The sequence below is a fragment of the Homarus americanus genome, unplaced genomic scaffold (genome assembly GCF_018991925.1).
Source record: "Homarus americanus isolate GMGI-L3 unplaced genomic scaffold, GMGI_Hamer_2.0 scaffold24694, whole genome shotgun sequence".
NCBI lineage: Eukaryota > Metazoa > Arthropoda > Malacostraca > Decapoda > Nephropidae > Homarus > Homarus americanus.
In genome coordinates, this window is record NW_024732780.1 from 9,531,597 (window position 1) to 9,746,246 (window position 214,650).

The 214,650-nt window shown below is 38.0% G+C and overlaps 5 protein-coding genes, 2 long non-coding RNA genes and 1 other non-coding gene across 14 annotated transcripts; 5 read left to right on the forward strand and 3 right to left on the reverse strand.

The window, feature by feature from the left end:
- The first annotated feature begins 2,088 nt into the window (after positions 1-2,088).
- LOC121868972 lies at positions 2,089-62,178 on the forward strand. Its single transcript, XM_042370005.1, has 14 exons — positions 2,089-2,095; positions 2,376-2,429; positions 12,446-12,643; positions 21,696-21,842; positions 22,592-22,771; positions 34,865-34,930; positions 36,961-37,127; positions 42,224-42,265; positions 42,385-42,514; positions 42,762-42,937; positions 44,368-44,502; positions 48,504-48,560; positions 50,362-50,602; positions 52,329-62,178. The coding sequence occupies exons 1-14, from the start codon at positions 2,089-2,091 to the stop codon at positions 52,496-52,498; spliced, it is 1,770 nt and encodes a 589-aa protein (XP_042225939.1). The 3' UTR covers positions 52,499-62,178.
- Positions 62,179-65,399: 3,221 nt separating this feature from the next.
- Positions 65,400-68,414, forward strand: LOC121869086. Its single transcript, XR_006089506.1, has 3 exons — positions 65,400-65,553; positions 66,247-66,334; positions 68,284-68,414. It is a non-coding gene; the product is annotated as an uncharacterized LOC121869086 (long non-coding RNA).
- Positions 68,415-68,446: 32 nt separating this feature from the next.
- LOC121869087 lies at positions 68,447-72,145 on the forward strand. Its single transcript, XR_006089507.1, has 2 exons — positions 68,447-68,477; positions 70,931-72,145. It is a non-coding gene; the product is annotated as an uncharacterized LOC121869087 (long non-coding RNA).
- Positions 72,146-79,901: 7,756 nt separating this feature from the next.
- LOC121869088 (multidrug resistance-associated protein 1-like) lies at positions 79,902-135,143 on the forward strand. Of its 3 annotated transcripts, none has more exons than XM_042370236.1 (32): positions 79,902-79,977; positions 81,415-81,591; positions 82,733-82,858; positions 85,521-85,658; positions 87,592-87,717; positions 89,484-89,677; positions 90,547-90,567; positions 92,156-92,353; positions 93,486-93,666; positions 94,524-94,692; positions 95,355-95,506; positions 96,787-96,924; positions 97,966-98,112; positions 99,213-99,297; positions 99,456-99,658; positions 100,770-100,946; positions 101,544-101,711; positions 102,805-102,988; positions 103,607-103,721; positions 103,919-104,051; positions 105,314-105,515; positions 108,043-108,263; positions 121,434-121,523; positions 122,616-122,706; positions 124,235-124,343; positions 126,570-126,696; positions 127,449-127,586; positions 127,842-127,952; positions 128,106-128,264; positions 129,199-129,365; positions 130,087-130,281; positions 131,986-135,143. In XM_042370236.1, the coding sequence occupies exons 1-32, from the start codon at positions 79,930-79,932 to the stop codon at positions 132,095-132,097; spliced, it is 4,602 nt and encodes a 1,533-aa protein (XP_042226170.1). In that variant the 5' UTR covers positions 79,902-79,929; the 3' UTR covers positions 132,098-135,143. The 3 variants fall into 3 exon arrangements, with proteins under 3 accessions (XP_042226170.1, XP_042226172.1, XP_042226173.1); XM_042370238.1 differs by lacking the exon at positions 108,043-108,263 and adding an exon at positions 116,375-116,595; XM_042370239.1 differs by lacking the exon at positions 90,547-90,567.
- Positions 135,144-138,682: 3,539 nt separating this feature from the next.
- Positions 138,683-138,756, reverse strand: Trnai-aau. The gene has a single exon. It is a non-coding gene; the product is annotated as a tRNA-Ile (tRNA).
- A 1,365-nt stretch (positions 138,757-140,121) lies between these two features.
- Positions 140,122-160,976, forward strand: LOC121869089 (WW domain-binding protein 2-like). 3 transcript variants are annotated; one of them, XM_042370240.1, is made up of 8 exons: positions 140,122-140,247; positions 144,429-144,603; positions 147,323-147,328; positions 154,621-154,780; positions 155,967-156,125; positions 157,060-157,161; positions 157,845-157,927; positions 158,098-160,976. In XM_042370240.1, the coding sequence occupies exons 1-8, from the start codon at positions 140,192-140,194 to the stop codon at positions 158,143-158,145; spliced, it is 789 nt and encodes a 262-aa protein (XP_042226174.1). In that variant the 5' UTR covers positions 140,122-140,191; the 3' UTR covers positions 158,146-160,976. The 3 variants fall into 3 exon arrangements, with proteins under 3 accessions (XP_042226174.1, XP_042226175.1, XP_042226176.1); XM_042370242.1 differs by lacking the exon at positions 140,122-140,247 and adding an exon at positions 144,237-144,309; XM_042370241.1 differs by lacking the exon at positions 147,323-147,328 and having other exon boundaries at positions 140,123-140,247.
- Positions 160,977-163,593: 2,617 nt separating this feature from the next.
- LOC121869090 lies at positions 163,594-171,378 on the reverse strand. Its single transcript, XM_042370243.1, has 8 exons — positions 171,172-171,378; positions 170,639-170,784; positions 169,740-169,931; positions 169,380-169,493; positions 168,458-168,584; positions 165,798-165,946; positions 164,783-165,538; positions 163,594-164,301 (listed from the first exon to the last, which is right to left on the reverse strand). Exons 2-8 carry the CDS (start codon positions 170,765-170,767, stop codon positions 164,182-164,184), a joined length of 1,587 nt encoding a protein of 528 aa, XP_042226177.1. The 5' UTR covers positions 170,768-170,784; positions 171,172-171,378; the 3' UTR covers positions 163,594-164,181.
- A 1,197-nt stretch (positions 171,379-172,575) lies between these two features.
- Positions 172,576-193,931, reverse strand: LOC121869091 (reticulocalbin-2-like). Of its 3 annotated transcripts, none has more exons than XM_042370244.1 (7): positions 193,777-193,931; positions 191,131-191,333; positions 189,276-189,423; positions 186,447-186,606; positions 183,832-184,030; positions 182,665-182,800; positions 172,576-175,768 (listed from the first exon to the last, which is right to left on the reverse strand). In XM_042370244.1, the coding sequence occupies exons 2-7, from the start codon at positions 191,318-191,320 to the stop codon at positions 175,597-175,599; spliced, it is 1,005 nt and encodes a 334-aa protein (XP_042226178.1). In that variant the 5' UTR covers positions 191,321-191,333; positions 193,777-193,931; the 3' UTR covers positions 172,576-175,596. The 3 variants fall into 3 exon arrangements, with proteins under 3 accessions (XP_042226178.1, XP_042226179.1, XP_042226180.1); XM_042370245.1 differs by having other exon boundaries at positions 193,735-193,931; XM_042370246.1 differs by lacking the exon at positions 182,665-182,800 and adding an exon at positions 179,331-179,454 and having other exon boundaries at positions 193,777-193,928.
- Positions 193,932-214,650: the final 20,719 nt, after the last annotated feature.

Sequence of the window (214,650 nt, forward strand, 5' to 3'; positions counted from 1 at the left end):
TACAACCCATCGATGTCTCCCCCCCATGTAGGCCTCCTCCTCCTCCTCTCCTCCTCCTCTTCCTCTCCTCCTTCCTCCTCCTCTTCTTCCTCCTTCCCTCTGTTCTCTTCATCAAATATACACACACACACACACACACACACACACACACACACACACACACACACACACACACACACACACACACACACACACACACACACACACACACACACACACACACACACATATATATATATATATATATATATATATATATATATATATATATATATATATATATATACTAATTACTCCAGGCTAATGAGTGACCTCACTGTTAAGGGTCAGAGGTAAGATAAGGTCAGCTATAAGTCATGAGTTGCAGGTAGTAATGATTTAAGCAAAATGGGTTGTGATGACCATAGATTTGTGAGGTTGTACATATTATAAATATTATTATTATTATTATTATTATTATTATTATTTTCACATCATCATAATATTATAAACTAAAGACTCACAGATCAAGAAGCCCAAGTTTTAATAGATCTTATAAATAAATTAAAAACTAACAAACTCAACTATTTATATATATATATATATCAACTAAGGACGTGTATAATAAACATGACGTTAATGAGTTGTGATAAGTCTTGAGAACAACAAACAAAACACGTTGGTAATACTTTTTTGGCTAAGTTGGTAATACGTTTGGTGTTGTTGGTAATACTGTTTTGGGTTAAGTTAGTAATACTGTTTTGGTGTTAAGCTGGTAATACTGTTTTAGTGTTGCTGGTAATACTGTTTTGGTGTTAATTGGTAATACTGTTTGGCATTAAGTTGGTACCAATGTTTTGGTGTTGTTGGTAATACTGTTTTGTGTTGATTGGTAATACTGTTTGTGCAGTTGGTAATACTGTTTGGTGTTGATTGGTATCTGTTTGTTTAAGTTGCTAATATATTTTTGGTGTTAAGTTGGTAATACTATTTTTAGTGTTAAGTTGGTATGCTGTTTTTGATAAGTTGATCTATTTTGGTGTTAAGTTGGTAATACTGTTTTTGGTGTTAACTGTTTGGTGATGCCAGTTGGTAATACTGTTTGGTAAGTTGGTAATACTGTTTTGGTGTTAGTTGGTAATACTGTTTTGGTGTTGAGTTGGTAATACTGTTTTTGGTGTTAAGTTGGTAATACTGTTTTGGTGTTAAGTTAGTAATACTGTTTGGTGTTAAGTTGGTAATACTGTTTGGTGTTAAGTTATTGTCTTTTATTTTGATTGTTAAGTTGGTATACTGTTTTGGTATTAGTTGTGGTAATACTGTTTGGTGTTAAGTTGGTATGCTGCTGTTTTGGTGTTAAGTTGGTAAACTACTGTTTTGGTGTTAAGTTAGTATACTGTTTGATGGGTGCAATACTGTTTTGGTATTAAGCTGGTAATACTGTTTTGGTGTTAAGTTGGTAATACTGTTTTGGTGTTAAGTTAGTAATACTGTTTTGTTATTAAGTTAGTAACACTGTTTTGGTGTTAAGCTAGTAATACTGTTTTGGCATTAAGTTAGTAATACTGTTTTGGTGTTAAGTTAGTAATACTGTTTTTGGCGTTAAGTTGGTAATACTGTTTTACGTTATGGTAAATCTGTTTTGGCGTGTTGGTACAATACGTTTTGATGTGTTAGTGGCCAATACTTTTTGGTGTTAGTTGGTAATACTGTTTTGGTGTTAAGTTGGTAATACTGTTTTGGTGTTAAGTTGGTAATACTGTTTTGGTGTTAAGTTAGTAATACTGTTTTGGTGTTAAGTTGGTAATACTGTTTTGGCGTTAAGTTGGTAATAATACTGTTTTGGCATTAGTTGGTAATACTGTTTTGGTGTTAAGTTAGTATCTGTTTGGTGTTAAGTTAGTAATACTGTTTTGGTGTTAAGTTGGTAATACTGTTGTTTGCATAAATTGGTAATACTATTTTGTGTTAGAAATAATGTCTCTTTGGTTGTAATAATTGTTTTGGTGTTGTTGGTAATACTGTTTTGGTGTTAAATTCATTAATACTGCTTTGGCATTAAGTTAGTACACTGTTTTGATGTTCAATTCGTTATTCAATAATTTTTCGATGTTAAGTAAGTAACACTGTTTTGCAATTGTTAAGTATTGTACTGTTTGGTGTTAAGTTGGTAATACTGTTTTGGTGTTAAGTTGGTAATACTATTTTGGCATTAAGTTGGTAATACTGTTTTGGTGTTAAGTTGGTAATACTGTTTTGATGTTAAGTTGGTAATACTGTTTTGGTGTTAAGTTGGTAATACTGTTTTGGCATTAAGTTGGTAATACTGTTTTGGTGTTAAGTTGGTAATACTGTTTTGATGTTAAGTTGGTAATACTGTTTTGTTTTTGTTTCAGAGAGTTTGTCGGGCATTGTCCTGGAGAGCGATAAGGATGATGAAAAGATGAAGAGTAAGTACATGATGTTTTGTGTTGAGTTTATATTGTGAGTCACGTGGTTGTGTTTATGAGTCACGTGGTTGTGTTTATATTGTGTCTGCTGATGTGAGTCACGTGGTTGTGTTTACATTGTATCAGCTGATGTAGTCACGTGGTTGTGTTTATAGTCACGTGGTTGTGTTTGTGTGTCTGCTGATATAGTCCGTGGTTGTGTTTATATTGTGTCTGCTGATGTGAGTCACGTGGTTGTGTTTTTGTGTCTGCTGATGTGAGTCACGTGGTTGTGTTTATGAGTCACGTGGTTGTGTTTATATTGTGTCTGCTGATGTGAGTCACGTGGTTGTGTTTACTTGTGTCTGCTGATGTGAGTCACGTGGTTGTGTTTATGAGTCACGTGGTTGTGTTTACATTGTGTCTGCTGATATGAGTCACGTGGTTGTGTTTACATTGTGTCTGCTGATGTGAGTCACGTGGTTGTGTTTACATTGTGTCTGCTAATGTGAGTCACGTGGTTGTGTTTACATTGTGTGTCTGCTGATGCTGGAGGTCACGTGGTTGTGTTTGTGTGTCTTTCTTTGATGTAGGTCACGTGGTTGTGTTTCATTGTATCAGTGATGTGAGTCACGTGGTTATGCTTACATTGTATCAGCTGATGTGGAGTCACGTGGTTGTGTTACATTGGCCGTCTGCTGATGTGAGTCACGTGGTTATCTTGATGTATCCTTTGATGTGAGTCACGTGGTTTGTGTTTACATTGTGTCTGCTGATGTGAGTCCGCGTGGTTATGTTTACATTGTATCAGCTGATGTGAGTCACGTGGATTTGTGTTTATGGAGTCACGTGGTTGTGTTTTGTTGTGTCTGCTGATGTGAGTCACGTGGTTGTGTTACATTGTGTCCGCTGATGTGAGTCACGTGGTTGTGTTTACATTAGCAGCTATCTGGCTGATGTGAGTCCGTGGTTTGTGTTTCATTGTGTCTGCTGATGTGAGTCACGTGGTTATGCTTACATTGTATCTGGCTAGTGGGTCACGTCAGTTTGTGTTGTTGTGTCACCTGATGTGAGTCACGTGGTTGTGATGATGAGTCACGTGGATTGTGCTTACATTGTGTCACCTGATGTGAGTCACGTGGTTGTGTTGATGAGTCACGTGGATTTGTGCCCACATTGTGTCACCTGATGTAGTCACGTGGTTTTGTTTACATTGTATCAGCTGAAGTGAGTCACGTGTTTGTGTTTTGCTTTGTGTCAGCTGGTGTGAGTCACGTGGTTGTGTTGATGGAGTCACGTGGTTGTATTTACGTGTTTCAGCTGATGTGAGGTCAAGCCCGGTTGTGTTTTATTGTATCTCAGCTGATGTGAGTCGCGTGGATTGTGTTGATGAGTCACGTGGTTGTATTTACCACAATGTTTCAGCTGATCAATGAGTCAAGCGGTTGTGTTTACATTGTATCAGCTGATGTGAGTCACGTGGTTGTGTTCACCTTGTATCAGCTGATGTGAGTCACGTGGTTGTGTTTACATTGTATCAGCTGATGTGAGTCACGTGGTTGTGTTTACATTGTGTCAGCTGATGTGAGTCACGTGGTTGTGTTTACATTGTATCAGCTGATGTGAGTCACGTGGTTGTGTTTACATTGTATCAGCTGATGTGAGTCACGTGGTTGTGTTTACATTGTATCAGCTGATGTGAGTCACGTGGTTGTGTTTACATTGTATCAGCTGATGTGAGTCACGTGGTTGTGTTTACATTGTATCAGCTGATGTGAGTCACGTGGTTGTGTTTACATTGTATCAGCTGATGTGAGTCATGTAAGTGGCATTGTATCAGCTGATGTGAGCTTCATGGGTTATGTTTACATTTAGATCAGCTAGATGTGAGCTCACGTGGTTGTGTTTACATTGTATCAGCTGATGTGAGTCACGTGGTTGTGTTTACATTGTATCAGCTGATGTGAGTCACGTGGTTGTGTTTACATTGTATCAGCTGATGTGAACGAAGTAAATCGCATTTATTTACTTATGTTCGTATTGTATTTTATTATTATTATTATTATTATTATTATTATTATTATTATTATTATTATTATTATTATTCCACTTTCTTCTCTAAATATTATTCAATGTCTTTTTATCATTTATTTCCATTTATTCGTTATCAATTTACTCGGTCTCACATTCTCTCTCCCCTTTTAACCATTCTCCTTTCCATTTCCCTCTCACTTCCTTCCTTCCCTCTCTTCCCTCTCAAATCACACCTAGACGGTCTTCCCCTCTCACATTTACCTCACCTTCTCCTCTCCCTTCTTGTTCCTCTCTACTCTTCTTCTCAATTCCCCCTCCCTCCTCTCCTTCACCCCCTCTCCCATCTCTCCTCCTCTCTTCACCTCCTCTCTCTCTTCTCCTCCTCATCCCCTCTTTACTCCTCTCTCTCCCTGCTCCTCCTCCACAAGAAGCACACAACACAGGTCGTAACTCACGCCATAAAGGTGATGTTATCCTCTTCAGTAACGCTCTCCCTTCCTCTCTTCTCCTCTTCTTCTTCCTCTTCTTCCTCTTCTCCTACTGCTTTTATTCCTCTTCTTCCTCCTCCTCCTCCTCCTTGATTCCTTCCCGACGCTAGCCTCTCCTCCCCTTTATCTCATCACTATCTCCTCTACACTCATCCAGGCTTCCTTCTCCTCCTCCTCCCCCCCATCTTTATCAGCCTGACCTCTCACTTATTCCTCCCTTATCTTCCTCCTCCTCTTCCTCCTTCTTTCTTTCTTCTTTCTCCCTCGTTTTTCCCTGTCTCATGCTCCTCCTCCCTCCACCTTCTTTCTCCCCCTACTCCCTTCTCCCCTACCCTTCTTGCTATCCATCTCCTTATCCCCCCTCCACCCACTCCTTCTTTTCCCCCCTTCTTCCTCCCCTCTTCCTGTCCACCCTCCCCCACTCCCCTTCTCCCCCCCTCCCCCATTCTTCCTTCTCCCTCACCCATAGCTGAGGAGGAGACTTCCTGCCTGGTGTTTACTACAGCACTCTCTCAAAAATTTTCCCAACTCTGTACACAGGAGACATTATTACACACAACAGTTAATAAATATATATATATGTGTGTGTGTGTGTGTGTGTGTGTGTGTGTGTGTGTGTGTGTGTGTGTGTGTGGTGTGTGTGGCTGTAACCCCACCCATTTACATCCACTACTGTTTGTAATAGGCGGAGATACGGTGGTCGAGAATACGGTACTGTTCTCGCCCCTATGATCGCTGGTTTGATTCTATAGTTTTCCATTTACATCTACAATAAACTTAAAAACGGAACTTATTAATGAAGTTAATAGGAATGCGAAAGATTAGTTATTTTAGTCATGATTTAGAAAACATTTTGGTAAGTTGAACATGAAGCAGAATGCGCGGGAAACAGCTGGGTTTGTTTATATATTTCCCGCGCTTTTTGGTCTTAAGCGGTAGCCAGTTTTCTTTATTTTGATTTAATTTGTTTTTAGATTTTCATTTGACAGTAAATTTGGTGGTGGTGTTGTTATTATTGTTGTTGTTGTGATAAAAGTATCGTAAAACATAAATATACGTGATAATATAAGTTAAGTTTAATTATTTGTTAAATCTAATTATATTTGGTTTAGTTTGGTGGTTTAACTATATTTTATCCGAGGTGTTGAAATAAAGAGGCTGAGGAGGTATTATCTAGCAGCTACTGTGTGTGTGTGTGGTGGTGGTGACGTGGACGCTGACTCAGGATTCCCTCTGCATACATTACCGCCTCTCACACGCCCTAACTCACTCATACATCTTACACACACACTCTCTCCTCTCTCTCTCTCTCCCCTGCGTGCTGGAGTCGCCGTTTATTATGCCATTGTTATCCCGACAGAGGTTAATGTGCCCCCCTCCCACACCCCTCACACAACCCACAAGTATGACCTCTAGGGGTTCCACAGCCTATCACCACCTTCTCATCCAATAATAGTAGTAATTATATTGTTGTTTTTTGCCGCCAAATTACCACTATTTAGGTGTAAACATTAGCAGTTTTGGCGGGAATCTTGATGCCTTAATATAAAAGATTTAGGCGGGAATATTGTTAGGCTTAAGGAGAAAGTTTTGGCGGGAATATTTTTTTTTTAAGTTCTAGTAGTTTTGGCGGGAACATTATAATGCTTAAAGTAAAATACTTATTAATTTTACTTTTATCCTCTTTGCCACTGATCGGCTCGTTAGCCGCTTGGGCGATCGGTCACATCTCTGTCACGCACTGTTGGCAAGTACTGGGCATGCACCGGCTCCTGAATATATCAGAACTTGCTCCAATGTTGGTCAAGTCTGGCCTTGAATGAGCTCTCACTCGGTGCCGTCACAACACTGGCGTTCTAATCTCTCTGGATAGCTGAGGTTCCGTAGAGCAGGCACCAGTCCGGTGGCCCTCCTTTGAACATTTTCAATCATTTGACAATCTCTAGCATACCCCGGGGACCAGATGGGGTGACAGTACTCGAGACAGGGAAGCACCTCACTCTTGAAGATCGTGGTCCGTCTCAATAAATGCAGTTTCTTCGTCCCGTTAGGACATGTGATATGCCTTCTTACCGTTGGTACGCCCCAGGTGCATCCTCTTACACTTCGCGACATAGAATCTTAGCAGCCATTTCTTCGACCATTCTTGAAGCTCACAGAGGTCCTTCTGAAGCTCTTCACAGTCCGCTTGGTTCTTAATTTCCTGAAATAACTTGGCATGGTCCACAAACATTTGTATGGAGGAGTGTACAACGTCAGGCATGTAATTTATGAAACAAACAAACAACAACGGGCCCAATACACTGCCCTGTGGTACCCCGCTTGTCATGGGTACACGTGATGATTCCATATCAGGGCCGGGACTCTTGTGAATCTTTAGCTTTGACCGCTTATTTCTTATAACCTCTTCTGAGAACACACTGTGAGTCAGCTGTGTCAAACCAGCTGTCCTCAAACGCAGGAAGATTGTTCGCATTCACTCTTGTGAACACCGAGGAAAAGAATTTGTTCAACGCCGCTGCGTTTTGGCGGGAATTCTCTTGAGCTTAGGTAACACTTGACCTTGTATTCTATTACTAGTCCTGATTCTCAGTTATTCATACGTCAATTTCCCACTAACTGTACAGTAGGTAAGGTAACACAATACACGGACTCACTTAACGCTGTTTAGACCTCCTTATGTTTATATAATGATAATAATAAATAGAAAAAGGTATATAAGGTGTTTTACCTTTACTATCACTTGCTCAGCACTACACTGATGGTCCCTGGCCAGACAGTGTTGACGTCAGCGCTCGACTCTTCCGCCATTAATGGAAATCATAAACAAATACACCACATCGGTCACTCTGGGTTGATGGGAGCCAATCAATGACGCTCATTATACCGCCCCATAGGGTCTACCTCAGCCAATCAGAGGAAGTCTTTGATGTGAGGGGATCAGCTGACCTGGGAGCGTGGTTGAGAGGGTCTGCTCGTATCAGCCAATCAGAGGCCATCATTCTGAGATACAACCAATCAGAGTCTATCATTCTCAAATACCTGTTGTCTGTGTACACCAATGGGTAACCAGTTTAGTACTCTCTCTCTCTCTCTCTCTCTCTCTCTCTCTCTCTCCTCCCTCTCTCTCTCTCTCTCTCTCTCCCTCCGCACTAACCTTTGGAATTCAGAGAAGAGATGTGTGTGTCTGTGTGTGTGTGTGTGTATGATGATATTGTGTGTGTGTGTGTGTGTGTGTGTGTGTGTGTGTGTGTGTGTGTGTGTGTGTGCGTCAGTCATCAGTGTGAAGGATTAATAGAACAAAAGAAATAAAAGTAACGAAATGGAAATAAAATGTTGGAGTTACAAGAGGACTAGCTGGAGAGAGAGAGAAGAGAGAAGAGGCGCCGTGTAGCTGTATCCTCGGCTACTATAAGATGAGTATGGCGGAGTAGAGAACGCTCGACTGGTCATTACAGAAGCCTGTTATAATCATCACATTACACGCTCTGGGGCTAGTGGCGTGAGACATAGGGGTAATCAAGAGGTGTCAGAGGTGTCCAAGGGTGTCCACAGGGTGTCTTAGCCTGTGTCCAAGGGTGTCCTATTATGTGTCCAGGAGACGTTTATGTTCAGGTGTTCATGTTTGTCTTTACACTAGAGAGAGAGAGAGAGAGAGAGAGAGAGGGAGGAATATATTCAGTCTTTCTTGTGCCGCCGTGTGGAAGTAATGGGGAATGACTGAAGGAGGGAGAAGGAGGTATTCGGGATGATTGGGAAGGAGGGAAGGAAAGGGTAAGGAGGGAAGGGTACTGGAGGGATGATAATACTGTACTCCCTTCACCACTTATCACCTCACTAGCTCGTTAAGTCGGTTGGTCTATTCATTGTCACTTGGTTATCAACTCTATGGTCCAGTTGTTAGTACAGGAGGAAATCGGAGTCCCCCCCCCCCACCTTTTCCTATGGCTATCCCAGAGCTAGGACTCGAACCTGGGACATTGAACACCTTTCCCTATGGCTATCCCAGAGCTAGGACTCGAACCTGGGACATTGAACACCTTTCCCTATGGCTATATCAGAGCTAGGACTCGAACCCGGGACATTGAACACCTTTCCCTATGGCTATATCAGAGCTAGGACTCGAACCTGGGACATTGAACACCTTTCCCTATGGCTATATCAGAGCTAGGACTGAACCTGGGACATTGAACACCTTTCCCTATGGCTATATCAGAGCTAGGACTCGAACCCGGGGACATTGAACACCTTTATGGCTATACCAGAGCTATGAACCTGGGACATTGAACACCTTCCTATGGCTATATCAGAGCTAGGACTGAACCCGGATTTGAAACACCTTCCCTATGGCTATGATTACTGCTAGGACTCGAACCTGGGACATTGAACACCTTTTCCATGGCTATCTCAGAGCTAGGACTCGAACCTGGGACATTGAACACCTTTCCCTATGGCTATATCAGAGCTAGGACTCGAACCCGGGACATTGAACACCTTTCCCTATGGCTATCTCAGAGCTAGGACTCGAACCTGGGACATTGAACACCTTTTCCTATGGCTATCCCAGAGCTAGGACTCGAACCTGGGACATTGAACACCTTTTCCTATGGCTATCCCAGAGCTAGGACTCGAACCTGGGACATTGAACACCTTTTCCTATGGCTATCCCTGAGCTAGGACTCGAACCTGGGACATTGAACACCTTTTCCTATGGCTATCCCTGAGCTAGGACTCGAACCTAGGACATTGAGGATAGGATGTACTGCTATACCACTAATACCGACGACTTTACTGCAATAGGCAAAATATTTATCAATTTATTAATATATAAAAATAGATGGGTGTAATTGGTAGGCCTATATACTCCCTATTTGCTATTATGGAGACGTTTTCTATTGGGATTATGCAAATATGGTCATTGGTATTATTTAATTTCTGTTTATTTGGTATTGTCTTTTTTTTTTTGGTTTTTGTTAATTTTGTTTTATTTATTGTTTGGTTATTATTCGGCTTTTATTGATGTTTTCGCTTTTATTTATTTTTGGTTATTATTTGGCTTTTATTGATGTTTTCGCTTTTTATTTGTTGACGTATATATGAAACTGGAGGTAAGAGTTATAAAATTGTTTCGTTGAATAATGTTCTTTTTCCAGTCGAGAAAACCAAAGACAACACAACACAACACATCACAACACATCACAACACAACACAACACATCACATCACAACACATCACAACACATCACAATGCCTGGGGTGGGTGTAGACTAATCTTCAGATAAGGATAAAACTTTTCTTCATACAGTATATTGTTTTTACCTGATCTAATTTAGGTGGAGAAGAATGGTAAAGTCTGACCATAAGTGCACACTGTACTGTACTTTACACAGAGTTGTTCAGTTTTGTTTATATTCAAATAACTGTTGTGTGGAACTGTATCTCAGCATTTATTACGTTTTCATTAGTTTCCTTAAATAAAAATGTTTGCAAATCAAATGTTCACTTTTTATATACAAGTGGAAGAGCTGAAAAATCATTTTTACCACAAAATAATTTAAAAAATTAAGATTTACAATACTTGTAACTAGAATAGATCACTGAGCACTGAGCAGTGTCAAACTTTGTCCTGCAAAAGTTAGATACACACTGTGTAGTAGCCCTCATTTAACAATGGGGCTGCGTTCCTGCTGAAACCTAACATTAAGCGGAATTATCACTGAACGAGGGATAACTTCAAAGCATGGAAGGTGAACAAGTTCAAATAGCAGGACAGTAAACACTGAGTACTGTACTGTACTGTACTGTACTGTACTGTACTGTACTGTACAGGGTAATAATAATAATCAAGTTTGTTATAAATGGTATCAAAGTTAAACAATTTAGTGAACAAAATGTGAGCCTCATTCAAACAAATTTCAAATTGCTTCCTTACGTCAAACTTTAAAAAAAATTGCTATGGTAAAGAATAAAATTTATACATAGCATATCATAGAATACAATAGTACTGTACAGTACTGTGCTGTATAGTTCATATTTTACCTGAAAAAAAAAGCTCCTACACTGAAACCACCCTCTGGGTGACGTGGCACAGTTCAACTGGGCAGTCACCCAGTTGACTCCAAGATGTATGTATGTATGTATGAATATATGTATATGTATGTACAGTACATGAAGTACAGTATGTGTGTGTGTGCCGTGACGTCACATCAGAGGAAGGGTCTCAGGTGGGTAGTGGTCGGCCACACAGTTACAACTTAAATACCAAAGACCAATACCCGTACAGTAACACACACCAATGCACTTCATTTTTCTTATTTTATAGTTTTTATTATATTTTCTTTATACAGCACTATACTGTATCTAAGCCACACTAGAGAATTGTAATGATTTGTCCACAACTTCTATATTCCCATTGCATGTAACAATGACAACAGGCCATCAGGCGACCTTACCCCCAGTTTGTCCCCGTCCTGGTGGGTCAAGCTGTCACTGAACCGAGTTTTGACCTAACATTAAGTGATAAAGGGTGTCAAAATATTTTATTACTAAACCGAATTAACGTTAAGTGAATTAATGGTAAACAAGGGATACCTGTACAGTATTGTATAGTGGTTTGTTTCCGGTCAATTTATAGTGTCATACCGGTCTTTATTTTGATTTAAAATTTTTTTTTTTTTTACTATGTATTTTGATGAATTTCGAACGAATTTGATATTCATTTCTACCGGAAATCTCGTTTATTTATTCCAACACCCAACAATCATAATGGAAAAGGTTGGATTTTTTTTTTAAATAAATAACAAATTATATTACCAACCAACCAAGCAAACCTAACCTAAGGTAACCCGTTGTTCATGCCCCAGACGTTTAGAGAGCAAAGAAGAGGCGACACTTGTGACTGAGCGAAAGTAATAATTAGAAAAAAATTAATATCTCGGTTATCCTTAATTTCCGGTGGAAATATCGTAGAAGAAAAATGTCTTAGAATTGTTTAAACATTACGAGATACATATTTTTAATACATAAATAAAGACCGGTGTGATACTATAAATTCACCTTGTTTCATTTGCTGCAATAATGGAGACTGTAGCTTGCTTGCCATGAGCCTGAAATAATTTTTGAATAATTATAATAAATGATACAGTATTTAGGTAATAACTGACAAAACCACCAGATGGTCATTTCTAGTTTAAAGGCCAACAGTATCTGGTGTTCCTAGGTGATCATCCATCCCAGTACAGTACCTAACCTAACCCGACCCAATGTCACTTATCTTTGCTCATCACAGTAATGGCATATAATACTTACCTTTAAAGTGATGGTACAATATATAAACACTACTTTATGTCCTGTTGATTCATATTTTGCTGATTTGTACAGAACAATGTGTAGACATTAAGTGAAAGTTATCAAGAAGACTTCATCATGTACAGTACAGGTTAGCTGGTGTACAGTACAGCTGGTATGTACTAAGTGTACAAAATAATAAAGTTACTAATAAGAGGTCCTCCCGCAGGTCACCCGGTGCACAGTGTGGCTTACAATGGCATCAATGGCATCATCTACAACAGCACCATCCTGGCCACTGGTTGCTTCTCTGCCAGAGAACTGTGGAGACTCTCCAAAAGTGAGTCTGATATAGAAGCCTCTTACTCCAGGATGGAAGAGAGAGATCTTGATGGAGCAAGAGATAGGTGGATAGAGAGAGAGCGAGGTGAGAGTGGTGGACAGGGAGAGCCTTGGATAATGTATTTTTATGATTTATTAATATCATGTCTCATTTCAACCTCTGATTCTAATATATACAGTATGCATTTTATTCTTAATTTGTTAATGTTATCTCATATTTTGCTAAATACTTAATTTTCTGGCATATCAGGGCTGTCAACAAACTTTTAACTGAGTTTTATTAACTTGTCATCCACTTATGAACAGTAAATATATGAAGGTGTCATCACTGAAGGAACTTTTTGATCATCGAGTCACTCATACAATGTGGTCGTCATTTTAAAATAATCCAGAAAAACTGGGAAGAATTCACTCTTATGTGAATACAAAGTGTGTCAATATAATCCGCACGTACAGATAAAAACTCTTTCGATAGAGTTTTGATGCTCGATACACCGGTAGTGTTGTGTTGGGACGGTGAGTCTTGTTTTCTCCCAACACTCAACTTATAAATGTTGTGCTGCTGGTCATGATGGTTTTATTTAGATAACAACAGATGTTATTTACTACTGTATCTATAACATAGTCTTTACTACCATGACTGACAGGTGAATGATATTAATAAGAATCTGTCTATCCTTCTATGTGTGTGTGTACCCCCGGGTGGGTAATGTACCTCAGGTGGGGTGCACAGCCGCCTGCACTACACACACAGGTGTAAAATGAGCTGGCCACCAGTGTTACTAGTGTTTCACGAATCTTGAAACACCAACCTCTGTGTGTAGTGCAGGAGGTTGTGTGCCCCACCTGGGGTACAGTACCCACCCCGGGTACACAAACATTTGTTGATCTTTAGATCCATCTTTCTATCCATCTATTTATCATTGGGTTTGTTTGCTTCATTACCATACAGTACACTACTGGTCCAACCACAAATACAAATATTTCCTTCAACTGAAAACTTCTTAAGTGTTTGCTACGACTTTATTACTGTATGGATCATAAGTCAATGAGGTGACCTGACTGACCTTGTTGCCAAGTTTACCCTTCTTATAGTCATCACTCCGTAGCCTTGACCATACTGGACTGTACTTGAAACAACCTTGTCGGTCTCAACACTTGCACTTGAACTTTTGTTGTAAATTCCTTGTGCTGTTCAGCTTGCCATTATTACAGAAGCTAAGATTATTTTGGTTTCTTTTTTTCAGTGTACTCTGTATATTTTTATTTTTCTCATCAAGTTTATTTCTGCTAACAATCAAAAATAGAAAGTTAGTTTAGAAATGTCTGCACTGTACTGTACTGTACAAGGACAGGTTTAAGCACTGTATAAAGTTACATGCAGTAATTGTCATGTGATGTTAGTATATTAGAGTGCCTTAATCTGCTTATGAACATACCATACATGCAACTAAATCTACTTAAAGGAGCCACATGCACACCGTAATGGAGCCCAGCTTGCAAATGTCTGTGTCAGTTGTTGTGATTACAGTATTCTGGATCCAAAACCTTTTATAGTGTAATAGAGTCAGTACAGTACAGTACAGCACAGCACAGTACTACATGCCTAGTACTTGCCAACGGTGCATAACAGAGACGTGACCGACCAATTAAGTGGCTGACACGCTCATCAGTGGTGAAGTAAAGTAAAGTAAAGTAAAGTAAAGTAAAGTAAAGTAAGAGGATAAAGTATAGTCCTGATACATAGAATTTAGTGCAACAATAACAAGAAAGGCTGTAACAAGAAAGGCTGTTTTCTCTGTGCAGTATTTAATAATTGAAAAACTAACTTCATCACATTGGTACTGTACTCTATTTACATTCAGTTCACATTTATTTTTCATTATTATATTTTTTGGCTGATTTATTTATTATTCATCAAATAAATAAAACTGACACCATGATTATTAAACACCATCTATAATTAACATATATTTCTTAAAGTTGTTTATACAGGTAATATGAAGTGTCATTGTGATTACTGGTGCAGCAAGTTTTCTCATATGATATTCTTGTGTAAATAATACCATCTATACACCCCAGACTTCCTTCTCTCTCTACTATATCCTAAACTTACCCTAAAATTCATAAAATTAATTCATTTCTTGTTATCCTTAACTTTATCCACATCTTTACAAAATTTCCCCCTCCTTTTTGTTCCTTTAATTCATCTCTCACTATAACACAGGAGCCAGGGACCAAGAGAAATAAATAATTCTCTCTCTCTCACGCTTATTGTTGTAACGGATATCTTTTGCTATTATGTTCCACGTCCATGACAAGACCCTTCACATATCCACCTACTTCATCCTGGCTACTGCACGTAACTCGGCATCAAAATATGTTGTATGCGTAAATAAGTCGTTACTCTAACATTAATCTACAGTAAAGATGGTTGAGGATGTTAGATCAGGAATATTATCATCCTAATGTTTTTAGAAGATGGTAATGTACACTCTTTTCAATGTGATATTATTTGATATAATTTAGCTATTTTAGTATTTTATAATATTTCCTCCTTTATTACATTTTATTGACACATGAATTATGAAGATATATTATTTTATTAATTTTCTGTAGTTATGTGTTTTTGGTACAGTCGGACATGTACTGATGCTTAGCGTAAGTCACTAATATTTCAGCAGACACTTTATTGATAAATTATCTAAGGAATATGTGATGTTTGGGTTTTGAAACTTACGGTGATTTGTGAGTGTTTCTTATGTGTGTATTTATTATGTGTTTGAAGGAGTTTATTGTTACACAGCAGTCACGGTGGCAGTGATCCTCAACTGTGGTAAATAGCACATTAACCGTCCTGTACTTCTCATCCTGAACAATGATGACTTTCTTCTTGATACACACACACACACACACACACACACACACACACACACACACACACACACACACACACACTGTATATAGGTTAGATCTGAAGTGGTTGTGTCTCTAGTTCAACGTAGATAAAAAGTTGTTTACTCTGTGCCTGTGATGCAAAAATCATATGACATCATAACTTATACCTGTACAAAACTCTATATGTGTTGGAGAGATCTCTATGTCCCCAACACAGCCGAAGTTTTGTACAGATTAAGTTGAAAATTGGTTTGATTATGATTTTTTTTTAGGGCTTCACACACACACTGTAAATATACCTTTCTTACACAGGTTCTGAATTTAATATTATGCCTCTGTTGATCCCTTGATGTAACCTGTTAAAGGAAATGTTTTTTTGTATCTCTTCCTGAGTTGTATTTCATTATCCGGTGTTGTGTTGCTCAAATAGGTTACATGTGGTAAAGGTCTGTCTTTAAAAATGGATAGAATAACATGTAATAATATAAACATTTACAGTGTGTGTGTGTGTGTGTGTGTGTGTGTGTGTGTGTGTGTGTGTGTGTGTGTGTGTGTGTCTATGTGTGTGTTTTAATGTAGATTACAGAAAGAATTTGGAAAACATTAAACAACAAAAAAGAATGAAAGCAGTTTTTACGATGTGTGAAATTTGTCATTAGTTTTGCTTGCCTGAACTAAACGATTTAATGTTGTTTTGTTTGCTTGGTGCTTCATTTAAAACGATCATGTGTGTGTTAAGCTGCAGTCAGTAACACCATTATTACAAAGCATAACATGAGTCAGTATTATGTAGGTTCAGATAATATATCTTAACATAACTTAAACTTAATCAAAATTTTGAGCCTCTTGCCTGTTCCCTGATAATGTTCATAAGATTATTACTGTGGCACTTTCTCTTGTAAAAACTCAGTTGATTTACAAGCTAAGTCAAGTCTTTTCCCATTTCATGTAAGGTGGCTGGAATCATGGGCACACACACACACACACACACACACACACACACACACACACACACACACACACACACACACACACACACACACACACACACACACAGTCATTCTGCCATGTGTTCTACTAAGTAACTTCTCTTCCATAACAAGGCCCTAAACTTCTATCCAGTCTACCCATCACCTCACACAACCCAACATTACCCGTCAGTAGTGTCCTCCGTAAAGTGTTATTTCTTGTCGTACTCTGCTTGTTCATACACACACTGTTGCTTCCTGGATGACCGCTGTTCTCTTCTTGTGTGTCATTCACCATGTCCTCCTGTTATTTTGGTCTCCCTCCCTTTCTCTCTCTCTCTCTTTCTGTATTATAAAGTCTTTTTCTTATTAATTATTTACTTGTCATTCCCTCACTCCTTCCATACCATTGATGTAGACCCTAATCTCCTTCCCTGATACAGTGCTCTTATCTCCCCCTTATTTCTGCATAACTTATTCTCTTCATCCCATTCACCTCACTTATTGCCCTCAAGCATGTCGGTTTTGTCACTTCTAATTCACTTCTTCCTCTCTTGAATCCAGAACCAACTGATATGATAATGTCAAGTGTCAACAGCGGTGTGTCCTGGTAGCGTACTGTACATCAACGTCGATGCCTTCTCGGATACTCTTCTCAAATCTCTATGTTATTTTCTCTCCCTCAGTTACATTGCCGTTCAGTTCATCATTGATCTTATACCCTTCACTGACACACCCACTACCAGAGAACGACAATACCCTCTCACTTCCTCCATACAGCACTATATATATATCTTCAAGTTAAACGATTTATTTCTCCTTGTTTCCCTTAAGCTCTTCAGTTTCATCATATTTCTTTTGTTTTTTATTCACTATCAACGTTCTTCTAGTTACACACACACACACACACACACACACGTACTTCCAAAATCACTCACTAGTATTTGTTGTTCTTCTTCTTCTGTTGAAAAGGTTGTGGAATAATTTACCATGCAAGACTAATGTCAAGTCCAGTGTATATATGATGTATTATTGAGTGACAGTGAACCAAGCATTTAAGTCGGAAGTTATAGCCAGAAATATATGCGTAAACTGTTAGTCCTCGTAGGGAATACAATGGTTGGCAGCCCTGATAATATCAATGGTCAGAGTTTTTGTATCATGGTAATATTTTTTTTATTGTCACATGATAGTTAAGGGGATAATGCAGAGGATTGAAAGGTGGCATGATATTGTTTATTAAGCCTTTGTGTGTACAGGAGAAGTTAAGAGTATGCCCATGATACCAAATCACTCACTTGGTATGGAAAAATCTGTATCCTTCCAACCCATGTGAATTATTATACGTCATTGAAGGGGGGTCCACTTAGATCAATGGAACACTCTTGGTACATGATAATTTGGTCCTATAGACATACTGTTAATATCTCTTATTCATAGATAGACTTAAAATTAGTATTTCATGTGGCCTTTGAAACTCAGTATTGACCCCCTTCAAGGTATATAATGAGTCACTTAATCAAGAAACGTTAAAATATGTGGGTATACTTTTGACTTTTATCGATATATTATTTTACTTTATTCAAGGCTCTAGTGGGAGAGTAAGTTGTGAGAGAGAATAATTTAATATAGCACAGAGAGGAGTAGGGGCAGTTGAGGACATATCTGCTATATTACTCTGTCATATTTCTTAATTTTATGCTTTGAGAGAAAACATCTATTTCTTGATCACTTGAACAATTTATTCTTTTTTTATTTACTGCAGTACTTGAAGTTGTTTTTATTATTAATTAGTTACTATTGATTGGAATAATAATAGTAGTACTGTACTGTATATTCTTAGTCATTTCCATTGGTCTGATTGTGTTATTTTTAGAATCCTTGTCATCTTTAACTCACAATTGCTTATGTGAATGTATGTATGTATGTATGTATGTTTGTGTGTGTGTGTGTGTGTGTGTGTGTGTGTGTGTGTGTGTGTGTGTGTGTGTGTGTGTGTGTGTGTGTGTGTAAGTTCCTCCTGAATGCTCGTCAATGGTTGTAAAAGTTATGTTGTGAATCCCTCTAGACTAGTATCATCATATACACAAGACACAGTTTGTTTTTTCCATCACATATCAATTTTCAGTAAATATTCAATCAGTGGGAAGATGAAAGACTGAAGGAGTTTAGTCTTTACCTGAAGGGAAACATAATTATCACACTATTTTTCACCTCACTTAACCTAAGCAACACACACACACACACACACACACACACACACACACACACACACACACACACACACACACACACACACACACACACACACACACACACACGTTCACATGCACATGCACGATTATAATCCAAACACATCGTCCACTGTTCTAATAACATGTGTAAAAATGTATTCCTTAATATACAACTCTGCAGGTTAGAAAGATTTGGACCCCATATGAAAATAGGAGAGAGAGAGAGAGGGTACAATGAGTATTTAAGAGAGTTACTGAGACCTAAAGGGTGTTGGTGGTACAGCTGTAACTCTCGTATCTCTCACTACTATGTCATGGGTTCAAGTCCTGGCTTGGGACAGACATGAGAAAGGTAGTGTTAGCCAGTGTGACCCAACCATATATGACATAATTTTTTTTTCTGGGTACTCTATTTTCCTCTTGTACTAATACTAGATAATAAAGTTTATAACAAAGAACAGACCAATTGCCCAGATGGCTATTAAATGATAAGTGGTGAAATAATAAAGTGAAATTAACAACAAAATAAGAATTTTAGGAAGACACAAAAATGCACAAACTCCGTCAAATATTATGACTTAAAGATGGATGAAAACTAGAAACATGGAATAATATCTTTGAAGTAAATAAGAGGGAAAACAGTCAAAATAGAAATAGGAAAAGGTATAGGAATGGATTATATCAGGACAGAGATATTGAAGCAAGGAAAGAGGAAGATTGTTAAAACTATTGAAGAACTGGTCTGCTGTGTGTGTGTTGGAGGGGGGGGACCTGCTGGTGTATAATGTGGGGCGATGATTGATACCTGTACGTGGAGCCAAAATGAGAGATAGTGTAGGATAGGTGAGCAACAGGGAGGATAGTGTAGCCACCTCCTTGTCATCGGGGCTGTAACTATAGCAACATCGACTGGGGAAATGAGACCACCCCAAATGACCTTAATAACCCCGCTACTCTTTGTCGAAATTCTGAGAGACAATTATCTATTCCAACATGATAAAGACCCGACGCACTACAGAAGGGAGCAAACACCCTAACTACTGGACCTCATCATAACTTAACGAGGAGGGTATGGTGGCCAAGCTGGAACACCTCTCCGGCACCAGTCACCACGTAACTGTAACGTTGTCCTTCAGATTTAACTGTTACTTGGTTCATGACAAAAGCAGGTCAGGGTTCAAATATTACAAGGGTAGTTACGACGGGAGGAGATGAGGGGGTATCCAATGGCCTGACTCACTAAGCTATAAGAACACAGAGTTTACTTTTGCTTAATTTTATCCTCTTTGCTACCGATTGGCTTATTATCCGGTTTGGTGATCGGTCACGTCTCTGATACGTACTGGGCATGTTGGCAAGTACTGTACACCGAATTTCATAGCCAATAAAGTTAACTCATTGATTGGTAAATATATACTGTACCCAAGACCAAACCCATTGGCTCTAGGAATACGAGGAGATCGTTACACGTGAACAATGCGGTAGTTGACAGAGTTAAGAAAAAATCTCAGAAATTCAATCCGATGAACAGGTCAGTGGGATGTATGCCAGGTCCAGGAACCAAGCAAAGTCAGAGTGTAGAAGGGCTGAAAAAGAGTTCCAGAGGTGGATTGCAAGTGAGGTCAAGTCAAACCCCAACTCTTTCCACCGCTACACAAAATTGAAATTAAAAACGCATAGGCGTATCAGATCTCAGGCTTGAAGATGATAGTTACACAGATTCAGAGACGTTAAACAAATTCTTTTCCTCGGCGTTCACAAGAGAGGATATGAGCAATCTTCCAGCACTTTTGAGGAAAGACAGTTTGTCACAGTGCCGACCCACATTGTGTTCTCAGAAGAGAGCACAGTACAGTATACTGTGCTGTATAAGAAATAAATTGTCAAAGCTAAAGATTCACAAGAGTCCCGGCCCTGATATACCTGATATGGTACATCCCAGAGTGTTAAGAGAACTGTGTAACGAGCTTGTGGAGCTCCTTAAGATCCTGTTCTACAAATGCCTGGAGGTGCAAAAGGTCCCCAAAAACTGTTAAATGACTATGTGAGTCCTATATTAAAGAAGGGCGATCATAACTCCTCGGATGATTATAGAGCAGTGAGTCTAACCAGCATAGTGTGTAAAGAACTAGAGACCATTATATACACTATTTACAATACAGTATATGAATTTTGTCGACACTTTCCACAGTGTACCCCATGAAAGGCTGAGAATTAAACTGGAAGGGTGCGGGATTCAGGGAAAAGCTTTAGTATGAATCGGAGACTTTCTTCATGACTGCAAGCAGTGTGTGGCAATTAATGGCACGAAATCGTCTTGTGTGTCCGTGACAAGCGGGGTACCACAGGGCAGTGTACTGGGCCTGTTGTTGTTTGTTTGTTTCATAAATGACATGCCAGAAGCAGTACACTCCTTCATACAAATGTTTGTGGATGATGCCAAGTTATTCAGGGAGATTAATAATCAAACAGACTGTGAGTGGTCGAAGAAATCCACTGTTAGTACTAGAGGAAACTGGAGACGGAAACCTGTGGTGTTTGGTAGTGAGGGTCACACTGTATAACACCCTTCTCATGTGTGTCCGGGCCAAGGCTCGGACCTTTGACACATTGGTGAGAGATACGCACGTTACCGTATTTTACTGTGTTCTTATTTTTATCTACCACCCACACATGTTACTCAGTGCAGGCAGGTGGGGAGGGAGTCATCTATTACAATTCTTTAATACAAGTTTCAAGAAAAAAATTATAGTAGCATTTGGCACTGCTGACCAAATTATGTAATTAGGTTGTTCAGGGAAGCAATATGTGGATTTTATGAATTCCATATATTTATCCATAACCTTAATAACAATAACCCAAATTAATTTTTAGCATTGGTGCCCTGAGGTGTAGCTGTAAGGTGTGGAGAGCGACAGTGACCGAGATGTTTGAGGACTCTTCTTCACACAGATGCCCCTCGGGTCTTGAAGGGAGTTTGACAAAGATTTAGATATATTGTATCAAAAACTATGCTAAGTTTTTATCTGGTTGACAGCATCCATCATGGCTATGGGGAGTGGCGGCACAGGCGTCAACACCATCAAGATGGAGAACCCGACGTACTACACAACTTACACGTCCCCCGTACCTGACCACACACTCATGGCAGGAGCGTACAGCACCTACATGGAGCGAGCTGACAGTACGTGCATTTTGATACCTTGAGTAACGCTTGTATCTTAAGTACTCATATGTACATTTTGACATCTTGAGTAACACTTACATCTGAAGCATTTACATTGGTGACTCTCAGAAAGTTTAATCTTGAGGATATCGGTAAAAATAATGATGACAAAAAATAATTGTGTGTTGACAATATCTAATAGAGTGAGTGAAGTGTATACATTATAGTCCTAGTTAACTAAGGCTGCTGGGAATACCATATGTTATTTTATACATCAGGTACAGTTCAGTACTGGGAATTTTTGACCAGTCACAGAGAGAACTGTCCCTAGTAAAATAGTGATCTCAGGTGAATAAAGAAAATTCAACATACAGTATTATTACCTGTATATATTTCAGTCACACTGTTTTCATATATAGTATTGTAATGCGCCGATTAATTGTTTGTGTTTCATTGTATTCATTTACTGATGTGTTGAGGTTTTATACTAATTATTCCATTATGTTAATATCCTCAGATTATTACATCATCAGCTTTTAGTTCATTACTGTATATGTAGCCATTCCTCCCCTGTCTGTCAGCACCTGGACCCCCTCACCCTCACACACCTGCTTACTCCTCATCTGTATTTCACACTTTGGATAAAATAATTGTTGTTTGTTTGTGATTATCTTGTGGAGTTCATATATTCCCTTTTATTTGTCAAGTTTCAAATTGGTTGAAGTGTTGTGTAGTACTGTACTGATTCCTGTTATGTGTGTGTGCAGGTCCACTTTCTATGGGGCGAACACACGACCCACACTCTCCACTGGAACCTCGTAGCAAGAGGGTCCGTCGTCTGAGTTCGGAAGAAGATGCGTTGGACAAGGCAGATTTGGCCTACTACACACAGTCTCCCGTAACTCTGTCATCCCACACGTCTCCATGGCACTCTGATATCGACCACGGTGGGTTGGTGGCTCCCTCTGCAGCTTCGGCGTCCGCAGCAGCAGCAGCCGCGTCTAGCACCTTCCTCCACCCTCACACCCCCCCTCACCACACCTCGCAACACACCCTCGGTACTCGCTCTTCCGCTCTCTCACTGTCTTCTGGTTCAGTCTCCTGTCTTGACTCACCTGTCTCCCACGTTTATGCCGAACACAAGTGTTTTGAAGAACTGGGTAAAGACTTTTTTTTTTTTTTACGACTCCATCTCTTAAACTTGATATTTTAATTTGTATATTTTTGTGGTGTGATATATGAAAACAAGACAGGTGCTGTTCCCTCCCATCTGTTCTCTAGGTTTGACTATAATCTAATACTACTCTACTATGATCTAGCACTACCTGAATCTTTGTATCCTTCTTGCCTTTTAGAAGGTTTGGTACAGTCTTCTGTTCCTTACCTCTCTCAGTCTGCAGTTTATGATCAAACTCAGAATGATTACAAAGAAACAAGTATATTCTGTAACAAGTATTTCATCAGAATTTATCCCCTAATATTTTTAATGGTCTGTAGTTAGATTAAAGAGATCAATATAATTATGTAAATAATAATAGTTTACACGGTTCTAGGATGAGGTTTTAAGAAATGTTCCTCCTTCCTGCCTGCATGTCATAAGAGATGACCAGTAGTGAACACATCAGTGACTGCCAACAGTTAACTGAGCTCGTTGTAGCGTTTACTGTGGGTCGAGGTGCATCACTCACACGTTGCTTAGTAGAGAGAGGAAGAAGGTCGTTAGACAGTAAATAGAGTTGACAGTGACCTGGAAAATCTTCTATAGTGTTGATCTTAACCTGGTGATACAGTAGTGACTGGGAAATAGTGTGCATGTCTCACCATCCCCTTGAGATGGGACACATCTCTCTCAGTTCTGATACACGGATGAGTGTATCAGAGATGTGATAGAATATGCTTGTTGGTTGTTTATTACTCTGGGCTTGGTTTATATTTTTCAAGAACTGAATTCTGTTATTGGCTTGACACTACAGTAAATATTAGACTTGTACTACAGTAAGATACTAATAGTTACTAGAGTTGTGAGAATGTTACAGTAAGACTTAGACTGGTACAGTAAGGTATTACTAGTTGTAGAGTACTGTATGGAGTGTACAGCTATAAGTTGGAGTAAGTTTGCTTGTATCCAGAACTATAAAGACACGAGGAGTTAGTGGATTGTGAGATGTTCCCAACTATGCTGTTGTCAAGAACAGCTTATCCTGATAGGATACATCCTCTTCACTCACAATATTAAACTTGATAATTTTTAAACTATTCACATAAATGGATAATAAAACTTTGAATAAAAGTTCAGACAAGTAAACAAAATTTCTGCGTGGTTCAGATGCTCAGATTTCTCATGGATGTTATTTGGAAAATTATCTTTAAATAAATAGTTTTCTTAACAATATATTATACGAGGCATAATCAGATTGATAAGGTATGTAAGTAGTTTTATAAGACCTTATTTTTGATATGTGCAAATAAGAAATATTTATGTGGAGAAAAAAAGAATTTTTCCCCCAGTCAAGAGTTGCCAATAATGAGAACGTTCTGCTTCTTTCCCTCAACTGTCCTGGTCTTGGTCTTTACTGCCTCTGTTATGTTCATGAAAGCTCCCAGTACAATTATCTACAGAATTTTTGAAGTGTGATACAAATTTTCAATAATATCTTCGTCTTTAAACCACACCAGTACAGCAGCTACAGTACACCAGAAATGTTTCTTTGATACAATAATTCTTAGATGGAGTTTCAGTAAGATAATGACTGTCTCTCAGTGTGAGTCATCAGCCCACACATCACACGAAAGAGGAAACATTTCTCTGACCCGACACACATCTCATCACTCTGTAATGTCACTTTTCTTTTGAACAAGAGAAAATTTAGTTATTTAAATTTTATCTAAACAGGAAGAATTAAATATTCTGTATCAATGAGGTCATGTAATGAGTCTGTCAGAAATTTAATTTGTCACTCACTAATGAAAATGTCCACAAATCATTGATAATGAGGATGGTGAAGGCATAATAATAATACTGGCTATTATTATTCATGTAATCTTATACAAACTTGACAAATATGTTGTTAAAAGTCTTGTTGTTGTACAGCATCAGCTGGAGAGTAACTTCAGTCATTGATCATCAATAATTCATGAGACCCTAAGCTAATTATATAAATTTATAAATTATCAAAAATTATTGAATGTTAACTATACTATATTAGAAATTACCAGCCCATTGGTTCTACTTTAGATAGAATGACAAATTTTGTGCTTTGAAAGTTTTGACCTCGTGCAAGACATTTAATGCTGACTTTATCAGCTTCTGTGATTGATTTCTAATCTTTTGGGATATTAGCAGTTGTTTTTTCCTGTAATGAGGAGCTTCCTTAAGACACACACACTAAGAGTAATGGACATGTAACACTGAATAACCACATACAGTAGATGTTTATGAGAGAACAAATAAATTAGTTCCTACAAAACCGTCAACCCTAAACTCACATTTCACTGATAAACAGAAACATTTTATATAAGTTATGACAAAAATTACATTCAACTTAATACTGTATTTGTTCCTTGAGTCTCTTCACATTTCTTAAGTCTGTCAGGAGAAGCTTTCATGAACAATGAATCATGTTTTGTAACAATGCTCTGTATTAAATGTGTTTACTGTCACAAATGTTTACTGTGTTGACAACTCTTAAGACTAATGATATTCTAAGTGCTGACAGTAACAAATGAGCATAGGTTACAAACAGTCATTCTTTAATATTCTTGATCTCTGAGTACAACTTGAACACCAACCCTGTTCCCCAACAGATACCACCATCCCGTCTCCTTCTTGGGGAACTATCTTGTCATTGTGTGCACTGCTCTATTGATTTCTTAAAAGTATTACATTAACACTTATATTCGCCATATGACATGATAGTTCCTTAATGTGCTTAGACCAGCATCAAGGTGCCTAACTGTGTATGATCACTTGGTTTAGTTCAGTAGATCTAGATGTACACAAATTATCTAGATATACTCATGTCATCTAGCTAGACCCTTGTGTACATAAAGCCTGGGTATTCCTCATCTTCAACTGAGAACCTTAGTACAGTATTGTAGCTTGAATTATTTAATGAAGCTGAGAAGGGTGTAAGTTTACCCATTGTGTTACACCCAGGTACATGCTGGCTGTGTTACACCCAGGTACATGCTGGCTGTGTTACACCCAGGTACATGCTGGCTGTGTTACACCCAGGTACATGCTGGCTGTGTTACACCCAGGTACATGCTGGCTGTGTTACACCCAGGTACATGCTGGCTGTGTTACACCCAGGTACATGCTGGCTGTGTTACACCCAGGTACATGCTGGCTGTGTTACACCTAGCTATATATACTGGCTGTGTTACACCTAGCTATACATGCTGTGTGTCCTTGCTAGGTAGAGGAGAGTACAGTATTGTTGACCTAAGTGTATATTTAGTTGGTGTATTATAAGCATATACCTGTACTGAACTATACTGTACTGTAGCCATACTTAATATTTTATATGTCACTGATGGTGAGTTAAAGGGAAATACCTAACTATTAAGTAAAAGAATAATTATTTTAAACATGTCTTCATGTCATAATGGCTACTCATGAACACATCAAACATTTCTAAAGGATGAGTTTGTATTCTCTGAGTATTTATTGTAAATTACTTAATTATAAGACATTCACATTTCATTGTTTACTATAAAACTGTGATGTTAAACATAATGAGGCTGATGTGCACATATCACCAGGCTGTAGTAGTCAACACAGTGGTAGAAAGTGATGATGATGTCATTTCAGAACATAATCCATAGTACAGTACTGGTGATGTAGGCAGACAGCTTCCCATGTGTTCACTAGAGTGTAAATCATGACACAACTTTCATTTGCTCTTTGATAACAGTATTTTTCTAGTTGTGTCTCTATATAATTGCAGGTATTTCTATCCAATTTTCAGGTATATTGATATAAAATGAAAATAACTGTTTTATCCATTACTTGGGATACCTTATTGATTTTAATAACTCAGATCTTAAGATAATGAAAGATGACCGTACATTTTACAAGCTGTTACCGGTGACCTCAATGTAGATGTTTTATTGTCACTCGTGAAAATATTACTAAGGAGTTATTTAAACTTAATTGTTAACTCACGAGAGAAATAGTTCAACCGGAAGTTTTGCATCATTTTAAAAACTAAGGAACTTGATCTGTGAGTCTGTAAGGCTTGTCTCTACTCGCGACCAGTTGCTGTGTGCAGGATCTTTTCTTATACTGTACTTCATTCAGTGCAAAGTTTTTATTACTTGTGCCTGTCTTACCAACGCACCTTCTGTACCTCCAACACACTCCTTAACAGTCACCTTCTGTACCACCAACACACTCCTTAACGGTCACCTTCTGTACCACCAACACACTCCTTAACTGTCACCTTCTGTACCTCCAACACACTCCCTTAACTGTCACCTTCTGTACCTCCAACACACTCCTAGACTGTCACCTTCTCTTGTACCTCCAACACACTCCTAGACTGTCACCTTCTGTACCTCCAACACACTCCTAGACTGTCACCTCTGTACTTCCAACACACTCCCACGTCACCTTCTGTACCTCCAAATAATTCCTTAACTGTCACCTTCGCACTCCAACACAATCTTTGCACTGTCATACCTTCTGTACCTCCAACACACTCCCCTTAACTGTCACCTCTGTACCACCAACACACTCCCTTAACGTCACCTCTCTTCTGTACCACCAACATTAATTCCCTTAACTGTCACCTTCTTGTACCACCAACACACTCCCCTTAACTGTCACCTTCTTGTACCACCAACACACTCCTTAACTGTCACCTTCTGTACCACCAACACACCTCCCTTAACTGTCACCTTCTTCTGTACCACCAACACACTCTTAACTGTCACCTTCTGTACCACCAACACACTCCCCCTTAACTGTCACCTTCTGTACCACCAACACACTCCCTTAACTGTCACCTTCTGTACCTCCAACACACTTCCTTAACTGTCACCTTCTGTACCACCAACACACTTCCTTAACTGTCACCTTCTGTACCTCCAACACACTCCTTAACTGTCACCTTCTGTACCTCCCAACACACTCTCCTAACTGGGCTCACCTTCTGTACCACCAACACACTTCCTAACTGTCACCCTTCTGTACCACACCAACACACTCCCCTTAACTGTCACCTTCTGTACCACCAACACACTCCCTTAACTGTCACCTTCTGTACCTCCAAATTACCACTCCCTTAACTGTCACCTCTGTAATTCTCCAACACACTTCCTAACTGTCACCTTCTGTACCACCAACACACTTCCCTTAACTGTCACCTTCTGTACCACCAACACACTCCCTTTTAACTGTCACCTCTGTACCACCAAACACACTTCCTTAACTGTCACCTTCTGTACCTCCAACACACCCCTTAACTGTCACCTTCTGTACCTCCAACCACTTCCTTAACTGTCACCTTCTGTACCACACCAACACACTTCCTTAACTGTCACCTTCTGTACCACCAACACACTCTTTAACTGTCACCTTTCTGTACCTCCAAACATACTTCCTTAACTGTCACCTCTGTACCACCAACACACTCCTTAACTGTCACCTTCTGTACCACCAACACACTCCTTAACTGTCACCTTCTGTACCTCCAACACACCTCCCTTAACTGTCACCTTCTGTACCTCCAACACACTCCTTAACTGTCACCTTCTGTACCACCAACACACCCCTTAACTGTCACCTCCTTCTGTACCACCAACACACTCCTTAACTGTCACCTTCTGTACCTCCAACACACACCCCCTTAACTGTCACCTTCTGTACCTCCAACACACTCCTTAACTGTCACCTTCTGTACCTCCAACACACCTCCCTTTAACTGTCACCTTCTGTACCACCAACACACTCCTTTAACTGTCACCTTCTTGTACCACCACACACTCCTTTAACTGTCACCTCTGTACCACTCTTCACAACACACTCCTAGATCTGTCACCTCTGTACTCCAACACACACACTTCCTTAATCAGTCACCTTCTGTACCACCAACATTAATTTCCTTAACTGTCACCTTCTGTACCTCCAACACACTTCTTAACTGTCACCTTCTGTATCTCCAACCACACTCTAGACTGTCACCTTCTGTACCTCCAACACACTCCTTTAACTGTCACCTTCTGTACCTCCAACACACTCCTAGACTGTCACCTCTGTACCACCAACACACTCCTTGACTGTCACCTTCTGTACCTCCAACACACTCCTTGACTGTCACCTGCTGTACCACCAACACACTCCCTAACTGTCACCTTCTGTACTCCAACACACCCTAGACTGTCACCTTCTTGTACCACCAACACACCCTAGACTGTCACCTTCTGTACCTCCAACACACCCTAGACTGTCACCTTCTGTACTCCAACACACTCCGGGACTGTCACCTCTGTACCTCCAACACACTCCTAGGACTGTCACCTCTGTACCTCCAACACACTCCTTTAACTGTCACCTTCTGTACCTCCAACACACCTCAGATCACTGTCACCTTTCTGTACCTCCAACACACTCCCTTAACTGTCACCTTCTGGTACCACCAACACACTTCCTTAACTGTCACCTTCGTACCACCAACACACTCCTTAACTGTCACCTCTGTACCACCAACACACTCCCTTAACTGTCACCTTCTGTACCACCACACCCTAGACTGTCACCTTCTGTACCTCCAAACACACTCTTAACTGTCACCTTCTGTACCCAACACACTCCTTAGACTGTCACCTTCTGTACCACCAACACACTTCCTTAACTGTCACCTTCTGTACCACCAACACACCCCTTAACTGTCACCTCTGTACCACCAACACACTCCTAGACTGTCACCTTCTGTACCACCTCACAACACTTCCTTAACTGTCACCTTCTGTACCTCCAACACACTCCCTTAACTGCACCTTCTGTACCACCAACACACCCAACACACCTCTAACTGTCACCTTCTGTACCACCAACACACTCCTTTAACTGTCACCTTCTTGTACCACCAACACACTCCTTAACTGTCACCCTGTACTCCAACACACTCCCTTAACTGTCACCCTTCTGTACCTCCAACACACCTCCTTAACTGTCACCTTCACTCTCCAACACACTCCCTTAACTGTCACCTTCTGTACCACCAACACACTCCTTTTAACTGTCACCTTCTGTACCACTCAACACACTCCTTAACTCGTCACCTTCCTCTGTACCACACTCAACACACTCCTCTTAACTGTCACCTTCTACCACCAACACACTCCTTAACTGTCACCTTCTGTACCACCTCAAAATATTATTCTATCCGTCATCATCACCTTCCTTCTGTACCACCAACACACCTTTAACTGTCACCTTCTGTACCACCAACACACTCTAACTGTCGTTCTCTGTGCCCACCAACACAATTCCTTTAACTGTCACCTCTGTACCACCAACACACCTCCTTAACTGTCACTGTACCTCCAACACACTCCTTTAACTGTCACCTTGTACCACCAACACACTCCCCTTAACTGTCACCTTCTGTACTCTCCAAATCACACTCCCCTTAACTGTCACCTTCACCACCAACACACTTAACTGTCACCTTCTGTACCACCAACACACCCCTTAACTGTCACCTCTGTACCTCCCAACACACTCCCTAACTGTCACCTTCTGTACCACCAACACACTCCTTAACTGTCACCTCTGTACCCCAACACACCTTAACTGTCACCTCTGTACCACCAACACACTCCTTTTAACTGTCACCTTCTGTACCACCAACACACTCCTTGAATGTCACCTTCTGTACCACCAACACACTCCTTAACTGTCACCTCTGTACCACCAACACACTCCCCTTAACTGTCACCTCTCTGTACCACCAACACACTCCTTAACTGTCACCTTCTGTACCACCAACACACTCCCTTAACTGTCACCTTCCTTGTACCACCACACCACACTCCCCTTAACTGTCACCTCTGTACTCTCCAACACACTCCTTTAACTGTCACCTCTGTACCTCACCAACACACACTCCCTAACTGTCACCTTCTGTACCTCCATGATATTCTGAATCTGCTCACCTTCTTTGTAAAATTTGCACTAACACACTCCCTTAACTGTCACCTTCTGGTACCACCAACACACTCCCCTTAACTTACCTCTGGTACCACCAACACACTCCTTAATCTGCCACCTCTGTACCACCAACACTCCCCTTAACTGTCACCTTCTGTAAGCACCAACACACTCCTTAACTGTCACTGTACCACCAACACACCTCCCTTAACTGTCACCTTCTTCTGTACCACCAACACACTCCTTGAACTGTCACCCTCTGTACCACCAAACACTCCCTTAACTGTCACCTTCTGTACCCCAACACACTTCTTAACTGTCACCTTCTGTACCACCAACACACTCTCTTAACTGTCACCTTCTTGTACCACTGCCAACACACTCCTTAACTGTCACCTTCTGTACCTCCAACACACTCCCTTAACTGTCACCTTCTGTACCACCAACACACTCCCTTTAACTGTCACCTTCTGTACCCAACACACCCTTAACTGTCACCTCTGTACCACCAACACACTCCCCTTAACTGTTACCTCTCTGTACCACCTCAACACACTCCTTAACTGTCACCTTCTGTACCACCAACACACTCCCTTAACTGTCACCTTCTGTACCAATTAACACACTCCTTAACTGGTCACCTCTTCTGTACCACCACCACCTTTAACTGTCACCTTCTGTACCACCACAACACACTCTTAACTGTCACCTTCTGTACCACTAACACACTCCTTAACTGTCACCTTCTGTACTACCACCACACTCCTAAATTGTCACCTTCTGTACCACCAACACACTCCCCCTTAACTGTCACCTTCTGTACCACCAACACACCTCCTTAACTGTCACCTTCTGTACCCTCCACCACACTCCTAATGTCACCTCTACCACCATGAACATACCCTTAACTGTCACCTTCTGCACCACCACAACACACTCTTAACTGTCACCTTTCTGTACCACCCAAACACACTCCTTAACTGCACACCTTCTGTACCACCACCACACTCCCCTAACTGTCACCTTCTGTACCACCAACACACTCCTTAACTGTCACCTCTCTGTACCACCAACACACTCCCTTAACTGTCACCTTCTGTACCACCAACACACTCCCTTAACTGTCACCTTCTTGTACCACCAACACACTCCCTTAACTGTCACCTTCTGTACCTCCAACACACTCTTAACTGTCACCTTCTGTACTCTCCAACACACTCCTTAATCAGCTTCACCTCTTGTACCACCAACACACTCCCTTAACTGTCACCTTCTGTACCACCAACACACTCCTTTAACTGTCACCTTCTGTACCACCAACACACCCCTTAACTGTCAAATTTTCCAGCCCCTCCAACACACTCCCCTTTAACTGTCACCTTCTGTACCCAACACACTCCTCTTAACTGTCACCTTCTCTGTACCACCAACACACTCCCTTTAACTGTCACCTTCTGTACCACCAACACACTTCCTTAACTGTCACCTTCTGTACCACCAAACACACTCCTTAACTGTCACCTTCTGTACCACCAACACACTCCTTAACTGTCACCTTCTGTACCACCAACACACTCCCTTAACTGTCACCTTCTGTACCACCAACACACTCTTTAACTGTCTCTGTCTGCCTCCACTATTATGCACAACAATTTCATCCCACTTATATTATATTCTTCCTAACGTGGTCTACTGCCTCTTATTGTCTCTCTTTTTATCTAGTTCTTCTTCTTTACTTAAGTGTCACTGTGTCAATACTTCCTCCTTATATTGCCTCTATGTCCCACAACTCTCCATTCTTCATTTGTTCTCTCAGTTGAACTCCATTTTTTCGTCAATTATTTTTCTCGGCCTCTTTGTTTCCTGTTGAGGTTCTATAAACTCGGTACAAACACTGACCTTGTTTGTGTACGTGAGTGATAATTGAACTAAACTCTCCAGCATATTTGTGTTTGGTGGCTTCCATGTTCTTGAGTCTCTCTCACATACAACCTTCCATTCTTACTTGTACCAACATTCAGTAACCATCTTAACATGACTCTCATCTTCCCACTGCCTGCATCTCTCTTGCCAGCATCCCTTAAGTGTTTTCCTCTGGTATCATTCAAGGTCCGAGTTCACAAAGATTCATATGTTAATATTTTCCCCCAAGTGAGGTTGAGAGAACACAGCTAGTGAAGAATTTCAGTGTAATTTTGATGCAAGTTTAGCCACTAAATGAAGCCTTTATGTGCCTATACATATCCAGTTTTATGACACTTGTCTCATCTCTCCCACCACCTTGTACAGTATAATACTGTATGTGTTTAAGAAAAAAAAACATTTTACCTTGAAATGTTTGAGATAATGACCTCAGTATTTAGAACAAGCTTCATGATCAGTGATGAGTCGCAGGAAAATTATGAATAAGACTTAATACCCTATGTACTCACTGACTGTTGTACTATAATACTTCAGATATATAACTCACTAATTATCTTAAAATCATATCATAATGAACTCTGGTTAAATTTGAGGGGCATCTTGTGTATATCAGAGATTTATGAACCATGGTATTTCTGGCTGTCTTATTGCAATAAACGACATAATATAAACAAGATGTACTATATGTTTGAGTCCACTTAATATGACTATAAAGGCCAGCCATGTTATAGTGGGTAAAAGCCTGTTGTACCTCACATAACTTACATCAACAATAATTCTCAGTACTGGATTCTTAAGTCATAGTCTAGATTTACTTAAACTTTACTTTAATACTTAACAAAACTGGTCAGTGTTTCTTGTATGGAGCATTTATATAAAACTATGAGTCCACAAAGTCACTTTAAACATTACTACTCATTAACTTTATAATTGACTTTGTCCTGCACGGTGGTAAATATTCTGGCAAAATGAGAGAATACTTATATCATTATACAGTGGTCTTAGTAGTGTGTCATGTAATTCAATTTTGCATTTACTTCAGTACAGTACTTGTAAATCCCACTCTGATTATCCATCGAGGACAGAACATTAAAAGTATATGAATATAATACTGTACCGGGATAAGTTGGGTAGTTTAGATATAGGATAGAGAGAAATATTTGGTTGCCCAGAGGAGAAGAAAAAAGATGAGAAATATGATTAATATTTAGGTTCACTGGGAAAATCTTAACAAAAGACTTGAGTGTTGTTGACTGTGTATACCGTATAGTGAAAGTCTATGAGGAATTGTAGGCTGTCGATACCTCAATAAAATATATGTATTCGATAGGAGTAGTTTGGTTGGAGTGTTAATTATCACTAGGTTCCTAGGGTGAGGTCAGTGGGCAGAGAGAAACACAGCATAAGTGTTTAGGATGGAGAGAAGAATTGTGTGTTAATTGAGATCAGGTTAATGAGGGAAGGTACAGAGGTTATTTGAAGAGTAGAGTAAAGCAATGTGTAGATGGGACCATGTACATAGACATTGGTGTGTGTGTGTGTGATAAATGATGTAGATAGATAGAGCCAACTTAACACGAGGTGAAAATTTACAGCAGGTTGAAACAGTAAACCTTGATCTGATAGTTATTGAGAGTGGGTAGGGATGCCATGTGCTGTGTTAGAGCTGCTCAGGTCAGGGTAATTCTCATGGAGGAGGGGGAAAAGATAACAGGTCTCACCAGCATCTTCTTAAGGACTTAGGTTGGAGTATGTTGTTAGATGAAGGTGTTTGTACGTCTAACAGTATTATATATAAAGAAGGAAATTGGTGGCGGCATTGTTTTTGTTTTGTGTATTTTATTGTTTATGCATTAATGAGATTTATGGTGTTGCTTCATTCTGTTCATTTAAGTATCACCCAAGTGTTTATTTAGTATGTTGATATTTTTAGCATAAATATTTTCTTTTTGTTTGGCAGGTCCCCCATCAGTGCACTCGCCTCATCTGGTGCACAGTGGTGGTAAAGTAACAATAGCAACATCAGGTGCGCTACAGCCTGTAGTTAGAGCGCCGTCTGTAGAGTCTCTGTCTAGTCACGAACAACACACACGTGCAGTTGTCTCGCCACACCCACGAGAAGGTTAGATGCCCGTCATCATCTTGTATATCTCAGTCCTTCAAGTCTCTCTCTCTCTCTCTCTATAATGATTCTAGTCAGTCGAAGGAACTGTAAATGATTAGTTCAGTGTATTGTTGTAAGTAGTCGACCAGTCTTCCCAGGGTGTTCTGCAAGGCACCACACATCTGGCAACACCTGTACCATACCTTCCTTTGTTCAACACTTACACATTTCTCTGATATTACCTACAACACTTTTTTTTTTATCATAACCAAAACACTTGTCTCAGATCACAACCACAACACATGTCTCAGATCACAACCACAAAACATGTCTCTGATCACAACCACAACACATGTCTCAGATCACAGCCACAACACATGTCTTTGATCACAACCACAAAACATGTCTCAGATCACAACCACAACACACAGTAGTCTATCTCACACATTTATACTGGACGTCATGTTACAGCTGTTAGTATTCTTCCGTACTGGTCTTGTGTCTTACTGCCTATGATCACTCTGCCCCTTCTCATGTTGTAAGAGAAATATTCATGAGTATTTATTACAAACTGGAGACAACTGCATCACTTGTGTGGTAGCTCAACTAACTCATACATGCTATTGGTAAATGTTTCCTATGTGTATGTATATATACTGTTGTTGGTGAGAGTTATTTTGACATTTTACCTGTAGAGATGCACTGAGTGAAGTGGTTAGAGAAGATCCTGCATGTTAACCCGCTTTAGGAGTGGGAACTGACGTGTTTTACCTAGATAGACGGTGCATTCATGCTTGGGATAATATCACGATTTTAGACTTTTACACAGTAACCTTTGATATTGTTTAAGGAAAATTGAACTTTAACCATGAATGAAATAATTCACTTGTTACATTAATCTTGCAATGTGTGTGTGTGTGTGTGAGTAACTGCTCTTTTTCATGTTTTCTATGTGTTTAAATGAATTATATTTGTGTATTTATTGTTATTTATGTCTGTATACAGTAGTGTGTGTACTATGTAGGTTTTTTGTGTGTGTATGGCTGACAAGTGTGTTTGAGTTTGTACAGCATCTCCAAACATTATCTCTCTGGATGGGTCTGATGACTTCCCAAATGCTACCTGCAACTCATGTCTCGGGAGGGTTGGTATGCCTGGCTCTGTGTCCCGGGAGGGTTGGTATGCCTGGCTCTGTGCCCCGGGAGGGTTGGTATGCCTGGCTCTGTGCCCCGGGAGGGTTGCTATGCCTGGCTCCATGTCCCAGGAGGGTTGGTATGCCTGGCTGTGTGTCCCATGTCCCAGGAGGGTTGGTATGCCTGGCTGTGTGTCCCAGGAGGGTTGGTATGCCTGGCTGTGTGTCCCAGGAGGGTTGGTATGCCTGGCTCCATGTCCCAGGAGGGTTGGTATGCCTGGCTCCATGTCCCAGGAGGGTTGGTATGCCTGGCTCCATGTCCCAGGAGGGTTGGTATGCCTGACTACATCTGGTAACCCAACACCATATTAATTACGAGAAAATAAAAACAACATTGTATTACTCATGTTAAACTATACAGAACAGGAACGACCATGTACCATTATCTATCATCCTCGGTGTGTTAATGTTTCATACTGCGGTCAGATACTTTTGGGGTATAATATACATTACATATCCATACTATTAATAATGTATATGCAGAGAGTGAAGGAACCTTGGACTTCAATGTGTGTATGTGTGTGTGTGTGTGTGTGTGTGTGTGTGTGTGTGTGTGTGTGTGTGTGTGTGTGTGTGTGTGTGTGTGTGTGTGTGTGTGTGTTAGGTAAAGCATCAAGGAAGGATCTCTGGCCTAAAATCAAGTCTTCACACACACACACACACACACACACACACACACACACATATAGGATGCAAATATTTGACGTTAATAAAAGTGCCATTACGGTATATTTATTTATGTGTTGATGTCGTTCCCCAGTGTTGCCGCCCATGTCATTAAGCAGTACAGTGATGGCAGCAGCCCCAAGTTATTATCACGAGGCAGGTCCACCTTCACCCACTAAATACCACGAAAATGGTCATGACACGTTTTCTGATTTTGTCACGCTCGTCTGTCAGGAAGCCCAGAACACGCAACATACTCAGGTAAGTCAAGAGCGAGTTCAATTTTCTATCCAGCTCATGCAAGTACGGTAAGTTGGGTGAAGATATGGCTATTTTTATATGATACTGAGAGCAATATCTCTCTCTCTCTCTTTTTAGCTTGCATTCACTATTATCTTCCTCCCACAACACAATCTTCCCAACTCCTTCACTACCCTTTGTAATTTACCTTCTGAATCAATCATCAGTTCAGTGTCATCTGTAAACAGTAGCCGGCTCACCTTTCATTTATTACCACATGTTCCCGTTAATCTTATACCTGTACCTATCTTCCTCACTCTTGCTGCCATCTATAGCTGTAGTATACCTGCATGTGTCTCTGTACCTGTTAAACTGTATACCATATTGTTTGTATACATGCTGAACTGTGTATTGTACTTGCATTGTCTATACATATGGTGAACTGTATACTGTACCTGTATTGTCTGTACTATACATTCTGAACTGTATACCTGCATTTTCTATACACATGTTGAACTGTATACCTGCATTATCTCTATACATACCAAATGAATGGGAAATTTTTATGGTGATTTTACTGACTAAATATTATTATCATCATCGTTACATAATCTTGGTACTTTCTTTACTTTCACTAGGAGTCAGTTTCCCTTTTCCCCACCTCACTAAGTTGTATCCCTCACTCTCTTTATAAAACCTATGACAGCATTTGACAGTTTCCTATTTATCTTGTTATGTTTTCAGCACGTCTAATATCACATTTCTATCGACTCTTTGCAATTATTTTTTTTCTTTTCCTAAATTGAAGGGTGTTTTATAAATACACTCACTTTAAAAATATTTGTCACTGTATCCCTCAATGTAAAGTTTTGTCACACACACAGCTTGGGAGACTAATCTACAGGTGTAATAAGCTTGGGAGACTAATCTACAGATGTAATAAGCTCGGGAGGCTAATCTACAGGTGTAATAAGCTTGGGAGGTTAATCTACAGGTGTAATAAGCTTGGGAGACTAATCTACAGATGTAATAAGCTCGGGAGGCTAATCTACAGGTGTAATAAGCTTGGGAGGTTAATCTACAGGTGTAATAAGCTTGGGAGGTTAATCTACAGGTGTAATAAGCTTGGGAGACTAATGTAAAGGTGTAATAAGCTTGGGAGACTAATCTAAAGGTGTAATAAGCTTGGGAGGCTAATCTACAGGTGTAATAAGCTTGGGAGACTAATCTAAAGGTGTAATAAGCGTGGGAGACTAATCTAAAGGTGTAATAAGCTTGGGAGGCTAGTCTACAGGTGTAATAAGCTTGGGAAGCTAATCCACAGTTGAAATAAGCTTGGGAGGCTAATCTACAGGTGTAATAAGCTTGGGAGGCTAATCCATGGATGAAATAAGCTTGGGAGGCTAATCTACAGGTGTAATAAGCTTGGAAGGCTAATCTAGGTGTAATAAGCTTGGGAGGCTAATGTACAGGTGTAATAAGCTTGGGAGATTAATCTACAGATGTTCCTTAAAATTCTTTCTCTGTTTTTTTCATTCCTTTTTTTATCACTGTCCTTTTTATACAGTGTACAGTGCTTATATTCTTACTATAGGTGTGTCATTCTTTGGTTCATCCGCCTCTGTTGTGTCATTCTTTGGTTCATCCGCCTCTGTTGTGTCATTCTTTGGTTCATCCGCCTCTGTTGTGTCATTCTTTGGTTCATCCGCCTCTGTTGTGTCATTCTTTGGTTCATCCGCCTCTGTTGTGTCATTCTTTGGTTCATCCGCCTCTGTTGTGTCATTCTTTGGTTCATCCGCCTCTGTTGTGTCATTCTTGGTTCATCCGTTCATCATGCCTGTTGTGTCATTCTTTGGTTCATCCGCCTCTGTTGTGTCATTCTTTGGTTCATCCGCCTCTGTTGTGTCATTCTTTGGTTCATCCGCCTCTGTTGTGTCATTCTTTGGTTCATCCGCCTCTGTTGTGTCATTCTTTGGTTCATCCGCCTCTGTTAAACCATTAGGTCTTCTTCTTCTTCTTCTCTTTAATATTCCTTCCCTTCTTGTTGCTTTTGTTCTTTTTAACTTTGATTATAGCCTCTCCCATCTCTTTCTCTCTCTCTCTTACTAGTTTTGTCTCCCTCTCTTCCATCTCTCTCTCTCACTTACTAGTTTTATCTCCCTCTCTTCCATCTCTCTCTCTCTCTTACTTGTTTTATCTCCCTCTCTTCCATCTCTCTCTCTCACTTACCAGTTTTATCTCCCTCTCTTCCATCTCTTTCTCTCTCTCTTACTAGTTTTATCTCCCTTACTTTCCCACTTTTAATTCCCTCTGTGTGTCCGTACTTAGATACTAACTCTTGACTCTTTCACATCTATTAGTACATTCTTCAGTTGGTGTTCCTCCTATCTCTAGTTTTATTGTGAAATATTTCCATCTTATAATAAATGTATCTTCTTTCATTCTTATTGCCATTTCTATTTTTTTTTTTTTTTCATTTGGGTTTCTCATTCTATCGAGTTACCGTGTTTGCCGGCGTATAAGACTCGCCACCGCATAAGACGCACCCCTATTTTACAAGGATATTTTGTGATTTTAAAATGGTTTTGTATGGGAAAACATTTGATTTTGTGTAGGTAAATACAATATATACTGGAATCAAGTAGGAAATCATAGCTAAAAAGAAATTCATTGGTATCAGTGAATACTGGTACATGCAGACAAAACAAATATACTGTATCGGTAAAAACTGGTACATATCAAGCAGCAAAGTACAATAAATGTGAATGAATTCTTAAACTGTAGATACTGTACATGCAGACAAAGCAAATATTTCATTGAATATTAGTACACATCAAGCAACAGGAAAATTTTTTTTATGTATTCTAATAGAAACTGGTATTTCAGTGAATATCATAGACTACATAGCCAGCAGCAAAAAACATAAAAAAAGGTATCATAAAGGTTTATTTAATCATCATCCACAAGACCTTTAATATCATCATCTTCAGAACTCGGTAAAGCAACATCCTCAAAGCCTGAAAACTCATTCTCACTGCTGGCATCCATATTACCGTACTCTCTTCATCACTGGAATTCTCTACAATAGGATCTGGGTCATCAGTATTTTCTTCAAACAATAAATCGTCCTCAGTACCATCAAGGGCATTACTAATGCCATATTTTTTAAATGATTTCACAACTATCTCTTCTTTTACAGCACTCCATGACCCACTCAAACACCTGTGTAATAGTAGGCTTCTTCCTTCTTCCTGACGGTGTCACTTCAAATTCTGAAGCCTGCATCCACTTGTTCCACTCCTCCTTCATGAATCCTTTAAGTGGCTTATTGATAGAGACATCTAAAGGCTGCAACTGACTGGTTAGGCCTCCTGGAATTACAGCTAACTGAGTCTTCAGTTGTCCAACTTTCCTCTTAACAAGTTCAGTCCTATGAGCCTGAAACTGGTCCCAAACTAATAAGGCAGGTTTCTTTAATAGCCCACCAGGACGCCTGGACCACACTTTATTTATCCACACTTTCACTCCTCCCTCATCCATCCAACCTTTTGGATGGACATGAACATAAACTCCATTGGGTATTCTTTCTTTAGGTAATGTCTTTCTTTTCAAAATTAGAAGAGGTGGCAGTTTTGTGCCATCAGCGCAGCATGCTAAAACAACTGTGTAGTGTGTCTTCTCGTGGCCACATGTTTTAACAGTCACAGTTTTAGCACCTGTAGCATCTTGTTTGATGACACATCGAATGTCAGAGGGATTTCGTCCATATTTGCTAACTGTGAAAGTTCAAAATTAATTTATTTTCTGTCATTAATCACATACCTGTGAAACTCAATAAATTTATCTTTGTATTCAGCTGGCATTTTTTAAGCTATTCTTGTTGTAGCCCTCATACATAGGTTATTTCTCCTCATAAATCTGGAGCACCATCATGTTGATCCTCCTAAATCATCAATATCTCTGTTCATTGCTATCAGTCTTGAATGGTGAATAATAATTTTGGTGGATACTGAAATACCCAAGCTTCTTTGGTCTAACACCCATGTTTTTAATTCTTCTTCTAGTTCTGGCCACTTTACAATTCCCCTACGGAGACAGTGTTTGCTACGTCCAGCAGCTTTCGGCTGATCTTCTTGTTTCCTCCAAGTCCTTATCATTTTCTCGGTTGGTGGTGGACCAAAATGTCGTGCAGCTACCCTATTACCGTGTTCTTTCACATAGCCTACGACATCGAGCTTAAACTTAATGTTATAGCAATGTCTTCGTTCCTTTTGAGCCATGGGTTTAAACTCTGTAGGAAATTTCAATAAAAAATGTTAAGGGAATAACCCAACTCTACCTTGTTTATAGTTTGGTCAAGAGAATTACCGACAGGATGTGAAACTTGTATTTTTGGCTGTGATGTTTTGTGTTGCTGCAATCTGCCACCAGGGTGTAACACCATCATTATTGTTTTGGCGTCATCAACTCATTGCAAATAGCTGACTGGCGGCTGAACTTTCTGTTAACATTTCTTTAATCTTTCTAGGGTCATTTATCATTTGATAATAAACAAATGTTTCTTAAAGGTAATACAGTCCTTAAATAATGTAAGACATGTATCTGGTGTGGGTTACGTGTGCTGGGGAAGGAGGTACAGTGAGATGTTGTGAACTTCCCTCTGCCGTTAAGTCGATGTAAGCCAATATTTACGTCTTCGGCAAATTTGCCGTAAGTTTGTGATAATTTGGCTTGTTTTTCAGTATTTTATTATTTGTAATATTATTAGTAACAATTTTTGTGCTTAGTGGACTACTGCTCGTCCCAGACTCCCTAGCTAGGCACCTCCGCCTACGGCGCTCAGCCTCCCAATTGTAATACGGGCGCATTAGACCCAAGGTAATTTGTGATACATTTTGGGGGAAAAAATGCATCTTATACGCCAGCAAATACCGTATTTCAAATCAGCTTCTTGTTTTTTCTTTAAATTTTGTCAATGTGGCGGTTCTTCTTTGTTTTTTGCATTCATTCACCATTCTTTTTATTATTATTTTCCTGTTAATATTCATGTATTCCTCACTTTATCACTCCTTTCTCACAACAATGACTCACATGCCCTTTCTTTATTCCTTCACTAGCACTGCCAACCTCTCATCCTACACGACTATGATTATCAGAAGGTTGTTAATGTGGTTTGAGTATTTTTTATATTTTGTGATAAGAAAGTTTGTAAATGTTGGATATATTATAGAGAAAAATAAATGGGTAGGTTTATTAATAAGAGCACTGTTTCCTGCAGCAAGCATCTCCGCCTGGTGTTGCTCGCAGTCCAACAAAAATCCAGGGAGGTTATTATACAACTGGTTCAATGCTTCCTCCACCACCCCCTCCGCCCATGGCCAGACCTGTAGCCATCATCAGGTCCACAGGTACGGCTCTGCTTCTGTTGGAGTACAATTTATTTCAGTTACAGAGAGCGTCATACTGATTTATACAAGAGCCTTAAAACTTGAGTTAAATTTTTTGTGTGTCTTAGAGTTACATGAGTTCTTAATACAGTATAGAGAGCTGAGGGTAAGTTTTATCATTGGTGGAAATAGTGAAATATGATTTAAAGTTTGTAATTGGTTTTTATTTTAAGTATTTGATCTAATGAACACATATGGTTGTCTTCAGCTGACCTGGCACACAGTGGGAGTGTGTCACCAGGTCCAGTGTCACCTCCACACTCAGCCGCTGGTAGTAGTGGGGGTAATGGCTCGTCTATCCTACCCGACGTGTCTCCACCCGACCGCAGAGATGACGGCCTCAGTCCACCTCCCCCGGCCACGTCCGCGCCGCCCGTCTCGCAGGTACTGACACTCAGGTTTTGGATGACACAACTGTTTTCCTCTTAACTGTTTTATGTTCATTGTGTTTGTTTTACCTGATTGAAATTAATATTTTATGGAGTATTAAATCAAAATGCATACCATCAAGAAGTTTATGTTTTTCTACATAAAGCAGTACAGTACTTAGGACTCATTCCAGCATATACAGTTAAGTCTGGAAGAAACAGTTTAAGCTGACTTGCCTTGGGGCTGATTTGGTTTATATGGGTAAAGTTTAAGAGTAGAATTATGTTGTGCATAACTTGTCCTCAGTGTCACGTCCCACTGATGGGTCAATTATGTTCTTTTATCTCATTGTTTGTGTTGCCTTGTTGCATCATGATTTGAATTAAATATTACCCAGGGAAGATGTTTGTTAAGTACACAGTAATGTGAGCTTTGCTTCCTATTAATATTATGTCCTGCACCTCATGAGGCCGGGAGGTGGAACATAATGTTGTACACTGCATTAAAGGGATCACACTCCTCTTCTCAGACAGTGATGACTTATGAACGTGTAAATGTTGTCATGTCTTTAGTAAGGATCAGTCTAAAGTGTGTTGCTGACTCTCTCATGAAACAAGAGCTGAACACTTGAAATATTCATTATATATTACACAAGGTACAGTTAAAAACAAGATTTATAAATAGTTATTATTAATTTTTAATCAAGTGAATGTTATATATAATGTTATAATTATTGGTAGAAACCTTGTACAATAACACATTATATTATTTATAATAATCCTTACTGAGAGATACTGTACAGTACATGGCACAAGTTGTTCATATTGTACTTGTTATAAATTGACAAGTCACAAAATGTTGATATAGTTTTAATAATGATATAAGTCATCTGTGTCATTGAATAAGGGAGGATCACTTTAAACATTGGCTTCTTTTTTTACCCCAAATTACTGTCCTATCATACATTCACGTGTAGCAACAAGCGCCGTCTTATGCAAGGTAATGTGACAACAAACTTGCCTGACAAAGCTTTGTGTCTGATGCAACAAATTTTGTTTGGGTCATTATCATGTTGTGGGTACCAATAACAACTATAGTTCACTACTCAATGAAACAATAGTTTTTATAGTGCCCAACTGTGAGTCCATTTATCAAGTCATTTTTTTTCTGCATTTGTTTGACAATTTGCATTGATCCTAGATAGTTATTGCTGTGTGCCTTCAGCATGAAGTCTTTTGGACCGTCCATTAGTTATTTGCTCTCATGTAATTATATGGTGATGAATTAGATTGAGCTTTGTCATTTCTTAAATCTGTAACTTTACTGGATGATGCCATTTCCCATATACTGTATGTCAGTTCATTGACCATGTATTACTGTCCAGGCAGAGCCTATAGTGAAACTTTTTGCAAGTAACTTATATAACTGATGGACGGTCCTCATAGATGTTTGTGTGTGGCGCTAGCTTTGGAGGTGTGCGTATGTATCAACAGGACGGTCCACTGAGGTTAGCCATCACCAGCCGCCACGACCCTCCCTCTCACACCCCTCACCACCACCACCATCACCAGCATGGACAGGTGGGTCTCAGCCTCATTTTCTTAGTGTAGGTACAGCACAGCTATGTGTTAGTAATGGTCTCCACAGGATTAACAGCGTACAGTACAGTACTCTGGCAAAGTTTGGCTTGATCGGTGCACGGCAGAGAATGTGCTGTAGCCTTGACGATAACAAGATTTGCAGCTGCAGAAATGAATTAAAGTGAGTGAGTTAGTGCATGGTTAGATTATTATTATAGGTGCTACTGATGTTTGCACAAGACTTTGTTAAGCCACTGTTAGTGTAAAAATACTGCACTAGGATTTGTTTAGGCTCAAGCTCTTAATGTTAGTCATTTAATAGTTGATTCAAGTACTTAAAAGGTAAGCCAGTTTTAGACTTTAATACTATGAACTGTGCACTGAAGAGCAACTTTAAGTAATTTAATATTTTGTTGAGGCAAGATTATGTCAGACCCCTTAGAGTGAGTCTGATTAAAACTTGCTGTCAGTTACACTTAGATATTTCTAAGTGATTACAACTTGAAGTGAAACACAAGAATGTCTTTGTTACATTAGTAAGTAACAGATTTGATGACCTGATTATTATAGTCAGTTGATATTGTCATAATAATAATTTAACAGTATTAACACATGCTTGTGGTGTTACACTCACCACCACTCACAAGATGTACAGTAGAAGCCTTTTAGTGACAACACTGGTTGTTGTCCTGTTGTTGCCACAGATGCTCTTTTATGCACTGTTGAAATATGTTGTGACATTAAACCTTTATAGAAGAGCTGCTTCCCAATTGTTGAATCACTTAGGGTTAGTGGCTGTATCACATGCTCACTGTGTGTTTGTGTCTGTCTGTCTGCTTGTTTGTTGATGAGTATAATTATGTGACTGTACTGAATGAGGTAGTTTTTGTTTTGGGTAATGGCATGATTATTAACTGTTGTTGTAAAACAGTATAAAGCACATATTATAGAATTTCTAATGAGATAAAAGCCATAGGCTTGTCTTAAAAAGTTGTTTAATGTATTGTACTAATATCATACACTCATACAGAACCTTGCCATGTTCCTCCACCCTCTGAAGAAAAACTATTCCTTACTCTCAAGTTTGACTCCTGAAATACCATAATAAGATTTCTTATATAGAAGACATAATGTAACAAGTCTCTCTGTGACAACAACCCACTTTATAGTACTGTACTTTGAGTCTGAGCAAACCATTTCCTTTATTTTAAACATTTGTTGACTGTAGGTGAGGCAAGGCTTACCACCAGAGTACATAAACTATCTGACACAAAATACAATGTTTACATATCCATTTTATATACTTTAGATACAGTAGAATGTTTTTTACTGAACTAATTATTGCATGGGGCAGTCTGGAATATTGGAAATTCTGGTACAAATGAAGTTTTTGCCACAACAGTAGAGTGCCCCCTTTAGTGGAGAATGACCTCACAATCTTGAGTACAGTACAGTACAGTGTGGGGCAAACTCTATCAGTGAATGAAAAAACTTTGTCCTATTATGAATTGTACTGTAATACATACGTTAGATTATACCCATCAACATTTGATATTAATGTATGAATTGTGCACTAATGTGGTATACCTCTGGCAACACAATAGATATGTTCACAAAATCTACTTCGTTCTCAGAAACTTCAATGTTAGAGATAAGTTTAACATGAGTAAATTGAAATGGGTTCCAATCCTTTGCTATTCTGTACATTGCATACACCCAAAATAAACAAAAACTGCTATAATAAACAATAAAAATGATACATAGGACAACATACCGGGTACTTACTGGAGAACCTGGTCATACCTTGTTCCAGGTGTATAGGGCCCCAGCACCCTCACCTACTGTACTACTTCAATACACTACTTACACTTCCCCTCACATTCATTCAATCAATCAGTGCTGTCCTTATATCTGAAGGTTGGCGACCACAGTCCTCCACTCTAAACGTTCTCGGGCCCAGTTTTTAATTTCATACATCCATCCCAGTCTCTATCTTCCCTTGGCCCTCCTACCCTCACCTTTACCCATTAATATTTCTGTTAGTATTTCCCTATCCCTAATTATATGACCAAAGTATCTAATTGTTTCTTTTTTTGTACATTTCAAGTATTTCTCTTGAAGTTTTTACTACTCTTAGTACTTCTTCATCTGTTTTCTGCCAGTATAACTTATTCTTAACATTAGCCTATAACATCACATTTCAAAGGCCTCCAACCTCTTTCTGGTGTCTGCTGAAAGTGCCCATGCTTCTGACCCATACATTAGTCCTTGCCATATAAAGCCATTCAGCAGCCTTTTCCTCAAAGTGAAGTTAATGTCCCCCTTTTCATTAGGCCTTTTAGATTATTAATTACAGTTTTTGCTTGCCCTATTCTTGTTTTGATTTCTTCCCTACATCTACCATCACAGTTAATGCCTACCATAATTTTCATTTGAGGATTCATTTCCAGTTTGGAAACAATCATTACTTTAGTCTTCACAGCATTAACTTTTAACCCATATTTTTCACTTTTTTGCACCAATCAGTTACTGTAATGAGTTTTTGTAATGCCTCTTCACTATCCATGATAAGAGGAGTACCATCTGCATAGCTTATATTTGATATTACTTTACTATAACTTTTAGTCCTTCATTATCACTTATTACTTCTCTCATTAAGAATTCTGAATATAATGTCATCTAAATATGTTCTGATGGTCAGTTATAGAGACGTATCTTATATATGTGAGTCAAACATCATTTACGGGCTGGATGGATGAAAAGGCTTATGAAAATCATTAACACTGGTCAAGACTGATTCACCTTCATTAATACTAAAAGTGATGTGGTTATTCTACTTGTCTCTTTAAAAAGCTACTGTTTACTGTAGGGAATGAGAAAAATCTTAAAATAGGTTCCAGAAGTTGTCTAACAGTTATAGAATTAGGGGAAATTTGGACAACTACCCTGTTCTTGTTTATCAATAGAGAATAATGAGAGGAAATAATGACACATGAATGCAATGACACAAGAGGTACGTACCCCCGGCATAGGGAACATCAGGTTCAGTGTTGTACCTCCTGGCAGGCTGGGAGTGTATGATATATGTTAGGTGTGGTAAGTGTAGGGTTTAAGCTTTATGCCAAGGTTAACACAGCTCCACCCTCGTGCTGTGTCACTATCAAAGGAATTTATATCAACACTATTTTAGGAGTTTTTTATCGGCTTCAAATGAACTGTATTTTATTTAGCACTTGTTTGATTGGTGAGTAAGGCCATCAGTAGGAAGGAGCTGTTGTGAAGGAAGGTAAGTGTGAAGAGGATTGTATAGTTGAATTATTGTGACTGTGTGTAAGATATTATTTATACAGGAAGGTAAGATTTGGGTGTTTTGGGATGCTTGGGATTTACCCTGTGTAGATATTTCCCTTATCAATCAGACTGGGGAGAATTTGGGGAATTACTGCTAAGGTAAGGTCACTTTGTTGATCCTTTATGAAGAATTAATTTCATTCTCCTCGATTTTTAATTATACAGTATACGATAATATTGTCTGTGTTGAAATTTTACCTTTGTATGAATTTTTACATTTAATGAATGAATCCAAATCTCAAATAATCGATTTTTAGCAGAAATTGTTTATATAAATATCTTAAACTTACTATATACAGTATCCAAATATTCTCCTCCTCCTCCACTACTACTATTACAACTAAAACATACAAACCTCTATGGAGTACTGTACTGTACAAGGGGACCCTGACTTACCAACACCCGCTGATATAAATGAGGTTGAGCTTGAAATTTACAGTATTTTATTTACCTGATGACATATTTTTTACTTTCATTTACTGTATTTTGTCATTTTATTTCTTCTTTTGTCTTAAATTAAGTGATTTTAGAGGTATATAAGAACCTAGGTTATGATATATAGTGGGATTTTAGACATTGTTCTGTAAGTACGGTATGTATATAACATGTGTTCCGACTTACGTACAAATACGACTTAAGAATGTCCTCAGGAACGGAACCCAATCATAACCCGGGGACCCCCCAGTACAGTGAATTGTAAGAATAAGGTGAGTAAATTTTCAGTCATGTATTTTAAACTTATTGTGATTTGTAAATTGGTCCTGAATACTTGCTTGATAATTTTATTTAGTACAAGCCCCAAAAAATCAAGAACAAGCACTGCCACAAGTAAGCCAGCTCACACCTGTTACCATTCAGTGTACAGTATAAGTATCAACACTTTCAATATACTGTAGTGACTTTTCTGAGACTTCCAAATAACTTGTTTCTAGATTTCTGAGGTTCTTCAGTACTGTTGTTTGTGTTAATGTACTGGTTCATTCTATTTTATTTTTACTCTGTATTTAGGTCGAGTTTCTTTCAGTATTTTAAGTGTTGTACTGTAGTGAGGAACTTAGTTACAAGAGACATCTACTCACCTGCTGGGGTGGGGAGTGATGTTGTCCCTTATCAGACACCCACTACTCTCACCCCTCCTCTTGGTGGTCCTCAGCCAGTGGTCCTAAAGTATGCTGGTTCAATCTCAGGGCATTCCCAGTCCAGCCAACTGTAGATTCTTTCCTAACTGTACAAGTTAGTTATCCACAGTGTCCCTGGCAGTCAGTCATGCCTATACTTTTACTTTTTATTTTTATCCTCTTCGCCACTGATCATCTCGTTAGCAGCTTGGCTGGTCGGCTCATCTGTGTTACTCATTGTTGGCAAGTACTGAGCATGAACTGGCTCCCGAATGTGTCGGAACCTGCACCAGTGTTGGTCAAATCTGGCCTTGAATGAGCTCACACTCGGTGCCATCACAACACTCTCTGGCAGGTTGTTTCAAGAGGCAAGAGTTCACAATTCTCACTCTGAAAAAGTTTGCCCTCACAGTTTTCTGGAATTGCGGCTTCTTCAACCTTGAGCTGTGACCCCTTGTGGGGCGGGTATCCACCAATTCCAAGTATGGACACTCGACTGAGTAGTGCCCTTTGAGATGTTTATACACCTCTATTAGGTCACTCCTTGTCTGTCTGTTGTAGGCGCTCTAATCTCCCCGGATAACTGTTGTGCCGAAGTGCAGGCACAAGTCTGGTGGCCCTCCTTTGGACATTTTCAATCAACTGACAGTCCCTAGCATATTTTTAACTTTTAAAATTGACCCTTTTCTTGGATTGAGGTAGGATACCCTGAAATATAACCTACAGAAGTGAATTAGATGAAGTAACCTGAATGAAAGGGAAAAGAATTAGTAAATTGTGAGGTGTTTGGAACAGCAGATAAGGCAGAGGGTGTAAATTGGCAAGTGTAGGAGTGGGTGAAGAGAGGTGCCTGAGATGGTGTGGACACATGAAAAGGCTGCAGATGAAGAGGATAATAAAGGTGGTGTACAGGAACACTCTAACAGATGTACAGGAACACTTTAACAGATGTACAGGTAGAAGGAACAACCTGCATTGTGGGAGTAGAAGGAGGAATGATGCATAAGGAGAGGATGAATTAATAGTGTACCGAAGACACATAATGTTAGGTTAGACTGGTGGCTATTCTAGCTTGGTCACCCATCAAAGGGGAGCTGCTTGAAGGGGTGAGACATAGTAGATATAGAAGACATCTATTTATTTAGGGCTGATTTTTGTTTTCTTTAATGCATGTCTAGTCAATAGCAAGTCTTCCAGCCACAGGTTAGTACAGTATGTTGTCTTTCTTTAGCTCTTATAATTGCAATGTGTTTTTTGATGAACTACAGGTTGGTTCTGTATAACTGTACTGTACTGTTATTGTACTGTACCATTACTGTACTGTTATAGTCTCTTCAGCAGTTACATTTCCAATCTTTTTACATAGTTGATGATAACTATCTCTTTTCAGCTATTTACATACTCAAGTATGAGCCCAGTAAGTGGCATGTCGGGAGTTATTTCACCCACGAGTATGAGCCTGTTCACATCCCCCGGCACCACACCCCGCACCACGCCCCGGTCAACGCCCCCGGTGCCACGGTGGAATACTCCCTTCATCAACCTGGACGAGAACATGGACTACACCACCATGTCCACTCTGATGCCCACACTACCAGCTGATGCCACCTCAGCTCAGCTCATAGAAGATGGTATGTTGTTCATAAACTCAAAATAACAAATGATTGTTGTGGTAGTGTCAATGTTTAGGTCATTAAAAGTCACAGACTGCCATCTTGTAATCCCATTCAAGATCATACCTACATGACTATTCCTGCCAAGTTTCATCATAAGTGAAAATCAAATAAGGGATTTATTATTTATAAAAGAATTTCTCCATACTATTAGAGAGATAAAACACACACACACAAGGATGTTGTTTGTTACGTTTAATGCAAATACAACCATTTATGTTATTATTATCATCCCACCTGCTTTATAAAACCCTGTGGGTGGGAGTTATAGGATCACTTGGCCTCCTGCCCCTCTTCCATGCCTCTATCTGGAGTCATAACTTGTGAATTATACATACAAGACAACTCTTAATGAACCTCACCACAGTGGGGTCTTCACCTTAATGGTCAGGGTCACAGTTGGAGGTCAAAGGTCATGTTATACTTACAGGTGCTCATAATGACCCCAGGTTAGGGAGGAAGCCATTCCACTGATGGTTGCAGTTAAAATGATTCTCCCAAAACAGCTGCTTGTCTCATCATCTCTCTCTCTCTCTCTCTCTCTCTGTCATTTTATTTAATATACAATGTCTTAAAGTTTGTTATTTATTAATTATCATCACTAAGTTAACTGTGTCTCTGTGTTTTAGGATTTTCATAATATTTTTGAATGGTTTATGTTATGGTTTTGGCATCTTGTCCAGAAGCTATTTCTTCTAATAAGCTGAAAATTAAAAATAATACAGTATAGTTTTCTATAGTTATGGTACATTATTGTTAAGATCCTAAGACATCAAATAATATCAGTGGTCAGCTGTAGAGGAAGAACTGGTTAAGGCCCCCGTGTCTATGTCACCTTCAGTGTGATGTGTTTATGTGTAGAGATGTAACCATTGTAATGAATTAAGGAGGGAGACGGGAGGGGGCATCTCTGGTTGTTTCACACTTGGTTCCAATATTGTATCATTGTCTTCTGAATTATTTTTATATGAATGTCTTGCAAAAAACAAAGAAGATAAAATAACATACAACAATATTATGTTTTGTTATATCTAATCTCTTCACTACATAGATACTATTTTTAATATTTTATTTGGCCAATGCCAGACCAATTTATTCAGCAGATAGGAACCCATACACAAGTGGTTAAAAAACACAAAAGTTCCCAACATTTAACTTTTGTGGCTCTTGGCAACCTTGACGTCATATATAAGGTGCTTGGTTGTCAAGTGGATTATTCTGCCACAGGCCAACTCATACCCAATTACATTCCTTTTAATGTACAGTATAATTAGTCATATGTTTTTTAGGTGATATTATAGTTATCACCATTCTTCAAAGTTCGGAAAGTTGGTCTAGCAGAAGAAACACCTTTAAGGCACACTCTCGCTGTACAGTATTAAGCTACAGCAGAAGAATAACACCATTAAGTGCACTTGATCATTGTTGAAATATAATATAAACCACATTGAAATTCATTGAAATGATAGTACTGTATTGTACACTTATCACCAGATGATGGACCAGGGCAGGAGGAGATGTAAGGTGATGGACCAGGGCAGGAGGAGATGTAAGGTGATGGTTTATCTGTGTCAGGCTCAAAGTTAAACAATTCTCATGCACAAGAGGTTTCATTCATCCATAGATAGAAGCAGTTGATGACTTGTTTGTAAATATTACATTGAACTTTCAAAATTTTTTGCAGAGCGGTACTTTACAACAGTAGTTCACAGTGGAGATGCAGCGGCTGCCGCAGCAACTGGAGGACCGCAGGCAGCATCATCAGCAGGTACGGGTCCACCACCTGCCCTAGACACCAGTCCAGGGGGTCACCCGGGTGCCCCTCACACACCCACCAAGACACAGTCCTCATAACCAGGCCAGATAATAGCTGAGTGGGTCATCTCTCATCTTGGGAACAGTTGGGTCAGATACAAGCTGGTGGCAGATGGTGTTGATGAAAACCATGTGAAATTATCTGAAAAATTAGAAGTGTTAAACTGAAGACAAAAAAGATTCATGTGCCAAATATAAACCAAAATGAAATACTTCAGGACAAATACTGGAAAAATATTCCTTTATCTTGCTGTCAATTTATCCTTCGTAGACTTGCATCTATACTAGGCACACTTGTCCTAGGTCTGCATGGCAAAGCTCATGCATGATTTTAGGTTTCATAGCCAGCATAGTGTAAGTGAAGTATGAAGTGGACACCAGACATCTATTAAATGAATCACAGTGCCAGCAAAGCAACATGCAATAAGTAATGTAAGTGCTTAATAGCTTTTTGCAAAGTGAGTAGAGTTCATGGTTGTGCATTTTTAGTATCAGAAGAGTTCTTCCCATTTATTTTACATCTGTATCTAGTTAACCTAATGGGATCAGATGAAGTATTCTGCTGTGAGCTCATGCCAGGTGGACCAAGTTCAGATGTGTTCAGAAAAGGCCTTTTTTCTGAAGAGTACCAAGTTACTTCGTGCACAGCTGAGATTTCTTCAAGGAGATGCAGAGTTAAAGTGTACTCCAGAAGAGATCATTCTAAGGGTGCAGAGTTACACAGTGCTCAGAAGGTCATTCATGGGGTACAGAGTGAACTTGTGCTCAGGTCATTCAAAGGAGTACAAAATCATTCACTACTCAGAAGGTGGTCATTCTAGGGGTACAAACTTATGCAATGTGCAGGGTTGTCATTCACATAGGTATGATAAACTTTCAATTCTGGTTTGTTAGGAGTGAAGTCATTTCATGTTTTTGGATAACTAGCTTGCAAGTACCCAAATCTTGAGCATTGTATTCAAGGGCTGTTAAGGTACTTGAATCTTGTCCACTGTCAAAATCAGAGTAATTTTCATGTTTATAACCCAAATGGAATGTTTGTGACAGGTGTTGAAGCTTTGTGTTACATGCATTTGATGCCTCTGTAACTATGGCCCTCACACCTGTCAAGTATACTTTTTAGTGGAATAAGGTGCCTCGGGCTTTGTTAATAATATTTAGTTACAGAACCGGCACTCCTGTTTGTCACTACGATTCACTTTTGAAAAATGGTTTTGTCAATTTAGTGTGTATTGGGTGATAAAATTTACAGGTGAATGACACTAAAAATACTGTGCAAGATTTGACCTATATTACCTGAGCTACTTTCGTAACAAAACTTCTCTGAAGCCTTGCCTTGTAGATTATAAATAACATAGCAATACTGAATTGTAAATGTGCTATTAGTGTAAATAACCTCATTTCTGGTGCCATAGATGTATTGGTTAAGGGAATAGTGAGTGTGAGGAAGGCTTCAGTGTCTATCCACGGCCCAGAGCACTAAAGGTTCCACGTCCTAGTCACTCTGGCTGTGAGTTAGGGATAGCTCAAATTCATGTGCCAAAACCATGTCCAAAATGCTAGGGGGTGTACCACAAATTCTTAAACTAGAGCCAAGTTCAGGTGGTTAATATGAATTGTCTCGTATGTAGAGGAAAGTTGCAATTTAAATGTGGTGCTTTGTCCAATAATGATCGTTACTACTGAAGAAGAAAGACGTTTTTCTACATAGGAGGGTCTTCAGTTAGCAGGGAGAACTTGGTTACTGTAAATTATGCAAACACTGGGTGCCGCCGCCACAGTTGTGTAGCTCTGCGTGTTCTAGTTCCGTGCCTAGAGTGATGCCTGCTAGTGTTTAGATGTACGCATGCTGTGATACATCAGGTAATCGTAGAGTTGTAGAACCATGACTTCCTGCGCGTAGATAGGCAATTTTTACAGAGCCACAGTTAGTAGATAGTGTCTTTGGCAAACGTTCAACAATTTTGTGTAGCACAAACAATGCTTGCAGTATCTAAGTCTGAAAGCGAATGTATTGCATATACTCTTTTGGAAACATTCAAAATAGTATATAGCATTAGTTTTCTCAGTTTGGTGTTACAAGCACATGCTCTGCTTCACAGAATTAGAACTGTAGCCTTCGTAGTTTTAAGCGCAAGCACATGAGATTCTTGCAAAAGAGGTTTGCCTTTGTGGTAATTATTGAAGGAAAACCAGTATTTCAATTTCATTTCATCTTTTTGATTATACAAATTAAAAGAGGTCTTTCACATTAACCATTTCATCCATAGTAAATGCCAAAGCCCCAAATTTAATAATTCTCACAGAAGCATCCTCACTGTCTTCTGGGCATCCACAACTAGCCAAATGGACTAAGACTTGAAAGTTGCAGAATAATTTAATTACCTCTTAATCAAATTAGTGTGAATAATGTGATGTGGGCAGCAGAGTGAGTGTAGATGATGCATCAATAAAGTTTTACAAAGTAAAATGTCAAACTCATTGAGATCATCTTCAAGTCTTGTTATTGCTGGCCACTTTGTCATGTATGATGAGTCTTTCTGAGCCTTAGACAGAGTATAAATACTTGCCCAGTGTTTCATTTATTGCATAATATTTAATACCTTCAAGAGAAGGCTTTGATTCAGGTTATGGTGGTATGGTGCATTATATTATAACATCTGCTATATAAGAGTAATTTTGTATACTAATATATTTAGAAAGTATGAATAATAATGTATGGTTTAGTTATGTATCCATCCTGTGTCTGAAGGTGAACTAACTGTTTAAGGAATAAGAACATCATAATAGTTATTAGATGGTGGTTAAGATATTCATCCTTACAAATGTGTAAATAGAGGACTCTAGTTGCTTTATTTTACTCCCAGACAAGTCCTGGTATATTTGTAGACCAAACATTGACATGGCTGAGTATTTGTTTACCAGTACAGTATGTGCAACCGTCCCATTCCTCACAACATTGACTGGAGAATGATAATGATTTGGTGTCTTACAGATAAATGTCTTCCTGCTGTTAGCCAATGTCTTTACCATTCACCAAGGAATATTTGGTAATCTTTTATATATATATATATATATATATATATATATATATATATATATATATATATATATATATATATATATATATATATATATATATATATATATATATATATATATATATATATATATATACCATGTAACATGGCCAGGTACTACTGTTCCTTTACTTGCTCGATGAAATTTTAAAAGAGTATAATAATTGCATGTAAAGTTTTAAGTTATTTCGGGTTGTCCTCACAGTCACACCATCTTCTTTGCACTTCACATGAGCTCTGATTTTATCTTCTTTTTTCTTTTTTTATAGCAGCAGTTCTGCACCAATTTCTTGGCTTCATTGCTTGCCAAGGTACATGATTAAACCTTGTCACTGTTGTCATAAGTCAGGGAACTGTATGTGACTTTGGTCATTGTGTGTGGCACAGTTTAAGTGTGGTTTTAGCCCTTGTTTTTATTCCCTCGTGTAGTAAGATCATGATGCCACTAAAGTAAGGCTTAAAATATGACATGCTCAAATTTTCAGCCAAGTCCCAAGATAAATTTTTCTAACATAAGATTGTGAGTTAACACACCTTCATATTGTCTCCCATTGGCTGTGAGGGGACTGCTGATGTAGTACCTCTCACTTAATCTTGGGTTAAGGGAAAACTTGCAAATATTGGATTTAAAGTCCAGAACAATAAAATAAACTGAAAAGTTGTTTTGCAGTGTAAATGATAGTACCGTGCAAGTTGCCCTCACAAGAAGCTTGGTTCATGAAGTACCCTCATAAATACATCTTCCACAACTGTAATTAAATCTTTATCTATGAATTTTACCAAAAACTAGATTCATGTAATGTCATGTTATTGATGTACAAGATGAATGACAGTTCAAAATTCTCCAGACACTTTACACCTGTCTGAATAATACTTATTATTTGTTATAATACATTACATAATATTTAGTACATGTAGAGCCTAGCCATGTGGTCAGTAAGAGCCTAACCATGTGGTCAGTAAGAGCCTAGCCATGTGGTCAGTAAGAGCCTAGCCATGTGGTCAGTAAGAGCCTAGCCATGTGGTCAGTAAGAGCCTAGCCATGTGATCAGTAATATTTATCTGGACATCATGTGTGATCAGTAGTGATGCACTAAAGGGCATATATACTCATCGAGCCTAGTCATGTTTGGTCACAATATGAATATGCAGCCACATTTTGCAATATTAGCCTGTTATATGGACAATATGGTGGTCAATTTTTGTCTATACCCAGCAAGAAGCTACCTCTTCAAAGAAATATAAGCACATGAATTGTACAGAAATTTTGTTACTATAGATATGCAACTATAGCAATACAAACTTAAGGCTATTATGCTGTTGTGTTCTGCCCCTTCCACTGTCAGAGCTCTGTATTAATGTTTGGCCAATTGTTGAGATCTCTTCCAGTGCCAGAGCTGTACTGACAACTGGAGGAAACTGTGGTGCAACATGTGTGTGTTTCATACCAACTGCTGCTCAGTGTTTGGTGATGTTATGGGTGTTTTGTTGTGCACACTGTTACTCTTACCACAGTGGTCAGAGCTCACTATGGGTAGAAATGTGTTATGATTGTGAAGAGTAATATATTGTATTTTACTCCATTGTTTATAGCTGCCTCTTGTTTTCTATTGTATCATATTTCTCTTATATAATTTAAAAAGTTTATTATTTGTTGTGTCTGAACCCTTTATATTTTTATTATTCATTTTCTGTGTCACTGTTGTCACTCCTGATAAAACTCTGGTGGTTGTGGTTTCCCTGCCAAAGCTTAACATCATAGTTTATATTACACTACCTAACAACAACACACACACACACACACGCACACACACACACACGCTCGTTGTGACAAAACTGTACAGTTATGTATCACACCCATAGTGGACACATTTTCTGCTGCATGCATATAATGAACTGCAGATGTTGGGCACAAACTCATTCTGCATGAGGTCCTTTATGACATAATGAATACTCATTGTAATATATAGTGCATGTAATAATGACATTTTGATGTATTGTAAGAATTCATGGAATCTCAGTCTTTGGTGAAAGCAATGGAAATGTTTTGAAGTAGTTTTCTATGCAATTTTACAACGAACTCAAGATATTTTACACTGGTCTCAAAGAATTAATGGCTGCTGGCACAACATGGTCTTGTGAAACAGAGGTCTTGAGAATGATTTTATTTTCTTCTAAATTTCTTTTTTATGAATAATGCCCAGGTAACAGTGCAGCCAAGAGAGGCGACTGTCGTGTGCTGGCCGACCCATTATGTGGTGACACGTACAAAGATGTAAAAAAATTTTTGCCAAAATAGCTGTTACTTTGCCAATCAAAATGGTCACAACAAACAACTAGTAGAGATGGATAGCAATAATAAGCTAGTGATAAAGTGTTCTATTGTTGATGACAATAAGGGAAGGTTTGATAGTGTTTGTGTTCCTGTGGTTAAGTTAGGGAAAATACTAAATAATAATAGTTCACAATACCGCTCAACAGCACTGTATATAAGGCTTCACACTGGGATGCAAGTTGCCTCCTTTGAAAGAAATGTTTTTATAGTATTTATAGATCCATTTGTAACGTAGACATCCAAATGTTTTGCGTACTAATTTTTTACCTACTACAGTACGTATGTACCTAGCTATGCAACGTTAAAGGTTCTAGCTACTGTAGCATGCCTGAGGCTTCTCTCCTATCTGGCTCCCAACAGCTGATAGATGAGCAACTCTGCAATAAAGATTTGTATTGGCTGACATACACCAAGTATGATGCCTCTGGCTGACATACACCAAGTATGATGCCTCTGGCTGACATACACCAAGTATGATGCCTCTGGCTGACATACACCAAGTATGATGCCTCTGGCTGACATACACCAAGTATGATGCCTCTGGCTGACATACACCAAGTATGATGCCTCTGGCTGACATACACCAAGTATGATGCCTCTGGTTGACATACACCAAGTATGATGCCTCTGGTTGACATACACCAAGTATGATGCCTCTGGCTGACATACACCTAGTATGATGCCTCTGGCTGACATACACCAAGTATGATGCCTCTGGTGACATACACCAAGTATGATGCCTCTGGCTGACATACACCAAGTATGATGCCTCTGGTTGACATACACCTGGTATGATGCCTCTGGCTGACATACACCAAGTATGATGCCTCTGGTTGACATACACCTGGTATGATGCCTCTGGTTGACATACACCTGGTATGATGCCTCTGGTTGACATACACCTGGTATGATGCCTCTGGCTGACATACACCAAGTATGATGCCTCTGGCTGACATACACCAGGTATGATGCCTCTGGTTGACATACACCTGGTATGATGCCTCTGGTTGATGTACATCGGGTATAACACCTCTGTGTTGTGATCCACCATCTTGCTAGTCTTAGCCTCAGTCAATAATATCACACATTGGATGATGCTCTTGGAGTGTCAGAAAACAATTTGTTAAATATGAAATCATTCAGGGGTTTTACTCATATACTGTTACTGTACGGTGACATTGTTTGAAATGTGATGAATGTGGCTACATTTTGCTGTCAGCTGTTGTGAGGCGTTAGAAGGAAATGACTCGGCAGTGCTGCCCGTCCGCCAAATCTGTTAAGTGATTCTCTATTTTGAGGTCAAACTGGACTGTGATGAGTTTCTCTACCTTCCCCTTTCCCCCTGCAGGGCACAGTGAGTATAATCCTGCAGCACAAATGGAAAACCTTAACTTATCACATGCCAAAACTCTCCTCACTCAGAATGTCACTTTGCAAATGCAATGCTCGTCTTCCTTGCAATATGAAGGAACTGTAAGGTTAGCCTGAAGCAATATTATGTTCTTGTTATCGCTTGTGAACTTGAGTTAGTCGCCGGTGGTATGCGGCCATGTTGACTGTATATAGAAAGAATTATGATGTACAGGTTTATTTTCTTTAGTTAAGTCAAGATGTAGCGTATTTACTCCGTTATCCTTGTTTGTGGGTCTGTTTCTCCCCCGACTGTTGATTTTAGGTAATATTATTGACAAGCCCACACAGAAGGGGCTGTTTGGTGGGCTCAACCTCTGTCTAAATCTTCTAGAAAAAATAAAAATTATGTGTAACAACAAACTATAATTAGCTTAACACTTACTCTAAACTCTATAAATTGATGATAATTAATTGTAAGGGATTGTTAACTCTAAGTGGCTGCTGCTGTAGTACACACTGTGTTATTTTGTTAGTATTTGAGAAACGTCACTATGCACCACAGAGGATACTTAAGCCGCCAACTGTTCCATTTCCGGTAGTCTACCCTACACGTGGAGTCTTGCTTGTTGTATCCACCGTTCATATCTTAAAGGGATATATTCAATCAAGAGTTTCATGGCCTTTTGATGGGTAGAGTCTTTTGTTGTGTAGATAAGTCGTTGCTTGACATTGACAAGTTTGTATTGTGACAAACTGCATTATAATAATAATATTAATAATAATAATAATAATAATAATGAATCTAAAGTGGAAGTCATTTGTTATTGCATTGTCCAATTTTGATAGGAATAACCTGTTGGCTTTAGTTAAATATTTGCTAAATAAGTATGTTCTGTAAGAGTGAAGTATATTATAAGTAAGTTATGGTGTTAAAAAGTTAAGAGATGAGTTTGTAAAGAGTATCCTAATTGTAATAATAATCATACCCAGTTTAAGTTAGACAAAAGTTGCTATACCCTCTAACTTTACTATACTATTAAAGCTAGTGATATTATCTGGTACAGTACAGTACACAGTTAGCTGTCTCATGGTCTTTTAAGGTGTTGATGCTCCTCAACATCTGTCACTTGATAACCACATGTAAGCAGCCGTGGGAATATGTCATCACATTTCCAATATTTTGCGCCCATCTATATAAAGTTTTTCAATTGTATTTTTATGTGAATTACGTAATGTCTTCCTAAAACTAATGGAAATATTTATAAACAAGTTGGCTCTAAAAATTACTTAAAAGTTAAAGTACAGTATTTATACTAAGGGTGGAACTTTCTAGAGAACTGCACTGTGCAATATTAACCAAATAATAACCACTTGCAAGCTACAAGGCATAATAAGGTTGCCATTAACCAATTAATTACAGGTTGTTGGATCCTGGAGACCATCAACCAATCAAACATTAGGAAGTACAAGTCAAATTTGCTGCCACAGGTTCAACATTTTTGTCATAATAAAAAACTTCTCATGACTCTCTCATTGAACACCTTAACGGTTAATTGAAAATGTGTCTCGTGTACTTGTACAGACAATATATTACAACAAAATTCATCTTTCTCTTTGGATGCTGACAGATAAAATCTTTAAATGTGATACACAGTACATGAGCTAATAAACTGAGGCATCAATTAAAATGAGCAACACAACATATAACCAAAAGGCAGCTGAGATACCTAACATCTTATGCTTGGGAAAATACTGTGTAAAATAACTTGGGCACAGAGTAACTTCCTTGTGAAACTTGGTTGGTTGATCCACTGTCAACATAGAGGCAAAACCCATACTTCTTCTGACTTAGTTCCTCGAAGATGTTTTAAGATGGAACAGATGAAAGTTATTGTTATTTTTAATATGTTGAGTCAATGATGTTAATTAATTATTTAAGTAATGCATGATCTTGGACTCAGAAGGACCAAATCTTTGTTTTATTTCAATTTGATTAATTTACTACAGTAGGTGTAGAATAATAATGCCATCCAGTTAACAAGTATATATATATGTATAACTAGTATGACAAATTCACACTTAGCTACAAATGACCCAAAAGTGGTGCTACGTTGTCCTGACACAGCAGCTGGACGATGATCATGAAGATGGTTGTGCACAAGTACAGATTTCATTGTGCATAACTTTTATACTTTGAGAGATGTCATTTTGAAACTAGTGTGAAAAGTATTATTTTTAAACTTATGACAAAATCAGATTTAAAGTATTCTGGTACAGTAATAACATTAAAAAGAAAAATAATTTAAAGTACTGCCTTCCATCTTACAGATTAACACCCGGATGTAACCATAAAAACTGTATAATTAGCATCAGAAAGCTTATACATTGCATTTTCACATTAGGAAAGAGATATGTTTTGATGTAAGATATTAATACACTCTATGCAAGTTCCACCACTAGCCTGGGTTAATGTCCTTGTTGAACTCTTATGCAATATATATAAACTAGGAAGTGCCTCAAAACAAACTCGTAACCAAAAAGAAAGTCCCGGGACATGAGATTTCCGACTGTTACTCCACACATCACAGAGTCAGATGGGGCAGCTAATGTAAACTTGTATAATACATAGAATATAAAATTAATATGGTTTAGGTATTTTTAAGACGATTGTCATGTATGAAGCTAAAATATGCAATGGACCATTTCTCAAAAGAGTTGTGACTAGTTGAACAAAGCCTCAAAGATGTATCTGTTTATACTAGGGAGGCAAACCTGTTACAAGGTAATAGGGCCAAGTGCTGTTATTATTTGTGAGGCAAAGCATTGTGTCATGAGGTCCAGTAATGCTGAGGGTATGGTAGGAGAGCCAGATTTGTCCAACCTGGTCTAAAGAAAGCTTTAAAAAAGGTAGATTCTGTAAAATGAGTAATGAAATATAGCTAACAAACCATTTCCTTGTTTCATTACCAAAACTATTGTTATCTTTATTTCTCTTCCTCCTTTGTATTGGATACTTCAAAATTTACAGAAACCTCAAAGAAGGGGGGAAGAGTATAAGAAATAATCTGTGGGTTTTTATAGACTTTTTTTAGTCTACTACTGTAGTGTAATGCTGACTTTACACACTTTCAATTTTGTTATCATCTTACGAGGGTTTTTACGTAAATTATGAGAGTTTATCCACAGCTGGAGACTCGTTAATGTTGTAGCCTACATCAGTGAGTCATGATATGTTTTATTTAACGATTTAATCTTGGTAGAATCACTAGAGAAACTCACCATATGATCCCACAAGACCAAGATTCCAGCCACCAGAAATAAACAGGTAGAGGAGCTGCCAGTGTCTCAGGGAACAAGTGAAAATTGGCTGGCCTGAATCTGGATCTTAAACGGTTAGTACTGTTTGATAAATGTTCCTCATAAGCTGAACATATAACTGAATGATTTATATTTTAACTAGTTCACATGAATAACATCCAAACAAGAAAAGATGATCTTGAGAGTTCATTTAGAGCTGAGGTGAGACAGATCTGATTAAAATTATGCAAACCAATTATGTCTGCAGTTTTGTACAGTACCGTATTGACTTAGCTGTTGATCATGTGACAGATTCATGTTTGTTGAAAGTCTAGAGGTATTACTATATACTTAATCAGGTTTAAAAGTTATTTACAGGTACAACTGACACATTCCTCAACAAGAAAACGTGATTGAACCCCTACATAAGATCCATGAAGCCAATACATCTGCATGAATGAGAGCAACTGTACTATTGATGGCACTTGCCTCTCACCACTGCAGTCACAGGACCAAGCCCCCAGGTCAGATGTGAGAAGGGTGATACTCGGTGTGACCCTACCAAATATGGCAGGTTTTCTCCAGGTACAGTATTCTGGTTTCCTCCTGTACTAACACTGAACAAGAGGTGGTAACAAAGAACAGACCGACCACTGAAATAGCTAGAAGTGGTGGAAATTATAAATAAATACAATGCTGTAAATGGGGTGTGGTTATTCATTCAAGAAAGGACTTTAGATCAAGTCAAGTGATGGTGCAATGGGGGAAAGATTTTTAAGAGTCAAAGTGGTGTAAAATGAAACTGATGGAAAGAGACACACACATTATTGGATGCTTTTAAAGATCACCAAACTATAATTATTTGAACAACAGGAATATGGGATCCTTAAAATACAACACTTAATCACTAGCCATCTCCTGGTAATGGATGATCTTAATTATGGTTAAGTCAATTAGAAATAAATAAATAGCAAACAATGTTAATACTGTAACCAAGTTTACTGGTACTTCATCTGTAGATTTGGCCTCATCTTATATTACCCATATATTCACCCATGTCCAACTGCTCTTGCCAACGGTGCATAAACGTGAGTCCGTGACCGACAGTACCGACTGCCCAGCGAGGCTAACAAGCCGATCAGTGGCAAAGAGAATAAAGTTAAATAATGTGAATAATGTAAAGAGGATGCACCTGGGGCGTACCAACGATAGGGAGGCGTATCATATGTCCCAACAGGATGAAGAAACTGCACTATTTGAGACTGAATGTGAGAAGGACCTAGGTGTGTATGTTGACAATGAGCTGAAGTTCTCAGGCCATTGCGAGAAGAAGGTAAATCAGGCAAATAAATTATTGGGTCTTATGAGAAGGTCGTTTAGATATATAGACGGTCCGTCCCTCGTAACGATCTTCAAGAGTGAAGTGCTTCCCCATCTGGAGTACTGTCACCCCATCTGGTCCCCGAGATATGCTAGGGACTCTCAGTTGGTTGAAAATGTTCAAAGGAGGGCCACCAGACTGGTGCCTGCACTTCAGCACCTCAGCTACCCTGAGAGATTGGAGCGCCTGAACTTGCCTAGCTTATACTGCAGACGGGCAAGGGGGGACCTAGTTGAGGTGTATAAGCATCTCAGAGGGCACTACTCAGTCGAGTGTCCTTACTTGGAGCTGGCGGACGCTCGCCCCACAAGGGGTCACAGCTCAAGATTGACGGCACCGAGTGTGAGCTCTTTCAAGACAAGACTTGACCAACACTGGAGCGGGTTCAGGTACATTCAGGAGCCGGTGCATGCCCAGTACCTGCCAACAGTGCGTGACAGACGTGACCGATCGCCCGGGCTGCTAGCGAGCCGATCTTTATGAAGAGGGTGACAAAAAGCAGCTACTAGCTACCTCTTCAAATTTCAGTAATGTTAATTCATTTTCCTGCCATCACACGCCTTTGTGCGTTGCGGTAAAGGGTCCTTCATATTTATAAATACGGTTTTCGACACGAAGACTATCTTCAAGGGTAGATGCTGTTTAATAATACGGGCGTAAACCACTACAATGCCTTAAAAACTACAATTTGGGAAATTAAAAAAAGATTTGGGGAAAATAGGACACATTTTAAATTTAAAAAAAAATTGGTGCAAAATAATGGACAACAATAATTGGGGGCAAAATTAAAATATCAGGGAAATTTTTTGAAGAAATGGGCAAATTTTAGATTTTGGGGGGTTTAATTAAGGACCAAATTAAAAATAATTAAAGGTGTACAAAATTCTGAAAATAAATTGAGAGAAAATTTCCCCCCCCTCCCCCCAATTTTTTTAGGGTGATTTATTTTTTTTTGGGGGAGGGGGAGGTTAAACTTTGCCCTTTTTTAAATAAATTTGTCCTAAAATTTGGGGGGGGGGAAATTTTTCCAATAAATTCTGATTTTTTTTTTAATAAATAAATATCCCCTCCATCAAAAAAGTTATATATATATTTCATTAGCCCAATAAAGCACGCGGACTTCTACATACAATCAACACCTCAACCCGCCAGGATTCGAACGGCACGTAAACCTATGACTGTGACCGTGAACGCTAACCGATGGACCACCAGGATACTAAAAGCAGTACTAGACTTTGTTATATTTCACACAAAGCCTGAGGACGAGGGACCCGCACCGCATCTTTTAGGAATTAAAAACGCCATAGTGATGAATGGATTGTACTAATATATTTAAAATATTTAAGATTTTTTTTATAAATTACAAGCCATTTAAGTATATATTTATTATAATGCCTATGAGAGAAATAATCCTGTTGTTATGGGATGACATAATAGCTAAAAGAACAATATTGTTAAATGATAATACTCACTTGTAATCCGGCAGACGAACGGCCCTCAGGCTGTTGTTGTGTGGTGGTGGAACAAGGAAAAGAAAGTGATCACATATGTCTGTGTTAGGAGGACAAGATGGAGATTAAAGAACTGATTATAAGCTGGGTGTCTGTGTTGGCCTTCATCCTCCTCATTGTGTTCTTCATCGCGTGTGGTGAGTTGTACTGTGGTAGCCGCCGAGTACTGTACCACACTCCTACACTTTGGGGGTCTCTTGGTGTGGTACATACACTCTGAGCTGTGGTTAAATGTGTCTCTTAAGCACACGTGGGTGAAGATTCCTTTCATGCACAATTCTTTTTTTTTTATTAGTGAAATAGTAGTGTTTGTTATGTGTTTTGCTGGTATTTTAAGGAATGATCTTTATTTTTGGGGCTAAGGCTTATGTATTGTGATATGAACCTTTTAACACTTTGAAGATGAGGGAATAGAACATAATGGTGAAGGAGACGGTTAGCACCAGAGGGATTTATGGAATTGCACCAAATTATCAGATGTTTTTTGGATGATACTAAGAAAATCGAAATGACAATGCACAGAACCTATTAGAATCTGACCTTACCTACCTAACCTAACCTAACCTAACCTAACCTTACCTAACCTAACCTAACCTAACCTACCCTAACCTAACCTACCCTAACCTAACCTACCCTAACCTTACCTAACCTTACCTAATCTAACCTTAACTTACTTTACTTTACTTAACCTATACCTAACTTCCTAATCTGTGCTTTGTCATTTCAATTTTCTTCCTGTCATCCAAACAACATCTCAAGAAGAAATCAATTTAATCCACTATAAGTCGTAATAAACACCACTGATAAGATTGTCATTCATTTCTTGACAGGTACACAAAGACTGTGGACTCTCCCTTATAGCAGACAATGTGACCCAAAACATGGTCGTCACGGGATATCCGACAGCACCATAATTAAGTAAATAATTTATTTCTTCATCTACGAAACGTGTAGACGTGAATTTACTGCCATATGATCAGTGTTTACAGTGTTTTTACCTCGTTATTTCCCTCTTCATTCATGCTCTGCCCAGTAGCAAGTAATTTATGACTGGAGGATAAGCTATAAAAAAAATAAAAATAAAATTACGTTTTGATTTTATTACTCGGTGTCATCCAAACAACAGCTTCTGAAAACTCGGTGTAACTCATAAAGTGCTTCTGGTGTGAACCGTCTCCACCATTACCAAAAAAACACTAATAAAACCTTTGACAGCCCAACCTAACCTATATTAAAACTTATATCAACAAAATTATTACCTTATTTATCCAATGTACAAGCAGTCACCGTTTCTGTGGACTTGGCTTCGTACGCTGTGAAACTTGTTTACATTTAGTAGACCTGATTTATACATAACCAAGACACGACAATATTAACAAAATTTAAGTTTGCTCAACACATCTTCACAGGATATTATATTCAAAGCTGTTTCACGTGAATTTCGCATGGTCTGCTTTGACCAATCAGAAGACAGTTAAAAGATCTTGTAAGATTTATGTATGTGCAAAAAAAGTTATCTATCAGTACTGTTTGTGTTCATTCGAGTGTACAACTCCTACATGGCCTGAACAATGAAAACAAGCAAACACGAGAAGATAACCACCTTTTTCTTTGCCATCAGTTAAAGAAAGTCATTATTTTTATAGGAATAGGACTTTCCTAGGTTAGTTTAGGCTAGGTTCTCATAGGTTTGCCTGGTTCCTTAACTCTTTAGGTGCGTAATTAAATTTCGCGCCGGTTCCTGAAAAGTGTCAATTATCCTGCCAAAAATGAATTTCATATAATCACATTTTCTATATGTTTTTCCTAGAGAACTTTTAGTATATTTTCCAAATCTGGAACAAAAATTCACATATGTGTGCAAATTTTAGAGAAAAAATGACATTTATACCCAAAAATGCAGGAAATTGGTATAAATCAATGTCTGGTATATGGCAAATAAATTTAATCAATTTGGTTACTAAACAGCAAATTTAGATATGTATTACATATTCAGATAATATCAAACAAAATAGTACAAAAATAAGCTATATTGCATTCAGGAAATACTCCTATACCTCAATACATAATATGTCCGCATGTCGTCTCATTTGGGGAAGTTTTTTCAAGGCCGTGGGATATCCCCGCTTGTCGCATTTAATTAATATAATATTTTGGGCGGGTTTACCCGCATGTCGCATCCAAAGGGTTAATAGACAGGATCAAGTCGATAACTAGTATTTTACTTACATCATTGAGGTTGTGTGTATAGATCAGCAGTTGCTATGAACAGCTAATTGGTGGAATCATACACCAAGTTTTTCTAGGAATTTTCGTTAATAAAATTAACCAACCAGGTACCTAATTTATGTAGCCTAACCAAACATAATCTACCTAACCTAATCTACCTAACCTAACCTACCTAACCTAATCTACCTAACCTACCTAACCTAACCTAATCTACCTAACCTAGCCTAACCTAACCAACCCTAGCCTAACCTAACCTAACCTAGCTTAATTTAAAATAATATAATTATGTATAAAAAAATTTCCATTCAATGAAATGAACCCATGAAATAGTTTTGATGTAGCTGAACATGGGATCAGTGGTGTTGGACCTCACATCTCCCGCCCATAGACCAGTGTTTGGGATGGAAAAGTTGTAGGAATGCTAATTATTACCAGAGATATATTTTACTCGTCCACTTTTCTGCCTTGTATAATGTAAGGAAATATTTATTGTCTAGAGAGAAATATCCCAAAGTTGTTGTTGGTTCATGTACACAATTGTTGTATAATACTGTACTACCAAGTTAAACACTATGCCATGTTGTTCAGTCCATCATTTACACTGTAGCTGTTGGTGATATAATATATTATATTTACAGGCTGGTATATGGTGTGGAAGTGTTTCCTTTCAAAATTCAGTTTTATTCGTGAACTTCTGGGGAAGCAGCAAGAGGTGAGCCCGTCAGTAGAAGAGCTGAAGCAAGCACGGACACGACCATCACGCAAAGTGCGGCGAGATTGATACTGTAGTGAACCCCTTATCATGCCACTATTGACTATGGCAGCTCTCTCAGTAAGTCATTTTGTTAGCCTTTAAATATATGTGCTGTACATTACACTAAATAGGAATAACTGCAAAATTCAAACTGGCCTCTATTTAGGGAGGTTCGGATAATTATTAACAGATACTTTCCTTACTGAAACAGAACAAATCTTATCATATGCTGTACAGTACTGTACTGGTAAACCTCGATTTACAATCTCTCTATTTTCTATATTTCGCTTTAAGGATGGTGATGTTTTAAGACCACCTTCCTATTTATCCGGCCAAACTCGCTGACACGCTGAATACTGTACAGGTATCTTTTGTTTAAGAATTGGGATGAGTTTCTGAAAAACCCATTCATGCGAAATAATTGATAAACAAGGGCTAACTAGAATTAATACTCTAAGTGATGCATAACGTGGCGATGGCACGTAGTTGTGTAGCCGAGTCTCCCACTTGCCACCCAGTAGCACTCAGAGCAGGTGAGGCTTGGCTGTGAGCTATGTTATTGTTCAACTCATAATTTTAGATAGATAAACTGTACAGTACATAATTTTTTTTTACACTCTTTACTTACACACACACAATCATTCATACAGAATGTACTAAAAAAATAATAATCATTATCAAATGATATAAAACTAAGAGAATAAAAATTTCTTAAATCTGCAGGAGTTGGTTTCAGATTATGGGAGGGAAAGGGGAGTGGGAGGGGGTTGTGTTGGGACTCTCAGCCTCTCCCTACCAGGCCAAGGTTGTGAGCTGTGTTATTGTTCTTTTTCAACTCATTGTTTCGGGTAGGTACACATATTGTTTGCTTCTTTAACTCTTACATGCACACGTACAGAATGTAAAAAAACAAAAAAAAAACAGAATAATTATCATAAGGTCAAAAACATAATGGGAATAAACATTTCTTAGTGCACTGGAGTTAGCCCACAGAGCAGAGTAGGAGGGGGGGCAGCCATGGGGAATATATCATATTCTGTCTAGTGTCTCCTGAAACGATTTCAAAATGCCAACGCAGTATTTTTTATTTTATTTATTATTATTATTATTTATTCCTCATGTTTACTGTGATTCTGAAGTGCTTTTGCTGTGAAGGCCAAGGCACTCAGGAAAACTGCATCTCTGGAGGTGAAGGTTGACATTATGAAGTGATCAGGCTTATTCATAATGATATGGTGGGCGTTGTTTAATTGTTTTATATTTACAGTATTTTAATAGTGTATAATTATTGATTTTTTAAACATGTTTGTGTCGGACTGGCTGAGAACGTATTACATTTAACCCCATGTTATAATGAAGTTGGTTTACAATATTTGTGATGGGGTTTTCAGGAAGGTAACTCCATTGTAAATTGTTGTTTACCTGTATGAACTAATATGTACTGTACTTGATCATAACTATAAAAGCAATAAGTTACCTCCATTCAACAAAAAATTTGACAAAGACTTAATAAGACAATTTTACCTGATAGCATGACATGATACAACACTCTCTGGTCATGTGAGGTCAGGGCAGTCATTGATGTTGTTGGCTCCTAATGACCAGATGTCACCACCTGTCTTGAGTATGACCTTAATCTCACTTTACATTGAACCTTCACTTCTGGCAGCATTGCGTGTGTGTGTTCGTGTGTGTGCATGTATTAAAGAGTATTTTTGTCCATGATGAAGGCCTCAATCTATGTCAGCATCCCCCCCTGCTTGCTTCTGGATTGTGTAAACACGTGATCAACTGCACTGAACTGAAAATTAGTTCCAAATATGCCAAGATAGGCAAAAATTTTTTTTTTAAAGGCTGTTACTAAGGAAACAAAAACTGAGTTTTACTGATAAGGAATCTAAATAAGTAGTGTTTGTTGATTTACTATTTTTGTTCAGTATCCATTTTTATCATCATTACTGTGTTCAGTTCATTTTCCATCTTAGAGTGAGTTAGCCATGAATACCTGATGGTGTGGTGTCTCAGTTACAATCAGACAAACATGAAGCAAGGTTGGATGTCCTTCCTTGCATCACTCTACTTTTACAGAGTGGGAATAGCATTATACGAAGGACTTCCAAATGCCCTATTAACTGGCAAGGTAGAATTACTACTCCCTGAGGTAGCTAATCAAAGACTACCCACTTACCTTAATCTTAATGCAGAATTTCATCACAGAGCAGTACATAAGTGTTATTTTAGCGATACTTTTCTACTTGACTTCATTTTAGATACGAGTAAGTACAGTAGTGTTGAGATTTTTCACTTGGTGTTAGTCTTGTCCTGTCACCTTCATAATTTTTACCCCCCCCCCCTTAAAAGTTTAAAAAGATTTCATACCAAAATTCTTCTTAAAATAAGGTTTTCATTTTGTGGAGTTGTAGTGGACAAATAATTATATAACCCAGCCACTCTTAAGGTGAATTTTATGCTAGAGGATGTTGTCTTTAATGTTGTGTCTGATACAGTACTTATAAATGTATGGTTTTCAGAAGTGGGGATGACGCTTGTGACGGTGAGAAATGGTGGACACTTCTAGTCTTGGTTAACCTCGATTCCAATGTAGCACAGTACTGAGTTGCACTATAGTTTACCATACATGTCTGTCTAGTAACTCAGGAATACAGTTGTAATAACAATATGACTCATTTAGTTTCTGAAATCAAGCTTTTTGTATCTTATAAGTGGTTTTACCCTGTTAGAATTATAACATATTCAAATGCTTGTACAGTATATATAAATAATAATTTGATTGAATATTAATTTGCATTGATGTTTAGGTTGTTTTCTTAATAAGTTTACTTGATGTGTGTACAGGTAATGCTGAATCTTTGTAAAGTAAGGTAATGATATCCTGTACTGTATCTGATTCTGTGTGATAATACTGTAACTGAAAACTTTTACTGCACTGTATATACTGTAATATCTTATGATTCTTCTTTTATAAACAGGTCACATGAAGGGTAATCTGAAAAAAAGAGCCTCTAGAATGTATTTGTAATCAGTGGGTGGACCCAGAGTAAGGATACTGTACCTAAATGTCCCTTCGTATGGCTACCACTCTTGTATGAGGCTGGGGGGTAAAATCTTTCGATTGTTTATTGTTGTTCATTGCTCATTGAAACATGTTTAGACATATATTCACTCTGTGCATTAATGTACAGATGAACGAGTGCAATTACTTACCTGTGAGCATTTTGTGATAAATGAACACAGTTTACCATGAATTGGGAAGTTTGTTCCCGTAACATTTTCAACTTGACCGCTGATATTGCATATTGTTGTGTAATGGTTGGGAAATATAGTTAGATTCCATAGACCTAGAATCTCTATTCACGTGTGTACAATATAGTGTTCAACAGAAGAACAAGAACTGTACTGTAATTGGGTATCATGCATTAATTAATAATTGTGATGCAATACAAATACAGCTGAGGATATTTTTATACATTTTTAAAATATGTAATACTGTATGTGAATGGCTGATGTAGCAGTATGGTTGGTTAGATATGAACTATTTGGCAGGTTGATGAAGTTTGATTGAGTGTGTAGGTAATACTCAGTAAAATGACCAGTATATATAATGATGAAGAGACCTATCTTCTTATTTGATACATTTACTGTACACAAACTTGTATGTGTATCTTAAAACTGATAGTTGTTGATTATCTGGATAAATTATACTTGGAAATAAAAGCAATGTCAAATTGTAGTGATGAATAACCTGTTCCAGCACAAATTAAAGTGGTGGCCTCTTTATTGTGCAGACTGTACCACCACCTTAAACCTGTAGTAGTTAACCCTGACTCAGTAGATTGCTTCACAGACTTTTATACTTTTGCAGTTTGTGTGGATTACTGGGTAGGGTATATTGGCAGCTTGGGTGGGGAGCTCAGCGCTTTGTTTCCATGAGTTTTACAGCAGTACAATAAACCACCAATAATCCTTCATATTTAAAACTCACTACAGTTCTCGAGTCCATAAATCCTACGGTCATGGATGTGAGAGAGATTGTACTTATAAATTATCTAGAGATCTAAAGGCCACTACCCATAATCTCTTCACCTCCCCAGCTGCCATATCACCCAAAAGATATTATTTAGTACTACTGTAGGAAGAAGCATAATAATACACTAGTGATAAGAAAAGATAAATAGAAATAACTAGAACTACTGGGTATTGTAACTATAGATAAAATATTAATACCATAAAGAATAATGAAAGCATGGTAATAATATTGATATGAAAGAAAGAAAATAAAGATAAACAAGAAAACAACTCCATCCAGAACTCTTATGTCAAGCCAAATTATAACCAAATGCCAAGTTCAGTTTCAGGAATGGGTGATGGCATGACTTACAACCAGGCACCACACCACAATAGGCCCTGATTCGGTGGACTCTGTAATGGACACGATCATTATAGTTGTTATTACTCCTCCATACTGTGCTATTTAGGGTAGATATTTCCCCCAAAAATCAGTTGATGCTTTTGGGGAGGAAGAGTTACCTATATTGTTCATCCTGTCTTGACTACATCACCCTGTGTGTGGGGTTGATGGCCAGCTGGGGAGATTGTAACTCATAGTAAACACTGTAATTACAGGTAGTTTTAATACTGAGTAGTAGATGGTATAGTATGTGGTGGTACAGGGTAGTATGTGGGAGTACAGGGTAGTATGTGGTAGCACAGGGTAGCACAGGGTAGTATGTGGTAGTACAGGGTAGTATGTGGTGGTACAGGGTAGTATGTGGTAGTACAGGGTAGTATGTGGTAGTACAGGGTAGTATGTGGTGGTACAGAGTAGTATGTGGTAGTACAGAGCAGTATGTGGTAGTACAGGGTAGTATGTGGTAATCTTATTCTTGCCTGTCGTTCTTTATCTTTTAAGTATGTTATATATCCTCTTTTTGTTAGTTTTAGTCCAAGCATCCTGCCTTCAGTGTCGTGTGGGTATAGTTCCTGGTCGACTATTACTGGACTTGTTTTGATCTTGACTATTGGTATTATCTTGAATTTGTTCTTATTTGTCCTGATTTTCCATTTTTTCTCATAAATTGGGTTGATTTTCCTGGGTATGATACTATTTGAGTAATATCATCAGCAAACATTACATATTCGCTAAAGGGGGTTGGTTGAGGTGTGTCTGAGGTATAAATTGTATATAGTGTTGGAGAAAGGCATCCTCCTTGAGGTACTCCACTCTCAAGATTAAACATAGTTCCCATAAAGTTTCCAATTTGAATTTGTGCTCTCCTATCATCTAAATAGTTACACAATATTCTTAGCAAGTGTTCGTTAAGTCCCAAACTTTATCAAAAGCCTTAGAAACGTACCTTAAAATTATATTGATCTGGTTCCCTTGCTTTTTTCTATTGCAATTATTTCCGTTATTGTAGCTATTGCAGTTAGGGTATTTCTGTTGGGCATAAATCCATGTTGTCTATTGTTAGTTTTCCGCTGTTGTGTTAAAAAGGTTATAAGTCTTGAATTTAAAATTTTTTCCAATAGTTCCTGGTAATTTCTAATAAAGATATTGGCCTGTAGTTTAATATTTCCTTATTGTCCTTACCTTCCTTGGGAATAAATACTGTATCATTTTAGCATATTTTAGTTTGTCTGAAAAGTAACCGGTTATTAAGCATGCGTTATAAATGTTTAATAGTGTTTTTAAGATGTTTTCAGGTAGATTCATGATCATATTTCGTGTAATACCTGTGAGCCCGGGGGCTTTTTCCCTAAACTTCCTCAGACAGTGCATCATTTCTCCCATGGTTATTATTTGATTATTAGGTAGTAAGTTATAGTCTATATATTGCTTTGGGGTGATTCTATGTACAGTATGTGTCTTCCCATTTCATCTTCTATCCTTTCTTCGTGTTCCCTATCAAAATTTTCATTTTCCTCATCTGATATTTTAAAAACTTTTACCCATTCCCTTTTGAATGCTGACTCTTGTTCATTTTCCTCGTGCAGTTTTATTCTATTTTGGTCTTTAATGTATGGTGGTTTTTGCTTGTTGTGCCCCATCATCTTGTTTATGGAAGTCCAAAATGTTTTTGTGTCTTTAGTCTTGTCGGCCGCCATTATAATATCATTCCATTTTTTATTGTTTGCTTCCTTACATGCGTCTCTTAATTTTATCTGTAGTGCTGTCTGCGTCGTATATAGCCATCTGTTACTGCCGTGTCTTTCCATATACCTGTTTATTTCATTGTAATGGTTTGGATTAATTTAACTTCTTCTGGTAGTCTGTTGTTGGGTAATGTTCTAAAGTGTGAAGTAGGAGTGTGTTTGGTTATAGATGTTTTTATTGCTGAGTGCAGTCTGTCCATTTCTGAGTCTATGTCTTCTGTTGTTTTCCCTTGTAGGTTAATCGAGTGGTGATTACCTAAGTCGTCTTTGAAGCTGTCCCAGTCTGTTTTACTCATTTTCAGTCTCTTTTTTATTGGTATCTGTATGGGGCTTGTTGACAGTGTTAGTATAATTGGCAGATGGTCACTGCCTGTAAGAGGTCCTTGTTTTATATGGTAATTGAAAAAGGCTTTGTTGTTGGTAAAAATTTTGTCTGGTGTCGATTGTGTATTGTGATTTCTCCAGGTTGGAAAGTTAGGACCTAGATGATTGATTTTCCCTAGGTTTATTAATTGATTAAGGGCGTTTCCCACGGCGTTATTATTTGTATTGTCGAAAATCCTGTGTCTGGCGTTAAAGTCTCCTAAGATGTACATCGGATGACTATTGTTAGCCAATTTTAATAGGTCTTCTATAGGTAAGTAGGGTCGTCTCGGTGGGAGATAAGTAGTAGCAATAATTACGTCTCCTTGAGTTGTATTTATTTTTATTGCTAGAAATTCATCCTGGATGTCATCGATGAGTTTAAATTTTAAGTTTCTTTTAACCGCTGTAGCTACTCCGTCATTTTTCTCGCCCGATTTATTTCTTTGGTTTACATAATAGTTAAAGAGTTTTATGTTGTTGTTGTCTGTCTCACCGCGACTGTTTATTAGTATAACGTCAGGGTCCATTTCTTGATATATATTACTTAGGTTAATTCTCTCGGTCTTCCAGTTTCTTACGTTGTGTTGTATTATTCTTAAAGTTCTTACTGTTTGACTATTGTCCATTATTTCTTATACTTGGATTGTGGCAGTTGGAGTGGAGACCTATCGTCCTGTTTCCCGCTTCTGACTCTTCTAAACTCTGACGGGTCTACTATTTTAAAGTCATTGGTCGTAATCTTTAGTTTGTCCATAGTGATTAGTGTCCAGACGTAATCTTCACTTTGGGATTTTTCTTGATATGTCCACTTGTATATCCCTCCTTCACAGTTTTTTACTATTGTCCCTCCTGTTGGTCTCGATGTTGGGATTCCATGTTTTGTTGTAGTGATAACTTTTAATCCAATATCTTCAGCAGATTCAGGTTGTATATTGTGATCAGTCTCCATCTTGTCTTCTCTCCTCCTTATCCTTTGTCTTGTAGTCTGTCCTTTTGTTATTTCTATCTTCTCTTTGTCACTTCTAGTCATTTGTCTGGGATCTCTATCAGTCGCTTGTGTTCCTTGTGTATTAGCTGTTGCTCCTTGCTCAAACCTTTGTTTGTCTAGCTGTAGTCTTTCTCTCAGTTTGCTTGAGTATGTTGCCTGAAATAGTTTTTCGGATTCTGGATCCTCTGGGAATATCATCTCTGGTAGGTTATTCAATTTAAACATTTTCCTTAACTCCTCATTGTATGATCCGGGTGCAATGATATTGTGCAGATGTGCATGGATCATACTAATCATTACCTTGTCATGTATTGGTTCACTTAAGTTTAATATGGTGGATTCTGGTCTGTGAGCCTCTTGAACCGCTCTCGGCTATTTCGACGTATGTCGTATCCTTCTTGTCTTGTTCCTTTTTCCTTGTTTCTTGTTCCTTGTACTTTATCATGTGTTTTTTTATTGGGCATGCCATTGCTAACGTCCTGTGTCCTATGTATGCATTCCCGTTTTTCTTACAGTTGAGACAGCCAACATGTGTGTTCTTACATTCAGTGTAGGTATGGTCGTCGCCTGCACAATCTGAGCAGTACTTTTTCTCTTTTTCTGGACAGTCTCTCGCTGTGTGATCTTCATATTTGTAACAGGAAAAGCAAGTTTGCAGACTGATGAATGTTTCCTTCTTTATTTGATGAGGTGTTACTGACATGTTAAATATTAGAAAGCCCTGTTGTAAAACTTTTTCAGCCATTGAAACTTCTTTGAAGGTAATCTTGAAAACATGAGTGTAGTCTTTTATCTTGATGACTTCCTCGATCTTCATCCAACTGTTTTGGCATTCCAGTTCATCTTTCAGATCTTCAGATGTCTTCCTCCCGATCTCTTGGTCGACTTGACGAACGAAAACTGATCTTTTTGCTTTTTGATTTGGTGGCATGACAACAACAAGTCCTTCATTGTAAAATACATCTCTGGCTTCTTTTGAAAGGATTTTGTCTGAGTCAAAGTCATCTTTAAAGATTACTTTGAAACCTTCGTTGGTGCTAAATATTCTTGTTAGTGGGACTTGCAATTTGTTGTAAGTGATTTCTGCCACTTTTCCTCTTCCAATAGAGTGTCCCTTATCTCTATGTTTTATTCTAATGCATGTAGTCATCTTCCTTGATTACATCCCAATCCTACCTATAACACAGGGCTCCTGCCTGGGAGCAGTGACCCCGCCCCACTCAGGATGGAATGGAGAAAGGAAACTCACGATGTGCTCTCTGTATACATGTTGTATTGGGTGTACAATGCAGCTTGGTGCTGGGAAGGCAGCATGGTTACAAGCATGCTGTAGAGAGAGCTGGTTGGTGAGGGTGCTCAGAGAAGGACAGCTTGTGGGTCGCCATGCTCGCCGGCGGGAGAGAGGACCGCCAGGCAGGCGGAGGAGGAGGGAGGGGCGCCAGGCAGCGGCGGAGGAGGTGTAGGTGTTGCTGGCTGCTTGGTGTAGGTAGAAGAGAGACAGGTCACCACGAGGTCAGGTCTTAAATAGCGGGGGGTAGGCGTGGCTTAGTAGTTGACCCCCGCTCCGTGATGTATGGCGGCGCTGGTTGACCCAGACCACGAGGCATACACTGGGGAATTGGTGGGGTCGACTACTCAGCGGCAAACAGCGTTTGTAGGGGAGAAATCCACTACAATACTCCCCCTACCTTCAAGGCGGTGTAGGAGACTTGTTGCCTGCAGGGTTGCATAGCACATGTGAGGCAGAATGGGCGGTGCATGCCTCATGTGAGACAACGGCGATGGCGTGGATGAGCCGGTCGCTGGATACAACTGTCTATATACACACTATCTGTGGGAGAAGAGAGGGTGAAAAAGGGTGTGCGGAGGCGATGAATGTTGTGCTTCCCTCACGGCAGGTGCAGAGTCGTCATATGCGCCTGCTGGGATGTGTGGGCCTGGGTCAGGAGCAGGGGCTGCGTCAGCAGAAGCGGATGATGGCTCGTGACAGCAGCTGGGTCCACGACAGCAGCAGGGTGCATGACATTAGCAGGAAGTACCTGAGGGAGAAAAGAGGGGTGTGGGTCCGCACTCAGGAACAGAGGCCGCGTCAGGGGCGGCAGGGGTTACTGCTGGGCCGGGGTCGGCGTCTGAGGCAGGACGGGTGTGCTGGGGTCGGAAGAAGAGCGGCTGTCTGCTTAGAGTAGCAGAGCTGCTCTAGGGTGTCTAACCTGCGGTGTAGAGACAGTAGTTGTAGAGCCGATGAGAGCTGCTTCTGTGTGGATAAGCCAGTCTTCCATGTTGCTTGAAGACTGGGAGCGTGATCAGCTTCTCCTCCATCCTGTGTGAGTGCGAATCTCCGGGGGTCACCATTGTGGGGTTCAGGATGTTTGGTTCACACTCAGGATGGAATGGAGAAAGGAAACTCACAATGTGCTCTCTGTATACATGTTGTATTGGATGTACAATGCAGCTTGGTGCTGGGAAGGCAGCATGGTTACAAGCGTGATGTAGAGAGAGCTGGTTGGTGAGGACGCTCAGAGAAGAACAGCTTGTGGGTCGCCAAGCTCGCCGGCGGGAGAGAGGACCGCCAGGCAGGCGGAGGAGGAGCAGGGAAGGCCGCCAGGCAGCGGCGGAGGAGGAGGAGGTGTTGCTGGCTGGTTGGTGTAGGTAGAAGAGAGACAGGTCACCACGAGGTCAGGTTGTAGTGGAATTCTCCCCTACAAACGCTGTTTGTCGCTGCCTAGCCGACCCCACCAATTCCCCAGTGTATGCCTCGTGGTCTAGGTCAACCAGCGCCGCCATACACCACGGAGCGGGGGTCAACTGCTAAGCCACGCCTACCCCCGCTATTTAAGACCTGACCTCGTGGTGATCTGTCTCTCCTTCTACCTACACCAACCAGCCAGCAACACCTCCTCCTCCGCCGCTGCCCGGCGGGCCTCGCTCCTCCGCCTGCCTGGCGGTCCTCTCTCCCGCTGGCGAGCATGGCGACCCACAAGCTGTCCTTCTCTGAGCGTCCTCACCAACCAGCTCTCTCTACATCACGCTTGTAACCATGCTGCCTTCCCAGCACCAAGCTGCATTGTACATCCAATACAACATGTATACAGAGAGCACATTGTGAGTTTCCTTTCTCCATTCCATCCTGAGTGTGAACCAAACAATTTCATACCCCACAAGGTCTTAAATAGCGGGGGGTAGGCGTGGCTTAGTAGTTGACCCTCGCTTCGTGATGTATGGCGGCCCTGGTTGACCCAGACCACGAGGCATACACTGGGGAATTGGTGGGGTCGACTAGGCAGCGACAAACAGCGTTTGTAGGGGAGAAATCCACTACAAGCACCCTCACCAACCAGCTCTCTCTACATCACGCTTGTAACCATGCTGCCTTCCCAGCACCAAGCTGCATTGTGTATCCAATACAACATGTATACAGAGAGCACATTGTGAGTTTCCTTTCTCCATCCCATCCTGAGTGTGAACCAAACATCCCAAAAACCCCACACAATCATAAAAATCTGCACTTTAAATTTATCCTATGTAGTATTTAGTGTTTCTTTCCTATATCTGTATTGAATTGCGATGATAGTATCTGCATATAGCCACTAAACTAAAGATCAACAATAAGTCATAAAGTGATAAATAACTGACCCCCCGCCCGAACGGCTGGTATGCCGAAAGGTGGTGTAATGGCAAATACATAATGCAGAGCCTCCAGCGACCAGGCATAAGAAAGAACTTTAATTTGTTACGTCACGTTATCCAGTGTCGTCTGCTGACAAATAGCGAATGGCAAATATCCTAAAATATTTTGGCGTAACTTATGAACCTTTACAATCAACAGTGATCAGATAAATAAATATAATTGTTGATTTCTAATAATATAAGGTAAATTTGATCCCTGAATGGATTAAAAAAACTTGTAAGATAAGGAATAAAGTTAGAGAAAAGGCAGTATATGGTAATTACCGATCCATCTTGAGCAGCAGACTCTGGCGCCTGGGACTCAGTGGTGGTATCATGGCGGAAGACGGTGCATTGTACGACTTCTGCGGCTCACCACTTTGGGTTAGTTCTGTTATTCTCACTTAACTTTACAAAGTAGAATTTATCTACATATCTATATCCTCATGGAGCATATGTTGAGAAGACAGTGTAATATTTTCAGGTTAGATTTATCTCATTTCAGAATTTTACATGTTGATTATTTTGCTAGTCATTTCTACAGAGGATATTATATGATTGTAGAGAAAATCTGCCAGTGACTCCATCCTACTGTCACACATGACTTAGGTAGAGTAACATTGTTGAAGGTCATAGCATTGAAATGATACACATCCCCTTGGACCTGCTTGTTTGATGTGATGCGGGTGTTTACCTGGTAGTACATATAATTAAAATACATACCCCCGGTAATTTAAAAAAATATATTAGCTATTATGTAAGCTACTGTATATGTAACTATATTCCAAAGTTGGGTAATGCATAATGCCTTTTAAACCTACATTTAATCCTTGGAAATTACCGGTGCACTGACTTATACCCGCAAACTGGACCATTGGAGTCATGAGTTGAGGTGAAGAAGATTATTAGGGGTTTGAAGGAAAAGTGGTGAAACTGAAATACAATAGGAGTAGAAAGAGTCTGGGCTCAACCATATCTTTTCATCTTATATATTGGGTTTTATTTGATTTGCTCCCAATGATTCTCAGACCATTCTTATATATTAGCACATATACAGTAGTAGTATTGGTTTATTTATTATGCTTCTTCGCTTTTTTTTTTTGTGGTAGAGTAAGTGAGCCTTCCCAGGTCCTTCTGGTGCTGGGAATGGAAGTCAGATTTATATTTTTTTTCTTCTAATGTGTTAGTTAAGTGTTAGTTGTGTTGGTCTAAAGGTACACTGTGTGGAGAGGCCTGCTGGGTTATTAGTGGAGCTGGTAGGTCACTCCCATCAAATTCGACTACATGTATCAGCGTTTGATGAACATTTTTGCTGCTGTCAGATAATATGCCACTTTTAGTTGACTGTGGAAAAACTTGTATTTTTTGCCATCGGGTAGTATATAACTTTTACCTGTCTACAGTCATTATCGTTTTTCTTTTTCAATTATCTTTATGTTGTTGACATTGATAGATGGTGTTGTAATCACTATAGTGCCTCTAGAGGTAGTGTGAGCTGAGAAATGGCAGGGGTACACTCAGGGCCAACCTTAGGAGGTGCGGGGCCCAATTGGGAGCAATTGGTCCAATTGGGTTAAGGCTGGCCCTGGGTACACCAATCTGAGAGTGGCTCCATATTAATTCACAATTAGTTACAGTTTTACTTTGAAGTCTCAGGTGTATGATTTTAGCAGGAATCGAGTGTTATAAATTTGGAATATATTTCTGGTGACTAGTACAGTAATGGCACAGCCGGAAGAATTTATAATACAGTACCGTATGTAGTGGTAGTAGCCAATAATGTTAAGTAATGTAATACTCTTCTATATTTCTATATTTCAGGATACAAATCATACATGGAATTCCGAGACCCCAGAGTTCACGCCATGCTTTGAGCGGACAGTGCTGGTGTGGGTGCCGTGTGGTTTTCTTTGGGTGTTTGCGCCATTGGAAACACATTATGTCCTCCGCAGTGTGGACCGACTAGTGCCGTGGACCTGGCTCAGCATCTCTAAGCTAGTGAGTGAAGCAATTCTACAATGAATGTTTTAAGTTTGATATTTTATTCTTTTATCATACTTAACATTCCGCACTCCCTTAGGGAATTCTCCTCCTAGGGGATGGCCATGATAGAAGAACCTGAGGTTGTCCTTTCTTTACATACTGTACTGTATTTAATATACCTTCTCTGTTCCTCTTCTCTCTTCTTTATATAAATCAGCAAATAAATATTACCTGATTTTGGTCATGGTTGAGAACTTGGTCATGAGAGGTCATGGGCAAAGGGAAAAGTAGTTTACATGATCTTTGAGATACACATTTACACCTAATATGAATCTAAACATTAGGATAAGGCTTGGGTATAATTTCTGGTATGAAATTTTATTTTTAGAAATAGAAAACGCTATTATAAGTACTGTACTTAAGGTGAGGGTAAGTTAGGCAAAGGTTGGTTGGGTTAGTTAGTTAGTTTTCAATATTTAGAAGGCTTAAGTTGGTGGTGTACAGTACAAGTAATCACATATGGCTCCAGGAGCTACAATTTTGCCCTCAAATTTTTTTGAAATTTTTAAAGTATTGAAATATCTTACATTTTCATACCTTTAAGTATGCTACTAGGTAGAGAAATGGGTAAAAATTAAGTCTAAAAATATTACATGTTCTGTATATAATTTATTATGAAATTTGAGGAAATATGCTTCAGTTTAAGCTTGATAAAAAAAGTGATAAAGATTAGAAAAAAATCATTGTTGGGTCTTCTGAAGTCTGAAAACCAGTCAAGTAAGACAAACACTATGAACAGTTGAGAGAGAACTAGCTTTGAGGACATCCTGTTTACTCATGTTCAGTATTTATAACTGTTGATGCTTAGTTGGTCTTAGGTTTCAGGAGAACCCACAATGCCTATGTTATTTTAATGATTTCTTGTATTGTTGTGAAATGAGACTCTTTAACAGTGTTACTAGTTGGTTAGGAATTAGGGAAAGAACAGTTAACCCATAGGGATGTTAGATGGCTTTGAATTATGGTTCTTACAACTCTTTACTACCGGGTACTTTATTTTTAGGTTAAGTTAAAAGTTTTCATATTTCGTTTTAAATATTTTTTATGGATAATATGATTATAGAGTTTACTACTATATCTTGTTTTATATTTACAGGTTGGGTCTGCACTTCTGTTAATGCTTCAACTTATAGACTTTTTTTATGCAGTACATAAATGGAGAATCGGAGAGGATGTATATTGTGTTCATTTTCTTACTCCGTTGGTGATCTTTGTCTCAATAGTAAGTTTAGAATTTATTTATTTTTTGTCTGTGTGTAATTCAATGCAGTACAGTATACTAATTGAAAGTTTATGTGTTATTACGTTTCCTCTGTCATAGATCATTGCCGTGTTGTGTGGTCTAACACTTTACATAGTAGACGTGTCTTTTTTGTGTACCTGTACTACTATACAGTACAGGTAACTCGCGTTTGATTTAAGCGTTTTAGGAATGACGCAATTGTTCAATTAATAGCAAAACCTATTTACGCGCACCAAATTTTGAAATACAGTGGTCCCTCGGTTAACGAGCACAATTCGTTCCAAAAGGTTGCTCATTAACCGAAAAATTCGTTAACCGAAACCATTGTTTCAATGGGTTTTTGGGTAATTGGTTCCAGCTCACCGAAAATTACATACAAACTAAAAATAAATGCAGTAAAGTACACTTACTTTGAGGTGTGCATGTAGAAGACTCCTGGTTGATGATGATGATGATGGGAATTAGAATGGGGGTGAAGACAAGGGAGAAGAGAAGGCATTGGGGTGGAAGAGAAGTCACCCCATGCCGCCATTTCAGCCATAAAATTTTAGTTCACTTGATGTAATTCAAGATTATTTTCTTTAAATCAACACTGCACTGCGCTATATATTATCAATATGTAAAATATATTTCAAAATTACCAATAATTTGACTGGAAACACAAAAAATAAGCGTTTATTTTGAAGAGTCTCAAACAAGATGTTCCTTCCTCTGAACTGGCAAACAAACTGACGCCAAGCTTGGTGTGTTGAGTGGCTGTTTGGCGCACAAAAAACTAGTTTCCTGTACTTCAATTATGTTCAATAATTGTTAAAATTACTAAAAAATTTAATATAAAACTTTTAAAATTATTGAATAGTACAACCTTCTTGATATTTACTAAAATGGTAAGGAATTTAAGCCCTAAAACCGATTACTGTATTGGCGGACTAATACTGCAGCTGGTGGGCAGCCAAATGCAGGCGAAAACATGCTGGGAAAAATCCGTAAGGAATTTGTTAACCGAGGGTTTGCTCGTTAACCGAAGTGAAGAATCTTATGGAAGGTAATTCGTTAACCGAGGGATCTATGTAACGCGCTCAAGACAGTTTAAATTTGCCGCGCGTATTAGCCTGGTTGCCTAGCAGTGGAGTTGCATGTGATGCCTGGTGAGGTGCTTGTAAGTTATTACTATAAAGTCGCAGTCATATCAACATCAACGATTTTAATATTATTGTTAATAATAATAATTATTATAATATTATAATAATAAAAATTATGACTAATAATGATGAAGATAATGATGATAATGAAGTATTCTGTACAACAACTGTGACGACGTCCAGCAAGCTTCCCTCGTATCGCTTTCTCAGTTCACACCTGCACTACCTTTTCGCTGTACTCTCATTTGCCGCTTAAAGCTATAAAGGCACGAAAAACAATCGCAATGGACGTGAAATTAAATGTGATCATCCGCCTTCAGAGATGAGAGCGTGTTTCTGAGGTTGGCCGCGTGATTGGTTTAAGTGAGAGCACTGTTCGTACTCTGTCTGGTATATGATAGTTCCCCTAACCTGTACCATGTACGTGTCGTATTCTTATGGGAAAATTGGCTTTAATTTCCGCGTTTTTTAATTAAGCGGTGGTTTTCAAGAACGTAAACCCCGAGTAAAACGAGAGGTGGGTGTATTTGAAATGTTTGCCACATGATTTGAACTGATTTTGTATGTAAAGGAGATACAGTATATATATTGTGTGGTAATCAGTGTGGAAAGAGTTGCAATTCTCTGGTGAAGCAACCAAAGCAATATGTTGTGTGGAAGTTATTAAGTTATGGTGAGGTGACAAGTTGTATGCATGCTTTTGGAAAGTTGTAAATCAGGTTGTGTGCATGCTGTTGTAAGTAAGCTTTTAATCTTTGCTAGAGTCGGACTTGTACACTGTGACTTCATAGATGAAACAATTTGCTGTAAGATACAAATTATCATTATCTTCAGAATTTTGCTCTTTGGATATCTGTGAAATACATTTGAGATTTTTTGTGAATGTATTGTACACCAGACGCCTTCTTAGATTAATATGCAGGGTACAGTACTGTATATATTTTTGTCACTACCCAAGAAAGGTTTATTCACCTTCACTATTACATTTACAGAGGCTGGTCAGGGTTTATGCAGTGTGGTAGCGTTGTGTTTGCTTACATTCGACAGTAGAAAATTCGCAATAGTAAACATACTATGGAATCAAATTGAAACAATATTAAAACAAATATATCAAAGATAATGATTTGTGGAATGTTTATATGACGAGCCCCTGTAAACACACTAGTGAAGGGGACTGTGCATGTAACACGTAATACAGTACCCTCTTAAGACAGTACAGTACTGCATTGTTTTTTAGTTAATTTCTTATTGTTTTGTGATAATGAGCAGTTAATCTTATTAAGCTGGAAGTTAATATAGTGTGAAGGAATACGTTAGCAGTGATTGTGTTGCTGCAGCATGATAATGACTGAAGGATCTTTTAAGGTGGATGGTATATTACTTGCTCATTTGTGAAAGAGGATGAAATATTGAGTCCAGTAATTTCTTTGTGTTCTCAATTTCCAGTCAGTGCAATAAATATAGATTTTATAGCAATGCCACTTTCTTGTTTGGTACAGTTTCTTCAAGCATCATGGGTGTTAATAGAGAAGAAAAGAGGTTTCCAGAGCTCCGGCTATCTCTTTATCTTCTGGTTGCTGCTGGTGATATGTGGCATTCCCGAGTATGGCAGTTATTTCGTCAGTATCCAAGACCAGGTAATCTTCCACATTTTTCAGTTTTGTGTCTAAAAATTTACACCAAACAAAACCACTAGTAGATTGTGAACCGTTGTTCCCATTACTTTTACATTTGACACAATTTTTTATATAATTGGCTTGGGTAACTCCATCTGTGAACCCCTGGTCTCTAACAGCTGGCAGAAAATTTTATCGGTGGCTTCATCTGAATATGCCTCTGATGTTCTCCATTCCCCTCATACCCACAAGAAACCTTTCCTGTTGAAACTCTTCAACATTCTCTTGCCAAGATGCTGTCATATTTCTCTTTATTGAAAAGTCTTCACCAAATGTTTAGGTAAAAGAACCAAAGAGGATTTGAAGGTGTTTTATAGTGGAAGTCATTAATGGTAAATTGAAGACGTGTGTACTTTGTCATTATCTAAATTGGGTTAATAATTTTTTTTTATTACAGTGGTCCCTCGGTTAACTAACACAAATCATTCCAGAAGTTCGTTCGTTAACCGAAAATTTCATTAACCAAATCCATTGTTTCAATGGTATATTGGTTAATTGGTTCCAGCTCACCGAAAAGTACATACAAAGTAAAAAAAACTGCAGTAAAGTACACTTACTTTGAGGTGTGTATGTAGAAGGTTCCTGGTTGATGATGATGATGGGAATTAGAAGTGGGGTGGAGAAGGGAGAAGAGAAGGAAGTGGGGATGGAGAGGAATCACCTTTCAGTGGACCCATGCTTGATGCAGTCATTTCACTAATAAAATTTTAAGTTCACTAGGTATAATTCAAGATTATTTTCTTTAAATCAACACTGCACTGCGCTATATATTATCAATATGTTAACTTAAGTTCAGAGTGACCAATAATTTCAATGAAAAATTAAAAAATATTCAAGACACCAAAATAATAGATGCTCTCTCCACTGTTTTCAAAGTCTCAACTGACGCCTTGTGACCGACTCACGCATCTGATGGGCGCACAGCAAACTAGTTCCCTGTACTGCCTATATTATCAATATGTTAAATAAATGTTAAAATGACTAATAATTTTAATATAAAACATGCAAAAATATTAAATAGCACAACTTTATTGATATTTACTCCATTGGAAACGAATGTAAACATAGAACAGATTACTGAATTGGCAGACCATTCCATCAGCTGATGCTCTCAACAAAACGTGATTTTCGTAAGGATTTCGTGAATCGAATTTTTTTTTGTTAACCGAATTGGAGATTCTTGTGGAAGGTAATTCGTTAACCGAACTGTTCGGTAACCGAGGGACCACTGTATATAAGTAAATGTTTGTTGTATGAATAATTTAAAGTGGCTCAGATTTGGTGGAGTCTGCCAATTTGGATACCTTCAATTCATTCCTGTTATCCATCAACCTTTTCAGTCTGCACTAAAGTACTGTATTCATAATTATGCAATTAATATTACAACCTAAAAATCTATTTCATGATGGCCATTCCAATTATATTACTTATCTTTTTACTTTTGTTTAATTTGTGTTTTGCCCTCATATGCTTGAGCTAAAACAGGCACACTATACCTCATAAAAAAATAAATAAAATACTTTTGTCAGTCTGTATGTACAAGGTTTTTAGATGATATAAATTGGTGTGGGTCATGTCTTATGAATAGCATTTCTACGTAACATTGTGCAATTGTGTGTCTTTTCATCATGACCTTTTTAATCATAATTTATTAATATTTGATACCCATAATGCATTATAATATCATCATCCCCACAATTTTTTGGTAATTTTACACTCTTGCATGGGTTCTCATACATATCGGTAAATTTCCAGGGTATCTAGGCCAGGAATATGAGTATGATAATTGTATAGGTATGAAAATCAAATTATAGTGTGCCTGTTTAAATGAGAACATTAATTATCTTCTTTTATTGTGTGGGGTAGAATTATCACTACTTTATTTGTATTGCAGTGGACTGAAACAGAGTCCTTAACATTTGGAACCTACATGGTATACTTCCCACTGATTGTGCTGATGCTTATTTTCAACTGCTTTGGTGATGCTACCCCATTGCATCTTGACTACCCAAAAGGAGAGGTAAATTGATATGTTTTTATTAGATTAGTATGATAAGCTGTCTAATGAATGATATCTTTGGGGGGGGATGTTAAGGAGAAAAGTAATAAGTAAAAATTTCATTGCTGCTCTAGATTTTAACAAGACTGTACCTGTTTATTCATATGTGTGGATGGGGATTTGTTTTATATTATATTGTTTTTAGTATTATTCTTTATTCACCTAATTAGTGTTGAGTGGGGTAAATCAAGCTACTCCTGGATGTGAGGTGAATAGGGCCACACCTGGACATGGGGTGATTTTCAGGGCTTCCCCCTCTATCGTATGCTGTTAAGCTAAATGCAGTATCACTGAAAAAAAAATTAGTAGTTGATACTATGGATATGAGAAAGGTGTAAAAATAGCATACAGCAGTTTTGAATTGTGTTTTGTTGTTACTACAATAATTGTAAAGTGTGAACACTAATGTTGGTGGGGTAAAAGTTTCCTCTCCCTTTCTCAGTGTACAGTGCTGTTAACTTCTTGTATCATGGCTCAGTGGAACAATTGTGTTTATTCTCACAAGATTCAGAAAGATTGTTTTTGACCACAAACAGTGATCCAAAATGAGGTCAAGAAGATTCATTTATAGAATATTACTGTTGATAATGCTGTAGCATCAAGAATTTAATTCATTCTATATTTTTGAAGCCATGGTCAATACAAAGTGTCCATATTCATTATATTTTTTTATACGAAATGGAGTGAAGCAGGCAACCTGTGTAAAGATCAGGGTCTGTTCTGTTACTACTTGAGCACTGAAGGATTAAAAAAAATAAATAAAAAGTGTATCTGTAATAAGAAGTGAATGGTAGGAGAGGGGGTGGGGGATGAAGGAGAGAGAAGGGTGGTACTGTATAAAGGTGAGGAGAGAAGAACACCAAGGAAGCAGATGGGTGCGTGAATGATTATTAAACAGACAGCAAAGCAGAAAACATTGTGGTCCAATTGTCCCAATAAATCTTATTTGATGAGTCTGGCCCACCTAAATTTACCTAGAACTCGGTAAATATAACAGTAACATGCAGGTTCATAATTTTTTATTATCAGAGCACTCTACATGGTCTGATTCACCCCACTTGAATACAGTATTCAGGTTTAGTTAACATACTTTTGCTAAAGTACTTCATTAACCAATTATTGTAATTCATTATTCAGTCATTATTTTTGCTATACACAGTACTGAATTGTAGATAGGATGGCTATAAGATATCATTTCAGAATTCTTTTTTTGTTGTATATTTTTATTTTTTGTGTGTGGTCATTTGGTGTGCTTTGAGTGATACGTATTCTGATTTAATTTATGAAAGAATTAATGAAGACACAAATTATAAAGTGTAGGTAAATCATGAAAATGTACAATAAAGTAATGAGTGTACAAATAAGTTGAATTAAGATTTGATGTCATTGTTCAGATCTTGGAGGTGGTTTAAGATTTCAGGTATTTGGGAGTGAGAATGGTGCAGTATTGTAAGGTGAAAATAGTGGAAGGGCTAAAAAGAATAGAGAGGCCAAAGGAGATATATTAGGGATAGGGCAGCCTGGAGACTCTTCTCTGATGGCCACCCTGTCAGGGGAGAGTTATCTGCAGCAGTTAGGAATTGCAGGGAAGCTAAGAAAAGATGCCTAATTGTTTCTTTAGAATATTCTTTTGACTTGAGTGTATCTTTCTATCTCCCTATACAGTTTTCTTACTGTAATTACTGCATTGTCTAGATGATTAAAATTCTGCTGTTTTGGTTTAAAAGAGACCCTGTCCTGAGAATGGGGCATCCTTCCTTTGCCGGATAACCTACTCCTGGTTGGATGGGTTGTTTTGGAAAGGCTACAAAAACCCTATAAAAGAGACACACCTTTGGGATTTATCTTATGAAAATGCTTCGCGCACTGTAGTTACAGTATGGGATAAAAACTGGAGGAAAACTACTGCAAAAGCCTACAAGTAAGTACAGTGCATGTGACTTATTTTTTTTTTTATTTTGATTAATTACTCAGTAATACTTTGATTCTACCATGATGAATCAATTAATAATGATCATGATGCTTAAAATTTGTGGTTGTCTGAAATCAGTGTACTGAACTGTGATGTGTGTAAGCGAGACAGTGATATACAGCAAGAATCCAGACACAGCAACTTCATTGTTTTTAGAACTGGTCATGGAATGAGGAGATTAAATGGAGTGAGGAATGAGGAGGAGAGAATACAAGAATGCAAGCACATGTGTGATATACTATACATATTGAAGGGAAATCTTGTTGTAGAAAGGTATAGACTCTGAACACTTGGACAATCTGAAACTCATCATGTAACCAGTTCCTTTGTTTGGCTGTCTGAATTTGCTGTCGGATCAAGATGGGAGTCTTTGGGTTTGTTACTGATTGTTTACTACCATATCTCATGGGTCATGGCCGGTAACTGTTATATATATATATATATATATATATATATATATATATATATATATATATATATATATATATATATATATATATATATATATATATATATATATATATATATATATATATATATATATATATATATATATATATATATATTTACTTTGTCTACTTTGAAAAAGACATCTTAGATTAATGATAAAATCAGTGTGTAGGAACCCATGGAATATGGTGTGAGCAATTCTGTCTGAAGAATGTACAGTGTTTTAGAGCAGATGGTGATGAACTAAATTTGATAAAAATTAAAGATAGTGCAGGTGTATTGATACTTTTCTTTTCTATTGAAATTTACTCAGAGATACTGAATAAGAAAATTCTTTATATTACCCTTTCTAACCCACTTGCTCTCAGGAAATTTTGGGACAATTTTGGGTAAGTATGGTTGACACAGCAAGCTTGTCTAAAACAGGCAATAAAAAGCATCTGAATATTGGAAGCTTGCCAGAATTACTGTACCGTATGCTTATTTGTTCCATACCCTTGTAGTCATATTTTCCTTGCTTGAGCTGCTTGTACCATAGATTATGGAAAGTCTGAGCTAAGCGCATGAATACAATTATATTTCATCTTTAGAAACCAATGATTATAAATTCTGCAAATTTATTTTTTCATTCTATTGCAAGATTACTGATGAGTTATCCCCAGTACTGTATACCTTTTTATATTATTGTAAATCCAAGGGTGACATTATCTCCTGTCTTATGTAATTATATTATTGAATGGTCAGTTTTCAGTCTGTAAAAATGTAATTATGTAATTGTTTCTATGCAACTGTTAGTCATTGTAAGTGATTTTGTTGTTTGACAGTAGAATATGTGCTTTGTAAATGAATGGTCCTGGCTAAAGTGAAAGAGTGGTTTCCTTTTTGGTAAACTAATCCTTACACACAGTACACTTACTGATGGAATAGGACCCTGTCAAAGGAGATCTGGCAACCTTCTAGCTTCCAATTTTTATTTATTTTTTACAGATTATAAGTGCAGTAAAAGATCAGGCAAGTGTCATTGCCAAACCAGTTCACTGAGGTGTTACTTTGCCAGATACTTAAGTCGAGTAAAGCAGGATGATATGAAATGATGGAGGCTACATGTTTTGCTGTCTTGGTTGACTCTAGGCATGTCCATAGTACTTTTATTCTAATTTAAGGCCATTGAAGATAATTTTTTAAAGTGTTAGCTAGAGATTTGGGCCATGTTTTCTTGAAGATCTCTACACATTTAGCATATGTTTCAACTATTCTTTCTTAATACCACTTAATAGGAGATCAATATGAGTAGTGTAATGTGCATCTTTGTCATAGCTCTCCCCTGCTGGTCCTGGAGGGGGGGGATAGGATAATGCATGTTTTTATTCTCTGCATTTTGGATTTCTGTATAATTTGTTAAGTGTGTGTGTGGAGTCATCACAAGCTACAGTATTAGTGAGATCAATTACTAGTACCGTATATAAACTGTTTCAGCATCAATGGACTTGGTTGTAATACAGCAAGGGACTTACCGGCACTAAATGACAACCTTGTTTTATCTGCAAGAGGCTAGAGCTAGACTTGGTAGTAATTTTGTGTGTTATTTATATCTTAATGAAGCCAAGATGGTGTGTTTACTGAAGCATGAGTTGATTGTGTCATAAGGAATCCAAGATCGGGAGTTACTGTAGTGTTTCATTGTAGCATAATGAGTTCAAGGTTGGTAGTCATTCACAGAACTGTTACTTTTCTCATCCAGCTCTTTAGTTATATCTGCTCTTACATCTCTGTCCAGAATAGTAGTCAAAAAGTTTGTCACAACTTTATCCAGGTACAGTACTGTATGTCAATTCATTGTTTTTTATGTATTTTTTTATCTAGTAATATTTTCATTTTGTGTTTTTAGGGTAAAATTTCTCATGGGATGTATCATGTTTTTAATGCCAGCAAATAAAACTGCCAGTATTGAGCTAGAGTGCATTAATCAATCAACAGGAAGGGCGAGTCTCACACATCAGCCACCTGTACCAACAATGCTACCCATGTAGAAATCACGGGTACTGCAGGCAACAAGGAGCACTACTTGTCCATCTTGCCCACCATGGTGCGCATGTTTGCACCATCTTTCCTCATGGGTGCTTTTCTCAAGCTCATCCATGATTGCTTGCAGTTCATAAGTCCACAGATTCTCAGGTAAGTTCTACAGGAAAGTGTTAATTTATCTGTTTATGTCTTATCAATTCATCCTTCTATGCTGTTTTGATCTGTATAATCTATCTATTTTTCTTTTCTCCTATTTTTATGGGATGGATCAAGTAATGCAGAAGCCTTATTGATCTGCCTTCTGTCTCCTTTCTTTCTTAAGAAACAGGAAGATGGTAGGGAGAGTTGGTGTAGGAAAATTGTCAGAAGCAGCATTAAAAGGCCAAAACAGTAAGCAGGAACACACACACACACACACACTTACATTTCTCATTATATTCAACTTGTGTATACTGTATACTGCCTGCAGCAAAAAAGTAAATCCTTCATCTCCAACTTTGATAATGCTTCTCATCAGTATATTGCATAATAAGTTGAGTCATTACAGTTTTACATATTGATGCTCCATTTTACATTATCTATGATCATTTTAATGAAAAACTGGCTTACTACAGTGCTGTATGCACAAAAACAGTCTTTAAAACTTTTTAAACCTTGTTATATACTTAGGAAATGAAGGATATATATGCAGAAGAATGAAAATGAAATTATAAATCATTTAATAAACATTTGTTCAGCTGTAGTGTAGCATTAAGTGAGCTTGAGCTGCTAGGGAGGAGGTGGGGGTGTTGGAGGGCAGACTGCCACTATTGGTGATTAATATGCATTTCCACGGTGATAAAGGCACTTGAGAGCCTTACTGAGGTGTGGGTAGAACAAGCAGGTTTACTAGGATATGTGATTCTCTTGATGAATGCTAAAATAGACACTTAATTTAGAAAATGGCTACGCTCATATGGGGAAATCACAGTATAAGGGTTAAGTTGGTTTACCTCTAGTCTGACCATCTATTCATCAGTATATCTCTTGCCTCTCTGTGTGCTTTTATAAATCTGTTTTACCAATTTCTCATCCATATCTGTCTAATCTTATTTTCTAATACTGAACCACTGTTTAAACCAACAGCACTTGTTCAGGCTAGAGGCTATCTGTGTAACATGTGGCAAATATTTCAGCAATACAGATGTTGGGTACTACCTTATATCTTGTTTTGTGGCATTTATTTGTATTTAAAGCTGTAGCAAATAAAAGAAAGATGTGGATTTTTTTCTTTTTTTTTCAGTTTGTTGATAAACTTTTCTGAAAGTGATGGGGAAGAACCTATGTGGCATGGATACTTTTATGCTGTGATAATGCTGGCATGTGCCCAGTTACAATCCTTTATACTTAGTCAATATTTCATGAGGATGATGTTAGTGGGCCTTCGGGTACGTACAGGAGTTGTCTCGGCAGTTTATCGAAAGGTGAGAAACTTAGCAAGTTGTTATATGTAAGACATGCTGCTCTTTCTTTCTGTTTTAGCATTTATAAGGACTTTAACCCATGTAGTCTTACACTTGAGACCAGAGTCCTACACACATATGAGATATGGACTGATGCTTCCCACCCTATTTCAAATATCCTGAAGTGGCCTTGAGCTGCCAAATGATGCCATATGTCACCAATAGTAATAATTCACCCCAAGAATATTGACAGCTGCTAAGTTACCCAACAAATACTATTGAGGAAGGACGATCATCAGAATGTGTATCTGGCAGCATTGAGAGTGATACCAATGCATCTGGTAGATAAGAATGTGTGGCAATAGAGGCAGTAATAGATGTAATTTTGATGGAAAGTAGTGATATTGAGGAGTGTGATAATCATGATGAAATTTAGCTTCAGTATATACAGTACACAGCCTGTCAGCAGGAAGATGCCAGGAAGACATAGTAGCTCTATATTTGTTTTGTTTTTGCTGTTTATGGCTTTTAAAATTATGTTCAATTGATTTGTAATTTTTTTTTTTTTACCACAAATAGACCAAACTTAGGACTGAAAGGATAAATAATACCAGTACCTGTTTAATTTTTTGTTTGAAGTGGATATAATACTCGAAGAATAACACATTATTATATTGACTCCTTTCCCACTTTTCTGTGTATGGATCGTCTTCCTCTGTTTTATGATTATTTTCTACACTTGCAGGAGTTAGCTGTGTTTACCTAATGGCAGCCCTCCAAGCTGCATCGTCTTTGTAACTGATATCTCTATTAAAGTGATTGTAATATACAATAAAGAAATGAACAGTAGTATGTTACTAATATTTTGCTTTTTTCAGGCCATGAAAATCTCCAATTCTGCTCGGAAAGAGTCGACAGTTGGGGAAATAGTAAACTTGATGTCAGTTGACGCTCAGCGATTCATGGACCTTACTACTTATGTGAACATGATCTGGTCTGCACCATTACAGATTGCCATAGCTCTCTACTTCCTTTGGGACCTTTTGGGTGAGGCAAGAGATATTTTGGGTGTTGTGTTGAAGAATCTTTTTATTGACTAACCGTGATTGCACAACTTATTCACATGTAATTTTTCCTCTAGTAGTCTTTACACACATTTCACTGCCTCTTATACTAATCAGCAAACTTCTTACCTTCTTTTGTACACCGTAATGGCTCATGTAGAATCTCCTCAGAACTGTACAGTCTTGGCACCCATCTGGGTGATCTTTTTATTATTGTCTAATGCTCTCTTTCTTATCTTCTGTCTCTGTCTAGTATTTTAATGTACCTCACAATATTTTGTTTTTATTCAAAGTTGATAATCCTCAGGGTATTTGCTAAATGTTTAAGCCTAAGACCAAAAACTGATTTGATGGGGGTGGGTTAAAGGGGCCTTTGTTTTACCTACTGGAAATCATAAGGTAAACGAGAAAATTTTCAGTGACTAGAATATGGAAAGCAGTACCGGTTACAAATTAACAGAATTCAAGGTAATGTTTTTCAAATAAACAAAGATTATTTTTCAGGAATAATTTGAATTTGCTTAAATGCCAATTGTAATTTTCATTTTGGCTAGCAGATTCAAAATGAAATCCCCAATAATGATATGTTTGTTTTGTTCAGTTACTCATTCCCATTTGTCCTACTTAATCATTAATTTCTCCCAGGTCCATCTGTACTCTCTGGCTTGGTAGTTATGATTGTGCTCATCCCTGTGAATGGGGCGTTAGCCAATAAGATGAAACAACTACAGGTACAACAAATGAAGAACAAAGATCACCGTGTAAAGCTTATGAATGAAATCCTGAATGGTATAAAGGTCAGTTTTCGAGTTCATTGGTAAAGACTAATTGATGCGGCTATCTGACAGTATTATAAGATTATACAGTTTCTTCTCATAACATCTCCTCTTTCAGCAGTGCATAATGTTTTTTGGCATCCTTTCGGGGAGCAGTAGAATAACCTCTCCACAATTATAATTTACTTGGAGAGCATGCTGTTCTATAGTATGTTGCCTGTGGATTTTAAATGTAATTTCCTCTCGCTACACGTGATATCATCCCGTTGAGCACAAGGTATATTGTTCTGTAATGTCATTTTGCCTGTGGGGAATAGTATTTGTACAGTGTCCTTTCTTTACATTTTGTACTCACTGTTTTATGCTATCTTGCCTTGTACTCCACCTAGTAGTCTCTTAGTTAATTTTTGTTTTTTACCAAATGCTGATCTTCCAGTTAATTTCATGCTTGCTAACACAAAATCTTTTTTAACAAAGCTGAAACATGGAAATATAAAGTGTAAATGTGGAAAACTATTCTAAATAATGCTTATCCATCATCAAACTTGCATACCAAAAGTTATGGGCAGGAAGGTAAATTGGAAGATGGACTCGGGGAAGAGTAAATCAGGTCCACAGGTCACCGGTAACAGTTGAATGGATATTATGCTTGTTTCCTGACCTAAGGGTTGCTGGTTCATGCTTCAGGCACTTTTGTGAATGGGTACCTCGCTTTAATTGGGGAGGCTAGGGTGATTGTGTACCACGGTTAGTTTTGATTATGCAGTTAGTATTCAAACACTTGAATCATAGAATTTACCATTACTCTCTCTTAGTGCTCCTTAGTGCAGTACAGTATTGTACTTGAATAAGCCCTTGCCAGTGGATTTTCAGGCTAAACTGGATTGCTAAATCTTGGTACTGTAGTTAATTGCTCTGAGATAGAAAATTTATTTGTGAACTAATCTTGCCTTGGATATTAACATGTTCACTTCAAGGCAGGATCATGAATGTGTTCTCAGTTGGAGAGGAGGGTAATTTGCTGTTGCAAGCATGCATAGTTGCTGATGCTGAAACTATCCATATGTCTTCTGACCATCATTGCCCAGTACTTCAGGAGTTTTGACCAGTTCAAAATTTTATTAAAGGCTCTGCTGACCAGCTATTTAGTTAAGACTGAAAATCAGGGTGATATAATTTCAGATGAAAGAGGTTGTATTGGATGTGATAATTATATTGAATTGTTTGTTTCTCAAGTGTTTCTTTAAAATATTAATAATTTAGAGAACTAAACCCACTTAATATTTATGTTGGATTTGCAGGTTTTGAAGTTGTATGCATGGGAACCATCTTTTGAGAATCAAGTGATTGCTGTACGTAATAAGGAGGTTAAGATCCTGAAGCAGACAGCTATTCTGAATGGGGGTTCAAACTTCATTTGGACTTCCACACCATTTCTGGTAAGATACAAGAAGATTGACTTGAAATTCTTTGGAAGGGTTTTTCTGTTTATCAAGTCTTTAGCTTCTAAAAATGCTTTTTTATTAGAATGATTAATGGTTTCCCTGACATTCCTAATAATTATGTTTTCTTTCATATGTATTTAAAGTTCAGTAATGGTCTTTCTTCCAATTAATATCTCTTTTGTGTACCATATGAATGGCTTTCCTTTTTGCATTTATATTCACACAGATTGTTATGACAACCTACAATTTCATCTAATGTAAGTCTTCTTGGCTGCTTGTTTCACTGATGTACTTCTTTCATCTACCTTTCTTACTTAGATCTCTAATCATAGTTGCTTACTGGGTAGGTTCAAAATGAGTGCATTGATTTATACACAGTTCATGCCTGTGGGACTGGTATTATTTACACTGTGCACAGATTGAGCTCCAGAAGGAGATTAAAATCAGCATGTCTTTATGACTTTCTATGAAGCATTAGGGATTTCTGCCCCAGCTATGAATGATATGATCATGTGGTCTCTGTACCAGGATGAGTACATGAAAGAAAGATGAAATTCTAATAGTTGGAGGTGATAAACATGTACAGTGTAGATAAGACCTTCCTTAGAATAAATATCTTAATTTATCTGGTTTTGGGGTTACAAAGATTAGAATAAGGTAACTTATGTACTGGTCTTGCCGTGCCATGTGTGAGTTGGTTCTGTTAAGGGAATTTTTTGAAAACAGAAACTAAATGGTGGCATTTTTTGTATTCTGTAAGAAAAATAGCTTAGGGTGTGTCAAGTCCTGAAACCTCCAATTCCACCCATAATGTGGATAAGAATACGTATTGTGGTTTTAGGTATGGTCATGTTAGCTGTACTGTGAGAACTTGTGTGATTATGTTCAAATGATTTACTAATATGCAAGATATAGAGGTAAATTGTCCCCAAATGTGTGGTATGGCATGTGGGTAGGGAAGCATTATGATGTGCTTAAATCTTATTTGGTTCTTATTCTTTCTAATTTATGAGTTTGCTTTGTCTCTTCCTACAGGTGTCTCTGGCTACCTTTGCCACCTACGTAAATTTGTCTTCAGAAAATATTTTAGATGCCAAAACTGCATTCGTATCCCTTGCACTGTTCAATCTCCTGCGCTTTCCCATTGCTATGTTGCCCATGCTCATCACAAGCCTAGTGCAGGTAAGTCTGGACAAATTACATTTTGTATATCCAATATTTATTTCATAAAAACATTAACTATAATGTATGGGTTTTTTTTTATTTATATATTTATTTTTTTATTTTTGTACCTATTTAAAGAGTGGAAAACTGTGTCTTATTGCATACCGTTTCTCTTTTTTGTTTTTCTGTGATATCCTGTCAAATATTTTATAATCATTTGCCTAAAATGGGATCACAGTTGATGTGGGTGAGTCTTGTACAGTCTTGTTCAAGATTCTTCGAACACTGCTGGAGACAGCTGGCAACTCAAGGCCGTTTGTTTACTGTATTATGTAGTACAATAAAATACGAAACAACAAAGCCCAACCATTAAATTAAGCAACGGGGAACTAAGCAACCAATCACTGATTGCTTTTACATTTATTCATAGTTTTTACTACGTACTATAGTAAACAAACAGCCTTGAGTTGCCAGCAGTGTTCAAAGAATCTTGAACGAGACTGTACATCACCTATAGTCTGATGATTCTCTTACAGTATTTTCTTCACTTGAATAATGAGTATGATTAAAAGATGAAAGAAAAATATCTGTCTTGTCAAGCTTGGTTACATTACCCATTAGTTGTTCAAATAGCAACATTGTTAACATAGTTAATTATTCAGTCCCTCTTTACACGCTTTTATCAAATATGTACAATTTTTAAGTTTGGCAGACTAGTAGTAAAGTGATCTCACATGAAAATGCTCCATTGACTTCCATATCTTTTTTATCCTCCACATCCATGTTATTCTCAGCCTCCTCCAGTGCTTCTTTGAACCCTTGATCATCTTTGTCTTTTACTTTATTGTGACCCACTGGTAAAGCTAAATTAGGTGGGTTTTTTATTGTGTAGGTAGTATTTTGAGAGCCCCAAGATTGCACTTACCTTCCACATGGGAGGACACAAGCCATCCTATAGTAGTGGAAGATTGTCAAAGAAGCTTTGACTGCCTTAGAATATTAAATTTATTTTATGAAGCAATACTGTATTGATCAGGACTTAATACAAGAATAACTATATGTGTGAGGTATTTCATAATTGTTGATTTATATTAAGTTAACTTCATTTTCTTTTAAAGGCAAATGTTTCCCTCAAAAGAATGAACAAATTTATGAATGCCAATGAGCTGGACCCAAACAGTGTCACCAGAGAGAACACAGAGAGTAAGTTACCAGTACAGTTTGTCTTTGTTTGTATTAATTTATTATTCTTGGTCAACAAAGAGTGGAGTAGTCTTCCCTCTCAATTGCAGTAATATACTTTTGAAAAACCAAAGCAATGTGCCATTCACTTTAAAGTACATTATTTGAGTGCTTTTCAGATAGACCCATTGTAATTGAGAATGGAACCTTTGCATGGGAACATGGAGAGGAAGATAGCAAACCAGTACTCAGAGGTATTAACATAAGTATACCCAAGGGTTCTTTGGTTGCTGTTGTTGGAGGTGTTGGAGCTGGCAAGTCCTCCCTCTGCTCAGCCATTCTTGGAGAGATGGAAAAAATTTCAGGGAGAGTAAATATTAAGGTAAAGTTAAATAGTTAATTTCTTATTATTAACTGTCAAAGCAGAATGCTGTACATACTTTAAAAAGACTTAGGGTATAAGATGCTCTGGTGTACAAGATACACTATTATTTTAAAATAAAATAGAGAAAAAACATAATAGTAAATTCACATAGCTATTTAGTATCTACTCTTATATAATTGAACAGAAAAGAAAAAAGAAAAATTACGTGAACACCAGTAAAATGGTACTCGCCAGTAATAAATATTTGCACTTGCCATTATATGGTACATGTACAGGTGGTACTGTAAAACAAGATGTCAGTGTTCATTGAAATTGAATATTTTTGTAGGTACTATACGGTAAATGTTTTCTCCTACCAGTATAGAAAACACTGTAACATACGCATTTTACTCATCATTAAATTGATCGAAATAAATGTCCACACTTTCTTTAATCATTAAAAAACAATACATCAATTCTCCATAACTAGAAAGGGGACAGTGAGCCTGACCTCCTTATCTGTGTGAGAAGGTGATGCATGAACACTGCTGAGTGTCCTCACCAAACAACCAAAATATATTTTTTTTACATTTATGGTAAATTTATCTAAATAATTTATATTACTGAATAATGAAAATATGATAATACTGCAGTGCCACAAAACGAAAATTAAAAAATAAATAAATATACACTGTAATACCAAAATATTAATGTGGAACCTAATTGTCAGAAAGCTGAGTGGCAAGATTGTCAGGTGATAAGCTAGAAATGGCCTTTATGACTGGAGACAACAATTACTTCCCCACCTTCTCAGAGAGTACACATTAGCCAGGGTAGCTGTCAGTATATGGACCCATACAGCCAACCAACTATCACAGTTCTTAACCTTGTTCCTTTGGTGTATAATACACACAGTAATTTTTGGACTCACATATTATGAAGGAAAAACACATTAAACATCGACAAATATACTGTAGTCCGTGTTTATATTTAATGTATATTTTTTTGTCAAATTTCAAACTACAGTATGTCTGCATCCTCTATTTAATATTATGATCTTTAACATGATAGCTCTAGCTAAAGGTTATTCAAGTACCTGTATCATGTGTGATGTTCTCTTATCTTTCAGGGTAATGTTGCTTATGTTCCTCAACAAGCCTGGATCCAGAATGCCACCTTGGAGAACAACATTCTTTTCAATCAGACAAAACAGACTGCTCAGTATGATGCAAGCTTGAGAGCATGTGCATTACAGGCTGACATTGATATGCTCCCAGGAGGTGATAAGACTGAAATTGGCGAAAAAGTGAGTTATTTCATATTTTGGTTAGCTCACCCATGCAAAGAGCACTGATCATTATTCTTCTATTAAAGTTTATATCTACTTGTGCAGGCTCCTGGTGGCTGTTTTTGTAATGGAAGATTGATTAGCTTTCAGGTATCAAGTAAAAAGAGATATTTGAAAACTTCTAATTTCATAGTCAGTATTTGCTTCCATCTTTACATTTAATGATGTGAAAATGTACATTTACAATTATGTACTGTACTTTTATAACAGAGGCAAGCATTATGGCAGGTGATTGTTCCCCAAAGAGAAATATTGTACCTAATTTTAAAGTTTACGAATTTAGCTTATAAAAAAATTTACTAACACCTGTACATATCTTTCATTATACAGTGTTGGGTGATATGCCACTGAATGAAGTGGGCTTTGTGCTGGATCTCACATGAGATAAATTAGCTATAAATATTTGGATCAGTGATACAATGCCACCGTTGGTAGATCTTGAGTCTTTGCTTCTCGTGGATTTTGGTTATGTAATTGTGTACTGTAATGATAAATAAGTTTAGTGATGACGGAACTGACATGAACATGGTTTGCATTCATTAACTTATACTGCAGGGAATCAACTTGAGTGGCGGCCAGAAGCAGCGTATCAGTTTAGCTCGTGCTGTTTATGCTGATGCAGACATTTACCTTCTTGATGATCCTCTGAGTGCTGTAGACTCACATGTGGGCAAGCACATATTTGAACAAGTAATTGGACGTACAGGCCTGCTGAAGAATAAGGTTTGTATAGTAGATGGTTTTCCATTTGGTGCAATCTCAATAATATCACAAATATGGTGTTTTTATTGTAAGTCATGTTTACCTAATTAGAATGATCATATAACAAGTTACACAACACAGATCACATAGGGATTGAACAACAGAAAGCATGAATACTGTACAGTACCTGTATTCTGTTGCTTGCCTCTGTGTAATTCCTTGCCATAGAGTAAAGACTGAAGTCTATCTAGGTCAGAATACATGTCATGTGGCAAACAGACCACATGAATCAGATTAGCACAAATTAAGGCTGCATAGGACTTGTAAGATTGACTTCTCTGTTTCTCATTTGAACTAAATTGATTATCTCTCTTAGATTTGGTTTCAAAATCCAGTTTGAAATCTCACAAACAACTATAAAGTTGCAAGATAAATCATAAAGCTAATGAACTTGATTAACTGAGAAAAACTTTGAATGGTGAGTTTTTACTACAGTACAGGGAGAACTGGGTTCAAGTGCATGGAGCTTTTTCGTCTCTTAGGCTTATTGAGTAAACGCTCGTGTGGAGGTTTGTAACGTGGATAAAATACATAATATTTTGGTCTCGAGGCTTATTTTGATCTCATCCTTGCCAGTGTGTAGGCCCCTGTAGTTCTCTTTTTTTTATTTTGTGTAAAAGAATTTTGTACAATGACCATAAAAGTTTGCATAATGACTATGAAAATACTGTCTTGATTTGAAAAAAATAATCCTAACTCCTGTTTGCAACAGCAGACTCCAGCTTCATGAAAGGCAAATATCTGAAGGAGGTATTTTTAGGTACAGTGTATAAATATTAAGGATTACCTGAGGATTGCCCTACAGCATATTTCACGTGAAGAATAACCGCCCTAGCACTACTTGGGGTGTGTAATCTTCAGGTGAAATAAGTTTGGGCAATTCTTCAGATGAACCATTGTTATTGTTCTATTTCTCACAATTTATTTTTAATACTGTACCAATTCTATAATTTCACATGTTTCTTCATCTTATCTTTATAATAATACTATAAACCCATGAACTTGTTTTCTCATGGCTTCAACAATAAGTTAAATTTGAAATGTGTGTTCACAGACTCGTTTCCTAGTGACACATGGTCTAACATACTTACCACAAGTGGACAAGATAATTGTTCTTAAGGATGGGATCATCACTGAAGAGGGTTCTTACAAGGAGCTGCTTGAAAGAAAAGGAGAATTCCAGGAGTTCTTACTTCATTATTTAATTGCAGGGTCAGATGAGGACGATGACTTGGAAGGTAATTAAGTTCAGGTGTATTCTTAAGGCTTAGTTTTAAAGTGTTGCATAGAATATATATTCATTCATGGTATATAAATTTCAAGCTTGATTGTAGGTGAATGTTAAGAACACCATATATTCACTTTATTTTGAGGTTACTTCAGAGGCAGATCTGGTCTCAGAAGTCATAGGTTTTGATGGGAAGCAGAGATTAATTTGTTTAGACTCGAGGATTTGATCAAAATTAGATTACTATACAGCAGTTTATTCTCTGCTCAGTGAGTCTACATTTGAATTGTGATGCTTTCTGAGCTTTGGCATCTTCTAATTCTGCTCTTTCATTTTAAAGTACAGTACTGAATTCCTAAGTAAATGTTCCTGCATCTTTCCGCAGCTTTGTTTTTATCGTAAAACTTTACTTAAATATTAGGTGTGTTTAACCAATCATTTCCCTTTCCTAACTAACAGAAAGACCCAGTGGCAGAATTTTCCTTATCTCACCACTTACATAGTGCAGCCATCACCCCCCCCTTCCTTTGCAACAACATTTTATTGTGGCTCAGAAGAGAGAAACTACTTTTGTTTGATATTTTATTTATAAATTATAAGATGTTTTGTAATAAATATATGTCCTTAGATCTGGAAGACATCAAACTACAACTAAAGAGTACTTTGGGGGATGATGTTATACAGAAGCAGTTACATCGGTATAAGAAGGAAAGTGAGAGTGAGAGGAGTATTGATAGTGAGAGGTTAGTATCGTCTCTGACTTGATTGATAATTTATGTAACATGATCTTATAATGTATCCCAAAGACTAGAATAGGAATACTGTATTGTACAGTACCATGCTTTGATAAATATAAGGGTAACAAGTGCATGCCTACATACGAGTATAATTAGTGTGTTTTTTCCTATAATTCATTATTCTGTTTTTCCACAACACCCAGCAAGGATGGTGGTCCACGTCGTGGCAGCAAAAGAACCAGTGAATCAGACAAAGGAAAGCTAACTGTTAATGGCACATCAGAAAAAAAGGTTGGAGATAAACTTATTGAAGCAGAGAAGGCTGAGACTGGCAAGGTAAAACATTTTACATTGTTATTTACAATGGGAAATTAATAACAACCCTTTGTTATGCACCACTGTACTGTTCTTATATAATCTTAAATAATGTTTAATATTATTTTTTTGCAGTACTGTATACTGCAGGTTATGGATGTACTATGCAGTATAGGGATTTTGTGAATTCTTGTTTATTTTAAGATCTATGGAAGTAATATAAGAAAATATACATATCTTGACCCTTGTTCCATGTAACACTGTTTTATTAGAATGATTGGCTTTTAGGAATCTTCTCTTTGGATACAATTTATTTAATTTGTAATAAAACCCCTTGTTATGCCATGATTTATTTTCTTAAAAAAGTTTTGGAAAATTTATTGATAAAGTTTACTTGAAACTGCTACAGTACTGTACCTGTATAGGCACATTGTGTGATGTCACCAGACTTGTTCAGTTTGTTGTTTGATGGGATAGAGTAAATTAAACTGGATGGGAAAGTGGAAGTTGCAGTGTGGATGGCTGCTTTTGGGTATTGGTGGTATAGAATAGAAGCTCTTGTATGTGGATAATGATTTTTATACCCATACAACCCAGCTCTAGAAATAGTTTAAAATGTGACTGGAATTTGGAAATTTAATATATTGTATTTGAAAATTAGAATATCCTATACAGTGCCTTCATACTGGGACCATGAAGGATAACCACAGAGTAAAACAGTACTTTATCCTAAAAAGGGAGAAGGCTTGAGAGTTTTGCTGTTGAATATAATGAAGTTACTCTTTTGCCTTCATTTGTTTATTGATGTCAGCTGTAAAACTATTAATTAGGAAAAAACCTTCAGAGTTTAGTCATAACCAGTTCAGAGCAGACGTAAGATAATGAATGGCGGATTGGACTTGAAAGCCATTTTTTGCGGGGTGATGCTGAGGTGACCTATCTGGAGCATTCTTCCAGGCTGGATGTTTAAATAGCAGATTTCAACCTAGAAATGAAGGATCAGAGCCTTTTTTTTGTGTTTGACTGTAAAATCCCTAAGCCTTCTTTTATTACAGTTCTAGATTTTAGTTTCAGGTCAGGACTCTAGATTCTGGAAATTTGACCTGCAAACTTGTTAGCTACCCTGGGTTGCTTGATTGCAACTCAATTATTCATTGGGATTTCATGATCAGTTTTTTATTTGATAGTGAGGTCAGTTAGTGTGGCAACGATCTGCAACAATTATATTATACTTTCTCTAATAACTTGAAAATTCTTTCTTTTGTCTGACTTTTTTTTTCCAGGTGGACTTTGGTGTATATAAGTATTACATCCAAGCTGTTGGAATTTTGTCCACACTGCTGACCCTCTTGTTTTATGCACTTTCCCAAGCCAGTACAATGGGGTCAAATGTCTGGCTCTCAAAGTGGTCTGAAGAGGATACCAATGATCCTAAAACAAGAGATATGTACCTTGGAGTGTATGGAGCTTTAGGAATTGGACAAGGTTAGTGAGTTCATGATATTTTCTCTCTCCCACCTATACTAAACATCAATGCACAATACAAGAAACTTGGCTTTCACAGAATCACTTTGATCACAGTGTATCTCATAGCATTTCAGTGTTGCAAACAAAACAAAAATGTTTGGAACACTTGCAAAATAAGTGTACAGGGGGCCCCCCAAGTTCGCGGATTTTTACTTTGCAGTTCTCGGTTATTTGGGGATGACACCCTGGATGTACCCAAGAATGTCTGTGTGTCGTTTTAAAGTTGCCGTAATTTTTGCGGCTGGGACAGGGTGCCATTTGTTCTAGAGACAATAATTTCCTTTACCTGTATTGTATATATATGTGTGTGTGTGTGTAGATACACACACACACACACAAAACACATACAATTAAATAATGATGGGAAAATACTCTCACAAATAGTCAGAAATTTTTTTATTACAAATGTGAGTCTACCCTCAAGTCCGTGCTCTATTACAGTATTTCACTATTAGAGCACGGGCTTGAAGGTAGACTGTCAGATTTTTAATAAATTTGTGTATGATTATTTGTGAGAGGATTTACCAATTATTATTTATTTGTATGTGTTTTGTGTGTGTGTCTACACACACATATGCAATACTACAGGTAAAAGAAATAATTGTCCTACGGGCAAACACAAAGGGAATATACATTTCTTTGTACATAAGTAAAACTGTAAACAACCCCCCGTCCGCAAATGTTATTCACGGATTTGGCGATTCGTGGCCATTTTGAGAACCAAACCCCTGTTAATTTGGGGGGCCTCCTGTATAAATGTTGATCTGGCTTATGTGCAATTGACTTTATCTTCTGCATGTTATAATTAGACTTGCAGTTCTGATTGGGATTTCTTTCTTGTCTTTTTTTTTTTCCTCTTGTGTTTCCTTCTGATGTTGCTTGTCTAAGTGATGTCCTTGCAGTGCCTTAACTGACTTCCTTAAATTTAAATGTATGAGTTGTTGAGATCATAACGAACATCCCCATTGATTTTGAATCCAGACTAATCCAATAGAGTAGTGTCAGCTCTCAAATGGAATGCTGCCTATTTTTCTATTAGAAAGAGATCTTAGTGATCTTGTTTTGATATGTTTGTTTTGAGAAAATCTTTTATATAACCCCCACTTTTTTTCCATAGACCAACATGTTGCTCTCCGCTCACTACAGCTTCCTGGATAAACAACTTTTTCATTTTTAGAGCATTCTTAACCCCATCATTCTAACTCTTTCATTTTCCCCTGTCTCTCCTACTGCCAACTTCAGTACAACACCATTATTTTACTCCTCATTATTTCAACATGCCCACACCACCTTAACAGATCTCTTATCTGCACTCTGCCTACCACTTCTTTCACTATCACATTTCCACCTTTGTTTTATTTGTTTTAATCTTGTTCATCATGCCTTTACCTAGTGTTCTGGCTCCTGCCCAGAAAAGAAGAGTGAACTGTGTGTTGATTAACCCTTTGGGTACGAGGTGTCTCTCTGTTCTGAAGAAAATCATCTGGTGTTAGCCGACTAAAATATTAAAAGTGATGTTTTGTAGTAAAGGGGGTTAATAAGAAAATAAAATCATTAGTCAACTCAGTGTGCAATGAGTGGTAACTGGTGGGTGAGTTTAACATTGGCTCCTGAGGGATCTGTGTCTTTTGGTAAGCGTTAAATTGTAATTATGATTACAATTACTCGTACTATACAGTACGTACAGTATATTACTGTAGTGTGTATTTTATATGAATTTATTTCATTTTGAAATACAGTACAGTATGTGAGTGGTCTTGTGTTTATTTTTTCTTTATACACAGAGAATGTTAAGTACCATACATCATTAGCATTAGGTATACAGAGTTTTCTACATCTTAATCTGCCATAATTATTATACTGGAGTACAGTATTAGATATTTTCATGAAACATTGTAATTCTCTCTCTTAGAATTAATAGTCTTATTAATTATTAGAACATTACAAGAACTTTATTAAGATTCTGAGTTATTCTCAAGTTTAAAGCTATTTTCTTATGTCTGAGAGTCATTCTGAAGTGCTGATCAATTATAATTGATTCTTCTCTTAATTATAATTATCAAAAGAATATATTTTGTTTTACTGATTTTTGCTGTGTAACTATCAGTATGTTTCTGTTGAAACTAAACTTTCTTAAACCTTACCTTTGGTATAAAAGAGGCTAAGAACATTGGGGGAATATTGGTCTGGGATATAAGAGTCTGATCAAAACTTTTCTTAAAGGGTGTAATATATAGCAAGTGTAAATCGTACTGAATTATTCATGTTACTTCCAAAAAATCATATAAAAATATCCTTTTTACTGATTTTAATTAATAGTCAACTTTTTTATGCTTTTGTGTGTCAAAGTTTTTCTGTTGTTGGGTGTTACTGTCTTAAACAATAAATGGTATGTTAGTCTTCTCTGTTAAGCTGAGGCTTTTCATGTAAATTTGAGGCTTTGTGTGGAATTATTATATGTGACTCAGTTATATTTGTCCTGCAGCAATTTGTATCCTGGGTGGATCATTTTCCTTGTCATTTGGTGCTGTTGATGCTGGAGCCATACTTCACGCTGATATGCTTCACAGTGTCATGCGTTTGCCAATGCAGTTCTTTGATACAAATCCAGTTGGGCGTTTGATTAATCGATTTGGCAAGGATATTGACACCCTGGATAATGTTTTACCATGGACTCTGCGCTCTTGGTTATTATGCTTCTTCACGGTATGTGGTCAAGATTCTTAGGTTACAGTGCATGCTTTGCCTTACTGTATTGTATTTAGTCTTTGTTTCAACTGTAGGGTTGATATAGTAATTGGAGTGCATTAGATTTGAGTGTTGTTGTGAATTTTTTTACCCAGAAGACTTTCATCATTGTCATTATTTTATGGCCGTTTTCAGTGTTTACACAGGTTGTGTAAGACATCACACTCCATATTTAAAGTAGATTAATATATATATATATATATATATATATATATATATATATATATATATATATATATATATATATATATATATATATATATATATATATATATATATATATATATATATATATATATATACAGGTAGTTCTGCTATAACGCGATAATTGTGTTCTTGTAAAATATCGTGTTATAGAAAATCGCGTAATAGAAATAACAGGGTATATATATATATAAAAAAAAATATATATATATATATATATATATATATATATATACAGGTAGTTCTGCTATAAAGCGATAATTGTGTTCTTGTAAAATATCGTGTTATAGAAAATCGCGTAATAGAAATAACAGGGCTTATGGAGAAAATAGGGTTAGGTGCAGATTACTCGAAATCGAAAAAATTTAGTAGTTGGCCTAACACAAAGGATAGCACAGTCTAAATAAATGTTACATTCATATCTAATAATGAAATCATACAGTAAATTTAACACTTTACCTTGAAAAAATATGAATGTAACTTGATGGGGGAGAAGGGTGATTTTGAGGTTGATAACATCAAGCTTCTCTTCAAGTGTTATATCCTTTCTTTTACGATAATCACCAGGAATTCTATCATCAGAATGCTTTTTGGAGATATTCTTCTTTACCATATTCACAGTTAATACCACAAAATTGGAGAAATAGTAAGCAAAAATCGCGTTATAGCAAACAAGCGATCGCGTTATACAAATATTGTTCCGAATTCATAAATCGCGTTAGAGCAAATTCGCGTTATCAAAACACGCGTTATAGCAGAACTCACTGTATATATATATATATATATATATATATATATATCACGGCCTATAAGACGAAATTTGAACATTAAAAAAATCTGCCAAAAGTTAGGGGGTCGTCTAAACCACCAAGTTTAAAATTCTTACCTCTTAAATATTGTGGTTTAGTGTGTCAAGAGTGGTGATGAAAACATCGTAAGCCACTCACAAGGTCTTACCACTAATTATTTTATACTGAAACTTACGTTTGGCAAGCTGGATTCAAATTAAGATTACCGGTATATTAAAATAATAAAAATGTATTATAAACCTGTCTAACATACCGTAAAAGAGATTTATACCCCTGTAATAAACACAGCTATCATCACACACCCCTCCCCACGCCCCCCCCCATTTGCCAGTGAGGAGACAAGAAAGGGAAAGTGACCACGAGATTGGGCTATTTTTAGCCGTGGAGGTGGTCAGTAATGCATACCGGTATCGGTATATTTACTCATAATAATATTTATCTCCTATAAATAATTGATTTAAATTTTATTTTTTTACAAAGAATATTCAGTAAATGAGTGCATTAATTCTTGAAACTATCGACGGTTAATTACAGACGCTCAAGTGACGTCACTAGTGTTTACACTACACCAGCTGGTAATATTTGATGCCATTACTTGAAGTGAATTGGCCTTATTTTAAGTAACTAACTATAAATAAATACAAAAATTAAAAAAAAAGATCAAAACTGAGAAATAATATACTGTATGTATGTTGTGTTGTCAAAGTAAGAGGAACAATTGTGTAAGTACGTAATATTTTTTCACTCAAATCCTAATGAAACACTACTGGAGAACATTCCTTTGTCGCAAAACAGTTTATAAATTAAAGAAAATAATTACAGTGTGTTTAATATATTACAGTATATTATAAATAAATAAATAAAACAAATAATTCGGTAAATCTATTTAAAGTAAATGGAAAATAAGCAAACATGTTATTTACCAAGACCCTTCCGTCTGGCTCAGGGTGAGATGGAGGGGAGATAAAGAAGGCTATTTATAGCCCATCAGAAGTGGCCAGTACCCTAATGCACCATAAATAATTCATTGAACATTCATTTTTTGTACATAGTATATTCAGTATATATATATATATATATATATATATATATATATATATATATATATATATATATATATATATATATATATATATATATATATATATATATATATATATATATATATATATATATATATATATATATATATATATATATATTTGTGTAATAAATGTATGTAGTAAGTACATACTGGTAACCTTTTTCACTCAAATCCTAATGAAACACCACAATTAGAATACGGTGGTTGCTGTTGAACCACATGTTGTATAAATAGTCACACCACCGAGACGAGGGAACACTCCCACCACGCTTCAGTGACGTCACTAGTGTTTACACTACACCAGCGGGTATAATTTGATGACATTACTTGAAGTGAATTGGCCTTATTTTAAAAAATCAAGGATGGTTGGTAAAGGACTACTGAGTCAGTGGGTAAGTGTCACATTTGGGGTACTGGTCTTATACAGCAAATAGAGCTCAAAAGCTACTTTTTAAATGGAAATTTGGGGGGGGCGTCTTATGCACCCCGCCGCCTTATAGGCCGTGATATACGGTATATATATATACAGCTCCTCCCCGACTTACGACAGGGTTAGGGACCAACATCTAGGTCGTAAGTCGAAAATTTTTAAATAATACTTAGAAAATCTAAAATGGGTGTCTCTTTTTCTTCTCAGCACCACAAAACACTCACTTTTAATCTTGCCAGCCATTTTAAAGTGCATTACAAATGAAAATTTTGTCTGTGTACTGACTTTGGGACTTGAAAATACGTAATTTGACCAAATTTTGGTATGACTGAGGCAGGTCATATTGCCATGTATCACGTGCAATAAAGTGAGATTATAATTTTATTTGGGGGGACTTCTTACCTTTCAGTCATTGCTTTATGAACTGTTTCACTTGTCCCTCCATTCAAATCATGCTCATAATATAAAATTTGCCCTCCCTATATGTTCAGTTTGTTTTTAGTTTTTTTTTTTTTATAAAGAGCATGGTTCAGTACCTGTAAATAACTGTTGTATTTGTTTTTGGTCAAACAATTTTAATTGCTGGCTTCTTTGTATAAAATGGCAGTATGAATAATAATAATAATAATAATCAATAAAGTTGTCATACAGGTTTACAGTTTGATAGGCATGTTTATAAACTATGCAGTTCTACACAGTTCCGTGTAAATATAGACGATGTGGGTAAACAGTGCACGTATGCCATGGGAGTACTGTATTGTAAACAGTTTCCTGTGTGCCTAGATAGTTCAGGTAAACAACAATGGTAAACAGTAAAGTTAACAGTAAGGCAATTTCAGGTGCTTGTTCCAGGAGGGCTCTTTGCATATGCTTATGCTCGGTTTCTAATCAGTAAGAGTATGTCTGCAGGAGTAATAGTAAAAGTTTTTTTTTATAAAATTCAACATGCATTACATTGCCTGAGGCTGGCGGTTCACTTCAATAGTACAACAGTCTATGGTTACTGATATAGAAACTCACTTTTTTTCTTGTTGCAGCTTCATCTGTTATGTATTTTATTTATTTTTGGGGGGCTTTGAATTGTTTAATACCATGGCTAGTTTTGTTGTGGTCTATTAATTTGTTCCAGTCTGTTATAGCTGTAAAGAAGAAAGTGTTTTTCACTTGACTGTGGACACCAGGTACCATAAAATTATTTCACTCCCTCTAGTGCCCTGCCATTTCATATCCCTAATCCTTGCAAAGTTTGTTGTTAGATACTGTATGTACAGTCCATTGAAAATCCTGGAAGTGTGATTCAGCTTCAGTTGTTTTGCTGTATCTGTCATTTTATCTGCATTATTCAAGGTGCCACAAACAGCTCCATATGAACTAGCCAGTTTTTACCAATTTGAAAGGTGATATTATTATTGGTGATTAGGTAAAAGAAGTAACTATCATACTGAAGGTATACCATGGGTTGTTAAGTGCAAGGTTGAGTGATTTCCTGATAAAGAATAGAAGGGAGTGAAGGTTTTGAGGAAAATTTAGAGAGACTAGGTGTGGTAAGAGAAATGAGGCAAAGAAGGGAGTGAATTAATTAAACTGGGATGGGCCTGTATAGTAATTAAAACTGTTGATGAACTCCTAGAGAATAGTGTAAAAGATTGTAGGAAGCAGTGAAAGGGTGACAGACTGGTAAATTTTTAAACTGTTTAGTTTTATGTCAAAATGTCACTCTTCGGTCAGTAGCTTTCAACACTGTCCAGTGCCCTACTGACTTGGAGGAAACTTCATTGTCTACAGTGGAATGAATGCCATTCCTAAGTTACCTAGTTCATCCATCTTATCTCAATTGTTTTAACAGCTGGTCTTACTTTCTATCTCATCCTTTCAAGGCTATATTACACTTCTTAACCCCTTTGGTACGAGGGGTCACTGTGGTGAATAAGGTTGTCTGGCGTTAGTCGTATAAAATATTAAAAGTAGCATTCCGTTGTGAAGGATTTGATTCATTAAAATTCGCAATTATGAAATAAACCTTTGTCCCATGCTTTGATTTATGAGCTAAAACTCTAAGTTATGGGAAAAAACAAAATATTAATAGTAGTGAAATTACTGTATGCTAAAATAAAGTTTTTACTGCCAGTATGCTTACTCAATTCACTAATTTCATTATTCTCTAAGACTTGCGTTAGTAACACTTTCGGGACCCCACAGAGCATACTGTATGCCGCCACCCAAGGTAGACAGGGTGTTCTCAGCTGAAGACAATCGCAGCATAAATGTTTGCATTATTTTCCATCGTATTTAATTTTTTTAAATGTGCGTTTCTTCACAAATTATTTATCTGCAATACTGTAAAACAAATGAAGTTGAATCTAACCAAATATACAAAAATACAAGTCCACCACAGTTGTGCGGCAAGAATGGGAAGACAATAGCACGCATTTAGAGATTTAGACCATGAAAATCAAGCAATAAATAGGTTTTTGGCAAGTTTTTCAAGTAGATGACAATACTTGCATCATCGGAGCACTAACAGTTTTTTGAATTATCAAAATATTCGTCATCAGCCCGCCAAAGAGTTAAGTTTACAAATAAGCTTACAATGTGTCATCTTTCTCCTACCACCACAACATAATTTATTTCTCAAACTTATGTGAGAACAAGTAGACTCATCACTCGCATCACCACACAGTTACGGAGCCAGTCGCGTGGTTGTGCATTTTTCCCACTTACTCTCATGTAATATGTGGTAAATTAATTAAAAAATAATATTCTGGATTCTTAAATTTCATGTGCTATTTATGGACAATTAAAGTGGAGAATTTTCCAAGGAAATATTTTTGACAAAAAGATGTAATACAAGCACATTTATGAATGAAAATAATATTTTTTTTACACATACAGTGACCCCTCGGTTAACGAACTCAATCCGTTCCAGAAGGTCGTTCGTTAACCGAAAAGTTCGTTAACCGAAACCATTGTTTCAATGGGTTTTTGGGTAATTGGTTCCAGCTCACCGAAAATTGCCTAAATTCAACAAAAATGGTAGAAAAGTTCACTTACTTTGAGGTGTGTATGTAGAAGGCTCCTGGATGATGACGATGATGATGGGAATTACAATGGGGGTGGAGAAGGGAGAAGAGAAGGCATTGGGGTGGAAGAGAAGTCACCCCATGGCACCATTGGACCCATAAAATTTTAGTTCTCTTGGTGTATTTCAAGATTATTTTCTTTAAATCAACACTGCACTGCATTATATATTGTCAATATGTAAAATATATTTCAAAATGACCAATAATTTGCTTGGAAACACAGAAAAAAAGCGTTTAGATGAAGAGAGTCTCAAGCAAGATGTTACCTCCAGTGAAAACAGAGGAGACTAACGCCTGTTTGCTGTGTTAAGAGGCTGGATGGCGCGCATTAAACTAGTCACTTTACATTCAATTATGTTCAATAATTGTTAAAATGACTAAAAAATTGAATATTAAACTTTTAAAATTATTGAATAGTATAAACTTCTTGATGTTTACTAAAATAGTTAGGAATTTAAGCTCTAGAACCGATTAATGTATTGGCGGACTGATACTAAAGCTGGTTGCCCGGCCAGTGCAAGCGAAAACATGTTGAGGTCGGTTCGTAAGAAATTCGTTAACCAAATTTTTGTTCGTTAACCGAATTGAAGATCCTTATGGAAGGCAGTTCGTTAACCGAAATTTCGTTAACCGAGGCGTTCGTTAAACGAGGGGTCACTGTACTTAATTCTTTTATGATATAATATGATAATAAATATACAAAACACTTGAATTTAACTTACCGCAAACGATGTTGAGTGCTGCGTTAGGTGAGATGGTGAGGTAAGGTGGTGCAATCAGAGTTACTGTGAGGGAGACGGAGGGACACTACTGTCTCCTGCCTCGCCCTGTACAGTATTGTACCAACCACCAAGAAATCCACACAAAATAAATTTTATAATTTCTGTGATTTCTTTTCTAATAGTATTGAAAAAAAAAATAATTTGCTTAAAAATTTACCCAATATCCGTAAGGGAGAATTTTTTGTTTGTATCCCGAATTTATTGGTCATAATTTACAAAATCCATAGGAGCGAATTTCTGTAACCAGAGTTTCCGTAACCCGGGGGATGCCTGTACTGTACACTACTGTACAGGGGTATTTATATTTCTCAGACACTTCACTTTAGTGCTCCTCAGCAACCACTTCCACCACAGTGGCAGCCCCTGCTTTCGCGAACTTTCCGCCATACTAACTGTATTTTGGTTGTGGTTTTCCAGGTTGGGGATACATATGTCTGGTACTGGACCCCAGTCTGTTTCGCAATAGGATCCGGATTAAATGAGTCTGGGTTCAGAGGAGTTTAGTTTACTTTTGTTGACGAACAGAATTTCTGTATGAAAGCATCTCCACTTTGTTTGCTTTTGATAATGAGTGGTGCTTTCTTACCCTTAGGGGTATCTGCTGCTATTTTTGACATTTTTAAAAAAATATAACAGGCCAAAAGCACAATATAAACACATATCAGAATAAGGCGAGTATATCTGGCTGTAAACAGTTTTGACAAACAACCGAGTTTCCCGGGCAAACCTCGATGGTCAGGCGCATTCGTCTCGGCTCTTTTCAGTTTCGAGAATTTTGAATAAAGGATTCTCAACCTGTTGTTTATTGCCAAAGGGTGGAGGTAATTCACTACATAGTTGTTAAATGGTATGAATCATGGGGTCAGCTCCTGACAGTGATATTCTGGTGGGGAATCAAACCCCTGACCACTTGCTCTCAAATATTTCTTCTAACCTTATCTACAATGCTTCACTCCTCCAGGGAGCTCTTCTCTGATGGGGTAGCCTTAACAGAATAACCTCCAGATTGTCCTATCTTTATGTTTAGTATCTGCTTTGCTGTCTCTGCTGCCCCTATCCCTTTCCATGTTCTTTCTCTAATATATTCCACCTTTCTCCATTCATGATGTAGATGGTCTACCTTGATAAGATCACACAGGAAAAAGGGAAACAATGGAGCACCTTAGCTTTCGTCTTTATTCAAGACACCTTCAGACGAAAGCTAAGGTGCTTCATTGTTTCCCTTTTTCCTGTGTGATTTTATCAAGATTTATCTTATGCACATTTCCATTGTGGATCTACATGAAGTATTGTCTACCTGTATTGTTCTTATTCATCCTCTTCACTCTCCTCTTCTACATCTTTTTCAAATGTTTATACTATGCCATCTCAGTGTAACACTCCTTACCTATTCCACCACTCTTCCTGTGCATTTTTCACAAAACAAGTTCATATGTGATCAAATTTTCTCGGTTGCAATTAAGACGTCATTAACTATTAAATCATTATAAAACTATACCTAAATTAGTTTAAGATAGGTTAGTAATATTATTATATGATACAGTAGTCCATATTATAATTATCCACATAATTAATCCACCCAAAATACAGACAAGTTTGAATTAAAAATAAGACATTATTGCTATATCAGTTATACATGTGTATACTATATTAGGTTACTCTCCCCTTTCCTTTTTTCAGTTATTGGTAACATAATCGGTGACATAAATGGGCAGCTCATCCTGGTTGAAGCATCTGCATTATTGCATCAAAGGTTGCTGACCAATGTCATGAAGCTGCCACAATCTTTCTTTGACACATTGCCTCTTGGGCGAATCCTTAATCGATTTTCCAAAGACGTAGATGGCTTGGACACCCTTTTACCTTTGATGCTGATTGACTGTGTTTGGTGTTTTCTTGATGTAAGTTGGTCTTTCTCGAAGCTAATGATCATTCCCATATTTTTACAAAACAATGAAACTAGATCATCTCGCGTAATTCTTTAGCAGACTTTCCTTTTTATTCTTTTTTCTTTTTTTCTTTTTTTAGTTGGCATTGTAGAGGGAGGAATGTGGTTTACTCATTTTCCAGTCCCCACCCTATCATGGTTGTAATATTTTGTCTCAATTTGACAGCAGGTTGCTAACAAAGTTCCTAGCCAAGTTGACAGTGTTTTATTAGCTCTGAAGAAAGTAGTTTAATTTATTTGTTAACTTTCAAACTTTCAGATGTACAAATTTACCATAAAAAACAGATATACTGTATTTACTGTTTCCATCAAACTTTGGACCTATTGTCCATGCTTCAGCCTTTTTTCAGGGCATGAATAATATCAGTTGCAGGCAATTTATACACCATATTGAAAAAAACACATTTTGTGTTTTATCCTGTCCAATACTGTAGATCTCCTTTTTTGACATTGCTTTCAATAACTAGGTGAATATTTTCTTTTACCAGAGGTATAGGTTTATAGTATGGTTTTATAATTAGGCACTTGTTACATTTTAAGTTTTTGGCCTTGCTGTTTCTCTTGTCTCCCCAACTGCTTTATTGGTACAGTTGTAGATGGCACACACACATGACAGTTTTTAGTTTAACAAATTTATTGGCAGAGCTTGTAGTACAGTTTGCCTATTCTGAGTAATTCAGTCAGGTCTTGACACTGAGGGTGGTATCACCTCTCGCTGCTTGCAGGACAGAGGTTCATACACAAAGAAATACATCATATTCATTAACAGCTATAAATGTATAGAGGTCAGATTCATATGGGTAATGCCACTGTTCACTGCCATGCAGGACAGAGGTTCGTACACAAAGAAGGAAATACATCATATTCATTAGCAGTATATATAGGTCAGTGGATCACATACATTGGAGTCATATTCTAATTGAAGACTAATCTGTGTGGGCTAGCAAATTTGGGATAAACAGCAAGAATGTCCTCAAGCACACCTGATTCAATGAAGTAATTACATAGTTCAAGATACAATAAGTCAGGTGGCCTGAAGTCTTTGACAGTGTCACATTCAATAATATAGTGTTAAAGTGTATGCTTTAAAGGTTTATCACAAAGTTTACATGCTGAGTGTTCCGGTATGGGTACAGCGTTACTAACTTGCCAGATGTGTCTGTATCCTAGTCTAATTCTGGCCACGACTACATCACATTGTCTGGTTCTGTCCTTATGCTGGCCATACCGGTACCTCTTGTCACAAAATTTGTCATATTTACTAATGCTGCAACTGTCAGGTCTCTCTGCATTTCTCACTTCTTGTAGATCAGAGTTCATGATTCTGACTTGAATGTTTTTAATTACAGCATTGGACAGGCCAAGGTCACGGTCAACATTTTCTTTCTTACATGCCTCATTGGCCAGTCTATCAGCACGGTCATGATACCTGATTCCGACATGGGACAGAATCCACACAAATTCGGTACGAAAGTTGTTCTCATTGGCAGTTATCACATTCCTTTTAATATCACATACAACTTTAGACATAGAGCCTGACGGGCTGTTCATTGATTTCAAAGCACTTTGAGAGTCACAGAATATTACCCCACCTCCATTTTCTTTGAGGTAGTCTGTGGCTAAGTAGATTCCAGTTAGTTCAGTTTGACATTTTTCCATTAATACTGAAGGGCCCCAGTTATCTCTTCCTCCCATAACTATTTACATATCTCCTGACTTCAATATCAAAAACTGTGCAGGCTAAGAAGTATATGCCAAAATTTTTCATAACAATCTCTTTTATTGCTCTTTCATACACATCTATTCTGCAATCCTAACGACTACTCTTGATTAGAATTGTCATGAGATTTCAAATGTGAACTCGGTAACACCAAACAAGTAATATTTAATGCTTAAAAAAAAATCAAAAATTTTACCATCTTTTGGAATCCAGACAATTTTCCTCATTTTATCATCAGAATACTCCTCTCACATGTTCTTCCTACTGTACATCAGTTTTCTAGGAAATGCGAGTTGCCATGTTTCATAGAAGCCGCCTACAGCCAGATTTGGTGAAAAATTCTTCTTTTAATTATAGCATTCTTTTCTGTATTTGTTGATTTTAAGTTCTTTCTTTGAGTTCTTCTTTATGAAATCCATATACACTCCTACATCTTAAGGATGTCCTTCTCAGTTTTCTTTCATCCATATCATTCCTAGGACCTTCTGTCCATATCTTTCGTGAAGTACATTTCACTGTTGATTTATTGGACTATCGTATTGGGGCAGCTAAAGAGGATGACATACATAGTCTTGAGTGAGCTGAAATGAGAATGATGGCTGTTTAATATGGTGTTAAGAGACAGGAAACTGTAGTCAGAGGTAGGGAGCATCTGGCTATTGAGAGTGTAATTAGGACATGGGGCTCATTGGACCCCATGCCCTTATGGACCACAAACTTGTTAGCATCATACACTCTCGGCTCAACCTCCATTTACCCCCATTCGTTCTTTTGGGAGTAAATTACATGCTACTCATCCAAATTTTTTAGGATCTATTTCCGACAAATAACTGTGATCAACTATACATGATGAATAAAAGCTATATGCCATTTGAAATACAATAAAACACATGAAGTAATACATAATATTACAAAATAAACACTATCCTTACTTGGTTAAAGGTAGCAGATGGAATTGTGATAGATTGTTGTAGCTACTGTACTACCCCAACAAGAGTGGTGTTGGATCTTCAAATGGCACAACTCCCATGCCACATTGTGCTGTGTATGTGGTGGGTGGATATAACAGTTCCTTTGATGTGCAGGCTCAATCACAAGCCCCTTAGGAGTTGCCTCAGAAAACAGGAGATTTGGAGTTTGTGTGCAGATTGAAAGTACAGTTGCAAAACAGCAGATGTCAAAGTCATTGTTGCTAATTGGGCTCCAAATCTCCAGTTCATAATGGGTCCCAAACTTAATGGTACACTCACATATTTATAATGTTGTACTGTACCAAGATCAATTAAATTTTTCTGTGGAAGGTTCTCAAAAATTCTAGAAGAATCTTTCTTTCTTGGGAACACCCAGATGATTATAAACTCAGTAGACAGTACGATGTACTGAATGTGTGATGGAAATGTGGTTGTGGTTGTGTTTTCTTGTGGTAAGTAATCACAGAGCACTATCCACCAATAAAATAGGGTCTAGCACATTTATTTTAACCAAACGTAATTCGATTTTGTATATGTTTATGAGGATATCTGTGTGTGCTCTGACATTTTGAATGTGTGTAATATTTGTATGCAATATTAGATGTAAAAAAGGTGTAAGAATGTTTGAGAAAAACTAACAGAATTGCAGGAAATGTATGACAGAAATTATTTGTCCAAATACTGGTCACCTTGATAACATGTAAACATATACAGTAGGTTAATATCTCCTTCACACACTTTTATTTAACAAAAGTAATGCTGTAGTTCAGTCGGTGTAGATATGATTATTCCTACAATGTGTTCAGCATTTAGATTTACTAATAACCACACTAGCACATGATGATGGGATGTGTAAGACGACAGCAGTCAACAAAATTTGGGGCCTTGTAGAAAAAGTATGCTCTGCTGCACCATATAATATAATTTATTGGAGTAATTAAGGCAAAATGTGGGTGTTTATTTGTTCTTTATTTCCAGCCACCCTGCATTAGGGTGAGATAATAATATGTACATTTTTACAGTACAGAGGGTCCCTGACTTATGAATGCCCAAGTTATAAACGCCCGCTGATTCAAACAGAGTTAAACTTGAAATTTACAGAATTGTATTTACTTGATGACATATTTTTTTTTTACTTTCATTTACTTATTTTGTCATTCTATTTCTTATTTTGTCCTAAATTAAGTGATTTTAGATGTATATAAGGACTTAGGCTATGATATAGTTGGATTTTAAACATTGTTTTGTAAGTATGGTATGCATATAGCATTTGTTCCGACTTACGTCCTCAGGGACAGAACCCATTCATAATTCGGGGACTCCCTAAATATATATATATATATATATGTATGTATGTATGTATGTATGTATATATATATATATATATATATATATATATATATATATATATATATATATATATATATATATATATATATATATATATATATATATATATATATCTATATATCTATATATATATATATATATATATATATATATATATATATATATATATATATATATATATATATATATATATATATATATATATATATATATATATACATACATATATATATATATATATATATATATATATATATATATATATATATATATATATATATATATATATATATATATATATATATATATATATATATATATAGATATAGAGATATATAGATATATATATATATATACATACATATACATATACATACAGCTGCTCCTCGACTTATGATGGGGTTCGGGACCCAAATCCAGGTCGTAAGTCAACTTCTACTTTTATTAATGATTCATTTTCTTTTATACAGTACAGGGTATTCATATATTTATTGAGGAGCGTGGCGGTTGAGCAGATACAGTGCTTGTCTCCTGTTCCAGCAGTCGGTGGTTCAATCTCCGGGCGCTCCCAGTTCATCCAACTGTAAATGGGAATCTTAAGTTTACAACTTGGAAAAGTAAAAGTGGTCGAGTGCAGTACTGACCATGCTGCCTCCTTGTGTACAGAAAGCTTAGTAGACAGTGTACTGTATGGGACCCACTTTCACTTTTTTTTTCATATATTTATCAAGAATATATTTTCTTACATAGGTGCTGTCAACATTTATAGTCATCATTTACTCCACTCCAATCTTTGTTGTGGTGATGATTCCAACCATGATCATCTACTACCTTGTGCAGGTAATACTTGTTGGAATTATTTGGGTGGGGGGGCTGTAAAACTATTTTATATATAAAACAAAAATATATGTACCTGTACTGCACTGCTTAACTTCAAAGTATAGGAGATAATAACCATACAGATGTAATGATATACTTTTTTTAGTATTAGCTGAAACATTATACTGTACTATATCCATGTAATGACAAACTTTGGCATCTATGACTGGCTGAAATATCATACTCTATACAGTACATAAATATACAGTATATGTATTGACAAACTTATGAATTTATAATGCAACAGTACCATGCATACATTGAGAGGTCAGAAAATGTGATTATGACAATCTAACTCCAACATACTGTACGTGAAAGCTCATCAAGAATGTAATTGCCATACTGGAGTCACTTGAGAGTACTGTATGGTCTCATTTATTACAAGATCCAGCTATGGGTCCACTTGACTTGGTACTGTACTTTGTTGTGGTTTTCTGCACCGTACTAGCTAGATCTTACTCCTTGTCTAGTTTATCTTCATTTGAAATTAAGGAGATATTTTATCAATATTTATATGTGCATAATAAGTATTCTAAAATCAATAAGTACTCTTGTAATCAATCAATGAGTTTATCACCAAAAACTGTGCATGGGAACTTGGGATATTTGAATGAAATCTACTTTTACCACATTGAAAATAAATCAGATTTTTCCTTCAATTTGCTGTTAACTATGGTTAAAGTTACTGCTGTTGTCACCAAATAACCACCTTGAAAAAATAAGCAACTGCAGGCAGGCGTCATTGTTTTCAGACTGGTTTTGTTCATTCATGTATTGCCTTGATACTATGAATAGTTGTTGCAGGCATGATGAAAAGTTCTTTGTATGATGCAAAAAAGAAGAAGAAAAAACTAGTAACTGAAGGTTTATATCCCTTATGCCACTTACCACAATTTGTAGGACAAGATACCCCCAAACGTGAAAAGATAACAATGATGTGGCTAATGGCCAGCTTAGCACCTACCACAAAACATATACTTTATATTAATTTGGTGCACAGAATATTGTATGCTTTTGCAATTTTTTAGTCTTTTGTCTTTTTTTTTTTTCTAGGTGTTATACGTGGCTACATCCAGACAACTGAAGCGTATTGAATCTGTGTCCCGTTCTCCTATCTACTCTCATTTCCAGGAGAGCATACAAGGTATGTATGTGTCAAGGATGATTCTTTTTAATGCAAATTGAAAAGATATTTTAACTGTTTAAAGTTGCATTAGTGTTTTCATTTTGAATCACTGCTATACAAATAAACTTAAGTAGCTTACATTCATTTGGGCCATCTCAAATTATTCTTAGAATATAATCTTCCTTTATCTGATGATAAAATTATCCACTCAATCTTTGTTCTCCTAAACACATAAATGGTACTAAGATACTGTATTGTGTTTTGGAAGATGTACAGTACATTGAATTCTCTTGTAACTTGATTTACAAGAAGAGACTTTGAGTTTCTTTACACGATTTTTTAAAGGAAATGTTGCCCCTCATACTTATCCCAGAAAATGCCTGTTCATGTGAATTTCCTTGTGTTTTGTTGTTAATGTGAGTGCCGTGAGGGTACAGGCACTAACTGGCTAGTCGTATGGCTTCTAAGGACCCAAGGCATTCTTTTCTTTTGCTAAGGTATACTTACTTTCTCCCTCCTTCCAGTCCTGTTTCCTGCTGTTGTGACTGTAAATTTAAGTGATATTACCACTGTATAAGGATTAATATGGGCCTAGACTGTCCCTAATGACCCTGTATTAAGCCAATTGATCTTATTGTGTTCCAGATGATAGGAATCATCCTATAGTGATCCAAATGATTGCATGGCATTGTAGATTATCCCATTTAAGGGAGAATGCACCGTAATATCCAAGATTATATATTAATAACAGATTCGTTTAATTTGTTCGCATGTGGGGTAAAATGTGAAATGAGAGTGAGTTTTGTTGAATATGAGCAGTCTTTGCCTCACTTGAGATGAATGCTGCTGAAGGCAATACATATACAGTGGGGTATGCTATAACGAATCTAATTGGTTCTAGAACCTTGTTCGTTATAGCATTCGTTCGTTATAGGATTAATCCGTTCCAGGCCCCCAAATACAACCACTTAACACTGAAAAATATAATATAAAATTGTAAAAATTGTAAAAAAGTGCATAAATATGCATCTAAACCCCTGAAATAAAGAATATCATTAATACTTGTAATAAAAAAACAATAAATTAGTAAAAAAAAAAAAATTTTTTTTTTTTAAATAATGTTCGTTGTAGGAGTTTCGTTCGTTATAGCATTCTCAATTTTATAGGTAAAACCGTTCGTTATAGGAATATTCGTAGTAGGATCCGTTCGTTATAGCATACCCCACTGTATGTGCTATTCTGATGGCAATAACACTAGTAGCATCACCATTTAGTAATGGTGATACTGCAGTCATGGCATATCTGTGATCATACTTAGTTAATATTAGTTGAGTCAGACAGACATTAATTCAGGTAGAGTATAAACATGTTTTGGTGAAATGTACAAATGTAGGTTCTTGAGATTGAATGCTTGTACAGCAAAATGGAGGAGTCTTTTGTGCAATGGCAGGCTAGATTAAATAATGCATCACCCATGAAAGATATAGTGTACTGTATAGTATAGTATAATATAATATAATAATAATTTCTTGTAATTTACTGACAGGGGCATCAACCATCCGGGCTTTTAATAAAAAGCAAGAATTCATCTTGGAGTCTGAGAAAAAAGTTGATTACAACCAAATTTGCTATTACCCAAGTGTAATGGCTAATAGGTAAGTGTTTAGTAATAAAGGTCAAAAGGAAATAAGATGTTCATTAGAAATTTGCAGTTGAAATTTCCTGAAAATGGTAAGTCTTTAATGCAACCTGAAAGTTATCCTCCTGAAACATTTTTTTTTTCAAATGATTGTTTTCATTAAAAAAATGCTTTATGTATGTTACCAAATTTAAGATTTTAGTGGCTAGGTATGGCAGTAACAGGACTAGGATTAGGTGTGGTGATACATTAACAGGACTAAATAATGTTTCATAGGCTTTATGACATGTATTCCCATCAGTATTAGGAGAACATTAGCAGTAAAGCAACATTGTAATTAAGTGTTTATGGTTTAGTACAGGCATGGGCAACCTGCGGCCCAGACCATGTGTTTATGCTACCTGCGGAGTGATTGAGAAATTCTATTTAATGTGGCCTGCGGTTCAGATAGAAGCAGCCAGTTTATGGTGAGCAAAGCAATATTTATTAAAAGAATAATCTTCACACAAAGTTCTTACTGTTTCATAATCTAAGAGTAAGTAACTGCGAAAATTTAACCGTGAAATAAGTATATACAGTAATTAATACAAACATTTTACCTTGTGTGAGTTTACAGGCCACGTTTGGTGCGGTCTGTTTGATGGATTAGCTGCTATATGGCAGTGGGTCACTTGGGAATTAACTAAGGTTGGGTAAGTCCAAGTTGGGTCATGGACGGTGGTCACACAGGGTTTAACTAATTAGGTACTTCCAGAATAACACAAAAAAACACCTAAATCGGACCTCAGAAACCTATAGTTGGCAAGTAATTAGCATTGAAATAATGTAATTAAAATTTTGAAGCGTAATTGCGAACACTATTACCCTGCAATCGAATCGTGGATCATAGATTTGGAATCGGCGTGCTCAGGAATACCTATACAGTGGTCCCTTGTTTAAAAAACACAATTCGTTCCACAGAGTCATTCGTTAAGCGAAAATTTCGTTAACCGAATCTATTATTTCAATGGGTGTAAAGTCCTGGGAATTAGGGATAGAAATCCCTTACCAGGCTAATCAGGTTCTTAATAAAGGAAAGTCAAGGACCATGGTTTTCTGAGGAATAACAAACAACCGTTTGAGATTGACATCTCTTTACTATAAAAAATATAACACAAAACTCTGACACCACTCAACAAACATCAAATAATTACGGGAGTCAAACAATTAATACAGTCAATAGTTAATGGAGTTAATCAATTAAGGGAAGCAAACAATTAAAGGAATCAAACAATTAATGGGAGTCAGCAATTAATGGATTCAAACAATTAAATGGAGTCAACAATTGATAGAATCGAACAATAAAGGGGAGTCCGCAATTAATGGAATCAAACGACCATAGAATCAAACAATGAACAGATATTTCCTACGGCAGTGGCCCTGGGGGAAGGTTCTGGAACACGGTGATGCACACTCAGGGTAGGGAAGCGTCCATTCAACTCCACACTCGAGCGACAGCGGCCGATTGTCTTGAAATAGCAGGAGAACACCGGGTCACAGACGGAATGAGATGAATTGACGGTCGTGGTATGTGGTAGTGGTAGATGACCAGAGAATTGACAGTCGATAGGTGAAGGTCTGGGGACACAGCCCACAAGTCCAGGACCTATGATGAGATCACAGCCAGAATTTGACTAACAGCGGGGTAGCTAAATAGTGACTGTATGGCGGCTGGGTTGAATCTAACGGTGACCCAGATAGTTGCTGCCGTTCTCATCTCTGTCCAATCGCCCCAAGTGTCGTCCTCACCAGCAAACGAGAGAGTTATCAGCGGTAACGAGCAGGAAGATCGTTTCCGCCCTTACAATGGGATATTGGGTAATTGGTTCCAACTCACAGAAAAGTACTTACAAAGTATAAACAAAATGCAGTACAGTACACTTACTTTGAGGTGTGTATGTAGAATGTTGCTGGTTGATGATGATGTGCCAAAAGGGTTGTTACATAAAAGAGGAAAAGGTTGATTATAAACTGAAAATATCATAAGGTGGATGTGACGATAAACTGCTTTACTGTCCGTGCTAATACAATAATACGATTACTTATGGGTTAGGTAGGATATATAAATTTTTGTGTGTTGGCCCACAGAAACTACCTAAATCGTAATGCGGGCCATGACTGAGGAAAGTTTGCCCATGCCTGGTTTAGTAGATAATTTCCTAACTTAATGTTATTTGTCTGAAAAATGTTATTGTATTTACAGATGGCTTGCAATTCGACTCGAGACCATTGGCAACATACTGACATTCTCTGCAGCGTTATTTGCAGTCATGAGCCGGGGCACCATTAGTGGGGGAATAGTGGGGTTGTCTGTCAGCTATGCTCTTTCTGTAAGTCTTGTTTCAGCAAATGGCTATAAATTTATGAGCAGCATTTCATCCTGCTTTTTATTTTTTTTAAATATTCATGCCCACTTTGCCTCTCTCAAATGCTAAGAGAAAAACACGAGACAGAAAGTACCTCTTTGAGTAATATCCATAGGTTTCAAGTCGGCTGTGAATTACATAAACCCACGTAAAAGAATAATTAAATAAATAAAACACACAGCAACTTTTCACAATTTAATTGAGAAATATAAACTTCTGCTTCAAGATTCTGACATTGCCTACAGTAAATGGCTGAGGACATCACAGTTATAAATATTATTGTGGAATCGGTAACTTAAATAATGGTCTGTACATGTTTACTATCAACTCCATACTTTATCAGCTGTGAGAAAAAGTACTCTCCTCAGTGACACTTAATGGTTTCAAGTCTGACAACAGAGACATTGTCCCCAAGCAAAAAAAAAAAAAAATAATTTAATACACAACCACTATCCAGTACATGTACTGTATATACTTTAAATTATAAGCTGAAGCCAAATTAGCATGAAATATTTGCAAGTTTTATCTCAGTTCTTTGTTTTGCTTTACTTCTTAATCTCTTCATTACAAATTACTGAATCCATACATATACTTTAAAAATTTTGGTTAAAATTAATCTCCTCATATTATTTTAACTCCTCAAAAAGAAATATTGTTCTATTTTCAAGCTCCTCCTCTTCTGTGTTTGATGTAACAGCAATGTATCCTTGGTTTAGGTGACACAAACACTGAATTGGCTGGTTCGTATGTCATCTGATGTGGAGACCAACATAGTAGCTGTAGAACGCATTAAAGAATACACTGAGGCTCAACAGGAAGCACCATGGGAAATGCCCATCAATCAGCCTAACCAGGTATGAAATTTAAAATATTAAAAATGGTAAACTATTGTTTAGATATTTTAACATAATCTTTTGTATTCAATTTGAAGTCAACTCAAGCTAATCAGATATGACAATGAAACACTTTTAGACCTGAATAATGACCAGTGTTTTCTGATAAATCTGTTCATTTTACAGCTTTAGACCTAAGTGTGGCATTAGAAGTAAACAGAGCATGCCAAACCAATACACCAGACAATATACCAATCATGTGTACTGTATTTACAGAATTGGCCTGAAGAAGGAGTTGTAGAATTCAACAAATACTCTACCAGATATCGTGAGGGGCTTGATTTAGTAGTGAGAGACATAGATTGTAAGATTACGAAAGGAGAGAAGGTCAGAAGTTACAGTATTTCTATATATTGTGTTTTTTTATACTTAATGTTAGTGATAAAGTGTACTCAGATTATGAAGTAAATGGCAATATAAGTTGTATGAAAGTAATTTTTTCTCTATAGTTTTAAATATAAAGGTAATTGATTATTTCAGGTTGGAATTGTTGGAAGAACTGGTGCTGGTAAATCATCGTTGACACTAGCATTGTTCCGGATCATAGAATCGGCTGGAGGGAGCATCATCATCGATAATGTCAACATATCTAAGATTGGCCTTCATGATTTGCGTTCACGTCTGACTATAATTCCACAAGTAGGTCCACCTGTCCCTACACGGTATACAGTACCTTGGCACATTATGCACTGGGATGACACCTGTAGAACTTCTTCCACACACACATGACCTTCAGATTATTTTATCAAGACCCCTTTTCACCCTTACCTTATCACTGTATCTCCCTGTTTCATCACACTTTTTGTTATATGTCAAGAAATAGACTACGGGTATTCTTAATTGCTTGTATTATTTGGTTTTCTTATGTTTTAAATATTTTCATGTCAATAAATCTTTAATTACTGTACTTGATAGTCCAGTGAACAAAATGATTTCATGTCCCATTCACAAGTATTGTATGTATATTATTGGCTATGTGTACCAGTCAACTTTTGAAGAAACTCATTGTCACATTTCATTTACATTAAATGGTATAATACTCTCCCAGAAAAAGAAAAAACTTCAATACAACATTCTTAAGTTCATCTGAGTTTATTGGGTTACATATATTTCCTACAACTTCAGTTTTACTTATGGTTCATAACTGCACAGCCTCCTTGTTTGAGTAGAAGCATAAACTTGAGCCTTTACAACACGAGTGGTACTGACTTAGTGGTGCTGCGAGACATTTGTTAGGAAATAATAATGTCCCTGGAGGCCTGAGGCACCTACTGATTATGTTTATAGTTTTCAAATCCACTTATGCATTATGGCAGAAAATTAGCATTGATATTTTACAGTTTATTTTTCCTTTATTTTCATAAGTTGTAAGATACAAAAATTTTAGTTCTGTATTTCCTTGCCATTGCACTTTTTAGCCTTTACAGATGCAGACAATAATGAGAATATTAATTTTATTTTTTTAGATTCTCCTCATTTCACCTTTTAAGTGATACAGTAAACATTAAGTGGTGCATTTATAAAAATAAATAGCTTTTAGAATGTAAACTTAAGGAAAGGTGTTGTTTCATAGGATCCTGTGTTGTTCAGTGGGACACTGCGTCTGAATCTGGACCCATTTAATAAGTATGAGGATGCCAAAGTTTGGTCAGCGCTAGAATTGTCTCACCTCAAGGAGTTTGTGTCTGGTCTGTCAAATGGTCTTCAGTTCGAAGTATCAGAAGGTGGAGAGAACCTCAGGTGAGATGTAATGTCACAGTATAAGGTCTGACAAAGTAGATGTAACCTTAGATAATTTTTAATTAAGTTTTAATACTGTGTATAATTACCCTAATTAATAAATGTCCATTCTTGAGTTGTACAATAACTTTATATTGCTACTACTGTACAGGTATATGCCCTTAATATAGTTTCAGTAGATCAATATAAAGTAAATTCCCAAATTAGGGTTAAAAATTTAAAAACATTCTATTTCATAATAATAATACGTATAATCAACAACATGAAGCTTATTTTTCTTTGTTATAAGCTTATCTACATTATGAAAGGGTAATTTTAAAAATTCTACCTAGATTAAAAATTAAATTGTCAACTCATGGAATCATCTTGCAGTAACTTTTTATGAATATTTTTTCTCAAATCCTGTTTTTATTCTCTCTTTACTTAACAATCTGTGTAACAGTTTATAAATTTTGTCAACTTATTTTGAATGAGGGTAAAAGCATCATAACGTAACAGACAGTTTTTAATTTGGATATGTATAAAAGACTGCAGTACTTGTATTGATTTGTAATAATAGTTAATTCAGACAATAGATCCACTATTCAAAAAACATACAAGCAATGTTCTTCCTTGTGATCATTACTTCACTAGAGACATGTATGAGGGATGGTTTGCCTTTGGAGCCATTTGATTATGGTACTGTAGTGGTTAGTTTTTTTATTTGTTATTTTTTTTTCAGTGTTGGTCAGAGACAGCTAGTTTGTCTGGCTCGAGCTCTCCTGCGTAAAACCCGTGTGTTAATCTTGGATGAGGCCACAGCTGCAGTTGATATGGAAACAGACAACCTCATCCAGCAAACTATAGGACGAGAGTTTGCAGACTGCACAGTCATTACCATTGCCCATAGACTTAACACCATCATGGATGCAACAAGGTAAGAAGTATGAAGTTATGCAATACATAAAATTTTCAGGTAGATGACCAAGCTGCTTGGATTCTTAGTTCATATTCTGCTGCAATAGGAGAAGGTTGCTCACTCGCTAGGTACAATTTTTGTTGTGCAGAACATAATCCGCTGGATAATGATGAAGTAAAGTGGCAAATGACTTTGCCATGAGAGAGGAGAGGAAAGAGAGAAGGAAAGAATAGAAATGGGAAGTAAAGTAGTAGGGAGTAATAGCAGAGGGGCTGTCCACATAGCTGAGTCGAGGTGATTGGTTGGGGTTGTAGCGATACACAGCAAGCGCCCACTCACTCAAGGAAAGCTGGGAGGGGGCTAAGCCAGCTAGACATTCATTTGTGTATTGTGTGTTAATTTATTATATATATAATTTTTTTTTTTTTTTTTTTTATGGGGATTAGCCCACCCGGGCACAGGTCACTGACCCACATCGGGGCCTGGGGGGCGAAAATTTAATAATAATAGTAATTCATAGTAAATAAAATTTATAATAAAAAGTAAAATAAAATAATATTAATAATAACAACACTGTAATAATGATAATAAAGAAAAGAAAAACAATAATCAATAGTGAGAAATGCTATATGTATAGTATGTTGTGTCGTCAATAGTAAGAGAAACAATTGAGATCCTGCAATTGTGTGTAAATGAGGCAGAAAGACAGATCAGCAACCTGGGACTTGTGGTTTCTTCTTCTTTTAACTGGGAGAAGATTGGATCCTCTAACTCTTAAAGTTTGCTCCAAACTCTCTGATCTTGGCTGTGTGTGTGTGTGTTCAGTGGTTCAATATTGTATAGTTCATGAAGTTCTTGTATTTTGGTGGTGTATGGGGGAAGTTCCTTTGATGCTCTACGGATAGCTTTGTTTTGTACTTCTTCAAGTTTAAGTTGACTGGTTCTGCTGATTGTACTGAGTGGTATTGGTGGGTACTCCAGGTGGGGGCGGACAAGTGCTTTGAATAAGTGTAGTTGAATGTTGGTGTCCATTTTGATGAATCTTCGTAGTTTTGTGAGTTGTAATTAGGCAAGTATTTTGCGTTGTGTTGTGTGTTTTTCTATGCCTGTTCTTGTCATTATGAGTCCCAGTATTTTGCCTTCGTTGGAGTATTTTATATGTTCGTTGTTGACTGTGATTGGTGCTGGGTTTGTTTTGGCAATGTGAATCCAAGAATACAGTGTTAAGCAGTGTTAAGACATAAAAAGTGTACTGTACATTCAGCAAGTGGGAAACACCTTCAGGTCATGAGACCCACTAATTACCCCCTACCCCGACAAATGAGAGAAGAGTTTATATACACTGGATGATCTGACATTGCATCAGATCAGGTCAATAACATGAGCCACTAATTCCCAACCCCACTTCCATCGCAAGTGTTAAGATGTAAAAAGTGATTACAGTTATGTATTACATTCAGCAGAGTGGACAATGTCTGCCTACTCTAGCATCTGCTAGTGGGTACAGTACAGGTATAATAGTAGTATACATTATTTTGTTTACAGTATTAACAGTATATTATATGTGTATGCATTACCATATACAGTATATCAGTATTTAAAAAAAAATTTTAACACTTCCTCTCTACTAACCCCAACTTTACTTTACTTCCATAATATTCTTTGTCTCTAATTCATCACTCATATATATATACTATACTGAACATACACTATTTTTTGCAGGGTTCTGGTTCTGGACAAAGGAGAAATCAAGGAATTTGACACCCCTGCTACCCTATTAAATAACAAGAATTCCATATTTTATGGGATGGCCAAAGATGCTGGTCTTGTTTGATTGTGAAGTTGTGAAATTTTTAACAAAGAGACAAACTTTTCATACATACATGACAGTACTTAACTGGGTACTTACAACACATGGTAGATCTCCACATTATTCTGAAAATTACATGCATACACTGTAAGTCCTCGTTTGACGTTGCCCCCGACAACGTTGTTTCATTATAACATCGCTACTCTTTAGATACCCATGATTCCAGCAACGTCCCGACTGATTCGTTATAACGTCGTCATCAACTACTTTGTATGGCGCATCACACACTCATCTTGGCGCGCTACGCTCTCTCGCGGAACGTCCCCAAGTGTCCTTAATAGTCTTTGTTAGGCTTCCACAGCGTACGTGTATGCATTAGTGTTTTTGCTATAAATACTGTACTGTAACCATTTGAAATGGCTTCCAAGTGCTCATCAAGTGGTAGTGATGCTAGTGTTGTGAAGAAGCAATGGAAGACCATACAGTAAGCCTTGCTACAAAAATGGAGGTTTTAAACCCACCACACACTTGCTCCACCTCTGCCCATCAGTGAGTACAATTCAAAATGATTTAGTTTATTTATCTTTTTGGATGTATAATATATGCTATTTTTTATAAAAAAATTCCATTGAATTTATGTATATGTAACATATTTTATGGGGCAAAGGGAGGCTGGGGAACATTGTTTTTTGTTAACTTTGTGTTTTTCAAGAACGTAACCATAACGTTAAGCGAGGACTTACTATGATCTCAAAGAAAAAGAGATACAGTACATGATTGCATATTGATAAATACATGTTCTTGATATCAGACATGCAGTCCCAAATTCAGGAAGGTGTGTTTTTAAATAATATATGTGATTGTGAAGTAAGAGATACCTCATCCCAAATTAACCAAGTGTTCAGTATGCATGATCCAGAATTAGAATGTGTTCAGTGTGTATGATCCTCAATTTAAATGTGTTAAGTGAGTTGAATCTGTTACCAAAGAAAGTCACCTACTTGTGTAAGAAAGGCCATGGGAAATAGAGAATGGAGGTTGTGATAATGTAATCCATGAAAAGGAGAAAGAAAGCCATAAGATAAGTAGAAAAAAGTAAAGGAAGCCATAAGTTGTCCCTCCTTCTGGATTATGATTGGTAGGTAACATGGGAGATGTAATTTAGGAATTATGTACTTGGTTAATTATGAAGGGACTCCTCAGTTGACCTGAGCTTTTGCTTGTAAGTTATTAATGGAAAATATTTATATCAATTTCCTTCATGAAAATATACAGACATGTACAATGTTGCAGAATATGTATATTGGAAGAACTTAGTACAGTACAATTATTATTGTGCAATTGTAATATTTAAGTCTCATAAATTCTCATGAACACCATGATGTATAACTAACTGCAGTTTTAATCCAATTCAGTTATGCCTTTCAGCACTTGTGATCTTACATTGCCTAAAATTTTCAATGTATCTTTTAGCATATAATTGATATTACTATGAATGACTAACCCCTGTGTGACATCTTGTGCTGAGGTGCACCAAAGTGTCAAAATAATTTGCCACACTGCCTGTAGGTACAGTGTGTGATTATATGTATGACAGGGTGTCCATAAAGTCCCATTCTAATTTCAAACTTTTATTATGGCATAAAATATTGAAATGCAGTTTTTGGCATTTGCTTAGGTGAAAAACAAAACTTGAATAGTTACTTCTTCAAATGCAAAAAAAAGCTGCATTTCAATATTTTCTTCCGTTTGCACATAATTAAAGTTTGAAATTAGAATGGGACTTTATGGACACCCTGTATTTAAGTAGTTACTGCAATATTGTTCAACCTAGGGAATCTTCTTGTAGCTAAGAAGTAAAATTAGTGTTATTACCATTCTTGTAATTACATTGAATAATGTTCTAAAAATTAATTCATATGGTTGTTTTTCTGTTTATTAAAGTCATCATATTAACTCTGAAGATTTATGTTCCACTTTTTTGTTTAGTACTTAGAGTACTGTGATGTTATATATATCTTAGAAAGTATTTGAGTTGTGGAATATAGGGAAACTGATAAGTAGACTGACAATGAGAAATGTTGCAATATGTAAGTGCATTAATGATGATGAATGCATTTGATTGAGATGGAAAAGATTATATTTAGAAGATATTTCTGTATGTTGATGTAGCATTCATCTATCACAAGGTTAAAGCATCAATGAGGAAACAAGATAATTGTAGACTGAAATTTATATATTGGACCTAAAACAGTGGGCTGATATTAGTCAACAGATGTTTAAAAGGTTGCATAGGATGTGTGGTGATAAGAACAGTAACTGAATGTTTAGGAAAGAGTATGTGGGGTGGGCAGAAAGTCTGGATACCCTCCCCAAATAAAAATTATGTACAGTAGTTAAAACAACTATCTGTGCATACTTTTTGGGAAACAATAAGAGACCATGGACGATAAATTTAGGTATATGAGGGCTGTCATTGGTCACACATTAAATTTCGGAGCATATCGACCCCTACCTGCACAGATAGTTGTTTTAGCTACTGTACATGAAAAAACAATTTTACTGCATATTAACACTTTACTTAATTTGACACACACCAACAAATGGTTCAATTAAAAATACATAATCTCTGTCTGTTCACTATCCTTTCCATGTCAGGATGATTTATTTTCATGGCTTCATGGATTATCAGTTGAACCTTTTGTTAGTCTGTGTTGATATGAAAATAAATAGGTAAATGTCAATGTTGCTGTAAAATCAATCTTTCATGTACATTATCATTATTTGAAGTGGGGGACCAGACATTATGCCCTCTCTTTATACCCTCTTTCCTCAACATTAATTTACTTATCACCACACATCATAAGTAAACCTTTAAAACATGTGTTGAATTATTGTATGATACATGATATTATGACCAAAATGTTTGAGGTCCAACTATATATAAATTTCAGTCAACAATTAGCTCTTTTCCTTGCTGTTGCTACAAATTGGGAAAATTAAAGTGAACATTTAACTTTGTGTAAATGTTTATGGATCCTTGATGGATTAATAAAAATAAATTAATTTAGAATGCTTTTCTTTTTCCCAAAATTACAAAGTTCTTTCATTAAGACACACAAAGGGGATCGACTGAACTTTCATGACCTGGGCGAGCAACTGGACTTTAGGCACCTGTGGGAACCAACTTAATTTTAGACACCCAAGGGAGCATCTGAACTTTAGGGACCTGGGGATCACTTAAACTTAAGTTACATTGAGATAAGTTGCGTTGGGTCAAGTTAGATTAGTTAACATAAGTCACATAGATGCATCATGGTGGTATACAAATTTACTTACATCTAAATAACCTGGTTAAAATGGAAATTAGGAAGTAATTATAATAAAGAAGTACTGTATTATATAAGGAAGTAATATTACAGTAGAACGTTGATTTAAAGCTATTCAATTTAAGATTATTGATTTAAAGCGACACCCACAATTATGGACAATGTTTTAATTTAAAGCGAATCTCCTATTTTGCACGAATCAATCTGGCTCATCATATTTAAAATTTTGTGCCTAATGTTTCTCTGGGCATGCTACACTGTCCTAAGGGCAAAGCTGTACTGTACACATACTCAAAATAATGTATAGTACCAAATGATTACTAAAATTTTTGTCCAGTGCAAACTATAGCATGTTTATACCAGTATTCAAATTAATTACTATCATAAGAATTCCAGTAATGTAAATTATATTCACCCCGGTCACTTCTGTGACATTTTATAAGAGAAAAACTTAAAGTCACTCTTAAGGACAGATAAATAAGCACTAGACCTTGGCATCAACTGTCAAACATATCATCTTGTGGGGTATGTGGTATTTGGTTCACACTCAGGATGGGATGGAGAAAGGAAACTCACAATGTGCTCTCTGTAAACATGTTGTATTGGATATACAATGCAGCTTGGTGCTGGTGTAACGACCACAGTCTTACACTACAGTTAGCGCCAAAATCAAATGATTCATATTACGCTCAATAGACCACAAAACATGTAACTCGGCTTTCGTTGAGTCCTCCATCTGAGGAGTCCGTTTTCTCATCACTTCAAGACACCTCAGTCCTCCGTTATCCCATTTTCTCTGACTTACTAAAACCAACCTCTCTATAAAATGAATTTGAGTGTGAGAAAGAACACCCTTGTTTTGAGTCAACTTAGATATGTCTGTTTACAGTTGGAACATTCAAGATCCATTGTGAGTGGGGTAGAACGCTTCAACTGTCCTTATCCTTAGTAAAACGTGTCAAGTAAGTGAGTGTCGAGTTTGCCAGCTAGAGCGGCGTATTTTATGTCGTCCGTGGGGGTATCCATGAGTTTCTGATCGCGCCTGAAGTTATATCATTTTGTCGCCCCGACATCAGAGAATCTGATGTTTATAGCTCAGTTAGTGTCAGTTGTCTATTTAAGAAAGTCATTAATCTCCTGAACTGTTCTGTCAACTGGTATAATCTCCAAGATCTAGCGCCTCCCCGTGAATAGCTCCTTGTTCGCCTCAGGCCTGAGCTTGCAGAATTAATGTTATCGACGTGTATATTCCACCTTTTCCTGGCAAGCTCAACCTCTGATTAGATTATATGAATAGACATAGGAAATTACCCTGATCAAGAACACTGGAGTTCATAACTAAGTATACAGTGATCCAAAATGGTAGAGAAGTTATGTTGTTGGTAAGATCGACCTTTCTGGTATGAATACGGAGGCCCAAGCTGCCCAGCGGGTGCACGTATATACCTCTACACGAGGGAGAATCACGCATTCGTGACTCTTCCTCAACGTCTCTCCAGGTATGTTAACGTGTGTTCCCCGCCGCCTATTAATTCAGTTTAACTTGGTCAATTTTGGTGAATATCAGTGTTCATGTGTTAACATAGTGAATTCTGTGCCAATTAAGTCGAGTAATATAGAGATTTAGATATCGTCTGAACCGTTGCCAGGTGTATGTTTTGTATAGTGAAGTTAGACCTTTAGGCATTCGTGACTTTTCCTCAACGATGCCGTTAATTCGACAGGATTAAACTGGGAAGTCCGTTTCCTGCAAATCAGGCGCCAACTCCCTGGGCGTGTGTCGGTCTACAACCGACCCCTAACAGCGATCTTCATTTGTTGTAGAGACCAGCGTTACCCTGGGGCACTCCTCACAGTTACATGGGCCTAAGTATTATTGTATCTTGTTTGGGGGATAACTAGCAGAAATATAGTATCCCAGGTTAAGTATTGAACCACTGAATGAGAGTTAAAAGTGCCATGTTGTTCCTTGCGAATTAACAGGAGGTATTGTATGTTGAGATAATTGTGGAGTTGTCCAGTGTGTTATGTATTCATCGGTAGTGACCATGAAATGATAATCTGAGAGTATAATGATATAACCAAGAAGTGAAGAGTTAATTTGCTACTTGGTAAGGTAAGACCTGAGGGTCCAGTGATATCTGGTGTATACCCAGTACTGAATATCATGTGGCAGAGTGACAACACCACAATTGTCTTATGAAGTAATAAGTATTTGGAGGTATTTAATGAGGTAATAAGTTCTTGAAGTGTTTGATGACTTAAGAAATAAATTGCAGTTCTGTTTTGTCTGAGTGACTCTAAGATGCATCTTATCCAATCACTGTGTTAATAAATATTGAATTAGTAATCTACGAGTATCACCACTCTATCCTTTCCCACATTGGTTCTCAGAAAATAACTAACTCACAAGCCTAGAAGCTCGCTACCTAACAGTTAACTAAGATATGTTATACAGTATTCTAGAAAAATCCTGGGTGGTGGCAGGTCTACCGGTGTAAGTATAATAAGTGTGGTAATAAGAAAGACATGGTTTCCCAGGTTAATCCATGGTTTAGAATATAACTAGAACAAAATATATGGAAGAGATTATAATATATGAAAGGAAATGAAAAGAAAGAACATTGACTCGGAAAACATAAGCCGAGAAGCATAAGAGTTACTTATATAAGAATATAAGGTATATAAGATAAAGAACATATAAGAATATATAAGAATAAGTATATATGTAAAGAATTGAAGAAGGATAACTATATAAAACAGGACACTCATTGGAAAGAATGCTACAAAGAACATATAAGTATATGAATAAATAGAATACTAACAGAAAAGAATATCTGGATGGTAAATTATTAAAAGAGAAAACTCGGCCCGTTACACTGGGAAGTGGCAGCGTGGTTACAAGCGTGGTGTAGAGAGAGCTGGTTGGTGAGGGCGCTCTGAGGACCGCCAGGCAGGAGGAGGAGGTGTTGGTTGGTGTAGGTAGAAGAAGAGAGGTCACCACGAGGTCAGGTCTTTTATAGCCTGGGTAGATAGTTGACCCCCGCTCCGTAGGCGGCGCTGGTTGACCTAGACCACGAGGCACACACTGGGGAGAACTCCACTACACCCCACAGTACTATAGGCCATCCACTAGAGGTGGCCATGCCGAGCCAAGTAGGATCCCTCCATTCTTCTTGATAAGTTTTGTCTAGTGTTATTTTGAAGCCCATTAGAGTAAACAGTACAACCCAGCTTGAGCCAATAAAAAGAACCTCCAACGCTAACAAGGTTACTAATCTGGCCCATATGGGGATCGAACCCACGACATCCGCGTTATTAGCACGGCGCTCTAACCAACTGAGCTAACAGGCCGATGTGCATGAACCTACGCTAGGAATTAAAGAGCGGCTTTGTCAGTGAGGGTCGCGTATTTTAACCTGTAATAGTACAGGGCAGTATGTGGTAGGACAGGATACTACTTAGTAGTACATGGTACCATTTGTTAGTAAATTGTACTTTGTAGTAGTACAGGATATTATGCTATGTAAAAGTACAGGGTACTATGTAGTAGTACAGGGTACTGTGTAGTAGTACAGGGTACTGTGTAGAAGTACTGGGTTCTATGTAAAAGTACAGGATACTATGTAGCAAGGATAAGAGACGTCTTGCTGTAGTAGTGATGGGTAGGTAGTTTGGGATCACCTGAAAATTAAATCCCCATCTTTTTCACCATACGACTAAACCAGACCCGTATCTACTACGGCTCTGGTTCAATCACCCTAATACTTCCTGGAGGATAGTTTAAGTTAGGCTAGGTTGGCATTAGATAAGGATAATCTGTAGTATGTGCTCCACCGCAGCCATATATAACTGAATAAGTTTTCATTACAGCGGTGAGTTTTAGAATAACTTACGCCCTGAGTATGTCTCTTGCCTCTTATTATTTAAAAGTGATGTCTGAACAGAATTATGTCATGGTAAACCATAATTGGCGTTATGTATGAGAAGTGGTTAATGTTATACTGTACCTCAATGAGTACCAGCAGTTTACCATTAATAATGTATTGTTTACCTGTCATGTTGATATATTTTGTTACGGGTATATTTACACTTGTTTCTTAAAATATATTTATTTGTGATGTAATGATTGCATTTAAATATTGTTTAACGATCATGGTTACATATGGTGTAATGGTGATATTCGGGGCTTCCAGTGTGTTCCGTCATAGTCAGCTGACATAACTTGTCCCGACCAGCTGGCAATGAACATAATTCGCTATTCCTGCAAGTTTACGTTCAACTAAAGATGCCTTTACTGATTAAAACATTTGTATTTTTTCATTTTTACATACATATAGTTTTACAGTCTTTAAACAAGGCGTAGTTTAGTAAAGATATTTCTCTTGTGTTAACTATGTACGCCGTTCGAATACATAACATTATCAACGTCTCCCTTACCCTTTTAGTCATCAGGAGTTGTATATTCCCTGTCATTTAATAAAAATTTAATATTTCTATATAATATAAATAGTGAACTAATAATACTAATTATTTTTAAGGGTATTCAGTTCTTCCATATTTTTTAGTTGACTTACTTTTTATCAAATACAGTTCATTATACACATAAGTTTTTTTTTTTGTAAGACCTTTTACTATAATAAAAACCTGAGATAACCGTTGGGTAATCTTATAATTTAATATATATCAGGATTTTTTATATATATTAAAATATTATATTGAGAAGAATGAGATAGGATAATATTGTCTGGATATTGAGGTGGTGGTGAGGGAGGTGACAGTAGCCATCATGTCGGTCAACACCTCACACGCCGGAAAGGGTGTTCTTATTTACGCAGGAGAATGGTAAGATAACATGGTGACACTGCATTTATTTGTATCTCAGGATAATATTTATGGTTTCTATAAAGTAAAGAAGTAAATTAAATAAGGAGTCAGGTGTGTAAGGCTGTGTGGTAAGGGTGGGTGTGTCTGGGTTGGAGGTGTCATCTTGAGAGAGATATATACTGTGCTTATTTATTCACTAAAACCGACATACAAGGTCACTATAATAGTTAAGTATGTACGTAGATGGTGTAGATATATAGTGAGTTGGTTGCTTGTATCCCCAGTTTATGATTTGTGTGAATAACGAGTTTACTGGTGTTTGCATGGTAAGTTATTTTAATAAACAATTTTTCTGTCAAAATTTTACGGTTTATTTATGTGGTGGGAAGTAATTCACTCTGCTGTGCTGAGGTTTTGGTCACTTAAGTCAAGGGTAATAGTTTAAGACAGTGTGTAATTGTTAGTCATTTTAGGAAAACATTTTATTGATGAAAATTTGTTTTTTATCCATTGAATACTGTATAAATTAAAGTTGGAGTAATACTTGACGTTGAGTTATCTGGCTTCAGCACCAATTTGAGGAAATTTCTACATCAAAGATAAACCTTTCTCATATCCAGAAAATGGCAAAAAGTTCACAATGTGTTTGGCTTAATATCACTCTTATTTCCAAATTCATGAGGAGACCACCAGACGTGACCTACCATACACACCACATATAGACTGTAGGAATGGTTCTTGGTATTATTATTATTTTGGTCATCCCGGGAGTCTTAGGAATATAGGTTAGGTTAGATATAGTTCCTGGGTGCTGTGGCTTGTTTAGGCAAGATCAAAATCATTCAATACACATCAAAACCATCGGAAAAATACAGGGATGACCGGAATGATAATTTTACCTGGTTCTTTTCACTGAAAGGTTTTTTTATTTTATATAGGAAGAATGAAATAGAGGTTAATACTGACGACAACCCGGACATACGACGGCCATGGTCGTATGAAATATTTTTCACATTATGTATTTGAGTCCCGACGTTTGGTTGTAATGTGACGCCGTACGATAGCTTGGGCTGATCCGTCTTGTGGTGAACAGCATTCACATAATAATAATAAAATAATAATAATAATTAACGGTTTATTGAAAGAGCTTGGCAGCCAGAAGGCTGAAAATATACAGTTACATATTTGGGGAATGGGTTTCGAATTGCAAATAATATACAAGTAACATAAGTGATACAAATAAGATATATAATAACTAGATGGGGAAAAGCTCAAACTACAGTTCATTTCAACATCGTGACAGTGCAAGGAGTAGTGTTTACTGGGAGTGAATACACTGGTTTATTACAAGTTATTGATAATTTTTACAATGGTTGGGACTGGGCTGTTCTTATAGCGATCAGTTCGTGCACGTATGGGCTGGATGCGGTTGTGGTGTCGAACAGCAATTCTCGGCTAGGGATCTCGGTGGTAGTAGGAGCCGTGTCGAGGATGGTGTAGAAGCTTCTTACCAAATTTGCAGATGAGGTCGTGGTGATGGTCAGTGAGAGTCGAAAGGGTCAGTGTGTTGAGCGCTTCTTGATATGTGGAGTAGGAAGGGGAGAGAATAATCTTGCATGCCCTCTTTTGCACTTTTTCTAGGTGTTTACGTTGTGTGGCATTTAGGGAGGAAGACCAGGTAGGGGAGGCATAGGTGAGCTTGGGAAGTATGAATGTTGTGTAAACACTGAGGAGCCAGTGCATGCCCAGTACTTGTCAACAGTGCATAACAGACATGACCGATCGCCCAAGCGGCTAATGAGCCGATCAGTGGCGAAGAAAATAAACGTAAAAGTATATCTGAAGAACGTCACACAATACCCTCATCAGTTGCCACCTACCACGGGTAATGTATTGTAAATAAGACAGATGAACCAACCAAACCTTTAATAATTGTAATATTTTAAGATAGAGCGTTAGTGTTACAGTATTAAAAGTTTATAAGGAAAGTTTGCTAGGATTATTGGTTATCATTGGGATCTCATCAACAGTTGAACCTAAACATGGAGGCAATGGTATACAGTACACACTGAATTTCCACACAAGATATGCTATAGAAAAACAAAAGGAAAGATGTAATTCCTCCAAACATTTAGTGATATAATTTTTTCTAAAGTGACTCATAATAACATGCATGGTCTTGTAGAGTCAGATTGGTTCATCATATATACAAAAACTTGATTCTAACCAAAATATTTTTAGACAGCTATTAAAAACTTAGTCATATGGGTTATGTTGGGTTGTACAGGAAAATATTGTTTTCTAACTGTAGCCTTTTTTTCAACTGTATTATGTTGAATTCTAATTTTGGAATTGTTTGATGGTGTAGCTGGAGTTAATGTACTTTGGTAAATTATGTCAATCTTTTGTAGCTGTAGAGAAGAAATTGCTTTTTACATGAATACAGATACCAGGTACAGTAGTGTACTGATACATGTTGAATAATACCACATTGGGCCACCTTAATACTGTACTGTATCTTATGGGAAGAATATGGTGAGAGGAAGACAAAAAATTAAGGGCCTAACCTAATTTCAAGAGTGAATAACCCCCGTCTTGTACTGCTCGTGTATACATGTACGTAAATAAGAAGTAAATACGCAGTTATTAATGTGTACATGTACAGTAGATGCTGAAATACTACTGTAATGCTGTATATACTGTACAGAAGGCAACAGTGAAAGCTGGACGTTCAGTGGGCTTTTTCCTGTAAGGCTACACCATCATCGGTGGAGCGTTTATTGTTTATCTGGTCAGTGATTCACACGCTTAATAACTTCTCCATCTTATCAATACACTGAAGCCTTTACGGTAATACTGGAAAAGACGGTTAGCACCAGAACTTGTTTGTATATTTCGTTCATATTTTCCAGTTATATTTGGAATGATATTAATTAGTAAATCAATACAACAGTTTTTTATTTTCATTATAATAATTTTGTTCCTTTTTCTTTATTTACGATCATAAGTCACCTGTTGTGGGTAGGGCATGAAGGATGAGGGAGATTGTAGGGTAAAAAAAAGGGGGGGGGGAAACATCAAGTCTGCATGCTGAATCCTGTCTCGCTTAAATTGTCAATACATGAGAACACCATATCAAGGATTTTACTACCTTTAATATAAGCTTGAATGCCCCCCCTTTTTTTTAGGGTTCACTATCCTGAGTTGTGTGTCTATGACCTGTGGAGATCCTATATGATTTTTTATTTCTGTGCAATAGGTTCATAAACCTACTTATTTTATAAATGATGAAGATCATATTGTTAGAATACTGTACAGTATGTTCGTATACTTATTGTTCTTCCCCAAGGAGGATGACTGAGGGTGAAGCCAAGTTGTTTTTCAATGGCGCCTTATCACGTCATTTTTGGTATCATATCACAAGTTGTCTGTCCTTGTGGAGGATGAAGACTGTCTGCAAGAGTTCATCTGTCAACATTAAATAATTGGCAAGACGTGCAAGTGTTAAAAATGAGGCAGAGAACTGACAGTGAAGAGGAACTGTTTCAGTGCAGGAACTGATCTTACTCTCATGCCCACAAAAAATGTACAATTACACCGGTTTCAGATATTTGCTTTCAATGGTACCAGATATCAAACTAAATTTTTTCTGCCTACTATGCTGGTGGGTCCACCCCATAGCTGGGCAGTTAGGTAAGGTTAGATAGGTTTCTCATTTTCATGTTCAGGATCATATCCAGAAATTTTGGTTCAATTCTATAATTTCTGGTGCTGACCGTGTTCTCCAACCTTACCACCTGGACAGTGCAGGTAGACAGTGTACCTAGATAGTGCAGGTAGACAGTGTACCTAGATAGTGCAGGTATACAAACAGTGGTAAACAGGAAGGCATTTATGAGGGTAATTGTTGCACTTGACCCAGTGAATATGACAGGGAGATAAGATAAGGATGATTGGTGTTTCCTGTGGGTGTGTGAATGATTGGGCAGTCCGGGGTGTTTAGATATGATCTTTGTCGGAACAAGATGTTATGATCAGTCTCTTCGGCACATATTTTAAAGATCCCGTGTCAACAACCAGGTATTTTTAATTCACATATACCGAGTGTGTTAGCCAGTAACGTGACATAATCTTGTACATCTTTAAGGTTCTAGGTGTATAAATTAGTTACCGGTATGTTTGTTTATTCTCACTCGCAGCATAATCTTGTTCTGCGATCACGTGACAATGGAGTTTGGTGGAGCGCTGCCACCCGAGATGAAGGGAAATAAGACCGGCCGCCTCTACTTAACGTCTCACCGAGTCATCTTCAACAACAAGGATGCAAAGGATCGCCTCCAGTCTTTTGCAGCACCGTTCTTCTCACTGAAGGAGGTAGGTAATGTTATCTTGTGTGCTTCTAGTCTTGGCCAGTGGTCATTTAAACAGTCTTTTAACTTGTACTGCTCTCACTAACACAGATATATTTTTCAGTGTTTGAATGTTTACCCATGTTTGTGTATACTGTACATGCATGTAATGTGACTATGACACACTTGAGTACCAGGAATCCAAAGTGCTTGAGACTAAGAGGCTTTTAAAAATTAAAATCTTTGAAGGTTTTATTTATATATGTATATTACCCCAGGAACTTATACATGTACTGTATTTAATAAAATTCATAATTTTTTTGTTTTGACAAAGTACTGGCTGTAATTGGTCACTGATATGGGATACACAAATGAAAGCCATTACAAATGGCAATACTGTACTGTACAGTATTGTCTACCTGTATTTGGTGCTGGGGCACCTTGAAGTAGTGACCAGAATGACTAAGAACTTGTCATGAATCAAAGATTTATTACATATACGGTTTATATATTTGTATATCAGTGCATTTTTTACCCAAATCATAATATATTTGGTGAGAGTTTGATGTCAGCCTGTAAGGTGTTTAAACAGAGATGGGAAACATGAAAATATGAACCTGTACAGTACCTGTACAATGTAGGCAGCTTACTGCATATCATAACATGAAGACTGTAGCTGTGTAAGGGAAGTTACCATAAATTAAATATTTTTTTCTATTTCTTATATAAATATTCATCAGTTGCTGTAATTACAATCATTATATGAGTGGTAGCCAATGTAAATACATATACAGTAATGGGTCTCCCACTACCTCACACACTGCCAGTCAGGCCACTAAGCACTCAGATAGCCCATGGGAAAAGAAAATACTGTACAACATATTATTCTATCTTCGTTTTACCAGTAGGGGAATATAAGCTGGGGTGTCTAATCTTAATGTGATTCATGACAAGCTTAGAATCTTGTCATGGCATCGAAGCTCACAAGTGAAAGTGCACCTTGTACCCTCCTAGTTCCTGTGTGTCAGGTTCTGTAACAATACAAGTATCAAAATTTAGGTTCAAGTTGTTGCTGGTTTGAGTTATAATTGATGTCAAAACTTGTTGGGGACAGTTCAAGTAAAAAGCACAGTATGGTATCAATGTATTGTTTGTGAAGATCAGTGTTTACTCTGTCGCTTTTTGTGGTAAATGCAGAGTGACTGAAAACAAGAGGAAAAACACACATAAATACCATTTTCCTTTTGTGGTTATTCATTCATTCTTATTACTGTTAAAGATGTGATGTGGTCCTCGTCTACCATAAGGTCCCAAATCTGGTTCATCCTTGTTGCTTGGCATGAACAAGTTCAATTAATGTAATGGTAGTGTTAAATGTGACTACTGCACAAATGTTTAAATACTAAGTGATTCTGGGTAATTTGAAGTTATAAGGTTAAACTAGAGAGAAATTTAGGGGCTTTGTAATGTTGTGGTAGGACATGTCTGTGTTGCTTTTATCCTGGCATCTTTGCATCATCGTAAGACAGGGCTTGGAAGAGTGGGAGAAAATCTTCAGATACAGTTTGTGAAGTTACATATTGTCTAATGGTAGACCCTGCTGCCATATGGCATTATGAAAATTGTGACCCCATCCCAGGTTGCTGATTTGACTTTCTGCCTCATTTACACACAATTGCAGGGTCTAATTATTTCTCTTACTTTGACAACACAACATACATATATTGTTTCTCAGATAGTTGCTTTCAATGGTACCAAATATCAAACTAAATTCTTTCTGCCTACTATGCTGGTGGGTCCACCCCATAGCTAGGCACTTAGGTAAGGTTAGATAGGTTTCTTTAGTCAGGTTCAGGTTCTGTTAGGCTCTGTGCATTCTCATTTTCATGTTCAGGATCATGATATCTCCATAAATTTTATGATTTTTTTAATTATCATCATTATTACTACAGTGTTGCCTCCCAGACCCCGATGTGGGTCATTGACCTATGCCTGGGTGTGCTAATCCCTTTGTCAGTTCTGGCTTCACTATAAACTATAGGGTTGTGGAAGTGGTGCACATCTCTGAATTCTGTGGTACAGTATAGTTACTACTGATATGTACAGATTAAGGAAGATTTGATTCATATTATATTCATCTTTATTTTGTTAAGTTTCATCTTATGCTTAAACTATCTGATAGCATTTCCATTACACCTCAATTATACAATTTTGAAAAAAAAAAGGGCAAATAAATGCACTTGTAGTTGTTCTCCTATTTCTGAAGGCATGAGGAGTGAAAGTTATATATCCATTGATCTGTTGTAGCTGTAGAACATAGTGCAGTCTCCTGGGTGTTGTGTGAATCTTTGGCCGTCTCAGAATTTATACTGTATGCTACCGATAATTCCTCCAGTGATTTTTGTTTATGGAGGAAAAAAAAAGAACTTACTGAAGGTCATGACTTAGTTGGTGGTGCTTGGTTTGTGAGAAGACAATCAAGTACACTAAAAATATATAGTAACAGTGATTGATTATGGACCAACACGTCGATGTACATATATATAACTTTCATGTCAGTTGTTCACCCCCAGTAGTATACTCTGCTAATACAGTAACACCTTATAAATATGTCCAAGATTAGAATTAACTTGAATAATCTGTGGCAGTTCAGTCTTCAACACCACAAAGTTTCATATTAATGTCTAGCCACAGCATTCTTATTTATGGATAATTTACATTTTCATGTCTCAAACTAACCCAAGTCGGAGGTAAGGGATTATGGCTCATTTCTTGGGCGGTCCATCTCTTTGTTGTCACCTTTCCTCTCATTATGCACATTGTTTCTTACCTTACTCACTTATACCCATTTCATCTGATTATTAATACCCAAATGTTAACCTAACCTATACTGTACTAATATATCTTACCACAGCTTAACCTTGCCCAACCCCACCCCAGGTAGCATTAGGGTGTTTAATTATCAGGTGAAATAAGCTGGCGTGGCTAATATTCACGTGGTTTTGGAAAATTTTGTCACCTAGTCAACGGTGGATTATTGTCATACACACTGAGTGACAGCAAAGAGAAGAGTCTTGTGCTACATTGATACTGTAGTGTTTTATAATCATGCTGTCTTGTGCTGCATTGATACTGTAGTGTTTTATAATCATGCTGTCTTGTGCTGCATTGATACTGTAGTATTTTATAATCATGCTGTCTTGTGCTGCATTGATAAGTGTGTTATTACCATGCTGTCCTGTGCTGTGTTAGGTTGTACAGAATCTTCCACTAACACTTCTGGCTACTGATCATGGCCACATCTTCAAGTGTTGACAGTTCAGCAGCAACACACAAAATATAAGCTAAAGGATACTCAACTGCTGTATTACCTCAGATCTTTTAAAAGTTTATTACGAAAAGAAAATTTTGGGGGGTACTGAAGCAGGAACTTAACCCCTTTTTTTCACTGTACCCCACTTAACGCGGTCAATTGAACCCAGAGGGTCCCGCGTTAAGTGAAAACCGCGTTAAGTGAATAACAGAACATATGGGATTAATTCCAATAGAACCCAGCCCGACCCCCAAACTCCACTTTTTGACGACAAATAACTATGTTGTAGTAAAAATAACATCTTAATTTTATGATGGTACATGCACACAATTAATACTTAAGAGAAATACAGTCGCCAAGTTAATGTCCATTCAAATAATGGACTCAACTCCCTCCCCCTCTCACACTACAGTACACAGCCAGCTAACAGATGGTCAGTCAGTCCCTCCCTCCCCCCCTCCACACCCACCAACCGTCCCAAGGAGATGTGTGGGATAACCTCAAACTAAAGTTAGGAAAATATAATTGACATTGCTGGATTCCTTGTAAGACCAGGAATATTTTGAATATAAATGTCATATATTTTTCACAAAAGATAACATACTTACTCAGATTAAACATTTTATCTAAAAATTGTATGTTTAATGCAAAAAATATGTTGTTTATATTCAAAATGATCACCAAATTATAAGAATTCCAGCAATGTAAATTATATTCTGGCCGGATAATTTGTATGAATTTTATGAGCTAAAACAAATATCTACAGTTAATAAAAAAAAAAATATATTCTTCAACACTATCTGTCAATCAAAGTACCCCACCTTGCCTCCCCCCCTCTTCCAACCGCGCGGTCAGTCCCAACCCTCCCCCCACCCCCCACCAATCCTCCATTCAAGAGTTTTTAACATTTAGTAATAAATAATACCTCAGATTAAAGTTAGGATAATATAATTGACATTGCTGGATTCCTTGTAAGACCAGGAATATTTTGAATATAAATGTCATATATTTTGGACAAAAGATAACATACTTACTCAGATTAAACATTTTATCTAAAAATTGTATGTTTAATGCAAAAAATATGTTGTTTATATTCAAAATGATCACCAAATTATAAGAATTCCAGCAATGTAAATTATATTCTGACCGGGTAATTTGTATGAATTTTATGAGCTAAAACAAATATCTTCAGTTAAAAAAAAATAATTCTTCACCGGGTAACAGATGGTCGGTCGGTTGGTCCCTCCCTCCCCCCCACCCCCCACCAACCGTCCCAAGGAGATGTGTGGGATAACCACTAAATTTTAATAAATAATACCTCAAACTAAAGTTAGGATAATATAATTGACATTGCTGGATTCCTTGTAAGACCAGGAATATTTTGAATATAAATGTCATATATTTTGGACAAAAGATAACATACTTACTCAGATTAAACATTTTATCTAAAAATTGTATGTTTAATGCAAAAAATATGTTGTTTATATTCAAAATGATCACCAAATTATAAGAATTCCAGCAATGTAAACTATATTCTGGCTGGGTAATTTGTATGAATTTTATGAGCTAAAACAGGCAGTCAGGCAGGGTGGCGGGTGGGGGGTGGTGCGAATCTAAAAATAGCTCTCGAGCCGGACACTCACCGCGTTGCTGTGGAAAAATCCGCGTTAAGTGAAAGTTCAGCTTTGGCAAGGCACCGCGTATATGCGAAAACGCGTTAAGTGAAAGCGCGTTAAGCGGGTAATACTGTACATGAATTCTGTATGTATGTGCAAAGTTTTCTAATAATGCAGCTTAGCATAAATCAATTGAGCAGTGTACAGTAGTTTACACCCAAGTGGAAAGTGATAAATAAGAAAAAGATGAATAGAATCAGAATGGAGGAAGAGGAGACAGCAGTTTTTGAGAATGTGGAGTAAAGTGTTTTGGCAGTCTGAGGTGTATGGAGGATAAGAGATCTCGAGAGTACTGTATAGGAAAAAGTATCTCATGGCTCTGTTGGCTGTTTTAGATGTCCCATAGAGTAAAAAATGTAGAGTTGTCTCCACTCCTACAATTACCCACTTAGCTTTGCCAATCCTCTCCCTCAGGTGTAAACCCTCGAACTCTGAAGCGTGATTTCCAAGCATTTACCTGCAGGTTGAGGGAGTGTCGGGGTAGGTGTCTTTCTATGGGGGGAGACAGGAGTGTGGACTGAAAGTGTATAACAGTTGGGAGAGATAATAATGCAGGATAAAGCTTTGATAATACCAACAGGATTTCTTCAGCCGAGTGTAATCTAGATGTAGCCAGATGAAAATACTAAAGTTGCAATAGGGTGAGAGAGGGATCAACTCATGTTCTAAGTAAGGTGTTCTTTTGTAAAATGGGGCACTTATGCACAAATAGATTATGGATATGTTTGAATCTACAGTATATCTTGTAGAAGCAGCAAAATTTTCTTTGATCTGTTAACTACAAGATGGAACTTCCAGAATGAAATAGACAAGATAATCAGGTAGTGGGCACCACATTTATTGTAATATAAACGATGTTAATAAAAATAGTTTGGTTGGCAGCTGTCTGGTATAGATTTAGCAAACAACATACTTCTGTAGATCATTTGTGCCAAACAGCGAAGTTAAATTGATAAAAAAAAAATATGATTACTGTAGCTGTGAGAAGAAAAATATAATTACTGTAGCTGTGGGGAAAAAATATGATTACTGTAGTTGTGGGGAAAAAATATGATTACTGTAGCTGTGGGAAGAAAAATATAATTACTGTAGCTGTGGGGAAAAAAATATGATTACTGTAGTTGTGGGGAAAAAAATATGATTACTGTAGCTGTGGGGAAAAAATATGATTACTGTAGTTGTGGGGAAAAATATTATGATTACTGTAGCTGTGGGAAGATATCATCACCTTAGGATTTTCTTCGAGTTTAGAGTGAAATATAAGTATCAAGGTCCTCAAGCCGACTATTTTATTGATACAACTTTAGAATTTATAAGCCGATCCTCATTTTGTATGTGTATACCGTTGAAGTGTCCTTTATAATTATCAATCATATGTTAATTACATTATTATCTTGGTTGAGAGAGTTGGAACAATTCTTACCGGGGATGTGACTTGAATGGGCAAAAACCAAGGATTTACCCATCATGTACTGAACTCTTAAAGCCCATCAGCTAGATTCAAGCTACATGTGTGTGGGTTAGATTCCTGTGATATACTTAACTGCCATCAACATAAAATTATACCAAACTTGAGATATTGCCTTCGTCCCCCCCTCTCTCGACTCGTGTCCCCTGCACCCCAATCTTTACCATCACTTGTGCCATAGTCAGTCTTCACCAGTAGGTCCTCTTAACACACATTCTGCACCTCTAAACCATCTCAATATCATACTGTACTGTCCTTTCAATGTAGTACTTAAGTCGTGTCCCCCTAACACACACTATTCTCACGCCTCCATTGATTACCAAGTCAGTTTACATGATTCCTATCATAATTTTAATTTTTTTCAGTAATGCTTTCTAAGAATAAGAGGGGGGTGTGGTTAGTGTGTGTGTGTGCGCACTTTATGCCTCAGGTGAAGGGAACATTCAGATATATGCTGATATTGTGCAGCATAAAGGTCTCTTGTGTGTGGAATCCCTTGTGTGTGTTTATAGAAAGGGAATGCCCATCTTCCTGCCTGATTCACTGGCCTCACATTGTGGAGCCCCTCAATATGGTCTGCCATATTCCTCAGACTGTACATTACCCTCTCAAAGGTCAACATTTCCACATTCCATACACTTGTTACTGTACTTCTTTTCTGGCCTCTGTGCAGTATTCTTCATTCAGAGTATCAATCAGTCCATGTTGAGTGTTGGTGCATAAACTTCACTACAGTACTTGAAGGTGCAAAAATGTTCAGTAAATGAAATGTTTAGGGAAGATTCTTCATGTGATGGCCTTGTTGTGAGGGAAGGTAAGGTGAACATGACATTGATGACATATTTTAGTCTAAATCAGTTACTAAAGTGAAATAAACTCAGATGTTGATGACAGTGTAGAAGAAACTTACATAAATGTTGCCAGAACCACCATATGTGAGGAGGAGATTTCAGGAGTCATCATTGTCACTCGTATGTGTTGCTTGGGGCATGTTTTAATGGTGTTTTGTCAGACACACTTATCATCATGTTGAGAGAAATGAACACAGTCTAAAACGTCCTGGGTTTTATACTGCAGATACACGTGAGCAAATAATACACAGGTACAGTACTGACTTGACACTATCACACATGCAATTGCAAGCAAACACATAATAAAGTGTGCATTACAGTATAGGTATTAAAAAATGCATGCATCTATAAATGTTTTAAACACACAACAGAGCCAGGTGTGTGTGTGTGTGCAGCTTTACTTTCACACAAAAAATGCCAACTTAGAGATGTTCATTGTGTTGTAGCAGCATGAAGATGTATTCAAATTATGAAGAATTGTAGTTAAATTAGAAACAACATTATAAAGTTAAGTCAAATGAGCTGTAGCAAGACAAATCTCCATGTATGTCTACCTATGAGAGAGAGTGGGGGCTCTTCTTTGTTGTTTCAGCCATGTTCTGTTGCTGATCACACTTGGGTCTGTGCACCACCTCCACCATACCAAATCATGTGGTTATGTGTCCCTTGTTCGAACCCCAAAGGAAACTGGGAGAGAAGTAGATATAGTGTACCAATAGAACCAGTCATGGGGATTTAATCAACGAAGCATGGCCATCATAGCACACATTAGATTAGAGGATTGGTGTGATTAACTGCCGGCGTGGGAGGTGACCGCCATGATTGCTGACTAACTGACCAAACCCTGTGATTAGAGGAGTGAGTCAGCTGCCAGGGTGAGTCACCCCTCGGCCACCCAGACTGTATCAGGCGTTATCTCGTCACCCATCTCTCAGGTTCTGGCTGCGTCACTGTTGATAGCCGTCACTCACATCCTGGTTGTCACAGCTTGTTGAAATTGTCTTCTTTTTTTTCATAGATTGTGCTCGGGATTTTTCATATTTTTTTCCCCCCCGGGTGAGTTTGTTGTCTTTTGACTGGTGTATGAAATAGGTTTTCATTAGCGGCATATTTCGGATTTTGTGGTATTGATTGTGCTAGATATTTGTAGATGAAATTCTTTCTTTTTCTCTTCTCTCTCTCTCTCTCTCTTTTTTTCTCTGTTTAAACTTCTCTTTTCCTTCAATTAAATCCAAATAAAAATAAGAGAAAGAGAAGAATACATAGGGCCAAAGATCCTAAGTTAGTATGGGTGTAAGGAGTGCGTGACAGTGTTGGCACAGTACAGTACAAGACCATGAAGGAGGTGGAGGGACTGGTATGGTAAGTCTGGTGTTGTCATGTTCAATGGTGTACTGTACTGACCCAAAAGAGGTGTTTAATGAGAGTTGTGAGTGATGGTAACTTGAAGGAACCTCTTGACTTCACTGTACTGTATGTTCGAGTTGTGTATGTGAGCGGGTTTGTGTGTGTGTTTGTGTATACAGTATATATACAGGAATACCCCGGTTATTGTTAAGGATCTGTTCGTAATGGTTATCGCGAATATCGGGGCAATTTTCCCGTAAGGATTAATGTGAATAGGGGGAGGGATGCGTTCCCAGTCAGCAACTTTCACCAAGTATTTTTTTATACGGTATATACTCTTCATTATCTGAGGCTATTAGGGACCAGGGTCGTGTGTATACTGAAACACCAGTAAATGTGAACAATGAATAAAAATTACACTAATAAATAAGATAAGATACCACATTACCAGTTGGCTATAGTTTCACTCCAGGCTGGACACAGGAGACTGGAGCGGCTGAGGTCCCCAACAATGTGCGCTAACTATCGAGCACGTGGGAAATATTTATTCCCTTTGTTTTTCACCTGATGATTTTTTTTCCTCCATATTCTGTTTGAGCAATTGTGTATAGTAATTTTTCTTTTCAGGGTATGTTTTGTAAATATCGAAGAGTGGTGTTAAAATATATATTGTGGATAAGCGGGGTTGCAATTAGTGAGGTATTCCTGTATGTACGTGGGTGTGGTTATTGTTATTATTTTAATCCATTCTTGTCACCTGGTAGTACGTACGGAATTTCCCCTCCGGTCGTTGAGGTTTTATCCCCAGTAGGACAGGAGTTGATTTATTCAATTGAACTCTGTCTACCGTAGGTTTTTTCTTCATCAGTCTTCTTGTTCCCTCCACCCTCTTGTTGGCTCCTAACCCATCACAAATTCTCACTTGTATGAGAAACATTACTTTACACTTGTAGTTTTAGTCTTAATGAAGTCATTTACCCACATCTAAAGCATGGTAATCAAGGGGAACTATGGTGAATGTTTGTTATAGTTTAACCCTCACAGAGCTGGGAGGTGTGGTAGGTAGGTATGGAGCTTCTTTAGGTTTTAGTAATAGATAAATATACTGTGTGTGTGCCAGTTTGATGTTCCCTGCCAGCATCAGTTTGGTGGATGTGAAAATAATGTTCATTCTTTCAGGAAATGTTTCCATCCCATACCTTCTGAACCACATGCTGCTCAAGTGACATAACATATTATGATATTGAGAACTGATTGGCACATGGTTACAGTCCAAGGATTTTCCACCTTTACAAAGCTTTTGATTGGTCATGAAGTCTGTAATGCATGTTACAGATAGTGATTATTGTACAGCAGTCTCTGACAGTTTCTTCTCTTAATATTACAGGTGGAGCTGGAGCAGCCAGTGTTTGGTGCCAACTACATCAAGGGAACAGTGGTTGCACAGCCGAATGGTGGTTGGAATGGACAAGCCAAGTTCAAGCTGACATTCAAACATGGTGGAGCAATCGAGTTTGGCCAGGCTCTGCTGAAAGTGGCCTCTCTTGGTGGGTGGCCCTGTAGGGGTCATTTATGATGAATGTGTTGGTGACTGGATCAATAAATTAACTGTGTGATTTTATGTACTATTACAGTGTACATACTAGGTAGGGGACAAGGTGCTGTACTGTATTGGTTACAGTATTGAGATAGAGAGACAGGTAGGTAACTTGTGATAATATAGTACAGCGTGCCCTGACAATTCACGGATTTTTAATTTGCGGTCCTCGACTATTCACGGATGACACCCTGGACATACCCAAGAATGTCAGCAGGTAGTTTTAAAGTTGTCGGCATTTTTGAGGCCGTGACAGGGAGCCATTCGTTCTAGAGACAGTAATTTTTACGAGGAAAAAATTGCCGTATGGCGACCCAACCAACTCAATTTTAATAACACAGCACGGAATTGACTTGAAGGTAAACTCACATTTTTTCTATATTTTGATACATTTTGTTTTGTTTCTGATTATTTATGAGAGGATTTTCCCATTACAGTATTATTTATTTGCACGTGTTTTGTGTACACACACACACACACACACACGTAAACAATACAGGTAAAAGAAATAATTGTCCAAAGGGCAAATACATAAAGGGACTATACATTTAGGCACTAGACATTTCTTTGTACACGAGTAAAAATACCCCCCTCCCCCCCCTCACCCCCGGTCAGCAAATGATATTTGCGGATTTGGCTATTCACGACCATTTTGAGAACCAAACCCCACGAATTTTAAGGGCATGTTGTATTGTGTTGTGTTTGAGTAATATTTGCACATTTAGCACATCAGTACAGAAGAATTATTTAGGGCTGTGTTACTCGTATATTTATGTAATGTAAGTCTCCCTCATGAACAAGAGTGTGTCACACTCATCACGGGTGTGTGCCTTCACAGTATGTGCTGGATACCTCCACCATCTTTGTTGAATGTTTTGTAGACAACTAGATATATTGACATCATCATTTGCTTATTCTTTAGGTCAGCAGTCAACTCATGATTATCATCCCATCTTTCATCACTATAAGTTGTGAAGTAAAGTTTTCACTACTCAGACAGTTTACAGTTATTCATGGTGGTGTTAAACTGAAGTGATTCTAATGAGTACAATTTTGAAATACTGTATATTAATTAAAGTTAATACTGCAATAATATGTATGAGACAAAAGTTATAAAGTAATTTCTGGTGTTACAGCCACTCGTAACATGGACAATGGCTACCGTGATGCTCCTCCACCATACTCCCAGCCATCGGCTACCTGGGCTCAGGCTCCTCCCCCAGCCTACGCTCCACCCACTGGTGGCTATTACGGCTGGGTGCCACCAGTCAACACCTTCCCTGACCGCCCTCCAGGTATGTCCACAGAGAGTTAACCAGTCACTGAATATGTGGACTGGGCTATCCTGACTACTGCTGTCTCTTGTAAGCATAAGCTTTTGTTTTGCCGTGTGTGTTAGTGGTGTTAGTTTATTGAGGTCTTTTATAATTGCTTTTGTGTTTTAAAATTTTATATTGATATGGGACTTTGCAGACATAAAATGTTGGGAAACTTTTAGGTGTGTGGTAGTCACAGGGATACCACATAATACTCAACATTGCAACTGTACAGTGTTGTAATATCTCTCATATTTTTCATTGTCACAAGTTATGAAATTTTACGCCAATCTTTTCTGTTTTACCAAGTCTACCTTCTATTTTTAGATGTACTTATGCCTCCTCCTTCATTCACTATCCCTGAAAGGAAGGTCAGTGTTTAATGTTGGAAGTACACACAGAGATCTTCTGGGAGGTGGTAAAGTTGGCTGTATAGTTAAATAGATTAGAATTATGGTAAGCAAAAGGATCGATCAGTATTAAAGCAAAGATGGAGAAACGGGAAAAGGGAACAAGCATCGTGTCAGGTGAATGTCAGCTGGCATAGACAATAGGGAAGAAATCAGATGAGTAAGGGAGAGAGGAATGAGTGCAGTGAATGTACCTGGGAACTAAATATGGCTGGGATAGTAGTGAGAGGGTGAGGAAAAACAAAAGAGTGTAGGATGGGTATAGAACAGGGAGGAGTTAAGAGGTGGTTAGGTTTATATAGACCAGATATTTTAATAAAGATTCTTGCCATAAAAATGAAAGGAGATTCTTATAATGTTATTAATAATTTTGTTGTGTACTTATATACGACTCCTTTATTTTAGTCTCGGAACTTCAAAACTAATAAAATAATTTCAAGTTGTCTTGGGTAATATAAATCTTTTGTCTCGAATTTAACGTCTGTATTTTATTTTTCTCTCAGCGGACGGTGTCTTCATGTACGAGGCTCCTCCCCCATACCCCGGGATAGGTGGACACAATGGCTACACCAATGCTACAGGTGCCACGGGCATGTCTGCTGCAGGTTGGTTGCACGACTCGGTGGGGGAAATCCTCGTAACCCTCACCAGTAACTTTGTGATCTTTACCTGCTAATGACTTCTCTCCACACACCATGAAATGTTGTTGGTATTTCTGTGTAAAGAAAGTAAAGTCATTTAATGGTTTAGTTTGAGAAAGGAGAGTATGATCAGAGGTTAGATGGTTAATTATGGTACAATATTTAGGTTCTTACACGAGTTTATTTGAACATGTAAACATATAATATTTATATGTTTATAAGTTCATATAAACATAAAATGTTGACTATGGATAAGACAAGAAATGTTGCTTTCAATTGATATACGAGACGCTGATGAAACCAAGGCTACTAATGAGGGGCAGAACCAACAAGCATATCACAATATCCATCGTCCTTGGTGTCATGTTGTTTCTCACAGTGTGTGGTTATGTACTTCTTTACTGTACACTATTAAATGAGGACACCCATATGTTGAGACACCCACATGTTGAATGAGACATTGTGTTACATGCAGTGCTGTTTAAAGCGAACCAGCTATCATTAGTAGACAAATATTTAAGAGTACACATGTGTTGGTCACTACTGTTTGGGAAAAACTTTTGTACAGGCATCTCCAGGTAGGATGTATAACCATATTGCTATCGATGACGACGGTATTAATTAATGTGTGTTTGTTCTTGATGCAGATGCTAAGGCTCAGGAGGCGGCCCAGAGCGCTTACTATGACCCCAACAATCCCCAGTATGCCTACGTACCTCCACCAGCCTATGTGAGTATTGTACCTCTGAGGTGTATATATATATATTGTAATAGTTTACAGTGACGTGTGATAATGACCAGACTTAATACTGACTCGTGTGTCCATTATAGAGTGACGTGTGATACTGACTAGACCTAAAATAACAACTCTTTTTTTTTTATGTCCATCTGCATCCACAGTCCGAGTCACCACCTTCTTACGATGTCGCCACTAAGAAAAACCACTGAAGGGGGGTAGCACGGTGTTCTTTCTTCACTGTGAGATCTATCGACAGTTGCTGCTAAACTCTTGATCCTGCAAAAAGCTATTCATAGTCATATCAATCTTGTCATTATAACCCAAGTATGTATTTATCAAACATTTTTTCTCTTTTTTTTTCTTAATTGTGAGTTGTCTCCATTCTTGAAGCATTTTGTAGACCAGAGGTGTTTAAAAACTTCACTTTCTGGAGAGGCTGTAAGAACATTGTGTAGTGTATTCTATTAGGAGTAATTATATGAACTAATATACTACTAATATTAAAGAGTCATCATATGGAAGTGTAGAGGAAATGGTGTTGGGTAAGGTGCTAACAGTAAGGAATAATACCAAGACATTGTATTTTAATCCTGGCTTACCGTCTATAAATTTTTTGTACTGATACCAAGTGAAAGTTTGAATAGGGAATATCTTGGCGTCAGGTGATTTTTGACACTGTCGATACTCACTACTCTTTAAAAATACGTATGACAACATTTAATGCATTTACTCTAGGGTTAATGACACACATATTCTTAACTCTAACTTCTCCTCTATTAAAATCATGTTTACTGTTCCATTTGTGTATAAGAAATGGCCATTATGAAGACTAGCTTGATGAAGTACTGCTTGAAAATATCCCTCACATTATGTATATGAGAATTGGCACTGTGTTTAGAAGAGTTTTATTCAATTTACCTTGAATCACTGTACTTTTTTTCCCTGGTAGTCGATGAACACGAGTGTTTCAGCTCAATACGAAGCATAAAAGTTAAATTATTAAATGTTACTGGTAGACAAAATCAGAAGGTAATTGCAAGTTAACATAGATGATTGTTAACTCTCTCTTCACCTTCTGTATTGATGTCAACAGGTTCATTATAAAAGTTAGTCACTGGCTTAAGATCATTGGCGAGTTACTTTGTGCAGCGGGTCAGTGCAACTTACCATCAAAGCTCTCGTGGTATATATTTGTGCCTGTTCTCAATATACAGTAATGTGTGAATTGGGTTTCAAGGTTTCTAGTTTTTCTTGTTTGAGCTCACTAAATAGGTTAATGATAAGAGGCTATTATGAGAATGATCTAAGAATATTATGCAGAATAGCTTACAAGGTGTGTTTGGTGGCCACCTTTGTTAGAGAATTGTGTGACTTGTGAGGTGTTGGCTGTTTCTTACCATAAAGTTGTATTAAGTGTACATTATAATAAAGGGTAACTTATTTTAGGCTCTTAACTAGTATGAGTATTGCATAGCCACTTATGACTTTGATATTTATATTTATGGTAAAGTAAATGCATGGAAACACTCCTTTGCTTAGAGAATTCCTAAGTATTTTCCAAGTGGGAAATACTGTAAGGTTCATGAATCTAATGCCTGGAAAGAAGAGTACCAAGGAGCTATTGTCAAGTATTGAGTGTGCATCAGTAGTACACAAGCAATTTGTGCACCAATCCCACAGTTGTTACTTATAGTTGTGAATTGTTTTTGATAGATCTAGCACATCTCCACCACAACATTCTTTCACACTTTAGAGAATGTTTGACATTCCTAGGATAAAATATGATTGCTGGACAGAGGATAAATGGAATACATTACACTTTAATTGATGACGAATTTCATTGTATGTTAAGGGAAGGTTGTGCAGGAGGCTGTCCTCTTGATGAAGCAAGTGAAGGTTGTTTTGTATTTCTTTGGGGTAATTTTGTAAACTATTCTCCTAAAGCTTAATTATTTTCCACATTTTTATCGGAAACAAAACCTGCCAGGCAGCAATTGCATGACGTAAATAAGATGATAATGTAGGTATAAGCCAGGTTAAGGTCAGAGGTCTTATTCTGCTGACAGTTTTGTACATCATTATGTTTAAGTCATTTTATAATTGTTCATCTGAAGATGTCCTCAGACCCGGTTGTACTTTACTCCTTTTGTTGTTTATTTTCCTATTTTAAGGGTATTATGTACTGTATTTAGCTTCCAATGATGGACTCTGCTATACATTATTTATGTTTTGTGTTTTCTTGTGATAGATCTTCGGTATTTTCTTGATTTGATTCTCGTCACTTGTTGATATTTTCTTCTCCGGAAGGTTTCTTTATCGAGTTATTTGCTGTCATAAGCTGCATTATAAAAGTGAAATGATATGTTTAGATTGTTTAGCAATGTTGGCAGTATTGATGTGGGTAATAAACATTTGGTAGAGTAGATTTTTTTTTTCAGTTTTGGATGTGGGCCACTGTACTGTAGTGTGTAACTCAGATCTGACAAAGCTGAAGGTCTTAGATCAAGCCAGCCACATGTTTTGGTGGGAAGTTCTAAGTTTTAGATATTTTGGTTTTATATCAAAGTCATGCAGCATTGTTCACATAACTTGATCACTTTTTAAAAGGACACAAATGTTTATGGCCCCTCAATCATTGACTCGTCTGTCACAGAGGTGGTGATAAGATTCCCACCAGGTTTTAGCATGGAAGCCCTAAATTGAATGTTGTTGTTTTGGGGAAACTTAAGTATAGATTGAAAGAGTAGTTTATTAAGTTATTCAGTGATTGTATTCTCCATCAGCATTAGTGAGTAGCAGCCTTAATGCCAGTTGGAGAGAACCCTCAGCTGATGTAGTGATACTAACTGCTCTTGTAACTTTTTGTTGTGATTCTACCAAACATTCTTTTCTCATATCTCTAAGTTTTCTTTACTGTACTTGTGAGTAGATATTGTAAGATAACCCATTTTGTTACGACGAAAATTCATATATTTTGTGATTATATACATATAAATATATATATATATATAAATATATCCAATAAATGTCATGTAACACATTTTGTAGTACTTTTTTCCCTTATTGTTTATTTTGTGTTTGATTATAGTAGGAGTTGGTAATGCCCTGCGACCCTTGATGAATGGGGAGAAGGAAGAGTAGTGTAAGCAGCCTGATCCAAGGGGTAGTTATTCCTCCCATACTACGGTATATATAGATGTGAACCAAGGAACCTTCTAAGTACAATTCAGGTAATTGAAAAAAAAAAAAAAGAAAACTACCAATATATTTTGTACTGTATGATGAAATTTAGGAGAGTATGCAGGGTGAAGAATAATGATTTTTTCACATCACTTTACAAGCTGTTCAGGCAATTGGTCTGTTCTTTGTTATGACCTTTATTGTCCAGTGTTAGTACAGAATATAACTGGAATACTTTGAGACAATCTGCTATGTTTGGTAGTGTTGTTACGTACGTTTTCTATATTTTCTCTATCGTCCGTTTCAGGAACTCGGGAAATCCAATGTTATGTTTGCATATTTAAAATTATGAATGAATGCGTATGTGTTACCTGTAATGTAAGATATGCCTACTTATAGCTGAAACATTCAAGATCCATTGTGAGCAATCTTGGACCTTCAACCGTATTTACTTGTGAACGTGCAACATTTTGAGACAAGACCTCCGCCATGAAAGTCGAGTGGGAGCAGGTGAAGGTTGTGAGGATGAACCTGTCATCTTTAACCCCTCTCAAGAAGCTGAACCTCCTCATCCTGAAGAAGTTCTTTACTTCTTCAGGTATAGAGAGGATTAAGAAGGTCGTCCGCCGGCCAAGTGGTAGCCTCATGGTTACCTTCGTCAACGAGTGGCAGAACAAACAACTTAAGGATATTACGTGCATTAAGCTGGAGGTCAATCTCTGCTATTATGCGGCGTGGACAGTGATCTCCCACGCCACATTACAACACCTGAAGACACAGGAAATGTTTACTTGGAGAAGAAAATGAAGAAACAAGACAGAAAATCCACCTCAGCTCTGGTAGGTTTTTCCTACAAGATACCAGAGTCGGTTACACTGGGATGGGTCACCGTCCCAGTGAAGCCGTATATACTAAGACCAACCAGGTGCCACAATTGCCAGCACTAACCAAGAGGAACATTAGTTACAAGGAGGCTCTCCTTGTACAGTAAGATCTCATACTTCGCACGATTTCAATTTGTGTTTTTTAATTCAGCGAGCACTACCTGATATAACCAAGTCTTATATTTGGCGTACAGTATAGTCTTCATTTACGCTGTCAATTGAACCCGTGGAGGTCCGCGTAAAACGAGAAACGCGTAAACGAAATAACAGAACATATGGGATTAATTGAAATAGACTGGGCCAACCTCCAAACTACACTTTTTCCGACACAATACGTACGTTGTAGCAAAAATAACATCTTAATTTTATGATGGTATGCACACACAATTAATATTTAAGAGAAATATCAATAATATTAGTTTTTTTAACACTTTCGTTAGAAAAGATGGCTGGGCACATGGAGATGAGGGGTTGGTTTCGAGGCAGAGGGCAGATTATTGGCCCTCACCTGTATCACTTGTATCACTATCCACCACAGAGGTTTGCAGGGCCTCTTTGCCAAACCCCTCAAAATCCATATCCTCACTATTGTTCTTTGTAAACATTAACAAAGATGTCCATTAAAATGGTTAAAATTCTCCACAAAAATGGCCAAAATTTTCTGTGAAAAAAAAAAATCTTAAAAGTTACCGGGTAACAACATTATCCTTAAAAACTTTCAACATTTCCGTAAAAAATGGTCCAAATTCTCCGTACAAATTTCTATCATTTTCTGTAAAATTTTCCAAAAGTTTCTGGAGAAATTTCCAAATTTCCCTGTAAATACAGTACAGTACTGTATTTCCATACTTCTCTGTAAAAAAGTCAAAATAGAGATTCCTTTGAACAATGAGAGAGCTCCATTCCCTTGACCAATTAGAGCTCCATTCCCTCGACCAATCAGAGAGCTCTATTCCTTTGACCAATCAGAGTTCCATTCCTTCAAACAATCAGAGAGCTCTATTCAATCAACCAATCGGAGTTCCATTTTCTCGACCCATCAGAGAGCTTCATTCAATCGACTAATGGAAGACCTCCATTCCTTGGACACAATCATAAAGCTTCATTCCCTCAACTATCAGAGAGCTTCATTCCCTCGACCAATCGGCGAGCTCTATTCCCTAGACCCTACCTCATGCGTTTCCTTTGTTTATACTTGAGAAAACCACTGCTTTCACTTGCACTCGGTGGCCTATTTCCACTCATTTTGAATACAGGTAATATACTGGACAGTCTTGAATAAGATGCACATATAAGTGTTAATTCCAAGAGCTGGGTCAAGAGATTTAAGCGTACTCGCTGGGAGATATAAACAAATGACGTCCATGGGTGTGGGTGTGCTGCTTGGTGGTCGCAAACTCCCAAGAAATCCACACCCATTAAAATATAATGTCTGTTGTTTTTTTCGACCCATTTCAGTTGGGTCGAATTTAAATGCCGTATTGTGAACTAGTGGCCATAATTTACAAATTCCATTTGGGTAAATTTCCACAACCTGAGTTACCGTAACATGGGGGATACATGTACACATATTATTTATCTTTTTGTTGTCTTTATTCTTCATCTCTAATTATGTTAGGGTGGATCAGAGGTATAAAACTTGGAGAGAAAATTGTGGAAATAGTAAGGAAGACTGCAACAGGGAGAGCAGTGTGTGATGGAAGAAGACTAAAACCACAAGCACAAACTCCTATAGTCCAGAGTCATCCTCAGTAATTTGTGGGGGAAGTAAACATGTTATAAGGTTTGTGACTCATAACATCACCCTCTTGACATTAAAGTATAGTTTCATCCATCATGTAAGTAGCGGGCACTGCATCATCATGTGTGTGTAACTAGCATGCACATGTGACTGCACCAGATAACAAAATTGCTCTGAAGATGCAATCTTTTGAGCCATCTTTCAACTGCTAAGTCATAGAATAACTGCCATGATAGTTGAATTTTGTCTTTGTAACAAGTAGCACTGCATTGCTTAGAATCAAATTTAATCTAGGGTAATACAGATGTGACTAGTCAAAGAAGCTTAGATAATTTGGAGACACAAATCATCCTCAGTCAAGTGAGTCGATGGGAAGGAAGGTAATCTTCAATATGTACAGTACAGTATAACATTATTCATCCACTAATTCCTGATTCATTTTATTTGTCATTGAGGCAGTCTGTCAGTTCACTCAACAGTGAGTCTTCATATGCGTGTGAGTTGTTCTCCGACTCTTCTGTTTCCTCTTCTATATCGTAAGAGTGGGGTTCTTCATACACCTGAAGAGAAAAAAAAATTTATTCTAAAACATTTTTCATAAACTCCCAAAACTTATGTACAATATTGTGTAGGTTATTACTGGCCAGTACAACAGAACTCTACCAAGAAAGGGACGGAGAGTTGTGTCCATCACCGAGATTTCACAGTTCAAAATGATATTAACACAAGCACACTCATGGGTTAAGGAAGTTTCATATACTGTATGTTAGAATATGATATATGCAGCTTCAGGTGTGCTAGTCTGCAATCATCAATACAATAATAGTAATATGGGCCTTGTCTAAACTGCATACAAGTAATTCATAAACCTTTAATAAGCTCACACTAATTTTATGTAGTACAGTTATTAGTTCATCCTACTTGTAACACATCACTGACCAACATTCTTATTACTAACAACAGTGGTTACTCAACACGAACATTGGCTCCATGGTCAGAATTTGAGTGAAAATTACAATCTCTAATAGTGAGTTAACACACCTGGTCATCTGTAGACTTGTCACCAGCTTCATCAGGCTGAATGAGAAAGTCCACCCATGCCATCACCCCTCCTGGGAAGCCTTGGACATACTTCAGAATAATGTAGATAGTGTTGAAGGCTTTGTTTGTGTTCGACCTGGCCATATCATCACTGTCTTGAGTGTAATCGTTGAGAGTAAAGTTAGTGACGATAGGGTAGATGGAGTTAGATACACGAGTCGTGGCCTTCATACCACCCGATACTATGTTCTGTGCCATCGTTTTTCCGTGCATCACCACCTTATATGGTATACCAACTCCACTTGTCACTGTAATGTGTGCTGTGCTTATTACAATTGTCACCACACTGTATGTTATATCCTTTCCACTCACAATCACCATCTGCATAACATTCAGGCTGCCATTTAAAGCTGTGTGAGATATACTCAGTCCATTTCCAACCACATTGTGTGCCAAGTTCATACCAGTCGTCATCACCTTCTTAACCACATCCACTCCATCCATCACCACATCATTCACCATGTGAACACCACCTATCACCACTGAACCAGTTTTGCCACTTGTTGTCATTTCCTGCACTCTTGCCATTCCACTTGTTACCAGTGACCAGACTGTGCCTGCCCCTTGCATTACTTTACTATGCATCGTTTCTGCTCCATCCATCAGCAGTGAGTGTATCTTCCCACCTCTTCCTGCGAGGTGTTGCCGGGTCACGTAGATGTACCAGGAGAAGAGTGAGCGTCTCCCGAGCTCCAGCTGTCAAAGAAGATCTAACTTGTTACACCCACCAGGCCTGTGGTAGTCATACCTCTCTGCTCTACTGTACAGTAATTGTAACTACAGTATAAATGATGTAGAGTACAGTATTGGATGTGAATTAAAACTTTCTATCACTGTTAATGAACCAGTGTGGTGAGTTTCTAACATACTGTTCAGTATAGCACAGCAGGTTAAACTGATGTTCATTTTTAAGGCTAATGTATTATTACATATTGTACTCAAAGGCTAGACTGACCAAGTGCCCAGATGTAATTATGATATCATCATCATCCAGTTCTTGATTAGAGTTGACATTAAGGGTTGTGTGGACTCCTCGCTTAAAACGTCTACAAGATTTATCAGCCAGTGCAGCTACTTTCATCCCGAGTGATCCATCTCTGCCATCTACAAAGTCAAAAGTTATAAAGGCAAGTGAATATTACAAGATTTATATCATAATGACCTCAGTATTAATCACCTTTAACCCTTAAGTGGCACCCATCATCGGTGGAATTTTCACATTCCTTGCATTAAATTTTTGTGCATAAAGGGGGTAAAGGAGTATGAAATCCTTGTGTATGGGTCACCTGGGAGCAGAATAAAATCATCTGGCATTAGCCAAATAAAATATTAAAACTGGCATCCCCATACTGAAGGGGTTAAGGGTTAATAACATAATTCTCTGTGGTCAAAATTGAGAAGTTTCAAGCACATTATTACAGGAAAAGTTTACCTTTGCAGGATTAAATATTTCTAAAGCTTACCTTAAAGTAATATTTGTTCCCACACCTAAAATAAGCAGCAACATCTCCATAAAAACACAGAATAAGTAATTAAAGAACGTCAAGAGGCTAGTGTAAAAGGGAGAAGCACACTCAGTGATGGGGGCATGTTTGTAAGGGATGGTTATGCAGTAAAGGGGGATCATACTGGTGATGAGTGGGTAGCATAGTCAAGGGGGGAGTTCATATCAAGTGGTATCAAAGTAATGAGAGGGAATGTGTTAGTTAAGGGAGAGGGTATTGCATATAAGATGCACCCCTCATTTAAGCAGGGAGTACTGTATTTAGGAAAAACTTTTGTGTGTATTATCCTCCTGTAGCCATAAGTCTTCTGAAAACAATACATACAGTACCAGTAAATGTGAGGAATAAATAAAAATAATACCAATAAATGAGTTACAACAAAAATACTCTATTGCCAAACTAGTAAATACAAGACAAATGTAAGTTTAACACAGTCACCATTTGCATGAACCACCAGTAAGTCCTTGATATATGCGTGGGATGCGTTCCTGACAACCATCGCATAAATCGAATAATGAGTTAAATGGGAAAAATAGGATGTTTCATCACCCAAAATGAAAATGTTCCAAACCCATTTTCAAGATACCCGGTATTTTAAAATAGTAGATAAAGCAAGTGTACAGTACAGTGTGCTTAACATTAAAAGCAGATACAGTACAGTAGACCCTTGCCATTCGTGAGGGATAGGTTCCAAGAATTGGCAAAACCACAAATAGCAACTTATACTACCTCAGTGCACTACTGTATACCTATACCAAACAACTGACCAGCCGCAGCAGCACTCATCCCCTTCTTTAACTTATCTAATAATAAAACTTTCTTTGTCAGGGTCTTCACTGGCTTCTGCCTTTTACATTTCACTCCACTAGCATTGACTCTAGGCAGTCTTTTAGGGGCCATTTCACACAGAAACACTAAAGTTTTGAGCGTACAACACGAGATGCTGCACGGGGTGACTCATTGTGCTCGGGAAAAGGCTCACAAGCTAGCCACCATCTGCTTACCGTGAATCGTCGAAATCGCGAATCGCAAACTCGCGAATGGCAAGGGTCTACTGCACATCAACTTGGGTAGACAAAATGATGGAGGTGGTGGTAGAGGTTTTACCTAGTGGGTGATGGTATTGGAGTGACATCTGCAGAGTCATCAGGGTTGGAATCCATATCAGGGTGTGTGACATATCACACACATTAATTGAATTCCTGGTAGGAATAGGGTCTTTGCATATATCAAGGAATTACCGACATCTGTACTCCCTGTTCACCATTGCAATGGAGATGCTACCTCTGCTGATTCCCTAGCAGTGCTCCCCCCTCCCATCAACAGCTGTGCCGTCCTCCTGCTCCCCCACTGGACCAGCTAACTCGTGCAAAGAAATGTGTATTCCCTTTATGTGTTTGCCCTTAGGACAATCATTTATTTTACTTTTATCACAATATGTATGTAGGATGGTGTGTGCATGTAACTGAGTAAAATGAAATGAAGAAAGTTACATATATCCACCCAAAAATACGTGTTGAAAAACAACCATAACACCTCACACCTTGGCCCAGTAGCCTAGTGGTTACAGTGATGAGTCTAACCTGGCTACAATGTTGCCAGCTATGTTAACAAATGCAAATGTGAGAAGAAAGTTATCTGTAAATCTACATTTGTATCAGGTATTTGTAGATTGAAAAATAAATGTTGCAGGTATAGCATTAATAGATTGTAATGCATATAAGAGTTCAGAAATGGTTACTGCTTAGCTACCTCTGAAGAGTTGGGTGTCTGCCATATGGATGTTAATTGTCTCAGGTTATCATCAGTACAGTACAGAGTAGTTATAAATCGATCTTTTACATTTAAAACAATTATTTTTTAATTAATTAAAAATAATAATGTGTTTACCTAGGTAAGTAATAACATATTTCTAATTCTGGAGTTGGGTTGGGTAAAATTTAGCCTACTGGAGACAGGGATCAATAGCTTACAGAAGACTGCAACTTCACATAATATTTTATAGGATGCAGGCTGATTTATAGAGCCATTTTTCTGACAAAAACGTGCGTCTTATATGCCATAAAATATGTTCGAAGTGGCTAGCATAGTATCATCTCGCCTAACATACCTGAATCGTGAAGGTCCCCATCATGAGGTGGAAAGTAAGTGTCTACCAAGGTGTGGGCAGAATCAAGGAAACGGTCAGCCATGCCCACCGCCACACGTCCTCCGCTACTCTCGGTAATGCACCCCACCTTCAGAGGTACATTTTGTATCATTAACATTTATATTTTACAGCATCTGTTTTGTGAAATATATTAGCTTTAAATATGACAAATTTTTCAGTGTGTGAACAATTCTAGATTGTTTTATATTTGACCTCTTGTCACTTGTCACATGAAAATAAAATTGTATAACTGAATTTTAATATTTCCCAGGCTTTCACTTGTATGGGTAAATTTACAGAAATAACAGATTAAGAAATGTATAAATATTCTGTTTCATCATTATTTTTCAGACTTATTGAAGTTTGTGTGGTACATAATGCTGCTGTTGTCAGGCAGATAGGTGACCTGAGAATATGGTAGTATAATGACATGCAGGAGACCTCAAAATACCCTCTGATGAATCCCTGCCTGATAACAGTCCAGGTGAGAAACTTGTTGAATTAATGGTGACAAACTTGAATGAAGAATTCTGCATGTACAGTACAGTGTATACTATGTGGAGGAATACTAAAGCTTTCTTGTTTACCCTGTAACATATATTAAGTTCTTCATTCTGAGTCCCTGTTAGTTTCTTGCTCTTTGATGTTGCAAATGTATGTTTCACTGGTATGAGTTAGTATTGGTTGCACCAGTTATTCTAATAATCCTCCCTACAACTACCGGCTCACACCGTCTTTTCTCGTGGTTCTCCTTATAGCTCTTAGTAATATGCTTACTGGTTCTGTTAATAATGGTCTTGAAGCTGAGCATACAAATTAACTGTATCTGTGACCATACTGTTAGGGATGATAATGATAGATGTACAAAACAGAGACTCCTGACCGTGTAGGTGGCGCGGGTGGTAAGGGCAGCACCAACAGTGGGCGGGGGCAGATCGTCTGAGCCAACGTCACCAGCCAGGGTGGTTAGCACAAGATTCCGAGTGGTCCTCACAATCTTGTGCCATCAGACAAAGTTCACATTAGAATACAAGGCAATATATTCCATTAATTGAAAACAGAACTTTATCCTTTATTACCATATAATTAAACTACTACCTGTAGACTAAATACTGGTACATATTTGGAGCAATTTAATGTCCTTCATACTTGGACCATTCTCTAGGACATTATCACTGGTGGCTGACAACAGACTTCTAGCTCTAAAAATATTATGTAATTTTCGACACATATATTCACTCACCTCTCTAGTTGATTTAGTGATGATGGGAGCTGCTTCCTTAACACGATCAAGACCTTTACATGCCCACTTGTCTAAGACTGCCCAACCAACCACCCGCTCCACCAGGGGTGTAGCCAGAGGTAACGCCGTGTTGGCTACCGCCCACACACTGACCTCTGCTGCTTGCAGGGCCACTCCCACATACTGTTGTTCCTGTAAAGAACATATCCAGGTTACTTATGTGAGGCTGGACCTGATGGGTGCTGATCACTAGCAGGGGTTAGAACAATTATAATCTTTCACTTGTCATTAGCCAGGTGATTCATAATGTGTTGATTACCTGGATCAGTTTAATGTACACCCAAAATTAACCAAATGTTTCTGTAATATAAACAATGATTGGTGAAGGGATCATTATGAATCAATGGATAAAATTTAGTTTAAGGGGGTATGGCCATTTTCCATGGTTGCATAGAAATAATTTAAGTTTCAATTTTGTATGTGAATTAGGAATACTGTACATATTCAAACACTTTTTGTAGAAAACAGTTGACTCAACTGGAGCCTGGGTACCTAACTTAGCAGTTACAGTTGTGAAGGTTTGTACATATCAGTACAGTAAAGTACCAGGGATGCTGTCTCTTTGTGCATCATTGGCTTTATCATCAGTGTGTTGTATCCAGAACTGCCTCTAAAACAGGCCATCAAGCCTATGGAACCCACATTCATTTTCACAGTTCTGTGACTACAAGTAGGACTGTACTACCATAAGTAGGAAATGTTGAACTGTCTGATATGCAAGTGAAGACACAACTTGGACTTGCTTATTGCTCTTCTAAATTGTTTAGGGCCAGCAAGCAAGGAAAAAAATTTGGGTAGTAATGTCCAAGGCAGGCGGTGTCTTCAAGAGAAGTACTAACCTTGGTGGAGCAGTAGAGGGAGGTGGCCAGGGTAAGGGCATCATGCAGCACTGGCAAGGACATCATTTGTGTCACAAACACCTGAGGAGCGAGGTCGTCCTGCCTTATACCTTGACTCATCGATGTCATGTTTGGTCCTCTCCTACCTGAGGACAAAGATCTTACTAATATTTGTTGGCTGACAATTTTCTACACCTGTCAAACTATTTGTATCATTACAGTAGGTGGGGAGACTGACAGGGAAGAAAAATGCCAGATAGACACATCACTTTGGGTAAGGTATTTCATCACAGTGAATTCAGAATTGATGTCAATCACATTGGTAGGTATGGTAGGCTATGTTTACAAGAGCTAAGTCTTCCTTTGTAAAAAATATGTAATTCATACTAAGTGGAGTACTGTACTAACAAAACTTAGTTGAAAACACAGTCCATATTGGAGCAACGAATCGCCTAAAACAATTACCCATATAGCCATACTCTGACTGGCTCAACATTTAACATGAGGTTCAGTATAGACAATCCAGAGAATACCTGAGTGTGGCTTGACGTGTGGAGCAGGTGAGCAGACTGGTGAGGGGCTTCCTCGCCTGTGGCAGCAGGGTGTCTGGGAGGATTAATGTGTGTGTGTGTGTGTGCACTATGTGCATGCACATGTGCAGCATACACATTCACAAGTGTGAATGTCTGTATGAATGTGTTTGCAGATTTTGTGTTCACATGTTCCTGTTAGTACACACACACACACACACATTGAAAGAAAAGAGATAGAGAGATGTAGATAAAAAAAGATCAGAGATTGAAAAAAAAAAAGGAAAGTTGTGTTGGATAGGAAGAGAGAAAAAACATCTTCTTTGTTCACACTATTTTCCTTCCAGTGGTTCAATTCTTTTGTATGAAAATCCTGTCATCTTCCCTGAGTTATCAGAGTATACAGTAGCTACATTTTTAGCAGCATCAATCCTGACTACTAGTTCTTGTTATCTTGTCTCATGTGTTACACAGCCCTTGTTCACAATTAATGATGTTCAAGTAATCTTATCACCGACATTGTGATTATATGTTAGCTTTTCTTTGTATTCAAATAGTAGTCAGTTACATGTGTTATATGGATTGCTAGTATATTTCTTTGCACAAATTTACTCAAACTTATTACATGTATCTCTATTTAATTATTCATATTATTGTTCTTTAATATGCATACCAGTACTGTAGTCTTTTTCACCAAGAAACATCACCTGCCTTATACAACAACTGGCATCAGCAAAAGAAGTCTGTAAAAGATACCTTGTGCAATTTAACTCCCACACATATGGCTTCCTTGAGGCATGGGTTTGAGGGTGACAGTACAGTAATACAAAACCAAACACAATCACCCACACACACAAAACCCCTGACCTGACTTATCCCTGTCCTCCTTCCCCAGCTGTCTAAGTTGAACCCCCTCACCCCATCCAACCCTCCCCTGAGTCACCCATGTCTCAGTAGAAGCCTTACAAGAACACTCCCTCATCCTTCTAATCCGTGTTTGTGTATATTACCCAATCTACTGTGCTGTTGTGTTAATACTCAAATTGTAACCATAAGTACATTGTTTATATTGTGAAGCAAATCATCTGTTCTCTATTTTTTTTGTTCTTTTCAGGCACCTCCTCTACCCTAACACTTCTTCCCGGTTTAGTGGTTTCCGTTTCATTTGATCCAGCCCTTACGTAAGTGGGAGCAGTTTAAAGATAACTAAGGTAAAGCTAATATTGGATTATATAATGCCTTAAATGTAACACATACCCCTTCTCCTCACCTCTCGTTCTTCATGTACCATAACTTGTTCTCTCTCTCGTTCACCTGTACACCATCATGTTTTTGTGGTTTTAAATAATTTTGTTCTTAAAAAAAAAAATCTTTAGGGATGTTTGTCTAGAGTAATAAAACAAGCCATATAAATCAAGTGGGTTTATTGAACACACGGCACTTGGGGGTCGAACAGAACATAAAAACCAATTATCATCCGGCTATATAGTATCAGAAAATACTTTGTTTTTGTTTTTAAATTAGTTAAAAGCTGCAATTTTTATCTATATTCACCCTTAAGTGACACTAAAGACTATACAAGTATACAGCTATGAAATGCACCAACAAATCCTTTACTTTTATATTCTATTTTTTATATTCCTATTAACTAGTGTTGACAAAGTGCACGAAAACCAAGACGTGTGCAACCTGCAAGCCACTTTGTATATACAGCTCGTCTGTTCAATTTTAAGTTCTCTTTGGCTATGGACTACAACTAAGAATCAATTTTTATAAACAAATGGATAAAAAACTAAAACGAAAACTTAAGTTGCTCTATGAACAAACGAAAATTTTCTACATTTGTATGTGCTTAGATGTATACTGTACTGCATATAAGAATAAATAGTTAAAACAAGATAACAAAAAAAATACATTTCACTCCAATCTTTAAAAAAAAAATAGTCGGAATTAAATTCTTATTCCTATGTCTGTGCCTTGTGACACAACTGTTTCTGTATCTTTTATTAACTGCATATTTCAGTCAACATCAACTTTCACTACAAAAAAGTTGCAAGGTAGACTAATTAACATACAAAAACTATGAAAGGTTTGTCACACACTGCTCAATATTACAAATAAGTTAGGCTTTACTGTACATATAAACTGAAGGTCAACACATGCACCACGAACACACACTACTCCATCCACCTATAAAATGCCTTGTTCATTTATATACACACCAAGCCACTCACTCCCTCACTTGGACACATAACTATTTAAACGTAAAACAATGGACAGAAGTTACTAACGATTCCAATATCTCCAAAGTGAGAGAGGAATATTACTAATGAACAGTTGTGCTTATTAAGATATATTACAAGGTGCATAAAATTCATTGTAGCAATACGGTAAATTTCAATGTTTTTGGTTCCTCATATTCAAAAATAAAACAAGTACTAAATGCATCAGTCCATAATTAAAGAACTTGACATGTTGTAATCACTTCAGTAAGGTAACACAAGATCACCGATACTCGCATGTACAGGTGCTCTTCAATTACGAATGAGTTACTTTACCGATGATTGTTCGTAAATCCAACTTTACTCTTGTAGATACTTGACATACTGTAAATAATAATAAATAATACCCAAATAATAAATACAGCATGTTACTTTAGTTTATAATAATTTTTCTATGTGGTTCAAACAGTCAATCAGACATAAGGACAGGTGTGTTCGTATCCCTGAATTTTCGTAAGTAGAGGAGCACCTGTGTTCTTGTCAAAGGGAAGATTTCAACTAAATTTCATCAAAATTGAATTCAAAAGAATGGACTTCAGCTTACAATGTTTGTCCACATACACATTGTTATCACTTCACATTAAGACAAAAGATTTGTTTTAATAGATGAATAAGACTTCACAGTAATGGACTTTGACATGCTGAAACTTACTTTTACTTTTTATGTTTAATCTGATATTTCATTTCACCAGTTTGTCAGGGTAATTACTGGGCCTCATGTACTGTACAAAAGGAACTAAACCAATAGGATGAGCCTCGTTTAACTTTAAGAATAATCTGTTTGACGATACAGTACATTTCTTATCTGAATTTAGAGTTATGAGTTTTACATCAAAATTTCATCTTTTCATTATAGTAATATAAAGATTGTTGACTGGTGGGTACCAAGGTGGGCGAGTAGAGTGGCGTGCAATAACTTTACTGAGAGTATTTACAAGTACGGTAGAGTACCCCCAAAATTATGAGGATGCCATGACAGACTACCTTGTTAACTTTTGATGATATTACACCACAAACTTAATTTAACTTATGGGAAAAACTTTGTTATGTTTGGCATTAGGCAAAATCAATTCTAATTCTTTTACATTTACATTTTTTAATAGTTTTCTTATCCTTTCCTTCATGCATTTATTAATAACTTGCTAAACAAATGTAAAAAACAAATAAAAATAAATAAATATATAAAATTAAGCTGACTAAAACAGGACATTTGGCTGTGTGGTGGTATAACACCTTTAAGACTCCCTGTGATCTATGGGCTTTGGTGCAGGACAACATGAGACTTTTTCACTAACTTCTAAATAGCACACTTAAGCATGAGATACCTGTATATTAATACTGTATTATTATAAACTCTTAATATTTTTGTTGAACTGTTTGTGTCTAAGGCAATAACACAACACTGCTGTCAGCCATGATGACCAATAGTACAGTATAGTATTTTGTTATTATTATCTGTTAACATGGCAAGCTAATACATGCTTGGATTGAACAGCCAGGTTTCAACCCAAATTAGTCCAATAAAGTGAAGTCTTTCTGAGATTAGAAAATAAGCTAGGTATGTGTATTAGTATTGTTGTAATCAGTAAACTATACAGAGTAAAGAATATGAATTACCAGTAACCTAAATTTGACAAAATTACATGAAAATAATTACTTTTGCATCAAGTTCAGCAAGCTCATACTGGCTGCATCAGTCTAATGCTGCCTCAGAAGTGGTATTGATCATTGGTTTATGGAGGAACAAGGTCAACATCAGGATATATACAGAGGGCGGGGTGTTCACTCCTGGGAATATCAACTACCAAAGTTTAAAATAACAAAAGGTGAGACAACCTCGAGGTGGTGGATTATGATCAAGGCTTTAACTAGTCAGTAACCCTCTGTATATTGCCTAATACTGTATGTTCAAAGCTAACAAATAAACAACAGCATAATACAAAGAAGATAAAAACAATAACACCATCTGACCCAGTCTAAACATCCTCACTATTACTTGTGGTGTCAGTTATTTTTTTTCTCCTTAATATTCTTCAACTACTGGTTATCAACACAAAGCATTTGTTCTCTGAGACCATCCAGACCTGAACTTCCATCTCACACTATGATTAACAGCCTAAAAAATGGAGAGCTCAAAAGTATGTCCTCACAACTCGTCCTCGAAGCGGTCCAGGTTATGAAGGTGGTCACCATAGTCTGTGGCCTCTGACCCTACGAACACGTCATGGTGGTCGAGGACCTCCAGGAAGGAGAGCAAGTCATCTCCATCATCATCAGCAGCACCAAATAGATGATCCACTTCATCCTCTGCTATGTCTCTGATAACAGCAAAAATTTCAGATTAAATTTTGTAAGACACATAAATGGCTGACTGACACATCCCAAATTTTAAAGTAAAGTGTGGTGGTGTTCTGGCATTGAAGTGTGGTATATTTTAACTTAATTATAGAGAACAAAACTTCTCTGTTTATAATTCATGGCCAGGAAACATAAAAGTAGCAGTAATGTGAAGTCCCTAAACCATGGTTTGAAATATTAATAATGTAGTGAAGCAAGTTTACAAAGCTTAACAACATCTATAACATTGTTATTAAACGTTGCCATAAACTACCAAGTTTTATACCAAGCATCTTTAGCCATGGATTACAGATTTTACATTACTGTTCTGGTTGTTATCCAACTCTTAATACCAATTATGACAAACAAATGTAAACCAGCCACACAAAAACCACCCATTCACAACATGAATGAAGGTCACAAAATGTGTGATCAAAAGCGAGGAATCTGAGGCATAGAGAGTTGCCATTAGGTAATCACATCTAACTAACTCACACAATGGTGTTAACCCTTAGGTCCCGGGTGATGTTCCAGAACGCGCGCCTTTTCCCGCCGCTGTTTAAATGCCAGAGCGGGTTATCAGGTTCCCTTGTGACTATTTGCCTGTCACGCCACACCTCGGGCACAGGGAAGCTTCCTGAACATGATTACAATACCTACTTTTGTTTGTTTCATTGTTTGTCCATTTTATCATGTATCAAAGTAATATTGATAAAAATAGTGTTGTAGTGTAGTATTACTGTACTGTAAAATGATGCTATAATTATGTTATGAATGTATTTATTTGTGGAATTATTTTTCCGATAATTATCAGGTACCAGCATGACTATTTTCCTCCCTCGGAACACAGAGGGGAGCGTGAGTAGGCCCAGGGCGGCCAGTAACTATTCGTCCATGGTCGTGGAGAGTAACCCCTCGACTTCTCCCCCCCCCGTATCTTCCAACCCAATCAAGCATCATTGCTGCAGGTTGGATGATAGCGAAATAAGGACAGAACTATTTGATTTGATTGCTGTAGTGGTCAATTCTGGTGAAAGTGGTGATAAAGGCAGTGATTATCAGCCTAGTGACCAAGAGGATAGCATCGAGTTAGACGATGTTGTCTCAACCAGTGTGGAAGAAGAGGACGCGGGCAGTGATTACCATTCTAAGAAAACATTCTAAAACACTGTGACACGTGTTTGTAAATAGTGTAAATAGTTGTATAAGTGTATTTGTAAGGAACAAAGTGACATATATGTGGAAAAGGTACACAGTCGTATGCATTCACTCGTCACTACCCATGAGCGCTGGCAGACAGCTAGCGTGGCGTCAGGGTGGCACCACCACCTCACCTCACCTCACCTATGCACGGTCGGAGGAAAGCATCTTGGTAAGTACCTTTTATTTGTTTATTTTCCATTGTGTTTCCTTTTTATCATGTTGTATCAAAGTAATATCACTAAAAGTAGTGTAGTATTACTAGATGATAATGCTATGATTATGTTATGAATGTAATTATTTGTGGAATTATTATTCCGTTAATTATTTATTATATGACTTACTTGCTCTCCCAAACACAACCAGACAGACTGAGTGTGTGTCGCTGAACAGACTTTATGAAAAGGAATGCAAATAAAATAAATTCAAAATGAATTATTTATGGGAAATAAGTATTTTTTTTCAGTAAAAATATGTATTTTTGGCCATCTCGGACACAAAGGAGATGGGAAAAGGACCCCTAATGCGTAGTGACCGCGAGCTGCTCCCTATGAGAAAACCCACCTTTCTCTTTATTTCACTCGTCACTGAGGGACAATATATAGTTTTTCTTACGTCTTTTTCACTTTTATCATTTATAAAAGTTAAAATTTATTTTCACCGTTTTACTCAGCGTGGGGGGTACGGTCAGTGCCACCCGGGGCGTAGGGGTTAAAATCCAGAATTTTCAGGGCATAAACTATTAGCCATGTACAGCAGTAAGTTGTCCTGCTTTCCACAATACAGAAGAAATAATTACATAACCTTAACATGATAACAACATGCAGACAAAAGTGTGACAGGGAAGACCTACAATACAAGCAAAGCATTAACATAAAGCCATCAAACAACATATTGTACACACTGTACAACGCATGGTGAAGCTTTTAAAAAATTTGTGATTGCTTAAAATACAGTATAGTACAGGCAGTACATAACTTAATAAAACATTTACTGCTGTTTAAAGTTAATTAATGTTCACCTTAACAGTAATTGTACTAGCTGACAGGAAACAGACATGCTGCTCAGGCTCTTAGGTATGGGATCTTTAAAGCAATATGTCAGTTGTGAGCAGGTATCTTAGAGGTCACTACAGTACAGTATTCCTTTATCAACCATTTATGTCGAAACTGGTGTCAGGGAGTCTCACATGCTTTCTAAAACATGTTATTTCTCATTAGTATATTGCTCAAATCTCAACTAAAATTTAGTTATTAGTGTCATGAAATTTTTACAGGTACTGTATAATAAATTATATAAATATAGTGCACTTTTCCTCAGCTGAGAAAAGATGCCCCGCCCCCTCCTCAAGAGTTACAGCTGATTGACTGTTGCAAATCTGTTCGACTTCATCTTGAAATAATGATGTATTTCTAAATGAGTTTATTCATAATCGTTGGGATGACCGTTTCTGACGAGAAAGATATTTAGCTAAATTATATAAAGAAACAAACATTCATTATTTCAAACAGAAGCACATAGGAAGTAGATCAGAATCACACTAATATATATGAAGTTGTTCACAGTTATATTTCCCGCCTCTGCTGACGGCTGTTCGCTCAAGCGGCCAAGTCTGTCACACTCATCCACCAATTTTCAGGAGCCGTGTAATATTTCAGTGTGATTCTGATTTTTTAAAATGTTAGTTTTTGCATAATGTAGTTTTACTGATACATAATTTGTCTTAGTATGCCTTATTATGGGTAAAACTAAGTACAGTATATATTAAATGCGTCCTCCGAAAGCGTGAATTTGTTACCAGAGTTTAACAGTTAATTCATGTATGAGATGCTGAAAAACTTCCTACATGATCAAGTTTGAAATAATGAATGTATGTATCTTTATATAATTTAGCTAAATATCTTTCTCGTCAGAAACGGTCATCCCAACGATTATGAATGAACTCATTTAGAAATACATCATTACTTCAAGAAGAAATCGAACAGATTTGCAACAGCCAATCAGCTGTAACTCTTGAGGGGGCGGGGCATCTTTTCTCAGCTGAGGAAAAACGCACTATAGTAAATGAAAAAATGCTAAACAATATCCTAACATTCATCTTTATTTACCCCTCTTACTCTGGAATGATGGGTGAATTAATGTGTATAAGAACTGGGGGAATTTATCTGAACATGAGACACCCGACAATGAACAAAATCCTACCAGATCTTATAATAAGTCATGCAAGCTTGAGGTGTTAAGCATCTGACCAAAAAGTACTAAAACTTAAAACATCTACACATGCTATAGCTACTACAATACAAGTACTGTACTGTACATAAAGACAAAATGTGGACAGCCTACTCATTTGTCGGGACAACCCAAGCCAGGATTTCATTACGGTCCAAGATGCCATCACCGTCCTTGTCATGTTCCTGGTCAAACTTGTCCTTCTCAGTCAGCAGCCACTCCCGGTCTTGCTCCTTCCCTGTCAACCACCACCAACATTACCAACTACACACACACACACATTTACACACACAAACAAATCCTTGCAATTATGAATATTAAACCAAGAGATACCAGATGCCATTTACAACTACTGTACAGTATAATACGTAATAAAAAAGAATCACCTTACACTTTGGTACTGTGAAGTCACATAAAAGCCAATACTTACCTGGTGCAGCTGATGATTAACAATATATTAATGAAAAGAAATCATTATATTATTTGGTAAAACAATTAAATTCAAGTATACTTATTCTATGTTTACAAGTTCAGATTGTTCAATAATCACCATCTGGAGAAATTTACATACATAAAATGATCTTCAACCAATAAGTTTATTTTGGAGAGTACAGTATTTGCAGCATTGAGTCCTCCTCCCCTTTCAGTCCACTTTTTTACTCACACATTTTCTTTTCTGTTTTCTTCTAAAAATTTCAACAAAAACTCTGGTGGACATCTTGGTGCCAAATAATCTGTTGCCGTTCCTACAGACATATCTGTCCATTCTGATGTATTTTCTGAATAAGGCTAAATATAAAATGGTCATAAGGTCCAAAACTTAGTATGACGAAGACTATACAGGGTATTACGAGGAATTGATAAGTATAAAAACTTTAGACAAAACTAAACAGTACCACCGCAAGTGTGAGTACTGTAGGTGCCACGTGTCAACAGCTACTAGTATGCTAGTGTTGTCTTGGAGAGGCTCCTCCTGAGCTAGCATACTAGTAACACACCTCGTGTATAGGCGCCCTTAGAGTTACAAAATTTTTGGCCAAGTTTCAGTTTGGACAAAATCTTACATATCAGTGGGAGAGAAGAATCTTTGAGCTTCAATAACATTTAGAGCATCGTCTCCATCATGGTCAAGCTTGTTAAACTTGAGCTTCTCATTTTCTCGGTCTAGCACCTTGAGTGAATTTCTCGACATGCCTGGAACACAGTGGAGGCTCATGCTTTTATGTGAATATCAGTAAACAGTGGTTAATGAACTTTACTGTACACAAATAATATCAGACAACAATGTAATAACCAAATAAGATCTCTCCCTGGTGTACTAAAGCTGAGTAGAGTTAAGCACAGTAGAGTATATGAACATTGAGAGCAAGGCATCAAGTGGATGATTATAGCAGTAGTGATAAGAAATAGATAACCGTAAGGTAGAAAGAAACTGTTTTCCTAGTTATGATCACCCAGAATATAGCAGGAGAGAGTCTGTAAGAGTGATAATAAAAGAGACAAATGAGTTTACTAATGTAGATGGATGTAAGAGCGGTGATGGATTTACATACAATAATGGGAATGCCTATGAGAAACTGATGAAGGGTTACCAAGTAAAAGTGTGTGTGTGTGTGTGTTGGGGTACAGTAGAACGTCGATATAACACGAGATACGTTCCAAGAGAGGTCGATTTAAACCGAATTTGCACTGATTCAAAGTGTTGTTTCAATGGAATAATTTAGTTTGGTACTTGAGAGAAACACAAAATACTAAAATGACAGAGTCTGCCCAATTCCTAGAACAAACAAAACATTGTTTTTGTAGAACTGTATTATGTTACAATAAACACTCATAAATCAACACAGCTAAAATTATGAGACGTGAAATGGTCTGTTTACTAGCGATCAGCTGATGGGAAGATGGGGGGTGAGGTGATATGTTTGACAGTTGATGCCAAGGTCTAGTGCTTATTTATCTATCTGTCCTTAAGAGTGACTAAGTTTTCTCTTATAAAATGTCACTGAACTGACATGTTCTAATTCATTTTATTACAAAGGGCTAAAATTTTTATCTCGTGCAAAATATATGACGTTTATATTCAAATTAATCGCTGTCTTGCAATGATTCCAGCAATGCAAATTATATTCTCCTAACTTTTGTCTGTGATATTATACAAGATAAAAACTTAAAGCCTAAAACCACCAAACCCTGGCTGGGAAGATGGGGGAGGGAGGAAGGGGAGGTGACACATTTGACAGCTGCGTCATTGAAGGTCTAGTGAAGTATTTATTTGTTTACCTGTATTTATGTCTTTTAGATTGAGTTTTTGTTTTTTGTTTCTAAAATGTCACAGACGTGACTGGGGAGAATATAATTTACATTGCTGGAATTCTTATAAGATAGTGATTAATTTGAATATAATCATCCTATAGGTTGCACTAGACAAAAATTTTAGTAATCATTTAGTACATTATTTTGAGTACATGTACAATACAGCTTTGTCCTTAGGACAGTGTAGCGTGCCCAGAGAAACATTAGGCGCGATTTTTAAAATATGACGCACCAGATTGACTAGCGCAAAATAGGAAAGATTCGCTTTAAATTAAAACATTGTCCTTAATAGTGGGTGTCGCTTTAAATCAATAATCTTAAATTGAATCACTTTAAATCGACATTCTACTGTACAATATGCGAATGGTAGGAAAAATGGTATCAAATTCCAACAGTAAGAGTGATTAGATGGTAATAAATAAGGAGAGAGAGTTAGTGTTTGTTCTTGACTGATCACCCTCAAATGCTGAAAAAGTATCTCCATAACATACACAGGTATTCATTATGTGATCCTATGTACTTATACGGGGCTGTAAAATGTACTGAAAATATCTGAACTTGAAGAACTGTAGTGTAATGAATGATACAAGGAAAAGTGTGATTCTGGCAGTGTCGTCAAGATTAAACACAAATGAAGTAGCTTTATGAATAAGACTGACAACAACAGTAGAAAACCATTTGTAAAAAAAAAAAGTGTTTAGTAAAGAAAGAAGGATAGTTTATCTAGAGAAAATAAAGTATTATCTTCACAAAGTAGTATTTCATGCAAGAATGATCCCATAACACCACCACCATCCTGAACCATAACCATTGCAAACAACTTATAGCCAAAACTGACACCAGTTATGGATAATCGTTCTTCCACCAGTACAGTCCCCAGCACCACTGTTGCTGACAAACAGGAGACCACTGACCACCACCATTACACTACACACTTCACTCTCAGAAGCATTTTTTCTTTAGCGCTCATTTGAATCACAATGCTGTATTTGTTCTCTAAAAATGACAAACAAACAAGGATGGATACAGCCTTTGTCTCCTCCATTATTACAGATAAAATTATGTACAAATTAACAAATGAGTGAGCATAATTATATAGAAAGGCAACTTTCTGAGAGTTCAGTTAAAGGCTTACTTGTTTGTGGATGACAATGGTCCCAATTCTTCCCTCTCTAAAACCCCAGAATTATTTACGTCCATCTCCTTAAATTTTGGTTTATGATCTCTCACAAATTCTCGGTCAGTTATCACATCTGTTGCAGCATCTTGCTCTGGAAATTAGCCCATCTTGTAGTGTTTGATTATCATGCATCAGACACAGTAAGGTGCCAACTCTGACCCTTAAAACTCATTTCTTTGCCACAATTCCTGATGCTTTTCTTATATAAAAATAGCTTGGTGAGTTTCACTGCGCTTGTCAATATAAGAATGTGCTTTCCCAAATCACCAGTTTCTTCCAGTTAAAAATTAATATAACTGACTGTTACCAAAGGATGAAGTCCTCAACAGAGGGTAAGGTGTATCAGTATCATGTGCCTGTCACCTTTCCTTCAATTCTAATATAAATATTAAAAGAATGCTGCTGCCTTAGTTTAATTTATTTACATTCACTGAATCCTCAAAACACTTGATACCACTGCATACTGTTATCCCTGGGTTCTATTAATGCTCCTGCTGTAGTGTAGTATAGGTTCAAGAGTGTATAGTACAGTACTGCCTGTGTGCAGTTTGTAGAAGCAGGCCTCTAGTCCTCACTCCTTAGTAGTGTGGCCCATAACTTATCAATCACCAAGAACTTGTGGTGTGAGCACAGTATAATATCATCAGCTAAGAAGAACTTCAAATGGGCCATATATTTAAGTCCTGGGTGTTAATTCTATAATGGCAACAGTCAGTCGTGAAATGTAAACAAACTCAAGCACATTTTCTGTAATTTCACGAGGACATCAAATCATGGAAGCATTTCACCCCTCCCCCCCACCCCGTGTGACCATGGTTAAGGCAGCCAATGAATGTTAGTCGGTAGTGTAAGGTAACCACAGTAAATCATCACCCGTACTGCTTGACAAAATATAAATATGGTAATTAGTACGTCCTCCCTGTAAAGCTTCTACCAGTACAGAAATGTGGAGAAGGTTTCCAAATACGATGCAAAGGCTCAGAAAACCAGCTGTAGGTGTCTGTAATAAGAGACAAAGTTAACTACATCTACAGTCCCTATGTTTTACCCAGCTTGGACCTGTGCCTACACAGAAAGCTTTAAGTCATAAATTACAGCCCATACTCTACAGCTTAACCATACCTTTGTCACCAATGTACTCTTGGAAGTCAATAACTCCGTCACTGTTTGTGTCCTTCTCATCGAGGGCTTGTTGCAAGACTACAGGAAGCATGTCTGGGTGCTCCTCAGGGTGAGTGAAGGCCAAGAATTCCTTGTCGTCGAGTCTTCCATCAATATTCTTATCTGCTGCGTTGAATAGCTGGCGGTCCTCACTTAGCAGCTGCAATAATACCCATGGAACAATAATGACAAGAAATATACACTGATCAAGGTACAAGAATCTGCATAAATGATACACTTGTTTACCATATATTACACCTATAGCCAACATAAATTACATGTAAGATTATTGAACCCAAGGACCAGCTGGGTAAGCGAGCGATACGAGCACTACCAGATAAGTTAGTGGCCATTCTCTTGATAATTCTTGACTCTGACCACTAAGTCTAACACACTTCCAATTCCCAGTCATTGGTTTTATTAAATGTAACTTGCTCATTCTTTCTCTTATTGTTTTTACTATTTACAGAACTATACCCCTTTTGTGCTTTCCTTTCTTTCTATTTTCTCACCTTTGTGTTTACATAGTCAGGATATCTTGGTCCTTTCAACACACTGCTCACATTACAAGCACGGACTGGGTTATGATCAACACCTGACACCTTTGGGAACATTCCACACATGGCTGCCACCCCCCCCCCCATCTCATTAGAATTGCCATGGGTAAGACATACTAATATATGGACAGGTTAAAGAGAGTACCTTACTAACCGCACACTTGTTGGCTGTTGAACATCTTCACCTCTAAATTTCTATGACACAAGGACTATACAACCTTAGCATTATTCACTTAAGTTCACAATTCATTCATGGTAAATTTGAATGTAACTCCATCCACATACATTATACAGATTTTTACAAATATTCAGGATACACCACAAAAATAATAATTCAACTATAGCCACTAATTTTATATCAATAATTCCTCCCAGTTTGTAGTGGGACGTTACCATCATTCAAACATTTCTTAAACCAGTACGTGAATATTACACAATGATTAAAAACTCTTCACTCCATCCAGCCCTAAGATGTGTGATATACTGAGGGAGGTTGTGCTGTACAGGTCGCCCCAAGGTTCGTGCATTGTAGGGAAAATTAATGTTCACTTTTTGTTACATTTTTCGGGGTGAGGGAATTATATCAAAGAGTTTAGTCGACAACACCAGACCATGTGTGTGTTGTTGATGGAATTCTACTGCAACAGATTCATGGTTTTCTGTATATGATTGTCTAAACAACTCGTTCTTCTAGAGTTGATATTTTTTATTTATTTTGATTCCCTCACACCCTGTTGAGTATGGTGTATGTTAATGACACACCCTGTTGAGTATGATGTAAGTTTATGACACACCCTGTACAGTATGGTGAGCATTTATGACACCCTGTACAGTATGGTGTATGTTTATCACACACCCTATACAGTGTTTGGTGATTAATGGCACGAAATCATCATCTGTACCCATCACAAGCGAGGTACCACAGGGCAGTGTATTGGGCCCGCTGCTGTTTGTTTGTTTCATAAATGACATGCCTGAAGCTGTACATTCCTCCATACAAATGTTTGCGGATGATGCCAAGTTATTTCGGGAAATCAAGAACCAAGCGGACTGTGAAGAGCTGTGAAGAGCAGTATGGCTGCTAAAATTCAAAGTCACGAAGTGTAAGAGGATGCACCGGGGGCATACCAACGGTAAGGAGGCATATCATATGTCCCAACGGGACGAAGATATTGCATTAATTGAGACAGAATGTGAAAAGAACCTAGGTGTGTACGTTGACAATGAACTGAAGTTCTCGGGCCATTGCAAGAAGAAGGTAAATCAGGAAACTAAGTTATTAGGTCTTATAAGAAGGCCATTCAGATATCTAGACGGTCCGTCCCTCATAACGCGCTTCCTTGAGATATGCCAGGGACTGTCAGTTGATTGAAAATGTCCAAAGGAGGGCCACCAGACTGGTGCCTGCACTGCGGCACCTCATCTACCTGGAGAGATTGGAGCGCCTGAACTTGCCAAGCTTATGCTACAGACAGGTAAGGGGAGATCTGATTGAGGTGTACAAGCATCTCATAGGGCACTACTCAGTCAAGTGCCCCTACTTGGAGCTCAAGGTTAATGAAGCCGCAAGTCCAGAAAACTATGAGGGGCATCTTTTTCGGAGTGAGAGTTGTGAACTCGTGAAACAATCTGCCAGAGAGTGTGGTGACGGCACCGAGTGTGAACTCTTTCAAGACAAGACTTGACCAACACTGGAGCAGGTTCAGGTACATTCAGGAGCCAGTACTTGCCAACAGTGTGTATCAGAGACGTGACCAATCCCCCAAGCGGCTAACGAGCCGATCAGTGGTGAAGAGGATAAAAGTAAAAAATAAAAGCGAGTATTTGACACCCTGTTGAGTATGGTGCAAGTTTGAGACATTGTTAGTATGGTACACATTTATTACATACCCTGTACAGTATGGTGCACATTTATGACACACCCTGTAGAGTATGGTGCATGACATGACACACCCTGTAGAGTATGGTGCATGACATATGACACCCTGTAGAGTAATACAAAGACCCACTGTAACTCACTCGCTGTTCCTCCGCTTGGTCCTCCTTCTCTAGCAGCTGCTGGTCGTCGGGCTCGGTGATGCCGTAGGTCTCGGAGATATACTCAGACCAGGTAACATAGCCATCCTCATCTTCATCCACCTCATCCATCCGCTCTGAACTCTCCTCTTCGGACAACATTCTGTGAAATATGTATACTGTACAGTCTAGTTATTAGGTGTGGAGTCATCAACAATTGAGGTGTTGCCTAAAGCAGGGGAAATGGGTGCCAAATGTGCAAATTTCAGATGAGGCTTTTCCCATATTCTATTTTCAATTCACCGCTGATTGGTATACTGTATGTACTTACACCCATAACTTACTTGAAGCCTCTGAGAGCTTGGCTTGAAAATAGTATCCCAGAGTCCTCACATGGCTACAACACCCCAAAAACAATAGGCATAAGTGAGTCGAAATGGGTACGCAATATACTGTATACATCACGTGCAGCTCTCGGCTAATCAAGCCAATCCTGCCCTGCACCCACACCGCCCATGCACTTCAGTTTCCTGGGCTCTCTGCATGCAGCAACACTCGAGGATTATTACCCTGTGTTTTTGTGGTCATTTTTAAACTATTAAATGACCAATAGTTCACCTACAACTGCCACTCCTTGTATTTTACCATCTGGTGTACAGAAGCACCGTAGGAACCCTGAGAACAGACTCCAAAATAAGGCCAAAACTACATAACCTTGGCCAGGCAGACGAGTATATCTTACACAAGTCACAAGCTTGTGGTGACTGCACATATGGGTCTCCCTTGTACTGTACTGTACTACCTCAAATGGTATGTTTTGAGAAAATCAGAGAAGCAAACATCAAAATGGTGTTCGATGGTTTTTGGAACCAGGCAACTACAATCTGCAGAATGCCTATCTCCACAAGGCAGAGCACTTACGCCCCTTCTACACCAGAGGTCACGTACGCCCAATCTTTAATTGCCGATATCTCCCGTAATGTCAGACTGGCACTTACACCTCTACTTTATGTGATGCCACAATTAGCAGTACATGTACTGTATAAACACTATCTACTTACTGAGATTCTTATTTACTTTTATTTATATAAGTCACCGCCTTATAATCTTTCTGTGCACTTGCATATAAAAATGAGAAAACATCCACATCTACAGTACTGTACAGGGAGTCTCCACAAGTTATGAACAGATTAGGTTCCTGGTCCCTGTTAGTACGTCAATTTGTTCCTAACGCAGAACAAAGATAATTTTCAATAAAATATTGTATCAGTAATATGTATCCCTTCCTGTAAAACCATAATAATTATAACCCATATAGTATAACAATTAATATGAACAATGCATAAAAATAGTGTACAGAATTTTTTTTAATTAGTCTATTCTCCCATAACTCATGTTTTCATAATGCAAATTGGTTATAACTTGACGAATGTACAGTAATAGGGAACACATCTTCTACCTTATACATGTGAATTGGGTATAACGGGACTGAGGAAACATAACTATGTCACTCAAGTAGGAATAAGCAGTTGTGCAGCTGCCTCATTGTAACATCACCCCTTAATTCCTACAATTTGCCCATAATGTGAAGTTCTTCAGGAATGCAACTACTGTACAGTACCATGTTAACTGACTGTACCTTGACCCTGAAGATTGAACACCCTAAAGCTACCTTGGAGGCAGGTGAACTTTAGGGTGGTTAACACATAAGTATGGCGGGTGTTCGTAACTCGGGGAACTCCTGCACTTAATATAATACACAACAACAGGGATGATGATGCAAGAGTTATGAAACTTATTATATCAACATAGGTCTATAACACAGTGTAGTATGAATGACAGACAAGGTGCCGGTAAAGAATACTTCAGGCCACCCCTCTTCTTACTCCTTCATACCATCCTTCCTTGTTCCTTTATATTGTATTTTAAGTAAACTCTCAAGATCTATCAACAATGGCAAAAGTGTGTGTGTCTGGTCAACGGCTTCAGTACCCACATCATGAGGGTTTCCACGGCGAGTAAATGCACAGAGAACAGAGACATGAGAAAAGAAACAAAACATGAGAAGATAGGATAAGGTACACAAGAAAATGTCTAAATGCTTCACCCCTAGTAACTGCTGTCAATGTCTTCTGATGATTTATTTTAATTGTGCTATAGTTGTCTTTAGAAGATTGGCATTTGGCGCCATGAATTTAAAGCTGTGCCCCAAAAATCAAACTGAGAATGGAAAGTCAGTGATTGGTGGAGCCTCAGATCAACTTGCTATCATCATCTTGGAATGATTTAAACCTCATCACCCTCCTCCTCCTGTCCTCAGTGGCCCATCACCCACTATTACAATGGCACAGATTACCTCACCACCTAGACAAGAAATTACCACCCACTTTGCACCACCACAACCATCGCTCAGCAGTTGTCAGTTACTCTCCGCCTCACTTCACAGACTTGGACCTCACCACCCGTAATGAATGCAAAGTTCTTATGGTTTCTAAATTTTATATCTTTGATTTCATGAGATTTTTTTTTCAACTTTCATGTCATGTTTTTTGCATTTGTGGGGTACCCTTGACTTCCCAAATGATGCAGTTAGTTGGTTAAAAAAATGGTGTAAAAATGTTTTAAGAAATAGGTGTGAAAATAAATTAAGAAAATGAAAATGTAAAATGTAATGTTTCTTAACATTGCCCAAAGTTTGAGCCGAACAAATTTAAGGATATCTGTACGAGCAGAACAAAGGTGAACTGCCACATGGATAAAAATTAAGAAATACAAAAATAATAATCCAGGCAGAACAACACGTACAGTAATACAAGAAAAAAGAAACAGTACCTGAATGACCGCAGAATCCATGAGTGTAATTCTGTGCGCTCGATCAGCTTGTCATTGTTGCGATCCATCTTCAGTAACAGGATTTCCAACCTCCTTTTGGATTCACTGACAGGCAGCTGGTCGTACTCCTCTGCATCTTTGGCACTCCCTGTCACACAAGAACCCATTATAACATGGGTAGATAGGGGATGCATTAAGTGGGTCCCAAAAATCCTCCCACCCCAAAAATACTCCAAAACCAAATTTCAAAGACATTGTACAGTCTTAAGTAGCTCAATAATACTTTTTTTATACAGTGTAAATAAAAAACAGCTCTGAAATTACTTAGAGAACTTTTAAGAGGAGCCACGGTGATGAAAGCAGGCAAAAAAACAAGTTATTTCATGTGAACTTTTTGAGTGTGACTGAACTGAGCTATAGCTAAACTCAAGAGCCCACGTGGTGTGGGGATGCTACCTGTGGACTATAATGGACTCAACTGCTGGCCCACTGGGGATGCTACCCATGGACTATAATGGTCCTTGACTGCTGGCCCGCTGTGGATGCTACCTGTGGACTGTAATGGACTCAACTGCTGGCCCGCTGTGGATGCTACCTGTGGACTATAATGGACTCAACTGCTGGCCCACTGGGGATGCTACCCATGGACTATAATGGTCCTTGACTGCTGGCCCGCTGTGGATGCTACCTGTGGACTAAAAATGGTCCTTGACTGCTGGCCAGCTGTGGATGCTACCTGTGGACTATAATGGACTCAACTGCTGGCCCACTGTGGATGCTACCTGTGTGGACTATAATGGACTCAACTGCTGGCCCTGTGGATGCTGCCTGTAGACTAAAATGGTCCTTGACTGCTGGCCAGCTGTGGATGCTACCTGTGGACTATAATGGACTCAACTGCTTTGGCCCACTGTGGATGCTACCTGTGAACTAAAATGGTCCTTGACTGCTGGCCAGCTGTGGATGCTACCTGTGGACTGTAATGGACTCAACTGCTGGCCCACTGTGGATGCTACCCATGGACTATAATGGACTCAACTGCTGGCCCACTGTGGATGCTACCCATGGACTATAATGGACTCAACTGCTGGCCCACTGTGGATGCTACCCATGGACTATAATGGCCCTTGACTGCTGGCCTATGCAAAACATTTTCCACCTGACCACCTTCAGCCAAATATTCCCATGTTAGCTCAGCTCAACCTTCATTCTAGCCACTCTTAGCCCTGTGTTAAGCAATACAAGGTAGTAATAAAAAACCACGTTCGAGCAACTCTGTGTTAAACTAACCTGGTGAGGGGGCAGTACAGTACTTCATCAAGGAGTCATTTTCTCCCTGTAATTGTACGATGTTGCCCACATACCTACACCTGAACTAGCTCACCTTTTTATCCCACCTTCTCAAGCCTTTTCCTATTTGATGCAAGGTGCTTAAAAACAAGACCAAATAAACACACACACACATTACCCTCCCCACCTCAGCTTATTAGCCCTATATTTATTAACATTATTGCATCCTTCCCTAAAATAACCTGATGCCCGGGTACTGCAACCTATTTAATTATCTGGTGAAATAGGCTGTGCCACTAATCTTCAAATGCTCCCAAGATTAAATTACCATACTCATATACAAGCCTTGAATACAATGAACACACAAGGTCTAACGATCATCAACTTAAAAATACTAACTGTGGGGGAGGAGTCACAGAGAATCATAATCAAACCTATAAATTACTGAACATGTTTGGATGGGTTAATGGGGTACCTTCAGTGCAACTCCCCATCACATAGTAGAATATATTAAAGGGCATGAGTATGTTTGTCTCACATATAACTAAATCATGGGGTACATTACCAAGAATAGCCTCATGATCGAAGTCCGTGTTGTGTTCGCCATCAACGTAGTGCCCGTGGTCGCGTGGACTCCTCGCCCCGTCGGCCTCCCTCTCTTTTTGTGCGTTGTGAAGGTGGTGTGTGTGTGCTGATGCTATCCCCCACACCAAGGCGCACACCAGCACCAACAGTCCCACTCTCCATGCATACATGATGCTTATTACTCTGTGAAGTGTAAAAAATACAATGTGATAAATGGCACTTAAAATATTGTGTTGAAGTATACAGTAATATATTATTATTTTTATATATCTATTTTATATATCTAGTGTGATTATATTGTATACCTGCATTGTCTATAGATCTTTGAGGCTCCATAAATACAGTAGACATGTGGTTAATAATCAAGAACTGTTGATTAAACTCATTAACTGAGTAGCTACAGCTGTGATTTGCTTCAACAGGAGGCAGTAACGAAATCCTCCATCCAATTTCCATACCCGAAAATGAATTCGTTCTGATGACGTTCTAACAATGCCGAGAAATTTAGGGAAATTAGGAACTAGAGGGACTGTGAAGAGCTACAGAAAGGTCTCTGTCAGCTTCAGGAGTGGTCAAAGGGATGGCTGTTAAGATTCAACAGCACAAAATGCAAGACGATGCACCTAGGTCATACTAACAGTAAGGAGGCATATTAATAAATGCCCTAATGGGACAAGAAACTGCATTAACGTAGACCAAATGTGAAAAGGACCTGGGTGTGTATGTTGACAACGAACTTAAGATTTTGGACCATCGTGAGAAGGTGAATAAAGCGACTCAGATAGCGCGTCTTAGAAGAAGGTCATTCAGATACCTAGACGGTCCGTCCCTCGTAACACTGGTCAAAAGTGAGGCTCTTCCCTGTATGGAGTACTGTCTGGTCCCCGAGATATGCTAGACTGTCAGTTGATTGAAAATGTCCAAAGGAGGCCACCAGACTGGTGCCTGCACTATGGCACCTCAGTTACCCAGAGATTAGAACACCTGCAACTGCCTCGCTTATACTATAGGCAGGCAAGAGGTGACTTGATAGAAGTCAATACTGTAAACACCTCAGAGGATATTACTCAGTCAAGTGTCCATATCTGGACCTGGCAGACCCCTGCCCCACTAGAGGTCACAGCTTAAGGTTGAAGAAGCCACTAGACTAGTCCAGAAAATTGTGGGGCAAACATTTTCGGAGTGAGAATTGTAAACTTTTGGAACAATCTGCCCGGGGAGTGTTGTGACGGCACCGAGTGTAAGCTCTTTCAAGACCAGACTTGACCAACACTGGAGCAGGTACAGATACATTCAGGAGGCAGTACATGCCCAGTACTTGCCAACAGAATTTCTTCTGCTAAGATAAAAATAAAGTCAGCAGCAGATGTAAGGCATGAACAGTACTGTACTTGAGCCTTGTGTTAAGTATCACCCTAACCTAACCTAATTAAAAAGTGACTTAAGATCAATGGGTTAGGTTAATTTGGTTTGTTGTATCTTTTATAAATGATTTAATACCATAGTGAGTGTAAACAACAGTAACACACATCTCGCCAAACTTTAACAGTATTTTAAGACATAAAGAGTTAATTGGACACCAGGAGAGGTTTGTTCACATCTCTTAAAGTCACCACTGTGTCATATGTTGGTGAGTAGAGAATCAACCAGTACTCTTATCAGTGAACTTATCCAACACGGTCCAACGAATTACCCAAAAGTACCCAAAAGTATATTAAATCAGGGTAAAATCTTAACGAATATATGTTTTACATCAATAAAACCCGATTAATAATGTTTTCATTGAAATGTAGTCAAAATAATGAAATAATAAACAGCGAAAAACACTAAATTCCAAAGAGTCACCTATCCAAAAATGGAGATATAATTACCGATGTTTCTGTTACTTTGGGGTAGGATTTACTTTTCGTTAGGTGAGGTTAGGTTAGGTTATGCTATGTTGGGCTAGGTTAGGTTAGGGTATGTTGGGCTAGGTTAGGTTAGGTTAGGGTATGTTGGGCTAGGTTAGGTTAGCGAAGTGCATCACGATGGATCTGAGTTATCTCCCTTGTTCACGAACTCTTTGGAATTTAGCGCTCGCCAATACTGAGAGTTTTTCGCTGTTTATTATTTCATCTCACAAATTATTTTTACAAAATTACACTAAAAATATTATTAAACATGTTTTGTGTATGTATAACAGATATTCATTAAGATTTTACCCTTATTTGCTGTACTTTTGGGTACTTTTGGGTAATTAGTGGCTCCCTATCCAACATGATCAGAACAACTTGTATGTTAAATCACTAACTGTCCATCACCTGGTTGTGATTAAAAACACCAAAACTAATAATACTTTAAAGTTACACAGTGATATGTATGGTAATGATACCTGACCAACTCGCCTTCACATTTTTCTTATATACCAAACTCAGCATTATGGTCACGACTCTAAAATAACAAATTACTAAACAATGATACAAATAGACAACCCTGAAGTGAACCATTTACCAATCACAGAAGAAAAAATACAGGACATAAGAGTTTGATAAAGGAGGAAATACCGAAGTTGTGTGTGTGAGGTGAGGTAGCTCCAGTTACTCACCTTCCTTAATGTACCTCACTCCTCAACTGAGATGTTAATTACCTATTGGCTCGTACACCTGTTGATAGTGACCTTTTCCACGTATTGGTCGTTGACGTGTGATAGCCACAGGTGTAGGGGTGAGTGAGAGGGTGTTGGAAGGGGGTGTAGCCAACACTGATTGAGCTGCTGCCTCTGATACACTACCATATAAACATACAACTTACTCTATTTTAAACAACAATTGTATATACTTATAAATAAATAATTATGGTTTAAGTTGTTTATTCTGTTTGTTAATTAATTTAATCCATTAAAAACTAGTAATTAATATATTGTATGTGTATCCCCCACCAACAGCTGTGTCAAGCATTAGGGAGCAAGGAGGTATATATGTACCCTGGGAAGCTCATGTAACTATGGTAGTGAATACTTATTTGTAATTATAGTTGATAATTATCATCATTTCTCATTTGTATAATCATTATAATTAATAAATATTATAACAAATGAGAAAAATATTAAAACTCCATTAATAATTACCTCTTCACACTGCAATCGTTAATATATTTCACATTGTTCGTATACTGATTTGTTTTCTCAACTAGAAGGCATTGATATGTTTACTAATATAAACTTCATTAAGATATTTAATGAATTGAATCAAGTATGTTTAACGCTAATGGTGGGTTCACTGGCCTCAGGTGTGTGCATAATTCTCTTGACATACTTGCTGTCAGGGATAACGTGTCAAATGCTAATTAGACACCCCAGCTTATTTCACCTGATGATTAGACACCCCAGCTTATTTTTCCTGATGATTACACACTCAGCTTATTTCACCTGATGATTAGACACCCCAGCTTATTTCACCTGAAGATTGGACACCTCAACACACACACACACTGATTCGAAATGAAATTGATATAAATTTACTTAATATAGTCGTCTTTTATATGCAAACAATTATATAAAACAAAATATAAATAAGAATAAACCGATATTACTTTATAAAATGTTAATTGTAATTTAGAGACACATTTACGGTACAGTACGGACAGTTAAAGGCACCACACTATGGTACGTCTCTTAGATAAATTATTTCTTTACTACTATATAAATTGACTAATAAATTATCTCAGTATATGTCGTATTTGTGTATGCTATTGGAGTTTAAATAATATAATTTTACATATCTTTAAAGAAATGGTCAGCACCCAGATGAACTAACAGTATGTACTATTTGCGGGATTAGACCATACAAGGAGATTTGCAGCCAACCTAATGGTATGTATGTATGTATGTATGTATGTATGTATGTATGTATGTATGTATGTTGAGCTGTATGAAGCGACAGGGGTAAACCAACGGCACATCGAGAGTTTGTTGTGTAAGAGGAAACTCATTTATCACGGGAGGGAGAGTGACTGAATGACAGGATTTGGAAGTTGCCGTATATATTTCACCCTTACTTCCAGCCACCGTGCACCTTGATGGGTCACTACGCTTTATTAACTAAGGTCTTTAAGAATGTGATAATGTATTACTACCTTCTGTGTTGCCATGCTCTTACAATCTGTCTCACTTCAGAAAGCTGGTTTTCCGGCATCTTCGGGGAGTAGATTAACATAATCTTTTTCTTTCCGATTTTTAATTTATTTTTACTCTTATCTTTTCGCCCCCCAGGCCCCGTGTGGGTGGATAACCTGTGCCCGGGTGAGCTATTACCTGTGAAAGAAAAAGAAAAAAGAAAAACAACAACAAGGGCGGATCCAGGGAGGTCCTGGGGGTCCGGACCCCCCTTTTCATCAGAAAATTGCAATACCTTTTCTTCAATGTAGTATTGCACAGGCATTTTTTGTATAGTAAAAAGTAATTGCTATTGATCTCAGAATATCGCCTAACATCAAGAGCACATGGCTTCAAAATGACCCCACAGTGCCCATGATATTGGTTAGATTTAAATAAATGTTCTAGGGGGGGCGGGGGGCTACAGAGCCCCCTCCCCACACCCCCTAAAAAAACATCCCACCTCTGCTCGCCATGTTCCCCCACCCCCCTATTTTGATACTCTTGGATCCGCCCCTAATAATTAAGGTTTTTCAGCGCGTATTGCAGATTATTAATACACTAGTCAACAATATATGACAATAAAATTATATCTTTCATAAAAAATGAAAGAAAAAACTTATAAGAATGTGAAAAATGTAAATATGGAATAAATCCAACAAACTGTTGCACTAATAATGTAGTGAAGTCGGAAACAGGTTGACTTAAGACCTAACAACTTTCTGAGGTGAAAATAGGGTATAAATCTTTCCTGAAAATCTGAACACTAATTTTGTCTCGTGTTACATGAACTACAGCGTCAGTATAATATTAATGATATTTTAATGTTACTTTTTTGCTAAGTTAGACAGTTAGGTATAGTTTTACATCTAAAGTTACGAGAACAAGGTCATGGAATGCGTGCGTTGCGTTCACTGTATCTCTAAGCTAATTTCAACCAACAATACAATAATATTTCTCTATCAAGCCATCACAAAATATATTTACTAGGGTATTAATTCCCTGACAGTATGTTGTAGCCGACTTTTGTGTCTTGTAGTGCTTATCAATAATACTGAATATATCCTCTGTCAGTTGCCAGTTAACTTTCCGCTTAGAAGGTGGTTCATTCCTCTCTTCCTTACTAATGGCAGGTACTGGGCACGAATAGGCTCTTGAGTGTACTTGAACTTAACGCGATGGATAATAAACAGTTTGTCATTTACTATATAATTATAAAATAGACAAACCAGTTAAATGGGCTGTTACTGTACAATTAACTGGAGGTACTTGAAGCCAACTGGCTCGCCCAAAATAAGGGAATAAACTCGCAACACTTTTGTCAAGGATGCAATTACTGAGGAACCATTATAATACCTCCTTGCATCATGGGTAACTCACCAGCAACAAAAATGGAATTAAACACGATACCAGATTCCGTCCCCCGAAAACAAGGTAGATGTACAATACTAAAATACAGTGGTCAGGAGTCAGTGTAGGGACTTTCACTCAACTGACACTTTTGACACAGTGAATAATGATTACGTTAAGTGAAAAATTGCAAGCTAATGGATCAAGATTTGTTGATTGGTTATCGTCTTTCATCAAGAGGAAATAGATTGTTAATACTCATAATACCTGGTGAACACCCTTGTTGATAGCAGTGGAATCTCGCCAGGCAGTATATTGGGGCCTCTATTTGGTCGTGTTATTAAATGAATTATCCATTAATTTTATACGTAAACTTTTGTTGTACGCTATACTGATGACTGGTGACAGCGCCCCCTGGTGTAAGGTAAAGATCACAGTAAGTATTGGTTGAAAGCACCAGATTATTTTCTAAATATTGGATAAAGTAAAGCAATATTATATATATTAAAAGATTAAAAATATAGGAGTAAATGATTTAATATAACTAACCTACAAGGTATCTCAACCGTAACTTGCGTCAAATATATCAGGTTACTCTCGACTCTTCTGGGTAGAATGAATTGCTAATTTTACAATAAAAAACGCACCAATACTCATCACCTCTTATACAATGTCACGTTCTATTACTTCTGTTCATCACGGTACGGTACTCTGCCTGAACACAGTCTTAAAGTAAAACTACAAAATTATAAAAACAAGATGACGTGTTTGATATCGGATGGATGGAAGGGATCATTTTACTTTAACTTCGCCACTGATCGGCGTCTCTGTTACGCATTTTTACTTTTACTTACTTTTATCCTCTTCACCACTGATCGCCTCGTTAGCCTCTTGGGCGATCGGTCACGTCTCTGTTACGCACTGTTGGCAAGTGCTGTACTGGGCATGCACCGGCTCCTGAATGTACCTGAACCTGCTCCAGTGTTGGTCAAGTCTGGTCTTGAAAGAGCTCACACTCGGTGCCGTCACAACACTTTCTGGTAGATTGTTCCAGAGTTCAAACTCCTCCAGAAAAAGTTTGCCTCGGACGCTGGTGAGGTTGTGAACTAATCTACCAAGCTGTACACCAGTGTAGCTCTTCAAGCAAACGACAACACTAGGCTGAAATTCAGCGACCAGAACTGCCAACAGTACTAAGACATGATCAATCGCCAACGACTAACGATCAGTGGTGAATAAAAAGTAAAAGTAATGATCTTTAGTGTAGTTAGTGGTAGTGACCCTCTCCCTCCCTCAGCCATCAGTGTACAGTAGATAGTGGTGGCTGATGATGACCCTCTCTCCCTCAGCCATCAGTGTACAGTAGATAGTGGTGGCTGGTGGTGACCCTCTCCCTCCCTCAGCCATCAGTGTACAGTAGTTAGTGGTGGCTGGTGGGTGACCCCTCCCCCCAGCCATCAGTGTACAGTAGATAGTAGTGGCTGGTGGTGACCCCTCCCTCCCCCAGCCATCAGTAGATAGTAGTGGCTGGTGGTGCCCCTCCCTCCCCCAGCCATCAGCGTACAGTAGTTAGTGGTGGCTGGTGGTGACCTCCCTCCCCAGCCATCAGTGTACAGTAGATAGTAGTGGTGGTGATGACCTCCTCCCCCCAGCCATCAGTGTACAGATAGTAGTGGCTGGTGGTGACCCTCTCCTCCCCAGCCATCAGTGTACAGTAGATAGTGGCTGGTGGTGACCCTCCTCCCCAGCCATCAGTGTACAGTAGATAGTAGTGGCTGGTGGTGACCCTCTCCCTCCCCAGCCATCAGTGTACAGTAGATAGTGGTGGCTGGTGGTGACCTCTCCCTCCCAGCCATCAGTGTACAGTAGATAGTGGTGGCTGGTGGTGACCTTCTCCCTCAGCCATCAGTGTACAGTAGATAGTAGTGGCTGGTGGTGACCCCTCTCCTCCCTCAGCCATCAGTGTACAGTAGATAGTGGTGGCTGGTGGTGACTCCTCCCCCAGCCATCAGTGTACAGTTAGTAGTGGCTGGTGGTGAGCCATCAGTGTAGTGGTGGCCTGGTGGTGACCCTCCCCCAGCCATCAGTGTAGTTAGTGGTGGCTGGTGGTGATCAGTAGTAGATAGTAGTGGTGGTGACCTCCCTCCCCAGCCATCAGTGTACAGTAGATAGTGGGTGGCCATCAGTGGTGGTGGCTGGTCCCTCCTCCCTCAGCCATCAGTGTACAGTAGATAGTAGTGGCTGGTGACCCTCTCCCCCCCAGCCATCAGTGTACAGTTGGTGGTGGCTGGTGGTGACCCTCCCCCAGCCATCAGTGTAGTGGTGGCTGGTGGTGACCTCTCCCTCCCCAGCCATCAGTGTAGTTGGTGGTGGCTGGTGGTGACCCTCTCCTCCCCAGCCATCAGTGTAGATAGTAGTGGCTGGTGGTGCTCCTCTCCCCCAGCCATCAGTGTAGTTGTGGTGGCTGGTGGTGACCTCCTCCCCCAGCCATCAGTGTAGTGGTGGCTGGTGGTGACCTCTCCCTCCCCAGCCATCAGTGTAGATAGTAGTGGCTGGTGACCTCCTCCCCCAGCCATCAGTGTAGATAGTGGTGGCTGGTGACCCTCTCTCCCCCCAGCCATCAGTGTAGTGGTGGTGGCTGGTGGTGGTCCTCTGGTCCCTCCTCCCCAGCCATCAGTGTACAGTAGATAGTGGCTGGTGGTGACCCTCTCCCTCCCAGCCATCAGTGTACAGTAGATAGTAGTGGCTGGTGGTGACCTCTCCCTCCCCCAGCCATCAGTGTACAGTAGATAGTGGTGGCTGGTGGTGACCTCTCTCCTCCCCAGCCATCAGTGTACAGTAGATAGTGGTGGCTGGTGGTGACCCTCCCTCCCCAGCCATCAGTGTACAGTAGATAGTGGTGGCTGGTGGTGACCCTCTCCCCAGCCATCAGTACAGTAGTTAGTGGTGGCTGGTGGTGACCCCTCCTCCCCAGCCATCAGTGTAGTTGGTGGTGGCTGGTGGTGACCCTCTCCCTCCTCAGCCATCAGTGTACAGTAGATAGTGGTGGCTGGTGGTGACCCTCTCCCTCCCCCAGCCATCAGTGTACAGTAGATAGTGGTGGCTGGTGGTGACCCTCTCCCTCCCCCAGCCATCAGTGTACAGTAGATAGTGGTGGCTGGTGGTGACCCTCTCCCTCCCCCAGCCATCAGTGTAGTTGGTGGTGGCTGGTGCAGATGGCGCTGAGTATTGTTTACGTGATCAACAGGTGACTTTCATCTGCCCGTTCACCACATTTCGCCACATTTAACTTGTTTCCCAAGTTCTACCACACTTCTGCTGACGTGAGTACACATTATGCTTCTTTGGAGTTATTATTTTACTTGTTGGTGTTGATATGTTGACGTAAAACTGGTAATTAAGGCCAAAACAGCGAAGCAATATTGTCGTTGACGACACTTGGTCGTGTTGTGAGTCAGATTTAATGTGTACTTTATACAAGTTGGCGAGTTAGGAAGACAGTAAATGCGATGCACATGTTTAGATACTAGTGTTAACTGCAATTATTTTAAAGGAATATCAGTTTTGTGTGTTACTAAGGTGGTGATAACTGTAATTTGGCGTGACCTCTGGAGACTGACACTTGGTCTTGGGGTGCTGCCAAAATCTCAGGGACACGGGAGTTGTTTTGTGCGTTTTAGAGACTTGGGAGTTTTTGCAAATGTTCAAAACCTGATTAAGCAGCTGCATAAGTGTAGTGGAGTGCTGGTAGTGAGGAGTTACAGTCTGGTGTGTGGATGTTGCACCTTAATCCAAAAGGATTAAGACTAATGTCATGATGACATTCAGAATGACTAATCTAACAATCTCAGAATATCATTTAGTTAAATTAAGTGAAGTTACTGTAATTCTGAAGAGCAAGGTCTAGGTTTATCATAGCCGATGACATTGTTTCACTAATTGTTCCCCATAAAGTAAGGGAGGGAGTATGAACACTTACCACTCTTGTCTTTATCAGTCCTCCCAGGTGTTGTCTACCTCGGGGACAACACTACAGTTCTTGTTCACTTCATCCGCCCAACAGTCACTGTCAACTGATGTATTAGTCACCCAAATTTTCGATATTTTGAAGAACCATTTTCATAGTACTGTATCGGGTTGAAGGTTGTCATGAACTGTGGTCGTCTTTGTATAACTGTATTATGCACAGTTTAGTCAGGGTCCTGGGTGACAGTGGTACTTAAAATACTCTGATATTATGGTAACACTGAATTACTGCCAATAGAACATTAATTTGATTTTATTAGAGGGTGTGGTATATGATTGTATATAATGAGACTCTTGAATTGTACATTTTACAAAAAGAAGAGTGAATTTATTGGATTTTTTTTGGTCAACATCATCCATCCAGTGTAGATGTTTTTGACAATTACCTTTTATGGAATTAAACCCCAAAACACTAAATATACCACATAAATGGCTGTAAAAGAGATATGTTTCATTAACAGAGAAGTATACTTTTATTTACCCAATTTATTTTCTTGTTCATTGTCATGCACATAATATTTCCAGAAATTTTGGTGCATTCCATAGGTTTTTTTCTTGTGATAATCGTCGTCTCCATCCTTACCTAAACTATAAAGTAACCTGAATTATCTTCGTGGTGGAGTATGTTCTCACTGTAGTTGTTGACCAGTTAAGCAGATTTGTGGTATTTATTGTATAGCCGCGCCTGTCATTATTTTGTTGATTAATACTCTCGTGCTTCGTCCAGTGTGGTAGGCTGTTACATCAAATTGACATCTGAACTTCCTATACAGTATTGATAATTTTACTGAATAAGTACCATATTATTATTATTATTATTGGTAAATTTATAGTAGTTCACACAACTCTGTTAGAAAGTCAAACAATGTTTTTCCTCTGTTTATTTTTTTGTGTGTTTTGATTGGTTCTGACCTTGATTTCTGTCGGAAATTGCCTGGTTTTTTAGTTATCGCCTCCTTCTACCCCCAAACAAGATAGGGGATCCTGTTGGGAACCGGGGTTTTGGGTGGGGGAAAGAAACAGGTGTTTTCCGACAAAAACCATGGCCAAGTGAATACAAAACACACCAAAAAACACTAGGAAAACATATAAAGCGAACCTTTTTTTGGATGACCTAACCTAGCCTGACCTATCCTAATCTGACCTATCCTAACCTGACTTATCCTAATCTGACCTATCCTAACCTGACTTATCCTAACCTGACCTATCCTAACCTGACTTAACCTGACCTGACCTAACACAATCAAATCTGATTTGGCAAAAAATACAGCAAATTCTAAATGCAGAAACCACAATTCATTTTAATTGGTGGCAAAAAAAAAGAACTTTTGATTGGCCGTGTGACGTGTACGGGAACGCATGCCGATTTATGAAGGGTAGATTAATCAAATGGAGAAAGATTTTGCATGCACTCTCTCCATTATTATACGTTTCTGACGGTAATGTAATAGAAGAAAATTATCTTAAAATTAGACTTTTTTTTTATATGATAATAAATTTGGGGTAGGAATATTGTGTGAACTACTATAAAAATACCTTATCATCATCATCATCATCATCATCATCATCATCATCATCATTATTATTATTATTATTATTATTATTATTATTATCATTATTATTATTATTATTATTATTATTATTATTAAGACTGAGGAAGAAAAAATGCCATGTTCTGTTAACTCTTTGGAAGGCAGGGGTTTTAATTTTCTCAGCTGCATAAAATTATTTGGCATAGTTAGAATATAATACCTGGGTGTGGGGCTGCTCTCTGAAGGGTTATGCTCAAGAGGTGGATACACACAGCTTTTCTCCTGAATATATCTAAGTAACATATGTACTGTATGTGTGTTTTAATACAGTATATAGAGATTGTACAGGTGGTAAAGAATCAAGGGAACAATCAGTTTGAAAACCACATATAGTACAGTACAGACCATAAAAACTAACCTAACCAAACATGGTGAATATATTGAATAAGCTGTGGAGTTAATTAGCAAAGTTTAAATCTGGTGAGTAATGAAAAATGACCATGATTTACCTACTGAAGAAAATGTGCTTTGGTGATTTAGCCAAAAGTTTTAACAGGAATGAAAGATCACCTGAAGAGCCACTCATCATCAACTTATTTCACCAGTAGTTCAACCACCGTAATGTTAACCTAACCTACCAGATAGTACTAGGGGGGTTAATTTTCAGGTGAAATAAGCTGGGGGAGAATCATTCGAGTAAGTTTAAAAGTGTCGTGCTCACTCGGTTGTTCTAGCTGATATAAGACACAGTTAAGGAATGGTTATGTCAGTGTGTCAAAGATGATGAGGCCACGACCACAGTGACTCTTCCTAAAGTCAGTTCAGTTATTTCCTCATAGTTCCTCTCACTGGATTCCTTGTATTGAAGCAGAAATAAAATTAAACTATTGAAAGAAGATATTAATACATCTGTGGAGTCATTCTACATACAATATCGACTCTAAAACTAACCTAACCTAACATATTCTAACCTAACCTAACCTTCTAACCTAACCTAACATATTCTAACCTAACCTAACCTTCTAACCTAACCTAACATATTTTAACCTAACCTAATCTAACCTGATGAATCCTAGGGTAGGTTAGTTTAGTTCTTGTGGTCTACTTGAGGTGTAATTTTCAGTCTCTCCGTCACCTTACACACATTCCGAGCATTATGGTATTCTATTACTGAAGATCCCGTCGAAAGAATAACAAATTAAGGCCAATGGGGTTAAGCTGATCCTATAATATTATTGGTTAAAGTTTGTTGATTTTTTTTGTTTTTGTGACTCCTATTTGTTAAGAGGAAGGGGGGGTGGGGGTAGGGTGAAGATAAGGCAAGGCTACAATGACTCATAATTTAATACAGTATCTTAGACAAAAAACTAATCTTGAGCCTGGATCTAGACGTAGGAATTAAAGTGAATGTGGGAATTTGCATAAGTTAGGCCAGTGGTTTAGTTAGGTTAGGTTCCAGGGTTGCATAGATAAGTAATGCAGTACAGTATATATTCTTATTATTTTGTCCTCCATCCTTGTGGTTTGTGTAAATATATCCTTGATTTAATGCTGAAGAAATCCACTAAAACACTCAACACCTAACCTAACCTGAAAATATCTAGCATTGCACATTAGCAGTAATAACTCTCCCTGTTCTGTAGATATTTTCTGACCAACTACACAACTTTCACCAGTCTACAAGTTCATCTGGGCGGGCGTATGGCTTTTCATTTATACAGTAATTTCATTTTAGTACAGGTAACTTCACCTTACCAAAATTCGTGTGCATCTTGAACTCGCATGCTTTCAAATTCCTTGTCGGTCACCTTGCTGCAACTATCTGCCCTCTTTAGCAAGGACTCATCAGTGAATCCTTCTGACTTTTCACTTGGACACACATGAATGACTTAACATGTGAAGATTGACTTTGACTAACTCAGGTCATAATTTACTAGCCGGAAGTATATAAAACAAGGAGAATTATAAGAGCATTAGTACTGTGCTCAAATATTTTCAGGAATGGGATACACTTCAGGAGACTTTACTCTGATGAGAAACTTAACCTCTGTTGTGCTGTACTGTTTATGAATACAGTACTGTACAGGTTGTTGAGGGAATGTTGATGTACTGAATGTGTGTATCTGAAGTGCACATGATTTGACAGAACAGCTAAAACCTAGTCACCATATATTAGTTCCTCCTAAACTGGTACAAGAACTCGACCCTCTAATTTCTGACGTGGACAAGGAACTTATACTAACTTAACAAATGAAAAAAAAAGATGAAGAAAGAGGAATTTGGGTAATTAATGGAAAGTGAATTCATGTCATTTTCTGTGTATAGGACAGTATTTATAGAGCAACATCTGAATTTAAGAATTATAGACGTTGAAAAAAAAAATGCTACCGTAAATTCGTGTATGATTCTGACTTTATTCTGTCGTTGAAACATTTAAAAATCTATTATTAAAAGTTTTTGATGTGAAAATACAAAATTCTCTTATTTTGGTACAAACATTTTTTCCTCTTCTATTGGTATTACATAGAGTACATAGATTACTGTTATATGTAAGGAATGAATGTGACTTTTTCATAGTGTTTGTATCATTGTTAATACTGTATCTAGTGTTGATAGTGTACTGTACTTGGAATCTTAAAGGAAACATTGACCCAGTAATAATTTGTACAGTACAGTAGGTATCTTGCATTTTAGTGTCTCTTATAAACTAATAAACTAACAATTTAATATCAGCTAGCTTTCGTATTTATTATGCTGCTATTTTGGGAAGATAAATAGCCACTATTATACTGTACTGCATTTAATAGATTGGGAGTAGGAACATCAGACAGTGTTTTTAGCAGTGTAAATATAAAACCATAATGAAAACTGATCACATGTTGTAGTTGTCAGCTGTTAGAGTGTTTAGAAATGGAATTGTTTAACCAGAATATACTGGAACAATACTGTATTTCTTTTATTGTGAGGAAACTTTACTCGAGTGTTTATCATCACCAGAGGCAACACAGACTACCAACTGTGTGTCTAAGTCAAAGGTCCTTGTCATTGTCTGAATGTCAACAGTCAAGACCATGAGGTGAAGGTCAGAAGTCAAGCTTACCCAGTAGGACTTGGTACCAACAAATTATATACCATGGTACTGGGTGTATTTATAGGGTGACACATAATGACTGCCATATATAGGTACCTTCTTCATGGATGTTTTCTCAGTGATGTGATGGGTGCATGAGTTTCAGTTGTGTCTTAGTGGTGGACGGCCATGAAGGAGTGACATATATCTGTTATTTCTAATTTAAAGAATACCCGGTATGGAAAAACGTCTCACTGAAATATGCTGCCATTTTATTCCTGACGAATTAATGAATGGTTGCTTCAATTTCATTATTTTTTATAACTAATCTGTGTGTGTTTGTGTCTTTTAGAGTGGTAGTTAATTTACCTTTTTTTACATTCTTTCAAACATTTTCCATTTCATGTAAGAGTGGAAATGAAGAAGGTATGCACTACACATGCACACATTCTTCCCTCATTCATTGTCATTCTTTCCTTCATTCTTGCTGGCGTAATAGATGTGTTGTGCTATGTTGCTCCCCTTCCACAACAAGGCCTTAACTAAGTCTAGCCTTGTATTTGTGGCTGTAATGCGGTAACAAGTAGGATGACATGGATTACACTGAGGACGTGGCAAATCGTTTACAGTACAGGATGCCAGGATGACTAGAGTGGAGTTTTGTGTGGAAATTTATCACACTGTATGAGGATGATACTGTATCCATATACCTGTAGTTGGTGGTACAATACAGTATAGTGTATTGTCACAGACTGGGATTATCACTTACACACAAAAATTCAGTTGTGTTGGGGTAATATTTATCTTCCCAGCACATCTGGTGTTTTTGTACATAGTGACATTCTCAGTCCTTGATGTTATACTATACATGTACTTATGTCCTGTACTGTACGTAGATTATGACAGTATCTGCAGCTGTCGCGTAACATAAAACCTTTGCTCGTCCTTCTCACTGTCCCAGCATCATTTATATACACTGTTTATCCTGTCCTTGCATGAAAAAAACATAACACATACCCCACTGTGTGTCCAGAGTAGCAAGGGGAGTACTGTACAGTGTGAGTGTGGCTAAGGATACAAGCATGTGGGAGAGAGTCACACCTGTACTCTATCTTGACCACCTCTGTACTGTAAGGTATAGTGTTTACATGAGTGTCGACACCTATACCTGTTCCCTACATATCTTCTTCATATACAGTACAATAGTTTAGTTACACTACTGTGTAAGCATTTGGTTTATCTAGAAATATTTAATTGTTAACATATTGATGCTATACAGTACAATACATTTGTGGTTAATTGTCTCACTGTTAATTAATAAGAATATTTCCATCATTGTTTGGTGGTTTGACTCGGCCTGTCTGTAGAGGTGTACAGTATTGTGTTATTAAATTTGGGGGTAATAATCTTCTTGGAGAGATCTTTGATAAAATAGTATTTGAGCAGATGGTGACCTGTATGACCTTTACAAGGGTGACCAGAGCGTTGAAAATGTCATGGGCACGATGATACGTAAAACTTGGTTACAGTATTTCAGGTGCATGCTGTAGTGTCTTGTAAGGCTTGATACAGTACACAGTTAATTAGGAATATAGAATTTAGATGAGGTAGATTTTTTTTTGTTCCTGTGCTGTATTGAGTCTCGTTAAAATGTCAGTGACAAATTTATTGTTAAGCAAATGTCAGAGAAACGTGATTGTGTTGTATTGTTCTGCCTCACCCAGCACACTGCTCACTGCCACCCACATGCTGCCCACTGCCACCAGCACCACCACCCACATGCTGCCCACTGCCACCAGCACACTGCCCACTGCCACCACCACCAGCACACTGCTCACTGCCACCAACATGCTGCCCACTGCCACCAGCACCACCACCCACACACTGCCCGCTGCCACCACCACCACCACCCACAACTGCCCGCTGCCACCACCACCGCCACCCACACACTGTCCGCTGCCACCACCACCACCCACCACTGCCCCCTGCCACCACCACCACCACCACCCACACACTGCCCTGCCACCACCACCACCCACTCACTGCCCGCTGCCACCACCACCCACCTGTTGCTCGCCCTCACCCACTACCACCACCCACACACACTGCCCACTGCCACCACCACCACCCACACACTGCCCGCTGCCACCACCACCACACCACCACCACCCACTCACCGCTGCCACCACCACCCACCTGTTGCTCGTTCACCACCACCACCACCCACACACTGCCCGCTGCCACCACCACCACCACCACACACTGCTGCCACCACCACCACCACCCACACACTGCCCGCTGCCACCACCACCACCCACCACTGCCCGCTGCCACCACCACCCACCTGTTGCTCGCCTCACCCACTACCACCACCCACACTCCTGCCACTCTTCACTACACACTGCCACCACCACCCACTCACCCACTCACTGCCACCACCACCACCCACTCACTGCCCTGCCACCACCACCACCACCCACTCACTGCCCTGCCACCACCACCCACCTATTGCTCGCCCTCACCCACTACCACACCACACACTGCCCGCTGCCACCACCACCACCCACACACCTGCCACCACCACCACCACCACCACCCACTCACTGGCTGCCACCACCACCCACCTATTGCTCGCCCTCACCCCTACCACCACCCACCTGTTGCTCCTCTCACCCACCACCACCACCACCCACCTGTTGCCCCTCGCCCACCACCACCACCCACCTGTTGCTCCTCTCACCCACCACCACCACCACCCACCTGTTGCTCCCCTCACCCACCACCACCACCCACCTGTTGCTCCCTCTCACCCACCACCACCCACCTGTTGCCCTCACCCACCACCACCACCCACCTGTTGCTCCTCCTCACCCACCTGTTGCCCCTCACCCACCACCACCACCCACCTGTTGCCCTCTTCACCCACCTGTTGCTCCCCCTCACCCACCACCACCACCCACCTGTTGCTCCTCTTCACCCACCTGTTGCTCCCCCTCACCCCACCACCACCACCCACCTGTTGTCCCCTCACCCACCACCACCACCCACCTGTTGCTCCTCTTCACCCACCTGTTGCTCCCCTCACCCACCACCACCACCCACCTGTTGCTCCTCTTCACCCACCTGTTGCTCCCCTCACCCACCACCACCACCCACCTGTTGCTCCTCTTCACCCACCTGTTGCTCCCTCTCACCCACCACCACCACCCACCTGTTGCTCCTCTTCACCCACCTGTTGCTCCCTCACCCACCACCACCACCCACCTGTTGCTCCTCTTCACCCACCTGTTGCTCCCACTCACCCCACCACCACCACCCACCTGTTGCCTCTTCACCCACCTGTTGCTCCCTCACCCACCACCACCACCCACCTGTTGTCACCCACCTGTTGCCCCTCACCCACCACCACCACCCACCTGTTGCTCCTCTTCACCCACCTGTTGCCCCACTCACCCACCACCACCACCCACCTGTTGCTCCTCTTCACCCACCTGTTGCTCCCCTCACCCACCACCACCACCCACCTGTTGCTCCTCTTCACCCACATGTTGCCCTCTCACCCACCACCACCACCCACCTGTTGCTCCACCTCACCTACCACCACCTACTTGTTACCACCCACTTGTTACCACCCACTTGTTGCTCCACCTCACCTACCACCACCACTCAGCGCCCTCCTCACGTCCCACCACCGCCACTACCCACGTGTTGCTTCATCATTACCATCATCTCCTGCCATCATTACCCCTCAGTCGTCACCATGACTCACCATTTGGCTTCACCTAACCTTACCTCGCTTAACTTACCTAACCTCGCTTAACTTACCTAACCTCGCTTAACTTACCTAACCTCGCTTAACTTACCTAACCTAACCTTACCTCGCTTAACTTACCTAACCTAACCTTACCTCGCTTAACTTACCTAACCTAACCTTACCTAACCTAACCTTACCTCGCTTAACTTACCTAACCTAACCTTACCTAACCTAACCTAACCAAACCAAACCATAACCTAACTGAACCTAACCCTAACCTAACCTAACTTCACACTATTTAGGTTAGGATGAGGTTAGTGCTAGCATTAGGGTGGTTAATCTTCAGGTAATATAAGCCGGGGCTGTGGATAATCTTCTTCAGGTGATACGAATTACTTGTATTATATCTGTATTTTAGTTTCAGGTAATTTATGTAATTTACTGTAACCTTTGCAACTCGTTATGTATTTTTTGTGGATATAAATAATTGTTACTCATTAGAAAACGGGGGGGGGTAGAATGTTGGTCTTAGAAAACGGAGGAAGGGTAGAATGTTGGTCTTAGAAAACGGGGGGTAGAATGTTGGTCTTAGAAAACGGGGGTAGAATGTTGGTCTTAGAAAACGGAGAGGGGGCAGGATGTTGGTCTTAGAAACGGAGGAAGGGGAGAATGTTGGTCTTAGAAACGGAGGAAGGGAAGAATGTTGGTCTTAGAAAAACGGAGGAAGGGGGAAGAATGTTGGTCTTAGAAAACGGAGGAAGGGAAGAATTGGTCTTTAGAAACGGAGAGGCAGGACGTTTGCTTATTTATACCGAGGCTGCAGTATGGCCTTTTGGGTTGGTGTCTGTAACGTAACTCTAACTTGTTGACGTGAGTTAATCTGGAGTTAGAATCATCAAAAGTCATCTAGTTAATCTGGAGTTAGAATCACTGTGTTATCTAGTTTATCTGAGCGAATCATCGTGTTAGTTCAGTTAATCTGACAGGACACTGTGTTATCTAGTTAATCTGGAGTTAGAATCACTGTGTTATCTATTAATCTGAGTTAGAATCACTGTGTTATGTAGTTAATCTTGAGTTAGAATCGTCGGTGTTATCTAGCACCTGAGTTAGAATCACTGTGTTATCTAGTTAATCTGGAGTTAGATCACTGTGTTATCTTAGTTAATCTGGAGTTAGAATCTCACTGTGTTATGTAGTTAATCTGAGTTAGAATCACTAAAAGTTATCTAGTTAATCTGAGTTAGAATCACTGTGTTGTTCAGTTAATCTGAGTTAGAACTGAATGTGTTATCTAGTTAATCTGAGTTAGGATCACTAAAAGGTCGTAGTTAATCTGAGTTAGAACTGTGTTATCTAGTTAATCTGAGTTAGAATCACTGGGTGTTATGTAGTTAATCTGGAGTTAGGAATCACTGTGTTATCTAGTTAATCTGGAGTTAGAATCACTGTGTTATCTAGTTAATCTGAGTTAGAATCACTGTGTTATGTAGTTAATCTTAGAGCAGAATCACTGTGGTGTTATCTAGTTAATCTGAGTTAGACTCACTGTGTTATCTAGTTAATCTGAGTTAGAATCACTGTGTTATCTAGTTATCTGGAGTTAGAATCACTGTGTTATCTAGTTAATCTGAGTTACAATCACTGTGTTATCTAGTTAATCTGAGTTAGAATCACTGTGTTATCTAGTTAATCTGAGTTAGAATCACTGTGTTATCTAGTTAATCTTGGAGTTAGGATCACTGTGTTATCTAGTTAATCTGAGTTAGAATCACTGTGTTATGTAGTTAATCTGAGTTAGAATCACTGTGTTATCTAGTTAATCTGAGTTAGAATCACTGTGTTATCTAGTTAATCTGAGTTAGAATCACTGTGTTATGGAAGTTAATCTGAGTTAGAATCACTGTGTTATCTAGTTAATCTGGAGTTAGAATCACTGTGTTATCTAGTTAATCTGAGTTAGGATCAATGTGTTATCTAGTTAATCTGAGTTAGGAATCACTGTGTTATGTAGTTAATCTGAGTTAGAATCACTGTGTTATCTAGTTAATCTGAGTTAGAATCACTAAAAGTTATGTAGTTAATCTGAGTTAGAAAACTCACTGTGTTGATCTAGTTAATCTGAGCAGATCATCAGTTATCTAGTTAATCTGAGTTAGAATCACTGTGTTATCTAGTTAATCTGAGTTAGAATTACTGTGTTATCTAGTTAATCTGAGCAGGAAGCACTGTGCTATCTAGGTTAATCTGAGTTAGAATCACTGTGTTATCTAGTTAATCTGAGTCAGAATCACTGTGTTATCTAGTTAATCTGAGTTAGAATCACTGTGTTATCTAGGTTAATCTGAGTTAGAATCACTGTGTTATCTAGTTAATCTGGAGTTAGAATCACTGTGTTATTCTAGTTAATTGAGTTAGAATCACTGTGTTATCTGAAGTATCTGAGTTAGAAATCATTGTGTTATCTAGTTAAATTGTTAGAATCACTGTGTTGTCTAGTTAATCTGAGTTAGAATCAATGTGTTATCTAGTTAATCTGAGCAGAATCAATGTGTTATCTAGTTAATCTGAGTTAGAATCACTGTGTTATCTAGTTAATCTGAGTTACAATCACTGTGTTATCTAGTTAATCTTGAGTTACAATCAGTTATCTAGTTAATCTGAGTTAAAATCAGTTATCTAGTTAATTCCTTGGGAGTTAGAATCAGTTATCTAGTTAATCTGAGTTAGAATCACTGTGTTATCTAGTTAATCTGAGTTAGAATCACTGTGTTATCTAGTTAATCTGAGTTACAATCACTGTGTTATCTAGTTAATCTGGAGTTAGAATCAGTTATCTAGTTAATCTGAGTTAGAATCGAAGTATCTAGTTAATCTGAGTTAGAATCATATCTATTAATCTGAGTGCTAGAATCATTTCAAAATATTCTTAGTTAATTGGAGTTAGAATCATTTCCGGTGTTATCTAGTTAATCTAAGTTGGAACCACTGTGTTATCTAGTTAATCTGAGTTAGAATCACTGTGTTATCTAGTTAATCTGAGTTAGAATCACTGTGTTATCAAGTTAATCTTGAGTTAGAATCACTGTGTTATCTAGTTAATCTCTGGTTAAACTCACTGTGTTATCTAGTTAATCTGGAGTTAGAATCACTGTGTTATCTAGTTAATCTGAGTAGAATCACTGTGTTATCTAGTTAATCTTGAGTTAGAATCACTGTGTTATCTAGTTAATCTGAGTTAGAATCACTGTGTGTTATCTAGTTAATCTGAGTGAATCACTGTGTTATCTAGTTAATCTTGAGTTAGAATCACTGTGTTATCTAGTTAATCTGAGTTAGAATCACCTCGTGTTATCTAGTTAATCTGAGTTAGAATCACTTGTAAAGGTCTAGTTAATCTGAGTTAGAATCACTGTGTTATCTAGTTAATCTTGAGTTAGAATCACTGTGTTATCTAGTTAATCTAAGTTGGAATCATCACTTATCTAGTTAATCTGAGTTAGAATCACACTCTAACTTCAGTGAGTTAAGGTATCAGTCGGGGGCAACAGTCAGGGAACAATTGGTCAGACAGCCCTAACAACAGTCAGAGAGCCCTTAACAACAGTCGGGCAACAACAGTCAGACAGCCTCTAACAACAGTCAGACAGCCCTTAACAACAGTCAGGCAACAGTCAGACAGTCCAATAACAACAGTCAGATGTCTCAACAAATGGGCAACAGTCGACAGCCCTAACAACAGTCAGGCAACAGTCAGACAGTCCTTAACAGTCAGACAGCCCTTAACAACAGTCAGACAGCCCTTAACAACAGTCAGGCAACAACAGTCAGACAGCCCTTAACAACAGTCAGGAAACAACAGTAAGACAGTCCTTAACAACAGTCAGGCAACAGTCAGACAGCCCTTAACAACAGTCAGGCAACAGTCAGACAGCTCCTAACAACAGTCAGACAGTCCCACAACAGTCAGGCAACAGTCAGACAGCCCTTAACAACAGTCAGACAGTCCTAACAACAGTCAGGCAACAGTCAGACAGCCCTTAACAACAGTCAGGCAACAACAGTCAGACAGCCCTTAACAACAGTCAGGAAACAACAGTCAGACAGTCCTTAACAACAGTCAGGCAACAACAGTCAGACAGTCCTTAACAACAGTCAGGAAACAACAGTCAGACAGCCCTTAACAACAGTCAGGAAACAACAGTCAGACAGTCCTTAACAACAGTCAGGAAACAACAGTCAGACAGTCCTTAACAACAGTCAGGAAACAACAGTCAGACAGTCCTTAACAACAGTCAGGCAACAACAGTCAGACAGTCCTTAACAACAGTCAGGAAACAACAGTCAGACAGTCCTTAACAACAGTCAGACAGTCCTTAACAACAGTCAGGCAGCCTCATTAATAGAATGTGTGTGCACCTGGCATTCTCTGATCCTGAAAGACCCAGCACCAAAGCAGATGTGAAGCTGTGTGTGTGTGTGTGTGTGAGAGGCAGGTAGGTTAGGCAGTGTGTGTGTGTGTGTGTGTGTGCAGGCAGTGTGGCTAGGTGTGTGTGTGTGTGTGTAGGTTAGGCAGTGTGTGTGTGTGTGTGTGTGTGTAGGTTGAGCAGTGTGTGTGTAGGTTAGCAGTGTGTGTGTGTAGGTTAGGCAGTGTGTGTGTGTAGGTTGGGATAAAGTGTGTGTGTGTGTGTAGGTTAGGGCAGTGTGTGTGTGTGTAGGTTAGGGCAGCGTGTGTGTGTGTAGTTTAGGCAGTGTGTGTGTGTTGGTTAGGCAGCGTGTGTGTGTGTAGGTTAGGCATGTGTGTGTGTGTGTAGGTTAGGCAGCGTGTGTGTGTGTAGGTTAGGCAGTGTGTGTGTGTGTAGGTTAGGCAGCGTGTGTGTGTGTGTGTAGTTTAGGGCAGTGTGTGTGTGTTGGTTAGGCAGCGTGTGTGTGTGTGTAGGTTAGGCAGCGTGTGTGTGTGTGTAGTTTAGGCAGTGTGTGTGTGTTGTTTAGGCAGCGTGTGTGTGTGTAGTTTAGCAGTGTGTGTGTTGGTTAGGCAGCGTGTGTGTGTGTGTGTAGTTTAGGCAGTGTGTGTGTGTGCTGGAGCTAGGGCAGCGTGTGTGTAGGTTGTGTGTGTGTGTGTGTGTGTAGGTTAGGCAGCGTGTGTGTGTGTATTGTATTAAAGGTGTGTGTGTGTGTGGTGCTCTTATTCTCACGGATGTCACCCAGGGGAATTACCAAGTAGGCGTAAAAAAAACAAAACCACAAAGACTTAAGAGTACCACATTATCCACTTCACAACAGGCAGGCAGATCACTCAAACTCCTCCCCAACCTACTGTCACCAGGTAGAATATATCCTTGTTTATTAAGTCGTTTGATTGTTCACTGGCACCAAGTATAGTTCACCAGTGTTGGGGAGGAGTTAAAGCTGTAAGTCACCAAGTAGGTTAGGAGGCAGGCGGGGTGAAATATATACCCTTGAAGATTTAGTATACTGTATATCTACCTCCCGTCACCAAGTCAGGTCAATAGGCCCGTGCGTGGGAATTGTGGGTAGTTTAGTATCGTTGTCACCACCTTGTTCACCAACCAGGTTAAAAAAAAAAGTCATAGAAAAGGAAAAACAATTTATTTAGGTATATTTGTCAGCAATTA

Excerpts from the sequence above, each read along its gene's own strand:
- LOC121869089 (XM_042370240.1), top strand. The coding sequence starts at position 140,192 with ATGTCGGTCAACACCTCACACGCCGGAAAGGGTGTTCTTATTTACGCA. Across the intron at positions 140,248-144,428 it reads CTTATTTACGCAGGAGAATG|CATAATCTTGTTCTGCGATC; the intron begins GTAAGATAACAT and ends TCTCACTCGCAG. Across the intron at positions 157,162-157,844 it reads CACGGGCATGTCTGCTGCAG|ATGCTAAGGCTCAGGAGGCG; the intron begins GTTGGTTGCACG and ends TTCTTGATGCAG.
- LOC121869088 (XM_042370236.1), top strand. The coding sequence starts at position 79,930 with ATGGCGGAAGACGGTGCATTGTACGACTTCTGCGGCTCACCACTTTGG. Across the intron at positions 85,659-87,591 it reads TCGTCAGTATCCAAGACCAG|TGGACTGAAACAGAGTCCTT; the intron begins GTAATCTTCCAC and ends TTTGTATTGCAG. Across the intron at positions 129,366-130,086 it reads GAAGGTGGAGAGAACCTCAG|TGTTGGTCAGAGACAGCTAG; the intron begins GTGAGATGTAAT and ends TTTTTTTTTCAG.
- LOC121869090 (XM_042370243.1), bottom strand. The coding sequence starts at position 170,767 with ATGACATCGATGAGTCAAGGTATAAGGCAGGACGACCTCGCTCCTCAG. Across the intron at positions 165,539-165,797 it reads TAATTACATCTGGGCACTTG|CTGGAGCTCGGGAGACGCTC; the intron begins GTCAGTCTAGCC and ends CTTCTTTGACAG. Across the intron at positions 164,302-164,782 it reads ACAAGTCTACAGATGACCAG|GTGTATGAAGAACCCCACTC; the intron begins GTGTGTTAACTC and ends TTTTCTCTTCAG.
- LOC121868972 (XM_042370005.1), top strand. Across the intron at positions 12,644-21,695 it reads GTGGATAGAGAGAGAGCGAG|CATCCATCATGGCTATGGGG; the intron begins GTGAGAGTGGTG and ends TCTGGTTGACAG. Across the intron at positions 50,603-52,328 it reads AGCTCAGCTCATAGAAGATG|AGCGGTACTTTACAACAGTA; the intron begins GTATGTTGTTCA and ends AATTTTTTGCAG.
- LOC121869091 (XM_042370244.1), bottom strand. The coding sequence starts at position 191,320 with ATGTATGCATGGAGAGTGGGACTGTTGGTGCTGGTGTGCGCCTTGGTG. Across the intron at positions 189,424-191,130 it reads CGATCATGAGGCTATTCTTG|GGAGTGCCAAAGATGCAGAG; the intron begins GTAATGTACCCC and ends CTTGTGTGACAG. Across the intron at positions 175,769-182,664 it reads CCATTGTCATCCACAAACAA|AGACATAGCAGAGGATGAAG; the intron begins GTAAGCCTTTAA and ends TGCTGTTATCAG.